At 35.9% G+C, this 275579-nt stretch overlaps 39 protein-coding genes, 2 long non-coding RNA genes, 1 other non-coding gene and 2 pseudogenes across 87 annotated transcripts; 26 read left to right on the plus strand and 18 right to left on the minus strand.

The window, feature by feature from the left end:
* The first annotated feature begins 13428 nt into the window (after positions 1 to 13428).
* Positions 13429 to 14257, plus strand: LOC127256717 (GDP-Man:Man(3)GlcNAc(2)-PP-Dol alpha-1,2-mannosyltransferase-like). The gene has a single exon (XM_051282866.1). It carries the CDS (start codon positions 13444 to 13446, stop codon positions 14200 to 14202), a length of 759 nt encoding a protein of 252 aa, XP_051138823.1. The 5' UTR covers positions 13429 to 13443; the 3' UTR covers positions 14203 to 14257.
* A 7550-nt stretch (positions 14258 to 21807) lies between these two features.
* On the plus strand, positions 21808 to 27069 carry LOC127256573 (eukaryotic translation initiation factor NCBP-like). 3 transcript variants are annotated; one of them, XM_051282656.1, is made up of 7 exons: positions 21808 to 21956; positions 23284 to 23451; positions 25023 to 25118; positions 25249 to 25353; positions 25441 to 25518; positions 26439 to 26558; positions 26685 to 27069. In XM_051282656.1, exons 2-7 carry the CDS (start codon positions 23335 to 23337, stop codon positions 26814 to 26816), a joined length of 648 nt encoding a protein of 215 aa, XP_051138613.1. In that variant the 5' UTR covers positions 21808 to 21956; positions 23284 to 23334; the 3' UTR covers positions 26817 to 27069. The 3 variants fall into 3 exon arrangements, with proteins under 3 accessions (XP_051138613.1, XP_051138611.1, XP_051138612.1); XM_051282654.1 differs by having other exon boundaries at positions 21825 to 21972; XM_051282655.1 differs by having other exon boundaries at positions 21950 to 22087.
* Positions 21809 to 51818, plus strand: LOC127256571 (casein kinase 1-like protein HD16). 7 transcript variants are annotated; one of them, XM_051282649.1, is made up of 17 exons: positions 21809 to 21956; positions 45843 to 46310; positions 46454 to 46579; positions 46669 to 46742; positions 46828 to 46897; positions 46967 to 47022; positions 47171 to 47242; positions 47392 to 47486; positions 47565 to 47631; positions 47710 to 47839; positions 47925 to 48143; positions 48383 to 48513; positions 50035 to 50209; positions 50313 to 50403; positions 50617 to 50774; positions 50897 to 51085; positions 51336 to 51818. In XM_051282649.1, exons 2-17 carry the CDS (start codon positions 45894 to 45896, stop codon positions 51393 to 51395), a joined length of 2130 nt encoding a protein of 709 aa, XP_051138606.1. In that variant the 5' UTR covers positions 21809 to 21956; positions 45843 to 45893; the 3' UTR covers positions 51396 to 51818. The 7 variants fall into 7 exon arrangements, with proteins under 7 accessions (XP_051138606.1, XP_051138602.1, XP_051138604.1 ...); XM_051282645.1 differs by having other exon boundaries at positions 21831 to 21972; XM_051282647.1 differs by having other exon boundaries at positions 21850 to 21972; positions 45808 to 46310.
* LOC127256570 (pre-mRNA-splicing factor prp12-like) lies at positions 27732 to 38020 on the plus strand. Of its 6 annotated transcripts, none has more exons than XM_051282637.1 (15): positions 27736 to 28241; positions 29430 to 29564; positions 29667 to 29746; positions 29867 to 29950; positions 30056 to 30146; positions 30272 to 30426; positions 30556 to 32545; positions 33374 to 33684; positions 33836 to 34112; positions 34205 to 34360; positions 34535 to 34676; positions 35368 to 35444; positions 35789 to 35928; positions 36555 to 36663; positions 37322 to 38020. In XM_051282637.1, exons 1-15 carry the CDS (start codon positions 28044 to 28046, stop codon positions 37511 to 37513), a joined length of 4137 nt encoding a protein of 1378 aa, XP_051138594.1. In that variant the 5' UTR covers positions 27736 to 28043; the 3' UTR covers positions 37514 to 38020. The 6 variants fall into 6 exon arrangements, 5 of the variants coding, with proteins under 5 accessions (XP_051138598.1, XP_051138594.1, XP_051138595.1 ...); XM_051282638.1 differs by having other exon boundaries at positions 30077 to 30146; XR_007839879.1 differs by lacking the exons at positions 35368 to 35444; positions 35789 to 35928; positions 36555 to 36663; positions 37322 to 38020 and having other exon boundaries at positions 27732 to 28241; positions 33836 to 34104.
* Positions 38522 to 40969, minus strand: LOC127256574 (eukaryotic translation initiation factor NCBP-like; annotated as a pseudogene).
* A 17017-nt stretch (positions 51819 to 68835) lies between the features above and the next one.
* On the plus strand, positions 68836 to 74104 carry LOC127256572 (eukaryotic translation initiation factor NCBP-like). 4 transcript variants are annotated; one of them, XM_051282652.1, is made up of 7 exons: positions 68836 to 69230; positions 70431 to 70598; positions 71968 to 72063; positions 72194 to 72298; positions 72386 to 72463; positions 73367 to 73486; positions 73610 to 74104. In XM_051282652.1, exons 2-7 carry the CDS (start codon positions 70482 to 70484, stop codon positions 73742 to 73744), a joined length of 651 nt encoding a protein of 216 aa, XP_051138609.1. In that variant the 5' UTR covers positions 68836 to 69230; positions 70431 to 70481; the 3' UTR covers positions 73745 to 74104. The 4 variants fall into 4 exon arrangements, with proteins under 4 accessions (XP_051138609.1, XP_051138608.1, XP_051138607.1 ...); XM_051282651.1 differs by having other exon boundaries at positions 68837 to 69099; XM_051282650.1 differs by having other exon boundaries at positions 68838 to 69115.
* Positions 74105 to 74489: 385 nt separating this feature from the next.
* Positions 74490 to 87621, plus strand: LOC127256582 (pre-mRNA-splicing factor prp12-like). 8 transcript variants are annotated; one of them, XM_051282668.1, is made up of 15 exons: positions 74495 to 74989; positions 76176 to 76310; positions 76413 to 76492; positions 76613 to 76696; positions 76802 to 76892; positions 77018 to 77172; positions 77302 to 79291; positions 82955 to 83265; positions 83417 to 83693; positions 83786 to 83941; positions 84116 to 84257; positions 84949 to 85025; positions 85370 to 85509; positions 86136 to 86244; positions 86903 to 87621. In XM_051282668.1, the coding sequence occupies exons 1-15, from the start codon at positions 74792 to 74794 to the stop codon at positions 87092 to 87094; spliced, it is 4137 nt and encodes a 1378-aa protein (XP_051138625.1). In that variant the 5' UTR covers positions 74495 to 74791; the 3' UTR covers positions 87095 to 87621. The 8 variants fall into 8 exon arrangements, 7 of the variants coding, with proteins under 7 accessions (XP_051138631.1, XP_051138625.1, XP_051138626.1 ...); XM_051282669.1 differs by having other exon boundaries at positions 76823 to 76892; XM_051282670.1 differs by having other exon boundaries at positions 74851 to 74989; positions 75983 to 76310.
* A 1347-nt stretch (positions 87622 to 88968) lies between these two features.
* Positions 88969 to 90072, plus strand: LOC127256703 (NADPH-dependent aldehyde reductase-like protein, chloroplastic). The gene has a single exon (XM_051282851.1). The coding sequence runs from the start codon at positions 89162 to 89164 to the stop codon at positions 89954 to 89956; it is 795 nt and encodes a 264-aa protein (XP_051138808.1). The 5' UTR covers positions 88969 to 89161; the 3' UTR covers positions 89957 to 90072.
* A 7007-nt stretch (positions 90073 to 97079) lies between these two features.
* On the plus strand, positions 97080 to 100105 carry LOC127256718 (metal tolerance protein 4-like). Its single transcript, XM_051282867.1, has 7 exons — positions 97080 to 97442; positions 98050 to 98225; positions 98403 to 98780; positions 98888 to 99038; positions 99201 to 99334; positions 99512 to 99687; positions 99741 to 100105. Exons 1-7 carry the CDS (start codon positions 97253 to 97255, stop codon positions 99889 to 99891), a joined length of 1356 nt encoding a protein of 451 aa, XP_051138824.1. The 5' UTR covers positions 97080 to 97252; the 3' UTR covers positions 99892 to 100105.
* LOC127256719 (uncharacterized) lies at positions 97744 to 98211 on the minus strand. Its single transcript, XR_007839891.1, has 2 exons — positions 98084 to 98211; positions 97744 to 97999 (listed from the first exon to the last, which is right to left on the minus strand). It is a non-coding gene; the product is annotated as an uncharacterized LOC127256719 (long non-coding RNA).
* A 2858-nt stretch (positions 100106 to 102963) lies between the features above and the next one.
* LOC127256576 (uncharacterized) lies at positions 102964 to 104959 on the plus strand. 2 transcript variants are annotated; one of them, XM_051282658.1, is made up of 3 exons: positions 102964 to 103119; positions 103663 to 104463; positions 104653 to 104959. In XM_051282658.1, exons 2-3 carry the CDS (start codon positions 103839 to 103841, stop codon positions 104850 to 104852), a joined length of 825 nt encoding a protein of 274 aa, XP_051138615.1. In that variant the 5' UTR covers positions 102964 to 103119; positions 103663 to 103838; the 3' UTR covers positions 104853 to 104959. The 2 variants fall into 2 exon arrangements, with proteins under 2 accessions (XP_051138615.1, XP_051138616.1); XM_051282659.1 differs by having other exon boundaries at positions 102964 to 103111.
* A 145-nt stretch (positions 104960 to 105104) lies between these two features.
* Positions 105105 to 111711, minus strand: LOC127256575 (uncharacterized). Its single transcript, XM_051282657.1, has 8 exons — positions 110932 to 111711; positions 109865 to 110218; positions 109525 to 109784; positions 109184 to 109325; positions 108706 to 109077; positions 108493 to 108624; positions 107732 to 107860; positions 105105 to 107574 (listed from the first exon to the last, which is right to left on the minus strand). The coding sequence occupies exons 1-8, from the start codon at positions 111130 to 111132 to the stop codon at positions 105286 to 105288; spliced, it is 3879 nt and encodes a 1292-aa protein (XP_051138614.1). The 5' UTR covers positions 111133 to 111711; the 3' UTR covers positions 105105 to 105285.
* A 9886-nt stretch (positions 111712 to 121597) lies between these two features.
* LOC127256600 (zinc finger protein 8-like) lies at positions 121598 to 122305 on the plus strand. Its single transcript, XM_051282711.1, has one exon. It carries the CDS (start codon positions 121598 to 121600, stop codon positions 122303 to 122305), a length of 708 nt encoding a protein of 235 aa, XP_051138668.1.
* Positions 122306 to 125715: 3410 nt separating this feature from the next.
* On the minus strand, positions 125716 to 132924 carry LOC127256669 (uncharacterized). Of its 2 annotated transcripts, XM_051282792.1 has the most exons (15): positions 132765 to 132924; positions 132560 to 132627; positions 131703 to 131804; positions 131501 to 131564; positions 131148 to 131364; positions 130813 to 131072; positions 130003 to 130156; positions 129399 to 129508; positions 129221 to 129308; positions 128261 to 128581; positions 128110 to 128184; positions 127227 to 127828; positions 126809 to 126917; positions 126508 to 126687; positions 125716 to 126320 (listed from the first exon to the last, which is right to left on the minus strand). In XM_051282792.1, exons 5-15 carry the CDS (start codon positions 131310 to 131312, stop codon positions 126147 to 126149), a joined length of 2238 nt encoding a protein of 745 aa, XP_051138749.1. In that variant the 5' UTR covers positions 131313 to 131364; positions 131501 to 131564; positions 131703 to 131804; positions 132560 to 132627; positions 132765 to 132924; the 3' UTR covers positions 125716 to 126146. The 2 variants fall into 2 exon arrangements, with proteins under 2 accessions (XP_051138749.1, XP_051138750.1); XM_051282793.1 differs by lacking the exon at positions 131703 to 131804.
* Positions 132925 to 138613: 5689 nt separating this feature from the next.
* On the plus strand, positions 138614 to 139681 carry LOC127256802 (zinc finger protein 8-like). The gene has a single exon (XM_051283004.1). It carries the CDS (start codon positions 138659 to 138661, stop codon positions 139448 to 139450), a length of 792 nt encoding a protein of 263 aa, XP_051138961.1. The 5' UTR covers positions 138614 to 138658; the 3' UTR covers positions 139451 to 139681.
* A 1833-nt stretch (positions 139682 to 141514) lies between these two features.
* Positions 141515 to 145430, minus strand: LOC127256805 (uncharacterized). Of its 4 annotated transcripts, none has more exons than XM_051283012.1 (7): positions 145196 to 145430; positions 145019 to 145069; positions 143437 to 143488; positions 143285 to 143343; positions 143132 to 143177; positions 142247 to 142320; positions 141515 to 142011 (listed from the first exon to the last, which is right to left on the minus strand). In XM_051283012.1, exons 1-6 carry the CDS (start codon positions 145319 to 145321, stop codon positions 142265 to 142267), a joined length of 390 nt encoding a protein of 129 aa, XP_051138969.1. In that variant the 5' UTR covers positions 145322 to 145430; the 3' UTR covers positions 141515 to 142011; positions 142247 to 142264. The 4 variants fall into 4 exon arrangements, with proteins under 4 accessions (XP_051138969.1, XP_051138967.1, XP_051138968.1 ...); XM_051283010.1 differs by having other exon boundaries at positions 141594 to 142011; positions 142247 to 142411; positions 145196 to 145428; XM_051283011.1 differs by lacking the exon at positions 141515 to 142011 and having other exon boundaries at positions 142036 to 142320.
* A 137-nt stretch (positions 145431 to 145567) lies between these two features.
* Positions 145568 to 147029, plus strand: LOC127256804 (60S ribosomal protein L21-1). The gene is made up of 2 exons (XM_051283008.1): positions 145568 to 145851; positions 146596 to 147029. The coding sequence occupies exons 1-2, from the start codon at positions 145615 to 145617 to the stop codon at positions 146851 to 146853; spliced, it is 495 nt and encodes a 164-aa protein (XP_051138965.1). The 5' UTR covers positions 145568 to 145614; the 3' UTR covers positions 146854 to 147029.
* A 132-nt stretch (positions 147030 to 147161) lies between these two features.
* LOC127256806 (probable protein kinase At2g41970) lies at positions 147162 to 149568 on the minus strand. The gene is made up of 7 exons (XM_051283013.1): positions 149098 to 149568; positions 148670 to 148920; positions 148422 to 148548; positions 148043 to 148316; positions 147766 to 147898; positions 147595 to 147681; positions 147162 to 147499 (listed from the first exon to the last, which is right to left on the minus strand). The coding sequence occupies exons 1-7, from the start codon at positions 149192 to 149194 to the stop codon at positions 147371 to 147373; spliced, it is 1098 nt and encodes a 365-aa protein (XP_051138970.1). The 5' UTR covers positions 149195 to 149568; the 3' UTR covers positions 147162 to 147370.
* A 4381-nt stretch (positions 149569 to 153949) lies between these two features.
* Positions 153950 to 155157, minus strand: LOC127256803 (putative gamma-glutamylcyclotransferase At3g02910). 3 transcript variants are annotated; one of them, XM_051283006.1, is made up of 3 exons: positions 155009 to 155157; positions 154849 to 154889; positions 153950 to 154740 (listed from the first exon to the last, which is right to left on the minus strand). In XM_051283006.1, the coding sequence occupies exon 3, from the start codon at positions 154711 to 154713 to the stop codon at positions 154120 to 154122; it is 594 nt and encodes a 197-aa protein (XP_051138963.1). In that variant the 5' UTR covers positions 154714 to 154740; positions 154849 to 154889; positions 155009 to 155157; the 3' UTR covers positions 153950 to 154119. The 3 variants fall into 3 exon arrangements, with proteins under 3 accessions (XP_051138963.1, XP_051138962.1, XP_051138964.1); XM_051283005.1 differs by having other exon boundaries at positions 153950 to 154745; XM_051283007.1 differs by lacking the exon at positions 155009 to 155157 and having other exon boundaries at positions 154849 to 155002.
* Positions 155158 to 157900: 2743 nt separating this feature from the next.
* Positions 157901 to 158658, plus strand: LOC127256548 (defensin-like protein 163). The gene is made up of 2 exons (XM_051282605.1): positions 157901 to 158101; positions 158258 to 158658. The coding sequence occupies exons 1-2, from the start codon at positions 158053 to 158055 to the stop codon at positions 158467 to 158469; spliced, it is 261 nt and encodes an 86-aa protein (XP_051138562.1). The 5' UTR covers positions 157901 to 158052; the 3' UTR covers positions 158470 to 158658.
* Positions 158659 to 158813: 155 nt separating this feature from the next.
* Positions 158814 to 161925, minus strand: LOC127256547 (putative E3 ubiquitin-protein ligase SINAT1). Of its 6 annotated transcripts, none has more exons than XM_051282601.1 (5): positions 161732 to 161925; positions 161162 to 161355; positions 160005 to 160247; positions 159475 to 159858; positions 158814 to 159400 (listed from the first exon to the last, which is right to left on the minus strand). In XM_051282601.1, the coding sequence occupies exons 3-5, from the start codon at positions 160209 to 160211 to the stop codon at positions 159047 to 159049; spliced, it is 945 nt and encodes a 314-aa protein (XP_051138558.1). In that variant the 5' UTR covers positions 160212 to 160247; positions 161162 to 161355; positions 161732 to 161925; the 3' UTR covers positions 158814 to 159046. The 6 variants fall into 6 exon arrangements, with proteins under 6 accessions (XP_051138558.1, XP_051138561.1, XP_051138560.1 ...); XM_051282603.1 differs by having other exon boundaries at positions 158815 to 159400; positions 160005 to 160305; positions 161162 to 161352; XM_051282598.1 differs by having other exon boundaries at positions 158815 to 159400; positions 160005 to 160305.
* Positions 161926 to 162622: 697 nt separating this feature from the next.
* LOC127256690 (gamma-tubulin complex component 3) lies at positions 162623 to 165882 on the plus strand. Its single transcript, XM_051282826.1, has 2 exons — positions 162623 to 165179; positions 165260 to 165882. Exons 1-2 carry the CDS (start codon positions 162748 to 162750, stop codon positions 165555 to 165557), a joined length of 2730 nt encoding a protein of 909 aa, XP_051138783.1. The 5' UTR covers positions 162623 to 162747; the 3' UTR covers positions 165558 to 165882.
* Positions 165883 to 167902: 2020 nt separating this feature from the next.
* On the plus strand, positions 167903 to 170110 carry LOC127256731 (protein trichome birefringence-like; annotated as a pseudogene).
* A 733-nt stretch (positions 170111 to 170843) lies between these two features.
* On the minus strand, positions 170844 to 172983 carry LOC127256732 (homeobox-leucine zipper protein HOX11). Of its 3 annotated transcripts, none has more exons than XM_051282881.1 (4): positions 172526 to 172983; positions 172104 to 172423; positions 171917 to 171996; positions 170844 to 171677 (listed from the first exon to the last, which is right to left on the minus strand). In XM_051282881.1, the coding sequence occupies exons 1-4, from the start codon at positions 172836 to 172838 to the stop codon at positions 171398 to 171400; spliced, it is 993 nt and encodes a 330-aa protein (XP_051138838.1). In that variant the 5' UTR covers positions 172839 to 172983; the 3' UTR covers positions 170844 to 171397. The 3 variants fall into 3 exon arrangements, with proteins under 3 accessions (XP_051138838.1, XP_051138836.1, XP_051138837.1); XM_051282879.1 differs by having other exon boundaries at positions 172104 to 172447; XM_051282880.1 differs by having other exon boundaries at positions 172104 to 172426; positions 172526 to 172982.
* Positions 172984 to 184640: 11657 nt separating this feature from the next.
* LOC127256734 (protein NCA1) lies at positions 184641 to 187599 on the plus strand. 2 transcript variants are annotated; one of them, XM_051282884.1, is made up of 8 exons: positions 184641 to 184872; positions 185335 to 185598; positions 185726 to 185957; positions 186118 to 186263; positions 186343 to 186430; positions 186534 to 186680; positions 187043 to 187192; positions 187279 to 187599. In XM_051282884.1, exons 2-8 carry the CDS (start codon positions 185348 to 185350, stop codon positions 187324 to 187326), a joined length of 1062 nt encoding a protein of 353 aa, XP_051138841.1. In that variant the 5' UTR covers positions 184641 to 184872; positions 185335 to 185347; the 3' UTR covers positions 187327 to 187599. The 2 variants fall into 2 exon arrangements, with proteins under 2 accessions (XP_051138841.1, XP_051138840.1); XM_051282883.1 differs by having other exon boundaries at positions 184642 to 184829.
* Positions 187600 to 187642: 43 nt separating this feature from the next.
* LOC127256733 (metal tolerance protein C2) lies at positions 187643 to 191304 on the minus strand. The gene is made up of 10 exons (XM_051282882.1): positions 190764 to 191304; positions 190085 to 190193; positions 189817 to 189856; positions 189547 to 189623; positions 189115 to 189203; positions 188536 to 188605; positions 188400 to 188438; positions 188154 to 188304; positions 187976 to 188065; positions 187643 to 187899 (listed from the first exon to the last, which is right to left on the minus strand). Exons 1-10 carry the CDS (start codon positions 191182 to 191184, stop codon positions 187795 to 187797), a joined length of 1191 nt encoding a protein of 396 aa, XP_051138839.1. The 5' UTR covers positions 191185 to 191304; the 3' UTR covers positions 187643 to 187794.
* On the plus strand, positions 188792 to 189190 carry LOC127256738 (uncharacterized). Its single transcript, XR_007839898.1, has 2 exons — positions 188792 to 188873; positions 188955 to 189190. It is a non-coding gene; the product is annotated as an uncharacterized LOC127256738 (long non-coding RNA).
* Positions 191305 to 191393: 89 nt separating the features above from the next.
* Positions 191394 to 191465, minus strand: TRNAP-AGG (transfer RNA proline (anticodon AGG)). Its single transcript has one exon. It is a non-coding gene; the product is annotated as a tRNA-Pro (tRNA).
* LOC127256736 (putative germin-like protein 2-2) lies at positions 191422 to 192448 on the minus strand. The gene is made up of 2 exons (XM_051282886.1): positions 192239 to 192448; positions 191422 to 192143 (listed from the first exon to the last, which is right to left on the minus strand). The coding sequence occupies exons 1-2, from the start codon at positions 192351 to 192353 to the stop codon at positions 191608 to 191610; spliced, it is 651 nt and encodes a 216-aa protein (XP_051138843.1). The 5' UTR covers positions 192354 to 192448; the 3' UTR covers positions 191422 to 191607.
* Positions 192443 to 194031, plus strand: LOC127256735 (putative germin-like protein 2-1). The gene is made up of 3 exons (XM_051282885.1): positions 192443 to 192598; positions 192799 to 193313; positions 193399 to 194031. The coding sequence occupies exons 2-3, from the start codon at positions 193199 to 193201 to the stop codon at positions 193932 to 193934; spliced, it is 651 nt and encodes a 216-aa protein (XP_051138842.1). The 5' UTR covers positions 192443 to 192598; positions 192799 to 193198; the 3' UTR covers positions 193935 to 194031.
* Positions 194032 to 194162: 131 nt separating this feature from the next.
* LOC127256737 (uncharacterized) lies at positions 194163 to 195091 on the plus strand. The gene is made up of 2 exons (XM_051282887.1): positions 194163 to 194706; positions 194783 to 195091. The coding sequence occupies exons 1-2, from the start codon at positions 194362 to 194364 to the stop codon at positions 194876 to 194878; spliced, it is 441 nt and encodes a 146-aa protein (XP_051138844.1). The 5' UTR covers positions 194163 to 194361; the 3' UTR covers positions 194879 to 195091.
* A 2704-nt stretch (positions 195092 to 197795) lies between these two features.
* On the plus strand, positions 197796 to 201114 carry LOC127256634 (probable protein phosphatase 2C 43). The gene is made up of 5 exons (XM_051282743.1): positions 197796 to 198018; positions 198845 to 199334; positions 199848 to 200212; positions 200282 to 200518; positions 200592 to 201114. The coding sequence occupies exons 2-5, from the start codon at positions 199028 to 199030 to the stop codon at positions 200844 to 200846; spliced, it is 1164 nt and encodes a 387-aa protein (XP_051138700.1). The 5' UTR covers positions 197796 to 198018; positions 198845 to 199027; the 3' UTR covers positions 200847 to 201114.
* A 231-nt stretch (positions 201115 to 201345) lies between these two features.
* LOC127256636 (actin-66) lies at positions 201346 to 204123 on the minus strand. Its single transcript, XM_051282744.1, has 5 exons — positions 203959 to 204123; positions 203056 to 203128; positions 202544 to 202937; positions 201752 to 202365; positions 201346 to 201634 (listed from the first exon to the last, which is right to left on the minus strand). Exons 2-5 carry the CDS (start codon positions 203113 to 203115, stop codon positions 201569 to 201571), a joined length of 1134 nt encoding a protein of 377 aa, XP_051138701.1. The 5' UTR covers positions 203116 to 203128; positions 203959 to 204123; the 3' UTR covers positions 201346 to 201568.
* Positions 204124 to 205314: 1191 nt separating this feature from the next.
* Positions 205315 to 208475, minus strand: LOC127256637 (actin-1-like). The gene is made up of 5 exons (XM_051282745.1): positions 208297 to 208475; positions 207367 to 207437; positions 206809 to 207202; positions 205760 to 206373; positions 205315 to 205669 (listed from the first exon to the last, which is right to left on the minus strand). Exons 2-5 carry the CDS (start codon positions 207424 to 207426, stop codon positions 205604 to 205606), a joined length of 1134 nt encoding a protein of 377 aa, XP_051138702.1. The 5' UTR covers positions 207427 to 207437; positions 208297 to 208475; the 3' UTR covers positions 205315 to 205603.
* Positions 208476 to 211079: 2604 nt separating this feature from the next.
* On the plus strand, positions 211080 to 213747 carry LOC127256656 (uncharacterized). Its single transcript, XM_051282777.1, has 7 exons — positions 211080 to 211445; positions 211853 to 211879; positions 212204 to 212284; positions 212391 to 212520; positions 212618 to 212921; positions 213005 to 213059; positions 213420 to 213747. The coding sequence occupies exons 1-7, from the start codon at positions 211323 to 211325 to the stop codon at positions 213492 to 213494; spliced, it is 795 nt and encodes a 264-aa protein (XP_051138734.1). The 5' UTR covers positions 211080 to 211322; the 3' UTR covers positions 213495 to 213747.
* A 641-nt stretch (positions 213748 to 214388) lies between these two features.
* Positions 214389 to 215163, plus strand: LOC127256657 (late embryogenesis abundant protein 46-like). The gene is made up of 2 exons (XM_051282778.1): positions 214389 to 214533; positions 214610 to 215163. The coding sequence occupies exons 1-2, from the start codon at positions 214447 to 214449 to the stop codon at positions 214979 to 214981; spliced, it is 459 nt and encodes a 152-aa protein (XP_051138735.1). The 5' UTR covers positions 214389 to 214446; the 3' UTR covers positions 214982 to 215163.
* Positions 214601 to 219004, minus strand: LOC127256655 (non-structural maintenance of chromosomes element 4 homolog A-like). The gene is made up of 7 exons (XM_051282776.1): positions 218436 to 219004; positions 217788 to 217868; positions 216547 to 216799; positions 216365 to 216455; positions 215889 to 216105; positions 215712 to 215803; positions 214601 to 215636 (listed from the first exon to the last, which is right to left on the minus strand). Exons 1-7 carry the CDS (start codon positions 218608 to 218610, stop codon positions 215376 to 215378), a joined length of 1170 nt encoding a protein of 389 aa, XP_051138733.1. The 5' UTR covers positions 218611 to 219004; the 3' UTR covers positions 214601 to 215375.
* Positions 219005 to 220058: 1054 nt separating this feature from the next.
* LOC127256654 (protein PHOTOPERIOD-INDEPENDENT EARLY FLOWERING 1) lies at positions 220059 to 235786 on the minus strand. Of its 5 annotated transcripts, XM_051282772.1 has the most exons (22): positions 235751 to 235786; positions 235201 to 235481; positions 232520 to 232612; positions 231817 to 231897; positions 231616 to 231723; positions 231345 to 231425; positions 231173 to 231261; positions 230860 to 231002; positions 230714 to 230775; positions 229826 to 229961; positions 229415 to 229483; positions 229272 to 229342; positions 229052 to 229186; positions 228695 to 228745; positions 228286 to 228354; positions 228109 to 228171; positions 224940 to 228036; positions 224367 to 224431; positions 224182 to 224252; positions 222992 to 223769; positions 221662 to 222155; positions 220059 to 221420 (listed from the first exon to the last, which is right to left on the minus strand). In XM_051282772.1, the coding sequence occupies exons 3-22, from the start codon at positions 232577 to 232579 to the stop codon at positions 220970 to 220972; spliced, it is 6174 nt and encodes a 2057-aa protein (XP_051138729.1). In that variant the 5' UTR covers positions 232580 to 232612; positions 235201 to 235481; positions 235751 to 235786; the 3' UTR covers positions 220059 to 220969. The 5 variants fall into 5 exon arrangements, with proteins under 5 accessions (XP_051138729.1, XP_051138730.1, XP_051138727.1 ...); XM_051282773.1 differs by lacking the exon at positions 235751 to 235786 and having other exon boundaries at positions 232520 to 232607; positions 235201 to 235684; XM_051282770.1 differs by lacking the exon at positions 235751 to 235786 and having other exon boundaries at positions 235201 to 235684.
* Positions 235787 to 246150: 10364 nt separating this feature from the next.
* Positions 246151 to 249578, plus strand: LOC127256583 (protein PHOSPHATE STARVATION RESPONSE 1-like). Its single transcript, XM_051282675.1, has 7 exons — positions 246151 to 246754; positions 247055 to 247238; positions 247318 to 247394; positions 247466 to 247505; positions 247792 to 247846; positions 247920 to 247989; positions 249057 to 249578. Exons 1-7 carry the CDS (start codon positions 246275 to 246277, stop codon positions 249261 to 249263), a joined length of 1113 nt encoding a protein of 370 aa, XP_051138632.1. The 5' UTR covers positions 246151 to 246274; the 3' UTR covers positions 249264 to 249578.
* A 473-nt stretch (positions 249579 to 250051) lies between these two features.
* On the plus strand, positions 250052 to 251661 carry LOC127256584 (myb family transcription factor PHL5-like). The gene is made up of 5 exons (XM_051282676.1): positions 250052 to 250355; positions 250450 to 250526; positions 250611 to 250650; positions 251168 to 251235; positions 251409 to 251661. Exons 1-5 carry the CDS (start codon positions 250217 to 250219, stop codon positions 251544 to 251546), a joined length of 462 nt encoding a protein of 153 aa, XP_051138633.1. The 5' UTR covers positions 250052 to 250216; the 3' UTR covers positions 251547 to 251661.
* A 393-nt stretch (positions 251662 to 252054) lies between these two features.
* LOC127256586 (transcription termination factor MTEF18, mitochondrial-like) lies at positions 252055 to 256170 on the plus strand. Of its 2 annotated transcripts, XM_051282680.1 has the most exons (4): positions 252055 to 254175; positions 254459 to 254512; positions 254603 to 254691; positions 255905 to 256170. In XM_051282680.1, the coding sequence occupies exon 1, from the start codon at positions 252362 to 252364 to the stop codon at positions 254096 to 254098; it is 1737 nt and encodes a 578-aa protein (XP_051138637.1). In that variant the 5' UTR covers positions 252055 to 252361; the 3' UTR covers positions 254099 to 254175; positions 254459 to 254512; positions 254603 to 254691; positions 255905 to 256170. The 2 variants fall into 2 exon arrangements, with proteins under 2 accessions (XP_051138637.1, XP_051138638.1); XM_051282681.1 differs by lacking the exon at positions 254459 to 254512.
* A 1089-nt stretch (positions 256171 to 257259) lies between these two features.
* On the plus strand, positions 257260 to 259173 carry LOC127256587 (squamosa promoter-binding-like protein 17). The gene is made up of 3 exons (XM_051282682.1): positions 257260 to 257647; positions 257752 to 257876; positions 258424 to 259173. The coding sequence occupies exons 1-3, from the start codon at positions 257331 to 257333 to the stop codon at positions 258924 to 258926; spliced, it is 945 nt and encodes a 314-aa protein (XP_051138639.1). The 5' UTR covers positions 257260 to 257330; the 3' UTR covers positions 258927 to 259173.
* LOC127256585 (pentatricopeptide repeat-containing protein At3g53360, mitochondrial) lies at positions 258599 to 264311 on the minus strand. Of its 3 annotated transcripts, XM_051282679.1 has the most exons (4): positions 261382 to 261619; positions 260589 to 261125; positions 259598 to 259663; positions 258599 to 259523 (listed from the first exon to the last, which is right to left on the minus strand). In XM_051282679.1, exons 1-4 carry the CDS (start codon positions 261556 to 261558, stop codon positions 259464 to 259466), a joined length of 840 nt encoding a protein of 279 aa, XP_051138636.1. In that variant the 5' UTR covers positions 261559 to 261619; the 3' UTR covers positions 258599 to 259463. The 3 variants fall into 3 exon arrangements, with proteins under 3 accessions (XP_051138636.1, XP_051138634.1, XP_051138635.1); XM_051282677.1 differs by lacking the exons at positions 258599 to 259523; positions 259598 to 259663 and adding an exon at positions 264212 to 264311 and having other exon boundaries at positions 260977 to 261125; positions 261382 to 264129; XM_051282678.1 differs by lacking the exons at positions 258599 to 259523; positions 259598 to 259663 and adding an exon at positions 264212 to 264305 and having other exon boundaries at positions 260977 to 261125; positions 261382 to 264138.
* Positions 264312 to 265417: 1106 nt separating this feature from the next.
* Positions 265418 to 270341, minus strand: LOC127256674 (uncharacterized). Its single transcript, XM_051282799.1, has 9 exons — positions 269772 to 270341; positions 269148 to 269288; positions 268667 to 269044; positions 268085 to 268189; positions 267664 to 267804; positions 267263 to 267466; positions 266966 to 267058; positions 266765 to 266876; positions 265418 to 265817 (listed from the first exon to the last, which is right to left on the minus strand). Exons 1-9 carry the CDS (start codon positions 270261 to 270263, stop codon positions 265774 to 265776), a joined length of 1710 nt encoding a protein of 569 aa, XP_051138756.1. The 5' UTR covers positions 270264 to 270341; the 3' UTR covers positions 265418 to 265773.
* Between the last annotated feature and the right edge of the window lie 5238 nt (positions 270342 to 275579).

Raw genomic sequence — 275579 nt, forward strand, 5'->3', positions numbered from 1 at the left:
GTCGGCGCCGCAATCGAAATCGGGGTACGCCTTCTACTGGTATCACTAATGATTCTGGCTCCTTGCAGGCTCCTCTTCGGCCCCTCCGCCAGGACCCCCAGCCTTCTACCCGGAGACCTTCTGATGACATACCGGAGTTGAACGGTTCCAGACGCCTTCGTTCAGGTGTGCGGGTGTCCTTTGGGGAGACACAAGTGGCCCCAAATCCATCACAGACGGCCAGGAATTCACAGCAGGTAATACCGGCGCATCTCAGCGGCCCTGCGGAGGCTCATCGCCCCCACGCTCCTCCTCGGGTGACCTTTGCCCACTCACGGGGGGATGCCTCTGCGATCCTGCTTACCTCTGGTGTTCGAGTTACTTTTGGGGACTTCCGGGCGCCTTCGGAAACCTCTCCGGTCCGCCCTCTGGCTGGACAGACTACAGCTGAGCCCCCGATCGACAGTCCTGCTTCCCCGCTGGACGACTGTCGGCTGAGTCCCACTCCAGCGACTCCTGCCACCGCTCCAGCCCTCGGTCTCTTTCTGCAGCCCCCTTTGGACGATCAGGTACCCTCGCCGCCTTTACCACTGCTTCCTGATGATATGCAGGTACCCCCGGAGCCTGTGTCGCTTCCTCCTGCTCAGTCTTTGGCAATCTGGGGACTCCCCTCTGGTCATGGCCTGGATAAGGGGAAGGCAGTGCTGCTCTCGGACCCCCCTGCATCACCTATCTGCGATCGACGTGATCTTTCAGTGGACACATGCCTATCGGCCACGGGTTCTCCTTCCTCGGACACCCAGCGGGATGAGGACTCTGCACTTCATGCCACTTTCGCCGAGGACTCGGATGGTGACTCGCCCCTTATTAAGGATGGCCAACCGCCCCTCATTGATTCACTGTCTCTCTCCCCGAGAGGTACCACTGATCTTCACTCTTGTGATCTCCCTGCTGATGCAACTACAGGGACAGAGCTCCTCCCTGAATCTGGTCCGAACCCACCCCTCCTGCGGACTTCGTCGGAACCGCTCCCTGTTGTCGCTCTGTCGACGGAGTCGCATCCGAGCAGAGGGGTGTGCGTTTTGAACCAGGCTGCTGATCCTCCGTCTCTCAGCGGATCCTTGGAGACAGTGTCGGATGACCGGCCACAGGCTCTGCCGCCAACCTTCTCTAGGCCGATCACCCGCAGCATCTCTCGTCAGCAAGTAAGTTCCTCTCGTCGCCCTTCTGCTAGTACTCGATGACAGACACCTACATTCTGGTCTGGAATGTTCGAGGAATTGGTAACCCCAGGGCTCAACGGGAGGTACATTGGCTTTGTAAGCAACACCGTATCCGCCTTCTCATCATCCTTGAACCCATGGTTCTGGCGGACACTGCTTTCTTCTGCCGGCGGTTTGGTTTCTCTCAGATGCTAACCAACACGGCTAATTCTATCTGGATTCTTGCTGATGATTCTTATACACTGGCGCCTATATCGGAGATCGATCAGTGTCTTCATGTGCAGGTATCATCTCCACAGATTCGCCGGCCTTTTCTTTTATCTGGCATATATGCGAGGTGTTCTATCACCCAGCGCCGCGAGCTTTGGTCTTTCTTACATGACACCGCGATTTCGTCACTGGGATCCCCCTGGCTGATTGGCGGTGATTTTAATGCCATCGCCGATATATCTGAACGGAAGGGCCCGGGTCGGCCTAAATTGCGCTCTATTCAGGATTTCTCGACCGCAATCCTCGATGCGAACCTCATTGATGCTGGTTTCGAGGGCCCCCCGCACACATGGACCAATCGGCGGGTTTGGGAGCGCCTTGATCGCATTCTTTACAGCTCTGCCTGGGAGGATTTTGCGGAGACAACTCGAGTCAGGCACTTACCGCGGATGCATTCGGACCACGCCCCGCTCTTGGTCCGTTTCTCGCATGAACGGCACCGCCTAGCCTCTGCATTCCGGTTTCAGAACATGTGGACTAGACACCACTCTTTTCAGGACCACGTCCGCCAGAGTTGGGCTGTCCCGACGGGCACCACCGGTCTCCTCAACCTGCGATTGAAACTCGGACGCCTCAAGCAGGCTCTGAAGTGGTGGAACAAACAGGTATTTGGTAATGTGTTTCAGGTACTTGCAGCAGCAGAGAAAGATGCTGAGGAGTGCGAAGCGGATTTCGATCGGGATCCCTCTGACGCCAACCTCCTCCGTCGTCAACGGAGCGCAGCAGCCTTGACACATGCGATTTCTCTTGAGGAGGCCTTCTGGAAACAAAAAGCAGCATGTCGTTGGGCAGTTGAGGGAGAGCGAAACTCCAGAATGTTCCACTCCATGGTGAAGGAACGGCGTCGGCGGGCTACGCTTTTCTCGATGAGGGACGGTGCTCGTACCCTCACTGATCACTCAGCCATTAAGCAGTCAGCTATTACCTACTTCTCCGAGATGTTTGGTCAGCCTGACGATGCAGACACCTCGGGGATGGATGCACTGGCGGACCCTCCGCCTCAGGTTCCTTTGGCTGAATGTGCTCGGTTGCTGGAACCACCAACACTTGCGGAGGTTCGTGCTGTGGTTTTCTCGATTGACAAGGACAGTGTGGCTGGCCCTGATGGCTTTTCCGCCGCTTTCTATCAAACGTGTTGGGATATTATTCACGAGGATGTTTTCGATGCTGTTCTGGATTTCTTCTCGGGAGCTCCTCTTCTGAAGTTCTATACGGCAACGACACTTGTGCTTATCCCCAAGACGGACGGGCCAGTCGCTTGGGCTGATTTTCGGCCTATCAGCCTCTGTAATGTGAGTTCTAAGATCTTCACGAAGTTACTCACTGTGCGACTTGGTCCGCTACTGCCGCAGCTTCTGTCGCCACACCAGAGTGGTTTTGTCAAAGGTCGGGCAATTGCAGACAATATTTTGCTGGCATCGGAAATGGTACATGATCTCAATTTGAGGGGGGACTCGCACAATTTGCTGCTGAAACTGGATTTGAATAAGGCATACGATCGGGTATCGTGGCGGTTCTTGCGACATGCCCTTACCAGGTTCGGTTTCCCGCCTCATTTTATCACCTTGATTATGAATTGTGTCGAGCATGCTTGGTACTCGATTCTTGTGAATGGGGACTTGGGCGGTTTCTTCCCCTCCTCGCGAGGCCTCAGGCAGGGAGACCCCCTGTCCCCGACTCTCTTTGTTTTGGCTGCAGATCTCTTATCTCGCGGCTTGGAGCGCCTATACAATCGGTACCCGGACCTGTACTATCGGTGTCGTGGTCGGTTCCGATTGACGCACCTAGCCTATGCGGATGATGTTCTCATCTTTGCCAATACCCGTGGTGATCGAATCAGCCTCTTGACGGATTTTCTGACGACGTATGCGCGAACTACTGGCCAGATGGTGAACTGTCAGAAAAGTCAGCTGGTATTTAGCCGCCGATGCCCGGAGAGGGTCCAGCGACAGCTTCAGTCCGTCACTGGTTTCGGCAGGGTTGGACTTCCCCTTACGTACCTCGGCGCCCCGCTCTATGTGGGCAATCGGCGTAATATCCTCTACGAAGACCTACTTGGGAAACTGCGGCGATATCTGCAGCGTTGGGACCGCTCCGTTCTCTCTCACGGAGGTCGCTTGCAACTGATCAGAAGCACGCTCTTCTCGCTTCCCCTTTACCTCCTACAGGTCCTTAACCCCCCCCAGGCTGTCCTACACTCAGTGGAGCAGCTCTGTGCTCGTTTCTTCTGGGGCTCCTATCATGGCCACCGTCGCCGCCATTGGATTTCCTGGATGGATGCGGCGAGGCCCCAGGACGAGGGCGGGCTTGGTATTCGCCGCCTGTCCGACATGGTTCGCGCCTTCTCGCTTAAATTGTGGTGGCGTCTCAGAGATGGTTCCTCTCTTTGGGCTCGCGCGCTCCAGCATAAATATTTCCGCAGCTCCTTCCCGGGTCTCGCCCCCTGCCGGAACTACGACAGCCCGGTCTGGAAACGTCTTTGCCAGATCCGCGATGAGGCACAGACGCAGATCACTTGGAACTTGGGGCGTGGGGACTGTTTCTTCTGGTATGATACTTGGTGCGGCGATCGCCCTCTCTGCACTGACCGCCGGGACCGCCCTCCGCCGATTCGGGTGAAAGAGATGTGGGTTAACGGGTCGTGGGATTTGACGCGCCTTCAGGCCTACCTTCCGGCATCCCTTGTTCAGCGGGTCTCTGCGATTCCTTTTGACCCCCTGATAGCGGATCAGCCGATATGGAAGGCTTCGGACACAGGTACTTTTACTACTACCTCAGCCTGGGAGATGAGCCGGACAGCCGGGGCTCGGAGTTGGCTTTCCTGCTGCCTCTGGTCGCCACTACTTACGCCTACGATGTCGGTATTCCTATGGCGTTTATTTCGCCGTCGGATACCTGTTGACGAGGCCCTTTGGAGGCTGGGTCTCCCTATTGTTTCTCGCTGCCAGTGCTGCAGTGAATCCGAGACTTTTGCACACTTATTCTTCTCGTCGGCGGTTGCCCAGCGCGTGTGGCGCCATCTTGCCGACCTATTCCGTATCCGAACCCCGCGGACACATGCGCCCCACCTGATGGTCTCTGCTTGGCGTCTGTCCTCCCCACATGCGCGGAGCATCCGTACCTATATCCCACTTCTGGCCTTCTGGTTTCTTTGGACGGCACGGAATGACGCCAAACACCGAGGTATCCAGATTTCCTCTGACAGGATTATTTGGCGTATTCACTCTCATTTGCAGGTGTTGGGCCGTGCTGGCCTCCTTCAGCGACAGCACTGGCCTGGGGAGGTGCACTTAGCCTCCACTCTCGGCCTTCGCCTCCCGCCTCCGGTTCTTCGGCCGCCGGTCATGGTACGCTGGGAAGCCCCGTCTCCAGGCTGGTTCAAACTCAACACTGATGGGGCATCGCTCGGGAATCCAGGCGCCGCTGGAGCCGCGGGCGTCATTCGGGATGCCACCGGCGCCCCAATTGTGGCATTCCAAGTTCCCCTTTTGAATACGACGAACACTTTGGCCGAACTGCAGGCGATTCGATCTGGAGTGGACCTGGCGGTTGCCCGCGGCCTCCTCCCTCTCTGGATCGAGACGGACTCGGCCAGCAGTATCTCTCTCATCTCCTCCTCGACGGGACACTGGACTCTCCAGCCTTGTCTCCACCACCTGCGCCTACAGCTTCGCAGCATCGAGTGGAGGATCTCTCATATTTTCCGCGAGGGCAATAAAGTGGCGGACAACTTGGCGAACACCTCTGTTGCCCTTCCTCATATGCGGATCCTTGAGCCGGCGGACATCCCAGCGAGGACCCGTGGCCTCATCCATGCTGACGCGGCGGGCCTTCCGTGCTTTCGCTTCCGTTAGCTTTTATTTGCTTACACTCTTTATTTACATTTGCAGCACTTGTACCGAACTTTGCAGAACTACGTATGGCTTGATCCCGTTGGGGTACGTAGGCAGCTCTTTGAGCCCAGCCAAAAAAAAAAAAAAAAAAAAAAAAAAAAAAAAAAAAAAAAAAAAACCCTAGACCCTAGACCCTAAACCCTAAACCCTAGACCCTAGACCCTAGACCCTAAACCCTAGACCCTAGACCCTAGACCCTAAACCCTAAACCCTAAACCCTAAACCCTAAACCCTAAACCCTAAACCCTAAACCCTAAACCCTAAACCCTAAATACCGATGGATGAGATCCTTCAGTACTATAGGATTCCGATTGTATCGCGCTGCCATTGTTGTCATGCGGAGATAGAGACTATCTCACATGTCTTTATTGATTCCGGAGTTGCCATGAGAGTTTGGGGGCACTTCGCAGCATTATTTGGGATATCGTTGCCGGAGACACACACTCCGCATTTGTTGGTGTCATCATGGAGACTCTCTTCGACGCGTCCTCAGAGTATTAGGGCGTATGTTCCATTGTTGGTATTCTGGTTCATTTGGACAGCTCGGAATGACGCGAAGCATAGGGGGCTTCGTGTGTCTTCCGAGAGGATCATCTGGCGGATTCATGCACATTTGCAGACCCTATGGCGGGCTAGGGTCCTTCTGCGTCGACATTGGGAGGACGATTTCCATATTGCTGATGGGCTTGGATTTCGATATCCCCCTCCGGTTCCTTGACCTCCGATTATGGTGCGTTGGGAGGCACCGTCCCCGGGATGGTTCAAGCTTAACACCGATGGTGCTTCGCTTCGCAATCCCGGTGCGGCTGGAGCGGCCGGTCTTATACGGGATTCGGCTGGAGCAGTGCTCGTCGCATATCAGGTTCCGATTTCACACGCGACGAACACTCTGGCAGAGCTGACAGCGATTCAGAGGGGAGTTGGGATTGCGATTAATCGGGGATTGGTGCCGTTATGGATCGAGACAGACTCGACGGCATGTATTTCTCTGATCTCCTCCTCGATGAGTCATTGGTCACTTCAGATGTGTCTTCTTACTCTTCGCATGCGGTTACGGGATACGACTTGGAGGATCTCGCACATTTATCGAGAGGGGAACCGTGTTGCGGATATTTTAGCGACGACGGCGGTCTCCCTTCCGACGGAGCGGATACTTCTTCCGATGGATCTCCCTCGGGCGACTAGAGGCCTTCTTCGAGCGGATGCCGACGGACTTCCGGGCTTCCGTTTCCGGTTATAGGCCTCGTCTTGGTAAATAAAAAAATAAAAAAAATAAAAATAAAAAAAAATAAAAATAAAAATAAAAATAAAAAACCCCAAACCCCGAACCCCGAACCCCCGAACCCCCGAACCCCTAAACCTCTAACCCCTAACCCCTAACCCCTAAACCTAAACCCCAAACCCTAAACCCTAAACCCTGAACCCTAAACCCTGAACCCCAAACCCCAAACCCCGACGACTCCTGCCACCGCCCCAGCCCTTGGTCTCCTTCCGCAGCCACCATTGGACGTTCAGGTACCCTCGACGCCCTTGCCAATGATTGCTGATGATTTGCAGGTACCTCCGGAGTCTATGTCGCTTCCCCCTGCTTAGTCCCTGGCAAGTTGGGGACTTCCCTCTGGTCATGGTCTGGATAAAGGGAAGGCAATGTTGCTCTCTGACCCCCCCATGCGTCACTTATTTGCACTCGACGTGCTCTATCAGTGGATACATGCCTATCGGCCACCGATTCTCCCTCCTCGGAAACCCAGCGGGACGAGGACTCTGCACTACAAGCCAAATTTGCCGAGGACTCGGATGGCGACTCGCCCCTTATTAAGGATGGCCAACCGCCCCTCATCGACTCACTGTCTCTTTCCCCGAGGGGAACTACTGATCTTTACTCTGGTGATCTACCTGTTGATGCATCTGCCGGGACTGAACTCCTCCCTGAATTTGGTCCGAACCCACCCCTCATGCGGACTTCATCGGAACCGCTCCTTCTTATTGTCGCTCTGTCGACGGAGTCGCATCCGAGCAAGGGGGTGTGCATTTTGAATCAGGCTGCTGAACCTCCGTCTCTTAGTGGCTCCTTAGCGACAGTGTCGGATGACCGGCCGCAGGTACTGCCGCTGACCTTCTCTAGACCGGTTACCCGCAGCATCTCTCGTCAGCAAGTAAGTTCCTCTCGTCGACGTTCTGCTAGTTCTCGATGACCGATACTTCCCTCTTGGTTTGAAATGTGCGTGGGGTTGGCAACCCCCGAGCTCAACGAGAGGTACGTTGGCTCTGCAAGCAACACCGTACCCGCTAGCGGACGTTGCTTTCTTTTGCCGGTGGTTTGGTTTCTCCCAGATGCTTACCAACGCGGTCAATTCTATCTGGATTCTTGCTGATGCCTCCTATAAACTGGAGCCTATCTTGGAGATCGATCAGTGTCTTCATGTGCAGGTTTCGTCTCCGCAGCACCGCCGGCCTTTTTTTCTATCTGGGATCTATGCGTGATGCTCTGTTACCCAGCGCCGTGCCCTCTGGTCTTTCTTACAAGACACAACGGCCTCGTCATTGGGGTCTCCTTGGCTGATCGGTGGCGACTTTAATGCCATCGCCGACATATCTGAACGGAAGGGCCCAGGTCGCCCTAAATTGCGCTCTATTCAGGATTTCTCAGCGGCTATCCTTGATGCGAATCTTATTGATGTCGGCTTCAAAGGCTCTCCCCATACATGGACAAATCGGCGAGTTTGGGAGCGCCTTGACTGCATTCTCTACAATACTGCCTGGGAGGATTTCGCCGAGATGACTCGGGTTAGACACCTCCCGCGGATGCATTCGGATCACGCCCCGCTCTTGGTCCGGTTCTCGCATGAACGACACCGCCTTGCCTCTGCATTCCGGTTTCAGAATATGTGGACCAGACACCACACCTTCCAGGACCACGTCCGCCAGAGTTGGGTCGTCCCGACGGGTACCACCGGTCTCCTCAACCTGCGGCTGAAACTTGGACGCCTCAAGCAGCCTCTGAAATGGTGGAACAAATAGGTATTTGGTAATGTCTTTCAGGTACTGGCGGCAGCAGAGAATAATGCAGAGGAGTGCAAGGTGGCTTTCGATCGGGATCCCTCTAATGCCAACCTCCTCTGTCGTCAACGTAGCGCTGCGGCTTTGACACATGCGATTGCACTGGAGGAAGCTTTCTGGAAACAAAAAGCAGCATGTCGGTGGGCGGTCGAGGGTGAGCAGAATTCCCGTATGTTCCACTCCATGGTGAAGGAACGATGCCGGCGGGCTACGATTTTCTCGATGGCGGACGGTGATCGTACTCTCACTGATCACTCAGATATTAAGCGCTCTGCCATCACCTATTTCTCTAAGATGCTGGGACAGCCTGATGATGCCGACACCTCGGGAATGGATGCCTTGGCGGATCCACCGCCCTAGGTCCCGCCGGCCGAGTGCACTTGGTTGCTTGCGCCGCCTACGCTTTCGGATGTTCGTGCTGTGGTTTTCTCGATTGATCAGGATAGTGTGGCTGGCCCCGATGGCTTCTCTGCCGCCTTCTACCAAAAGTGTTAGGATATTATCCGGGAGGATGTGTTTGATGTTGTATTGGATTTCTTTTCGGGAGCTCCTCTCCTGAAGTTCTATACGGCGACGACTCTTGTGCTTATCCCCAAGAAGGACGGACCACTCGCTTGGGCTGATTATCGGCCTATTAGCCTCTGTAATGTGAGTAGTAAGATCTTCACAAAGCTTCTTATGCGCCTTGGCCCGCTACTGCCGCAGCTCATATCACCGCATCAGAGTGGCTTTGTCAAAGGCCGAGCGATCGCTGACAATATCCTGCTGGCTTCGGAAATAGTCCATGATCTCAATCTGCGGGGCGAATCGCATAACTTATTGCTGAAATTGGACCTTAACAAGGCCTACGATCGGGTCTCGTGGCGGTTCTTGCGGCATGCCCTTACCAGGTTCGGTTTCCCGGTTCATTTCATCACCTTGATCATGAATTGTGTAGAGCATGCTTGGTACTCAATCCTTGTGAATGGGGACCTGGGTGGCTTCTTCCCCTCCTTGCGAGGCCTTAGGCAGGGAGACCCCCTGTCCCCGACCCTGTTTGTTTTGGCTGCAGATCTTTTATCACGCGGCTTGGAGCGCCTATACAGTCGTGTCCCGGATCTGTACTACCGGTGTTGTGGTCGGTTCCGGTTGACGCACCTAGCCTATGCGGATGATGTCCTCATATTTGCTAATACCTGTGGCGATCGCATCAGCCTTCTGACGGACTTTCAAACGACCTATGCACGGATTACTGGTCAGAAGGTGAACTGCCAGAAAAGCCAATTTATCTTCAGCCGCCAGTGCCCGGAGAGTGTACAGCGGCAGCTTCAATCTGTGACTGGTTTCGGCACGGCTGGACTTCACCTTACGTATCTCGGTGCACCGCTCTATGTGGGTAATCGGCGTAATATTCTTTATAAGGAACTCATTGGGAAGCTCCGTCGTTATCTGCAGCGTTGGGATCGCTCAGTTCTATCACATGGGGGTCGCTTACAGTTGATCAAGAGCACTCTGTTCTCGCTCCCCCTCTATCTGCTGCAGGTACTTTGCCCCCCCAGACTGTCCTTCACTCTGTGGAGCAGTTTTTTGCTCGTTTTTTCTGGAGCTCTTATCACGGGCACCGCCGCCGCCATTGGATCTCCTGGGCGGATATTACACGGCCGCAGCAGGAGGGTGGGCTTGGCATTCGTCGCCTGTCTGATATGGTTCGGGCATTCTCGTTTAAACTGTGGTGGCGGCTCAGAGAGGGATCCTCCCTTTGGGCTCGTGCGCTTCAACAGAAGTATTTTCGCAACTCTTTCCCAGGCCTTGCACCTTGCCGAAGCTACGACAGTCCGGTATGGAAGCTTCTCTACCAAGTTCGAGATGAGGCGCAGACTCAGATCACTTGAAATTTGGGGCGTGGGGAGTGCTTCTTTTGGTATGATACTTGGTGTGGCGATCGCCCTCTCTGCACTGACCGCCAGGACCGTCCCCCGCCGATACGGGTGAAGGAGATGTGGTCAAATGGGACGTGCGATTTGACGCACCTTCGGGCCTACCTTCCGGAAACACTTGTTCAGCAGGTCTCTGCGATTCCTTTTGATCCCCTGACTGCCGATCAGCCAATCTGGAAGGCCTCGACTGCAGGTTTTTTTTCTACGACTTCTGCTTGGGAGATGAGCCGCACGGTTGGGGCTCGGAGCTGGCTTTCTTGCAGCCTATGGTCGCCACTTCTTACTCCTACAATGTCAGTTTTCCTATGGCGTTTATTTCGCTGTCGGATACCCGTCGATGAGGCCTTACGGAAGATGGGCCTTCCTATTGTTTCTCGCTGCCAGTGCTGTCGGGAGTCTGAGACGATCAAGCACTTATTCTTCTCGTCGGCGGTTGCGCAACGTGTGTGGCACCATTTCGCCGACTTATTTCGCATCCAACTCCCAGGGACCCATGCGCCCCACCTCATGGTTTCTGCTTGGCGCCTGTCCTCCCCTCATGTGCGGAGCATCCGTGCCTCTATCCCTCTTCTAGTTTTCTGGTTTCTTTGGATGGCACGGAACGACGCCAAACACCAAGGTATCCAGATTTCGTCTGACCGGATTATTTGGCGCATTCACTCTCATTTGCAGGTCCTTTGGCGTGCTGGCCTACTCCAGCGATAGCATTGGTCAGGGGATTTCCACCTTGCCTCCCGTCTCGGCCTTCGCCTCCCGCCCCCGGTCCCTCGGCCGCCGGTTTTAGTGCGCTGGGAAGCTCCTACTCCGGGATGGTTCAAACTCAACACTGATGGGGCATCACTTGGAAATCCAGGTGCTGCTGGGGCTGCGGGCATTATTCGGGACGCCACGGGTGCTCCCCTTGTGGCCTTCCAGGTCCCACTCCCGCACACGACAAATACTTTGGCTGAGTTGCATGCAATTCGATTTGGCGTGGACTTAGCAGTGGCACGAGGCCTCCTCCCTCTATGGATTGAGACGGACTCCGCCAGCAGTATCTCTTTACTCTCCTCCTCGGCGGGACATTGGACCCTCCAACCTTGTCTCCATCACCTGCGTCTACAACTACGCACCATCGAGTGGAGGATCTCCCATATCAACTGCGAGGGCAATAAAGTGGCGGATAAACTTGCGGCCACATCAGTCTCTCTTCCTCAGATACGGATCCTGGAGCCCACAGACATTCTTGCGAGGACTCGTGGCTTCATCATGCTGACGCAGCAGGCCTTTCGTGCTTTCGCTTTCGTTAGCTTTTATTTGCTTTTATAAGTTTCTTTTTACTGCTTTACCCTTTTTCGACATTGTACGCACAAACTTTTAGAACTACGTATGGCTTGATCCCGGCTCTTTGAGCCCAGCCAAAAAAAAAACCCTAAACCCTAAACCCTAAACTCCTTCAGCGACAGCAATGGTCAGGGGATTTTCACCTTGCTTCCCGTCTCGGCCTTCACCTCCCGCCCCCAGTCCCTCGGCCGCCGGTTTTAGTGCGCTGGGAAGCTCCTACTCCATGATGGTTCAAACTCAACACCGAGGGGGCATCACTTGGAAATCCAGGTGCTGCTGGGGCTGCGGGCATTATTCGGGACGCCACGGGCGCTCCCCTTGTGGCCTTCCAGATCCCACTCCCGCACGCGACAAATACTCTGGCTGAATTACAAGCGATTCGATCTGGCGTGGACTTAGCAGTGGTGCGAGGCCTCCTTCCTCTATGGATTGAGACGGACTCCGCCAGCAGTATCTCATTACTCTCCTCCTCGACGGGACATAGGACCCTCCAACCTTGTCTCCACCACCTGCGTCTTCAACTACGCACCATCGAGTGGAGGATCTCCCATATCTACCGCGAGGGCAATCATGTGGCGGACAACCTAGCGAACACATCAGTCTCCCTTCCTCAGATGCGGATCCTAAAGCCAGCGGACATCCCTGCGAGGGCTCGTGGCTTCATCCATGCTGGCGCAGTGGGCCTTCCGTGCTTTTGCTTTCGTTAGCTCTTACTTGCTTTTATAAGTTTCTTTTTACTTCTTTTATCCTTTTAGACCTTGTACGCACAAACTTTTTTAGAACTACGTATGGCTTGATCCCGTTTGGGTACGTAGGCAGCTCTTTGAGCCTAGCCATAAAAAAAAAAACCCTACACCCTAAATCCTAAATGTGTTTACTGGGTTTTGTCTTGAAATTGGGCTGTGTTTTATTGGGTCTGTCTGTTATTTTTTCAAAGCCCACAAGCATTTGTATTTTGAAGGGCTTGGGCTTTCATTTCCATTTGGCCCATTTGGATTAGCTGTAGGGAAAATATTGTATTTAGCTGTTTTGGTTTGGCTTTTACCTTGGGCCGGATCTGTGTCACTACTGGGCTAGCTAGCATGTACTGGTTGAGGAGGCCCAAACCTTGTTTGGGCCTTTTTGTTTGGACTTGTAAAAATTTCTTGGATGATATGAAAATTTGGTTTTAAAAAAAAAAACCCTAAACCCTAAACCCTAAACCCTAAACCTTAAACCCTAAACCCGAGGCCTCCTCCCTCTATGGATTGAGACGGACTCTGCCAGTAGTATCTCTTTACTCTCCTCCTCGACGGGACATTGGACCCTCCAACCTTGTCTTCACCACCTGCGTCTTCAACTACGCACCATCGAGTGGAGGATCTCTCATATCTACCGCGAGGGCAATCAAGTGGCGGACAACCTTGCGAACACATCAGTCTCCCTTCCTCAGATGCGGATCCTAGAGCCAGCGGACATCCCTGCGAGGGCTCGTAGCTTCATCCATGCTGGCGCAGCGGGCCTTCCGTGCTTTTGCTTTCGTTAGCTCTTACTTGCTTTTATAAGTTTCTTTTTACTGCTTTTTATCCTTTTAGACCTTGTACGCACAAACTTTTTTAGAACTACGTATGGCTTGATCCCGTTTGGGTACGTAGGCAGCTCTTTGAGCTCAGCCATTAAAAGAAAACCCTAAACCCGTCTGTGCAAGTGCGAAGCTCTCTGCATAACAATGATGCTTAGATTGCAAAAAGCGTCTTCTTCTCGCATTGTAAAGTTATCTATTACAAGATTTTCAACTAGATGTACGGAAGTGTAGGCTCTTGTGCGCATCTTGCAATGGTCAATTCTTCATGGACTCAAGCACATATCGAGAAGCTTTGGGGAATCCCTTCTTGTATTAAGAGGGTCTACCCTCCCTATGATACTTCTGGTCTCCAGAAGCTACCCTTGGAAAGATCGGTGGAGCCAATGAGGATAATTTATGTGGCTCAATTTCGTCCCGATAAGGCTCACCTGCTTCAACTTGAGGCATTTGCGGTTGCTATCGAGAATCTTGATTCACATCTCCTCCGGCCTAAACTCCAGTTTGTCGGTAGTTGCAGGAATAAAGCAAACGAGAAGCGATTGCTTGTTTTAAAAAACCGTACGAATGAGCTAAATTTGGGCTGTCATGTTGAGTTTTATAAAAATGTGCCCTACAGTAAGCTGGTGAGTCTCTTGGGTGATGCAACGATGGGAATTCATTCCATGACAGACGAGCATTTTAGTATCAGTGTGGTGGAATTCATGGCTGCCGGTGCTATACCAATCGCTCACAATTCAGCTGATCCCAAAATGGACATAGTTTTACCCGAGGATGGAAAGCCAACGGGGTTTCTCGCCCAAACTGTCCAAGAATACGCCGATGCCATTCTTTTGGTTATCAGAATGTCAGATTCGGACCGGCTTGAAATGGCTGCAGCTGCAAGAAAACGAGCTTTACAGTTTTCAGGACAAAGATTCGATCAAGATTTCATGGCTGCAATAGAACCACTCATGTCGGGTTCTTCTCAATCTTAATGACAAGAAAACTCGGTAATTCTAAACTCTATTTTGTTAACAAATTTACAATATAGTTGAGTTAGAACATGCTTCTCTGACCATAATTTATGATCAATCCCTTCTATACTGACGTAGTTTTGGGCTTTGATAAATCTTGATAAGTCGAAATGCATGGCCTGTTTCTTTATTGCACGTAGGATACAAAAAAAAACCCCAAAAACCTAAACCTAAACCCTAACCCCCCAAAGTAGGCAGCTCTTTGAGCCCAACCATATAAAAAAAAAAAAAAAAACCCTAACCCCCCAAAGCAACATGAAAACAGTAATTATGCATTCACCGCTAAGATGTTGACATAAGGTCTCTTAAGGATTTCTAGATGATATCTAGGAACTTACCATGAAACAATGAAACCAATGTTTTATCTTCTTTAATAAATCATCACAGCGAGCAGAGTTTGAAAAACCACATTTATAGATCACGATTATACATATATGGGGGGATGCACGCAAAAATATAGTTAATTATGAGATAAATTTTTTCTTAACAACATGATAATAAATAAATATAAGAAAAAACAGATGCATCAACAATGCCATGAAGACAATAATGGCATTTCATTAAGGAGTTGAACTAAAGGAACCGTTTTATAGGCCTCTTATGGGTTTCCGAATGATGATGTGAAATGAATGTGAAACAATTAGCTGAAGTTTCGATCAAAACTCGCAAGTGATCAGACGTTCACAGAAGTTAAGTATGTGCTTTGTTGGTTCCCTGAAATAGCTTAAAACACTTGAATCACATGCTGATTGATTATGAACCAAGGGTTAAATTATAAATAGGCTATCAATATAAGAATCTAAAAGGGGAAATAAATAATGATAATAATAATAATAATAATAATAATAATAATAATAATAATAATAATAAAGCAAGAACTTGTATCGCATAAATTTTCACTTTAATTCCGTAGTCCAGACCAAAAATCCGGAAGTTCTCAATGGCGAAAACTAAAAACTTGCCAGACGATAAACCCAGAAGTTTAACATTGAATTTCGGGGTTAAAAAGCATGGTGGCGACAGAGCGATGAAGCAACAAAATAGGGAGCACGGAAAAAATGAGGAACGGGAACGAACCTTGAGAGGGTGGAGACCAACCTTGAGATCGAGGGCGATCCGGTCATTATCTTCGTCCACAGCCGGAGGGGGTAGATTGGTGGCAGTGGTTTTCTTTTTTTTTGCTGCCAATTCCATGGTAAGCCGTGAGCCCTACCCTCCTCTCCAACTCTGTCTATGTGATCTCCCCTTTAAAGTTGAAATGAATAAAATGATTTGGGGTTTAGTTTTAACTAAAGGCGCAATGTTTAGCTATCATATGAGGGTCTATTTCTTTAGCCATCGGATAAAAAATATCTATATTTCCATTTTTAATAAAAATATTATTTTTATTTTTTACTCTAAAATTTTTTTTTTAACAATTTTTTTTAAAATTCATGTCCCTTCAAAATTAAGAACAAAAAAACTTTATAGGACGAATGAATATAATATGAGTTTTTTATTTTAAATTAAAATAAATATTATTTATTATGCATATTCTTTAATTAAAATATAATTCATTCGTCTCATAACAAATGACATATTATATATTTTGTAAAATACACTAAGTGGGTGTTTGGCAAATAGTTTTTTGAAGAATTTTTAACTTATTGAACAGCTTTTAGCTGTTTGACCAGTCAAAAAGCTAATTTAGGTATTTGGTAAATTAGCTTTTTGGAATAGTTTTTTGGACCCAAAAAGCTAATTTCTGAAAAGCTAACTTACCAACGTTTTGAAATAGCTTTTTCTGTAAAAAAAATTTTTATTCTTTATATGCCCTTAAAAATTTATTATGCATTTTACACAAATAAATATATTTTGATTATTTATTAATTATATTAAAATATTTTATTATAATATAATTTTACTTTTATAAATTTAAAATAATTAATTTTTATATAAAAATTATTTTAATTGTAAAATATATAAATTTATTAAAATAACATAAAATAGAAAATAAAAATATTAATAATTTATTTTTATATTAAAATTACATTATATAAATTTTATACTAAAAATAAATTAAATTTATTGAAAATTATAAATATAATGAACTAATCGTGACACGACCCCACTTACACTATACTACTAACGCCAATTCAACCTATTTGTAAACGGTAAACATGCTATAATCCCTCTTAATTACATTCATATATAACAACCTGTTAACATGGTATATATTTTTTTCTCGGCAAAACATAACATAACTCAACGGTAACCTGTTAAAATTCACCAAAAGGATCTCAAACCATATCAAAAACTACATAATCGACATACTATTTATAACAACACCATACAACTTCTAAATCTCCGTAGAACAACGGAAGCAAAACAAGCCACGGTCATGCCCGCAGGTCGTCATCTATGTACACGGTAACTCAAAATGCCTATAAGAGCGCCACGGCTACTCCAGTCTGTCTACCAAGTCATATATAATCAAGATTACCTACAATGCATAAGTTGAGTGAGATTTATAAATCTCCGTAAGTAGAAATTATGTATGATGTGAAGTTTATCTCAAAATTCTCACTATGCAGAATGTGCTCTCATTTGAAATCACCAATTTATTTATGAAATACTTTCCAGGGCCCCTAGACACACTGTTATACACCGGAAGAGCTCAATATCTATATATTCAAATCAAACGATGGCCTACACCGGGTCTCCTCGTAAGGTTTCCCTGGGTCGCTTCTTCCCAGGTCGCCTCTTCCGAATGCATTGTTTATGCATTGTATGTAAAGTCACAATAGACGGTGGCCTACACCAGGTAGCCTACACCAGGTTTCCCCAGGTCGCTTCTTCCGAGGTCGCTTCTCCCGCCCTCGGTGTATAATCAGCGGTCGAACATAGTAAAACCATCTTATTTCATTTCAATGCATGATATGCATGTTTAATGAAAATGCAATGCAACATATTTCACAATATACAGATATTATTGAACTCACTGGTTCAAACCACATCAATTTTGGAGCTCACAGACTCCTTCAACATCAAATATAAAGTTCACAGGCTCAACCATATCACATGCAGCGCTCACAGGCTGAAACCAATTTGTATATGAAGCTCACAGGCTCAAACTACATAATCACATAATATTAATCACATATTACAGTTTTTTTATATTCACATATTATCAAACAAACATAAATAACTCGTAAAATAATATATTTATGCATTATAGTTGCAAATGAATTTCTACTTAACTGAAATTTGCAAAAAACGTCAATAACCCTAACTCTTACAGCCCTTTTCCTAATTCCAGTATCGTATCTAACAACAATTAATTACATATATTACCCCAATTTACTAAATAACTATTTCTACTCAAAACTTCCTCTACTTAGTAAAAATAGCAATAATTAGTGAACACAAAGAAGTACCTGAACTAGGTTTTTAACGAATTTGGCATAAAAGTTTTTTTTTCTTCTTCCTCTTCTTCTTTTTCTTCTTCGCGTTCCTTCTGCCTTATCGTCTGTAATGAATTGATGATTGAGGTGGCGGGGGATTTATTCCCTGCCCCCACCGCCTTAACTTTTATTATTATTATTATTATTATTATTATTATTATTATTATTATTATTATTTTTCATTATTATTATTATTATTAATATTATGATTATTTTTATTATTATTTTATTTATTTTAGTTTTTATTTAAAATTACAATTAATTTTCAAGTGATCCATATATAACTTACACCTTTAATATCTAAATAATTTACCCAACCTATTTGTATCCTACTGGAATCTCAAATAAGTTATGATAATATTTTCTTATTAATAAACATGTAAAACATATACCAAATTATAAACAATTTAACATATAAGTAATTTATCAGCACCTAAAATATGAAATATATATTGGCCAATGAGTAGTGAGAACCTCGGGTATCACAAATTGATAACTAACATAATAAATATATACACAAAAATTTATTATTTTATATTTTACATCATTTTCAATAGAAAAAACTACTTATATATTTTAATAAAAATATATTTTTTTTTAAAATTTAACTGTAATAAAAATAAATATTTTTATAACACTTTTACAATTTTCAATAACTAATAACAAAAAATTTTAAATATTCTAAACTCAAAAGAACATAATTGAATATATTAGAAACAAAAATAAAATAGAAATGTCCTCAATTGTCATTTTACATATAAACAGCTAATATCAAACAGTTGTTTTACCAAACATTTTAATACAAACAACTAATCAAACCAGCTAGTCAAACCAGCTAATTAAATCAGTTAACAACTATCAGCTAATTGAATCAGCTAACAGCTACCAACTATCAACCAATTGTCAAACACGCCCTAATTATTTAACAAATATAAACTAATATAATTCATTTTATAATATATGACATTATACAGATCTGACTCATTCAAAAAAAACTATTTTTATTTATTTCATCAGTAGACAAATATTTTTACCTATGTTTAAAACTTCTCATTTTTATAAAATTGATTTATGAATTCAAAATTGAATTGAATGTGATTAAAAATAAATTTACACTACTAACTTGAAATACAAGTACATAATTAAAAAAATTAAAAGATGAAGTCAAGGAATGAGTCAGCCATTGAAGAGCATTATGAAATCATATATTAGGTTGGGTGCGAAATGGATTGACGTAGGCTTAGAGGTGGGTGGGTAGATAGGGACGGGTGAATCAATTAATAAATTCACTACTTGTATTTCTATCATATTTTTTAAGTCAAATTGAATTTAAAGAGTTCTTTTCACGTGAAGTTCTTAGTTTACCTGACATCGTGATTTCTTTCATAATCATGTAACTATATTAGATGATTTATATTCGTATTTTGGTCAAAGTTATGTAATATGTTTTGCAAAATAGTTATCTAAAGTATGTGTTAGTCGGGAAGGGATCCTCAGCATCATCCCCTCTCTGCCCCACCCTGCCCACACACACCAATATATAGATATATGGGTGTGTATTTATAAAATTGATTTTATAGATACACGCCGATGTATCTATACATTGGGTGTGTGATGATGCTAAGAGTGGGGCAGGGAGGGGTGATGTTGAGGATCCCCTCCCGTATTAGTCATAGATGATAATGCGATGAAAAATTAAGATATTAAATAAACATTGTGTTTCCACAACAAAACTATAAACAAATTTCTTGTTATTTATTAACACTTTTCTTGTTCCTTATAAATATATTTCTTGTTGCTTACAAATTATCATTACGACACTACTTTTAGTTTTTACAACATATAAATATATATATCAAATAAAATATGTCCAAAATAATATTGAAGGCAAAATTTAATTTTTGAAAATTAATAGGAGAAACCAAACAATCAAAGCCTTAAGCAAAACTCCTTGTTCTTGTTTGTAATTGCATAAATAAAACCAAACATATTCTGCAAGGCTGGGAGTACATCCATGATTCAAAATTCGATTTAGTTGATGAAGTCAATCGACTCTAGACAATGACGATTCTAACTGAACGCTCGATGGACAACCATCATCAATAGTAGTGGCTTCTCTCCAATAGCAGAGAGTGATGCAATTCGAAAGCGGAAAAGCATAATTCAGAGACGACTTTTTTGATGATTTGAACGAACAACAACGGTCGAATAGTGATGCATGTAATCTTCTTTCTGATCTTCTCCAGGCAAACACGAATGAACAACTCCGGACAACATTGAATTATTTCTTCCTCATATTCGATTCCTTTGGTGTTTTGGTCTATGGTAAGACATGGTTGATATGGGATATAATATTTTATCATATCGATATTGTACTGAAAATTCGTTATAATAGATATCTATACCTGAGTATGCCGATATATTGAATATCAAAATAAATTACGATATTTTTTGTATATACAAAAATATCAATTTATATATTGTTATCGTACCGAAAAAATTCAATAAATTTCAATAGCTATGGTATTTTTTTTTTTGGATATTGTGTATGTATATATATTATATTTTTGTATATTTCCTCCCTATAAGAAATAATAAATATTTAATACTATCTCCGTTCCATAAGAACGGTACCGTTTGCGTTTGCATCATTGTGTTTAATATTAAAAATATTATTAAATTTATATAATTTATTTCTCAAATGTCATTGTATTTGTATTAAAAGAGACTAATATAAATATTTTTGTATTTTTTTCTTAATTTATACTACGTATTAATATAATAATTAATATTCAAAGATGGACATTAAAAAAAAAAAAAAAAAAAAAAAAAGCCTATCATACTCTTTTCATGAGATGTGTATCTTTGGAAAAATTATTATTTGATAAATAATATAAAAAGTTCTAAAAATATATTTTGTTTGGACATGAAAATTTAGGTAGTATAGATTAATTATTTAAATAGTGAAATTAATTATTTAATGATTTTTTTTTTTGAATATGTGTTTAAATATTTCTATATTATATCTCAGTAAAATATATATGATACAAATATCATTTTTTAAAAAAAAATAATAATTTTTGTTGAGTGTGTTTAACAGAAATAAATTTATAAAATATAAAAAGAAACTATCGATAAACAAAAAAGATAATGGATCATCCGGACAAAGATAGTATTTGTAAACAACACTAAGGGGGCCGATACATGTGGATTATATCACTATGTTCTTTCATTGAATTGCAATTTCCAAAAAAATATTAATTAAAACACATAATTTTTTATAAAAAATCAAAAAGTAAAAAACAAAAAAATATTCAAATACTGATTACAAAAATTTAAAAGGTCAAATATTTAACTTAATATTAAATATTATATATTTATATTTTACTTAATATTAAAAATATTTTTATATTTGTATATATTTTTTTTTACAAATATCTTTTATATTATATATTTTATAATTTTGACACAATTTTTCGTACTACAAGCTAAATATTATTTTATCTAAAAACTGAAACCAAACATATATATATATATATATATCAACATAAATAAACCCTAACCACATTTAAGTTGAGATCACCATTTCCCGTTCAAAGCAAATTGGACCATCGAATTGGGCCGAAAATAGTCTCGAATATGAATCATTCAGAAGCTATAAATCCAATAAATGCACCTGTTTGAAATGAACGCACGATCCAGTCCACCAAACACAGACAATTGCTTTCTGAGTAATTTCTTTGTCGGCAACCGGGGGAGTGACCTTCGAATGCCTGTCATATCATTTTATTGGCTGAAGTAATCCCACGACGAAATAGCCCAATGGTTTCGTTTCGGCTTTTCTTCGTTTTTCTCTCTCTCTCTCTCGGCAAGGGCATCTGCAATTCTCTTTCAGGGGCAGGGCAGAGTGGGTAATAACATGAATGAAATACGACTACTAAATAAAAATAAGAATAAGAGGAAGGATAAAGAAAGAAAAGAAAAAGAAATGACCTACCCAACCCAACCCAGCACACCGCACTCCCACCGCCCAATATATAATGAAGGCAGGGCAGGGCTGGGCAGGCAGGGCGTGCTTTGTGCAGACGGATGAACAAAAAGGATAGCCATATGATCCATCCATACCAACACAACACTTCGATATATTGAAACACGCAGCCCCCTCCGAAAATTCTTACCTCTTTCCTTTTCGTCCAGTTCCGCACCTCGGACTCAAATCGCAGATTCTGTTGTTAACACTTGCCCTTTCTTTCTCCTTTTCCTTGAAAAACGGTAAACCCCGTTCAAGGTAACAATAATATGCCATGAGTATTTTCACTGAAGATCTGTTGTTGATGGGTTGATTGGATTGGATTCTTAACTAGTATTGTCCGTATTTTGTCTTCGATTCTCCTGTTTCTGTGGTACGATCTGTAGTTTTGGCTGTGTGAATTCCTCATTTTTATTTACCATATACTGTTCTTTTTATTAAATGCACGATGGCTGTCTACCATTCAAGCTTCTTCGAATTATCGGAAACTCAGTCGATTTATTTCTTCGATTATGTATGTATGTATGTATATATATATTTGTTTGTCTGATCTTATTTCCATCTCTCTGCTTGTTTTTTAGGAGAATTTCTTATAAGGATTTCGCACCTGGTCTTTTTGTATAGGTTACAATTCATGATTTTAAGTAACCGTAGATATTGCCGATTGTTAATCATTTGATATCATGATTTCCATGGTTACATGAGTGGGAGGGAATTGTAATGGTGATGTTTAACGACGGAGAACATTTATTTTGTTTTTTAGGGTGTATTGCACTCACTTTGTCATTACAAGTCTAGGAACGATTATGAGATTTCTAGGTGTCAATTTGTAGGTGTTTGTGCTGATCATAATGATGCTAACCTAAATAATGATGAGCTAGGGCTCTCGGAGGGGGAATATTTTATGATTGTTCGTCAAGCTAATTTTAGAAAAACTTTTGGTTACTCACCCATAGGGATCTTGACTTTGTGATTTACTTTGGTATTGAGTTTGACTTGTCAGAATTTGGGTTGTTGATTCCTGTCTATCAAATGGTTAGGCAATTTAAGCTGCACTTTGATTGTATCAATGAAACATATCAGTCCTAACTGATTGTTGCCCTTCACCAGAACAAGCAGATGCATATAGGAGAGGCCTTCTATAGGTGTCGCAACAACGTCCCACAAATTAAATCTTTTGAGTGTTCCATAACCTGCACCTCTTGATGCCTTTGTCAATAGAAAAACTAGTCTGGATACAATCTTGGAATGTAACTTGTTAATGATCTGCAAAATTGAGGTGGTATAGCTCTATTTGTATTACGTGCTATAGTGTGTTTGCATTATGCATATCTACATAACTTCAAGAAGCATGTTTCTGTTTCTCTGTGGATTGAACTTATGATATTTAATATAAGCATCAGTAGTAGGGTGGTTGGATGCATCCGAATGTAGAGGTATATGTATATCTTTCGAGAAGCCTGATAAAATCTCAACTGAGAGATGTATGTACCAGCATAGCATATTCATGAAACTACTATTTTAGTTAAAACTAAAGCCCAAATCATTTCATTCATTTCAACTTTAAAGGGGAGATCACATAGACGGAGTCGGAGAGGAGGGTAGGGCTCACGGCTTACCATGGAATTGGCAGCAGAGAAAAAGGAAACCACCGCCACCAATCTACCCCCTCCAGCTGTGGACGAAGATAAAGACCAGATCGCCCTCGATCTCAAGGCTGGTCTCCACCCTCTCAAGGTTCGTTCCCGTTCCTCATTTTTGCCGTGCTCCCTATTTTGTTGCTTCATTGCTCTGTCGCCACCATACCTTTTAACCCCGAAACTCAATGTTAAACTTTTGGTTTTATCGTCTGCCAAGTTTTTAGTTTTCGCCATTGAGAACTTTCGGATTTCTAGTCTGGACTATGCTTATCAACTGAAATTAAAGTGAAAATTTATGCGATACAAGTTCCTGCTTTATTATTATTATTATTATTATTATTATTATTTATTTATTTATTTATTTTCCCTTTTAGATTCTTATATCGATAGCCTATTTATGATTTAACCCTTGGTTCATAATCAATCAGCGTGTGAGTCAAGTGTATCAAGCTATTTTAGGGAACCAACAAAGCACATACTTAACTTCTGTGAACGATCACTTGCGAGTTTTGATCAAAACTTTAGCTAATTGTTTCACATTCATTTCACATCATCATCCGGAAACCCATAAGAGGCCTATAAAACGGTTCCTTTAGTTCAACTCCTTAATGAAATGCCATTATTGTCTTCATGGCATTGTTGATGCATCTGTTTTTTCTTATATTTATTTATTATCATGTTTTTAAGAAAAAATTTATCTCATACTTAACTATATTTTTGCGTGCATCCCCCTTATATGTATAATCGTGATCTATAAATGTGGTTTCTCAAACTCTGCTCGCTGTGATGATTTATTAAAGAAGATAAAACATTGGTTTATTATTTCATGGTCAGTTCCCAGATATCATATGGAAACCCTTAAAATAATTTTATACCTAACTATGTCCGTGCATGTGTTTCCATATTTACTTCTTAACATAGTCTGTTATTATTGTTTACTTAGCCTATACTTGTTGTGATACTTTTCATAAATAATGGGGAATGTCTAGAGGTAAAAGTTAGAGAGTTTAAATTTTTAATATGTAATATTTTGAGCAAAGAAAAAATACACTTTTATATGATTTGGAAAAATGTAAACTGATTAGAAAACATATCTAATGTTTTGTGGGAGGAAAGACGCCTGAATTAGTTTTGGAAGAAGTTTGTTCTTTTTTATTTCTAAACTCTGTTTTAATCTATTTAATGTTCTATTTTTCCTTAAGAAAACCATCATGTTCAACAATTAGTCTTTTACATGCAAAATATCACATTAGACAACAATTTTTACTAGAAGTGTTTAAATGTAAAATACAAATGAAGACGCAAAAGAATACAATCATTTATTCTGCAAGTAACAGGGCACTGATGAGAGAAAAATAAGTAATGCTTTGCACGAGGAAATACTCCTAAATAATTTTGGAATTTTTTTCAAAATCTTGTCTCTTTTTTACTTGTTTTATTTTCTTACATTTCTTTGCTTATTCTGCAAGTTTGTTTTTCCCCTTCATGGTTTTTCTTCTGAATCTTCTGATTGTCAAAACCATTTATAATGATTGTGTTTCAGGTGGGGGAAATTTTATGATTGAGTTTTTTTATTTTTATTTTATTTTATATAATTCTATTCATGGGATTCATCGTTAAATCTTTTCCTTGTCATCTTCTTTTGAAATATGTATATATGATTTTCAGCACAAATTTGTATTCTGGTACACTCGCCGAACGCCTGGAGTTCGAACTCAAACATCATATGAGGATAATGTTAAGAAGATTGTGGAATTCAGTACGGTATGCTTTCTTTTTCCAGTTTGAATGGTTTAAGGAGGTTGTGATGTCTTGATGCATCTTTTCTCTTAAGCTAAATATTCACTGTATTTATTAACGAACATACCATTATTATTTATCTGATGTATTTCAGGTTGAAGCCTTCTGGGTCTGCTATTGCCACTTAGCTCGACCATCCACATTGCCAAGCCCAACTGATTTGCATTTATTCAAGGCTGGTATCCGTCCACTGTGGGAGGTGTGCTTATTTGTTGAGATATTTTATGTGCTTCTACTTTAATTTAAGACTGCTTTTCATTTAAGTTAAACATTTTATTTTTCTCAGGATTCTGCTAACTGCAATGGTGGTAAATGGATTATTAGGTTTAAAAAGATTGTATCAGGCCGGTTCTGGGAGGACCTGGTATGGAGCTAAGTGCTTAACAATATACTATTTAAATATTTTTTTGTTTTTTATAATTATAGTTTAGATGTCAATCATGTGCCCAGGCATAAGCCACATAATTTTGTTCCTTGTGTACATAATTTTGATAAATGATTGATCTGCCTATTTGTAGAAAGTGTTCACGATCAGGGAGGGGTGATCATGAAGCGCTCTTCTCAGAAGTTTTAGAAAACCCTTGAAGTGCTTATTTTGAATGTTTTTATGCATATCTATTTTTTTTTTTTTATCGGATATGCATATTTTTACTTGCTCAGTCCAACCAGAAAGTAAACATTTTTCTATTTGGTTGTCCAATTATAAAATAATCATTTCATTAAATACCCAATTTTTTTTTTCACAAATACCTATAATTTACATCACATCATTACTTTTACACAAAAAAGGGCAAAAATATCATTATACTACTCTTAACTACCCACTACATACTATTTTACCCCCTCAGTCCAGCCGGAAAGTAAATATATTTCTATCTTGGGTTGTCCAACTACAAAGTAACTATTTTATTAAATACCAAATTTTTTTCCACAAATATCCTTAATTTATGTCATCATTAGTTTTACACCAAAAAGTAAGGGCAAAAATGTTATTACATTAGTCTTAACTACCCAATACATATTATTATTTTTTAAACTCTGCGTCAAAAGTAAATGTTTATTTTGTAATAGGGCGGAGGTACTATCTTTTGTTAAATGGCTTGTTGTGGCTTTGATCCTGTTTGATAAGGTGGGTTGATTGAGAATTGATAGGGCATTAATTTAGGTACTTGATGGTGGCATTCAAGTAACTATTACGGGCATTATTATTTGATATTGCTATTTTGTAGCTTGTAGCATCAGAAAAATTTGATTAGTAGTTGTGTATTGGATATTGATATGCAGATTCTGGCATTAATAGGAGACCAGCTTGATTATGGTGATAATATTTGTGGAGCAGTATTGAGTATCCGTTTTAACGAGGACATAGTGAGTGTGTGGAACCGCAATGCTTCTGACCATCAGGTCAGTTGCTCTTTTTTATTTGGCTATACATAATAATACCCCAAGCCTTAGTTTCCTTTGGTGATGTTATATTGCGAGGGAGAATGCATGCTCTTGTGCTTATTTGCTTTGTTGTCCGACCTGCAGGCGGTTATGGCTCTGAGAGATTCCATCAAAAGACATTTAAAGCTTCCCCACAGCTACGTGATGGAGTACAAGCCCCATGACGCCTCCCTGCGAGACAACTCCTCATACCGCAACACATGGTTGAGAGGATGAGGCTGCCACTGGCTCCGCAACAAAGAGATGGATGACCATGCCACTTTACAATTTGTCATATGAAGGTAGATTCATCCATCCATGTTGGCGCAGGCTTGGCCTCTTAATTGAATCTCACCTCACCCTACAGTCACATAGGGCTATGCATCCATCCATCTCCTGTGTATTCGATGGATGGTTGACTTACTCACCTATCACTATGCTGTTGGTTTACTTTTGATACCGGGCTCGCTAGCTTGCACTATTGTCTTTCCATGACCCTCCCTCACCCCTTTTCCATCGTCACAATCCTCCCTCCCTCCCTCCAGTTCATCCGCCTATTAAATATATATGAATGATCATCTTTCATTAGATTTCAAATGAAAACTTTGGGAAATTAGTAGCGGATTGGTTCGACTCAATAAAAGTAAATTTGTCAATTAATAGAAGAAAAGAAAACGTGAAAGGCAAAAGAAGAGGAGGAATAGCTAGGAAGGGAAGGAGGGCGGGATGAGGTGTTTTTTCACTTTTTTTTCTTAAAAAAATTTACATTTAAATATTTTTTTTTAGGGTGTGTTTGTTTGGAAATTAGATTTTAAAAACACTGTTTATTTCCTTTTCTTTAAAAAAATATTAAATTAAATATTTATTTTTTATTTTTTATATTATACTAAAAATTAATTTTACAATAAAAAACATCAAATATCACAGCAACACCTATTTATATCATGATACAACTATTCAAATTCAAAATTTTTACTATTCAAATTTTAATTCAAAATCTAAACTCCCAAACAATTTAGATTCTGATAAAATATCTTTAAAAAAAATATTTTTTTATTAAAAAATTTCAAAAATAAAATAATAATAATAATAATAATAATAACAATAATGTATGCAAAGATGCGATGATGGCCAGCAGAGCGGAGGTCAACACTCTCAATAGGAAAGGAAGGGCACACGGGGCTCTACTCAATCACTGATCAGGGCCAGGAAAGAAGTTCATTGACATTGGGTGCGCGAACAAATCGCAACCGTCCTCCGACCATTGCCCCGCACCCCACCCTACTCTGGCTTCTTCTCCCTCCCCTCCCTGGCGCTACGTAGAGGGAGCCCTCACACTCACACTCACACTCACACTCACTTCCACTACCGTTCAATTCAGGAATTTCGATCAACCCTAGCCTGGCCTAGCATAGCATAGCGGAGCCTCCTCAATCTTCACTTCCACCTTCCGACGAAATCATCATGTCTGCTGCAGTAGAGGAGTCTTCTTCGTCCCGCCCACATACATCCACCACCCCTGCTGCCGCTTCCCGGTCACCCTCCCATAATGCTGCCGGCGCCTTTTATTTGGCCAAGACCGTTCTCAGAGGGAGCGTCGTTCTTCAAGCTGTCTGCGGCCACTTTCGCTCCCCCTCTTCATACGACGTTGTCTTTGGCAAGGTGCGCCTGCTGTTTCCTCATCACCAAAATGTCTTCTTTCTGCTGCGATCTCCTCTATCTGTATTTGTGACTATTCGTCTGCTTCTGCTTGGCTTTTTACTATCCTCTACTACCTGATTTATTTTTAAATATGCTAGTTCTAGCCCCTATAGGCCGTTCCAACTCCACTGTCGTAATGGGTTCTCTTTAGAAGGACATAATAGCGGGTCAAAGCAAAAGCAACACTAGGTATTATGCAAATAAACAAGAAAGGAGTTGAGGCAGAGGAGCTTTTCCTTATCTCACGACCATAGGCTTGCAATTCTATTCTGCTAGCTATCATATTCAATGCAGCTCTTGTAATCATGATAATGTAGAGGAGACCGCAGTAACATAGGCATGACCTTCTTTCTTGTTCTAATTTGTATCATGAAATCAAAGCGGGCTGCGGAAACTAATTAATTATATAACCTGTAGCAGTAGCAGTGACAGTAAACTCACTCCCTGTAAATCAACTATAAGAAACTCCACCAGGTCAGTAGTTAATCTATGGCTCGTAATAGCCTTGTGATCAAGTGAGAAAACATTCATTCTTTAATGAACTAGTTTGGAAAGAATAAATGAAGGTTTCTACAGGTGCAAGAAGGAAAGTTTATTCAGGCCACCGGAGGATCAGTGAAATTCTATCCTTAACTGAAGCAAAACGCCAGCATATCACTTTTGTTATTGCTTGAATCTTGGTGTCCCTCTTAAACAAAAAAATTTATGATATTTCGATACACCTTTATTTTTTGGCATTTTCTGAACTATGACCATGATAGTGCCATCTATTTAGTTAAGAGTATGCAACTAGTTTTAACTAAAATTTGACAAGTGGAGGCTGAATTCTATTACTTACTTCAATCAATCCTATATCATTGTTTCCCTTTGAGAAATTCTTAGGGCCATCTATATAGTGTACAAACAAAAACCCTCACAAGTACATTGATTCCAATCGATTGTGACGTGGCTGATAGGAAACATTTTGTATATCTGACACTGTGGTGTTGAAGCGGAGTTCTGTATTGCTCTTCAACTGTATGTATATGTCACTGAAACACATGCTCAACTTATTGTTCTTGTGCTTGTGATGAGTACCTTTGAGATACCACTGGCATGCTATTCTTGCAAGATGTGGAACCTTGATATAATGATGGAACCTCCTGCCAGGAGACATCAATAGAACTGGTGATAATTGATGAAGATGGGATAATTCAATCAATTTCTGAACAACCTGTGTTTGGCACAATTAAAGATCTTGCGGTCCTTCCCTCGAATAAAGCTGTTTATGATCATAGTCCTAAGGTTTGTTTGCTTTCTTATTTTAGTTTATTTTATTTTTCTGTTAACCAAATTTATGTTTGGAGTTGCTAGTGATTAAGGGTTTCCTGCTTCGTTATTGTGTAGATACTTGGAAAGGATACGTTGATTGTCATTTCAGATTCTGGAAAGCTGTCATTTCTCTTCTTTTGCAATGAAATGCACAGGTTCAATCAGCAATATGTACAATTATTTTAACTTGATGTTTTCCCTATTTGTAACTTGCAAAGAAAAAGATGGATAGATAAATAAATAGGTTTTGCTTGAGTGGTGCTCTATTGTTTTAGGTTTTTCCCATTGGCTAATGTTCAACTTTCTGCACCTGGAAACTCAAGGAATCAAGTTGGAAGGATGTTGGCAATTGATTCTAGGTGAGTTTCTTGCTATGCTGCATGCAACAGTAAACAGTCTCATGCATGATAAGAATTTATTGAATTGCTAGTCATGCTGTTTTTTTTCTGTATTTACTTTCTCAGTGGGTGTTTTGTTGCTGCTAGTGCATTTGAGGACCAATTGGCTATTTTTGCAATCTCAACATCTCCAAATAGTACTGATATCATTGATAAGGTTGAGTTTGACCTAGTTCTTTGCCCCAAAGGTTCTGCATTGAAGCATTCCTCCTTTGATATGCACAATTTGTGGGTTATTTCATAGCACTTAAGTTAAATGCTTGTTTCTTTCATGCATATCAGAGGATTTTCTGCCCTCCTGAAAAAGATGGGCGCTTAAAAACTGCCAGAGGCTCTACCAATATTTCTGGTACTATATGGAGCATGTGCTTTATCTCAAAGGATTACCGCCAGCCTAGTAAAGAGCACAAACCTTTACTGGCCATTCTTCTAAATAGGTGATTTGTGTATTCCTGTAATATTCTTATATTGTTCCATTGGTTTTCATTTAAAGAAGCCTAGTAAAGAAAATGTTGTTGTCTTGTAGAAAAATACTATGTATGAAAATGGTTTTTTTTTCCCTTCAGGTGGGGATCTTTCTATAGAAACGAGCTTCTGTTATTGGAATGGAATATTGATGAACATGCTGTGAATGTGGTGTATCAGTTTGCTGAAGCTGGGCCATTAGCATATCATATAGTTGAAGTCCCCCATTCTAATGGATTTGCCTTCCTGTTCAGGGCAGGTGACATTGTTCTAATGGATTTCAGGAATTCTAATGCCCCCTCTTGTGTCTATAGAACAAGCTTAAATTTTACGCCAGTGGAGGAAAAAAAGATTAAACACATTATAAGAATACCAGATATAATGGATGAAGAAGGCATTCATAGTGTTGCTGCCTCTGCTTTATTGGAGCTTGGTGACCTAAATAAAAGCGATGATCCAATGAGTATTGATGATTATGGTAGTGTGCAGCCTGGTTCCAATTATGTTTGCTCATGGTGTTGGGAACCTGGTGCCATTAATAGTTCACGAATTATATTCAGTGCCGACTCTGGGGAACTTTATGCTATTGAAATGATTTTTGAGCCTGATGGAAGCCTCAGGGTCAATTTATCCGATTGTCTCCATAAAAGTTTACCATGTAATGTTCTGTTATGGCTTGAAGGTGGGTTTGTGGTGGCAATTGCTGACATGGCTGATGGGACGGTGTTCAAGTTTGAAGAGGGAGTTCTGAAATACAGAAGTTCCATTCAAAACATTGCCCCAATCTTGGATATGTGCATAGTTGATTATCCTGATGAGAAACATGATCAAATATTCGCATGTTCTGGGATGGCATCTGAGGGATCCTTGCGAATAATTCGGAGTGGTATCAGTGTGGAGAAATTATTGAAAACTGCTCCAATTTATCAAGGGGTAACTGGGACATGGACACTCAAAATGAATGTCTCTGACTTGTATCATTCTTTTCTTGTGTTATCATTTGTTGAAGAGACCAGGGTTCTCTCTGTTGGTGTCAGCTTTGCAGATGTGACTGAATTAGTTGGTTTTCAGCCTGATGTCTGCACATTGGCTTGTGGTGTTGTGGGTGATGGCATGATTGTCCAGATTCATCAATTTGGAGTAAAACTTTGTTTGCCTGTTAGAGCTTTACATCCTGAAGGAATTGCTTCCTCGTCACCAGTATGCACATCATGGTTTCCTGATAATATGAATATAAGCCTGGGAGCTGTTGGACAGGGCAGGATAGTAGTGGCAACATCCAGTCCATGCTACTTGTTCATTCTTGGCATAATTTCTTCCTCGGCCAGTCAGTATGAAGTATACCAAATCTACTGTGTAAAATTGCAGAATGAGTTGTCCTGTATTTCCATACCAGTGGAGCACCCCCAGCAGAATACAGTTTTGATGCGTTTTGCAGCTGACTACAACTTAACTCCTGATGTTGGAAATTTGTTTGTTGTGGGAACTCATAGGCCTTCTGTGGAAGTTGTATCCTTTACGCATGACAAAGGATTTCAAGTTCTTGCTGTAGGAATTATATCATTAACCAATACCATGGGGACTACCATTAGTGGATGTGTTCCGCAAGATGTGAAACTTGTGTTAGTTGACCGTATGTATGTTCTATCAGGATTGAGGAATGGAATGTTACTTAGGTTTGAGTGGTCTTGTAACACTACCCTGTCCTCAACAGAGCCACCTTGTGCACAAGCTGTTGGTTCCTGGATGATGAACTCCCCTGTATTATCCAATTCAATAGCCCCAAATACTAAGATTCCAGCAATTTTTATGTCCAACACATCTGGAAGGACTAAAGGAGAGTTCCCAGTTAATCTGGAGTTGATTGCTGTGCGCCGCATTGGTATTACACCTGTTTTCTTGGTTTCATTGAGTGATTCCCTGGATGCTGATATGATTGCTCTCAGTGACAGGCCTTGGTTATTGCAGACTGCAAGACAGAGTCTGTCTTATACATCCATATCCTTTCAGCCTTCTACTCATGTGACTCCTGTGTGTTCAATTGAATGCCCCCGAGGAATTTTATTTGTTGCGGAGAACAGTCTTCATTTGGTATATAGCATTCTGACTCTTATGTTATTTAAGTTCATTGATTCTGCTTCTTTATGCTTGTACATTTACTTTATACGCTCCATATATATCATCCAGGAAGGGATGTTAAAATATCTCTACTTTCTGTACAAGGATGTTTACATGTACCCACTTGCTGTGGGCCTCTGCCATATCTATTGAATCTGAAATAAATTTGACAGCATGTCCTTTTGTATTGCAATAACTAGGTGCCCATTTCAGGAATGTGTCAGCGGCTAATTTCACCCAAAAATGTTGTAGTTAAACTCGATTGGAAGCATTTTTTTTTTCAGGCTTCTTTTGAAAGTGTTTCCTGCTATCCAGTTTCAAATATGTACCTCTGTTAGAGGAATGTTTACTTAACAGATTTGTTGAAGAGAGATTGATAGAGCTTCTGTATCTGTACAAGTTTTCTGCTTGTTCACTTTATCACTGCTCTATCAGGATTTCCACCAAAGAGATGGTGTGTGAACACACTATGAAGCTGCGTTGTAATTTTAGTACTTATGTAGAAATTACCTTCAAATTAGGTTAGCTGGGGCTGGGCATCTTTTAGTTAAATTTGTTTCTGCATCTCCAGTTCACCACAGGCTTCATTTTTTTTTTTATGTTTTAGTAGTTGCAGAGAAGTATCCCCAACACTATCCACTATTCAATATTTACATGTTGATGACATTAACACCTTTTATCTTGGCTTAGGATATTTTTGTAGACTACTGCCTTCTTCCATCTTTTTTTTTTATTTTTTTAAAGTTGAGAAATATTATGACACTAGTGTCTGACAACAATATTTTATTTCTTGTGTCATAGGTGGAAATGGTCCCAAGTAAGAGGCTAAATGTGCAAAAATTTCATATTGGTGGTACACCAAGGAAGATATTATATCACAATGAAAGCAGGCTGTTGCTAGTTATGAGGACAGAATTAGACAATGATTCGTGCTCGTCAGATGTTTGTTGTGTGGATCCTTTGAGTGGCTCGGTGTTGTCATCCTTCAAATTTGATCCTGGGGAGACGGGGAAATGTATGCAGTTGGTAAAGGTGGGAAATGAGCATGTGTTGGTGATTGGAGTTAGTCAATCTGCCGGACCAGCTATCATGCCAAGTGGTGAAGCCGAAAGGTTGTAAATTTCGAGTGCCTTCCCACATATTTTTTAAACTTCAGAACTTTTATTTATTGATTTGTTCTGCTTTGATAGTCTTTCTCTCAGTCTCACTAGGAGGGTGAATATATTTCAAATCATTTACAGTATTATGGTGCATAATTTACAGTACAAAAGGTCGACTGGTGATTCTTTGCCTTGATCAAATGCAAAATTCAGATAGTTGTTCGGTCCAAAGAAATTCACCTATTGGTGGGTATGGTGGAGAACAGCTCTCCAGCAGTAGTCTCTGTAGCAGCCCAGATGATAATAGCTGCGATGGGATTAAACTTGAAGAAACTGAAGCATGGCACTTACGCCTAGCCTATTCTACTAATTGGCCTGGAATACCCATTGCTATCTGCCCTTACCTTGATCGTTATTTTTTAGCTTCTGCTGGTAATTCTGTAAGTCATGAAGCTTTTACTTTGGTGACAGAAAATTCTGGCAATGATTATTATTTGGTAGTACTAAAGAGATATTCTCTTGTTCTTTTTAGTTTTATGTTTGTGGTTTTCCAAACGATAACTCCCAAAGGGTTAGAAGATTGGCTGTTGGGAGAACACGCTTTACAATAATGACTTTGAGTGTACATTTCACAAGGATAGCTGTCGGAGATTGCCGTGATGGCATTCTTTTTTATTCATACCATGAGGTTAGCGAATATTCTTGCTTTGGCATTTGGTTAGCCTTATTGTTTAATATTGTTTTAGTATGTGGCTTTGCAAAATACAAATGGAGAAAAAATCATTGTAGAAGTTTACTGGTGGAAATGGAATAAGTATAGCGTTGGATTTCTTACAAACCAATATTAAATATTTGAATCCAGGATTCGCGAAAACTGGAGCAGGTTTATTGTGATCCTGTGCAAAGGCTTGTTGCTGATTGTGTTCTTATGGATGTTGATACTGCCTTTGTTTCTGATCGGAAAGGAAGTGTTGTTGTCTTGTCTTGTGCGGATCATTTAGAAGGTGAATTGATCTTGTGCCTAATGTCTCTACTAAATAAATATTTGTCCTTGTATCCAGAGTTGAAATGCATCTTGTTGTACATTGACATCATATTAAAAGAAAAAATAAATAAATAGGAGAGTAAGGAGTTTATTTATATTATGATGAAACAAAGAGTACAATTTAATATTTGAATAACTTATTTTTAGCATGGACATCCGAAGCTAAGTAATATTGAGAATTGGGATACTTTTGAATTGCTAGTTGGTTGTTCCACTGGGTGAGAATAAAAATTAGGGCATTGTTTCTGTTACCTATATAAATTGGCATAAATATAGAGCTTCAGTTTATTTCCTAGTATAAATAGGCCTCTGATTGTCTGTGTATATATATGTACCCCAATCCTGATTAATGATATATAGAGTTGTATTCCACTGTTTGCACAACTGAAGTTGGCTGAAGTTGCAAATGAATTTTAAAATTTTGTATAATAGGAGTCTTTATGTGTTGTCTGTTAAAAGGGAAAAGCCAATTTAGAAGTGTAATCAGCTTATCCTTTGTTGTTATGTATATAGATCTATGAACATTAGAAAGTCAAGTAACTTTGTTATGGTGTGGACTTCAGTGGCTTTTATGAAACATTTTGAAGTTTAAAATGCTTTCTTGAGAATTATATCTTTACTTAGTTCAAATGCTTTACTTCATGTTCCAGATAATGCAAGCCCAGAACGCAACTTGACTCTAAGCTGTTCATATTTTATGGGTGAGATTGCCATGAGCATGAGGAAGGTAATTTTCAGATATGTTCCCCTTAGTGTTGTCTGATTCGACTTGAGTTAATAAACCAGAGGAAGAAAGTTACAGAACATAGCCTTCAAAAGGAATGAACAAGCCAGTATAAAAGATTCATTACAACCTAGCCAAGGAATCAGGATTGTGTCATTGAGTAAAACTCTATCCTGTAACCAGAAAATATTAGAGCGGTGCAATGTAAACTTTTTATCTGAGGCTGTGATTATACCTACCTGCAGCCATGGGTTATTTATTCTGAAAGAGTTTTTGGTAACAGGAAATATTTTCTATTGCATCAGATTATCTATATGCATGACATGGGTTGTTTTACCTTCTTGTAGGGATCTTTCTCATATAAACTCCCTGCTGATGATATGATGAAGAACTATGGTACTGCTAGTAATAGCAATAATTCCTCAAGGAATTGCATCATGGCATCTACACTGTTGGGGAGTATAGTTATATTTATTCCAATTACAAGGTATATTGAGTTGTCAAATTGTTTCTTTTTTGTCATCTTGAATCTCTGCACCGTGTAGAAGAGATTTGAGACTAGTAACTGAAGTAAGGCCATTAGGGAAGCTTCAAGATCCCAACTTCTGGACTTCTACAGTTTGAGTGATGCCAAGATTTTTGTTTATGCTGAAGTTCTATGCTTCCACGTCCTTGAACCTTAAGGTGGAAAGGCTTTTATGGCTCTAACAAGTTTGTTGCTCGCTAAGAGTATGAGCTGGAACGATGTTGTGGATCAATTAATTTTGATGCATCTTGGTGCTAACTAGTGCCTACTAAGCATCATTGCTTTTACACTCACAATTTCCAACATTTAAGGTCTTCAAGACATTTTAAGTCTGGCTATTGCATTTGAACTCTCCTCGATAGAAGCTTATTTTAAGCATTCTTTGCAGTCACACATAATCTATGTTAGAATATCTAATTTTCTAATGGCTTCTTCAATATAATGTTTGTTATTTTGGGCGCTGCCCTCCCACAGAACATTGAAAAGTTTCGATGATTACATAAAATTGTAGACTTTTCCAATTAAGGAATTCTTTAACAGTGCTAAGTGGGTCATTGGCCACACTTGACTAGTTATCAATTCCACAGGGAAGAGTACGAGTTACTGGAAGATGTTCAAGCTAGGCTGGTGGTTGATCCTCTCACTAGTCCTATTTTGGGAAATGATCACAATGAGTTTCGAAGCCGCGGGAGTCGGGTCAGTCCCTACTAACTTATTTGATTTCACTGTAACAGTGCTTAATGAATGCGCTAATGAGTATTTCTTTGCTACACCCTTCTCCATTTTGTTTATCCTTTCCCTAAAGTTCTGATGGGTGTGGAGTTTCTGTTGTGCGTGTGGATGCTTTCTAATGTGTGTGATCGATGTGCTAATTGGGTGGTTGTGGGATATCCTGGCCCTTGGATGATGTTGAAGACGTTCTTATGAATAGACAGCTTCTGCCCGGGGAGTTTGTTGATTCAATCAATCTGATTTGAGTTCCAAGTTAATCTCATTAATTTTGATATGAATTTTAATAAGGCACTCCTATTTTTCCTTATCAATCATTTGAAGTCAGTCGCACATGTGGTGACCTGTATGTAATTTTTCTGCTATTGCAGCAATAAGTAGAGATTATGAGCTGTGTACGCGAAACATTAAGTAAAATTTTTAAAAGACATTTATAGTATATGGCAAGGCTGGTCTTCTCATTCATTATGCCTTGTTAATACTGGATTATGATTATTTATTTCGACAATAGATGATTCTAATAGTTTTACTCTTTTGTTGTCAGTACCTTCTAGAGTTAAAATTGAATGTGTGGTGAGTGAGAGGGAAGGGAGTACTGAATTTTCACTTTCCAATCAATTGGCAGGCAGGAATACCTAAGGTACTTGATGGAGACATTCTGGCCCAATTTTTGGAGCTTACAACGATGCAACAAGAGGCGGTGTTGACATCACCACAACATTCAAACGAGGCTGTGTCAGGTTTGAAGCCATCCATGCCAGTTATGGTCAACCAGGTTGTTCGATTGCTTGAGCGAGTACATTATGCCCTGAGCTAAGCTAAGGAAGCTTTTCATGTGGTTTTTCTCCCTATAATGAATGCTTCCAATCCCGAAGTGCTCTCTGCCAGGGCTGTATAGAAGAAGTCAAGAGGGTGGTTGAAATAAATGATTGGAGCGTGTAGATTGATGGCTGCCACCCGGGAGCATGAAATTTGAGTGTGTAGAGTAGTTTTTTTTAAAAAAAGAAAAGAAGGAAGAAAGAAAGAAACCATAGCGAGTTCACCGTTGCTGTGAGTTTGCAATAAGCTAAGGCCAAAAGTGCATCCTCCTTGTACACATGGCAGTCTTGTTTTCTTGTATGAATATCCGGAGAGTTGGTGCGTGCAGTTGTGCTAAGATTAGTATTTACTAAGCTGCTACAGGATGAGAAGCTGCAGTGTTTCCACTATTTATCATCTTCGCATCTCATCTCATCTCTGTAGATTGTTGTACAGTGTGTGTGTGGTGATGTACATACTACTCACTGATAGTTAATATACAAAGGAGGAAGAGTTTGAACTCTGATGAATGTTTTTGTGGGTTTATTAATTATCATCTCGTGGTTCTGTATATAGCATGTCCTGTCGTTTTCTTCAAATTTGGGATTATGGAACCAGTAGAGGAAGTGAGTGTGAGTGCGAGTGTGATATTCTTATTATTTCATTTCTTATTATTTGTAATATAATATAAAACAAGAAACGTAAAAAGGCATCGAAATTCTTGAATTGAACGGTAGTGGAAGTGGGTGTGAGTGTGAGGGCTCCCTCTACGTAGCGCCAGGGAGGAGAGGGAGAAGAAGCCAGAGTAGGGTGGGGTGCGGGGGAATGATCGGAGGACGGTTGCGATTTGTTCGCGCACCCAATGTAGTGAGTTAAGCCCCGTTGGTAGTTAAGAGTAGTGTAATGACATTTTTGTTTTTTTTTTTTTTTTAAGTAATGATGTGATGTAAATTGGGGATATTTGTGGAAAAAAAATTACATAATTGGACAATCAAAATAAAAATATGTTTACTTTTTGGCTAGACTGAGCAAGTAAAAATATGCATATCCAATAAAAAAAAAATAGATATGCATAAAAACGTTCAAAATAAGAAGCAAAAACTAGATGACAGGGCGTAACAATGGCTTCAAGGATTTTCTAAAATTTCTTAGAAAAGCCCTTCATTATCACCCCTCCCATGAACACTCTCTGCAAATAGACAGATCAATCATTTATCAAAATTATGTACACAAGGAACAAAATTATGTGAGATTAGCTTATGCCTGGACACATGATTGACATCTAAATTATAATTATATATATATATAATATTTAAATAATATATTGTTAAGCATTTAGCTCCATACCAGGTCCTCCCAAAACCGGCCTGATACAATCTTTTTAAACCTAATAATTCATTTCCCACCATTGCAGTTAGCAGAATCCTGAAAAAATAAAATGTTTAACTTAAATGAAACACAATCTTAAATTAAAGTAGAAGCACGTAAAACAACTCAACAAATAAGTACACCTCCCATAGTGGACGGATACCAGCCTTGAATAAATGCAAATCAGTTGGGCTTGGCAATGTGGATGGTCGAGCTAAGTGGCGATAGCAGACTAGAAGGTTTCAACCTAAAATACGTCAGATAAATAATAATGGTATGTTCGTTAATAAATACAGTGAATATTTAGCTTAAGAGATGCATCTAAGACATCACAACCTCCTTTAACCATTCAAACTGGAAAAAGAAAGCATACCGTACTGAATTCCATAATCTTCTTAACATTATCCTTATATGATGTTTGAGTTTGAACTCTAGGCGTTCGGCGAATATACCAAAATACAAATTTGTGCTGAAAATCATATAACAGATTTCAAAAGAAGATGACAAAGAAAAGATTTAACAATGAATGAATACAATTATATAAAATAAAATAAAAATAAAAATTTAATCATAAAATTTCCCCCACCTGAAACACAATTATTATAAATGGTTTTGACAATCAGAAGATTCTGGAGAAAAACCAGATGGAAATGAAAGGAAAAAACAAACTTGCAGAATAAGCAAGGAAATGTAAAAAAAATAAATAAGTAAAAAAAGAGACAAGATTTTGAAAAAAATTCCAAGATTATTTAGGAGTCTTTCCTCCTGCAAAGCATTACTTATTTTTCTCTTATCAGTGCCTTGTCCTGTTTAAAAACTTCTAGTAAAAATTGTTGTTTAATGTGATATTTTGCATATAAAAGACTAATTGTTGAACATAATGATTTTTTTAAAGAAAAATAGAACATTAAATAGATTAAAACAGGGTTTAGAAATACAAAAGAACAAACTTCTTGCAAAACTAATTCAGGCGTCTTTCCTCCCACAAAGCATTTGATATGTTTTATAATAAATTTACATTTTTCCAAATCATATAAAAGTGTATTTTTTTCTTTGCTCAAAATATTACATATTAAAATTCAAAACTCTCTAACTTTTTCCTCTAAACATTCCCCATTATTTGTGAAAATTATCACAAGTATAGCCTAAGTAAACAATAATAACAAACTATGTTAATAAGTAAATATGGAAACACATGCACAGACATAGTTAGGTATAGAATTATTTTAATAAAGAACTAGAAAATAAAAAAATAATAAAAAGAAGACTTCGAATTTGTCAATACCATAATCTCTTAAGGGTTTCCGGATGATATCTTGGAACTGACCATGAAACAATAAATCAATGTTTTATCTTTTTTAATAAATCATCACAGCGAGCAGAGTCTGAGAAACCACATTTATATATCACGATTATACATATATGGGAGGTGCACGCAAAAATATAGTTAAGTATGAGATAATTTTTTTTCTTAAAAACATAATGCCATGAAGACAATAATGGCATTCCATTAAGGAGTTGAACTAAAGGAGTTTTATAGGCCTCTTATGGGTTTCCAGATGATGATGTGAAATGAATGTGAAACAATTAGCTAAAGTTTCGATCAAAACTCGCAAGTGATCAGACTCACAGAAGTTAAGTATGTGCTTTGTTGGTTCCCTCAAAATAGCTTGAAACACTTGACTCACACGCTGATTGATTATTTACTAAGGGTTAAATCATAAATAGGCTATCGATATAAGAATCTAAAAGGGAAAATAAATAATAATAATAATAATAATAATAATAAAGCAGGAACTTGTATCGCATAAATTTTCACTTTAATTCCAATAGATTGGCGAAAACTAAAAACTTGGCAGACGATAAACCCAGAAGTTTAACATTGAGTTTCGGGGTTAAAAAGTATGGTGGCGATAGAGCGATGAAGCAACAAAATAGGGAGCACAACAAAAAGGAGGAACGGGAACGAACCTTGAGAGGGTGGAGACCAGCCTTGAGATCGAGGGCGATCCGGTCTTTATCTTCGTCCACAGCCGGAGGGGGTAGATTGGTGGCGGTGGCGGTGGTTTCCTTTCTCTCTGCTACTAATTGCATGGTAAGCCATGAGCCCTACCCTTCTCTCCGACTCCGTCCATGTGATTTTCCCTTTAAAGTTTAAATGAATAAAATAATTTGGGCTTTAGTTTTAACTGAAGGCGCCATGTTTAGCTATCATATGAGGGTCTATTTCTTTAGTTATCGGATAAAAAATATCTATATTTCCATTTTTAATAAAAATATTATTTTTATTTTTTACTTTAATTTTTATTTTCAACAAATTTTTTTAAAATTCATGTCCCATCAAAATTAAGAACATAAAAACTTTATTGGACCAATGAATACAATATGAATTTTTTATTTTAAATTAAATAAATATTATTTATTATGCATAATTTTTAATTAAAATATAATTCATTAGTCTCATAACAAATGACATGTTCTATATTTTGTAAAATACACTAATTATTTAACAAATATAAACTAATATAATTTATTTTATAATATATAACGTTATACAGATCTGACTCATTAAAAAAAAAATTATTTTTATTTATCTCATCAGTAGACAAATATATTTATCTATATTTAAAACTTCTTATTTTTATAAAATTGATTTATGAATTCGAAATTGAATTGAATGTGATTAAAAATAAGTTTACACTACTAAATTGAAATCAAGTGATGAAGCGCCGTTGAAGTGCATTGTGAAATCATATATTAGGTTGGGTGCGAAATGGATTGATGTAGGCTTAGAGGTGGGTGGATAGATAGGGACGGGTGAATCAATTAATAAATTCACTACTTGTATTCCTATCATATTTTTTTAAGTCAAATTGAATTTAAAGAATTCTTTTCACGTGAGGTTCTGAGTTTACCTGACAGCGTGATTTCTTTTTATAATCATGTAACTATATTAGATGATTTATATTCGTATTTTGGTCAAAGTTATGTAATATATTTTGCAAAATAGTTATCTAGAGTATGTGTTAGTCATAGATGATAATGCGATGAAAAATTAAGATATTAAATTAACATTGTGTTTACACAACAAAACTATAAACAAATTCTTGTTACTTATGAACACTTTTCTTGTTCCTTATAAATACATTTCTTGTTGCTTACAAATTATCATTACGATACTACTTTTAGTTTTTACAACCTATAAATAGATATATCAAATAAAATATGTCCAAAATAAAATCGAAGGCAAAATTTAATTTTTGAAAATTAATAGGAGAAACCAAACAATCAAAGCCTTAAGCAAAACTCCTTGTTCTTGTTTGTAATTGCACAAATAAAACCAAACATATTCTGCGAGGCTTAAAGCACATCCATGATTCTAAATCCGATTTAGTTGATTAAGTCAATCGACTCTAGACAGTGACGATTCTAACTGAATGCTCGATGGACAACCATCAACAATAGTAGTGGCTTCTCTCCAATAGCAGAGAGTGATGCAATTTTTAAGCGGAAAAGCATAATTCAGAGACGACTTTTTTGATGATTTGAACGAACAACAACGGTCGAATAGTGATGCATGTAATCTTCTTTCTGATCTTCTCCAGGCAAACACGAATGAAAAACTCCAGACAACATTGAATTGTTTCTTCCTCATATTCGATTCCTTTGGTGTTTTGGTCTATGGTAAAACATGGTTGATTTGGGATATAATATTTTATCATATCGATATTATATTGAAAATTTGTTATAATAGATATTTATACCTGAGTATACCAATATATTGAATATCAAAATAAATTACGATATTTTTGGTATATACAAAAATATCAATTTATATATTATTATCATACCAAAAAAATTCAATAAATTTCAATAGTTTTGTTTTTTTTTTTTTTTTTTTTGGATATTGTGTATGTATATATATATTATATTTTGTATTTTTTCTCCCCTATAAGAAATTATAAATATTTAATACTACCTCCGTTCCATAAGACCGGTACCGTTTGCGTTTGCATCATTGTGTTTAATATTAAAAATACTATTATATTTATATAATTTATTTCGCAAATGTCATTGTATTTGTATTAGAAGAGACTAATAGAAATATTTTTGTATTTTTTTTCTTAATTTGTACTCCTTCCGTCCTAGATACCGTGTCTGCTACACTGTAGACACGGTATTTTAGGAGGGGTGTAATTAGTAGATAATTAAGAGTGTATTAATAAAAATAATTATTCTATAATATAAATAATTATAAATTAAAATTAAGATAACTAATTATTTTAATTAAAATTAAAAAAAAAATAAAAAATTTAAAATGAGATTAAAGTGTTTAATCATTTTCCAAAAAGGAAAGTGACATGGTATGTGGGACGGACAGAAACGACAACGTGGACATAGTATTTGGGACAGAGGGAGTACTGCGTATTAATATAATAATTAATATTAAAGATGCACATTAAAAAAAAAAAAAAAAAAAAAGCCAATCATACTCCTGTGTATCTTTGAAAAAACTATTATTTGATAAATAATATAAAAAAGGCAAAATTGTCCATAACTCACTTGTGGTTTCGAAACTCAGCGTAAATTCTCTCTCTACTTAAAAAATTGCATGACGTCCCCTTATACTTTAAAAAATGTTGCATGAAACCACTTTGTGGTTTCGAAACTCAGCATAAATCCCCATTTTACTTTAAAAAATTGCATGACGCTCACTTATACTTTCAAAAATATTGCATAAAACCCCAGATCTTACGCTGAATTTCGAAATCACATGAGAGTTATAAGCAAATTTACCTATAAAAAACTCTAAAAATATATTTTGTTTGGACATGAAAATTTAGGTAGTACAGGTTAATTATTTAGATAGCAAAATTAATTATTTAATGAATTTTAATTTTTTTTTTGAATATGTGTTTAAATATTTCTATGTTATATCTCAGTAAAATATATATGATACAAATATTATTATTATTTTTTTTGATGATATTTGTTAAACACATTATTTTTTTTTTTTGATGATATTTGTTAAGTGTGTTTAATAGTGATAAATTTATAAAAAATAAAAAGAAATTATCGATGAACAAAAAAGATAATAGATCCCGGACAAAGAGAGTATTTGTAAACAACACTAAGGCTGCTGATATATGTGGATTATATCACTATGTTCTTTCCTTGAATTGCAATTTCCAAAAAAAAATTAATTAAAACACATAATATTTTATAAAAAATCAAAAAGTAAAAAAAGAAAAATATTTAAATACTCTTTACAAAAATTTAAAAAGTCAAATATTTAATTTAATATTTAATATTAAAAATATTTTTATATTTATATAATTTTTTTTTTGTATAAATATCTTTTATATTATATATTTTATAATTTTAACACAATTACTCATACTATATGCTAAATATTATTTTTTTCTAAAAACACCGAATGAAACGAAACATATATATATATATATATATATCGACGTAAATAAACCCTAACCACATTTTGAGATCACCATTTCCCGTTCAAAGCAAATTGGACCAAATTACGATCGAATTGGGCCGAAAATAGTCTCGAATATGAATCATTCAGAAGCTATAAATCCAATAAATGCACCTGTTTGAAATGAACGCACGATCCAGTCCACCAAACACAGACAATTGCTTTCTGAGTAATTTCTTCGTCGACAACCGGGGGAGTGACCTTCGAATGCCTGTCATTTCATTTTATTGGCTGAAGTAATCCCACGAAGAAATAACCCAATGGTTTCGTTTCGGCTTTTCTTCGTATTTCTCTCTCTCTCAAGCGGCAAGGGCATCGGCAATTCTCTTTCAGGGGCAGGGGCAGGGGCAGAGTGGGTAATAATATAAATGAAATACGACTACTAATTAATAAAAATAAGAATAAGAGGAAGGAAAAGAAAAGAAAAGAAAAAGAAATGACCTACCCAACCCAACCCAGCACACCCCCACTCCCACCGCCCAATATATAATGAAGGCAGGGCAGGGCTGGGCAGGCAGGGCGTGCTTTGTGCAGACGGATGAACAAAAAGGATAGCCATATGATCCATCCATACCAACACAACACTTCGATATATTGAAACACGCAGCCCCCTCCGAAAATTCTTACCTCTTTCCTTTTCGTCCAGTTCCGCACCTCGGACTCAAATCGCAGATTCTGTTGTTAACACTTGCCCTTTCTTTCTCCTTTTCCTTGAAAAACGGTAAACCCCGTTCAAGGTAACAATAATATGCCATGAGTATTTTCACTGAAGATCTGTTGTTGATGGGTTGATTGGATTGGATTCTTAACTAGTTTTGTCCGTATTTTGTCTTCGATTCTCCTGTTTCTTCTGTTTCTGTGATACGATCTGTATTTTTGGCTGTGTGAATTCCTCATTTTTATTTACCATGTACTGTTATTTTTATTAAATGCACGATGGCTGTCTACCATTCAAGCTTCTTTGAATTATCGGAAACTCAGTCGATTTATTTCTTCGATTATGTATGTATGTATGTATATATATATTTGTTTGTCTGATCTTATTTCCATCTATCTGCTTGTTTTTTAAGAGAATTTCTTATAAGGATTTCGCACCTGGCCTTTTTGTATAGGTTACAATTCATGATTTTAAGTAACTGTAGATATTGGCGATTCTGTTCTTGTTTTCTTCTGTTTTCTCCTTTCCGTAACCGGTTTTTCGATGATATATTCATCTATGCCCTACCTTTTGTTTTTAACATCCTACTTTGAAGCACGCGTTCAAGTTAGATCGACATCACCGTCATTCACTGGACGTTTTTCTAAAAGTCTTACCCTTTATACAGACATTCTTTAAACTCATGTCCTTTTGTCATGCTGGCTTGATTTATTTGTCAAATTATTGTTTGTAATATTTTCTGATATGTTTAATTTTATGCCTTGCCGATTTGATTCCTGTCTTGATAAAGCAGAATCTTATGTTCTTCATGGCTATTCTTACGTGAAGATTCTGAGCGCAAGGGGGGCTGTGAGTGTGAGGTGAGTTGCATGGGTGAGGATGCCAGAATTGCGTAGCGGAGCACGGAGATCAAAACGGCTTGGTGATCTCCAGCCTGCCCCTCAGCCCACCAATCAAGAAGAAAATTTTCTTGCACCTGCTCAGAATAGAACCAGGAGGAGGGGAAGAGGGAGAGGCAATGCAACAGCTGTAGCAAAAGGACCTTCTGCAGCAACACCCACTAGACCAACTGCCGCAGGAAGAGGCAGAGGGGTTAGGTTGATAGATTTAGACCCAGAGCCACCTTGTGAGGTTCTTCCTCAAGCTGTTGGTGTTGGTGCTGGGGCTGGAACTGCGGAACCTGCTTATAATAGAATAGAGGGAGTCGCAGATAAGGAAATTGCCATGGATGGTGGGAGCGCTGATAAAGTAGTCGGAGTTGAAGAAGAAGCCAGTACTACTCCGGTGCCCGAGAGGGTAATCTTTCTTTTTCTTTATATCCTCATTCTTTTTTTATTAAGCTGCTTGGTATTATGAGTGCAGTTGATATGGTTCTTGGTTTTTCCTAGTTTTTGTTATTAAGATATTTCAGTTTATTCAACTTTGTTTGTTGGGGACAGGTGCAAGTGGGCAATTCTCCAATGTATAAAACAGAAAGGAAATTAGGTAAGGGTGGATTTGGCCAAGTTTACGTTGGCAGAAGGGTTAGTGGTGGCACAGAAAGAACGGGACCAGATGCAATTGAGGTGTCATTCGCAGATAACTATTGATAGTTGGAATAATCAGTAATACTATATCTTGCTGTTAAACTTAATTAAAATATTGTCTTGTGTAGGTAGCATTGAAGTTTGAACACCGAAATAGCAAGGGTTGCAATTATGGCCCTCCATATGAGTGGCAGGTGTACAAGTAAGTCTGTATTATGTTTTGAGGGCATTCTAATTCTTCTTATTTTCAAATGCTCATGTTGGTTTTTGTCTTGTTATATTCAAAGCACCCTGAATGGATGTTATGGAATCCCATGGGTGCACTATAAGGGTCGTCAAGGAGATTTTTACATTCTGGTCAGTTTTGATTACTTTCAGGTAGCCTTAAAAAATTTCTTGTTTTATTACTAATGAATAAATCTTCAGGTAATGGACATGCTTGGGCCCAGTCTTTGGGATGTTTGGAACTCTTTGGGACAGTCGTAAGATCCGCTTCCTTATCTTTAATCCTACAATTCCTATTGATCACACTATCTCTGGCACGGAATCTGGCCAAACAAATCTCCATTATATTTATATTATCCTTTAATACGACATGTTTCCTTGTTTGATGTTGAACACTTTAAACAGGATGTCTCCAAATATGGTTGCCTGCATTGCAGCTGAAGCTATTTCGATTCTTGAAAAGCTTCATATGAAGGGGTAAAACATCCTCATTCTTTTTACCATCACATTTAAAATAAGCTTAGTTGAAACAGTACGACCCTTATAATCTTGGTTTATATATTTTGCTTCTGAATTGCCTCTATCTTTTCAGTACATATTGAATCATTAATTTATCATTTATCCAGATTTGTGCATGGAGATGTAAAACCAGAGAATTTTTTACTGGGTCAGCCTGGAACAGCTGATGAGAAGAAGCTATTTCTTATTGATCTTGGTTTGGGTATGATGCTCTACTCTATTCTTTTTTTTTCCCCTTTTAATCATTGATTGCCCATGCTTCTAATCTTTTGATATGCAGCTTCCAGGTGGAAAGATGCATCATCTGGTCAGCATGTTGACTATGATCAAAGACCAGATATATTCAGGTTTGTGAATTTTGCTTTGAAAAAAGTTGTTGGATGTTTCTTTCTCAGTTGTGATTAATAAACCCTGAATGCTCCCAGAGGCACAATAAGGTATGCAAGTGTGCATGCACACTTGGGTCGCACTGGAAGTCGGAGGGATGATCTTGAATCTCTGGCATACACACTGATATTTCTCATAAAGGGAAGGTTACCATGGCAAGGTTATCAGGTGATTGGCTGGATTGCTTCTTATTCATCTGGAATTTATTTCAAATTAGACTTATCATGTTCTTCCTAACGTTTGGTGATGGCAGGGCGACAACAAGAGTTTTTTAGTATGCAAAAAGAAGATGGCGACTTCTCCAGAATTGATGTGTTGCTTTTGCCCTGCTCCATTCAAACAGTTTCTTGAGGCTGTTACTAATATGAAGTTTGATGAGGAGCCAAATTACTCTAAGCTGATCTCCTTTTTTGAAAGTCTCATTGAACCATGCACGACACTGAGACCAATTAGAATTGATGGGGCTCTTAAGGTAGAATAAAAGCTCTTTGTAATTCTGCTATTCGAGTAGGCATAAATCTTTATTGACATCCGATGACTTTGTGAGTGTTACCTGTTTTTATGGATATTGGCACCTTGGGAGTCTTGCAATGCAGGTTACAAGCGCCAACAGAGCCAACCTCACACAAGAAACATACCAGTGCTTAACAAATGGATTTTAATCTCGTTTCATTTGTATGGACTTATATTTAACTTCCATCTCTTGTATAGGTTGGCCAAAAGCGTGGGAGATTACTTATTAACTTGGAAGAGGATGAACAACCAAAGAAGAAAGTACGCCTGGGTAGTCCTGCTACGCAGTGGATTTCTGTGTATAATGCACGTCGGCCCATGAAGCAAAGGTCACTCACTAATCATACATATTATTCTGCTGAAACTTCCCGCTAGTATGCTACAAATTTTTTAGTGTAATTTTCTCTAAGGCGCAAGCAAACCCCACAAATATGTTGAGAAAATGATAATAGAAATGAATTATCTTATTTAATTCTATGAAAATATTTTTAAGGACCGTGTGAATAGAGAACCTACCAATGAACCCTGCTATAGTCTTATTATTTGATAAGGTATTCAGTGAGATTGTCCCCTGCTTTTCTATTAAAATAATCTAGAAATTATGATGATTTTGCATAAGGGCTGTAATCCAGCTTACAAGGTGGGTTTGCTTTGGCTCTTTCTAGAATTTTATCCTGTCTTTTTCTCAAAGCGTTGGTTTAATATGAATATGGATGCAAGCTCCAAGCTATAACTAAACTGGAGCTAGCATAAGATTTTAGTTTTTTATGAAACAGCATTCTAGTTGGAATGAATGTATTTGTTGGCATTTCACAAGAACAATAAAGGCATCCTTACTTAACAAATTTGTTGCTGAATTGTAATAGAGCTAAAAGGATCTCCACAAATATTCAAAGGCCATTTGGCTTATTTTCTAGTGATAACATGGATGTATTTACACTTGTGTGTTCTTCACATTGTTGCTCTTCTTCATTGTGAGCACTTATTTGGTTTCTTTATTAGATTCTACTATTTTTGAAATCCTATGCCACAAGCTCATACATACTACTGAAGCTAACATTTCAATCAAAGAAAAGTAAGCAAAATGAAAAAGAATAAAGCGAATGATATATTTGCTAATAATTTAAGAAGTATTTGTCCTTTTGAATGACTGATGACATGTTTCGAAGGCTTTTCCCTTTTGTATGATAGTTAGGCTGGTCGAACTTGCACAGCTCTAAATGAAGATTTTACTTTTACTTTTGTGGCTGGAGAAAATTTAAACATTCGCAATGTGCAAATTAACATTTCATGGATATGGTTGGGCAATTTATTAACTTGACGAAAATTAGAGAATTTGACATAATTCCAACTAGTATACATTGTGCACACCACTAAGCAATTTAACCATCTCCTTTCACGCACAATAGGATGGAAGTTTGGTTGTGCATGTTAACTTATGGAAGATCTTTGAGGAATTTGAATATCTTTATTAGATTCCAGGGTGTATTGGATGTGTTTCCTTAACCAGTTCTGTATAATTTGCCATATTTTTTCTTCCATAGCAGTCATTACATCAAAGAACTGATTCATTTTTAAATCCTAGCACTTCCAAAACACCAAACCACTCCCAAACACATCCAAAGAAAACCTAATTGATGCTTAGATACTTAATTGTTTAAATATTGCTGAAAATCGGAACTAAGTGTAATTTGGCTCTCATCTCACAAGTGATGCATTGTGCGAAATTGAGTTGACCAGAAATATTCCTATTTTGCATGTATATATTTCTCAATCCTAGTGCTTACTCCCTCTATAATTATTTGTGTGGTATAACTTCATTTTATTTGGTGTTTTGTTTTTTTTGGTAGATACCACTATAATGTTGCAGATTCAAGACTCCATCAGCATGTCGAGAAGGGTAATGAAGATGGCTTGTATATTAGCTGTGTGGCTTCTGCTGCTAATCTTTGGGCCTTGATCATGGATGCGGGAACAGGTTTCTCGTCACAGGTCTATGAGCTTTCAGCTGTTTTTCTTCACAAGGTTAGGCATCTTGCTTATATTTGGTACCATTAATTTGTGATATCACCCTTCAAGTTGGACATACTTGGCCATCTGAATGATAGTATCGTTTGCTTTATGTCAGGATTGGATTATGGAACAATGGGAAAAAAACTATTACATCAGTTCTATAGCTGGTGCAGCTAATGGGAGTTCATTGGTTGTTATGTCTAAAGGTTGGTCGAAGTTACTCTATTCAGCATGTTCTTCGTGTGTGGAATCTCTGTCCCTCATCCTGCCCATAGTTTCACATTTTTTATTATGATATTCTATTCTTCAGTGCATTCCCATCTGAAAAATGCACAATGTGCATAACTGAAGCTGTGAAGGCTGATGTTGCAATAATCATATGTGATAGGCTAATGATATGGTATGATAATTTTGGCTAGGAACTCCATACACCCAACAGTCTTATAAAGTTAGTGAATCATTTCCATTCAAGTGGATTAATAAAAAGTGGAAAGAAGGCTTTCATGTTACTTCCATGACTACAGCTGGCAGTCGCTGGGGTGTAGTAATGTCCAGAAATTCCGGATATTCAGAGCAGGTAAGGGTTTTATGTGTATCGGTTAAGACATTTCTTTTTCTTTTTGATTTTTTATATATATAATATATATGTGCAAATGAAATATTCCTTAAGCGGTCTTCACTGGTTTGTCTGGGTCTTAGGTTGTTGAGCTTGATTTTCTCTATCCTAGTGAGGGAATCCATCGCAGATGGGAAAGTGGGTATAGAATAACTTCAATGGCTGCTACTGCTGATCAAGCAGCTTTCATACTTAGCATTCCCAGACGGAAGATGGTGGATGAGACACAGGAGACTCTTCGCACGTCAGCATTTCCAAGCAACCATGTGAAGGTACACTGGCTAAGCTTCTCTCAACCTTTTCTATAAACATCATGTCAGGAGTTTAATGCCTAGTAGGGTGAGAGCAATTATTTTGGTTGATGTCTTCCATACTGTTCTGTAGTTTACATTAAAAAGCTGTGGATGAGAAACATTCAAATAGGACAATAGGGTCTGTGTTATTGTTTGCAAATTATTTTCTCCAAAGTTGTAAGTAGCAATGTGCAGCTGGCTGATTAGAGCTTCCCATTTTGTATTACAGGAAAAGTGGTCCAAGAATCTCTACATTGCATCAATATGTTATGGTCGTACTGTCTGTTGAAGCTGTTGAGTACCTGTATTTGTTTTGAAGATGGGGTCAAAATTTCAAAAGCTGAGATCCTCAGCTTTAGATCTCATACACTTGGGCAAAATTAAGCGAGTCTGGATGACCGCCTTTTATAGCCTGTAAAAATTACCTCTTGTGTTCTCTTTTAAATGTGACAAGTACCCTGGGAAAAGATTATGTAACTGGCTAGTGGGTGGGACATAAGCTGGGGGTGACAAAATATTATTATGTTGTGAGCCTATGTTTTTGCACGGGGAATTGTAATGGGAGTCGAGTTCTTAAGTCTTTGATCCCTGGCTTGTAATATTATGAAATTCCAATTGTGGGGAGAAGTATGTGGATGCTATTCTATCTGGTGTGGATGTGGTTGGGTTGATGCTGAGAGATTGATTGCATCGATCAAATATTTAGGTTCGACGCAGCATCTATTTGTTTTGTTTTGTAAGGCTTGGTTGCTTTTAAAAAAACAGTTTCTACATGTTTGCATTGATTTTTGTCCAAAAAATAAGCAAAAGATTTATTTTTTAAGCTAATCCAGATGAGTCTAACGAGGGTTTGGATAATAATTTTTTTCAAATTTATTTAACAAATTTTAGTTATTGAATAATTTTTAGTTGTTTATCAATAAAAAGTCAATTGTTTGATAAATTAGTTTTTTTTAAATAATTTATCGGCTTCAAAAAATTAATTTATGATAAATTATATAACCTAATTTTAGAATAATTTTTATATTTTAATTTTCTTTAATTTTATTTTTTAAAAATTATTATTTATTTCACAATTTTAAATAATTAATAACTAAAAATTTTAATATTTTTAAATCTAAAATAACATAAATGAAAATTTTAAAAAATAAAATATAAATATCTCCACTCATCATTTTAATATAAACTATTAATATTATAATTTTACTAAATATTTTAATACAGCCAACCAAGCAAAGTTCATTTTATTTTTTAAAAAATATTAAATTAAATATTTATTTTTTATTTATTATATATTACTCTAAAATTTATTTGTACATTTAAATATCATATCATGTCAATATTTTATATCATATTCAATAATTATTTTAATTCAAAATTTTATTATTAAGAACAAAACCAAATAAGTAAACACACATTATGCTTTTTGTAATTAAGTAAACGAGATTGCACAGTAAAATATAACAATAAATATTGTACAACTTTTAACATAATACTCCATATACTACTTAGTATATAATTTACCCTAATAAAAATAAAGCAATTAGCGCAGAGAGAGATGGTGTTCAACAGCCCCTTCGTCGTGGGGGTGGCGAGGGTATCGGCGGATGCCTGCCAATACATCGCGTGCAACCCAGAACGGTTGGGTAGCGATCAGGTCCTCTACCTCCTCTTCTGCTTCCCCTTTCAGCAGCTCCACCGCCTCGCCCTTTGTCTGTGGACGTTCTTATGTCCCCCTTCCCCCAACAACCCTTATCTCACCTCTTCTTCATCCCTCGATTCTGCTGATATGGAGGAAGAATCCCACTCTGATTGAATGTCTGTGGAACCCTAATACCTTATAAGTTTCTCTATTTTCCTTTTTCCTATTATTTTTTTTCCATCATTATTGTTAGTAGTAACTTAGTGTTGGTCTTTATATCATGTTTTAAGGCGTAGAGAATACATTCAAGGCTTCGTTCCTGAGCACACGAGGAGCTCACATGATCTGATGCCAAGCACAAAACTATGTATATGAAAAATAGTAACATCACAAGGTACTCGCTGCCTTGGCTTAAGCACCTATGTTTCTCTGATGATTTCTACCCTTTGTTAGATCATACAGGTTGTCTGTGTATCTTGATATTTTGAAGATCTATGTAAGCACGGTTTTGTGATAATTTTTATTGTCATTTCTTGATCTTCATCGGGTGAAATAAGGAGATTTTTAGAACACCTTATTATTGCGTGATTGTGAATTAGTTTACATTGTGATTTTATGAATGAATAGAAAATGATAAATATTGACTTAATTTCTACTGCTAACTTGTATGAATTATACATCATACAAGCTGCTGTGTCATTCAAATGGTCTGCACTTGAATTGACTTCTTTGCCACATCAAACTTGCTGACAATACTGGGTTAAATATTGATTTGTACGCAAGTTAAGTCAGATTTTCATTTCCTCGAAAATGGCCTATTCATGTAGACAAATTTAGATCCCCCGATGTCCCATTTCCATTGTTAGGGCACTTGCAGGATGAAAGGAAGCACTGTGGACCTGGGAGGCCATGTCCACTTGAGCTGAGCATCCATTACAACCTTTCCCAACCAACCAACCGTTATGTGGATTTTCATCTAGATCCCCATGTCCTCAGCCACCAGAATTTCTCTGCTTGTGATTGCTGGTTCGCACCCATTTCTTATCATTATGCATGAATTTCTTGTTCCCACTGTATGAAGTCAATAATAAAAGATGCTACATTTGGACTGCTTTTGTAGTTGAATGTACATGGAATTAATTAAGTTATTCCAATTGTCACGGGTCAAGGCAGCACTGACAACCTATTTTCCTTGTGGTACTGATGAGCAGTAGATATAAAGATGGTGCATTGCTGTTCTATTTGGATTCTTTAGTTACTACTTGCCAAACATTTGATATCATGATTTCCATGGTTACATGAGTGGGAGGGAATTGTAATGGTGATGGTTAATGACGGAGAACATTTATTTTGTTTTTTATGGTAAGTGGTGTATTGCACTCACTTTGTCATTACAAGTCTAGGAAAGATTATGAGATTTCTAGGTGTCAATTTGTAGGTGTTTGTGCTGATCATAATGATGCTAACCTAAATAATGATGTGCTAGGGCTCTCGGAGGGGGAATATTTTATGATTGTTCATCAAGCTAATTTTAGAACAACTTTTGGTTACTCGGATCTTGACTTTGTGATTTACTTGACTCATGGTATTGAGTTTGACTTGTCAGAATTTGGGTTGTTGATTCCTGTCTAGGCAATTTAAGCATTGTATCAATGAAACATATCAGTCCTAACTGATTGTTGCCCTTCACCAGAACAAGCAGATGCGTATAGGAGAGGCCTTCTATAGGTGTCGCAACAACGTCCCACAAATTAAATCTTTTGAGTGTTCCATAACCTGCACCTCTTGATGCCTTTGTCAATAGTAAAAGAAGTCTGGATATAATCTTGGAATGTAACTTGTTAATGATCTGCAAAATTGAGGTGGTATAGCCGTATTTGTATTACGTGCTATAGTCACTGTGTTTGCATTATGCATATCTACATAACTTCAAGAAGCATGTTTCTGTTTCTCTGTGGATTGAACTTATGATATTTAATATAAGCATCAGTAGTAGGGTGGTTGGATGCATCCGAATGTAGAGGTATATGTATATCTTTCGAGAAGCCTGATAAAATCTCAACTGAGATTTATGTACCAGCATAGCATATTCATGAAACTACTATCTTGAGTTTGGCTGGTCAAATAATGGTAACGTGCAATGTGAATCCAAAAGAGAATGAAGAATGCTATTGCATTCTGATTCATATTCGTGTTTTGCTGACACCAGTCATAGTTTCTTGAATTTTATTAGAAATAGGATAAGCACTTGCCCTTTTGGTGCCTTCTCTGGAAGCAGAATCGTCTACTAGGGAGACACATTTGTTTGTTTGCCTCTTGAATTTTATGAGAATTATTTTTACTTCTCTGTAAAGAAAAATGGTACTCCTTCCACTGAAGGATTTATATTGTCAATGGTGTTGTGTGTGGGTTTGTTTAAATGGAAATGATACTCCTTCCACCCAAGGTTTAGTATTATTGATAATTATTGTGTGCACTGCTACGTGTCCTTGCTGGTTTTGCTTGCTGTAACCGGCTAGTGTTGCTCTCTTTAAGAAGTTCAAAATCAGCCGTGGAATGTAATTCAACAATAGTACACATAGATAGCATAAGAGCTGCTGCATATGACTGATGGTTTTTAAACAATACGAAGAAGGATTGGACTGAGGGGTGCAAAGTGCAACCAGAACCGTCTATACATTTGTAGGCTCTTTTGTTGCTGAGATAGTATTTGTTCAGTCCAGCCGCCATTCCAGTCCCTGTTACAGGGTTTGATTGGATGTAATTTGCTAGTTTGATGGATTGTAAAAATTTAGTTGAATAATATTTTGTTTTAATGTAAATGTGGGACAACCACAACCGATAGCATATTTATATGTACTAGACAATATATGAAATATAAATATCCAGAACATTAGACATATATTTACAACGTACATATAAAAGAGGCACACATTAAAATGTTTGTTATATATTTATATGTTATTTATAGAACTTTTATATGCTAATTGAGATAATCAGTATGATGTTGATAAATTTCCAATAAGCACTATAATTGAAGTGGCTATACAATAATTTTTTAATGTAATTTTATTAAGTAAAACATAAATATTGATTTGATATTTTTAAGTGAAAAAATAGATTATAAGTTGTATTTTATTTCTTCTAAAATCTGTTAGTAAAGTAAAGCATGAAATACAAGATGGCACTGTATCCTATAAAAAAGGAAGACAATATATACACTCTCTGTGAGACGTCTTGTTGGGAATTGTATGGGAATTAAAAAATAATAATATAATTAAAAGTGGGTATAAAGTAGAATATAAAAGACTAGAAATACTTTTGTTTTTTTTTAAGATTTTAAAAAATAGGTTAGAGTAATAATTAGGAGTACTTTAGAAAAGTAGGAATAATTTTATTATAAAATAAGAGAATAAGACGATTGTTTTGAGACGAATAAAATAAAAAAATTGTTTTGAGACGAATAAAATAAAAAAATAAGACAATTCTTTTGGAATTTTGTAGGCTTCAAGGCTCAAAATTTGATGTTTAATATATGGCTCAATCCAAGCTCGTCAATTCTTTGCCCATTAATTCATTTATAGTAATTAGAGTCCAAAATTCTTTTCAACATATTTGCATTGCCGATATGGAATAGAATTCTTTTGCCTTTATCTCAATTTTTCTCTTCTTTCCGTTTCACTTTGGATTTTCTGTAGATGGCGATTTGAGCGCGAAACCATTGCTGCGGGAACACCGAACAGCCTCTGACACTTAATATGTAGGTTCTCTTCTTTTCTTTCCATTTTCATTTCACTTACCAAACAAAATTCTAACAAAATCTGCTCACCTTTTATCTCTTTGCTTTTACTCCCTTCTCGTTCATCTCTCCCCATTTCAATTCTACAACTTCAGCTCTTTCATCAACCAAAAATCTTTCTCAAACTTACCGATAGCACAGGGAATCTTGCTCGTCGACGGACTACGTATGGTCAGCGCCAAGTTGTTGTTATTGAACGGCATATTTCACCGGGCGGGCGCAGGAACTTGGGTGGAGGCGAAGAAGGAACTTGGGTGGAGGTGAAGAAGAAAGAAAAAGCGAAAAAAACATAAACAAAAACAAAAAAACAAATCAAAGAACATAACGGTGAGGAAGAGGGATATGGAAAAACTGTTTGTTAGGGCAAAGTTTTAAATAAAATAAATATTTTATAATAATAATATAATTAAAAATTATTATATATTTATAAAAAAAATAATATAGTAATATTAGTAAATATTTATTGATAATATATTAGAATAATATTAATATATTAGTAAATTATTTTTTACTAAATTATAAATTTATATCAAATTAATTATTACCCATCACATCATTATCTATCAAAACCTCAAATTCAAACAAAATCTACTAAGGGTGTGTTTGTTTGAAGGATTTTGGTGGATTTCCACTATTCATCCAATTTTTTTTCCCCAAAAACATCAAATCAAACACCTATTTTTCATTTTTTATATTATACTAAAAATCAATTTTACATTCAAAACATCACATCAAACCCTATTTATATCACATCATACAACTATTCAAATTCAAAATTTTTACTATTCAAATCCCAACTCAAAATCCAAACCCCCAAACAAACACACCCTAAATGAAAAGAATGCAATTTTTCAAAACTATACGAAAATTTAAATTAAATCCAAATTCAAATCAAACCTTTCCAAACCAAATCCAAATAAACATAACCATACGATTCAAAGAACTGTAATTTTTCTTTTTACGCACGCCTTTAGAAAATTTACTTTGACCAACCGGGTAGATAAAAAAAAATAGTAGCAGCAGCTGTATTTGACGCAATGACCGCCTAGTGCACCTTCTGTATTACCGAAACTTGCCAATTAAAAGATTTGTCTCATGTTTATTATTGTTGGTCAACATATTCCGTGATAGAATTCATCAGTAAGGATGGCCATAGAGTTAGTTCATGACGGATTTTGAAAACTTTATAATCCGCTATATTAAAAAATTGTAAGTTCTAAAACTTGCTATTGTTATTGGTTGACATTTCGGTTCCAAGTTCTCGGCCATACTCCGTCACATGCGTGCGAGTCTCTATCATATACGGTTGATTGACGACATATGTCTTGGTGCAGGTACATGTTTCGTATGATTCTCTCTCATATTGTATGGTGGCGTGTTAGCACAGGAGACGGCTGGTCTAGGTCTCAGCGCAGGCGTGGCCTAGGCGCCGGGCGTGTTAGCTTCAAGACACGTTACATATGGTATCAGAGCGGACTTTGACGGTGGTGGCGAACGAAGCGACAAAGCGGGGCACTGCTAGGGGGAGGAGCATGCCTGTGGGCATGTCAAAGATGAACACGTTCCAAGGGAACTGGACATTTCAGAGTAGAGAGCTCCCAAAGTAGGGGAGTACGCTCGATGGTACTGGGCACGTCAAGGAAGAGCATGTCCTAAGGCAACTGGATATTCCAAGAGGGGAGTGCTCCCAAGGTGGAAGAGTATACTCGATGTTGCTGGAGGGCCAAGAGGGCCGAACATTGTTCGTGAGGGAAAAATCACGTTAAGAATGATATTTGGGCGAAAATTGCACATTTTGCAACACAAAATGTCCTGGATGGTGTGCGGAGACGACCGGCGGAACGTGGGTCGCATGTGGGGTGTCCCTGGTAAAAGACCTCGTTGGCTGTTGATGAGCACAAAAGAGTGAGGATATGCAGAAAAGGGTCAACTGAGTGACGTCGGAGGCATACTGAGAGTGCAAGAAACAATGTCATTGCACTTGAATAGCATCGCACGAGGGCGTTTTCGACTTGAAGTGGGGGAATATTGTCACGGGTTGAGGGTTTAGGGTTTGGGGTTTGGGTTTTTTTTTTAAAAAAAAACTATATAGCAACGGCTGCACCAAGAGTAGGCTGCCTATGTGCCCGAACGGGATCAAGCCATACGTAGTTCTATAGATACAAGCTATACAGTCTCAGTAAAGCAATCAGAGAAGACAAGCTAGTAGTCTAAGTATCAAAGCCTAAAGCAATATGCCTAAGGCATCGAAATCAAATACTAAGCTATCAAGTCTAAATGTCATCAATCAAGGCTAAGTCAATAATCAAGGAATAGAGAGAAGCCTACTACCTAAAACGGAAGGTCGGGAGACCGTCAGCATCCGCTCGAATGAGGCCTTAAATCGACGAAGGAATACCTGAAGGGAGAAGTGTCCTCTCCATCGGGAGAGAAACCGTCTAAGTCTTTAAGGCATCTGCGACGCGGTTCCCCTCTCTATACACATAAAGCATCGCTGGAGAGTCCAGTGGCTCATCTTGGTGGAGATCAGAGATATTCATGCCGTCGAGTCTGTCTCGATCCATAACGGCATCAATTCTCGATCAATCGCTATCCCTACTCCAGCCGGAATCCCTGTCAGCTCTGCCAAAGTGTTCGTCGCCTGCGGAATCGGAGTCTGAAATGCAATAAGTACTACCCTGGCTAAATCTCGGATAATTCCAGCCGCTCCTGTTGCTCCAGGATTGCCAAGCGAAGCATCATCGGTGTTCAGCTTTAACTATCCCAGAGACGGTGCCTCCCATCGCACCAAAAACAGAGGCCGAGGAATCAAATGGGGGTATCGAAATCCAAGACGATTTGTTATATGAACGTAAGAGAATTCTAGCTAGCCAAAGAGTTTGCAAGTGTGAATGAATATGCCAGATGATCCTCTCGGAAGATACACGAAGCCCCTTGTGCTTCGCATCGTTTCGAGCAATCCAGATGAACCATAATATCAACAACGGAACATACGCCCTGATACTCTGAAAGTGTGCTGAAGAAAGCCTCCACGAAGACACAAGTAGATGTAGTGTATGTGTCTGGCAAAGATAATCTGAAAAGTGCCGCAAAGTGCTCCCACACTCGTCGGGCAACCTCCGAACCAATAAAGAGATGTGAGATAGTCTCCATCTCCATACAACAACAATGACATCGCGAAACAATCGAAACGCCATAATGCTGAAGGATCTCATATGTCAGTATCCGTCAGCGAAATAATCTCCATAAAAAGACTGACATCGTCGGAGTAAAAAGGCGCGACCATAATATCCATGAAAGCCAACTCCGTACCCCCGTATCACGGCAAAGCTCGCAAGCCGAAGAAGTCGTAAATGTGCCAGATGGCGCAGCCATCCAACTCATCCGGTCCTCTGACTGTCTATCGATAAGAACCTCCATAACACGTTGAACTAGTGACTCCAGAAGATAAGCACGTAAACGCTCAACATCTCATGACCCAGCCATCCATATATCCCGGACCAGTATCGGCGGTGGCGGCCGTCTATCCCCCGGAAGGTCGAAAGGGGCTGCTTTCCGAACCATCTATCCTTCCAAAAATATCACTCCCCTCGACCCAGAGTCCAATATATCTGCAATTGGACCTCATCCCTAACACGGAACAAGCGCTTCCACACCGGGCTGTCGTATATCCGACAAGGAGCACTACCCGGGAAGGAATCACGAAAGTATTTGTGCCGCATCGTCTGCGCCCACAAAGAGGAACCCTCACGAAGCTTCCACCAAAGCTTCATAGAGAAAGCATGAACTATATCCGATAAGCGCTTAACTCCCAAACCACCCTCGTCCTGTAGCCGTGCCGCATCCGTCCACGAAATCCAATGACGGTGGCGGTGACCATGATACGAGCCCCAAAGAAATGCGCACAGATCTGCTCAACCTCACGAAGGATCGACTGTGGATGATGCAAAACCTGAAGCAAGCATAGTGGTAGGGACAAAAGTGTGCTCTGGATAAGCTGTAATCAACCGCCATGTGATAAGACAGCCCGATCCCAATGGCTCAAGTATCTCCGAAGCTTCCCTAGAAGCTCCTCATACAAAATGCTCCCCTGATTCCCCACATAGAGGGGCGCACCAAGATAAGTAAGTTGGAGGTCAGCCACTCTGAAGCCCGTGACTGACTGAAGCTGCTCCCGAACCTCCTGATAACTCTTGATTTTGTCATATTTTATAGCTTATATTTATTTATTTATGTCGAATTTTGATATTATTTATGTTAATTTATTCTAATAATTGTATTCATTTCATCTTGTTTGTATAATATTAAATTATTAGTTTTTAAGTGTAATTTATAATTATTTTGGTATATAAATTAAATTAATTGATGTATTTTTTGAATAAGTATTATTTAATTTTAACTAAATTAATTTTATTTAATAAGTATTATTTATTTAAATAAATATTTATTAGATGTTCATTATTTATATAGATGAAATAATGCTTGAAAACTCATATGAGAGTCCAAAACTTGCCTTAAAAAATGAAAAAATGGCTTCAGAAGCGAAAAAAACAGTCACTGTCGTGGAAGTCAACAAAAGTCAACAGTCAACGCCAGAAAGTCAATGCGCAAAAGTCAAAGTCAACCAAGCGCGGAAGACAAGTGACGGCTGGCGCGGAAGACAAGCGACGGCTGACGCGGAAGGCAAGCGAGCGCAGAAAGCGAGCGGCGGCTGTATTTATGAGCGCGGAAGGCAAACGACGGCTGACGCAGAAGGCAAGCGAGCGCGGAAGGCAAGCGAGCGCGGAAAGCGAGCGGCGGCTGTATTTATGAGCGCGGAAGATAAGCGACGGCTGCGCGGACTCCATGAGCGGCGGCTGCATTAATTCTCGCTGCAATCATTGCCTGTATTTACTGCTCTGCACCCCCAGCTCCTGCATTTATTTCAGCCCTGCATTTATTTTTGCACTCTCTTAGCTCCTATATTAAATTCCTGCACTACTTTTTAGCAATTTTTTTGCTATTTTTGTGTAATTTTTATTGTAGAACCTTCTAGAAAATAGGTAGTTATTAGTAGTTATATTAGTAGGTATTTTTAGAGGTAGTTATTTATGGTTATTTTTAGAGATAGTTAGTAGTTATTTTTAGAAGTAGTTATTCATGGGCGGTTGTAACCGCGAAGCTTCTAAAAGTTTTTTCCCCTATAAATATCCCCTCTAATTGTACCATACATATATATACACCATATATTCACAATAATATACATTCCATACACTCCATTTTCTCCATTTCTTTTCTCCCATATTTTTATCTAGTTTAATAATACAATATCTTTGGTTTTGTGTCGCGAGCAAACTGATTTTCTCCCCTTTTTTTCTTTTAATTCCTGCATATTATTTTAGCTAGTAAAATCCTATCATATTTCTCCGCCTCACCTTCACCCAAAAATTCCATGTTCGATTTGAATTGTTCAAGTTGGATTTTGACAAGGTTGTGGAAGGGCGGTAGAAGAATCGACTATTTCAGCCCTATTTCGTGCCAAAAGCAGATTCCGGGTAGTTCAACGTAGCTAAGTACGCGGGAGCCTTGTCGACCTGCTTAGTTGCTGTTTTGAATTCGATTCCGATTAAAGAGAGGTATCAGAGGGGTAGAGCCACTAGCGGAACGGTTGGAAGAATAATTCATGGGGCATAGGCGGTGGTCTATTGGGTCACAGAAATATCTAGTGACAGTAGATTTTCTTGCTTATAATGTTCTTCGCCGGGTGTCGCTGAAGCCTCGTTGTAAATCCCCTAAGGTCAAGTACCAACCGAGTCGAGAATCGGCTTAAACGAGCAAATGCGATCACACTCATTTCTCTGTGCCGCCCCGCAATTATACATATATTTTTCGCTATCACGCCATCGTCATCCCGTTCATTTCATCCATGGAAATCTAGCCATTAAGGAACACAAAAGTTAGACACAAACGCCTCGCTTCATCCTTTTCGAGATACGTATATTTTATCGCTTTTTAGTTAGGTTTAATTTTTGCAATTTATCTTTTCAGCTTCTTCGATTGCATTAACTCATTGCACTTTTTCTAATTAAATATAGGATATTCGCATATTCCCTGAGTTCGACCCGGACACTCACCGGTTAAAGAGATTTTTTTATTTTTGACGAAGAATTTTGGAGTTACTACACGGACACGCACGACACTATTTTCATTTTACACATATATGTTTTTTTGTATCTTAAATGATATTTTAAAAATATCTTCAAAAATCTTCGATCACCTCCCCCGGACATCGTCGACATTGGGAGGGCGATCTCCATGTTGCTGATAGGCTAGGATTTCGATATCCCCCTCCGATTCCTCGACCTCCGATCATGGTGCGTTGGGAGGCATCGTCTCCGGGATGATTCAAACTTAACACAGATGGTGCATCGCTTGGCAATCCCGGAGTAGCTGGAGTGGCAAGCATTATTCGGGATTCGACAGGTGCAATACTTGTGGCATTTTAGGTTCCGATTTCACATGCGATGAACACTCTGGCAGAGCTGACGGCGATTCAGATGAGAGTTGGGATAGCGATTGATTGAGGATTGATGCCATTATGGATCGAGAGGGACTCGAAGGCATGTATATCTTTGATCTTCTCCACGATGAGTCATTGGTCGCTTCAGAGGTGCCTTCTTGTTCTTCGCATACGATTACGGGATACGACTTGGCGGATCTCGCACATATATAGGGAAGGGAACCATGTCGTGGATATTTTAGCGACGATGGCGATCTCCCTTCCGACTGAGCGGATACTACTTCCGGCGGATCTTCCCCGGGCGACTACAGGCCTCCTTCGAGCGGATGCAGATGGACTTCCGAGCTTTCGTTTCAGGTAGCAGGCTTCATCTTGTTATACTTGACTTTACTTTGATTATTGATACTTAGGCTTGATAGACTTAGTGTTGGTTGATATTGATGGCTTAGGCAGTTAGCCTTAGGATTTATACTTTGATTACCTAGGCCGGTCATGCGTGTTTGTTTCATTAGACTATGTAGCTCTACTAAGAACTACGTATGACTTGATCCTGTTCGGGTACGTAGGCAGCCCACTTTGGGTGCAACCATTGCCATATAGAAAAAAAAACCCTAAACCCGTCGTAGCCACCGGAAATTGCCCCCGATCAAATACCCGACGCTTGGAGAATTTATTTTCCGGCCATCTTCTGGCCAAAACTCCATTTTCATTGGTCTTGTCATCATTTACAACCCCCTAAAACTAGCTTCCCGTCGCCTGAATTAGCCTACCGGTGCTGGCCTGAGAATGACGTTATCCGCCGTACCTCGATTCTCCGTTCGTGGTGTTCCCGATGTCGGCTGCTTCATGTTTCTCCGTCATTGAGTTCGCCATCCGTGATAGCCTCCGAGCCCTAACCGTCGTGCCTGAAGGTTGTCTCAATCGTCCGGCGGAATCTCGCCGGAGTTATACGATTCCCAGTGCTCCCAAACCAGACGTCCGATCATCAATTTTTCTTTTCCATTGAGTTTATCTGGCCCTGGAAACCTCATACTGTGATCGTCATTGTCGGAAGATCCCCCTAGACCGTCGTCGAAGCAGTAACCGTCACCGGAGGTTAAGATCTCACAACTCCGACGTCCAATTGCAAATTTGATTCCACCATGGTAGTCGCAGCCCCCAAAAACCCCCTTGCCACCCTTGTTGCCGCCGGTGGTCGCCTTCTGGTCGGAACAGTAACTTCGCCGGAGTTACAGGATAGTAGAGGCTCCGATTCCGGTTGTTCTGGTACTCCAATCGCTGAGATCTCATTGAATATGAATTCTCCACCCTTGAAAACCATAAATACTAGCCAGGCGTCGCCGAAAAACGATGGTAAGGAGGTGGTGGTGCATGGCCATGGCTCTCGTCGGAATATTGGTTTCCAGCCAAGTTCTTCGTCTAACCATCGAATGGAGGTTCCTGATGAATTTGTGGTCCCAAAAAACCCCAGGCCATGGTCCCCACACCTCATAACCGTCCCATGCTGATTTGTGGTCCCCGGCTCCGATCCACAGTGTCTCCTCCGCTTCTAGCAATCTAGCCAGAATCTCGCCGTGCTGATGGCACAGGTGAATTCCTGGACCCCGAAAACCCCAGAGTAGTGCTGCCCAACTCATCGCCACGTCGCCCGATCGTCGCCGGTGAGATTCGATCCCAACAGTTCCCCTGTTGCCGGCTGCTCCCTCGCCGCCGTCCCCCCTCCGGCAGCAGCTGCTGTTGTGGCCCCGATGGGACTTCAGTCCGGGGCCCTACCCCCTCGTACCACAGTTTGGGGTGGGAGGTCATTTGCGGATGTTGTTTCGGGAGTTTCGTCGGAATTTTGATTGGATGTCGATGGTCCATTTTCATTCATGGAAGGGCCTTGACCAGTTAATGTAGGTGCATGGTTTAATTTTGATGATGAGGTTCCATGTCTCCGGTTTACTACGGCGGAGACGTCGAGGTACGTCATAGCGTGATTTAGTCGGGAGGTTCCCGATAAGTTATTCGTCATGGCGTGATTTAGTTGATGCATTTACTAGCTTTAGATTGTTGGGGCGGTATGAGCTTTATCGTTTATACCATAGACATATTATCATTCATCTGTCGGATAGTCGTGATTATACTAGTCTGTTGATCCGTGGCCTTTGGATGGTGCGGGGGCACTAATGCACGTCTTTAAATGGACACCAGAGTTTAAGGCCTCGGAGGATCCTTCTATTTTCCCGGTGTGGGTGACTTTCCCACAGTTTCTGCTGCATATGTATTACCGGGACATGCTTTATGATTGCTTTGAGGCTAACGACGCCTTTGATAGTTGATACTCTGACGACTAGGAGAGACAGGTGCTTTCATGCACGAGTTTGTCGAGGATGTCGCGGAGTCCTCGTGTAGACTTGATTCTAGTCGAGATGAGCGTTCTTCGTCTTTTGATATGGAGTTAGATGATTCACCGCTTATCAAGGATGGTACTTCGCCATCCTGGTTTGATGTATTAGCTCTTTCCCCCATGGAGATGAGAGTTTTAATTAAAACACATAATATTTTATAAAAAAAATCAAAAAGTAAAAAAGGAAAAATATTCAAATACTCATTACAAAAATTTAAAAAGTCAAATATTTAACTTAATATTAAATATTATATATTTACATTTTACTTAAAATTAAAAATATTTTTATATTTGTATAATTTTTTTTTTTACAAATATCTTTCATATTATATATTTTATAATTTTGACACAATTTCTCATACTACATGCTAAATATTATTTTATCTAAAAACACCGAATGAAACGAAACATATACATATATTTATATACTAGTACTCGTGAAAGCGCGCTACACCGCGCCACTCGTTCGTTTGTTTCATTTTTTTATAAGGAAGAAGTTGTTATATTGTGTAATTTAATCAACGAAAGAAAAATGAAAGAAAGAAATATATATTTTTTATATATGTGCAACCAATCAATTTAAAAAATATATATATTTGTTTGGATAATTTTTTTTTCTATTTTATTAAAAAATTATTCTCTAAAAAATGATATATATATAAATTATTTTTATATATATATATTTTTTTATATCTGTGCAACCAACCAATTTTTTTTTAAAAAATTATTTTTCTTTGGATAATTTTTTTTTCTATTTTATTAAAAAATTATTCTCTACAAAATGATATATATACTGAATTGGTTGGATGACAAGAGGAGAACCCTCCAGTAGTAGATAATCGGTTGGGATAGAAAAGGGAGAGAAAAAAATATAATCAATTATAAAAAATAATATCATAAAATATATACAATTTAACCGTAATGTCTAATCAATACTTAGCCATCCACATCCACACTCCACGGACGCCACAACCGCCCTCGCATTCTTCTCTTCCTTCGGATGCCGCAGCCGCACCTGCTCCCGCACACATAGGTTCTCCATCTTCCTCCCATTTCTTTCCTTTCTCCTCATTTACTCCTTTTTTCTTCTTCTTCTGCTGCGCGCCTGCCTGCCCCTGCCATGGTAAGACGGCCAAACAACCATCCGTCCAGACGACGGAGCAACCAAAGAAACAGACGATTAACCGGTCGCCCAATCAAACGACCAACTGACCGCCCTTTTACGCGACTGAACCACCGTTTGACCAAACGGCCGTCTGGTAGCTGGTCGTTTGAGCGGGCGAATGATTAGTCGTTTAGTCTAGCGAACAGTCAGCGTCTTGAACGTTCGGTCGGAGGAGAGCCGTTACTAAGTAGTCAGGTGGAGGAGAGCCGTCCAGTCAGTAAGTAAAATAAATTATAAAACTATATTTTTTTTATATATATGTGCAACCAACCAATTTTTTTTAAAAAAATTATTTTTCTTTGGATAATTTTTTTTCTATTTTATTAAAAAGTTATTTTCTACAAAATAATATATACTGAATTGGTTGGATGAGAAAGTGGAGGAGAACCGTCCAGTAGTAGTCGGTTGGGATAGAAAGAAGAGATAAAGAAATATAATAAATTATATAAATATATATTTTTTATACCTGTGCAACCAACAAATTTTTTTTTTTAAAAAATTATTTTTCTTTGGATATTTTTTTTTTATTTTATTAAAAAATTATTCGCTACAAAATGATATATATATTGAATTGGTCGGATGAGAAGGAGAAGAATCGTCCAGTCGGTTGGCATAAAAAGATGAGAGAAATAAATATAATCAATTATATAAATATATATTTTTTATATATGTGCAACCAACCAATTTAAAAATATATATATTTTTTTTGAATAATTTTTTTCTATTTTATTAAAAAATTATTTTCTACAAAATGATATATATTGAATAATATTTAATTTAGCTAAAATTAAATATTTAAATAAAACATAAATAATGCATAAAATATAATTTAAGAAACACATCAATTAATTTAATTTATACAGCACAATAATTATAAAATATACTTAAAAATTAATTAATATTTTATACACAAAATACAATTAATACAATTATTGAATTAAATTAATATAAATTATACCAAAACTCGATATAAATAATTAATTAATTTAATAAAAATAAGCTATAAAATATGTCAAAATCAAGAGTTATCACTAACCGACCTTCTAGACCGTTGTCTTCAATCCTTTCTATATGAGGCCAACCGACTCCCCAAGTGTTTACTCTCTGAAATATATTTATATAATTAATTCACTTTCTTGCTCTTATCATTCCATTTGTCTCCCACTTCTTTCATTATTTTACATAAAAAAAAAAAAATTTAAAATTGATTGGTTGCATAGTTATAAAATTATTTATATAATTCATTTCTTTATTTCTCCCTTTTTTTTTCTTTTTTTTTTTTTTCCATCTCACCAATTAGGTTAGTCACTTTCTTTATTTATGTAAGATCAGCCGTCCGGTCGGACTAATTTTTTTTTCTTGTTTTGCGTGTCCAATAAATTCAATAACCTCTGCATTAGTTTCAAATGCATTTTTTTTATATATCATAACATTAGAATATTGTAATTAAGTTATTGTATTAGAGAAAACGTTACGATCTACAAAATGATAGTCATATCAATATATTCTGTACAAGTAAATCACTATAAAATAGCAAATGAAATTCAAAAAACACAACTCTCAAGAACATCCAATATCTTCGTTATAACTGACAACGTGAGGGTTTATTAACAAATTTAGTCATACTTGCCCACAATATTACTATTACGTACAACTGATGTAAAGATATTAAGAGTAATTTAGTAAAAACAGATAGTCATCCGTACAATTTCTCATATATATATATATATATGTGTGTGTGTTCAATGATTTATCAACATAAATAAACCCTAACCACATTTTGAAATCACCATTTCCCGTTCAAAGCAAATTGGACCAAATTACGATCGAATTGGGCCGAAAATAGTCTCGAATATGAATCATTCAGAAGCTATAAATCCAATAAATGCACCTGTTTGAAATGAACGCACGATCCAGTCCACCAAACACAGACAATTGCTTTCTGAGTAATTTCTTCGTCGACAACCGGGGGAGTGACCTTCGAATGCCTGTCATTTCATTTTATTGGCTGAAGTAATCCCACGACGAAATAGCCCAATGGTTTCGTTTCGGCTTTTCTTCGTTTTTCTCTCTCTCTCTCTCTCTCTCTCTCGCGGCAAGGGCATCTGCAATTCTCTTTCAGGGGCAGGGCAGAGTGGGTAATGACATGAATGAAATACGACTACTAAATAAAAATAAGAATAAGAGGAAGGAAAAAAAAAGAAAAGAAAAAGAAATGACCTACCCAACCCAACCCAGCACACCCCACTCCCACCGCCCAATATATAATGAAGGCAGGGCAGGGCTGGGCAGGCAGGGCGTGCTTTGTGCAGACGGATGAACAAAAAGGATAGCCATATGATCCATCCATACCAACACAACACTTCGATATATTGAAACACGCAGCCCCCTCCGAAAATTCTTACCTCTTTCCTTTTCGTCCAGTTCCGCACCTCGGACTCAAATCGCAGATTCTGTTGTTAACACTTGCCCTTTCTTTCTCCTTTTCCTTGAAAAACGGTAAACCCCGTTCAAGGTAACAATAATATGCCATGAGTATTTTCACTGAAGATCTGTTGTTGATGGGTTGATTGGATTGGATTCTTAACTAGTTTTGTCCGTATTTTGTCTTCGATTCTCCTGTTTCTGTGGTACGATCTGTAGTTTTGGCTGTGTGAATTCCTCATTTTTATTTACCATATACTGTTCTTTTTATTAAATGCACGATGGCTGTCTACCATTCAAGCTTCTTCGAATTATCGGAAACTCAGTCGATTTATTTCTTCGATTATGTATGTATGTATGCATATATATATTTGTTTGTCTGATCTTATTTCCATCTCTCTGCTTGTTTTTTAGGAGAATTTCTTATAAGGATTTCGCACCTGGTCTTTTTGTATAGGTTACAATTCATGATTTTAAGTAACTGTAGATATTGCCGATTGTTAATCATTTGATATCATGATTTCCATGGTTACATGAGCGGGAGGGAATTGTAATGGTGATGTTTAACGACGGAGAACATTTATTTTGTTTTTTAGGGTGTATTGCACTCACTTTGTCATTACAAGTCTAGGAACGATTATGAGATTTCTAGGTGTCAATTTGTAGGTGTTTGTGCTGATCATAATGATGCTAACCTAAATAATGATGAGCTAGGGCTCTCGGAGGGGGAATATTTTATGATTGTTCGTCAAGCTAATTTTAGAAAAACTTTTGGTTACTCACCCATAGGGATCTTGACTTTGTGATTTACTTTGGTATTGAGTTTGACTTGTCAGAATTTGGGTTGTTGATTCCTGTCTATCAAATGGTTAGGCAATTTAAGCTGCACTTTGATTGTATCAATGAAACATATCAGTCCTAACTGATTGTTGCCCTTCACCAGAACAAGCAGATGCATATAGGAGAGGCCTTCTATAGGTGTCGCAACAACGTCCCACAAATTAAATCTTTTGAGTGTTCCATAACCTGCACCTCTTGATGCCTTTGTCAATAGAAAAACTAGTCTGGATACAATCTTGGAATGTAACTTGTTAATGATCTGCAAAATGGAGGTTGTATAGCTCTATTTGTATTACGTGCTATAGTCACTGTGTTTGCATTATGCATATCTACATAACTTCAAGAAGCATGTTTCTGTTTCTCTGTGGATTGAACTTATGATATTTAATATAAGCATCAGTAGTAGGGTGGTTGGATGCATCCGAATGTAGAGGTATATGTATATCTTTCGAGAAGCCTGATAAAATCTCAACTGAGAGATGTATGTACCAGCATAGCATATTCATGAAACTACTATTTTAGTTAAAACTAAAGCCCAAATCATTTCATTCATTTCAACTTTAAAGGGGAGATCACATAGACGGAGTCGGAGAGGAGGGTAGGGCTCACGGCTTACCATGGAATTGGCAGCAGAGAAAAAGGAAACCACCGCCACCAATCTACCCCCTCCAGCTGTGGACGAAGATAAAGACCAGATCGCCCTCGATCTCAAGGCTGGTCTCCACCCTCTCAAGGTTCGTTCCCGTTCCTCATTTTTGCCGTGCTCCCTATTTTGTTGCTTCATTGCTCTGTCGCCACCATACCTTTTAACCCCGAAACTCAATGTTAAACTTTTGGTTTTATCGTCTGCCAAGTTTTTAGTTTTCGCCATTGAGAACTTTCGGATTTCTAGTCTGGACTATGCTTATCAACTGAAATTAAAGTGAAAATTTATGCGATACAAGTTCCTGCTTTTTTATTATTATTATTATTATTATTATTATTTATTTATTTATTTATTTTCCCTTTTAGATTCTTATATCGATAGCCTATTTATGATTTAACCCTTGGTTCATAATCAATCAGCGTGTGAGTCAAGTGTTTCAAGCTATTTCAGGGAACCAACAAAGCACATACTTAACTTCTGTGAACGATCACTTGCGAGTTTTGATCAAAACTTTAGCTAATTGTTTCACATTCATTTCACATCATCATCTGGAAACCCATAAGAGGCCTATAAAACGGTTCCTTTAGTTCAACTCCTTAATGAAATGCTATTATTGTCTTCATGGCATTGTTTATGCATCTGTTTTTTCTTATATTTATTTATTATCATGTTTTTAAGAAAAAAATTATCTCATACCTAACTATATTTTTGCGTGCATCCCCACATATATGTATAATCGTGATCTATAAATGTGGTTTCTCAGCTCGCTGTGATGATTTATTAAAGAAGATAAAACATTGGTTTATTGTTTCATGGTCAGTTCCCAGATATCATCTGGAGACCCTTAAGAGACCTTGGGTCAACATCTTAACGGTGAATGCATAATTATTGTTTTCATGTTGCTTTGGGGGGTTATGGTATTGACAAATTCGAAGTTTTTTTTTTCTAGGTCTTTATTAAAATAATTCTATACCTAACTATGTTTGTGCATGTGTTTCCATATTTACTTCTTAACATAGTCTGTTATTATTGTTTACTTAGCCTATACTTGTTGTGATACTTTTCATAAATAATGGGGAATGTCTAGAGGTAAAAGTTAAGAGAGTTTAAATTTTTAATATGTAATATTTTGAGCAAAGAAAAAATACACTTTTATATGATTTGGAAAAATGTAAACTGATTAGAAAACATATCTAATGTTTTGTGGGAGGAAAGACGCCTGAATTAGTTTTGCAAGAAGTTTGTTCTTTTATATTTCTAAACCCTGTTTTAATCTATTTAATGTTCTATTTTTCCTTAAAAAAGCCATCATGTTCAATAATTAGTCTTTTACATGCAAAACATCACATTAGACAATAATTTTTACTAGAAGTGTTTAAATGTAAAATACAAACGAAGACGCAAAAGAATACAATCATTTATTCTGCAAGTAAAAAATCTATATATATGATTTTCAGCACAAATTTGTATTCTGGTACACTCGCCGAACGCCTGGAGTTCGAACTCAAACATCATATGAGGATAATGTTAAGAAGATTGTGGAATTCAGTACGGTATGCTTTCTTTTTCCAGTTTGAATGGTTTAAGGAGGTTGTGATGTCTTGATGCATCTTTTCTCTTAAGCTGAATATTCACTGTATTTATTAACGAACATACCATTATTGTTTATGTGATGTATTTCAGGTTGAAGCCTTCTGGGTCTGCTATTGCCACTTAGCTCGACCATCCACATTGCCAAGCCCAACTGATTTGCATTTATTCAAGGCTGGTATCCGTCCACTGTGGGAGGTGTGCTTATTTGTTGAGCTGTTTTATGTGCTTCTACTTTAATTTAAGATTGCGTTTCATTTAAGTTAAACATTTTATTTTTCTCAGGATTCTGCTAACTGCAATGGTGGGAAATGGATTATTAGGTTTAAAAAGATTGTATCAGGCCGGTTCTGGGAGGACCTGGTATGGAGCTAAGTGCTTAACAATATACTATTTAAATACTTTTTTTTTGTTTATAATTATAATTTAGATGTCAATCATGTGCCCAGGCATAAGCTAATCTCACATAATTTTATTCCTTGTGTACATAATTTTGATAAATGATTGATCTTCCTATTTGTTGAGAGTGTTCATGATCAGTGAGGGGGGTGATCATGAAGGGCTCTTCTCAGAACTCTTAGAAAACCCTTGAAGTGCTTATTTTGAATGTTTTTATGCATATCTATTTTTTTTGATCAGATATGCATATTTTGTCCGGCCAGGAAGTAAACATATTTCTATTTTGGTTGTCCAATTATAAAATAATCATTTCATTAAATACCCAATTTTTTTTTTCACAAATACCCCTAATTTACATCATTACTTTTACACAAAAAAGTAAGGGCAAAAATGTCATTATACTAATCTTAGCTATCCACTGCATACTATTTTACCCCCTCAGTCCAGCTGGAAAGTAAACATATTTCTATCTTGGGTTGTCCAACTACAAAGTAACTATTTCATTAAATGCTAATTTTTTTTCGACAAATACCCTTAATTTATATGACATCATTAGTTTTACACCAAAAAGTAAGGGCAAAAATGTCATTACATTATTCTTAACTACCCACTACGTATTATTATTTTTTAAACTCTGCGCCAAAAATAAATGTTTACTTTGTAATAGGACGGAGGTACTATTTTTTGTTAAATGGCTTGTTGTGGCTTTGATCCTGCTTGATAATAAATTGATTGGGCATTAATTTAGGTACTTGATGGTGGCATTCAAGTAACTATTACGGGCATTATTATTTGATATTGCTATTTTGTAGCTTGTAGCATCAGAAAAATTTGATTAGTAGTTGTGTATTGGATATTGATATGCAGATTCTGGCATTAATAGGAGACCAGCTTGATTATGGTGATAATATTTGTGGAGCAGTATTGAGTATCCGTTTTAACGAGGACATAGTGAGTGTGTGGAACCGCAATGCGTCTGACCATCAGGTCAGCTGCTCTTTTTTATTTGGCTATACATAATAATACTCCAAGCCTTATTTTCCTTTGGTGATGTTAGATTGCAAGGGAGAATGCATGCTCTTGTGCTTATTTGCTTTGTTGTCTGACCAGCAGGCGGTTATGGCTCTGAGAGATTCCATCAAAAGACATTTAAAGCTTCCCCACAGCTATGTGATGGAGTACAAGCCCCATGACGCCTCCCTGCGAGACAACTCATCATACCGCAACACATGGTTGAGAGGATGAGGCTGCCACTGGCTTCGCAACAAAGAGATGGATGACCATGCCACTTTACAATTTGTCATATGAAGGTAGATTCATCCATCCAAGTTGGCACAGGCTTGGCCTCTTCATTGAATCTCACCTCATCCCACAGTCACACAGGGCTACGCATCCATCCATCTCCTGTGTATTTGGTGGATGGTTGACTTACTCACCTATCACTATGCTTTTACTTTTGATATCGGGCTCGCTAGCTCGCACTATTGTCTTTCTATGACCCTCCCTCACCCTTTTACCATATCACAATCCTCCCTCCCTCCCTCCTGTTGTTGGTGTTGCATTGCATCTGTCTATTGAATATATATGAATGATCATCTTTCTTTAGATTTCAAATGAAAATTTTGGGGAATTAGTAATGGATTGGTTCGACTCAATAAAAGCAAATTTATCAATTAATTTGTCAGTTTTTTTTTTTAAATTACATTTGAAATATTTTTTTATTTAGGGTGTGTTTGTATTTTTTTTTTTTCCAAAAATATCAAATTAAATACTTATTTTTTATTTTTTATATTATACTAAAAATATCACATCAACGGTACAACTATTCAAATTTTAATTCAAAATTCAAACTCCTAAACAATTTAGATTCTGTTAAAATATCTTTTAAAAAAAAATATTTTTTTATTAAAAAAATTCAAAAAAGAAATAATAATAATAATAATAACAATGTATGCAAAGATGCGATGATGGCCAGCAGAGCGGAGGTCAACTCTCTCAATAGGAAAGGAAGGGCACACGGGGCTCTACTCACTCACTGAGCAGGGCCAGGAAAGAAGTTCATTGACATTGGGTGCGCGAACAAATCGCAACCGTCCTCCGACCATTGCCCCGCACCCCACCCTACTCTGGCTTCTTCTCCCTCCCCTCCCTGGCGCTACGTAGAGGGAGCCCTCACACTCACACTCACTTCCACTACCGTTCAATTCAGGAATTTCGATCAACCCTAGCCTGGCCTAGCATAGCATAGCGGAGCCTCCTCAATCTTCACTTCCACCTTCCGACGAAATCATCATGTCTGCTGCAGTAGAGGAGTCTTCTTCGTCCCGCCCACATACATCCACCACCCCTGCTGCCGCTTCCCGGTCACCCTCCCATAATGCTGCCGGCGCCTTTTATTTGGCCAAGACCGTTCTCAGAGGGAGCGTCGTTCTTCAAGCTGTCTGCGGCCACTTTCGCTCCCCCTCTTCATACGACGTTGTCTTTGGCAAGGTGCGCCTGCTGTTTCCTCATCACCAAAATGTCTTCTTTCTGCTGCGATCTCCTCTATCTGTATTTGTGACTATTCGTCTGCTTCTGCTTGGCTTTTTACTATCCTCTACTACCTGATTTATTTTTAAATATGCTAGTTCTAGCCCCTATAGGCCGTTCCAACTCCACTGTCGTAATGGGTTCTCTTTAGAAGGACATAATAGCGGGTCAAAGCAAAAGCAACACTAGGTATTATGCAAATAAACAAGAAAGGAGTTGAGGCAGAGGAGCTTCCTTATCTCACGACCATAGGCTTGCAATTCTATTCTGCTAGCTATCATATTCAATGCAGCTCTTGTAATCATGATAATGTAGAGGAGACCGCAGTAACATAGGCATGACCTTCTTTCTTGTTCTAATTTGTATCATGAAATCAAAGCGGGCTGCGGAAACTAATTAATTATATAACCTGTAGCAGTAGCAGTGACAGTAAACTCACTCCCTGTAAATCAACTATAAGAAACTCCACCAGGTCAGTAGTTAATCTATGGCTCGTAATAGCCTTGTGATCAAGTGAGAAAACATTCATTCTTTAATGAACTAGTTTGGAAAGAATAAATGAAGGTTTCTACAGGTGCAAGAAGGAAAGTTTATTCAGGCCACCGGAGGATCAGTGAAATTCTATCCTTAACTGAAGCAAAACGCCAGCATATCACTTTTGTTATTGCTTGAATCTTGGTGTCCCTCTTAAACAAAAAAATTTATGATATTTCGATACACCTTTATTTTTTGGCATTTTCTGAACTATGACCATGATAGTGCCATCTATTTAGTTAAGAGTATGCAACTAGTTTTAACTAAAATTTGACAAGTGGAGGCTGAATTCTATTACTTACTTCAATCAATCCTATATCATTGTTTCCCTTTGAGAAATTCTTAGGGCCATCTATATAGTGTACAAACAAAAACCCTCACAAGTACATTGATTCCAATCGATTGTGACGTGGCTGATAGGAAACATTTTGTATATCTGACACTGTGGTGTTGAAGCGGAGTTCTGTATTGCTCTTCAACTGTATGTATATGTCACTGAAACACATGCTCAACTTATTGTTCTTGTGCTTGTGATGAGTACCTTTGAGATACCACTGGCATGCTATTCTTGCAAGATGTGGAACCTTGATATAATGATGGAACCTCCTGCCAGGAGACATCAATAGAACTGGTGATAATTGATGAAGATGGGATAATTCAATCAATTTCTGAACAACCTGTGTTTGGCACAATTAAAGATCTTGCGGTCCTTCCCTCGAATAAAGCTGTTTATGATCATAGTCCTAAGGTTTGTTTGCTTTCTTATTTTAGTTTATTTTATTTTTCTGTTAACCAAATTTATGTTTGGAGTTGCTAGTGATTAAGGGTTTCCTGCTTCGTTATTGTGTAGATACTTGGAAAGGATACGTTGATTGTCATTTCAGATTCTGGAAAGCTGTCATTTCTCTTCTTTTGCAATGAAATGCACAGGTTCAATCAGCAATATGTACAATTATTTTAACTTGATGTTTTCCCTATTTGTAACTTGCAAAGAAAAAGATGGATAGATAAATAAATAGGTTTTGCTTGAGTGGTGCTCTATTGTTTTAGGTTTTTCCCATTGGCTAATGTTCAACTTTCTGCACCTGGAAACTCAAGGAATCAAGTTGGAAGGATGTTGGCAATTGATTCTAGGTGAGTTTCTTGCTATGCTGCATGCAACAGTAAACAGTCTCATGCATGATAAGAATTTATTGAATTGCTAGTCATGCTGTTTTTTTTCTGTATTTACTTTCTCAGTGGGTGTTTTGTTGCTGCTAGTGCATTTGAGGACCAATTGGCTATTTTTGCAATCTCAACATCTCCAAATAGTACTGATATCATTGATAAGGTTGAGTTTGACCTAGTTCTTTGCCCCAAAGGTTCTGCATTGAAGCATTCCTCCTTTGATATGCACAATTTGTGGGTTATTTCATAGCACTTAAGTTAAATGCTTGTTTCTTTCATGCATATCAGAGGATTTTCTGCCCTCCTGAAAAAGATGGGCGCTTAAAAACTGCCAGAGGCTCTACCAATATTTCTGGTACTATATGGAGCATGTGCTTTATCTCAAAGGATTACCGCCAGCCTAGTAAAGAGCACAAACCTTTACTGGCCATTCTTCTAAATAGGTGATTTGTGTATTCCTGTAATATTCTTATATTGTTCCATTGGTTTTCATTTAAAGAAGCCTAGTAAAGAAAATGTTGTTGTCTTGTAGAAAAATACTATGTATGAAAATGGTTTTTTTTTCCCTTCAGGTGGGGATCTTTCTATAGAAACGAGCTTCTGTTATTGGAATGGAATATTGATGAACATGCTGTGAATGTGGTGTATCAGTTTGCTGAAGCTGGGCCATTAGCATATCATATAGTTGAAGTCCCCCATTCTAATGGATTTGCCTTCCTGTTCAGGGCAGGTGACATTGTTCTAATGGATTTCAGGAATTCTAATGCCCCCTCTTGTGTCTATAGAACAAGCTTAAATTTTACGCCAGTGGAGGAAAAAAAGATTAAACACATTATAAGAATACCAGATATAATGGATGAAGAAGGCATTCATAGTGTTGCTGCCTCTGCTTTATTGGAGCTTGGTGACCTAAATAAAAGCGATGATCCAATGAGTATTGATGATTATGGTAGTGTGCAGCCTGGTTCCAATTATGTTTGCTCATGGTGTTGGGAACCTGGTGCCATTAATAGTTCACGAATTATATTCAGTGCCGACTCTGGGGAACTTTATGCTATTGAAATGATTTTTGAGCCTGATGGAAGCCTCAGGGTCAATTTATCCGATTGTCTCCATAAAAGTTTACCATGTAATGTTCTGTTATGGCTTGAAGGTGGGTTTGTGGTGGCAATTGCTGACATGGCTGATGGGACGGTGTTCAAGTTTGAAGAGGGAGTTCTGAAATACAGAAGTTCCATTCAAAACATTGCCCCAATCTTGGATATGTGCATAGTTGATTATCCTGATGAGAAACATGATCAAATATTCGCATGTTCTGGGATGGCATCTGAGGGATCCTTGCGAATAATTCGGAGTGGTATCAGTGTGGAGAAATTATTGAAAACTGCTCCAATTTATCAAGGGGTAACTGGGACATGGACACTCAAAATGAATGTCTCTGACTTGTATCATTCTTTTCTTGTGTTATCATTTGTTGAAGAGACCAGGGTTCTCTCTGTTGGTGTCAGCTTTGCAGATGTGACTGAATTAGTTGGTTTTCAGCCTGATGTCTGCACATTGGCTTGTGGTGTTGTGGGTGATGGCATGATTGTCCAGATTCATCAATTTGGAGTAAAACTTTGTTTGCCTGTTAGAGCTTTACATCCTGAAGGAATTGCTTCCTCGTCACCAGTATGCACATCATGGTTTCCTGATAATATGAATATAAGCCTGGGAGCTGTTGGACAGGGCAGGATAGTAGTGGCAACATCCAGTCCATGCTACTTGTTCATTCTTGGCATAATTTCTTCCTCGGCCAGTCAGTATGAAGTATACCAAATCTACTGTGTAAAATTGCAGAATGAGTTGTCCTGTATTTCCATACCAGTGGAGCACCCCCAGCAGAATACAGTTTTGATGCGTTTTGCAGCTGACTACAACTTAACTCCTGATGTTGGAAATTTGTTTGTTGTGGGAACTCATAGGCCTTCTGTGGAAGTTGTATCCTTTACGCATGACAAAGGATTTCAAGTTCTTGCTGTAGGAATTATATCATTAACCAATACCATGGGGACTACCATTAGTGGATGTGTTCCGCAAGATGTGAAACTTGTGTTAGTTGACCGTATGTATGTTCTATCAGGATTGAGGAATGGAATGTTACTTAGGTTTGAGTGGTCTTGTAACACTACCCTGTCCTCAACAGAGCCACCTTGTGCACAAGCTGTTGGTTCCTGGATGATGAACTCCCCTGTATTATCCAATTCAATAGCCCCAAATACTAAGATTCCAGCAATTTTTATGTCCAACACATCTGGAAGGACTAAAGGAGAGTTCCCAGTTAATCTGGAGTTGATTGCTGTGCGCCGCATTGGTATTACACCTGTTTTCTTGGTTTCATTGAGTGATTCCCTGGATGCTGATATGATTGCTCTCAGTGACAGGCCTTGGTTATTGCAGACTGCAAGACAGAGTCTGTCTTATACATCCATATCCTTTCAGCCTTCTACTCATGTGACTCCTGTGTGTTCAATTGAATGCCCCCGAGGAATTTTATTTGTTGCGGAGAACAGTCTTCATTTGGTATATAGCATTCTGACTCTTATGTTATTTAAGTTCATTGATTCTGCTTCTTTATGCTTGTACATTTACTTTATACGCTCCATATATATCATCCAGGAAGGGATGTTAAAATATCTCTACTTTCTGTACAAGGATGTTTACATGTACCCACTTGCTGTGGGCCTGTGCCATATCTATTGAATCTGAAATAAATTTGACAGCATGTCCTTTTGTATTGCAATAACTAGGTGCCCATTTCAGGAATGTGTCAGCGGCTAATTTCACCCAAAAATGTTGTAGTTAAACTCGATTGGAAGCATTTTTTTTTTCAGGCTTCTTTTGAAAGTGTTTCCTGCTATCCAGTTTCAAATATGTACCTCTGTTAGAGGAATGTTTACTTAACAGATTTGTTGAAGAGAGATTGATAGAGCTTCTGTATCTGTACAAGTTTTCTGCTTGTTCACTTTATCACTGCTCTATCAGGATTTCCACCAAAGAGATGGTGTGTGAACACACTATGAAGCTGCGTTGTAATTTTAGTACTTATGTAGAAATTACCTTCAAATTAGGTTAGCTGGGGCTGGGCATCTTTTAGTTAAATTGGCTAGTGACAAGAATTCAAGCATCAAGAGCTGGGGTATAGTGTCTATATTGGTCATTTATTGTTATAACTAATCAAATTCTGAGAAAGCATTGTAGGTCAGGCTTTGGGTGGGCTGTTACCCAGATGTCTGAAGTTTGAACAAAAAATTCACAATTCGGGTGTGCTCTTTTATCAAATTTTCTCAAATTTCTACTATTCATAAAGAATTTTATCACCAAAAACATAAAATCAAATATCTAATTTTCATTTTCTATATTATACTAAAAATCAATTTTACATTCAAAACATCACGTCAATCCTATCACATCGTATAGTTATTTCAATTCAAAAATTTTACTATTAAAAATCTCAACCAAAAATCAGAAACCCTAAACAAGCACACCTGAGGTGTGATTTATACACACTTGATTGACATGGTACACACAGTTAGAGCAGACAATTGGTCGATTCGTGTCGGGTTGAATACTTTAAACAGGTTAAATAATTCAACTCTAACTCGACCCGTTTATTATCTTGTTGGGTTCGTATTGACTTATGTTAACCCGTATACATAATTAAGTCAAATTTTTTTATTCAAATTCAATTATTTTTTGTCATGTTGTGGTGTTATGTTTGTTTTTGTTGGTTCTAGTGTAATGTGTACAGTGAATTAGATTGAATTATGTAAAATTGAATTTAGTTTAAATTAATATGTGAACTAATTATAAAATTATAATTATTTTATATATATAATAAATATATTAATTACTATTAATACATTATAAACGGGTTGTCCTATCGGATTTGAGTTAAGAGCCTCAACCCTAACCTGACTCGTTTATTATCGTATCGGACTCGTGTCAATCCTTACATAATCAGGTTGAAATCCTTGACCAAAAACTAATTATCTTGTGTCAGGTTCGTATCGGGTTGTCGTATCGTGTCAGTTTTTGCCAGCTTTTACACACAGCATTTAGGATGAGATGTATGAATTTAATACTATATGACACAACCAGATTATATATCCGACTTGTTTTACACTCGTATTGTTCTTCATCTGTTTGTCATGCCTTGCATGTCCAGGTATTGGGCTAGAAGAGAGTGGATTTTAGAGGTTGCAAAAAGTCTTGCACTAATAGTTAACGTGAATTGATGATTAATCGTACGAGATGACTTAGAAGCAATAGTTCATTATCAAATGGATCTTTTTGTTCTATACTCTATCTGAGGATTAGCAGTAATTATCCACTTTGTTCCTATCTAACGGAATTTTAGACACAGTAGAGGAATCGGTTTTCTTATTTTTAGACAGTGAATTGAGTTCTTTCCCCCATTCTATCCTATTTACTGGTCATTTAGAGTATGTAAGAATCTTTAATAGATTTGTCACACATGCAGTGATATATAAGTTCTATAGATCCTTTCAAAGCTGCTTGCCTTTTTCAGAATGTTCAGGAGCAAATTAGACACCTTTATCAGTTAGTGAGAAAATAATAAAATTGTGGCGTTTCATTGGCTTAAATCTCTTATCTTTGAAACTTGACAGTAAACTCTGGCTGACTCCACATAATCTCACTTAAATGCTTAGATTACATATATTATGAGTATTACTCTGGAGGGGAATATTGTGTGCTTGTTACTGTTCATTTGTCATAATTATTTTGCCACTTAGCAAATGTAGCATATTGTTGTTTGAGTTGGAACAGTGTACTGATTTGTGAGTGCATGCAATTTCATTTTAATGTAATGAAACTATTGATCTTTTCTGCCAATATTTTTCACAATATATCCAGACCTTACGGATGTTAGTTGGGGCTAACTGAAGTATTGACAATCTTTTTGGGTGTGTTTGTTTGGGAGTTTGGATTTTGAGTTGGGATTTGAATAGTAAAAATTTTGAATTTGAATAGTTGTATGATGTGATATAAATAAGTGTTGATGTGATATTTTGAATGTAAAATTGATTTTTAGTATAATATAAAAAATGAAAAATAGGTGTTTGATTTGACGTTTTTGGGGGGAGGGGGGAAATGGATGAATAGTGTATTTAAAATCCAATCCACCAAACAAACACACCCTTTGTATATTTTATGACAAAGCCTTTGGTACTTTGCAACACATATGGTTGCGAATTATATTTTCTACTTTGTATTATTTTGAATTTCTCCTACGGTTCACTTTTCAAAATAATTCATCTTCCATTCAATATCTATATCGTATTATATACATTTTAAAAGCTTCAAAATAATGTTCATATTATATTTAAAGCATATCATCAGTATATTCTTATAGTTATGCCTACTATTTTATTAATAAAACATAATTCACTATGAAACATATTACTCTCTTCATCAATAAATACATGTAATTTTAGGTTTTGGTTTATGAAGTATTGAAATAATGAAATTTAAAGATTTATTTATTTGTTTTTATGACCAAAAATGTTTTTCTTTTCAAATCGAAGTATTTAATACAATTAGTTTGCATAACAATTGCAAAAGGTAGCAAATGTTGTCTTGAAAGTATAAAATGACAAATATGGGACAAAAGAAGTTTCCTTAAATGGTAGTATTTTTGAACAGCTGGGATATTGCTTTGTAAACATTTTTTCTTTATTTTGGGGGAAGAATGGAGTTTATTATATCATGATGGGAAATACTGATAGGAATATAGGTCATCTAAAGGCATCTAAAATGGAGTGTTGCGGCTGATTTATGTTATGTTTTTATAATCATGCAAATGCATAGAATATGTCTTTATAGGAGCTTTCATTTATTATTTATTATGGAAAAGATTACCTTGAATCTCTGATTGATGGACATTCTGCTAAAATTTGTTTCTGCATCTCCAGTTCACCACAGGCTTCATTTTTTTTATTTTATTTTATTTTTTTTTTTATGTTTTAGTAGTTGCAGAGAAGTATCCCCAACACTATCCACTATTCAATATTTACATGTTGATGACATTAACACCTTTTATCTTGGCTTAGGATATTTTTGTAGACTACTGCCTTCTTCCATCTTTTTTTTTTTATTTTTTTAAAGTTGAGAAATATTATGACACTAGTGTCTGACAACAATATTTTATTTCTTGTGTCATAGGTGGAAATGGTCCCAAGTAAGAGGCTAAATGTGCAAAAATTTCATATTGGTGGTACACCAAGGAAGATATTATATCACAATGAAAGCAGGCTGTTGCTAGTTATGAGGACAGAATTAGACAATGATTCGTGCTCGTCAGATGTTTGTTGTGTGGATCCTTTGAGTGGCTCGGTGTTGTCATCCTTCAAATTTGATCCTGGGGAGACGGGGAAATGTATGCAGTTGGTAAAGGTGGGAAATGAGCATGTGTTGGTGATTGGAGTTAGTCAATCTGCCGGACCAGCTATCATGCCAAGTGGTGAAGCCGAAAGGTTGTAAATTTCGAGTGCCTTCCCGCATATTTTTTAAACTTCAGAACTTTTATTTATTGATTTGTTCTGCTTTGATAGTCTTTCTCTCAGTCTCACTAGGAGGGTGAATATATTTCAAATCATTTACAGTATTATGGTGCATAATTTACAGTACAAAAGGTCGACTGGTGATTCTTTGCCTTGATCAAATGCAAAATTCAGATAGTTGTTCGGTCCAAAGAAATTCACCTATTGGTGGGTATGGTGGAGAACAGCTCTCCAGCAGTAGTCTCTGTAGCAGCCCAGATGATAATAGCTGCGATGGGATTAAACTTGAAGAAACTGAAGCATGGCACTTACGCCTAGCCTATTCTACTAATTGGCCTGGAATGCCCATTGCTATCTGCCCTTACCTTGATCGTTATTTTTTGGCTTCTGCTGGTAATTCTGTAAGTCATGAAGCTTTTACTTTGGTGACAGAAAATTCTGGCAATGATTATTATTTGGTAGTACTAAAGAGATATTCTCTTGTTCTTTTTAGTTTTATGTTTGTGGTTTTCCAAACGATAACTCCCAAAGGGTTAGAAGATTGGCTGTTGGGAGAACACGCTTTACAATAATGACTTTGAGTGTACATTTCACAAGGATAGCTGTCGGAGATTGCCGTGATGGCATTCTTTTTTATTCATACCATGAGGTTAGCGAATATTCTTGCTTTGGCATTTGGTTAGCCTTATTGTTTAATATTGTTTTAGTATGTGGCTTTGCAAAATACAAATGGAGAAAAAATCATTGTAGAAGTTTACTGGTGGAAATGGAATAAGTATAGCGTTGGATTTCTTACAAACCAATATTAAATATTTGAATCCAGGATTCGCGAAAACTGGAGCAGGTTTATTGTGATCCTGTGCAAAGGCTTGTTGCTGATTGTGTTCTTATGGATGTTGATACTGCCTTTGTTTCTGATCGGAAAGGAAGTGTTGTTGTCTTGTCTTGTGCGGATCATTTAGAAGGTGAATTGATCTTGTGCCTAATGTCTCTACTAAATAAATATTTGTCCTTGTATCCAGAGTTGAAATGCATCTTGTTGTACATTGACATCATATTAAAAGAAAAAAAAAATAAATAGGAGAGTAAGGAGTTTATTTATATTATGATGAAACAAAGAGTACAATTTAATATTTGAATAACTTATTTTTAGCATGGACATCCGAAGCTAAGTAATATTGAGAATTGGGATACTTTTGAATTGCTAGTTGGTTGTTCCACTGGGTGAGAATAAAAATTAGGGCATTGTTTCTGTTACCTATATAAATTGGCATAAATATAGAGCTTCAGTTTATTTCCTAGTATAAATAGGCCTCTGATTGTCTGTGTATATATATGTACCCCAATCCTGATTAATGATATATAGAGTTGTATTCCACTGTTTGCACAACTGAAGTTGGCTGAAGTTGCAAATGAATTTTAAAATTTTGTATAATAGGAGTCTTTATGTGTTGTCTGTTAAAAGGGAAAAGCCAATTTAGAAGTGTAATCAGCTTATCCTTTGTTGTTATGTATATAGATCTATGAACATTAGAAAGTCAAGTAACTTTGTTATGGTGTGGACTTCAGTGGCTTTTATGAAACATTTTGAAGTTTAAAATGCTTTCTTGAGAATTATATCTTTACTTAGTTCAAATGCTTTACTTCATGTTCCAGATAATGCAAGCCCAGAACGCAACTTGACTCTAAGCTGTTCATATTTTATGGGTGAGATTGCCATGAGCATGAGGAAGGTAATTTTCAGATATGTTCCCCTTAGTGTTGTCTGATTCGACTTGAGTTAATAAACCAGAGGAAGAAAGTTACAGAACATAGCCTTCAAAAGGAATGAACAAGCCAGTATAAAAGATTCATTACAACCTAGCCAAGGAATCAGGATTGTGTCATTGAGTAAAACTCTATCCTGTAACCAGAAAATATTAGAGCGGTGCAATGTAAACTTTTTATCTGAGGCTGTGATTATACCTACCTGCAGCCATGGGTTATTTATTCTGAAAGAGTTTTTGGTAACAGGAAATATTTTCTATTGCATCAGATTATCTATATGCATGACATGGGTTGTTTTACCTTCTTGTAGGGATCTTTCTCATATAAACTCCCTGCTGATGATATGATGAAGAACTATGGTACTGCTAGTAATAGCAATAATTCCTCAAGGAATTGCATCATGGCATCTACACTGTTGGGGAGTATAGTTATATTTATTCCAATTACAAGGTATATTGAGTTGTCAAATTGTTTCTTTTTTGTCATCTTGAATCTCTGCACCGTGTAGAAGAGATTTGAGACTAGTAACTGAAGTAAGGCCATTAGGGAAGCTTCAAGATCCCAACTTCTGGACTTCTACAGTTTGAGTGATGCCAAGATTTTTGTTTATGCTGAAGTTCTATGCTTCCACGTCCTTGAACCTTAAGGTGGAAAGGCTTTTATGGCTCTAACAAGTTTGTTGCTCGCTAAGAGTATGAGCTGGAACGATGTTGTGGATCAATTAATTTTGATGCATCTTGGTGCTAACTAGTGCCTACTAAGCATCATTGCTTTTACACTCACAATTTCCAACATTTAAGGTCTTCAAGACATTTTAAGTCTGGCTATTGCATTTGAACTCTCCTCGATAGAAGCTTATTTTAAGCATTCTTTGCAGTCACACATAATCTATGTTAGAATATCTAATTTTCTAATGGCTTCTTCAATATAATGTTTGTTATTTTGGGCGCTGCCCTCCCACAGAACATTGAAAAGTTTCGATGATTACATAAAATTGTAGACTTTTCCAATTAAGGAATTCTTTAACAGTGCTAAGTGGGTCATTGGCCACACTTGACTAGTTATCAATTCCACAGGGAAGAGTACGAGTTACTGGAAGATGTTCAAGCTAGGCTGGTGGTTGATCCTCTCACTAGTCCTATTTTGGGAAATGATCACAATGAGTTTCGAAGCCGCGGGAGTCGGGTCAGTCCCTACTAACTTATTTGATTTCACTGTAACAGTGCTTAATGAATGCGCTAATGAGTATTTCTTTGCTACACCCTTCTCCATTTTGTTTATCCTTTCCCTAAAGTTCTGATGGGTGTGGAGTTTCTGTTGTGCGTGTGGATGCTTTCTCATGTGTGTGATCGATGTGCTAATTGGGTGGTTGTGGGATATCCTGGCCCTTGGATGATGTTGAAGACGTTCTTATGAATAGACAGCTTCTGCCCGGGGAGTTTGTTGATTCAATCAATCTGATTTGAGTTCCAAGTTAATCTCATTAATTTTGATATGAATTTTAATAAGGCACTCCTATTTTTCCTTATCAATCATTTGAAGTCAGTCGCACATGTGGTGACCTGTATGTAATTTTTCTGCTATTGCAGCAATAAGTAGAGATTATGAGCTGTGTACGCGAAACATTAAGTAAAATTTTTAAAAGACATTTATAGTATATGGCAAGGCTGGTCTTCTCATTCATTATGCCTTGTTAATACTGGATTATGATTATTTATTTCGACAATAGATGATTCTAATAGTTTTACTCTTTTGTTGTCAGTACCTTCTAGAGTTAAAATTGAATGTGTGGTGAGTGAGAGGGAAGGGAGTACTGAATTTTCACTTTCCAATCAATTGGCAGGCAGGAATACCTAAGGTACTTGATGGAGACATTCTGGCCCAATTTTTGGAGCTTACAACGATGCAACAAGAGGCGGTGTTGACATCACCACAACATTCAAACGAGGCTGTGTCAGGTTTGAAGCCATCCATGCCAGTTATGGTCAACCAGGTTGTTCGATTGCTTGAGCGAGTACATTATGCCCTGAGCTAAGCTAAGGAAGCTTTTCATGTGGTTTTTCTCCCTATAATGAATGCTTCCAATCCCGAAGTGCTCTCTGCCAGGGCTGTATAGAAGAAGTCAAGAGGGTGGTTGAAATAAATGATTGGAGCGTGTAGATTGATGGCTGCCACCCGGGAGCATGAAATTTGAGTGTGTAGAGTAGTTTTTTTTAAAAAAAGAAAAGAAGGAAGAAAGAAAGAAACCATAGCGAGTTCACCGTTGCTGTGAGTTTGCAATAAGCTAAGGCCAAAAGTGCATCCTCCTTGTACACATGGCAGTCTTGTTTTCTTGTATGAATATCCGGAGAGTTGGTGCGTGCAGTTGTGCTAAGATTAGTATTTACTAAGCTGCTACAGGATGAGAAGCTGCAGTGTTTCCACTATTTATCATCTTCGCATCTCATCTCATCTCTGTAGATTGTTGTACAGTGTGTGTGTGGTGATGTACATACTACTCACTGATAGTTAATATACAAAGGAGGAAGAGTTTGAACTTTGATGAATGTTTTTGTGGGTTTATTAATTATCATCTCGTGGTTCTGTATATAGCATGTCCTGTCGTTTTCTTCAAATTTGGGATTATGGAACCAGTAGAGGAAGTGAGTGTGAGTGCGAGTGTGATATTCTTATTATTTCATTTCTTATTATTTGTAATATAATATAAAACAAGAAACGTAAAAAGGCATCGAAATTCTTGAATTGAACGGTAGTGGAAGTGGGTGTGAGTGTGAGGGCTCCCTCTACGTAGCGCCAGGGAGGAGAGGGAGAAGAAGCCAGAGTAGGGTGGGGTGCGGGGGAATGATCGGAGGACGGTTGCGATTTGTTCGCGCACCCAATGTCAATGAACTTCTTTCCTGGCCCTGCTCAGTGAGTGAGTTGAGCCCCGTGTGCCCTTCCTTTCCTATTGAGAGTGTTGACCTCCGCTCTGCTGGCCATTATCGCATCTTTGAAGAATAATTGATTGATGAATATGAAGAAAACAACAGCCGGAAGATTTTTCCATAAAAACTTTCATTTGCAATTTTACAACAAAAAAGAAGATTTGAAAAAGAAATTATATTTGACCATTGTGCAACTTTGAAATGGAATTGGGAAGTGTCAGATAATTAGCCACGTAGGATTTTTACCAGTTGTAGAGGCTTTTATTTAGTATTTCATTGCATATGCTATTAGGGTATCAGCATCGGATTTTCTCACGTCATCATTTATAATTTAAAAAAAAATAAAAATGATGAAGTGGAAAATAAGGGGTGCAAAAGGTGTGCTGGACAGAGCAACTCAATAAAACTCTTTTTTTTTCTTTTTTTTTTTAAAATATCTTTTATTTATTTATTTATTTTTATATTATATAAAATTTTTTATTTTCTACAAAATTATATATATTGATATAATTTTATTTAAATTTAATAATATTATTAATTATTTTGATATAAATTAAAAAATATAATTTTTTTTTTAGTGAGGTGAACTGAAGAGATTGTAAAAGAAAAAAAATATATATATAAAGTGAAAATTGGGAGAAACTTTCGGAGAGTTTGTCTATGCCGATAACCTAATTAGCATTGACTGAAATCTGATACAAATCCCAACCAAACAAGAAACGTGGTCTCGTTCTCACGAAAAGTTGATTGTAAAAGCATGTACAAATGGTATCTGCGTAAAAATGGCTTGGTCTGCATCGAGTCTTGAGGAGGCTATCATCATTTTTTAACTTCTATTATCTTTATCATTGTACACTTTTTATTATAAAAAAGCCTCCTGACAGAATTCATGGACATCGTGAGTTATCTTATTGCTCTAAATCCTTGAGCTGAGAGAGAGGCCGGTGGAAACGTTGAAACGCTAATTAATGTGGGCTCCAAAGCACATGGTCTCACGCATCATCCATGCGCACTCGCTGACGCCCTGACCACCTCTACGCTACTACCGCCATTACTACGACTACTATATATCCATTCTACAGGACTCTATATATATATATATATATATATCAATCAATCAGCTTATCATTAATCAATATTTGATTACTTAGTTCATCGATTGCGGAGGTTCCACTTCCATGGCGGCGGCCCCAAGCACAGCCACAGCGCCCCTTGCCGGCCGCGTGGCTATAGTCACCGGAGCATCCCGCGGAATCGGCCGAGCAATCGCAGTCCACCTCCATGCCCTCGGCGCCAAGCTCGTCCTCAACTACGCCTCCGGCGCTACCCAAGCCCAGGCCTTGGCCCACGAACTCAACAGTAACTCAAACAACTCCTCCACCACCGCAATCGCCGTGAAGGCCGATGTATCCAACCCCGACGACGTGAAGTCGCTCTTCGACCGGGCGGAGCAGGAATTCGAGGCTCCGGCGCACATCCTCGTCAACTGCGCCGGAGTTCTGGACCCCAAGTACCCGGCCATCGCCAGCACGAGCGTGGAGGACTGGGACGCCTGCTTCAACGTCAATGCCAAGGGCGCCTTCCTGACCTGCCGCGAGGCCACCAATCGCCTGGCGCGCGGGGGGCCGGGGAGGATCGTGCTGATATCGACGTCGGTGGTGGGGGCGGCGCTGCCGGGATACGCAGCCTACGCGGCGTCGAAGGCGGCGGTGGAGACGATGGCCCGGATCGCGGCGAAGGAGCTGAAGGGCACGGGGATAACGGTGAACTGCGTGGCGCCGGGGCCGGTGGGGACGGAGCTCTTCTACGCGGGCAAGAGCGAGGAGACGGTGCGGAGGATTGTGGAGGCCTGCCCGCTGGGGCGCCTGGGTGAGCCCGACGACGTCGCCCACCTCGTTGGCTTTCTCGTCGCTGACGGAGGGGGCTGGGTCAACGGCCAGATCATCCGGGTCAACGGTGGCTTTGTCATTTGACTGTCTTCAATTCGATGTGATGTCACCGCTTACGACATGCGTACCCCCATGCCAGTTGTTATTATGATTATTATCATTATTCCTATAAAATTAAAAATCAAAGGGTTTTGTTTGAAGGTTTGAATCTTCGTGGATTTAAATAGTAAAAATTTTGAACTACGATGATATAATATAAATAGATATTGATGTGATATTTTGAATATAAAATTTATTTTTAATATAATATAAAAAATAAAAAAATAAATATTTGATTTGATTTGATACTATTTAAAAAAAAATGTTAGAATAATGGAAATCTGGAGAATCCTCCAAACAAAAAATAGAATTTGCTTGAATATTTATTTAATCATAATCGCGTCCTCGTACCGATGCAGTAACGTCGACGGAAGGAACCAATGCTGTCTATACGGCATCTTCTGCTCTTCCACCGTGGCCAATATCCATCCAGACAGATTTACTCTGACTCGAGTGGAGAACCAAAAGTTAGTTTGTGTTACTTCTTGGTTATGGGATAGAGGAATAAGAGTTATCGGTTTGGGATTTCTTGGGTTATCTGATCGTTAAATTTTTTTGTTATGTTACATTTTTAAAGTATCAAATATTTTATTCGGTGTCCAAATTCAACATCTAATCTAAATCCCTGTTATTTACTTTAATGTGATTTTTTTTCTTTACTTATAATATTTTGGTTTTGAATAGTAAAATTTTGAATTGAAATAGTAGTTTAACGTGATATAAATATGTATTGATTTGATGTTTTGAATATAAAATTTAATTTTAGTGTAATATAATAAATAAAAAATAGGCATTTAATTTGATACTTTTTTGAAAAAAAAATTAAAATAATAAAAAAAAAAAACAAATTTCACAAGTAAACACACCCTATACTTTTTTTTATCTTCTGCGGTTCTAAGCTCACACTTACTCCTCCCATTAAAGTCCTTTTGTCACTGCCTTCTTCAACGGATCAACATACGCCTTTTGAACGAGTGCCTGAGCCTCTTCCAGATGTCTTTGCTGCCACTATCCGCTGCTCTACTCGTCTTTGTATGCCCCTTCCCTTTTTTTGTAATTATCATTGTTATTTTCTCATATTGTCTCAATATGAACTCAGGTCCCATCGGCCATCTCTCGCAGAAGCTCAACGCCCGTCTCGACGCCCATCTCGAGCATCAGCCATCTCTCGCAGAAGCGTGCATCACTAATCACTTGCAGAGACGCGCATCGCTCATTTTCGGCATCGGCCATATTATATTTACATATGTCATCATTGATCTTATATTTGCAGATGTCATCGGTCGTTTTATTTTTTTAAAAATAACATCAGATGCCATCGGTCATTTTATCTTTTAAAATCTATATATTTTTGAGTAATTGTGCTCCATAACTTAGTCAAACTTTTCTTTTGAGGAGGTTGAAATGTATTTTTAGATTATTCTTTTAATTTTTTATTATAAATAATTTTATTCCCTACAAAATATTATCTATTATAGCTATTTATATTATTTGCGATATTTTGTTGATTTGATTAGATTCAACTCATTGTGTACATATTATTTATTTCTGATTTATAAGAGAATATGAAAGAAAAAAATAATAAAAAGACCCAATAAATTGAAAAATTAATTAAAAGATTCAAAAGTCCAATTATTACAAAGGGCAAAAAATAAAGGAAAGAGAATAAAAGAAAGAAAAAAGGTAGGTGGCCGATTCACCCAAGGAAAAGAAGAAGAAAGATTCCTTCAATAAAATTTTGAGTTCTTTCCTGTCAATCCAATCAATCTTAGGTGATGTTTATTTTTGTTCTTATTCCCATGACTAGCGAGTAAATTACTTTTTTAGTTTATGAGTGAAAAAATACTTGGTATGAATTTGTAAAATTAGACTATGTTTTTATTTATATTATTTCTTGTTTCTAAGTATTTTTTTGATTTTTTATTTTAATGTTCAATAATTTTTTATTTTGTTAGGTACTGTGGCCAGGTATTCGACTTATATAGTCATCCACACAATAATATATATATATATATATATTAGTACAATAAACGATTTTATTAGCGTTTTTAATAACATATATATTAGTGTTTGGATATGCAAAACTCATTCCATTAGCTGTTGTTGAATTACTAATTATTAATATAAGTTATACCAATATATGTATATATCCCTATCCGATGCATCTTGCTTTGTAAAATAAATTGATTTAAATAATCGATAGAATTTAATTCTTTAGAAAAAAATAAAAATTTTCAAATTACTTTTTCGGTGAATAGAAATATATTGTAAAAAGATGTAAATTAATTGAAAATTTCTGAGTCATTCGAAAAATATAATTAAAATCGTTAGCTAAAATATTATTATAGGTATATGAGTGCGAAGGAGTTACATGCACATTGTATGTCCGAACCGAACACGGACATATGCACGGGCTTGGTGTTTGGGTTGTGGATAGTGAGGCTTCGGGAAACTGGATACATGGCCCAAAGTGCAAGTGAAGAATCCGGGTAAGATTATGCGATTGATTTCAATATTAGCGATAGAAACAACTATAAATCACTTATCCAAATAATCATCTCTTTACTTTCAAACATTAGCTGTCCATACATTGATAAGGGATATATGAATCTTCTCTTTTCTTAAAAGCTTCTTCAATCATTAGCTGTTTCAAACGATCATCTCGTCAACTTAATTTCGTCTAGTCTATGAAAGTGTATTGTTAAGTGCTCCATTTTTTTTATACCATTGAAATCGAACCTAAATCTATGCTCAAGAGAGAGTTGTCCATACATTGATAAGAGATGTATGAATTCTCGATAAGAAAGGAGCCGTGGTGTTTTGTTTTCCGGAATTTGGATGATTAAAAAGACACTTTTATTCACTTTCATTAACCAATAAAATATTATTTCCTCCATTCCAAGATAATTGATACATTTTATTCGTGAAGGTAATAGTATTTTTAATTAGTTAATAATAGTGATCTATGATATTCTTTTATTATTTTTTTAGATAATTAATAGGGAAAAAATTAATTTTGGTCTCAGTGTAATAAAACTTATCAATTATGGCCGCAATATAAAAAACTCATCAATTTTAGTTCTATTATAAACAATTTCAATCAATTTTGGTCCCACTATAAACAATTTCAATCAATTTTGGTCCAACCGTTAAAAAAGTAACGAAAATTGCTGATGTGGACATAATGAAGGTGACGTGGCAGTTGATTTGGAAACTACATGGCCATGTACAATTATACACGGCCATGTTACATGAGCATGTATATTTCAGTGTACACGACCATGTACAATTATACACGGTCATGTAATAACATGGTCATATATATTTCAGTGTATAGTTTTACACGGCCGTGTTCATTTCTATTTTAGTCTAAAATTTTATTTTTTTGTTATATTTTTTTTAAAAAAAAATATTTTGAATTTATAATAGTTGATATAGTTAAAAATGGACAAAATAAATAGTAATCATAATATAATTAAAATTTATCAATCTTAATTCAAATATAAAATTTATAAGATATATTCTTTTCAAATATTTTGTCTAAAATTCTATTACTCATAAAAAAAAAAAATTTTTTTACAAACATCCAATTACACAACTATTTTTTTTTTATTTTGTATACTATAGTAGTATTAAAAATTAATTTATTATTTCAATATAATAATTGGATGTTTGTAAGAGAATTTTTTTGGTAAATAGTAGAATTTTAGAGAAAATCTTCCAAAAGAACATACTCAATAAATGTTTATATTTAAACTAAAATTGATACATTTTAATTATATTATGATTATTATTGATTTTTTTTTCCATTTTAACTATATCAACTATTCTAAATTAATATATATATATATATATATAAAGTAAAATTTTAGATCAAAACAGAAAGGTACATGGTCGTATAGAATTATACATGGCCGTATAACAATATGACTATGTATAATTATACACTGAAATATATATGACTATGTTGTTACATGGTCGTGTAACAACATGACCACGTATAATTATACACTGAAATATACATGATCATATAACAATATGACCTTGTATAATTGTACATGGCCGTGTAGTTTCCAAGTCAGCCGACACGTCACTTCCATTATGTCCACGTCAGCAATTTCCTTTAATTTTTTAAAGGTGGGACCAAAATTGATTGAAATTATTTAAAATAGGACCAAAATTGATTAAAACTGTTTATAATTAGACTAAAATTGATGAGCTTTTTATATTTGGACCAAAATTGATAAATCTTGTTATATTGGGACCAAAATTAATTTTTTCCCTAATTAATAATATTGATAATTTTAAAATACATTTAATATATATGATTAAACAATTAAAATATGTATTTAAATATTTTAAAAATTATATCGCAATAAAAAATATGTAATATGAATATCATTTTATAGAAAAAATAATTTTCTATAATTTAAGTGAATAACATCTATTTATTTATAATTAACATAAATTAATTTTATAAAAAAGATAAAGTTTTAAATATAGATAAAAAAATATTTATTTTTTAGGAAATAGATGGAAATAAAAATGTTTTAAGTGTGTCCTACGAATGTTTGATGTTATATGTTGTGTAATTAGTTAAATTGATTATATCAATTTACTATGGGTGTGTTTCTTTAGGAGTTTTGGAGAAATTTAGGTTTAAATTTGGTTTTTATTTGAATTTTGAGAAGAGTTTGAATTTTGATGTTTTTTTTTAGTTTAAGTTTGGTTGGAATTTGGGGAGTTTAATGTGTATTGATATGATGAGTATGAATATAATAATATAAATATACAGTAATTTGTATAATTTAATTATAAATTTATATTATATTTATATATATTTTTAAATTTTTATTTATTTGTATTATAAAATTTTTTATTTTCTACAAAATGATATATATATATAATGTATATATTTTATTAAATTATAATTATAATAATTTTTTTATATTTATAATTTAAAAAAAAAAAGTCTGTCCCCCAAATCCCCTCCAGTCCAAGATCATTGTGCAAACACTAAACTGGGCTGAAAAAACAGACTCTATGTTTTGATTTAGTAAATTTTATTTAAAATAAAAAAATATCAATTATTATAGGATATATAAAAGTGAAAAAAAATGTTAATTATTATGAGATGAATAAAATATTATTTCTCAAAATTAAATGCCCATTTAAAATGAGGGGAGGAGTATGTTATTGTATTTGTTACGCAGCTGAAATTAAAATCTGCGTTCCGTTTTTCTTTGAAAGAGTAGGGTATTTTTGGCGACCCAACTTCCTTCATTAATGTTATAGCATTATTTACATACATTACTACTACTATTATTTAATAAACGAAAAAACCATCCACATCACACATTCAGAATCTTGACATATCAAAAAACATCTTAGAATGGAAGATAAAAACCTTTTTGTCGTGTGTTTTTTCTGTCCCATCGCCCATCAAAGTGCTGCTGGCTATGCCAGAGCCGCCGACAAATACCATCATGCGACTCTCTCTCTCTCTCTCTCTCTCTCTCTCTCTCTCTCTCTCTCTCTCTCTCTCTCTCTCTCTCTCTCTCTCTCTCTCTCTCTCTCTCTCTCTCTCTCTCTCCGTAAAGATAAATATCATATGGAGTTAAATTAACTGCTTCAAATATTAAAACTTTATTTTATTTTTTTAGTTTCAAAATTTTGAACCTTATTGAGTTCTACTTCATCTCCATCTAAAGATATACAACCTTCTAAAGATATATCTATTATCCATACCAGATAAATTGTTTTATTGCTATAAATAATTATATCATTATTATTATTATTTGATACAATTATTTATATTCATAAGAACAAAAAAAAAATATTTAATCATTATTTTATGTTTGCTGTTATTAAATTATTAATATTCTTTAAATTACATACTAGAAAAGTATATATGAATTGATATAAAAGGGAGGTAGTATGTGTATGTGTTTTCCTTTTTTTTCACCGTCATTCAAAAGGATTTCTATATTTTTTATAAAAAAATTTATTATAAAAGATAAAATTATAATATTTTTTTAATGACATAAAAATTCGCAGTTGCTAGCCGTGCGCATTGGGTAAATCCTAGTCGAACTTAATCTTCTTGGAACTATAATTTGGTTACACTTAGATTTGTATCAGAAAGTAGGAATATATGTTAGGAGGAAGTAGTAATATGGATGACAAGTTGCTTAATTATATGGAGAGTAGTCACAATTAATATTGATGGTCGTCGCTTAGTAACAAATAGGGTGGGTGAGCGAGCGAGAGAGAATATATATAGATGGGAAGTGGTCAAAGAAATCATGCAGCTGGACAGATTTGACCTGACCTGACCTATACATACATTCATACCTTCAATAATCAATAATCAATCATCAATGATTAATGAATGAATATAATTTTCGAAGTTGCCTTTCGTTTTCGTGTGTTTTCTCTGTCAGCAAGCCAGTCACTACAGTATAAATAAACTTTTTAAAATTGGGAATAGTAGAAAATTTTATTTAATAGGATATTGATTTTATTTTTAAAAAAAGAAAATGTTTTCTAAATAGAGCTTCTGTCAAACCTACGCTCAAAGAAACGTAGTCTAAGTAAGTAGTATTAGGAACTAAGAAGAGTTCAGATTAGCATTAGCATTAGCATTGAAGAACTGAACACATGTCAGGACCGGATAGCTGTGATTTTAATGAACGAACGAACGAATGAATGGATGGCTGGATTAATAACACTAGTACTACTCTACTCAACTCAACTCAACCACGGATCAATCAAACCGAGCCAGCCATTGATTGGGATGGGATGGGATGGGTTGGGTTGAGATCAGGTGTGTTCACTTCATCTTTCAATTTGAATAATAATTTGATATTTTATATAAATAAATGTTCACTTCATCTTTTAAATATCAAATTATTAAATGTAATGATTTTATAAGAAAAAATTATTAAATAATATAAATTCACCAAAATCTCACGAGGATTAATGGAGTATTACTGCTTCTATATCCATTAAATAAAAATACTAAACTGCTAGCAATAATTGGAGGGCTTCCAGCGAAGGAGAGCGCAGTAAGTGTAACAACTCAACCCTACCCTTAAATACTTCTCACACACCCACCCACCCCCCATCCCATACCCATTCATTGTTTGTTGCTGCGACTGTGAGCGAGCGGTTATCTTCATCGTTCGTGGGATCTATCCTTCCTTCCTTCCCCCCGCTCCCTTCGCATCCTTACCTGGCCGCCCATTAGTAACTTCTTCTTCTCTCTTCTTTTTGTGATTAATGGACTCCCCGACCACCACATCGCCATTGCTAGCAAATGAGCCATCCCATAAAACCTGCAGGAATAATAATCTAATCCACACTCTGAAATGCGATTTCTTAGGTAAGTTGCCGGACAAGGTGAAGACGGCTCTTGATCCGGAGTCCCTTTTTCATCCCGACTTGTCCAGGACAACGGGTTTAGCTTCAGGTACTTCTACACCACCCTTCAACTCAAAACTCTTTTATATGTATTATATATATAGATAGTTTCTTTAAATAAAGAAAAAAAAAAAAAAGAAAGAGAGATTCCAGATTCGTGCAAATGTCTGTAGTCTAGATTCGCTTCCAGACTGAGTGATTGTAGGTGAGATTCTTGTCTGGATTCGGTTTGTCTGCTTTCGTTTGTTCGCTATCAAGTATCTACCCTGCTGATTTCATCCCTGCACTTTTGCAAAAAAAGTTTCTTTTTGCTTTGTTTTGTTTTGCCTTGTCGTGCTTTTCTGTGAAGATTCTCTCTTTTTGTTTTTTTTTTGTGCTTTGCTGTAAAGTTTTATATTCCTAGTTTTTGTGCAAGCCAGCAGCATCTACATTCAGTATGCTTATTTATATCCATCCCATCCTAAACAACATTTCCACACACCTAGGGATAGAGAAGAACGTAGCTAGTTTATAACGGTCGTCGATGGCCTTGTTTTTGTCTTGAGGGGGGCAGCAGACCATACGCAAGCACGGGTTTCCATTCCAATTGTGGCTTGACAATATTATCTGCAAACACAAATTGATATATTGTGGTGTCTTGTTAACCAACTCATTAGGTGAAAAGGAGTACTATGAGAGGCAGTTTGCGACCTTGAGGTCCTTTGAGGAAGTGGACTCCCTTGGATCACCCTGCAGTGCCATCGATGAAGAGCATGATCATCACGAGGACGCGCAGCATGAGAGAGCCATCAACCTTTCCAATTGGGCTAACATCTTCCTCCTTGCCTTTAAGGTACGAAGGAGGGGGGGGGGGGGGGGGGGGGGGGGTGGTTCTGTTTTAAGCATCGAATCGAATGGAATGCACCTCTGGCAGTGAGATGGATGGAGATGTGTGTGAGTGATATTAATAGTAATTATATTGCAAGTATATACCCTTTGACCAGTTAGCCCCCATCTCTTGACATTTCAGATTTATGCCACAATACAAAGTGGGTCCCTGGCCATTGCCGCTTCGACACTGGATTCCTTACTAGACCTTTTGGCCGGTGGAATTCTTTGGTTCACCCACCTGTCTATGAAAAGCATCAACATCTACAAGTACCCCATAGGGAAGCTGAGATTGCAGCCTGTTGGGATTATCATTTTTGCTGCAGTGATGGCTACCCTTGGGTTTCAGGTGCTAGTGCAGGCTGTGGAACAGCTGCTTAGAAACGTACCGTCTGACAAGATGAGTGGAGATCAGTTGCTGTGGCTATACGTCATCATGCTCTCAGCAACCGGAATAAAACTTATTCTGTGGATTTACTGTAAGAGCTCAGGAAACAAGATTGTTCGTGCTTATGCAAAGGTTAGAGGTTCTGTTCATTGGGCAAGTTGAATTCCATGAGCGGATTGTTGTACAATTGCCTTGCATAACCATTCGTTATTCTGTCTGTGAAACGAACATCCATCCAGGACCATTATTTTGATGTGGTGACAAATGTGGTGGGGTTGGTGGCTGCTGTTCTTGGTGACAGGTTTTATTGGTGGATCGATCCTGCTGGCGCTATAGTGTTAGCTATCTATACAATCACCAATTGGTCGGGAACTGTGTTGGAGAATGCCGGTGAGTATCTATGCTCGATCCTCATGGGTAGTGGTGTTCGTACATCCATCCATCTATCTATCTATCTATCTATTTTGGCACAATATATGTACCCTCAAAAACAGAGGAATATGCAGCAGTGAGTTGATGCATGCTGTGGTGTGCTGTGCTTGTGTTTACCAGTGTCATTGGTGGGGCAGTCTGCGCCCCCTGAGGTACTGCAAAAACTTACGTATCTAGTCCTGAGCCACGATCCTAAAATCAAGCGGGTGGATACTGTGCGAGCTTACACATTTGGGGTGCTTTACTTTGTTGAGGTATGTATGCATGCATGCATCATTGGTTGATGAATGAATACAAATAGACATGGGTCTCTTTTGTTGGCTGCTATAAGATTTGGAGGGAGATGTGTTATGTTATGTTATGCTATGCGATGTGTGTGCTTTAGTATTGTTACTGTCATCATCATCATCATCATGTATCATGGAGGACAGGTGGACATAGAGCTGCCAGAGGATTTGCCGTTGATTGAGGCGCACGCGATTGGGGAATCACTGCAGATAAAGATAGAGCAGCTGCCGGAGGTGGAGAGAGCCTTTGTTCACCTGGACTATGAGTGCGATCACAAGCCCGAGCACACTGTCCTGTGTAAGCTCCCCAACACCGAACCCTGAGCAGCAGCAGCAGCAGCAGCACTGCACTACTTCCAAGTGTGTGCTGCTGCTGCTGCTGTCATGAAATGAAGTCAATGACAAGAAGAGTGCCTGCCTGGCTGTTTGGGGATATTTTCTTTTTATGGGTTGGGAGTGGGTGGTGCGTTGCTGTGCTGAGGGAGGGAGAGTCAGGGAAGCCAAGCCAAGCCGTGAATGGTTGAATTCATAGTTGGACTGGACTGGACTGGATTGATTCTCTATTACTATAATAATAAGTAAAAGAGCCTAGTAGGTGGCGTGCTGAGAGAGAGGGAGGGAGAGCTGTTTGGTAGTTTTAGAAATTAGTAGGAACTGGTTTTCTGTTGCAATGCATCATACATTATTACATAGCCCCTGTGTATTTAGTGCACTTAAAAGATTTGTAGTATTTACTCTCGGTCGGTTGCTGCTGCAATGCGCTAGGTGTAGAAGATCCAAGACACATAATCAGTCCTTTTCTTTTTTCAAAAAAAGATTAGATTTAAAAGTCTTGAGCTGTGTTTAGGATGAAACTTTGAGGATAGGATCGAGCCGTGTGGGATTTGTTGGATGTGTATGGATAATGGTTATGATTATATGATAAAAGTGAAAAGAATTGCGCTGAAACAAAAAATTAATATGATAAATTTAGTAAATTAAATGAATAAAAATATATTATGATATAAGTAGTATAACAAAATATTTTAAATTAAATATTAAAATTATATAAATAAAATTATATTAGTGTTACTTTTATATCATTTATAAATTATAATAATGATTATTACATAAATATATAAAATCATTAAATGTAAATATATAAAAAAATGTTTAGCACAAAGTATAGAGTATGAGGTCTGTGTATGAATATTACAATCTAATGTTCTTTTATTACTATGATGTTTTTATTATTTACTTATGATAAAGAAAAGAATATATTTAATTTATTGTTTCGGCAAAAATAGAACATTAATTTCTTGTAGTTTAGTTCCTATTAAGAACATGGTGTGCGGTAAGATAATACATATATTGTTGGAAAAAATACCAAATAATTATCGAAATATAAAATTCGATATCAAAATAATTTATCGAAATTAATTCAATAATCAATAGAAATAAATTTGATAATAACGATAATTTTATTGAAATAAATTCGATTAACAATTTATCAAAATAATTTTGATAATCAAAACAATTTTATCAAAATAAATTCGATAATCAAAATATCGGAATAAGTTCGATAAGCAATTTATCAAAATAATTTTGATAATCACAATAATTTTATCAAAATAAATTCGATAATCAATTTATCAAAATAAATTTGATAATCAGAGCAATTTTATCTAAATAAATTCGATAATCAATTTATCAAAATAATTTTTATAATCACAATAATTTTATCGAAATAAATTCGATAATCAATTTATCAAAATAAATTTTGATAATCACAACAATTTTATCGAAATAAATTTGATAATTAATTTATCAAAATAATTTTTATAATCACAATACTTTTATCGAATTTAATAATTTTATTGAAATAAATTCGATAATCAATTTATCAAAATAAATTTGATAATCACAGTAATTTTATCGAAATAAATTCGATAATCAAAATATCGGAATAAATTCGATAATCAATTTATCAAAATAAATTTTGATAATCACAACAATTTTATCGAAATAATTTTTATAATCATAATAATTTTATCAAATTTAATAATTTTATCGAAATAAATTCGATAATCAATTTATCAAAATAAATTTTATAATCACAATAATTTTATCAAAATAAATTCGATAATCAATTTATCAATAACTTTATCTAAATAAATTCGATAATCACGTCGAGTCGAAGTGGAACCTCTTTCCGTAAAAACGAATACACCCCAGTAGTGCCTCCGGTTTGTGGCGTAACGTTCTCAAAGATAAAACGATGTTCGTCTCTGAATTATGTGACACCCCAATATTTCGGAGCTCCAACGAGCTAAAATAAAGGGACTGAAACTATGTCAGGAAGCTAGACAATTATAGATTCCGGAGCTTGCCAGAAAACTTGCCAGAAATTGAGTGGGGTGGAGAGGATTAGAGAGGAAGAACTCCTCTTGGTGTGACGTAGTAATGGGGTGGTGGAGAGGGCCTTTTATAGGCGGCACCTCCATCAAGCGGGACAATTAACGCCTGAGTCGAAATCGCCGTAACCGACGTTATTAAATTCCGGTAACGTTCGGCTATAAACACCATACTTAATTTCGGTCATAAATATCAATTTAATTCCGGTCATAAATATATTATTTGAATTTCAAATGATTATTTATCATATATGCATGTAATTATCCGATCCGGCATTTATATGCCTAACCACATTATCAATAACCACCATACAATCCACGTGCATTTTAACTCATCGAAAATCGATTCCAAAAATCATGAATTTAATTTTAAATTAAATTTCATCGATTAAATAATTAATCGATTTTCCAACGTATATATTACTAGAGAATATATAATTCGGTATTGAAAAAACACGATATATATTACTAGAGCACTATGACGGGTAATAAAAAATATAGAAATATAATTTTCAATAGTACATAGATTTGGAAACTTCTAAATTACGCCGTATGTTTTTTTTGAGAAATTAAAATTATATATGTAAATTTCATATCGATTTGTCTTTTTTATTTACAATAACTTTTAGTGATTAGATTACAATAAAAAGAAAGAAAAATATATTATTTTAGTTCAAATTTTATTGTTTTAAATTTTATTTGTATAATTTTTTAAGTAAATATTTTTTTTGTAAAAAAAATAAAATTTTTATAATAAAAAAAATAAGATAATAGTTATTGAACGATATAAATGTAATATTAGTTTGTGGATCTTAAGAATTATTATTATTTTAAGTATAATATTCTTAGTAAAAAATGTTGACAATGTTAGGAGGAAATGAGTATTTTTATTGAAAAATAATATTCCTATCGTTCCAATACAATAGTTTATTTATCATTTTTGTCCTTACCAAAATAACTGTGTTGTTTTCATAAATAATCATATCACCGTAAAACTAATCTTACTTTTTCATTTTTATTACACAATTGTCACTACTTTTTATTAATGATAAAAAAAAAAGGTTTTTATTTATATTTTTTACCGATTACCAATTATATCAATATTCTTCCAACTCAATTAAAATTATATTTATTTATGAACGAATGGAGTAATAATAAAAATATTTCTTTTGTAAAAACAAAAACAGGCACAAAAGTCTTATACTCCTATGTAGAATAAAATTACTAGGCGAACCGAACGCGCAGCCCACCGCAGCTGCGAAACTTCTATCTGGTTAGTCAAGTCAGAGAAGAGGGAGGGAGAGACAGAGGGAGACAGGCATCCTTCTATCTTCGCCGGACGGGACGGGAGGTACACAGGTCCAGCTTTATCTTTTCTCCTAACCTATTATTTTATTTATCCCTGCCCTCGCCTTTCCGTTCATGCCTAAGTAATACTACACTGGGGCTGCGCAACCCTTTTTGGCAAAATATGAGCGATTCAACGTTTGGACGGTTTGAGCCTTTAATTTCCCTTACAAATTTCCCCTTCTTCTCGAAGGCGTCTGGGTGGTTTGGTTTGGCCTTTAATTTCCTTCTATTTGCTTTCCAATGTTCATCAAAATAGATTATATTGGTTTGTAAACGCGGTACATAATTTAACTAACAAGTCGTTTGTTAATTTCAATCGTAACTCTTTCTTTACATCTTGTTACTGGGTGGAGTGCATTTTCTTGTACAATTAGTAGCTCTTCTTTGTTCGCATTCTCAAGTGCTATCTGTGCCTATAACCGATGAGATGGGAAAGAGAAATTGATGCACGTGGGCATGAGTCATGAAATCATATTTGATCTTCTCTGCTCTCATTAGCTCTCTCTGCAATTAATCCGGCTTCTTGTTCTGTGTTTGTATTAAATGGCACAGGCAGCTGAAGACGAGAGAGACACACACTATTAATACAAACAGTATAACATTGTTGCTTGATAGAAGCAGAGCATCAGTCATTCTTGTCGGAGCACATCCACTGAAGCCCCTAAGATTGAATCCCTGATCGCTAGCTAGCTAGCTAGATAGCTTGCTTGAGTCTGCTAATAACTATTATGCATTCAGCTTCTTTCACTGCATATAAGCCATCCGCCGTCCTGGCATCATTTGCTACTGTCCGCTGGCCTCCTCCTACCTATGCTCGGCATCCTAAGACCCACCTGAAGACTTCTCATTCAATACGTTTCTCGGCCGCGCTAGCATTTCAATCTCAATCTCGTCTTGGTGCTGCAGTTCGCCGAAAACAGGGGAGAGTATCTGCGGTTGAGTTTGAAGAATTTGTGGAGAAGGATTGGTCAATTCTTGATGATGATGATGATGATGATGATGATGATAAGGATGGTGAGGGAGAACGTCTGCAGAAGATGGATCGCATAGTTGCTGCGGGGAACATGAAAGAGACCTCAAAGGCGGTTCTGGTTGCAGTGGGCTCAGAAGCATTTGTGGATAGAGTGGTTGCTGCATGCCCCCCTTGCGCGCAGGTGCTGGTGGTGCACGAGTCCCTCTTCATCTTGGCGGGCATCAAAGAAAGACATGACAAGGTCAAATGCTGGCAGGGGGAAGTGATAAATGTACCTGAGAAGTGGGCACCTCTGGACGCGGTGTATCTCTACTGCCTCCCTGCGTTGCCCTTTGACCTTGATCGGCTTCTTGCTGCCCTTGGGAAGAAATGTTTGCCAGGTAGTCAGTAGTACCCGCTGCACTGGAAGTCAGTCGTTACTGTTTTGGGGTTTATCTAAAATCTAATCTAATTTAATCTAATCTAATAGGGGGTTCTTGTTACTACTAAATGATAGTGTAATGCTGTTAGTCAACCGCTATCTTTCCTACTTTGTTTCTTACTATTCTTCTTCTTCTTCTTCTTCTCAGGAGCAAGGGTTGTGGTGAGCCACATGCGGGGGCGGCGTGCGGCTGAAGAGCAGCGGCAGCAGCACCCTCAAGTGGTGCTGTCCACTTTGCCTGACAAATCGGCGCTACAAAGCACCGCTGCTCGACATGCTTTTCAAGTGCTGGAATTCACAGACGACCCTGCACGGTTTTATCTTGCCGTTTTGACCAAGGAGGCATAATGAACTACTCATGACTTTCTACGCCCGCGTGTACCACATGAGAGAACATGAATACCATTGTTTTGTTTTGTTTGATTCAATTGTACTACTCATCTTCATCTTCAAAATTGGTGCCTACTTCACTTGACAAGAAGATTCCAATTTGGCCCGGTCCGGTTCCTGACCTGTGCCTAGGTGAGGTAGGTAGTAGGAATCACATACTACTCAAAGAACCCCATAGATAGCAAAAGTGCTAAACATAAGAGACGCCAGTGATCATTCAGCAACCCCTTAAATGTCCAAGTCCAAATCCAAATCCAGCTCTCACTCTTTTTAAGTTTATTTAGAGGAAAATTATCACCGTAAAAATAACAAAAAAGCCAACACCACCAAAACTTAATAAAAGTAAAGCAGCAACAGCGCACTTTCATTGTATCAATCAGCATCTCCTCTCTCAAAAGATGGAAAACTTAATGCCATTAGTAGCCGCAAATAAGCTGTACTCCTCTATGGGGTGGTGGTGATGATGATGATGATCCTCCTTGCTGCAGCTGCAGGGATTAAGATTATCACCATCACCGTGACAATAGCTCTCCGCTGTTGGCTTTGGACAGGTACTACCATCCTCGCCTGAGCTTCCATCCCCCTCTTTGGGATTGGGGTTGGGATCGGGATCAGCAGCAGTAAGAGCTACAGGGCCACCAAAATGGAATAAAGAAAATCCATCATTGCCTCCATATACCTTCTTGTCAGCCCCGTCCACAACTGCTGTTGTTGCTGCTGCATCTTTTGGCACTTGTCCCTCCGCAGAACCCACCTTCTCTATTATTACACTATGACCACCTCCTCCTGCTGCTGCCGCTGCTGCTGCTGGTTCCTTCATGTTGCTAATAATCCCATTCACCTGTTCCAAAACTGGCTGGAAAACAGGCACAGGAACACCATTACCTATTGTGGGCGGGGGCGGCAGATGCTGCAAGCCTCCATATTGCATCAGCCATGCATTCGCATTCAAACCATATCCAAAGTTATTGGCATACAAATAATGGCTGGAGTGGGGAAAGGGCATCAAGCCATTTGTAGGAGCTCCAGGCCAGGAAACAGGATTCTGATGATGGTAGTAACCAACTGTAGGAGGGGCCTGGAAGATGGGGAAGTTATGCATTTGAGGCAGTAGCTGACATTGAGCCTGACCACTTCTACTGACATCTGCTCTCCCATTCCCACAGTTCAGCGCTGTTTCCTTTGGCAAACTATCTGCTACTGGAGGGGTAAGGCTCTGGCTTTCAGCACCCTGTCCACTTGACACCACAACTCTGGGAGATGCAGGAATACCAGCTTCAAGGCTGCGTGCAACTTCTCTATGTCCAGAATTTGGGGTAGGTTCCTCTGAATCTGATGTGGAAGTTGATTCCAGGTTCTGCGAGTTTGAGCACATGTTGCTGTCACCCTCACTCAAGCAAGAGGAGCAATTATCTGAGTTAGAATAGCTGTTTAGTGATGACTCCATATTTCTTAGTAGAGATCTTGTCAGAGAATGTAATCCACCACTCTCAGTTACTGCTTCCTTTGAGTAGCTTTGGGGCTTTTCTGCTGCGGCAAATAATGCATCCTTATTGATTCTATAACCCTCAGCCAGAGAATCTGCTACACCTCTCACATCGTCCTCATTGGTTTGGACTGAAATGTCCATCACTTCATCAGAACTAGTGGAACATGATTCAGGTTGCTGATCAGATTCAGATCCTTCTACTTTGGCTGCGGATCCCAAGGCAACATCAGGTCCCAAGTTGCTTTCGAAGCACTTCTTTCGTACATCCAGTGGCTCCCAAACTTTCTTCGAATTAGAAGGGTAGCTGGAAACTTTCTTGATTTTGGGTTGCTCTTTAATCACATGTGAATACTCTAGTTGGGTATGCTTGTTGCTGCAATAGTATGGCTTTGATATTTCATCAGGTGAAGTCTCCAGCTTATTCACGTATGTAGAATCTCTCACTGATCGCGTCACCCGTGACTCTGGCCTTGATCTATATTCTCGATGATAGCTAGAGCTGCAAGTGTGGGGATTGTATCGATCACTCATTCTAGGATTGACAATTTTTTCAGTCAACTTGCTGCCGATTCTAGTGTTGTTTGCCTTAGCATCATTTGTTCTCGATTGCTTGTCCATGCTCCTAGCAGATTCATAACCATCAGTATGACATCTTGGTTCAGGTTTGCGATGGATCACATCATTCTCTGATGATACCGAAGAAGTTTTCCTCCTGCCAGACCATCTTATCATAAAATCACCAGCTGATTCATTTCGAAATTTTGTTGACTTCCTGCGAGAATACTTGAAACGATCAAATAAGAAAGAGGAGCTCCAATCTTTATTGTTGCTGAAATCCTGATCATGAATATCTTCAGAAAGATTCTCCATGTTTGAATCAATGCACTCTGTTAAACTCTGGCCATCGTGAATATCAGGGGATCCTGAACCACATGGAGCTTCAGCTGTTCCACAGACAGAATCTCGGGAGTGGACAATATTGACACCCTGATTGATGGAATAAGTTGACTCCTTTATATCATCCTCAATTGCAGGACTTGATTTTGATTCAGGATATAGCATTTCTTGTGTTTCTATAACTTTCAATCTTTCCTTTTTTCGAAGTTTTTTCTCCTTTTCTTTTGTCCTCCTTCGCTCCCTGCGTGCTTCTTCTTCACGCTTTTCCTTTTCTTCTTCTTCAATAAGTTTCATCTGTAGAATCAAATATGGGCGGTAAGACCGGAGCTTTCTGTAGTGCTAGCAAGAATGCAAGTGAATGAATCCAATAGGATCTAGTGCACATCCAATCTAGAAAACACCATATGAGTTAATAGTTAATCAAAACCACACATCATCACATATTACGCACCTGTTTTTCTAGAGTAATGATTTCCTTGCAAGCAATATGCAAACGTTCTTCTATCAACTTCAAAGCAAGACACACAAAAATGCTGTGTGCATTTTGCCTCGCAGTTCCTTCTCTGAAAGCTTTCTCAACCTGCAGAAGTGCATGCTTAAATTAGAAAGCTATCAGCTGCGAAGATATGGTCATTGTAGTGGTCATTTTTGCATTGCTGTTAAGTGGTCTGTATGGATTACATCATAGTTTTCCGAGATAAAGAATTCTTCCACAATATCTTTTCATAATAATAATAATAATAATAATCAATCTTCATTGGATAAATTGGGTAAGTTTAGTACCCTAAGGAAACTAGCTAGTGTAATATCTTATTCAGCACTAAAGATCCATATAACTTATCAGGGGTTTAGTAGTTCAAAACATTCTCATATATAATAGTTATACATCCTATTCGAAAGTCTAACCCTCGGATCATGAGCTTTAATAGTGCAGTATAGTTCATTAATTTCCTGGGGGTAGAAATAGCAATAGAACTAAGTTGAACTCTTCATCCTTTGTTTCCATTCCTTCTAACACAGATTAATTCAAAGCCAGGACGACAGAAGGTATTTCAGCAACCATGAAACATAAACAAACAGCCATGCATTAAATATTCTGATACAAGAGCATCAGTGAAAGCACAAGAAAGATAAACTAATAAGAGACTGCTGCATGTAAAGAAATTAAAGAAAAAAAAAAGGAAGAAGAAGGAGGAGGAGGAAAGCACATACCTGTTCCTTGAAAATGACAGTTGCAGCATCTAGGAGAAATTCTCGAGCCAGTTCAGGACTCTTCGCATGCTTCTGGGGACGAGAACATTCACCATCAAGCTCATTTCCATCCTTATCCATGGAATCATCATCCTGCAAATAATGATAGATCCGAAATAATATTTAGAAACAAAATAGGGGAATGTGGCGAGAATTACACAAGTTCACAACAACCTCTTCTTCCTCAGCCTCCTCTGCATGTTCAAAGAACCTTTTGATACTCTCCCCTCTTTTAATTGTTACAAATCCATCACCAACTATAAGTTTGCAATGAACACAGTCCTGGCCTCGCAAAGCATGAGCCTTCACACACAATTCATTGCAACGTCCATCCATTTTCCAAGCCCGTAGGGTAATATAGCATGCATCAAGATCACTTAAATCAAGATTGTTCACTTCAACACTTCCAGTCAATCCAACATTTTCAAACCCCAATATATCATATTTGGCTTCTCCAGTTCCAATTGCCCATTCAAAATGATGATATGCACCAAATGAATCTGAAAATGTCTGATGCCAATCAGCCTTAACACTGTTATCGGAAACCTGATATTAAGACAAAAAAGTGCATCATGATAATAGTAATATTGATATGCAAATGATATAAGAGAAAACAGGTAACTCCAGTAAGAGAAAAGGCCAGATCAGACACCTCATACTGAAAATCAGTGTCTGCAACGCAAAACCAATCTGTGCAGCGAGTTTCCTTTCGCATGCGCTTCAATTCTTTCAGCTCCTTAAATTCACGTATAACATTTCTTCTGCAATCTCTACAAAACCTCTTGCTGTCAAACCTGAAAACAAGTAATCACATGCTCCTCTGATTAGAAATAATAGAAAATAAACTAGTACTCGTGAAAGTTTTTAATCTGAACATGATTTTTAAACATCAAAAAGAATTCCCAGGCAGAGACACATTGACAAACACCAGTATGTTTGTCAATCACACAGAAACAGACTAGAAGCAAAAAAGCATAAACCCATTTGGTATACCTATACATGAGTCTATCGATAAAATCATCTTCTTTCATTCTTAGAAGAGATTGGCGAGTCTCTTCTCCAAGTGCAGACCAGAAGTCCACCAAAGTCTCCACAGACAACTTGGCAGTGTGAAGAGCACATGTTTCTCTTGTTCCATGCCCTCTACCATATCCTACAATTCCTTGGCTTATCCAGCCTCGTCCGCCTCCTCCACATGCATCAGGATAAAGCATTTCTCGGTCTCTTTCCCTTGTACGCGCACTGTCAAACACCTAATTGGAATAAAGCAAGGTAAAGATATGTTCGGCAACAAGAAAGGAGACTGAGGCAATAGTATCAAGAAGGGATTTACATTTTTTAGCCCTTTTAAGGACTTCGAATAAAGATAACAGTTCAAAAGTGTGAGGGTCCCATCCCTGGCTGTGGTTAATCCACCCCAGGGATGGACAGAGGGATTTGGAGCATCGTATTGGTGCCCAGTGGACAGCTCCCCATCATTTTCATTGGTTGCATCATCCAAACTGTTTGGGGTTCCTGCAGCATCTAGCTGTAGAGATTTTCCATACATGACAATCTGTGAAAAACCTTCAAGCAATAGGCCATTGCACCTAGAGCAGTACATGTTCTTTCTAGCATGTTCAAAGAGTGTTTGCTTATCTATCCTAAGAAGATTCCGTCGAGCTTGCACTGTCAGATCACACCAAAACTGCAAGAAAAACCCTTCATAAGTAATCCAATTCAGTACCTCATTTACAGAATGAACAAACTCCTAGTTCATCAACAGAACCAAAAAGTAAACATGTTACAATGATGAACAAAATAGCTCAGATACAAACCAAATCAGTTACTCAAAGGACTGTGATAAGTTAGAAAATGGGAATATTAATTTGAGCTCACTACCAACAAGATAGTGTGCAGCTGTGCAATCTTGCAAGCCTGAAGAATTAGGAAATGGTCTGGCAGGCTATTAAAGAAAAGGAAAAAATGAATGTGATGCATAGAACTGCAGAAACATTTGCTGAAGGTACATCAATCTGCTTGCTAATGCAATACATCCCAGCTACATGTTTTGCTTAGTCCAAGTTCCCAGTCATTAAATAACATATGTAATGAGCTATTCACTCGTACAACACATTGCAATGAAAACAAAAGCACCAATCAGATGCAAACACGAGTTATACATATGCAATTCCACGCGAATTAATGGTCTGAACATGGAAAACACACTGCGTTGATTGTTTACAGGTGAGAAAAATCAGTGCTCCACAATAGAGCGATTCGAGACATAAGAACCGAATGAACTGTCAACCATCTCAAAACAATCACAAGTAGGAACAGAGAAATGAATGAATGGTATTACAAGCACATCCATAGGCACTAAAAAAGGAAAAAGAAAAAGAAAGAAGGCACACATAATACCTTGTGTAGCTGATTGTAGCTCACATCATCACGCTGATTCGACCAGAATCCATGGCTAGGAGCGGAAGAAACATTAAAGTTTCCATTTCCTGCCAATGTTTTCTTGCAACAAGTATCGGTATCATTGTTACTGCCGCTGGTAGTAGTGGGGGCAGTAGGAGGAGGAGGAGGAGTGCTATTTATGTGGGCAATCCCGGGCATTTTGGCGTTAATATCAATCCCCCGAGCATTCAATAATCGTCCTCATCCGAAAAATGGGAGCAAGTCGCAGCAATTGGGGATACGAGAAGGTAATATGAAAGGGAATTGCAGTCAGATCGATAAGAAGAAGATTGAAATAGAGAAGAAATCGGAAAGCGGGGGGAATAGGTAGAGAGATATAGATAGGTAGAGAGATGTAGATAGATTTGGATAAAAGAGAATCGAGAAAAAGGGGGAAATCGGTACGTGGGTAGATCGAGAATTTAGAGAGGGGCAGGCAGAGAGGGGGCGCTAGTATCCATCCGCCGGTGAGATTTGGCAGTCAGTGAGTGCCTCTGAGATGTGGAGCGCGACGAGAGAGAGATGCGCGTGTGTCTGCCTGCCTGCCTGTCCGTGCAGAGAGAGGGAGAGAGAGAGAGCGGCGCCGGTGGTGCCGGTGCCGGTGCCGGTGCCAAGCGGCGATTGGGAACGGAGGTATACAGATTGATAGATAGATAGATAGATAGATCAGATCATTGGTGTGTGCGTGCAGAGACGGACAGATATAAAGATCGGCAGGGCAGGGAAAGGGGAAGAGAAAGAGAAGGGAAGGGAAGGGAAGCTTCACCACCATGTACCGCTGTTAATATCATTCACAACAATTTAGTTTTACTGCTGTAATTATTGTTTGTCCATTGCTACTTTTTACTAGGCAGGTGCGGGAGGAAGAGCGATGACCTGCTGACCGCTGTTGGATTTGTTACTTTATTACTAATATTATTTTTTTATCTAATTACTTTCAGTTATTTTTTTCAGCAACGCAACGCCAGGCAACTAACAACATATACAATTGAATTTGGATAAATTTTGATATTACAGGATTAGTGAATAAAAATATTAATTTTATGTATAGATAAATATAATATAATATAAATATATTATATGTATATATGAAGCTTGTGTGTTATGCGTGATAATATATATATATATTATTTATTACTTCCTCATCTCATATACTATATTTACACGTTTATATATGTTTTATATTACATGTCACTTTTCTTTCTTGAAAAATAATTATACATTTTAATTTTATTTTAAACTTTTTAATTTATTTTTTTTAATATTAATTAAACTAATTAGATATCTTAATATTAATTTATAATTATTTATATTATAAAATTATTATTTTCACTAATACATTCTTAATTATCTACTAATTAGAACCCTCTTCCTATACCGTGTCTACGGTGTAGCAGACACGGTATATGGGACGGTATGTGGGACGGATGGAGTATTATATAGGGGTGTCAAAAGTAAACCCGACCCGAAAAATTGAACCCGTTCGACCTGAAATTTTTCAGATTCGGGTTTGGGTATTTCGGGTTTGAAAAAAATCGGGTCGACCCGAACCTGAAACGAAAAAAATTCGTGTTATGTTTGGGTCGTATTTCAGGTTGACCTGATAACCTGAAATATAAAAATCAGGTTAGGTTTTGAGTTTCGTGTTTCGGGTTGACCTGAAATTTTTATTATTATTATTTTAATTTATAATATTTATATTATTTTAAATATAAAATAATATAAAAAATTAAAATAAAAATGATATTTTTTAGGTCAATTTAATTTTTTTTTTTAAATTTTCGGGTTTGTTCGGATTCCGGGTGACCTGAAACTAATTTAGGTCAACCTGAACCCGACCTGAAAGAATTTGTATCGTGTTCGGGTCTAGGGTTTCAGGTCAGATTTCGGGTTCGGATTGACAGTTTTTTTGTTATCCCTATGGCTCAACCCGACAGGAACACGACCCAAAAACACGAATTGACACCCCTAGTATTATATATTTATGTATATGTATAGAGGAATTTAATATAAATAGACAGGAGAAAAGAAGTGGACAAGCAAGAGGATGAGTGGATGGGTGAAATTAGTACATTGCATACCGTGACTATATATATATAGGAGGAAATTAATACAAATTAACATTACATGTATAATCATTGCGACGTGGTCAAATATTCCTTAGACATTTGTTCGGTAGACAGGGCGTCCACAAGTTGATGATATATCATCTACGTTGATTATAATACTCCCTCTTGGACGCCAGAATATATCTCGTTAAAACTTTACTATGAAAAAATCCTGTGGGACAAAAAATCCTAACGAAAGAAAAAGAGTACAACATTCTTGTATCAATTTGCTCCCCCTGATCTGAGCATTATTTGAGATTCCTTAACCGACACATCCCAATTTTCTTTACCAATTTCTCAAATGTTGCAGTCGGTAACGCCTTGGTTAATATATCCGCCAAATTATTATCTGATCGAATTTGTTGCACATTGATTTCATCATTTTGTTGTAGATCATGAGTGAAAAAGAATTTTGGTGAAATATGTTTCGTTCTATCTCCTTTAATGTAACCCCCTTTTAATTGCGCTATACAAGCTGTATTATCTTCATACAATGTAGTTGAGGGGGTTTTATCGTCAGGTATTAACCCACAATTTTTCAGAATATATTGAGTCATTGACCCCAACTAAACACATTCTCGAATAGCTTCATATATTGCCTATATTTCAGCATGATTTGAAGATGTGGCAGTTAAAGTTTCTTTCATTGATCTTCAAGAGATCACAGTTTCGCTACATGTAAATATATAGTCAGTTTGAGACTTGGCTTTATGAGAATTAGATAAATATCCTGCATCGGCAAAACAATTAATTCCTGTCGAGAATTTTTCGAGTAAAATAACCCGAGATCAATTGTTCCTTGAAGATAGCGAAAAATGTGTTTAATCCCATTCCAATGTCGTCGAGTAGGATGAGCTGAATCTTGTCAATGGATTTACAGCAAATGATATATCAGGTCGGGTTCCGTTAGCAAGATACATCAATGCGCCTATAGCACTCATATATGACACTTTTGGGCCAAATGTTTCTTCATTTTCATCTTTTGGTCTAAATGGATCCTTTATTGGATCGAGTGTTCTGACGATTATTGAGGTACTTAGCGGATGTGACTTACCCATCATAAATTGTTTTAGTATCCTTGTGGTATAATTTGATTGGTGGATGAAGATTCCACTTTCCAAGTACTCAATTTGCAGACCAAGACAAAATTTAGTTTTTCCAAAATCTTTGATATCAAACTCCTTTTCCAGATATTCAACAGCTTTCTAGATTTCATCAGGAGTTCCAACTAAATTGAGATCATCGACATATACAACGATGATCATGAATCCTAACCCATTTTTCTTTATGAAAACACATGGACAAATAGGGTCATATATGTAACCTTATTTGGTTAAGCTTTCGCTGAGACAATTGTACCACATTCGGCCTGATTGCTTGAGCCCATACAAAATTTTTTGCAATTTGATGGAATATGATTCTTTTGGCTTTGATTTGAATGATTCAGGTATGTTTATCCCTTCTGCGATTTTCATATAAACATCATTGTTTAAGGAGCAGTAACGATAGGCAGTAACCACATCCATTAATCGCATATCAAGATTATTGTATACTGCCAGACTCACCATATACCTAAATGTTATTCTATCAATGACCGGTGAATGTTTCTTAAAAATTAATACCCGGTCTATGGGAAAAACCCTGGGCTACAAGCCTAACTTTATATCTTGTGATATCATTATTTTTATTTTTTTCTCACAAATACCCATCTGTAGTCAACAGGTTTCACATTTTCAGGTGTTTGGACTATGAGTCCGAATACTTGTCGTTTATTCAATGAGTCCAATTCAGACTTAATTGCGTCTTTCCACTTTGCTTAATCATCTCTTTGCCGACATTCACCAACTGATTTTGGTTCATAATCCTCACCATCTTTCATTATATCGAGTGCTACAGAATATGCAAATGCATTATCAATATTTATTTTCTTTATGTTCCAATATTTTCCACTGGTAGTATAGTTAACAGAAGTTTCAATAACTTCATCATCACTTTCATCAGAATTTTTAGTATTAACCTCTTTAGGGGTTGTACTGACCTTTTCAGATATCTGATCATCCTTGATCTCTTCACCAGTATTTACAATTTTTTTTCTTTTGTGGATTCTTATCCTTGGAACCCAACGGTCTACCACGTTTTATGCGGGCAGTATGCTCATTAGCGCTCAACATCTTTTCTTCTGGGATATTTATTTTAACTGGTGCATTTGCTGCTGCAATATATGATTTTGTCACTCTTGCAGCATCATTAAAAGCATCAGGCAATTGATTTGCAATTTTATGCAAATGCACAATTCTTTGAACTTTAAGTTCACTATGTTTCGTACGAGAATCAAATTCAAGTGGTATTTTCCACAAAATTTCTTTTTTCAATTGATTATTGTCTCCCCCTAATGTCGGGAAATGAGATTCATCAAAATAACAGTCTACAAACCTCGCAGTAAATAAATCACCCGTTGTTAGTTCAAGATATTTTGCGATCGAGGGTGATTCATACCCGACATATATACCTAACCTTCTTTGATGTCCTATTTTCGTGCGTTGAGGTGGAGCAATAGGAACATAGACAGCATACCCAAAAATTCGCAGGTGAGATATATTTGGTACTTTTCCAAAAACCAATTGAGTAGGGGAATAACAGTGATAACTTGTCGGCCTTATTTTCACGAGGGCTGCTGCATCCAATATAGCATGTCTCCAAGCTGATACGGGAAGTTTAGACCTCATTAACAATGGTCTAGCAATTAATTGCAATCTTTTGACAAGGGATTCAACCAGGCCATTTTGTGTATGTACATGGGGAACAAGATGTTCCACAGTAATCCCAATTGACATGCAGTAATTATCAAATTTATGTGATGAGTACTCTCCCGTATTATCTAAACGTATTTTCTTTATCGGGTGATTTGAAAATTGTGCTCTCAATTTAATTATTTGTGCAAGTAGTCTAGCGAAAGCTAGATTGCGAGTAGATAACAGACATACGTGTGACCATTGTGTTGACGCGTCGATTAGTACCATAAAGTACTCGAAGGGTCCACACGGAGGATCTATTGGTCCACAAATATCACCCTGAATTCTTTCTAGAAAAACTGGGGATTCAAATCCAACCTTTGTCGAAGATGACCTGATTATTAAATTCCCTTGGGAATAGGCAGCACAAGCAAATTCATTCGAACTCAAAATATTTTTTTCTTTTTCAATGAGTGGCCATTTGAATTTTCAACAATTCGCCTTAGCATTACATTGTCAGGATGCCCAAGACGATCGTGCCAAGTTTTAAATTCGCTAGTAGCCATTTGGTTTACTAGGTGATATGTTTCAATGGCACTGATTTTTTAGTAATATAAACCGGAAGAAAATGATGACAATTTTTCTTTCACAATTCTCTTGCCATTCACAATCTGAGTAATCATGAGATAACTATTTTCTGTCTCATTTAATGTTTCAATGTGATACCCATTTTTCCGAATATCACTGAAGCTCAGCAAATTCCTTCGAGCTTTGCTCGAGAACAAGACATTTTCAATTGTCATTTTTGTCCCTTTTGGGAGATATACAATAGCTTTTCCTCAGTCTTCAATCATTTTTTATGCACCACTGATAGTAACAATAGTGGTTTTTTCTCATATTCAGGTGGGAGAATAACATTTGATGCACCACTGATAGTAACAATAGTCGTAGCACTGTCGATAAGGCAGATGTTGTCATCGGCTCCAAAGTATTTGGCATCCATATCTTTTCAAGAAGGTAAAAATAATAAAAGACATGTATTAATAACATAATCAAAATAGACTTATATTATAAAGGGTAATACAAAAAGGGGAGCAGAAAGCATCAAAATAACAAAAGAGATACAACAATATTTTATCATTTAACATCATCAGCTATGTCAAGCAGATCATCGGCATCCAGGTGCGTGATATTTTCATTTATCACATTGTCAAATGTGTCATCGTGGGCAGCGTGGTTTGTTTCGGCAGCAACTCTTCCCTGTCTTTCGTTTGAGGCCCGATACAGTTCAGCCAAGTGACTGACTGTGCGACAAACATGGGCCCAATGGCCTTTGATTCCACATCGGGTGCATTCCTCGTCATTGTTTCTGTTTCTCCCGGTGTTGAACCTCTGTTGAGGTCTGTATGGCCTTCTGTCATTATAATGCCGATTTGGCACATATCGGGACCTATTTTGATAATTATTGTGACTGTATACGTTTGCCCGGCCCCGTCCGTGATTCTAATTTCGATCGCGATCAATTCTTTGATTTCTGACTTGCCCACGACTACACACTGGATTTGCCGGTTGTATTGCATTTGCCTATGGAAATGGATTTGTACTTGTCGGCCGAGATTCGTGATTTTTCAATAGCAATTCATTATTTTGTTCGGCCAGCAAAAGACAGATGATCAGCTCAGAATATTTCTAGAAGCCTCTTTCGTGATTCTGCTACTGCAAAACCATGTTAGAGGCATGAAAATTGGAGGAAGTTTTCTCCATCATATCAGATTCAAATATATTTTCGCCACAGTGGCGCAGCTGTGATGTTATTTTAAACGCAATAGAATTATATTCTTGGACTGTTTTAAAGTCCTTAAGCCGTAGGCTTTGCCATTCGCTTCGTGCCCTTTGCAATAATGTCAGCCTCAAATGATCATATATTTTTTTCAATCTCTCCCACAATTCAAGAGGGGATTCCAGCGTGACATACTGCATTTTCAGTGCATCATCGCTGTGATGGTACAAAAAGAACATGGCCTTTGTACGATCTTGACTCGGGGAGTTTTTATCCCGGACAATGGTATTTTCCAAGCCCATTGATGCCAGATGCATTTTAACATCGCGAGCCCATGTCATATAATTTTGGCTAGAAACGAGGATATGGAGAAATTCCTGTTTGACTATGTTAGACATAATAAACAGATAAAATATAAAATATTACCTTGTGAAAAATAAAATATATAATCGTACTGATAACGTGTTGTGATATAATATAAATATATTATAATATGTATGAACGAGGCTTGTGTTATGTGTGATAATATATATGTATATTATTTATTATTATATATTTATGTATATGTACAGTATATATGTATAGAGAAATTTAACGTAAATAGACAGGAGAAGAAGAGGACATGCGAGAGGATGAGCGGACGGGTGAAATTAGTTCATTGCATAACATGACTATTTATAGGAGAAAATTAATACAAATTAACATTACATGTACAATCATTGCAACGTGGTCTAATATTCCTTAGATATTTGTTCGATAGACAGGCGTCCACAAATTGATGATATATCATCTACGTCGATTATAATAGGATAGCCTTTTAGGAGGCTTTTTCACTGAAGTCGATTAAAAAAAAGTAAAAATAAAATGATACACAATTAAACAATATTTGAATGCTAGAAAAACTTGGATTGCTTCCGAGGAGGTTTTTCATTGAAGTCATACAAACTGACACAATAAATAATATTTGAATGCCAAAAAATAGATTAAAGTACCATTCAAATTATTTTTACTTTATTTTTCGCTCCTTTATATCAAATTGCTTCTTTCAACGCGCGATTCCTTCGACAGAGCTTTTGATTTTTCATGTCTTCAAAGGGCAAAACAAGAGAGACAACGAATACTAAAAATAAAGATTTAAGCTTCAGAAGAATTTAAGGTTGTTTATATTTTACAATTATAAATTTAAGTACTACTTTGGACAATGGAAGACTAGCTATCAGATCTTGTCTTCATATACCAAACATTTCTATATTCCCGTAATTACAATTATGAATAATTCCATCAATCATAGAAAAAATATATGTTGGAGAACCTGCAACAATATGGATTCTAACAATGACATTAATCGACCAATGACCTATTTTTCTGTACTTTATCTAGCTAATTCTACTTGTTTCCCGATGTGTGAAGACTCACAGGAGGAGCGGTCCGCAGTTGGAAAGAGCAAAGATAATGAAGTCGGAGGCATCACAAAGGGGATGGCAATAGAGATGGAGAGATTTGGAAGGCGACAACGGTGATATATGAGTTTGATTCAATATGTACATGTTATATTTCGAGATTTTTTTTAGTTCGATTATTATCTTTGGTCTAAAGCCAACTGATTTTTGTTTTAGTTCGATATGATCATTGTGTTTGGTCTACGGCCAACTTGAGAAGCTGTATCATGCATTATATATTTCATCGTACAATTGTATTGCATGTTCATGTTCATGTTCAGTGAGTCACTCAACTTCTCTACAAACAATTTTTTTCTTTTTTTCTTTTTTGTTCCTTCTAAAGCTCTCGTCTCTTCTCCCTTAATTATTTCAGTCAAGCCCCCACTCCACTCTACAAACCATGTTTGTTATTGCAGTCAAGCCCCCACTCCACTCTGCAAACCATGTTTGGTTTAAATTTGAAGAACCATTTGTTGTTTTTTTCTGAAAAAGAATTTGTAGAATCATTGTTATATATGATAGGTTGGGGATGAGAATAGAACAAAAATGCTCCATTTGGATCGAGGAATTTTAAGATTTGAATTTTTTAAAATAATAACAAGTGAAATATTTAATATAATACAAAAAAAATTGCTATTAATAAATAGTTTTTTTTTTTTTTTTTAAAAAGTAAGTAAATAAAACATTTGATATTGGTCTGCTTTGCTTACCGGATTTAGGTGAGATGGGTTGGGCTGGGCTTGGGATACTTGATGTTATAATTAATAAGATTCAAAGGGATACTTGGATGTTATATCTTCTCAAATATTTCAATATTATTCACGTGAAATATTATTTTTATTATAAGCAATAATTCTTCTTTCTTGTTAATATAATACTATTTCTCTAAAGTAATCAGATGATATATATATTATAGCAATTTCATTTGCATGTAATACCATTTTTTAATAGTACACATGTACAAAATATACTATTAGATAATAAATTGAGATTAGCGGAATCATCTTGGATAATAGAATTTACATACGGAAGAGAACACAATGAAAAGTATATGGATTATTTGAAATTTCTAATTACTAGATACTAAATCATGTGAAACTGTATTTATATACATACATATATATTATGTTGGCAATCCCATGCATGCATGGTCGCCGTGGACCGACATTTTTTTAATTATATTATTTGATCGAAAATATAATGACGCAATAAAATTAAAGCATGTCGGGTAGTAAATGATATTGTTTGCCATGTATAACGTAACTTTAATGATCTATTCCATGGATCGCTAATAGATAAAGTCGAAGCATGTATCGAGGAGCTGATAGCATATGTAACGAGATTCTTCTCTTTCTTACGTAGTATGGAACGCATTGAAAAAATTTATGAACAGTAGATATTCTTTTATATCATCTTTAAATGTATGTAAAATTCACACTCTGATTTTATATGTATCCAATTAATAATAATAAAATAGTTAATCAATTTTTGACTGAAATAAGCATCACTATGTCTATGCATCAATTAAATTACAACGCTTGAATTAATATTTTAGTAGTATAATATTGATGTAAATTGATAATTTATAAATATATATAATTTTTCATTATATGATATTATAACTTGAGAAATTTATTTATCTAGTAGTAGTAGTAGGGAAAATAAAAGGTGAGATTTTGATTGTAGGAATGGGTAGTAAGTTGTACGTATACGAGTAGACGAAGGGTTTGAATTTTTTTAGTTTTTTTTTTTTTTTTTTTATAATTAGAATTTAGATTTGAATAGTATTTTTTTGATATAATATTTTTATAAGAAAATTTAATCTATTTATTGCCTAACGCATAGAATTTTCCTCTTGAAAAATGTATGAAACAGTGCATAAAAAAATAAATAAATAGAGAGTGTTGGGCGTAGCAGGATTGTATTAATGTATTGTATTTGTATTTTAGTATTTATATATAAATACATATAATTTTATTATTTGTGCTTTTCTTTTGTAATTTCTCGACTGGGGGAAGAAAATACAGAAATGAAATAAAATAAAATAAAAATGTAACCAGCCTTATAATCGTAACCGTCGGTCTGCGGCGCCTCTGCCCTAATCCCCTTAACCAAATAAAACAAATATATATATAAATATGATTGGATAAATTAAATTAGATTTGGTGAGTGGAAGAAGCCTTATTTAATTAAATTTGGTGTAAAAAGCCTCTCTCTCTGGCTGGCTGGCTGGCTCGCTCGCTCGCTCGCCCTCTCTGATACCTTACCTGCCTGCCTCTCAACTACCCTTTGTTCGCTTTCAATTCATATCTATGTAATATCATATGTATGTAAGCCAAAGCCAAGCCAAGCCGATCCCCAAATAAGAGAATTAAATGCGGATAATATGTATACACGATTGCGTCAATATACCAGCAACACCAAAGTTCAGAAACCGCTCTCTGCATCCATCAGCATATATGTATATATAATGTATGTATGTATCATGTATGTATACACACACACACACACAAACGGTCGAGATCTGGTTCTGCAGTAAGTAGTAGTAATTGTAGTGCGTGAGAGATGCAGGAGCAGCAGAGGGAGAGGGAGATGGAGATGGGAAAGGGTACTGCAGAATTAATGGATGATAATAATATGAATATCGAGAATGATCCGGCCGACGCGGAGGCGGAGAGGGAGGCGATGATGAAGCTGACGCAGCAGGCTCGGGCGTGGGAGTTCACATGCTCCTTCTGCTTCAAGAGGTTCCCGTCGGCGCAGGCCATGGGAGGCCACCAGAACGCCCACCGGGGGGAGCGCCTGGAGGAGAAGCGCCTCTTCGTCAAGGACCCCATCACCCACCGCAAGCGCAACTTCCTCAGAGCCCAGGCCCAGCAGCTCAGGAACAAGACCAACAGCAACAACAAGATCAAGGCCGGCGCCGGGGCATCCTCCCCCCTCGCCTCCTCCTCCGATCTAGACACAGCTCCGCTTCCTCCTCCTCCGATCATCGATACCATCCCCAATAATAATAATGATAATATTAATGCTGAAACTAATGATCATATAGTCTTCGGGGATGACGCGGGGTTGGTTACGAGGAATTTCATGGGGGTCGTCGTCGTCGACGAGGAAAGCCATGGCACTACTACTGCTGCTGCTGCTGCAGCGGCCGATGATCATTTCAGCCTTGTCCATGCCAGAGGGAGATCAGCAGCAGCAGCACCACCTTGCGGTGGCGGCGATGATGATCGTGATAAAATTAATCTGGACTTGACTCTCAAATTGTAGATCACATATATATATATATATACACACATATGTATTTATCTTGTTATAATGTTAATAATAATAAAAAAGATGAAAATAATTTATATATTAATATCAATATATACCAATCTAAAATTTGAATACTTCAAAGTTATATTTTACTCATTCATGTTTGTTATATATATTTGTGTGTGTTTTTATTATCCTGCATACACAAAATTAAAACAAGAATTTGTTTGGTTTTAATTTGAATTTAAAATTTGATTTATATAGTATTTTATATGATATTTATGAAAGACAAATTAAAAATTATGCTGATAATATTAAAATATGTTTGAAATATAATCAAACACACCTATTATTTGTTTTTTTTACTATTTTTTTTCTTTCATACTTCTTTTTACTTTCTCTCTTTTATTTTTTTATGAATTTTCTTCTTTTAATCTAATTTTTGCAACTTAGAATATGTTTTTTTGATTGATTTGGAAAAAGTTTGAGTTTAATATTAAACTAATGTATAATAACATATTTTGTGAGTGAAAAAAATATATATATTTTTTTCGAAAATGCATAGCCCAAATAGTTAAAACTGAGAGTTTATAGTAAAACCTTAATGTATTTATATCTATTTAGTACTTCTTTATTGATATTTATTTAAAATATATATTATGTTTAATATATTTTGAATAATACTCCATTATTTCAAAATAATTGTCTTATTTTTTTTTATTTAATTATCGTTGTCTCCAATTTACAACAAAATTATTTATATTTTTTTACCAGTATCTCTAATTATTACTCTAATATACTTTTTAAAACCCTTCAAAAATAAATAATAATAATAATAATAATAATTTATTCTTTTACATTCTACTTTATATCTGCTTTCAATTAAATAGACATTTTTTATGGGACAAAGATAGTAATAGTTTGGCTTTCTTGAATTGTAATTTTGAATTATATTTCATTATTCATTTTTAAGGTAATGTTTTCTCCCTCTGCCCTCTTATGTCATTTTGCCCGGACATGAAAGTAAAATAAAGTAGTACTATGAAAAATTTATTTAAAAAAGGATAAAAAATTGTAAAGTAAATTAAAAATAATAATAAATTAATTATTGTGGGCTAAAGTAGATATAATAAAGTTATGAGTAAATAAAATTATTTATTATAAATAAATTATGCATAAATAAAAAGGACCGAACAGAAATATGTATTATCTAAGTTAGTTAAATTTATTGTTACTTTTTATTTTAATTTGCCTGTTAAATTTATTATATTATTCATTTTGACAATGCAATAAATCAATATTTAAGGATTATATTTCGTTTAATATTTATTTATAACAAATATACTACATTTATTATATATATATTTTTTATTTTCTTTAATTTCTAATTAAATTTTAAAAATATCCAAATTATTATTATTTTTTAATAATATTTTATTTTTTCTTAATTCATGTGTGGGACCCAAATGTTCAACTGAGACTGAGAGAGGTGAGAGAGTAATATTTGATGGTATCATTAAGTCGTTATAAAGGGATTCAAATATATATCAAAACACTAGTAATATATGGCTTGTTGTAACGCTTGCCACTTGAAATGATTTTTCTGTTCCTCGGCTGGCTGTGGTACTGATTGTTAATACAACTCTCTTGATTTTAACTTTTACTTACTCTCAAAATGTCATTCCTTGATTGTTCTCTTGGTTGATCTTTGGCTCTACCTTCAAAATATTTACATTTATATCAATATAATATAATTATTAAATAGTATTAAAACCGCAAGCATATCAATATGGACATAAAAATAAAAATTTTTAATAATACAATGATAATAAAAAATAAATATAATTTAAAATAATACTTTTTTTGAAAAAAAAAGAGAGGATTATTCTGCACATCCCACCCATCCATCATTCAATACTAGAGCTAATTCCGATCAAAAAAAAATAATACTGGAGCTCATAGGAAATGACCGATAAGTGGATGCGAATAGGCCGATAGGAAGATTCAAGCCATTCCGCATTGCCCGATTAGGGAGATTGAGAGAAATGGTCGATTGGGGATGATATTTGGCCGACTAGGGAGATTGGAAACCCTTTGGCAGTTAGGGAGATAGCAGAAACTGGCTTCAACGGCATGCAAATTAAAGGTAGGTCGTCTGCTACTCGGAGAACGCGCCTCCCTTTCATGTTTTCCTTTCGCCTCAGGCTATTCACTTTTGATGAGAGTGATTTCATTTTAATTTCTATTGATTGCAGACGTAGCTTCTACTGTGTAAATCAAATGCTCCTCACATTCTGAGAATACATAAACTATGAATTTTGTCTTTTTTTTTTTTTTTTCTATAGCTTAATGTTTCTTTTTAAGAAATTTGTTTCCCTTGGAAGCATAGCTTTGAAATTTAAGTGTTTTTATATATATATTTTTTTGTGTTCAGCTCTCGGATACTGTTTCTCTATCAATTTCAAATACGGTCTCTCGTGATGCCTCTTGTAGTATAAATATATATACATGTACACGACGGACTACCGGAACTCAATGGTGTAGTCGAACATGCTAGCAGTCTTGATTCTGGTGGTAGCAAAGTTCCCGGATATTTGGGATCAATGAGCTTGCTTTGATGGATGGATGTTCTTAGCATTTCTTGAATTCAATTCTTTCTTATCCAGCGGGTAGTCCTGGTGGTGTTCCAGCAGAGCAGACGCCGGGCCGTCACCGCCCCTCAGCGGCGCCGGAATTTCACCACCGGAGCATCTGTTCAAATAGTCCACCGGAACTAAAATAAACTTGTTTTTATCACACCTGTTAGTTGCTATTTTTATTCTGTATTTTATTATTTGTTTTGATCGGATATATTTTTATTATTTTTTGGCATTATGTTTCATTAAATTTATTATCTAATATATCATATTTTGTTGAATTTTGTTTATTATTAGCTTGGATTAGATAAATTCGGTTATTATTTGTTGTATTGTCATTGTATTAAGAACCTTCTCATGTAATTTCATTTTCTTTATAATTTTATTTTTATTGAAAAGAAATTATAATAATAATAATAATTTGATATTATATCCTCCTTATATTCTCAAATATTATTGCATTTGATTGCGTATAGATAGAAAAAGAGAACTCCAATGGAAGCAAAAATGAGTTCACAGTCCTTGAATGCTCTCGAAAACTAGTTTCTCAACCCCACATTCTATGCTTTGCAGCTATTTCTCTCCCTTGAGCTTTGAAATAGATGCCCTTGTTTTTTTGGAATTGTTGGATTCTGGACCACCGGTTGTCAGATTGAAAGTCTTAGGAAATCTAATAATATATATACTAAGGTTGCTTGCTTGCTTGCTTCCTACCTGTCTGCCAATCACCTTGATTGCATCGCTCCTTCACAGTATTAACTCTCCGTTTCTACACACACACACATATATAATGTATATCCTTTAATATCATCACTGAATCATAACTATCACCTTACACAACACTCTCATCTATGGATGCCTGCATGTAAGTAAATTATGTCTGTGGCACCAAACATTGCAGCCAAGGGGAAAGACAACACACCTGATTTCCCCATAAGTTTTAAAAATTCAGAAATCTAGTACACAGACCATGCATGCAACAGGAAGGATTCCTAAACCCATCCAAAAATGCCATCTAGGTCTGGTTCAAATATAATTAATATAGAATCATGAGATTGAGAGAGAGAGAGAGAGAGAGAGAGAGAGAGAGAGAGAGAGAGAGAGAGAGAGAGAGAGAGAGAGAGAGAGAGAGACGGGTAGCTGGCACGCAGCATACATCATTCATCCATTCATTATTAATAAGATGCCTGCCACTTGGTTGTTGTGAAATCTGGAACTCAAGAATTCATATCTGCAGCAATGGCGCCCAAGTACTCGTGGTAATTGCTCGACTGCTTAAACCCAGGTATGAAATCCGAAAAGAACCTCAGGACTGCAGCTACTTGCTGTGTATCCTTGGATGCATGGCTCTTGGCTGCTTCAAGAAACAAAGAGGGCTGCACCGTGTTCACCTGCAATCCATGGATCAGACAGAGGGATAAGAAAGTAAAAAGTTCAACATCCACACCAACGGCAATTCTTTATGCTCAGCAAGCCATGCAATTCCAAGCAAAACAAACCACCAAAACCACACGTGCTTGCTTGCTGATGGAAAGTTCTCCAAAGTAAAATTGAAATGCGCAACTAGCAGAACATCACCTTTGTTTTCCTTGCATACCGTAGAGCTTCAAGATAATATCCATTTTGCACAAGTAACATTACATAGTCATGATGCAAGGAGAGCTGCCTCAGCATGCCCAGACCCAACTTCCTTATATGAAGGTTATGTCTGCCAGACTCCACTAGCTGCAATGCTACTTCTTTTGAAGGCTCAATGATCTGCATTTTATAATTATCTATTTTTAAGTTGGGAACTCATATTCAGCCAAACATGATCTGCTAATTACATGATAGCAGATTTTATTCTCTTCCAATCCACAAATTCAAGTGAGAGGTGTACCTTGCTTGTCACAAATAATTGAATATCAGCATGTCGCTCATCCCTGTCAAGTATTTGTACCATCAAGACATAGGTATCTGGATGCGCCTTTAGCTTTTCAAAATTAGCACTGCAAAGGGTCCATAACAGATGAGCAAAGTGATTAGTGACTACCATCAACCTCACAAATGAAAGGTAACCAATACCTAACTTAGCAATAGTCAGGGAAGCAAGAATAGGAAAAGGATAATAAGGACACAAGGATAATGTTTTCAGTGAGTATCCTTTCCTAAAGAAACAACAGTCCATAACGAAAGAATATATTAATTTATTAATGCTTCAATAATTTCAGGTGAGTTTGATCAATTTCTTGGCTTCATTGTCACAGAAGCTATATAATAATGAAATAACTTTAGGTAATATCCTTTGCCAAAAATACCTTCGAAGAAATTCAACAATGATAGCCATCAAGTAAGATCCATCTCCTGCCATCTCTTCCTCAACCGGAGCAAATACATAGTTATACAAATCAGCAGGTGAAGTAGCACCAGACGACGTCACTTGAGATTGACGCTGCTCCGAAGGATTAGAAGTTAACTGGTCATTGTCAGAGCGTTGACTATGAGACTGTCCACTGGGAGGAACTTCCCAGCCTGCAGTATCAGGCTCCAACAAGTTAGCTCTCTCTCCTTTTCCAACTAAAAAATCGGGATTACGTGAGTTCGATTTCAGACTGCTATCAGAATCCGATGTTTCCAACTGAGATCTGTCATAAGATACATTCTCAGGGACACCTTCAGATTCTTGTTTGATGTAATTTTCAGATGAGTCAATCTGATTTATGGACTCCTCAACAACATGAGAAGGTCTGCTGGAAGAACCGTATGGAGTTTCTTCAGCAGTAATTCTTTTGTAATAACTTCCTGTTTTGATCGCATGAGAATATGTTGAGAGTAGAATATCTATGGCCTTTGCAACAACTGGGATAGGCTTTCGTTCCAAAATAATAGTGCGAACAATTCCCAAGCACAAATGTTTAGCCTGAGACAAGCAAATATGAAAGGTGTTTATCTTGCTAGAGCCACTGATAATCAGCTAAGAATCACTCCGGCTCAACCGTAACCATAGGTAATATCAGATTAATGCTACTCCATAATAAAAACATGAAACATTAAGACAGGCTTGAAACATCTTACATCCTAAAAATTTAGCATTCCATCGGTTATTTGCATATCAGTTTAGTTAGTATTGCAGAGTGATGTCATGCATTTATACCAACCATAACTATTGAGGCATGAATTAGCTACATTGGTTTTGTTTACCTTTTCTGCTTCCAACTTCCTTCTTTGCAAGAATTCAAGGATCAGATGAACTTCTGAGCTACTGGTTGAAATTGCCTGCCAACAAAATTTAATCAGGTAAAACACTAAAAACTGGCACTCTCTCGTAATGCTGTCAGATGTCAAAACTTGCCTCCAAATCAATATTGAGTTTCCATAGAAATCCATTAGAAACATCACACACAAGATCAGGCACAAGGAAATTCCACTGATCTCCATAGACAGTTAATTCGGTATCACTAATATTTTTTGAGTCTGAAGATGCCTTTTGGGAGGATGTGACATTTGCTCGAGGGAACCCTCTTAACAGAAGTGGAAGTGGAGCAGAGAGAGGCACTTGTAAATCTGCAAATAGATCATATATAATGACAACCTTTGCTTCCACTTGATGAACTAACAAAACATTGTCAACCACACTCACAGCTATTCTATTGGAATAAGCTGGCAGAGAACCCTGTAATACAACGAAGAAAATCATAGCAGAAACAGAATAAAATTAGGTGTACCAAATAAAGAGTAATCGAAATATCTTTGAATGCATTCTGCATATTAGCAAAGACAAATGCCTTGTAAATCATCATAGAGTTGGTACAAGGTGAGTTCTATTTTAATAATCTAGTTTACCCTTGAAGATTTTTTATGTTAAGATTTGGAAGGCATTGGTTGACTATGGGAATGAAAATTACAATGTATATATGTCAGTCAGATTGAGGACCAATTTCAGGAGAACTCAGTTAATTCCCATTATAAATTATACAAAAGATTGAAAATTTTCCAAGTAAATTAGGAATCTCTGACTATAACATGAATTTCTATGAGATCAGCAGTAAGAAAGATTCCTCCATGTTGTCTGCTTTTGTGGAAACAATCAAACAAGAAGCATCACATATTGTGGTAAGCTTGATTTTGTTCTCATTTCTCAACAACTCCAGTTAGATTGAATTATTTTAACCTCTGTAGGAGATAGTGTTTTTCTTCCTTATTCTTAAAAAAATTCCAAATGTTATATATTTATGCAAATAAGACTCTTTTGATCTTCAGCTAAAGAAGATATTCAAACATTATTTCATTAATGTTTTGCGGTAAAACTTGCCTGTTGTATGACAGCATCTCGATAAAATCGATACAAATGAAGGACCATGGCAACTCTATCAAATTGTAAGCAATAAATCCTGCCATACCTGTAATCGGACATGGACAGTAAGAAAAAGTCTACGAAATTTTACTCCAACCAAAAGTTCATTTATACTAAGAAATCTAAAAGAACATACACTGTAATAATATGCACATCTTCAGCAGCAAGGATGGGCTTAACATTTGCTGCAGATTTAGCCATCATCATCTCAAACTTAGGTAATCTGACAGTTCCAACAGATGACATCTGTAGATAGCACATAGCATTGGCAAAATAAGTTATTTTTCTTTGAATATTACATGTGCAATTGAGTACTTGATTCAACCATTAAAAATAAAAAAACAAAAAAACTACCATCACTAGTAAGCTTGTGACTCATTTTTTGGATCATCATAAAACATAGAACAAATACAAAACCAAATTGAGGTTATAAGAAATTCTCTCATCACTGAGTTTTTAACAAGTCAACAAGCACCCCCTTCTTCATAGACACCTCGTTAATTTCCTCACCATTTCATAAGGACCACTCCAACAGGTTCTACAAGTATGATGATCTGAGGATCAGCTGGATAATTAAATTATCGATGTGAAAAGACTAGCCATCATTGTTAAATTATCAATGTGAAAGACTATTGATCATTGCTAACATGATTTCATGGTTAGCACTCAATGAATTAGCTGAGCTTGATAACAAAAGTACATGGAGGTTTTGGGCCCAATACAATTAGAACATCTCTTACCTGATAACCAGTAAAGCTCCTGCACTGCATTCCGGATGCAAGCAACACCAATCTGCTTTCATGGGTGTAGATATACCAGCTAATATTCATTTTCTTTGCCTCAACTAAATGAAGAGACCTGGACTCATCATCGTACTTAAATAAATCCAGCCCACTGCAATCACACATGGGTTTAGTAAATCAAAATAACACAGCCATTATACACAGAGTTTTCACAGACATTATTGCAGCTGTGGTCACACAATGGCAAGTATATCAACCAAGTTTTGATCATGGGGCAATAATGTTCAATTTAACAATCAGACCATGCCATCCAAAATTATGTTACTAGTGAAGGCTAGCAGTTTGGCAAAGTTGGAATAGTTATGTGTAGTGGGCTGGTGGCGCAGCTGGTTTCAAAAAGTAGATTTTTAAGTAGTGCTGCATTGAAATTCATTTGGCCTGTGGTACAAGTGGCAGCACATCTTGAGAAACTAAGATCACACTGCCAAAGCAGGCATTGACCAAAAAATGAATATGGTGGCTTTACAAGATTTAAGACAGAAGCACCAGCAGTGCCTCATTCACAGAAAAGCGAACCTCAGACTTGACATCAGCAACTATCATGAACAAAATAGGCACCACATCAGCCAAGTATGAATCATGCCTCAAACTAGATTGCTCTACAATGGAATCATTGGCATCATTCAGCAGGGTTCCTAAACAGACATGGTCCCTCGAAATGCATCACAATTTATTGCCCACTGTCATATATAATGCAAGAGCAAATATGCAAACAGAGATTCATTAGACAGAGCTTCAAGAAGATACCTGGTTTTCACAAACACTATGTCACAGGTTGAAGAATCCGTCCAGAAGAATCCCAGAATAGTTTCTGATTGGGGCCTACATTTTTGACTATATGTCTCTCCAGTCTCTTTGTTCCAGATCTGTATCTCATATATAGATCGCTGGATAGCCAAAAGCTTGAGATCCAATGAATATCGAATAGAAAGAACAGGCCCTTCACTAATTGTGTCAGATGAAGGAGCAACATAAGGGTTATATGGCGTAGTTTTCCATGAAAAAACCTATGGAAGCCACAACAATTATTTAAGGAAGAATATTAAAAATAGCATTCTGCATGTAGCTCAGTAAATGAGTACCTGACTAGATGTCAATGAGAGAATTAATTTATTCCCATCATCATAAAAGAAACTGCTTGCTCCAGGAACATGGCATTTCAGCTGTGGATAATTGATATAAACATGAGACAATGCATTGGATCCACTGAAAGATGATTGATTAGAGGAAGATGCTTCGCCAATCATGTTAATCCCTCTCCTTGATTAAGAACAAGTTTGGCAGATGGGTCTTGTCAACCTTGTAAGTGAGTGACAGATGAGAGACATTTAGAATGAGTAAAATTGAGAAATAACATGAATCTAAACACAGATAAGTTTTAGATACATAGAGTGCAAATGTAAGCAGAAAAAATATCTGGAGCGATAAGCATTACCAAGACAGTTGAAGTCTGTAATGTTCAGTTGATGTATTTTACCAATTTAAAATTTCCCACGCAGCTGAAGAGAACAGAGAACAATCCATTGTGATGTTAGCGCAAACAGAAAGTAGGTGGGTAAAATAGTAGATTTCACATGTAACCCCGGTCACACGGAAACTAATATATATATATATACACATATATATGCATCCAATACCACACTCTGCATGCAACTCTTTAATGCAAGGAATTCTGTTAAACACATGTCTTTTTCAACTTGAGGAACCCTGGAGGAAACACAACTACCATACTGTTTGGCCTGCCCAAAAATACCATTTACACATCAAGGAAATCAGAAATATGCTGGCATCAAAACAATTACTCAAAGAACACGAATAAAAGACAAAATGATCACATTTTTGGACTGAAACAGACGTTGCTACTGAAAAATAAACTAGAAGGAAGCCATACACAATATAAAGATGAATAAAATCATGTTAAGTTACAGAAAGGTAAGATTGTGTAGTCTATTGGCAATGAGCAACAACACGTATAGTATACAAACAACTTAGAACAGAGAACAAAATTTTAAAAACTTCAAATTGCCACCAAGCCAGGAATATTTCCAAGAATATAAAATACAAGTTGCAGAAACACATGCTCAGACCAGTAACTCAACCAAACACAAGGCTACAGTCGAATAATACAGAAACAGATGCCAAACATACGGTTCATGTGTGAGTCCACACCGTATCTATCATAAGGACAGAGGTCATATGGTTTATTAATAATAATAACCACATTAGGGCAGAGCCCAGTTGTTTTGCACTCCACAGATAGCCTAAGGCTGCAATTTGGCAATGAATAAAAGAAGAGCATATTGTCCTCATTCAGGTATAGCATGCCAGGCAGGCAATTCTCAATTCAGCATTACATATGCTCTCGTCAATTACATTTCAAAATGCCCTATCACAAACACTAGGATTAGAGGCCTCAACACGCTACTTATCAATGAGAGAAGCTAATGCAAGAATTAAGTAAACCACTGAACATTGCGAAGTCAACGGAACAAACCTGAGCTGAGCAATTGACCAGGATCTTCTTTAGTAGAGACGTCGTGGCCTGATTTTTCTCCTTCATCACTGAATTTCATGACAATAATAAAATGAATCAACCATATGAAAAAAAAAAAAAAAGGGAATCGCGGGACATTCAACATAGAAACTTCGATCATCCCAGAAGAAAAGTCGGTTCTTGAATGCAGATAACGGTAACTCACAAGCCCAACCCGTTTTGTTTGCGATAACAATCCTGAACTGGGGTTTCCGCAAGATTCACCCACAAGTTTACGACGACAGACGAGAGATGCGATGCGATGCGGTGCGGTACAACGATCTTCTCAGTTCATATCAAATCAACCATCTCAAAACGACGACGGTTAGAAGAAATGAATAGTGTACATATATCTGGCAAGCGCTAGTTGGGCCCAAATAAAACAAAAACCCAAGCCCAACAACTTCTCATTTTGACGTCTGCGGAGTCCGACTCGCGTTTATTTCTTTAACTAATTGAATTCGTGTTTTTTCTTTTTTATTTTTTATTTAAAAAAAAAACTAATGAGAGGAGATTGGTGACACTCAATCCCCCTCCAAAACTGATTGAATTCTTGTAATGATTGATTTTGATTATGATATAATCAAAGAGATATAACTAATGTTATGAGACCATTATTAATTTTAAAAACTCTACATAATACTATCAACAATTAAAAAAAACAAAATAAGTTTTTTTTTAGCAAAATTTCACAAATTCAATTGTGTTTAGTTTCTATTTCAAACACAAACCACCACTTTTCATAAGAAATTATTAATTGAATTATTAAACGGGTATAATATATTAGGATTGTAATCTCAGATCTCGATAACAATATTACTATTATCTTATAGTAGAAAAGGATGGCAAGAGTAACTGAAAGTTTTTTCAAGAAAGAATGCCTCCCGGTTCGAAGATCTAATTCTACTAGGCTAACATAGTCATGTTAGATTTATTATCTTATTTTTATCTCGCCACCATTTTCATTACTTGAGTTTTTCAAGTTGTAATGATACAAGTATCCGCCGAGAATTGTCACGACATCACTCCCTCTCTCGCCGGAGACAATGTTGCGGTCCATCTGAAGGAAGCTTAATCCCTCTCTCTGTCCATTTGTTCGCGGGATTGCAGAGGAGCAAGCTGTGGCTCGAGCTCTGTACGTCGACAGGCTCCGGCATTAGATGGCGCCGGAACTCCGTATATATGCGTTGTCCAGAGGCATGAATACAGACAGCAGGACTAGCAAAATCATTCTTACAAAAGTACGTAGGCAGATACATTGCCGAATAAGTAGCTCTCTGGTGCGCTAGGAATGGGCTCTAGTAAGAAACATCATCCTATACATATCACATCAAAACCGCTACGTTTAGATTGTTTATAAGGACTAAAAATTTAGATTGTTTATAATGAGAAAATTTAGTCTAAAATTGAATATTCTTTTTTTCAATTATCTGTTTTTTATTTTGACCATAAATATCATTAGTGGAAAAAGAATATATATATATATATATATATATACTTTGGATGGATAGATATGCAGAGAAAGACGGAGAATAGAGAGAGAGTGTGTATAAAACAAACACCATGTATTAATTCAATTGAAAAGCTATGAAAAGAAATGAATCATTATACATGTATTAATTTGATTATAGGGGAGAGGAAAAATATATAAACCTTAATCTTCTGATTATCTAGAAACCCAGAAACAATTTAACTACATAAGCTTAATAAAAGAAAAAATACCAAAAAAAAAAAAAAAAGACAATGATGAATATAAGAACTCGATTAACATTTAATTAGGCAAAACTTTATCAAGAAAGCCAAGGTTGATCTATGACATTAATTTGTATAGACTAAGTTAATTATTATATAAAGGATGATGATGATGATGAGCAGCTAGTAATGAGTAATAAAAATCCAAATAGTTTCTTAATTAATTAAATGCAACAACAATAATAATAATAGTAATAGGTTGAAGCAAGAAACGGAAAAAAAATATTTACTTCTTTCATCCCGCAAAAGTGTCTACCTTACTGAAAAGTTAAGAAAAAGATAATTGAATTGATTTAAAATTTGTGTGGTGAAAGATAGATAGACAGATAGTTTGATTGATGAATATGTACATTTTCCTATCACTCGGTCACGGTCAATGAAAGGGATAGCACATGGCTATATATATATATATAAACTAGTGTCCTATATACGAACTACTTCAACTAGTAGCGGTAGTAGTAGTAATAGTCAAGGTTGTCACGGCTATGTATGACCGCCATATTGCCTAGGTGACAATTTTGCTATATGGCGACTTACTTATTATAAATTTATAATATAATACAAAAATATAACTTTAAATTACTAGTTTCAAATAAAATATCAAACAAAGTTCTAATTCAATGCAAAATTATAATGTTAAATTACTAATCATCTCCATCAAAATACCAAATACCAATATATCACTACTAAAATTCTAATAATTTTTTTTTCAGAATTTTTTTTCAATAAACCTACAATAATAATAGACCGGATCAGATCCATGACCGAAACTCGCTGTTTGGCGTCGCCAAAGCGATGTTTAGACACCGGCCTCGCCAAATGGTGAGGCGAACTGCCCTGGCGGTGAAGTGCACCGCCAGCACGCCTAAGACTTCGCCATGGCAACAATGGTAGTAGTAGTAGGTGAGATGATGATATATGCATGCAGGCTGGCTGGCTAATTGCATTAGTGTTCCTTCCATCTGTGAGCCTGTGGCTGTGGTGCATGGATCTGAGTTAAGCTTTAATTTGGGGTACGCTAGCTACTTTATAGTTAACTAATTCAATAAAATTAAGGACCTTCATTGGGGAATTATACAAGGACCTCTCACTCCTCTCACTCTCACTCTCACTCTCACTCGACCCACTGCACGTGAGTGTTAATTAATTTTCAACACAACATACAAATACAATATAAACCCAAAAAAGAAAATACAATAAACACAACATACAAATAAAATATAAAGCTTAAAAAAAATAAAAATACAAAAACAATCTCCCCGCAACACATACTTAATGTATCTATGCAAATCATATGCTGATTTCATATATATATATATATACATACAGTGGCGGACCTATTAAGGGGGCCTCACTCCAACCTCACTTTTATCCTATTTTATTAAATTTTTTTATTTGTCAAAGTGTTGATTTTTTTTAATAAGAAAGTGCATTAGTTTTATTTTTTTCAAAATATAATATATCAATATTTACTAATAAAAAATATTGTTTTTTTTTTATTTGGACGATATTTGATGTAATAATTAATATTTAATATTAATAAGCAAAAAAATAAATATAAAATTATTAAGGGAATGATAGTAGTATTATTTTACAAATAAAAAATTTATTTTGTAAATTTAAAAATTTTGCCCCTTCTCTATTAATATTCTAGTTCCGTTATATATGTTGATTAACCCAATCGGGCATCTTAATCATTCCCATATGTACGCATAAAAGCATAGATATATTTGTAGCAGGAAAAGCAAGGCACAACAAACGACAACATATGGGTGAGAACTAGCTACTTTCAAATCAATGCATTTCTTGTACGTGGCGTCATGATTATTACTGCTATTATTATTATTATTATTATTATTGATACTAGTATATATTAATGATCATCGTGGCGACGTCAACGTTATACTCCATAATATAGGTAAGAATAGTAGTACTAAATTAAATTAAATATATTCAATTCAATTCCAATGCATGACAGGCGGCAGGGCAGGCTAATTAAGTGAGATAATAATAATTTATGCATGCAATACATATATATAAGACCATCTCCAATGGAGATACACATTTTTAAATATTTTCATTATTTTTTACTTTTATATGTAAACTACTTGGTATACATATTTTATACACACTGACACAGGAAGATTATATATCTATAGGAAGATTGTATCTATCCATCCACCCATCCACATACACAACAAGTACGACTACTTACGATACATGTATATGTATACCTTCCCCAAAATGGAATGGGATGGGAGGGGATCAGATCAGATCAAGAGCAGCAGAGTGCCCAGGCACATATATGGATGGATCCAATTCCAATCCATGGCTGTCTGTCTAGTTTCTAATCCTCTTCCTCTTCCTCTTCCGCTTCCACTTATACTAGTATTGTACACATAAAAGGAGTTCCTAAATAAAGAACAATGGAGCTAGCGAGGGAGGGATGAATGTCTGCACTGCACTGCACTGCACTGCACTGCTATCATATACACTATTGACTGTACTCTACTGTGTACTATGCTATAGTTACTAAACTATACAGACAGCACAACACTCTCCTGTGCTCCCTCTTATTTAAATGATTGCATTGCACCAAATAAGGAAACACAACAAATTAAACTGCATAACATCGCGCTGGCACCAGCCTGCCTATCTATGCCTATGAATGCCATTCCAAATAAAGAATCAACAACCTGTGCCAGGTTCAATGCACCCCACATGCATATTGCTGCATACATACATACACACCCCTTCTTTCGTAGCTACAGATACTCACTCTCTACCCAAATTGCACACTTGCATTTTTCTCCACAATAACTACCAGCAATGCACTTGCTGATTCAAATCAATGTAACTGCATGCATGCGGACCCTAATGTATGGATATTTATGCTTGATGCATGTGGAGAAAGTTTCAAGGGGGGGTACTAGCATGTTTGATTAGCTATTAATATATGCCTATCTATCTACGTACATGTGTATATTTCCTTCTTGTAGTAATAAGAATAGATGCATATGTGTCTCGTAAAGAATGGTCTGGCAGCGTGGGGAAGGACTCGTGACCCTGAGATCGTGGATTTAAACCCCAACGCCTCCAGGTCTTTTCTTCCACATATGATTCAGTTAGCATGACTTGCCACTCAGAGCACACCCGAAGAGTAGCGAATGCAAGTTCCCATGTTATCAGAAAAAGACATACCTTTTGAAGGACCACCACCATGTATATATAATAATGGCTCCAAGAAATACTGATCATAACAAGCCAAGTATCAATTAAGAAGCAGCAGCAACAGGTACTTATTATTCCTAGCTGGTCCTCACCACCATTCCCAATTTCCCATCACCCACCCAATCTTCTCTCTCTCTCCCTCTCTCCACATATGATTAACTGCTCAACTTAGGGCAACATCAATGCTGCATTTAATTATCAATAGGGATATGAAAAGTGACAGCACCAAGTTGCAAGCTGCTTCTCATCAATGTCTTATCTTCATTCTTTTCAAGCTCTTCTTAAATTTATTAGTTACCTGCGTACATACATGCTTAAAACTCTGGCTGGCTACACACGTCAAAGAAATCTAAAAACAAGAACATGACATACTTTGAATAATTGAACTTAACTTAACTTAACGTCAGAGTGAGGAAGAGCTAGCCAGCAAATGGTCATGCGACACTCAAAGTATATCAGATTATCAGACAATATGACTATAATGACAGGCTCCATTGACACACAGACACACACATATATATGGATTCACTCCTGATTTTCTTTCATGATCATTGCCATCTCTTCTTGATTAATATTGTCGTCTCCATCAATCAACCACACGTACGGGCACCAATAAACTCCAAAACACGTCATTAACATTAATCAGCGTCAATGCAATTTGAAAGCTAAAGCATATAATGTGTGTATGTATGTATGTATACCTTGATTGAAAGCAAGCTAGCTTAGCTAAGACAAGAAGAGTTCTACTAATAATTAACGACAATATTCCATTCATCTATCATATTAACATCAACTAGGGGGGACCTCATGTCCCTTCACTCATCAAATTAAAAGAGCATATAGCTTAAAACCATGGATGTTTGACCACTTCATGTTAGGTCCCACGCACCCTCTATTCCTTCACCATGACCTCCCCCCAAGAATAAAATCCACCTTTCATTCCTTCAACCCCCTTATCGAAGAACATAATCCACCCATCACATACCAATACATATTTCTCCCTTCAATGATATTTTCTTGAAGAAATCAACAAGGGTGGGGGGGTGGGGGGGGGACTAACCTTTAGTTTTTACTTCCATGGACAAGAGTAGTGAGATCAGAGAAACCCGTGACTTCATGGACGTCGAGTCCTTCTCTCAGCTGCCCTTTATCCGACCTGCACCACAGGGTAAAGACAAGAGCGGCGCCATTAGGCTTTTCGGCAAAGAATTCGGAGGTAAAAATACTACCACGGATGACCACTCAGATCACTCTGCAGAAGGAGAAGCAACCAAAGGAATGGCCCGTAGCGATAATACAGAGATGAGGAGCAGGAAATTCGAATGCCACTACTGCTGCAGGAACTTCCCTACATCTCAAGCACTTGGTGGCCATCAAAATGCCCACAAGAGGGAGCGACAACACGCAAAGCGTGCACATTTACAGTCTGAAATGATGCATGCAAACTTGTCTGATTCGCATGTTTACAGCCTAGTAAATTATGGCCGCCACGGATCATCAGTGCCATCTCTTCCTATGGCTTATCATCATTCTTGGAATCCCAGCAGCACCCCTTACAGTGCTAACGCCGGTGCCAAATTTTATGCAACCCATAACTCGTATAGCATTCATCAGTTTCATCATCATCATCCCCAGCCTATAAATGGGAGCCCCTTGACTTTGCGGAGAATTCCACTTTCTCAAAGTTCATCAGCATTTGCTTCAGAAACAATGCACCAGCAGATTCCAACGTTCACTTCCAAGGATGACTGCATTAAGCCAATTCCAGCAATAAGAAATAGTACAAGTCTTCTAACCCCCCAGAGTCGGTTCAGTTATGAATCAAAGAGTGGCATGCAGAATCACGTGAGTTTGGATTTGCATCTATGAATCAAGTATATGGATGGATGGACTCATAACAATATATCTTTCCAAGCACAGAGAGTTGTCAGTTGAATATTTTCTTGGGACTTCATTGCTGATTAATATGAGGAATTTCAAGGAGTAATGCTTGTTATTGCATGAGTAAAATGATTTGATGAGCCTCACTTCCAATTAGTTCAATTCTCAGTTGTCTTTTGATCGACCTTAGAGTTATATATGCAACCTACTTAATGATTAGCATGTTTGTGTTTTCTGTTACCCTTTTTCCAAGAGTAGAAGCAACTTTTTATCTGCATATTCACAAGGGAGGCTTTGTATTTTCCAAGTTTTCACATTCAGAAAAGCAAGTCTTCCCACTTGTATTCTATAGAATAAATGCTAGTATGACTGCTGCAGAAAAGGGAGGGGGGTGTTGATTCGCTGTTAAAAGTAAAAACAAGGAAAGGCAGAACATTAAATAACAGGCAAGAAATAGGAAAGCATCTGGGCAGTTTCAGGTAATTAATAAAAATATAAATATATATATATAGCTAACAGCACATACATCAATCTTTAGCATCAATAATTATACTGCACATCCTTGCTTGTGATTACAAAAATCATTATGAACACTCTTTTGCCCTTACTGGGTCACAAATTTAAATTTCTACAAGGTCATCATCAGCTTTAATTGGGAGAAGAGATTTTTGTTATTGATTGCATAGATTAGTAGCTGTCCAACTTCAAATGATGTAAAAGGCAAATCTAGTTAGAAGATTTGGAGAGAAACATGACCATCGCCACATGGCATTGAAAGCTAAGGCGGCATTCTTGAGTCCACTTGCAGCTGCTGCTGTACCTCTACCTCTACCTCTACCTCTACTACTTCTACGTTTCATAGTAAATATAGTCCCTATGGACCCGCCCCCATTGCTACCTACCTACCTGTCTACCTACCCACCTATTTCCTCAAAATCAAGCTTAGACTGTAACTAACGTGCATCATTCTATGCATAAGAAAAGGGTAGCTTCGATTCAATCATTTTTAGGCAAGCTGTTGGATCAACTCGTAGCTAGCTAGCTTTAATCAATACATCAACTAATTAACTGTATACAAGTTGACTGACAAGTACAGTGATGACATTACCAAACAGGCACCAGGAAAGGAATATCCAACGATGAGAATCTGCGATTAAAAGTCCAGAAAATACCATGATTCACCCCTAATGATTCTGTAACGTCCACTAGTTAGATTGGAGCCACATTATTTTAGTACTCAGAATGACTGGCTGCACTGCTTCCACAACATAACTGCAACATGTTATGATATCCCATTTGTTGCAGCCAATTACACCCCCCACCCACCCGCACATACACACAGACAATAGCATGTAATTGTAAACAGCGACAATGACAACCACAGCCATATACCAATCATCATCACAGATCTATTTAGGCAGCACAGGAATTGGGTTTCATGTGAAAGAAAAGATCTCTAGGTAAGTCTGTGTGTGGTCAGATGGGGAGGGAGGGGGGGTAACTGCATTTAGTGAGTCATTAAAATCTCCAGTAATATATATATCTCACAACAGAGTACAAGAATTAAATCTCAGACCAGAGGTACTGCCATACCATATTACTGTCATGGCGACATTACAGGCCAACTATCTGGAGGCCCACCAATTAATACATGGGTGGGGACTACTGAGTATACCTACACAAACAAATGTACAGAAAAGTTGACATATGAAAGGGCCGAGGAACAGAACAAAGACACATGAAGCGTACCTTCATTGTGCAACTTAGGACCACACCTCCAAGAACACACAACAATGGAATTCAAGTTACATCGGCCCACATCCCTATAAAGCTTGCAAACGAGGTTGACAGTTTGAACAGCGCTTTCATGCTAACATGCGCAGACAGCCAGGCACCTGTTACTTCCATGAAAGAGAACAAAATTTGAATTAGATCATTCATTAAGATGGAAGGGCAAGACACACTACAATACACCTGCTTTTATTTTTCATTTTTTACTGATGGTCGCAACTCTTAGGTGAGTACATGTACCACATACAGTCAATCAAAATGTACGCGAACGCGACAAGGAGAGATTCTGATACTGCTCACTGCCACCACACAACTGTGCTGGTACCACCTGTATGTATGTATCATCTAGTGTTCAACAATGAATAACTGGACCATCATATCATATCATATCATAGTCAACATCCACATCCTAACTTGGTGAATTTCATTTCAGGGTCAGTTTAGGTGAACTAATTTACTAAACAAATTGATCCCCCGACATATGATTATTCATACATCCCTATCAAATATCAAGGTTAATTGATCTCCAGACATGATTATTCACACATCCCCATCAAATAGCAAGGACATGTATAATGAGTAAAAACTAATAGATCTCCAATCTCTGCGCAAGCCCCAGGTCGTGTACCTTGATGACCCACTTGAATGCTTCCATCCATCCAGCTAAAATAATGCTAGCATTTGATTGATAGAAATCACTTTTTACATGAGTACGGAGTACCAGACCTTGTATATAGTGGGTGGCCACTGGCCATTGCCTGTGAAAAAACAAAATGGCGGACTATTCAAACAAGCACGGAAGCATCATTTTTATTCAAACTGCATTCCAGAACTTGTTCTTGAGTGAATTTTGTTCAATCACAATGTGAAATCATCTGCATGTCCTCCCATATATAACAACTGACACTTGTTACAAGCACACTGAAATTCTTACAAACAAGGAAGAAAACACATTGTCAAGATTATGAATCTAATAATTTTGAGGTTCCTTACATAAGTGAAACAAGTAGTTTAATCATCTAAGCTCCTTTTGTTGAATTCTGGTAGCATGAGTCTCTTCGACATGTCTGGTGAGCAATGAAATTCCATAATGAGATGCACTTGAAGCAGCATAGTAGGATGTCACAGTAAGTTGCATGAACATTGGAAGAGCATAACCTGTAAATTTAATTATTAAAAAAAAAAAAAGCAACTTAGGCACTGAAAGAGAGGCTAATTTTCAAGAAAATGCACATCCAGAAAGGTAAGAATTCGAGTAGTTCTGCCTAAAAACACATAAGTTTTAAGTTTCTTCAAGTCAAAAAAAAGTTAAATAATATTCTGTAAGTAATTTGTTTATCATAGGAACATTAGATGTCCCTCAATAAATGCCTGCAATGTGAAGCATTTATGGAACTAGAGACTAGGGATGAAAGTCTAAAAGATCTGATCTAATCACAAAAATAGCTCACAGAAAGCAATAAAACCAATACATCCTGCATGCTACATCTCAAATGGTAATCCCTCTATTCAACAAAAGGTCGATCTTTCATGCAAAACACAATATTAAATAGATAATTTCTCATTTTCAAGAAGAATCTATGACCATAATAACTCAGGAAAAGCAATAAAACAAATTCATCTTACATGCTACATCTCAAATGGTAATTCCCACCTTCAACAGAAGGATAATTTTTATGAAAAGCAAAATGTTACATAGATTATTTCATGTCATGTTCCCGTGACAACCTTCCATTCTGTACAAAGTAGTCATTAACACAAACACGTAGAACATTATATAAAACATGCAGAACATGATGAATTGCGACTTCTTGAGTTTATGCCACACAAAGATGTCTACTTTCTAGAATAGTTGAGCACAATAAAGGATGGGCAGACCTCCAAAAGCAGCACTAGCTGAAGAAAACATCAGTAGGGCAGGAAGCTGCCAAAGTGAAAAGGGGAAAAATCACAAATATGATAAAGAAAAGTGTTGAATGAAGATTTAAAGACATCAAGAAGAGGGTTGAAACAGATCTAGCCTGGTCATACCCCAATGGCAAAAGGAAGCCACTTTGGCCCTTTCACATGCTTTTGGACATACGGAATTCCTGAATGAATGTTTGCAACATTAAATATAAAAATATTGAACAAAAAACATGAAATATGAAAGAGAATTCAGAGCAAGACAATCATTGTCATACCTGTGTTGAAACCATGAACTGCACTAAGCATTCCACCAATCCCAGTGCCAGCCTATTTGATAATATGAAAGTAATGGGTATCAGGAGTGTATCGTCATGCTGTTCAAGGAACTTGATTTTGAGGTCTTTAAGAAAAGTTGGATTACAGTTTTCTAACAGGAAACAAACAAAACCATCTATTAACTCACTACAACATTACTTGGGCGGGTTATAAGAGAGCTCATACATGAATGCACTTTTTTATTACCCTGAATATAATTTATATCTATATATATATTTATATAGAAAATGACCACAACCTTCATGCTAAACACAGGCAATCAACACTGAAGATGATTGAAATAAGAGCTTAGTTAAAAAGAGCAAACAAAAAAGGCCGATAGGGAACTACCGTGTCCAATACTGTAGCCTTCAGACTCTAGATAAATCATTGATCCATCTCTCACTAACCCAAATGATGTTTTACATAGAAATAGGTCCGACTTGCAAAAAGGAGTAAATGTGAGGTACCCAAAATTAAATAAAATATTACATAGAAAAAAACAACTGTTATTCTAGGGCCTCAACTAGACTAAAGTGAGAGGAGGCTGCTTGTTATTCAAGCGTAGACATGGTGCAGTGGACTGGACGGCTCCTTTAGAGGTGGAGGTGTCTACTCAGGTAGTTCCACCAACTGACCTATAAATTCTCCTTCACTTTGAAGGGTCTTGTCTAAAAGGCAGAAATCTGGAAACTCAGTTAATCTTTGAAGCAACAAATAGAGGCCGATGCTAAAACACTACAACGAGTGAGTTATGGCAATGAGAATTGCTTCACCATCCTCTTGGAACAACGAGTTGATGGCGGAGTTCACTTGTCCTTGCTCGTAGTAAATAATGAAAGTAAATTTCAAGAATCTAGCTGTCCAACAGTGATAAGAAAGTGTAGCCATTCGTTGGGAAATAAGGTGTTTTTTTTTTTTTTTTTGGGAAATAAAGTGCTTAACACTATGGTGACGTGTTCACACAGTAAACCTCCACCAAATCATATACATATGAAGTTAAGGTAAGTCCAAAAGACAAGTTAGAGGCCATGATGAAAGGGGAGCTATTGAGCAACATCGATGAACACTCCATGTAATTCTTTTCAAAGGTTTTGTTTCTGGATAGATCCTCGTAGCCAGTGCTTATAGTATAAGGATTCGGACTAGCAGCTGAACGACACAGTTAAAAAGTGATTACGTCTCCAGGGATCTGAAAACCTTTGTATATGAATTATCTTTTTCTTTCTACAGCATTTAGATATCCCAAGAGCTTTATACCATAATGTGTATCTAAATGCTGCTAAAAGATCCAACCAAAAACATAACCACGAATAGGCTACCACAAAGATAACTAGAGAATTAGCAGAATCCATTAAGATAAACCAAAGCATTCTGCAATGAAGAAGACATAGTTGATGCCGATCAAAAATAAAATAAAAATAAGACATAGTTGATAAACAGGACACCGCTAAGCTAGACGCCTGATAATTGCTGCTAGTAATTGGAGAAGCAAAGGCAATCGCAGAGCTCTAATAAAATTCTAAGAAGCAGACCACCTACCACAGAAGTGGCATCGTGCAGAACTGGGGTTATTTTCCATTCCGAATTAGCCTGTTTCACAAAATTCAACAATATATATATATAGATAGATATACAGAAAAAAAGATGAATAAATAATCAGATGAGATGAGATCAAATAGGTGATGTTCATAATTTGACTGCAGAGGATGCACGAACTTCCGTAGGATTTAAGAGAGAAAGACAACGGGGGCAGCGGGCAGAGCCGAGGCCCGGTCTGATAGTGGGATCGTGATGCAGATTCCCCCTCCGAAGCTTCTCCTGATACACTTCTCGAGTCCCCATATGCTTCCAGTTACAGCTCCAATTCCAAATGTGTGGATTCGCTCATTGCAGGCAGAGGGAGCTTTACGTTCTCGTTCTCGTTCTAGTTCTCGCCCGCCTTGCCCCTGCATTTTGCATCTGCTGAAATGTAGTTGGGCTGGATCCCCTTATTGAGCCCATAAATCTGGGCCCAGTAAGAGTGTGGGCTGGCTTATCCTAAAGCCCATGGTCGCAGCTTCCCCTTCCCTTTTCTATATATCCACTCCGTCGCTGAAACCCTAGCACACTTCGCAGGCTAAAAAAAGAACGACGCAATGCCGGCGGGGCACGGTGTGAGAGCGCGCACGAGGGATCTTTTCGCTCGGCCATTCAGGAAGAAGGGTCCGACTCATCTCTCCACCTACCTTCGAGTCTACAAGGTTGGAGATTATGTGGATATCAAGGTTAACGGCTCTATTCACAAAGGAATGCCTCACAAGTTTTACCATGGCCGCACTGGTAGAGTCTGGAACGTAACTAAGCGTGCTGTCGGCGTCGAGATGAACAAGCAGGTACAAGGCTGCTCTTCTTGCACATCGTGTGTTCTATCGTCATTTATTCAATTAGAGTTGGTGTACAATTGATTAGATTTACTCCTTGTGAATTTCCCTTCTCCGGACTCACTACTTTGCGATTCGTTGTCCTCCTTCCTTAAGTCCCATACCCAGAGAATGCATGGCCTACAGTTGTAGTTTTTGAAAATATATATCTCGTCTCAAGAACCATAGCTAGAGATGGGGTTACTTTTCTCCTTCGCGGTTTTGTTATTGACGATTCGTGGTTAACGCAAATTTGTGATACTGGTGGAGAGGATTGTTTTTAATGATCTGGAATGGATTCTGCAAGTGATTGTATGCATTGTTTATGCACGGTCTTGATTTTGTTTCGTTTAGAACTTTGAAGACATTGGTCCAGCTTTTTAATTACGAACATGTTTGATGTGGAAGCTTAAATGTGAGCATTGGGAGCGTTCATGGCTCCCACATAGCTTCAAACTATTGACTTCTCCCAATCTGGAAGCTGACATGCATTATGATTGTTTGCTTCTAAATTTTACCAACTCTTTTTATTGTTCAGAAACAATCATGTCTGTCTTTGTTTCAATTTCTATGATGCAATAAACTTTCATATAATCAATCAGTACCGTGTTGTGTTACCCTGTATAATGTGATACTGGTTGTTTTTATAAGTCTGAATTTATAGCTGTAAATGGGTTCCCAAATATTGTTTAATTGAAGCTAATATCATGAGTGCAGGTTGGTAATAGGATCATAAAGAAGAGGATTCATGTTCGCATCGAGCATGTTCAGCCATCGAGATGCCACGAGGATTTTCTTGTGAGGGTGAGAAAGAATGACCAATTGAAGGCCGAAGCAAAGTCGCGAGGGGAAATTATAAGCACCAAGAGGCAGCCAGAGGGACCTAAGCCTGGCTTCATGGTTGAAGGGATGTCTCTGGAAACTGTCACTCCCATCCCATACGATGTCGTCAATGACCTCAAGGGTGGTTACTGATTCATGGTGCCAAACAAATCTATTCATTTGGGGCTTTTCTTTTATTGTTTTTAATATTGTTGCACTGGAGACAATTTTTTAATCTTCTTTACCTGGCCTGGTAGAGGGGAGATTTTGCAGCTATTTAATAACCATTTTGTGGTAGAATTTGATATTATTAGAATGTTTCAGAACTATAGCGAGCCTTTCCCGAGTGGAGATCTCTTTTATGTTTAACTCTGTTCTAGACATTGTCAAACTAAGAACAAATGCTATGATGCGAATAAGGCACAATATTGGTAAAGCTGACAATCAGGGAGGTATTCTCTCTTCGCTGTGATACAGCAGCAATTGCACTGTTTTGTGGAAAAGCTTTAAAACTTGGTTGGTTCCTCTGTACAATATCTTGCCTAAGCAATATAAGGTGGATGAAACAAGCATAAGTGGGGATGCATTTATACATGTTATGTGACATTTACTTACATGCTTGCTTTGCTGGTGCTAACAACAGCCCTGCCCCTATCTGTGCCCGCCCAACCTAAGCAGTAGAATCAGTGGCTGCCGCTGGTTTAGCATTTAGAAGTGGCTGCAAAGCTTTAACCACGATGGTCATGTTTGGCCTGAAGTCTGCTTCATATTGCACGCACAAGGCTGCCACCGCAGCCATCTGAAAGAATGGAAACACCGGCAATATGGTATGTGAATAATGTACATGCTTTGTTTACCAATAGACCTATTAGTTTTTATTTTGATTTAGCGCACCTTAGCAATGGCCTTGGGTGGATAATCTTCGTTAAGCTTGGGATCTACACATTGCTTCACTTTATCTTCACTCAACCGTGGTGTAGCCTGGATAAGTAAATTAACTCTGAGACATTTGGACAGGCTGTTGACTTGAACAAATCACCCGGAAACAAATAAACGGGAACTCACCCAAGTGACAAGGCTCTGCTGGCCTTTGGGCATGGTATGGTCCACTGGTTTTCTCCCTGTCAGCAGTTCTAAAAGAACCACTCCAAAGCTGTACACGTCACTCTTCTGAGTTATCTGCCCAGTCATGGCGTACCTAAAGAATGCATGCAAGCATCCATCACCATCACAACAAACATCCACATTCATTCTGGCCATGCTATTGTGGGTGGTGACTGTGTGTTTCTTAATCAGCACAGGAATATCAAGGAAATATCAACCAAGTAACTAACTCACTCACTCTGGAGCATGATAGCCAAATGTTCCAAGGACCCTGGTGGAGTGCAGCCGAGCTGCCGTATCAGAAGCCTGGTTTGTGATGCAAAAATCGGCAACTTTGGCAACAAAATCATCAAAGAGCAGCACATTGCTGGATCTGACATCACGGTGGACAATCGAAGGCTGGCACTTCTCGTGCAGAAATTCAAGGCCCTTTGCAGCTCCGTGGGCGATCTTCACCCTTTGAATCCAGGTAAGAACTGGACCAGGTTCAGCCCCTTGCACCCCCTTCCGCCCTGCAGCATGAATCCCTCACCCTGGTTACTGACTGAATGAAGGATAGTCATATATATAATCTGACACAAGAAATCAGTGTCATTTGCGATTCTAGATAATGTCACCATGTAAGACATCGTGTAAGGTCCCCATTGCGGCGTACTCATACACCAAAATCCTGTTGTTTGCTTCCAAGCAGTACCCGAGCAACTCCACAAAATTTTCATTCTTAAGCCTTGAAACCACGGAGAGCTGTGTACGTATATGTACGAGAACAGATGCCAGATGGATGTGCGGTTACAAAATTATTACGGTTAGTGAACAGGAGAGAAACAAACGATTTAGGATAGGATGCGTTGGTGCTCATTGTAACCTGTGATGTAAAATCAGAGTCTGGCTCAGAGGACGAAGTTGTGTCTAGCTTCTTGACTGCTGCTGGGGTTCCATCTTTCAATTTAGCATAGAAGACTCGACCGTAGGATCCTTCTCCTAGCAGCGACTTTGGTCCAAAGTTATCTGTCAATCTGTTGAGCTCGTCCAACGACAGTGCTGGTTTCTCAATGGGCATAGCCTTCTGCGGAGGTCCGTTTCTCGCACTACTCCTCGGCTCCCCTCTTTCACCGCCTAATAATAATAATGACAATTATTGATCATGTTATGCTATGCATTGGATTGGATTGGATTGGATTGGATTGGGTGATGGTAAGTAGTTAGTGGTAAGTGCTACTAGGTAGATGTAAATAGAGATGAAAGTTAGGTCGAGTTGATGCATACCTCCTCCTCCTCCTCCGCCTCCACCACCTCCTCCGCCTGCGTATGGATTACCGGCCTTTGGGGCAGCGTAGTTGCTGGGCGGAGGAGCGCCTGGATCCTCTTCTCCACCTCCACAACACGACATCGTTTCGCAATTTTACAGAAGAATCAGATCAGATGAAATCGTCTCGGGAAGCCAAGCCTGCCCTAATTCATGCACTCGTATGCTCAATCAATTAATTAATTACTTAATTGTAAAGCTGCCTGACGAAGCAAATCCGATCCATCCTACAGATAAAATCAAATGCGCACTCAAAGATAAGAATTAAATTAACTGCGGAATTCCTCATCGATTGAAAGTATTGAAATTCATACATACATTTACAATTGCTGCAGAAAAGAAAGAGGGTACGCAGTGCGGGCGGTTTGAGATGCATCGATGGGGTAGACAGGCATGAAATTGAAACGTCGGAATGGTGCGCGCGGAATCGGAGAATGAATTAAGGCGGACGCCGGCGAAGAAGATGATCGATCAGAGAAGAAAGATGATTGATCAGAATCAGAGAAGAAAGATGATTCTTTCAGAATTACTACTGTTTGATTTGTTCCGCGGGAAACTCGGCAGCAACGCTTCCCTTCCCTTCCCTTCCCATGCCATCCCTATCAACACAAGCTAATGCAATACAACACAGCGGCGTCCAGATCGTACGTCGTCTGCTTACCGTTCATTGTATTGGACGGTCACGATCCATCCAATTAAATTAAAATAATTAGTCGCCTGCATGCGTGACATACATAGATTATTGCTATTATTATTCTTATCAATTCGTCGAGTCATTCAATTCTACACTCATGAGTGATGCAATGCAAGGGACGATGAGGATCCATCCATCCATCCATCCATCCATGTATTAGCGGAAGTGGAAGTGAAGGCGCAGAAGAAGAAGAAGAAGAAGAAGAAGAAGAAGGCGCAGAAGAGAAGAAGTGCAGTGGTCGAAGCAGTACAGTTTCAAAAATACCTTCGAAATTAATTCTGGGACTATTATAATAATATAAATTAAATAACTTTCAAAGTTCCAAGTCCAATATTTAGCCATTGCTATAGGCTTCGTAATTCCGAGGCTATTATATAGAGTATTTTTAACATATTAGAAATGTAGAAAATCCAAGTTTATTCTATAGCCAATACTATGGCTTCAAAAATTCCAAAATTTTATTTTATATATATATATATATAATATTTTTACTTTAAAAAATGCATAATTACAAGTCCGACATATGGCAACTATTATGAATTTTGAAATTTTTGAGCTTTATTAATATTGTTTTAATTTTTTTTTTAAAAAAAAATCGAATTACTGAACCCATTCCATGGCTGCTACTACTACTACGAGTATCGGAAATTAGGAAAGTACATTACATATAATGTTATTAAAATTTAAAAAACACAAAGATTTTGAGTTCATTCTGTACCACTTACATGATCTTGGAAATTTCTAAACTCTATTATATATAATATACATATTTTTAAATTTATAATTGGTAAACTTTTGGAATCTTTTGTATTGGTGAGTAATGAAATGAGTTTTGAAGTTTTATTATGCCCCTCAATTGAAACTATCACGTTTATTATTTATATCTGTCCAACTCAAAATTAATTAAATTTTAATATTAAAATATCTTTAATTTTTACATAAATTATAAATATATTACATGGATAATTAATATATACATAACGTACAAAAGATAAAAATATTAAAATTATACTTTCTTCCTCTTATTTCTATGTATCCATTTAATTTTTGCATAAAATTTTAAAAATATTAGTATTATGTTAAGATATAGTATAAATAAAAGTAAAAAAAAAAACTAAATTAACTTTATTAGTATTATTTGATGTAAATGTAACATTTGTATAATATATTATAAATTGGAAGAGTATTTGTAATGTTAGGTAAATAGTACAATTACAAATGATATTTTATTATGGGACAAACTAAAATGTAAAAATGAATAAATTGTTAAAAGGAGGGAGAGACTAATAATTATTATTTTTTTTTTCAAATAATTATTGCAAGGGTGCGTTTTGTTTTGTAAACCAGTAAATGAATATTTTTTTTATATGAAATATAGAAAATTGTATAGATAATATAAAAATAAGTAATGTGTATAATATATTAATTTTGTTCGAAAAACATATATTTTTTTTTAATTAAAAAAGTACACACTAGAAAACCCCACAAACAAACACGCAAGAAACTTATTATGTACTAATACTCTCTTTCTCCCATAATAATTGACCTTGTTTCTATTTTTTCTAATAACTGACATCTTTCTATTTTAATTAAAACTCATTAAATCAAAATATACGTAACAAATATAAATTAACTTAATTTAAGTATATAACATATAATTATATAAATATTTTTATATATATTTAAAACTTCACATCTTTTTATAAAATTAGTTTATTGTAATTCTAAATAAATAAAAGTATTTTTTATTTACTTGTATTTTAATAATTTTTTTCTCTATAAAATGTTATCGATATTGCATATTTTTTTATTGCGATATAATTTTTAAAATATTTAAATACATATTCTAATTTTTTTAATTATTTATATATTAATTTTATTTTAAAGTTATTAACATTATTAATTAAATAAAAAAATGATATTATAATTTATTATTATTAACTAATTAAATATTATTATTTTTAAATATTGTGTCGCTATAAAATAGTTCAATTATGTTGAAAAAGAAGAGAGTATATATTATTGTTAGAGTTGATTTATTTTTTAATGTATCTTTTTATATTTGAAATAATTTTAAACATTTCACGTGATTTTTTTTCTTTTTCTTTTTCTTTTTTGTACAATTAATTAAAGGACCTTCCATTTGCATGTTTATTTCTTCAAATGTAATCCCCTGATTGGTAAAATCAAATTATCTTGTGATTGCCATAATTATTCTACCTAGTGAATCCTATATACATAATTTTAATATATATAATTATAATATTATTATTATTGTAATCTTACCCACACAATAGCATTATGAATTATGGGAGGTAGGTAAGTATATAAATAGTGGGTTGCATTTGTTCCTCCCACAACACAATCCATTACATTTCTTGGTTATAATTATATATACGTACGGTACTAGTACCCATATAATATATATATATATATATATGGCAATGGCGAACAAGCAGTTTTTCTTGGTTATCTTCCTCGTTTTTGCAGGCATGCATTCATTCATTCTTACCCTGATGATGCAATAAACTAATTAATTATATAATCATACATTACATATTAGTTGATAAATGAATGCTGATTAATTAATTAGTTGGTATGGAATTAATGAATGGTTAATGGATGGATGCAGCTATTGGCAGCGTAAGCGCGCAAAAGAGGTGTAGTGTGGTGCTGAACAACAAGGGATGCATGTTGCCTCAGTGCCAAGCTCAGTGCCTCAAGCAGTACAACGGCAATGGCGTCTGCACCGCCGGGATCTCCTCCTCTTTCATCTGCACATGCTTCTACAACTGCGGCTCATCATCATCTTCATCCAATATCATTAATTAATACTTCATTCATTTTTTATCTGCACTCTCTGAAATAATATTAATTGTTTGGTGCTTATTATTACTTAAAGAATACTTATTAATAATATATATAATTTTGCCTTCACCTACAAACATCTCTGCACAAATATATAAAAATGATTTGGAAATAATTAACTCGATATTGTGATACTATGTTTTTCAAATACGATACTTTGACTCAAATTCTATCAAGAGTTGAGTTGCACAAAATTTGTATTAATTGAGATATACAGAGTCCAATCTTGATTGTTTGTAATGAAAAGTATAGTGAATGTTGAGAAATAGAGTGTAAGAATACAAAAACTTTTTAGTCCCTCTCACAACATCATCGATCATGTATATATACTATACAGAATTAAACACAAAGAAGCTTCTTATTTAAGCTAAACAAACAAATTGATACGTTGTCTCCTCGATTCATATAATCTGCAATTAGACACATTCCATGTGGGGTTGGATAGGATTGTGATTGACGGCCTCTTGATCTTGCTTGCGCTTGTTCGGCCCGGTAAAGCCAACCATGACAATCCAGAAATTCACTTAATTCTAACTAGCATCCAATATTTATATGTTAATCAATAATAGTGCTTCTTGTATATTGTATAAATTATTATCATATCATATATATTGTCAATTGTTTTGTATTCTATTAGTATAAACAATGCGGTGTTTGTGTTTGTTACACCAAATCCAGAGATTGTGCCTATTTGTTCCATAGATATAATAGATGCGTAAAGCATATGCTGCTTAAAACGTTCCACTAAAACTAACTACAATCCCATCCCATAGATATATTCACAAGTGAGTGCTGCTGCTGCTGCTGCTATGGATGATAACAGAGTCTGAATTCCCGGTGGATACATGAACATTTTCATTTCATTAGTAATGGCTAGATAGATAGATAGTAGATCAGATGTACATATACCTTCCTTCTTTCTTTCTTTCTCCAACTCAAAAAAATATGAGTTAAATCAAGAGTGATGAAAAACAACTTACTTACTTGCCAGGTGAATCACTCCCTCCAAACCTGATTGGGATAATTAATAATTTAATGGCCGCCTTGGCTCCTGACCTGAAATGGAAAATAGCAATAGCAAGTGCGTACTAGCTCAGCTCACAGCTCCCAGCTCCCAGAATGTTGTGTTGTCATTCTACTCTCTCACTCGCTGTCGCTGCTGCTTTATATGTTTATAGTCAGTCAGTCGGTCAATCTGTGTTGTGGAGAACTCAAAAAACAACCAAGTCACTCTTGTCTCAACAAACAAACTCTTTATCGGACAATGCAAAGACAGATGACAATGCAGCAGCAGCAGCAGCAGCAGCAGATTCAATCGAGAGCCAAAGCGGACTAGACTTACTGTCTGTCTGTTGTTGCATATCATGATTACATACATTACATTACATTAAGGAATAACACAATGAAAGATGATGATGGCTCATAGATGCATCAATCAATCAATCAATCAATCAGAATTTGGGACTGTCGACGAATCTGAAGAAGAAGAAACGTAATGGTGGATATGGTCCAAGAAGGTGAGGTGGTGCGGCCTATCTTTGCGCCTCACGTACCCCCCCGCCACTCCCTCCGTGTAGCAATCGTACCCCTCCTCCCCGCTCCTCCTCCACAGCGCCTCCGCGTAGCTCCGGTGCCCGTAGTAGGCTTCCGCCGCCGCCGCCTCCTCCTCCCCCTCCAATGCCACCTCCACCTCCACCGCAAGCCTCTCGTAGTGCCCCTTCACAACGCCTTCCAGCTCGTCGATCTTGGCCAGCGCCGCGGCCGACACGGCGTAGAGCTCGCCGAAGACGCGCTGGCCCCGGCCCGGGAAGTTTAGGAGGAAGGGGACGCGGTAGGGCCCGCAGATGAGAGGGAGCCTCTGCACGGTGCGGCAGGAGCCGAGGAAGCTGGCGTCGCCCGTCGCCATCATATCTTGCAGGAGGGGGTGGTTAGGGAACCCCTGTTTCAAAGTTCCATATACGAATATCTTCACCGATGATGGTGGCTTCGCCTTCGCTTTCGCTTTCGCATTCGGCCCGCCCGCTACCTCCTTCATCACCATGGTTGGCCACGATTGATTCGATTCGATCTGTTCTGTATCATCGGACGAGAACGGCAGCAAATCACGAATCGATCCGATTATTAGAAGTAGTATTTCGCAGCGGCTATTTTCGTCAATGAATTGGAATTGGCGTACCTCACGATTTACAGAGAAAACTTGCAGAAAGTCGACGATATCTTCCGAATCGATTGAAATTACAAAACAGAAAAACACGTCAGATTTGCTCCATAGGCTTCTTCTACATCTCGGAATGGGAATGGGAATGGGAATGGGGGGAGGATGGAACTTAACTTACCATTTTCTCACCGGCCGACGAAGAAGAAGAAGAAGAAGAGGAGGAGGAGGAAAGAAGGTGCGTCTGTCTTTCTTCGTCTTCGTCTTCTCGCGCAACGCAAAGCAAAGAAGACTTGGCATAGGGCTAGGTGTGGAAGGATTTTATTTGTTTTTAAGTAAGTTATTGGGCTTCGGAGCTGGAGCTGAGGATTACACTTGAACCCATTCCAATATTATTAATAATTTATTACTCCATTCAATATAATATATAATTTTTTTTTTATTTTTTATTTTTTAGAAATATAATTATATTTTAAATTTTAAATTTTATAATTTTATAATTTTAATTAAACTATTTATTTATTTTAATTTTAATCTATAATTTTTTTATTGAATAATAATTATTTTTATTAATACATTTTTTAATTACTTATTAATTATAATTTATAAATTCTTGTATATACACTATTTAAATAGGTGTGTTTGAATCGAGTATGGGTACGTTTCTTGTATAAATTTGCATGCCCATATATATATATATATATATAGAAGTCAAATCTCATAGAAAGTGCATGCAGATCCAATTAATAATTAATTAATTAATCAATGTAGCAGCTGTGGGGAGGGTTGGTTGCAACAATGTTGTACAAACTAAACGAGCTAGGCTTCTGATAATAGATTCGATTAGCCAGGATCATCATCATATATATATATATATATATATGCTCAATTAAATTAAATGTTTTCCTAACGTACACAATTGATTTTGTATACCTGATTCCGTTAGTAATTTTATTAGGTATAATCTTTTTAATTAATTATTGTAATATTTCATTTCCTTGATGTGCATATTAATACAATTATCTATTAATATTATTTTTGAAAAATATAATATACATCAATTACATATAATATAATATAAAATATTATTTTTATATTCTCAAAATTTTCTAACAGACAAGTTGTGGGGCCTATGAAATTATGAAACCCGTCCCCTATCAACTCTGTTGCTATTCCTATTAATAAGGTCCGTCTGAGCAAAAAGCATGCAGGTGAAATTAATTTAACTTGAAATGGTGTGCGTATTCATTTGATTTTAATTTGTTCGAAGGACACGTTGGGATTTGATTAAATAAAAAACCTAATTGTTGGAAATAGCATTCAAAACTATGTATAGATGAAGAATGAGAACAAATTAAAATTGAAGACAAAGAGCACAATTTAAAAATTACTGAAAGAAAAAACCCTATTAAAATATATATATGTATGTCAACTGAGAAGAATGTGGCGTGGTCTATCATAACTTAACACCGCTGAACAAATTAAAAGTAATTAAAGAAAAGTTCAACTTGATACATACAATAAAGACAAAAGAGTTTCCAAAGGCAAAATGTAAAATTATAAGGTTGGTCCATGACATTGACATTGACATTGGCATTGATCATAACTAATCTCTACCAAACTCTATCATATATATATATATATATATATATAGTTTCTTAATTTGTCGTTCAAAGCCTCCCTCAAGGCTTTTGAAACTTTATTTTGAAATTCAATTGATTATCTTCATTTTAACTTAGCTTGTTTCCAATGTGTATATTCATTCTGCATGCTACATTTTTTTCAGAAATTTGTATTGTTCTATCAATAAAATCTCAAGTTTGAACTTTGCATAATCAAAGCATCTTCAATAGCAATATAATTTGTCTGCAAAATTTGAGCTAGGATCAATTGCTGTGAATGTGATACCCCAAATTAAGCCAGTTCAATTGTTGTTCTTGCTTCATCATTTATTATTTGGCATAATTACGTACCGAGTTTAGCTAGGAAAAGACATGCAAAAGAAAAAGACACCTAAAATAAAATATTTTGATACCATGATGAAGTTAAAAATAAAAAATGAAATTGAACATAAGAAGTAGAATAAATATATATATATATATATATTGTTTATTTAATGAAAGAAAAAGTCCTATGTAAGGGCACATATAGACACCAAAGCAAAGTAAGCAAAGCTACTTATTAAATAATGTTAAGTAAGAAGACTCTCAGTTTTATCATAACTTATATAAATTAACATAAATTTGGATGTTCTGAGTTTTGATGCACCCAGGAAAAAATAAAAAATAGAGTCTTTATTTAATTGTTTTTTATATTAATGATATAAAAATAATAATTTTTAATTATTCTTAATTGTTTTTGGGTTTTATTTTTTGAATTTGTTTTATTCTATTATAAAATATCTTATCAAAATATATTTAAATAAAATCAAATGAATTTTAATAATATATATTTTCTATTAAAAAAAGGCCCCTTGGGCCGTGAGCATGGGTCCAGGTGGGCCATGGCAGGGCAGGGCCGGCCGTGTATTAATTTTTTATTTGATGCGGATGTACTAGTAATTTATTTGCTCCTTGGAGGCAGTAGGCAGTAGCATTGCAATGCATCCCTTCATTAATTTAATTCTGAGTCAACTCAACTCGCATCAATATGATCCATCCATCCATCCATCATCATCTCTATTTCCTGACTAATGTGATGATGATGCATGGAATTTCATGATTTTATTAGGACAGGACTTATCAATTAATAGTAATTAATTAAACCTCTCAGCATGCATGCAAGAGAGAGATAGATATATATATAGATAAAACGCACCTTACCTTACCTTTTTCTACGATTTTATTCAGAATATATATATATGTATAAACAGGAGGGGGGTTGGGTTGCAGCAATCTTAATTAATTGTACAAAGAATTATTACCATATACTATAATAATAATATCCTTTTAATTATTGTAGTAATATATTTTTCAGATTGAAAGAATCATTTTATTTATTTATTTCGTTACCTTAATCGTATGTTGCCAATTAATTAAGAAGATCAATATATATATATATATATAATATAGGCTTAATTGAAGTATAACTACTTATATGTGCTAACCTGAGATTGAGATTAAGATTGCAATACAACAGCCTCGATCGAGGCCATATTATATATCCTGCAAATTGCGATATTGTATATATACTACTAGCTCCATCATCATCAATTAAGAGGGTGATATGGCGCATAAGCTTTTCTGGGTTGTCGTCCTCCTCGTTTTGACCACAGGCATGCATCCATCCATACTAATTTGTTTTGATTAACTAATTAATTTAATTTAATATACTGCTACTGCTACTAGAGATCGATCGATCGAGTAGAGACTGGTGATAGATATAGATAGAGATAAAGATAAAGATAAAACTATTGAAATTGAATTTGCAGTGATGGGAGCGGGGAGGGGGAGGGGGAGGGCAGCGAAGGTATGCTCGGCGAGAGTGGCGCTGAAGCAGGTGGGATCGTGCTCGCTGTTGCTGCCGGTGTGCCAGTCGGAGTGCTTCAAGCGCTACAACGGCAACGGCGTCTGCTCGTCTACTGCTGCCGCGCCTCCAGGGGCTTCCTCCTCCGCCATCTGCACCTGCACCTACCTTTGCTAGCTAATTGCTTCCCTTTCCCTACCTCCCTCCCCAAATTATATAATGAATGGAACCCTAACCAACCAAAAACAAAAACCAAAGGGCAGGGATAGGGATAGGGATATATAATAGTATGTTCCCAATAATAATAATAATAATAATAATAATAATTCAACAAATTCTGAGTATTATTATATTGATAATTAATATTGCAGTACTATATTAGTCCTCTCTTCTTCTTGCACGTCCCTAATTATATATCTTTCATTCTCATCTTTTTAATTAACCTCCTTCGTTTCATCCATGTTATAAAACTAAATACAGCAGCAGCAGGAGGCAGATCAGATTCAGATGGCAATGGCGAACAAGATGTAAAGGAAGGTCGTCCTGTCCTGTCCTGTCCTAAGCAACATCCATCCATCAATTCAGATTCAGATTAGGATTTAGGCTTGTCGATTGTGTTTCTGTGCTTAAATCCCATTGCCATTGCCATTCCCAATTTCATCCATTCAACATAAAATATTTCGTTTTAAAAAAAAAACAGATCGAAAACTACAACTTCGCAAGCTTAATTAGCTTATTGTGTCTCACTGATGAATTACACCTTCCAAATCCGCCCTGTAACCCTTAACTTAAGTCTTGCTCCTGCTTCTGCTTCTGCAACCGATTCTCCGCCGAGGCCGTGGCCCGACATGTAGAGCGCCATGCTCCGTGGAATTATGAGCCCATCTTGGCTGTCGCGGACTTTTCTGTGGCTGTCGCGGATGCTCCTCGGGATGCCTTGCCACACCATCTTACGCCCCCCTCCCCCCACCTCCAGCGAGTAGCAGAACTTCCTTGCCTCGCCGTCCTCCCCCATGAATCGCAAGAACGCCATGTACACCGGCGCCCGACTCCCCAGCAAGAAAGCCTCAAAGTGCAGACAGAACTGTCTCCCGAAACAATTGAATACCTAACAAACAAACAAACAAACATCACTGAAGATCGAAAGAATGATGCTGCTGCTGCCATCACTCGACAACTTACGGTTAGCATCCACGTGGCATTCTCAACTTCCAGTGGATTGGATTTCACGTATCTATGATTGAAAGTGCACCCGTCGTGCATGTCCACCGAGTGATCCTCCTTAAGATGGGCCACCAGAAAGGGGATGTCGCCTGTCACAGGGCACTCCGAGCTGGCGTAGGGGCAGCTGTAGGGCCGAAATGAGCAGTGCTTCTCGTGCTTGTGCTTCCCGTAGAAAGGGCACAGTTCATGGCACCCGAGATTCTGATACCTGCAGGGAAGCTCCAGTGATTCCGCCACTTTCTCCAAAGCCAAACACCTTATGTTCCCAAGCTCAAACCGGCAACTTGGGCAGCAGCTATGGACTTTCTTGCAGTTTGTACACAAGGTATGGCCATTTGGGCACTGTACAAGAGAGACAAATTCTGTAGTAAAGTGATCGACTAAAAGCACATCGTATTCCCGACTGAGATACAAAAAATCAATCCAAATATCTAACAGGTCAATGAACAACAAAAGGGATTGATGCAAGAAACCATGTACAAACCAACCTGGTGAATTGGAGGATACATCGACTCTGCGCAAGTAGGACACTGAAGAAGCTCGTGCACGCCATTTACCCCTCGCTTTTCTGCCGCCAAAATACTACTTTTAGAAACAGAACTGCTGCTCTCTATCTTCTTCGTCACTATTTCATAATTTGCGTACTTGGGATTCGATTCAAGACCATCTCTGCACACTGCACCCCCTTTAGCCATTATTCGCAGCTTCGAAGCTCAGGGCAAGTGAGAAATCTGACACGAATCAAGTGAATGTTGATCTAACCTCCAGATTACAAGTATGTAATGTATCCTGAAATCAATAATTAAACTAGAAGAACATTAGCAACACCTAATACAGAATAATGCTGCTTTTCTGGCTAATTGGTCAAACAGGAATAAGCAGTGATGTGTGTAGTGGACGGACACCACAGACACTACTATGGTTCTTAAATACTATTATGGTTGAAACACTAATTGAAGTCTGCCATTAATAATTAATCAGCCCTGACCAACTCAAAAGACTTTGTTTTTCCTTTGGCTGCTTTCTCCATTTTTGGTGGGGTTTGGTAGATGGTATAAAATTAACTTGGATCAGATCAGATTCCACCACCAACCTTTCATTACAAAATCAACAAAAAGACAACTCTTTCCTTTTCAGGAACAGGAAAGAATCAGCCTGGTTTCATGACTTGAAATGCCGACGAACATGCCAATGATTAGTATGAGCAATACTTAAAGATCTTTTTCTTAGTTTTCCCTTCAGATAATGGAAAAGGAGATACACGTCGCATAAAAAAAGAAACTTAAAATGTTCGGGATAACACGAAATAAAGAAGCATGGTTGAGAGCTACTATTAAGGTAATGCATATGAACGGACAGCCGAACAACCATTACCAGGTTCTTCCTCCACCCCCCACCCTGCAGCTATTTAATTAAAATTCTGTGGCACCCAATGAATTTAGAAATGAAGGAATTGAATTTTCAAATGGAAATGATTAGCTGTTGCTTACCATCAATAAATAAAAGTGACAAACCAGAAGAAAAACAAGTCCACACAAAAACAAACACCACTACTTAGGAACCTCTTCACTGAATATAACAAACAACAAATAAAAATTAATAAATTCAGGTCTGCTGCCGAAACCAAAGCAGTTATAATGATTACCTAGTATATTGCCTTACATTCACCATGTTCAACAACCAGTAACCTCACACTCAGTATGTTATGTATATGGAAGAAGATGGTCCAACAGAAAGCAGTATGTACTGCAGCAGTTCTCTCCCACAATCCTACTTTTGTTTCGACGGAGATGGAATTCGCATGTGTATCAGTAATTATTCAGACCAGTTAAAACCCTTCTGAGGAGGAAAAGAACAGCAATAAAGACAAGCTCATCTCACATGCCCAAAAAGGTCTGTCCCAGTCAAAGAAAGTTCAAAAATTTTGGAAACAGGTTAAAACCCCACGCCCAAAAACAGTAGGCGAGAAAAAGAAAGCTCATTTTGAGATTTTTGACCCCTCCGTGTCTTCCGCAATCAAACAGTGATCAATTCCGAAGAAAATAGTTTGGATTTTTTTTACTGCGAAACCGAACATTGAGGGGGGGAAACATATATATAGATATATTATCAAACTCATCTGCTCTCTGGAGAGAATAGCAAATACGAGAGGGCTTTCCGCAGAACAGTAAGCAAGAAAACAAGATCTTTGCCAGAATCAAGCAGCGTGGATTACCTGAGTTAGAAGAAATTGAAAGGGCACGGCGCAAGATTAATCTTTTCTTGTCTGCTGTCCTCCATTTTTCTGTTTTTCTGTAAGTTCTTTTTCTTGACTGCGAGGGAGAGTTGGTATGGGGAAGATGGGAATGCTCGTTTAAATTGATTGCTATATAGATCAACTTATCTAGCCCAGGACTTGCACTAGCATTAGCAGTAGTACAACGCAACCTAATAATAAGTTGAATGAATTGAATTTGTCTGTCAGCACTCAGCACCTATATTATAATAATGTCACTCCAACTCAGTCAAAGTTCGGCTTCCACTGCACTGCTTGGGCCAATTTGGTTCGTTGTTGAGAGAAAGTAGTAGTAGTAGTAATCACAATTTAGGGAAGTATGCATTAATTAATTAATAAATTTACATATCAGAATCAAGAATCGAAAGATAGGTTTGATGCGGCTGGCACAAGCGAAGACGCTCACTCTCCCCTCTCCATCTCATCATCAACTTTATGGTTTTAACATTTGATTTATGGCTATGAAAATGAATTATACTCTCCCTCCCTTCAGAATTATAATTTTAGTTAGATTAGACATAAAATAAAATTTAAAAAATATTAATATTATATTGATAATGAAAAAAACTATTGATACGATAGCGAATAAAAAATATGAATATTAGTATTATATTGACAATAGGTAAAAAATATAAATAAAATATTTTTGATAAAAATAATAAAAAAGACTATTATATTCGAAAGAAATGAATATTAACGTAAGCATGCGTGAAAATTAATGAAATGCGACTCGGCGGTCCTTTCGAATTTCGATTCCGGTTCGGTTAGAAAACTGCGAGCCGAACCGCCAGTTCGAAAACAGATTGGGCGAGTGTAAATCCTTCGCTTCACTCTCTTCACTTTCATTTCGTTTCCCCGCCCGCCGAGTACTGAAGATTCAGAATACTCTCCTGACGCGACGCCCCAACCGCCGTCGCCACTCTGGGCAACCCTCTTCCTGCCTCCCGTCCGCTGCCATGGAAGACGACGCCCAAAGAGCCGTGGATCTAGTCAAGGAACTGGTGCATAGGCTACTTAGCACCTCCAACCTTCAAACCCACCAAGGATACGATCAAGCCCTCAAGTACTCCCTCCGGATACTATCCAGCCGAATGACGCCCTCCATTGCCGCCGACGAGTCCGCTATGGTGGAATCTATTAAGCGACGTCTTGCCACCGCCGGTAAGTCCTCCGAAGCCCTAACATTTTCCGATCTTTGCACAAAATTTTCGATGAAAAATGGTCAGGGGAGCGTGAAAAATAAGTGGGCTGTACTCTATTTGTTGAAAACTATATCCGAGGATCGGAAAGTGGGGAAAAATCAGTTTCCCAGTAGAATTTCCGGTGGGCTTTTAGATTCCGCATTGGTCGGGGGATTGCCCACATTGTTTGGGGGCGATGGGCTGAGTGGTGGTTCTGGTGGACTCGGGAAAAATAGCGATAATTTAAGTGTTGGAAGGTTTGCAGATGGATTTGACGATTTAAGGGGTTCTGAAAATGTTAGGAAGTTGAGGAATTCGGGTAATTTGGAAATGTTGGATAAGAATCGAGGTGAGAGGCAGTTGAGTGCTAGCTTGAGTGATGAATTCAGTGGGTTGAGAGCAAGTGAGCATGTGGAGAAGCTGCAAAATGGGGGCATATTGGTGTTGTCCAAGGACCCTGAAAATATTCGTGATATGGCCTACAGGGAGTTGATCGATTTGATTAAGGAAGAAAGTGAGGTTTCAGAAGCTGTGTTGGTTAGAGATGTGCTGTATGTTTGTCAAGGGATTAATGGAAAGTATGTGAAGTTTGATGAGAAGGCAGATGCTTATGTGCTACCAGAGTTGGTTAAGGTGCCTCGGGCTACAAGGATTATGATACGGAAGCTTTGTGAACTCGGCTGGCTGTTTAGGAAAGTGAAGCAGTACATTACTGTAAGTATGGATCAATTTCCTGCCAAGGATGTTGGGACTGTTGGGCAGGCTTTTTGTGCTGCTTTACAAGATGAGTTATCGGAGTATTATAAGTTACTGGCGGTGCTTGAAGCACAGGCTATGAATCCTATTCCATTGGTTCAAGAAAATGCAAGCTCAGGGAATTATCTGTCATTGAGGAGATTATCCGTTTGGTTTTCTGAACCCCTGGTGAAGATGAGGCTTATGGCTGTTTTAGTTGATAGCTGTAAGGTCTTGAAAGGAGGGGCCATGGCTGGGGCAATCCATATGCATGCTCAACACGGTGATCCCCTTGTGAATGATTTTATGAAGAGGTTACTTCGGAGGGTTTGTTCACCGCTTTTTGAAATGGTTAGGAGCTGGGTTTTGGAAGGGGAGCTTGAGGACATTTTTGCAGAGTTTTTTGTCTTAAGCCAGCCTGTAAAGGCAGAGTCTCTTTGGAGGGAAGGGTATCTTCTCCATGATGCAATGCTTCCTGCTTTCATTTCACAATCGCTTGCTCAACGCATCCTGCGAACAGGGAAATCAATTAATTTCCTGAGAGTCTGTTGTGAGGACCGGGGATGGGCTGATGCTGCAGCAGGGACCGGTACTAGGAGAGGTGGTCTTGGATATGGTGAAACCGATGCTCTTGATTCCCTAGTTACTGACGCTGCAAAGAGGATAGATAAGCATTTGTTGGATGTGATGTATAAACAATACAAATTCAAGGAGCATTGCCTTGCAATTAAGCGATATCTACTTCTTGGACAAGGTGATTTTGTTCAGTACCTAATGGATATTGTTGGCCCAGAGCTTTCTGAAGCTGCCAACACCATAAGCTACTTCAAACTTGCTGGATTATTGGAAACAGCAATTAGGTCATCAAATGCACAGTATGATGATCCTGATATTCTTGAAAGGTTAAGGGTAAAATTGATGCCACATAACACTGGAGATAGAGGATGGGATGTTTTTTCATTGGAATATGATGCAAGGGTTCCACTAAATACTATTTTTACCGAGTCTGTTATGTCTAGGTATCTAAGAATCTTCAACTTTTTGTGGAAGCTAAGAAGGGTAGAGCATGCGCTGACTAGTGTTTGGAAAACTATGAAACCGAATTGTGTCACTCCCCGGTTCTTTTCTAAGTTGCCAAATGCTGTTAAATCACAGTTGATTTTGACATCAAGGAAGTGTCAAGTGCTTTGGGGTGAAATGAATCATTTTGTTTCAAATCTGCAGTACTATATTATGTTTGAAGTTTTGGAAGTGTCCTGGTCTATTTTGTCGAAGGAATTGGAAGCAGCTAAAGATCTTGATGGTCTGCTTGAGGCACACGAGAAGTACCTGTATTCAATTTTTGAAAAGTCTCTCCTTGGGGAACGGTCTCAACACCTGAATAAGACTCTCTTTACCTTGTTTGATCACATATTGCGCTTCAAAAGTCATGCTGATCGACTATATGAAGGCATAAGTGAGATGCAATCAAGGTATTGAATATATATGTTTCAGTAAACTAGTATATATTATATATATGTATATAAGTCGTCTAATTTATTTTGTGTTTCAGAGCCATGGACTCCTCTCGGGATAAGGCTCAATTACAGAAACCAAGTAACAAATCTTCAGAACCTAGCTCCTGGCTCGGTGAAGGCAGGAAAGAACTAACCCGCCGTGCTGGAGAGTTTCTTCGAAACATGGGACAGGATATCCATGCAAACGCCAAGGAGTTTTCATCAGCTTTTGAGAGTTTTATTTCTCTATTGCCCATACAACAACACGTGGACTTGAAGTTCCTCATGTTTAGACTGGACTTCACTGAATTTTACAGCCAACTAAGACCCGGCACAGGTGGGACTTTTTTGTAGCATTAACCTCGACAATATGCTGAAGGGCACTGCAGTTTATCAGCAGCATGTTTTTTCATACTGGTGCACATCTTCTGAACCAGTGCTATCTATGTCTTGTGCTAGCTTACAATGGTCTTGCTTGTATAGTGTTTTGGTTTGCAATATCAGTGATTTTCCATGCCATTGATTAGTTAAGCTGATGTGTTGTTTTAGGTTGTCCATTGATTGGTTAAGGTTTTTTTCTCTATGGTTTTACTAGCTATATATCACTCATGGTCCTGTAAGCCTATGGATAGGCTTGGTATTATTGTGTTTAAAGAGAAGTTGTAATTGGTTTTCTTGATTTCTCTGTTTTCAATATGTTAGGGTTGTGCAATACGTGATTGATATGGCTTGCCTACTTGTGAGAGGAATGATTTGGTATTTTATTTGTTTCTCCTTTTAATTTTTGTCATTATTTTGCAACTATTGCTGATACTTGTGAAACTGCTAAAGCAAAACTTCTATAGCCTTCTAGGATCAACTACGACTTTCCTTTCCTTTCCTTCCACAAAAACAATCTGCACCGAACCAGCCAACCAGCCCTCTTCTTCTTTTTTGAACCCCACGCACTGAATTCTGTCCAATTGAAAACTGCGCTCACCCACACCATATCAAGAGACAAGAATGGCAAGGATGGGCGAGGGCGCCAAGCTTTGGATAGCTTAGAATTATAAGCTCTGTGTGTGTGGGGATGTTTGTTGATGCTTATGTATGTGTGTATGCTTTTGATGAGGTTGAACCTGGAATTACTACTGTGAAGCTGACACACAAAGACGTGCCTGAGGAAGACAGGTTAGTCACCCTACTACTACTGTTCTTGTTTGTTTGTTCTCTTTGATTGATTCGGAGTTGTTTCATGATTTGAATGGAGTGTTATTGCTTGTGGTGTGTTCCATGATCTGTTTATCTATCTATCTGATTTCATTGATTATTAACCTGGCCGGTCGGCCTTCCTGCACTATTTCGATTTTATCCATCTGAGTGTTGTTTGTAAGTGTATGTTTTGGTGGTAAGTGATGAAATGCAATGGAACATCATTACAGGACAGGTAGCATTTCTTACTCTAGTAATCAGTTAATGTATCTCTGTATGTGATTGATTTTGATCCATCCATTTGGCTTCGCACCTAAACAAGAAGAGAAGCTGAAAAAGATAGGGGACCTGATGAATGACAGCCACTACGGCTGCAGTGTCTTGTACGAGTGCAGGTGCGAATCCATGACACACTCGATGAATTACAGGGTAGAAAGTTTAAAAAAACTTTTTTTTCTGTATACCTGGTCTTATTAATCTGATCCTTTGTGTGACTTGCCTTTATAATCAGCTGTCCTGAATTGGAAGAGCTTGTAGAGAGGTTTGCCATGACAATGGTGCTCTGGGAGCAAGGCTTACAGGAAATGGATGGGGTGGTTGTGCTGTTGCTCTGGTCAAGGAGAACATTGTTCCACACAATTTAACCTTAATTTGAAGGTTAGCGTCGCCTGCGTCTCAGTTTCAATTGGATATATTTATATATCATCTGAACATCAACATGAACACGGTGGCCATTGAATTGGTGGTTTCGGGAGCAGTTTTCCAGTCACGAATCGACGAGGGGGTTATCCAGAAAGATGATCTTGGCGGCATCAGCCACAGGTCAAGCTGCTGCATTTTGTATACTATCTTCTTTAGTTTCTTTTAGCGAGCAGTTTGATTCTTCAAAGTAGAATCAATGGAGTGAAGTAAATGCCATTGTAAGCCAACTGATGTCCATGCTATGGTTGCTTGCTTGTTAAGAAGGTTTCTTTGCTCATGTATTGGGAGGGAGAAATGGCTGATTGTGGTGGTTGTGGGATATTAAAACTCCATTTATGTAATGTAAAATGTTCTTTACAGACTAGTAGGGTTTAGGGTTTATGGTTGCCTCCTCATATCGAATTTTTTTTATTTTATTAGTGACAATAATTAGTTCGTTTGTCTTTTAAAATTTAATTTTTGAACTAATATCTAAAATAATTCATTTCCCCACCCTCATTATATACTATCTTTTAAAATGTACTTTTATTAAAAAATAATATAATAATAATGGATACACACGCACGCTCAGCATCCATCATGCGCTAAGATCGTAATAAATACACGTGAACATTTTTTTATCCAACGTAACAACACATAATTATTAATTATGGTGTCGACCCGGTCCGGTCCGTATACATCACCGTCACCGCGGCAACTTCTTCCCTGTTAGACCCAAAATAGCATTTACGTTATTCACGTAGATATTTTATTACCTGTGAACTTTATTTTCCTATAGAAACCAAAACAAACACGTAGTAGTTAAGTAGGACTGCGACTGCCCCACTGCCCATGGGATTTGATTCGTATATCTGTTGTGATATTAATTTCAGGATCCATCCATCCATCCATATATCTGATCTGATCATATTCATTGGTTCTATTGATTGAATTTGAAGTAGGAGAGACCAAGCGACTCGATTCTGCACCACTCCAAACTCTCCTTTCTCCATCGCCACTATCGATCAGATAATAAGTGAGTGATGAAGAATTAATTACTTGCTTAATTAAGCAAAGCTGAAAGATGGGCATTCATGGCGGCGGCGCTGCTAACTTCATCACAATCTCAGTCTCATCACCGTCAGGCGTCAACCCACAGATCATTGATTAGCCGGAGAACACTAGTTGCTAATCTCCCCTACTTCCTCATCGTCTTCCTAGCCTTCACCTTCACCTCTACTTTTCTCCTTGCTTCTTCACCCACCGCTCTTATTTCTCCAACACCCCTTCCATGTCTGCGTCTACTTCTCCTCCTCCCAGTAGTCCAAGAGTAGTACTACTGCATCGTCGGGATCACAACAATATTACTCACCATTCTCGTAAATCAGCAGCAGCAGTCTTGCAGCCGTATACTAATAATCATTCGAAACCGGGCTCTTCAGATCCGAACCTGATGAAGGGGTGTGACATGTTCGAGGCCGAGGGGGAATGGGTTAGGGATGAGTCGTCATCGTACCCGCTCTACAAGCCTGCAGGTTCTTACACCCTCATCGATGACCAGTTCAATTGCTTCTGATCATGCTTACTACAAACTCAGATGGAAGCCCATTGCCTCTGCCTGCACCCTCCCCAGGTTCATTCCTTCATTCATATTAGATATCATCATCATCATCCATCTCATTAATTAATCAATTCCAGGATGGATGGCAAGCGAATGCTGGAGCTATTGAGAGGGAAGAGGCTCGTCTTTGTCAGCGATTCCCTGAATCGAAACATGTGGGAATCCCTCGTTTGCATCCTCAAGAACTCCCTCCAAGATCCCAACAAAGCTTTCGAGCAATCCGGCCGCCGAAACTTCCGATCCCAAGCTGCTGCTACTGCAGCTTCTTTCTCATTTGTCTTTCAGGTATGTATGTATGTATGTATGTATATATATATGTCTTGAATTAATGAATTGAATTGAATTTAATTGGTTTAGGAGTATAACAGCACGGTGGAGTTCTTCGTGGCGCCATTCCTGGTTCAGGAATGGGAATATTCCGGGAGAAGAAGGAAACGCTCCGGCTGGACACGATGCGAAGAGACGCAGAGAGATGCAAAGACGCGGTCGGGAACATGTTCAACACAGGCAACTGGTGGACCCACGACAAGACGTCGGCGGGGAAGGATTAGTACCAGGAGGGGAGGGGGGCCACGTGCACCGCCACCTCAATGTTCTGGAGGCCTTCCGGAGGGGTCTGACGACGTGGGGGAGATGGGTGGACGCCAACGTGAACACTTGCTCGACGGCCGTCTTCTTCGGCGGGTACTCGGCGGCGGGGGAGACGGAGCCGGTGAAGAAGAAAGAGGATCTGGCGCGGTACCCGGCGATGATGGGGGTGGCGGAGGGCGTGCTGCGGAGGATGAAGACCCCCGTGGGGTACCTGACGGGGATGACGGAGTAACGCAAGGACGGGCATCCCTCCGGCTACCGGAATCGGAAGTCGATCGGTGAGCCGGAGGACTGCAGCCATTGGTGTCTGCCGGACGCCTGGAATGAGATCCTCTACGCGCAGCTAGCTCCTGCTCAGATCACTCGGACAGGTATATCAGCATCATAGGATTCAATGATGATGATTTGATGATTCTAAACAAAGTTGATAGTTTCAATTTGGCGGTGACATGACAGCACACCAAACACATACAAAAAGCAATACAAGAATACAAGAATACAATACGTATTATCATTGATTTTTAAAACATAAAATTACATTCACAATTAAAGCGTATTAAATTTTAGAGTGCACACCTTTAACATGCTCCACATGAACAATCCCCACATATGTGTGTGTGTGTATATATATATATGTGGGGTTGGGGTTGGGGTGGGGGTGCGGAAGTTACGTTGCAGAGTGCAGCAGTGCTTCATATTCATATTATTATTAATAAAGTTTAACTCTGTAATATCTTAATTTATTGGATATTTAGGATGAATTGAAAATGAAGCCTTCAAGGATATGATAATAGTATATTTTTATAAGTAGATGGTCCTCGATTTTGTAAGATTGAAAGTGATTGGAATTAATAAATTTTGAAATATGAAAGCTTCTGAAAATCAATGGAAGATGATGTATCTTTTTATTATTAGAAAAATTGGTTCCGTCAGTGCACAGATGCTGAAATAAAGATAGAATATTTATATATGTCTCATGTTGCAATTATATTTTATTTTCAGTTTGGAACTATATACATATGCTAATTAATTCAGCCTCCAGCCGCCAAATAGTATCTATTTATTTATATATAAACCAACGATTTATTAGCTGCTCGTGTTATACTTTTCTCATACATTTCCTATCAAATCTTTTTTCAAAATTATCTTATTATCTACCACTCATACTTAATATTATCTACATACATATATATACACACACACACACGCAATGTCACCTTCCCAATAAGATACACTGATAAACATAATTTAATTGGGTATGATAGAAGAAAATTAAACTAGGCACAAATGTGTCATCTACTAATTCAAACTTTGAGTCAAATTTCTCGTACGATCATTCATTCCGGCATGTGTCACACACAGCCTACCAATTCAGGCCCAACACATATGCAAAAATGTGTTATTAATATAATTAATTCAATACTGTATTCGCAATGGTCTCGTCTGTCAATGAAATCATATAATGTCCAGTCAAAATAATACTACAACTTTCACGTTTATACATACATATAGAAAGAATTGAATTTTGAGGGCATTGATCATCTCAACTGCACATGAAATTTTTACTAATTAATTTCCCATTATGATGATTATTTGGCGATTTCTAGAATATCATCATTGTTTGGGCAACAAAACAATGATTAGCTTCAATTTATGATTTCACTAACCAACTAAAAGTCTCCTCCGCCACAATTGCTGTATTAAATTGACTGTCATTTACATTACACAAAAGAAATACTAATCATTGATTTGATTGGGTCGAGAAATTCAATTCTCAAGAACAAGAACAAGAAAAATAAACATGTATACTTTTGTTTAACTGCTCAAACACTACAATATTGTCAAACTAAGTATGATTGTTGGATGAATGCTTTTCCAAGAAGCATCCATCCCTTCTCAACAAGATAATATGAATATGCAATAGCCCACCCCATTACAATTACAATTACAAATCAAGTAACAATTAATTTATCATCAGCTAGATGAGATAGTTCATTAGGATCCAATCCCATCCCATCTGTGCTTGTGTATACATACAATGATCCCAAAAAAAATTGGAGCAAAGACACCTAGGTAGCTAATTAAAATCAATTAATTAATCATCATTCATTCATTCATTCTTATTGTTATTATTTGCAGAGAGCGAAAGGGGTTTAGGATTAGAAGACTTATTGTTAATGTTTCCGGCGGCGGTGGCGGTGGTGGCAACCCTCTCGCAGGAAGGGCACATGGTGAGGGTGGTGGCCGGAAGCTGCATATAAAAGGGCTGAGAAGCCTTGAGGGCCCTCAACTCCTGGAGCTCCTTCTGCAATCTCCGGTTCTCTTCTGTCAACGTCTCGCAGCACCTCTTTAAATACTCACAGTCTACCTCTGTCTGCTTCAATTTCGTCCTGCCATTGCCATTGCCATTGCAATACAAATAATTAATGCTCACCCCAATTGAAATTAATCTTGCACGACAATCAAGGGAGGCTGCTTAATGCTTATTACAGCTAGCGCAGAGCTTTCTTGCTTTTGGTTATTGAATACAGGAATAATAATAATGAATGAAGGAGAATTCAAAATCAATCCGGGAAAGAAAGAAAAAAATTAATGTCGTCCATATGTATGTCTTGAAAACTGTACCTACCTCGCTCTTCTGTTTTGGAACCACACTTCAACTTGGCGAGGACGAAGATTCAACTGCTTAGCAAGAGCAAGCTTCTGCTTCTGCAATTAACATTAAGAAGATGAAAAGTAATGGCGGATCAGCGAGTGTAGTGTAGATTACGAAAATGGATGGATGAAGAAGAAATAAGAAAGGCAGGATTACTAACAGGATTAAGGGTGTTGTGTTCTTTGAAGCTCTCTTCAAGAAAGGCGGACTGGTCTTTGCTTAGCCGGAGTTTCTTTCTGGAGTTTCCATTCTCTTCGTCGTCGCTGCCCCTTGAAGATGTCCCTCTGTCTGCCTCGCTGCCCTCCATCTGCTCCGAATCTCTTTTCCCTGATCTGAACATGGAAAAGTCCACCAGAAATGGGGGAGGGGGAGAAACTGCGCTGTTTGGAGACGATGAATTCATCGCCGTTGCCGCCGCCTGATCATCACCGCCGTCGTTATTATCACTTCTCCGGTTGAGCTCAAACCCTAGCCCTGAATCTGCTGCAAACGAAATCAGGAAACCTACTTTAATCAGCTCATGAAATTGAAATTGAAATTAAAAATGAAAATCCCCAAAAAATAAGGAGATATGATGATTACAGTTGTGATGGAGCCATGGGAAAGGAATCTTGTTGAGAGAAGGGCAAGACGACTGTTGGTTCGTTTTGTGAACCGGAGAGAAAGGGAGAAGCTCAAGCTGGAGCGGCGGAGTTGAGGAAGAAGCTTTTCCTCGGGCGTCGGCGTCCTTACTGCTAGTGGCGGCGATCCCGGCGCCATTGTTATCGTCACCAACATCACCGGCGGCGGCGGCTGCCATGCAAAACCCTAAATCTTTCCCTAAAATCATGGTCGGAGATTTTTCGAGAAAGGGAAAAGGTTTTGGGGTATCACCCAGGCTCAAAGCTAACTCCATAGAATGAAGGAAGGAATTAATTATCCGTTTGCAGAAAATCGCAACCCAAAACCAAAAAACCAGTAGAGAGAGAGAGAGAGAGAGAGAGAGAGAGAGATTGTTGAAGGTGAACCTGAGGAGATGAGAGGAAGAATCGCAATTTAAAAACAAATGAAGGGAAGGGACCAAATTATATATAGCACAGCGTTGCATTGAAAAAATTACTTTTTAAAAAATAAAATAAAAGAATTATAATATGAAATACTTTTAAAAATAAATAAGACCCGAGTGGTGTAGAATTAAATTTAGTTAATAGGGGATGGAATTCAGGGTTGACAAACAACGCACGTGATTCCAATAAATATATATATACATACATACATGCATACACTATATATACATACAGATGGACATGGAGACACAGGTGATTGATTTCGTGCAATCATCTATATTTATTATTATTATTATTATTTATTAGTATCTGTTTTCTTGGGATATTATTACAATAATCCATGCTTTTGTCAATAAAGGAGACCACTAATCATATCTCCACTTCAATAATGCACTGCTGAGCTATGCTCTAGCTCTAGCTCTACTGCTCACCCCCACACACAAATACATACATACATGTATATATAATTATTGATCCAACTTTGATTTATTTTATTTTACATTTCCATATCATTATTAAGTTTCAAATTAAACGAATTATTTGTTAATTTATTAATTAATTAAATTTATGAACTTTTTATTTATAATGTAAGTAGTACAACAACTATATATATTTCTTAAAAAATTTGAAGTTATTCCGTATTATATATATATTTTAGCATTATTTATTAATATTATATTTGAAAATTTTAACATCTCAAAAAGCTATATATATATATATATATATGGACCCATAATTTATAGGTTTGGCGGCAGCTCTAGAATTCAATTAGCTAGGCGGCTCTCGTTGTTATTATTATTGGTAATTCCATTCCATTCCATTTACCAATTAATTTCTCATATAAACCGTGATTATTTAGGTTTGGATGTAATTTTTTATTATTTAGATTCGACATCTCTTGAATATATATATATATACTATTTTTTTACTTTCAATAAAATCATCAGCCTCATTAAAAACGAAAAATAAAAAATCCAAACATCATTTTAAAAGGAAAATTGTAAAACTTGATGGGCTTTCACTTTGTGTTTTTTATTAATGCCTTTTTTATATTTAGTATGAAAATTTGTGTTGATAGTATAAAAAATAATATTCCCTCTATCTATCCGCCTCTAAAAGTCACATTTAAGTTTTGCATTAACTAATGTACTTAACATTAAAAATATATTTATATTTGTAAAAAAATTTTGTACAAATATTTTATATTAGTATTATAAGACCCTAATAGTATATGTATATATATTTATCTTTTTGTGATATTTTATAGAAAATCGTGCTACGGAACAATAGATTGGGTGGACAAACTTTATACATGTTTAATATTTATACTTTAATAATTAATTCACATTTGATGCATGTTAGAAAGAGGAGATATGAGAATATTGAAGAAAAGATAATTGATTCGCCCAAATATGAAAATTAGCCACCACAAGACAAGGCTTAACTGCTTAAATTGTTTCGATATACTATATTTTTAAAAAGAATTTTAAAGTTAAAGAGTAATAAAATTTTGAATAGAAAACCGGTTGATTCTTTTATGTTGTATTATTGTTTGTTGAATTTTATATTTTGAAGATAAAATGAAACTTAGAATATGATATATCTTAAAGAGAAATTACATAAAAATTCTGAAATATATAGGTAACAGAATCTTATTAATTATTGATCATCATCCAATAAATCTATTTCACACCACACTCCTCTTTCTTTTGTCCTGTCTCAACATTTCATTGCATAATTCCAAATCATTTTATTATTATTATTATTATTATTATTATTATTATTATTATTATTATTATTATTATTTGGGGGCATTTCATGTTGACCAAAATGTTAAATGGCAGTAATTGAAATGGATCGCGTGGAAACATTTGTTGGTGGCAGCCGTCCTAACCATTAATTTTTACCTTCAATTTTATTAAAAGCCATCCACAAAAAAAATAGATATAAATCTGTCACAACTATACGTATAAAACAATATTATTTTGTATGTGCTCGTGGCTAAGCCAAGCCACCTGTACGTATTGTATTAATAATAATAAAATAGAATAATCTTCTTTTTTTATTTATTATTACTCAAACGAGGATAATATAATTAAAAAGAAAAAAAAAGCACGGACTTGTGAAGAGAGTGGGAAGTTTGGTCGGGTTAACTCCAAATTTGACCCTAATTCTTCCAACCGTATGTCTTAATTAAGCAGACAACTCAACTCATCACCTCTTCTTTTTTTTTTTTTTTTTTACAATTCCAAGACAGGCGAAAATATAAACAAATAAAATTTATTATTAACCACAATCGATTGATTATTTATTCTTTACCGACAATTCTTTTTACATTTGATCAAATCAGACCACTGTTTATTTTCTAGTGATATTATTATTACGTATATTCTTTTGGCAACAGTATCTATACTAATAAAAAAAACCAATATATTATAGGATTAGTAACAAAACAAATAAATAAAAATGACCACATGTCAGCTTTAAAAACACTTTTTATAAAGAAAGCGAATTTGGAGCAACAGAAACCTTTCTGGTGTGTGTTGTGACCACATGACATGACATGAATGAATATTTGATTTAATTATTACAACAACGCGCACGAGACGAGACGAGACACTACTTGTCGTTTTTGTTTGTATTTTTATTTTTATTTTTTAAAATACAAGAAAACAAAAAGGAAAAAGAATTTTCATCAACTGAAGAAAAGTCAGACATCAGACAGCAACTATGTATATGTATATCATCACCCATTACTAATATATATATATATGTGTGTGTGTGTGTGTGGCTGGATGTTTTTGAACCCTTTTTAAATTTCATTTTTAAAAAATGAGATAAGATAATGTCCAGTAGAAAAAATACTAATAACAAATCAGGTTTACACTACAAACAAAGACTACCTAAATTTAGGGCTGCTAAAGTATTATATATATAAAATAAAGTGTGTATAACAGAAATTGGGTCAAATAAAATTAAAATATAATAATGGTAATAATATGTGGGTGGTGGGTGGTCCCCACAACACAAAGGCGTGGGCTGGTTGGCTTTTCGGAAGAAGGTCCTAAAGGTGATTAAAAAAAAAATAAATGGATTTAATGTAAAAGTAGAGAGGGCAGAGTGGTCAGTAAGTGTCACGCTTTTTGGGATCATTGCAATCATTCCACTCATGCCTATCATCATCATCATCATCATCATCATCTAACAAAATCATATCCTTCATCCCTATATCAATATTATTATTATTATTATTATTATTATTATTATTATTATTAATATTATTATTTCTAATTCCATTGCATACTTAAAAAAAATAAATAATAATAATAATAATAATAATGGTGCAGGGTGATGGCACTATTAATTGTGTCGAGCCATGCACCTACGCTTCATCATCATTACTTTCTAATTTGGTTTATTAAAAGAATGTACAGTGCCGTAATTATATACACTTCCTTCCTTTTACTTTACTTGTCTAATTTTTTTGTAAATATAAAATTTTAGACAAATACACTCCTTCTGTTCCAAACTCTTGCAATATTTCTTTTTTTTGATATATCTCAAATATCTTACAATATTTTCGAAATAAAAAACAAATAATTATACTTAATCTCTACCCCACGTTTTATCTCCTCACATCACCCAAATAAAAAAAATATATATATTTTTCTATCAAAAGTTAATATTGTATCTTATTTGTGGTTGAATATTAGTGAGGCCTGCAGCAGTAGCAGCGTTGATTGAACTCGTGCCAATGCAAAATATTTATGAGAAATGAATCCACCACTATACTAATTACTTTGTCTCACCCACCATTTAAATATTTTCATCCAAATCAACCCTTGTAGGTTGCATATATCCAATATGCATGGCGCTGCGAAACCGGTAGATTCTGTCCATAACAGAATAATTATTAATTATGTATTAATATAGACAAAAGAAATAATATTAAATGATAAACATATAGATATTAATAAACTATATATGTATATAATATAATATTAATAAATTATACAATTAATATACTTCCATATTAATAATTATATCTCGTAATTATAACTAATTATTATTGATAAAATAAATGAATGATTCTCCAATTATTTATGTTAGTATAATTAAAAATTTATAATGAAATGTACAAAGATATAAAAGTCTTTCACTATTACTAATAATTTATTAATTACTCCATCCGTCTAAAAAAAATGTATACAATTACTTTTGGCGCGGTGTTTAAGAAATAATAGTATTTTAATTATAGTGGGTAGTTAAAAGTAGTGTAATGACAATTTTGCCCTTGCTTTTTGATGTAAAAGTAATGATGTGATGTAAATTAGGGGTATTTGTGGAAAAAAGTAAGGTATTTAATGAAATGTTTACTTTGTAATTGGACGTCCCAAAATATAAACATGTATACTTTCTAGCTGGACGGAGGGAGTATTATTTTTAGTGTTTTTGGCTAGACAAAATCTGCCCACCCAGAATTAACGATCCAACATTTAGGTTCCGTTTAAACAAAAATATTTGAATTTTTAGAAATTTGAAAGTAAAAAAAAAAAAGTATTTAATATAATATTTATTTTGTCCCATGACAATTGATACATATTTTAAATTATTTTACAAAACAAATAGACCATTGATTAATTTTATGAATCATGTTTAATTTGAAAGGGACAAGAATATATATCTGCAGTCAATTACTCTCTCTGTCCACGTAATTTATTTTTATTTTCTATTTTCTTCAATTCTACATAATTTGTTCATTATTTTTTTAGAAATATAATTATACAATTTAATCTTATTATAAAATTTAAAATTTAAAATTTTTTTAATTTTAATTAAACTATTTAGTTATCTTAGATCTTAATCTTCAATTATTTTTATTATATAATAATTATTTTTACTAATACAATCATTAATTATTATTAATAAATAATACTCCATACGTCCCAATGTAATAATTTTGTTTACCATTTTTGTTTGTTCCAAAACAATACTCTTATTTCCATAAATACTCTGTATCATCATAAAATTATTCCTACCTTTTTATTATTATTAAACAAATGTCATTCCTTTTTATCCTATCAAAAAATCTTTTACTCGTATTTTTTATCAATATAATATTAATATTTTTTAAATTTGATGTTCAATTCAAATAAGACCGTAGTTTTAGAAATGATGGAGTAGAACTTTATTACAGCGGGACCAACCAAACTGATCCCAGATGATTAATTAAATACAGCAGCAGTAGTGAGTAGTGGTAGTGTAATAACTGAGGGGTAAGAAGGACTTACTGCTGCTGCTAACCTATATTGTGTTTGTATATATACATCACATAGCCATAGCCATAGCCATAGCCGAAGAAGAAATCATTATTGCAAAGTGATTGAGGAAGAAAAGCCATTGTCTGTGCTGTGCTTTTTGTGTGTCTCGTCACTTTCTCTCGCTCTTATCCATCCTTTCTGCCATCGACATTAATTCAATTCAATTCATTGCCCATCAATCACACCGGTTTTTTCTTTTCTTTTATTTAAATATTAAAATTTTAAAAATAGTAAAAAATTTAATATTACATCCATCATTAATTTATTTCTCACATAAGTTTTTTAATATTAATAATATTATATTAACATGTAATAAAAAAAAATTTGAAATTTATAAAGAACGTTTTCTTAGAAAGATCCGATGTGTTGAATAAATGATCATCAGATGATCACTAGTGTGTGTGCCTCCAGTGCCCAACAATAATGCAGAGTCATATCATATCATAATGATACTAAGAATATTTTATTATTTTTAATATTTATTTTAATTATAAATATAATATTTTCTGCCTTCGACTCGTATTTATTTTTTGTATCATTATATTTGTATTAAAAATATCTTTATATTTATAAATTTTTGTACAAATATTATTCTATTAGTATTATAAAACACTAATTAAAGTATTTTTGTAATTTTTTCTTAATTTATATTATGTTTTAATATAATAATTAATATTCAAATATCAATAGTAAATAAGATTTTAGAGTTGGACGAATATAGTATTACAGATATAATTATTTTAGATATAAATTCAAAAAAATAAAAATACTCCTTTTGTCCATCTTTTAACAGTGGCATTTACCTTTTGCGTTATTTTACTTAATATTAAAAATATTTCTATATTTGTATAATATTTTGTACAAATATTCTTCTATTAGAATTCTAAAACACTAGTAAAAATATTTTTGCAATTTTTTCTTAATTTGTACTACATACATTTTGATATGATAATTAATTTTCAAAGATCAACGCACAAAAAATAAATAAAATTCCCGAAAATAATGCTAAAATTTCTTACACATTTTAGTTAATTAATCAAATCGCATTAGTATTTTTTAATTTCGTATCAAACTCCGATGACTCTTTAAAATGGGACGAAAAACGTATAAAATAACATGAATTTGAGATGGATAAATAACACAATTGTTATTGGTATCTGTGTTTGAGACGGGACAGGAGATAATTACGTTCGCCTGTCCCAGCTAGCTAGTTACGTTGTTTTATTTATTTTTATTATAATAAATAAATATATATGGAGATAGATTCTTTGATCTCAATCTCATCTCAATATCTGTCTATCTATCAATCAATCAATCAATTTAACGACTGTTGTTATTAGTTGGCAGATATATCTCATCTCATGGCTTTCTCTGAATAATAAAACAGCAATAATTAATTGGCAGCAGCAGCACTGAAACTGAAAGAAAACTTGAAGGTTTTTAGTCAAAATTTGTAATGATGTTTTTTTTCTCTCTCTGTCACTTTTTGTCAGCAGTATTTTAGTTTAGTTCAAAGATTAGATTAGATTGCGTTTCTGAATCTTCAAAAACAAATGTTTAAAATGTTTTCATTCTTTGTCTGTTGTCTTTCCACCGCAACAAAAAATTATTTTTCTAACAATTTTTTTTTTTTTCTAAATTTTTTTTTTTCGTTACTAATAACATTATAGATGAAATTAGAAATAAAATTACGTTAGCTACATGAACTTTAAGGACGAAATTCTGTTATAAATATTTTATTCTCTCCGTCCCACGTACCGTGTCTGCTACACTGTAGACACGGTATTTTAAGAGGGGTATAATTAGTAGATAATTAAGAATGTATTAGTGAAAATAATTATCCGATAATATAAATAACTATAAATTAAGATTAAGATAACTAATTAGTTTAATTAAATTTTTTAAAAAAAAACAATTAAAAAGTTTAAAATGAGATTAAAATGTGTAATTATTTTCCAAAAAATGAAAGTGACATGGTATATGGGATGGACATAAACGACAACGTGGACATGATATATTTGACGGAGAGAGTATTTTTTTGTAGGGGTCTGTGTATCTTCTTTCTGAATCCTCTTCAACTCTAAAGATAGACCCTACCCTACCTATCTTACTCCCTCCGTCCCATGTAATATGAGTGTATTACCGTAGACATAGGAATTTAGGTAAAGTATAATTAGTAAATAATTAAGAAGTATATTAGTGTAAATAATTATTATTTAGTAAAAATAATTATAGATTAAGATTAAGATAAGTAAATAGTTTAATTAAAATTAAGAAAATTATTAAATTTAAAATTTAGAATGCGATTAAAGTGCATAATTATATTTTCAAAAATACAAAGAACAAATTATTTGAGACGAACGAAAATATAAAATATGGATAAATTATGTGGAACGGAGGGAGTATTAATTTAGCGTGCATTCACATCTTAATTTAATATAATTTTTTTAAATGACAAGAATTTAATTCAAGAAATAAATATTCTTGAGCACCTGCATGGCAGTGGCACTGTCCTCATCACCCTCACACACAATAAATATTTATTGTGTGTACCTGCAAATTCTTGTGAATGATTAATAATAATAATAATAATAATAGCAATAATATATGTGGACAAAATAATCTTTAAGAATCATGATTCGCTAGTAATTTGATAAACCTAGACAGACTAGACTCCAAGGCACGTGATAAAAGTAAATAATCTAATTATTATTAGCTCCGTGTCTCAATCAATTGTTCATTTTTTATATATTTGTTTATAAAAAAAATATAATTAGTATAATTTAATTATATTTTATATTCTTTACTATTTATAATATTTTTAATTTTAATTTATAATTATTTTTACTAATATATTTTAAGTTATTTACTAATCATATTTTACTTAAATTTGCGTCTTTGCAATAATATAAATAATTTAACTGGAACGAAAAATGTACTTCCTCCGTCTTATAAATATAGTTTTAATTGTATTGGACACGAGATTTAAAAAATATTAATATTATATTAATAGTGGGTAAAAAATATAGATAAAAGAATTTTTTGCTCTTGTGTATTAGTATAAAAAGTAATGACAATTATGTAATAAAAATGAAAAAATAGGGATAATTTTATAGTGATATGGTTATTTATGGAAATAAAACTATTATTTTGGGACAAATAAAAATAGTAAACAAGATTATTGTATTGGAACGGATAAAATATTATTTATTATCAAAAAAAAAAAAGAGTTGATAATTATCGAGGCCTGTAACCTAACTACAAAATAAAAGAAATTTTTTTATAGTTTTTTAGTTTCCAAAGAAGAGCTTCATTTATTATTTTTTTTCATATAAAATTCTGAATATTTAAAAATATTTTTATTAGCATTATGTAATATAAAATTAATGATATTTATGTAATATATTATAATTATAAATATATTTATCATGTTAATACTAAATTTAAAAAGTAAAATTTTTATTTTAAAATTGATAAAAATAAAAAATAATATCATTTTTATAAGACTTACAGAGTATATATATATATATATATATAGCCTTAATTAGGGACACTATCATTACGACCATTTTGTCATGCTCTCTATTTCTATATAAAATTTAATTTAATTAAATATTACAAGTATTACTTTTTTACCATGTGTATATATACATATATATTATCGTGTTAATCCGATTTATATTTTTTTGCTTCATTTTTTTAAAAAGAATTACATATTTAGTTATATTAAAAAAATTTAATTTATATATTTTAATTTCAATTAATTAATTATATTAATTTTAATTCATATTAATTTTTATTAATATATTTTAAAATTATTTTTACTGATATATTTTTAGTTATTTACTAATTACATTATTTTTAAAATAATGTATAAGATCTAAAATGTAGAATAGTTTTTTAATTTAATATGTTCAAAACATAATGTATTGATAAATATTGTAAAAGTGAATGTAAATGAGTAATTGAATGAGAATCATATTACATATATACTAAAAAAAACTATTTAAATCAAGCAATTTTATAGCAATAATCATGACGATAATATTGTAGGTTGGTTACCTTGCAACAAAAAATATATATAGATATATATAATTAATCATGGATCACTCCCATATTCAATCATAATGATATATTCTCACATTAATTCACATGAACTAACTAATTAATTAATTAAAAATTCCATCTTTTCACCAAACCCTAATGCAAATCATAACAATCATAATGCCTTGCACCCAATTCAACAGATAGACAATCATAACATTCAGAAATTTTGATCTGACCAAAGCTTCACTGACTGATTAATTAACCCACCCCAACATATTTAATTAAATAGTATATATTATGGCATGGGGATCAATATCTTGGACAAGATGATAGGCTTTGGCAATTATATTTGGCATCACCCGACCCCTTTGTAATTTCTTATTGCAAAATTAAAGCAACCATCATCATAATAACAAAACCAATAATATATAAAGGATGCAATAAATTTTCTTTGCAATGATGACTTCTTTCTTTCTTTTCTTTTCTTTCTTTTTTTTTTGGGACCAAGACCAAGCTCTGTTTATTATCCCTTAGCCAATACGCGTTTGCTCGTGTGGTCTACAGTCAATCATCATCCTCGATCCCTTTAATCTTTATTTTTCCAATCCCCACAAAAAAAAAAAAAAAAGAAGAAGAAGAGAAATTCCTGTTTTATGGTCATGATCTCTTTGTTTTTGATTAAGCTGATAAGACATTTGTGTATATGTATAAGTTTCAAATTCATTAATCATGATCCCAACCCAATTCAACCACTTTGTTAAATTCCATCATCGTTGCAATTATCATCGACACATATAATTAATGGAATGGAAGACCCAAAGGTTAAAAAAAAATAAAAAAAGACAAACCACATAATTAATAGAGAATAATTAACGACACAAGCATGCAATCATCATCCTTTGATTTTTATATATCATTTTTCATTATTGTCAATCAGACGAATTGAAGGAATTTTCTTATGATGATTATCAATAATTAATTTTGCATTTACAATTAATAATAAAAATGATCGATCTATCTATCTATCTATCTTGTTGGGAAATTGAAGGGGAACAATTAATAGGAGTAATTAATGCCATCATTTTATTTATTAAATATATTTTAATAATAATATCAATATCATTCAGCCCACACTTTGTAAGATAATTAATTAATTAATTAGTTAATCATGCAGCCCTAGCTAATTCATTATGTCCCAATGTGTAATCATAAGAACTAACTAACTTACATATTAATTACTACATTTTTTATAGACTCAAATGCCGTTACTGTGCACCAACACCTCACCTATAACTATAAATCTACACTACATAATATATACATTAATATTCCTAATAAACAAATTTAAATTAAATTGGATGACCTCAATTCATTTAGATAATAATGAGCATCAACTCTAAACATATAGGGTGGGTTTGGATGATTTTAATATAATTTAATTTTTACTTATAACATATATTCTTCTCAATTTTATTCCCACCTCACCTCATCATCTTCATTAATTATTTAATTTATAATATTCATAAAGTAGAATGGGTTTGCATGATTTTATTTAATTTTTGCAGCTCCACAATTAATTAATTGACTACTACCTAATTAATTAGTTAAGATGGTTACTCACTCTACTATATACTATCATCACCTCTTTTTCTTTTTTTTATTAGTAAAATGGCCCAAAAGTTAATTTCGTCGCAAGACATTTGCGACTATTTAGAGCCTCAAATCGATATTTTTGTAATTTTGAGATTGTTTCTTTTCCAAAAAGACATTGGATTTATTTTTCTTTTGGCATTTCGAAACCTATAAAGTTTTTTCTCCTTTATTTAGTTCTCTTCGTCTATCTTTCATCCAAAAAAAAAAATAAAAATCAATTTAAAGCTCAATCTAGATGACTAAGAAACGTCGAACTTCACTTTTTGCAATGAGTTTGACATTTGGACTGTTTCGGATCAATCGCATGAATTTCATCCAATTTCAGACACCAATACAATTTCTTTTATAAAAAAAAAGAAGAAAAATTGACAAAATTCCATTAATACCATATTACATTATATCATAGTATATTATCATAGCTGGATTTTAAGTTAAGGGAGAGAGGGATCCGCAAGACTAACATTACTTGGGCCCATCCTTAATGGGCTTTGACAGTTTGCCTCAATCTTCCCCACTTGGCCCAACTTTATTTTTTGGGCTTCTAATGGACAGCACTCACTATTTTGGTCCTAGCTCATTCTTCAAGCCCAAAAGTCTGTTTGATAAAGGGTAGGGTAGGAGATGAGATGATGACAATGGATGGCGATTGCACGTAACTGTGCAAAGCGCTCTTTCTCTGATATTTATCCTCAGCCAGGACTTTTATTCCCATTTTCGCTTGCAATTCGATGCGGACGATACGATACTACAGAAATTCAGTGTGCTAGAGATATATATATAAAATTTGGAAGAAACGGAAGTGGAGATTGAAGAACGCAGGTGGGAGGCGGATTCTTGTTATTATCATTTGTACTCTTTCGATGTATGCTTGGAATTTTCTACGCCTGATTTATGTTCTCTCGCTTGTTGGAATCGAAATCCATCGGATTTTGCATAAATTTTCCGCTGTAGTAATCCGTATTCTCTATGCTTCTGCATTTTCGATTTACTTTTTGTCTTTTTCTCTTGCTTTGTGAAAAGTAATGATTCTCTCAGAGTCGGAGACTTATGACTGCACATCTTCAATCTCTGATTAGAGATCTTTTTCGTCTTCAAGCATGATATATGTCTGGGATAGTTAACCTTATAGTAAGTAGGGGAATCGTAGTTAACTACGCATTCTGAAGATTGAATTTGGGGTTTTAGTGCATCATGAATAGAAGGAAAAAAAGTTAGCACCAGTGTACGACTGCTCATCTGAAAAGTAGGAGTATATGCTTGGTTTCCATTAGTATCCGGATATCGTCATTGCTGTTCAGAGAAGTGGATCATTTTTGCGTTTCAGGTTGTAATTCAAGATGACACCTGTTTGCCCTTTTACAAAAGCTTCTCGCCCTGATGATGCATCTAGCAAAAAACCAGGTGAACACCAAAATAAACAGCAGGCATCCAATGAGAACAAGCCTCAGCAAGACTCCATTGTTGCACCCAAATGCCCTCTTGGATATGATTCTCAGACATTTAAGATAGGCCCTCTCAGTTGCGTTATATGCCAAGCACTTCTTTTTCAATGCAGCAAATGTGTGCCTTGTTCCCATGTATATTGCAAGTGAGCGAAACATAAACAACTACTGTCCTTGTTTATCTCATATATGAAGTTGGTACTTGGTGAATCTCATTACTGCTTCTTTGTTAGAAGTTAAATTAATTCGCACAATTCTTTACCTGCAAACTAGGGCATGCATATCAAGGTTCAAGGATTGTCCTATTTGCGGTGCTGACATAGAGAAAATAGAAGATGACGCTAATCTTCAAGGTGTTGTTGATCGTTTCATTGAGGGTCATGCCAGGATCAAGAGGTCTCAAGTTGACACTGAACAGGATGAAAGAGAAGATGATAAGAAAACAGTGATATATGAGGATGTGTCACTTGAGCGAGGTGCTTTCTTGATGCAGCAGGCCATGAGGGTGAGTTTTACATATTTCATTTTTTGCTCTAGCCAAGTGAGTTTTATCCTCTTTAGAACCAAGTAGCTAACACTCAGCTCGCCAATAAAATTTCATATTAGCTACTGGCTTGCTTGATTTCTTTCTATTTCTGTTCTTACATTACTTGTTTTGCATATAGGCACTTCGAGCCAATAACATAGAAAGTGCAAAATCAAGGCTTAGCATGTGCACGAAGGATGTCAGAGAACAATTGGAAAAGACAGGGAACACACCTGAGTTATGCTCTCAGCTAGGAGCTGTTTTAGGGATGCTTGGTGATTGCTGGTAACGTGTTGGTTACATTTGTATGAATCCCATGTGTGTTGAAAAGATCATTATATGCTGACCTTGGTACTTATTTCAGTCGAGCTACTGGTGATGCTAGTTCTGCCATTTCCTACTTTGAGGAAAGTGTTAATTTCTTAATGAAAATACCCAATGATGATTCTGAGGTAAAGATTTATTTTCTTACCTTGATGATATTGTTGATCCACAGAACTTCTATTTCCATTGAATGTGAGCTTTGTGTAATTTTTACATTTTTAACTTGTGCAGATAACGCATACACTTTCTGTGTCACTGAATAAAATTGGAGATCTAAAATACTATGAAGGGGATTTGCAAGCTGCTAGATCCTATTATTCTCAGGGTTTGGATGTTCGCCGCAATGCAATGAGTCATCATTCCACGGTTCCCACTCTGGTGAGCAAACTAACCTACTTTATTATTATTTTTCTTATGATCAGTGGGTTTTCGGATGTGATTCTAGAATAAGTTGCGGATGTTCCTGGTTGAAAATATTGGCATTTGAAGGTGAAATTTTCAAATCTGGTTATATAGAGAACACAATCTGGCACTCAGCTATTTAAAGCTGATTGTTATAATTGTGTCTTTGGCACCAAATTTTTATTTTAAGCTTCACTATCTTTAGTTTTTGAAAATTCTCAAATCCTGATCCTCGAATGGAATCACTTGTGAACAGAAATGAATCTAATATGGCATGGTAGCCACAGCCCTGTATGTTCTTTTTCCTTTATGTTTTCGTCTCCTGATGGTTAATTTAGGTCATAGATGTGGCTACATCCCTTGCCAAAGTTGCTGATGTAGATAGAAACCTGGGGAATGAAGATGCAGCAATTGCTAATTTTCAAGAAGCTGTTAAATTGTTGGAATCGTTATCAACAAGCGCTTCTGATGTTGGTCTCGAAAACCGGGTGGGTATAACTTAGTTCATTTTCGTATCTATTGTAGAGATTTTCCTTCAACTTCAATTACATTGCCAACTGTCCTCTTCTTGCAGCGCCTTTCTGTCCTGGAGTTTCTCAACGGCCAACTAGGAAAAAAGTAGGATTATGCTCTTCCCGAGCAAGCAGTTCGATCTCTCAAGGAGACTTATAATGCCGAAGCTTTTTACACAATCTGGCTGTTCTGTAATAAAAGTTTACTGAAGATTACCAGATTTTGTTTGGTGTTGAACTTGTGAAAGTTCTTCAGCATAGCTGCAATGCTTCTTGGACTTATTGTGTAATGATACGACGATGAAGAAAAAGAGAGATGCTTTCCACTGTACATGGTTTTGTGTTTTGGTATGAGATGAAAAAGCATGAACTTTCAATTTTCAGTGATCATGATTATCGAACAAAATCCCTGAATTGCAAGCAAAATCTGAAATTGTTTTTTCAATAATTTCACAGCATATGTAGGACAGGGAAAAGGACATAGTCATCTATAGATCACGTGTGGTTTCTTTACTTGGCATCATGTTCGACAAAAAGAATCCGCTGCTGTAGCAGTACAGGATTAAATATGCTCGGGATTAAGCGTCACTGGTTGTATGCACGGTTAAATCCTGCACGCCGACATCATGGTACAGGCCGTGAACATATCGAAGTATTGGGAGATCATCCACTCCCTTCTTCACCTGTAATCCAGCGATTATTTAGAACCGATCAAGAAAGGCGCGGGGATATTGTATACGAGTCATTTGTTGGTCTTACCAGAAGTGATACCGATCCAACAACATAACCTGGTACCAATTCCCAAAACCGAGCCTCGGAAACCTCTGCAACATCTTCATGAGAATTGATCTATGCCAAAAAAGAAACAGGAAAAATAATCGTACTGGCGCTTCCTTGCAGTGTCACATACCACTACGAATATTGGGTATTTCTTTACCTGTCTCCAGCATTTGCTCAAGGCCGAGGAGGGTACGCTAGGTGGTGCCATCTGTAGTAAAATACCACCTGTGGCTTTAAAAAGCGGCATTACAAGCATAAAAATAGTGACAGAAACCAGTCCCAAGCACAAGACCTCGGCATTGTTAACTCTACATGAAGTGGAAAGAACCGGCAACAACTCGGGGTTAGGGGAAATAACAAAATGAACCCATGTCTTCTTTAGAAGTTTAGATCATAAATTTACCCGAGGCTAAGCAACCAAGACGCCAGAATTAATCCTGCACTGAGAAGCAATTGTAGTACCATAGCTTAAAATCTAGTAATACAATACCAAATGAGAGATCTGAATAGCCAAAAGCAATCTGGAGTTTTGCTCATACCTGCGGATCGAATCAGCCAGCACATGTAAGCAAACAGAGTGATAGTTCATATCTTCAGGTTTTCTGTAAACTGCAATGACAAAAGGATGAGAGAACCTAATTATCGGGATACAACAAGCTAATGTGGAGATTATCGACAAAGTGACATGTTCTGAGCCCCATCAGCAAGATAAATCTCATCTCCCATGGCTTATACTACTAAATATGTTAAATCTAGTAATTGAAAATTGTACATATGGGTAACAGGCTTCCACGAGAACAGTGGCATTGGATCAATCAAGTCCAAGAAGAGAACATATGCATCCAATTTATAAGGAATAACTATACAAGCAACATAGGTAGATTTTTTGTTTGTGGAATATCAACAGTGTGTTCATTGTTTAAGATTGTAGAATTGTTAATTAACCCTACTGCTGAAGCTGTAGTAACAAGATTATACAGAAGGGTTAAACAAGATTTATTTGGTGCTCATCAAAAGCCTTCGTTCTGTCAGTGGACAGACAACACAGCAAATCAAGGAAGTGGACTGGAGGGATAAGCTAAAAACAAAAATTAGGCATATCAGCGTAAGATGCGTACCAAGATTAACTCGGGCATAATTTCTGAAGAACCAAACGCCAATGAGATTTACCAGCAAATTTGTGACGGCAGAGACGATCAAGTAATGCCTATCAGCATGAATGCAGCAACACTGTTAATGATGCTAATATATTTTCCCCTAGCCCCTTCTTCTCATTCTTCTTAGACTCATGCATTTCATTAATTTTCCCTTTATGTTTCAAGTTACAGTGTGATTTAAATTATAAAAATAAGTACAATATTTGAAGCATGTAACGATTGTCACCAGGTAGCACAACAGAAATCATATAAACTAAGAAACAGTATATACAAAGAAAATAAAATAAAAAAGATTGTTTCAAGGACTGAATTCCCAAATTCTAACAGGAAAGATTCATTTCGATCTCTTAGCATTGAAGACTAACATAAAATTTAAAAATTTACACAACTTACTTGTGCTCAGATTCATCTTGTATAAATGCATGAAGAGCTTCCACAGCCAACGAGAAAGACAGAAACAAAAGGAATAGCTGTCTACACAAAAACCATGCAAGTGAATGAGTAATACATGCTATGAAAGCAGGAATGTGTAATTCGGCCCGGGGGGCATAAAGACTATGGCATATAATGATATAAAACTTATAGTAAAAGCACAAGTGTGTATCTCTAGAGAAACAGCCCATGGATTCAAGAAATACATAACCAAATGCATAAACTACTTACAGCATTTGTAAAAGCTGATAAAACTTCTAGCCTTTTGTACCTGTTGCAAAGACAATGAGCCTTTAATCGCCAATCATGTTTTCCCCTTTCTCTATTTCAAAATCATAACTTCATACTTCCAGATTAGTCGGGATAAAATTAGAGTTACTAATACTGACCAATTGTTTCAAACCACAATAATTAACTTGCTTTCCAGGCTCAGTGCTTGGGTTCAAACAAAAGACTTGATAGAAGTTCAAAAAAGAAAATTACAAAGTATAGGCTATACCCGTATGTGTACGTGCTATCAGGTTTTTGTCGAGAAGCTGCCATTGCAAATAACGAAAATGACAGGAGCCCACAGCCAAATGTCAAATGAAATGCATCTGATATCAAGCCTGAAACAACATTAAAACTAAAAGGCAATCATCAAAAGGGCATTTGATTAAATAAACCCCATAAAGATCACCTCATTTTATATTTCCCGATATCATCGTCTGATTCAGTAAGATACAACTGTCTGCAAGGCCAAACTAAGAATTCTAGATCTTGCAATTTGTTCAGCACACGTATACGATTATAAGTTATTACTCTATGTGGAATATTGATTTATACAATTAGAGTGGTAAACATAAATTAACTCATCAAGAATCGACTTTGATAGTTTTAGAAACAGAATCATCTATGCCATTGCCATCCACCAATTCTAGAGACAGCCAAAGCTTAAAGCAATCCATGGGAATTCGAACTATCAAGAAAGACAAAAAGTTCAAAATCTAACTGATATTAAGTGATTATTATGTGAAAGATTTTCAACTCTGTTTACAATACATTCCGTTAACACATTCAATTACTCTTAAGGCAAACACTGTCATCCATTTTCAATACTATAGAGACAGATAAATCGTTGAAACCTTCAAGTTACCATACACAATTCAGATATTGAGGAAGAAACCAAAAATTCATACCAACACGACCCGTGAGAAGGCCAATTATCAGCTCAGCCGTCGAATACGCTACATTCAATGAAATCAAGACGAACAAACGCCTCATCGGCTTGTTCCCAGACCTTAATCCCCCCCAAATCAATGAAACGTATGAAAAAGCCGAAGCCTTCTCATCAAATTCATTCGAGTATGCAAGCTTGGGAACCTCCAAGAAACTGCCCGGCGGAATATCTATGCTAGAAACGTTCCGCGAAAGAAAAGGTTTCGGAGTGTGGGGGTCGCCCATCACATTTTTATGCAAAGAAGCTTGACGAGAGAAGACGAACCGCCGATCGATGCTTTCCCCGGAGCCCAAATGCCCGGAGTGGGACGCCGGAGAATCGGTAAGCTTCTGGTAGTCAAACGAATTCTTCTCACGAAAAATACGCGAAGAATTGTCCATCACCTGCCGCGATGGGAATCAAAAGGAAATAAAAAAATCACAATACTTATTTTTCCAACAAATCTGAGATATCTTAGAGCGACTGGCGACCGTCTCCTCTCCCCAGTCAAGAAGCTAAGATTGAAAAGGACAAAGTAGATTTTACTTTTATTACATGCCGGCACTAAATCAAATTGATTGAAAAACCAAAACGATGGAAAACGACGAAAGGGGCATTCCGAGAATTGAACTCGGGACCTCTCGCACCCTAAGCGAGAATCATACCACTAGACCAAATGCCCTTTACGTGATAAACATTGTTCTTGAAATGTTTCTTTAATTCATTTTGAAACCAACGTTACATGAAATCGAACAACGAGAAACACTAAAACACAGAAAAAAAAAAAAAAATGGAAGGATCTTTGGAGGAGATGAAGAAATTTGCTAGAAGTTCTGCTGGAGATGATACACGACGCTCTTATCCACCTGGAATGCCTTGGCGAGGACATCAACTCCAATACTGGGCTTCGATGCAAGAACAGCGTTTGCAATGGTGATCACCCCCGGATTCTGGCTGCTCAGCGCGGCAATGGCGACGGCATTCCCAGTTCCAGCATTTTTCTGAAAGTGAACGAGTCCCACCGGAAACACGAACACGTCGCCCTTCACCAGTGTCTTCGTGATCAGCCTATTGTCAGGGTTCGAGGTCACGAACCCCACCAGGAGACTGCCCTCGACCACCGTCAGGATCTCGGTGGCTCGGGGGTGGGTGTGGGGTGGGTTGATTCCCCACGGCGCGTAGTCGATACGGACCATAGAGATTCCAAGAGTGTTGAGGCCGGGCACCTGGGTGACACTGACTGGAGTGACCTTGGAGCCATTGGGGTTCGATGTGTTTCCAGGGAGGTGCAGCCCAGTGAAGGAGAAGTCATTGGCTACAACTGATGCAGGGCTCTTACAGGCCTGTCCGTTCACTTTCACTGCCAATTATTAATCACCACAATTAAAACCGCATTATTCGTCAATTGCACTAAATCTTTTCTAATTGCAGATGGATTTGTTATTATTTTGTTACCTGAACTGGTGGCATCTGCAACGCAGAAGTCCTGCAATGGACTAGGCTCGAAAGCACGTGCAAGCAAGACGCAAGACAGGGCTACCAGGCTCAATACAACAGCTTGTTTTCCCATTTGATTGAGTTTGAGTTCTCAAGAAAATTTGCTGATGGAGAAGTACATTTTTGTGGCTACCAAGTTCAGTATTTATGGAGGTTCCCATCAATTATTCTGTTGTCTTACATGGGAAAGCCGTCCGTCTACCGGCCCGGGGAAATGGTTTTCAATACTGTCCCAGAAGAGTGCTTAGTTATGGAAAGACTGCAGGATAATCCTGGGCAAGAAATGGTCAAACCTGATTGGCAATGGCAGACATTAAAGTAATTCTCAAGAACCTAATTTTTTGACATATGTATAGCTAAAGAACTCATCAATGATGTGGCCGTTTGGGCCCTAATTATTTGTCTTGCTGTGTGGATTTCATCTCTCATTTTTAGCTTATTCTGTTTGTCACCAGATGTATCTGCAAATTCTATTTTAATTCCCTCAACATTAAGGATGTACCTGTGGCATTTTTCAGGTTTTGGATTTCTCATGGAACTGGTCAGTAGTCATCTCCTTCCGTTATCTTTCAAGAACGTTAGCATATATTTTAATCCTCAGATGTCTAGAGGAGATATTGATCAATCCAAACAGAAGACGGCGTTTGATTTGTCTTATTCTGAACATCATTGACCATTTCATAGTTAGAATAGAATGCAAAATCTACGCCTGCATTGATCTGCAAAATAAGATGCCAAAGATTCTCCTGCACCTGGAGACCATGTCAAAGAAAGAATTCCCCATCTCATCGACATTTAATGGAACCATGATCATCCATCCTTGTATAAATACGTGCCTTACCAGCAGCATTGATCGAAACATCATAACAAGTTCTTCTATATCGTTAGTAATTAACTGTTCTTCGGCTTCAACTTGAAATGGCGAAGCTTGGTCTTTTATCTAGTATAATTGCTCTTACTTTCTGCTGCATTGTCTTTGCATACGAACCGAGCCCTTTGCAAGATTTTTGTGTGGCTGATGCCTCAAGCTCAGGTACAATAAAACATTGATTTTATATATAAAATCTTAGAATTCAATGCATCAATGATCTGAATGCTTTGCTTACATACAATTTCAGCAAAAGTGAATGGACTGCCCTGCAAGAGCCCTGCATCAGTACAGGCCGATGATTTCTCCTTCGCCGGGCTACACTGGCCCGGAAACACAAAGAACCCTGTAGGTTCGGCAGTCACTCCAGTGACCGTTGCGCAGGTTCCAGGGCTGAACACACTCGGCCTGTCGTTGGCCCGTATAGATTATGCCCCTATGGGAGTCATCCCCCCTCACCTGCACCCAAGAGCTACTGAAATCTTGATACTTCTTGAAGGCAGTCTTGAAGTGGGCTTTGTGACATCAAATCCCGACAACCGTCTCATCTCAAAAACGCTGCAGAAGGGCGATGTCTTCGTGTTCCCTGTGGGACTCATCCATTTCCAGCGCAATGTAGGGAATGGATATGCCATTTCATTGTCTGGATTGAGCAGCCAGAACCCTGGAGTGATAACTGTCACAAACGCAGTTTTCGGGTCGAAACCGGACATTAGCAGTGACGTCCTTGCCAAGGCATTCCAGGTGGATAAGGCCATTGTGGATCAGCTCCAGGCCAAGTTCTAGATGATCAAAATTTATCTGTAGCTGTTCACCATTTCAGCCTATCTGTTTCCACTTCTAATTCTGATTTTGAATGCCAAGTGTTGAATGAATTATTTCAGTTGAGAACATCATAGTACATACTAAATACAAGAAAAGCTGTCAGAAAAGAACATGGATTGGATTGGAGCCATGAAGAATAATAATAATAATAATAATAATACTCCATAAAGAAAGCATATAAAATTTCAAGCCCAACGGCTATATCTTAATTGCTTGATGAATAAATTTCAATAAACCCCTGGATCTCATTCCAACGGTCGGTTTTTTCTTACCTGATTTAACTTCTTCTTTGCCATTGCATAAACTTCACAAATCTGCCCGAGGATACCCATCAAACATCGCCATCTTCACCAAGGTTTCTCAGGATTAATTTCCCGGATATATAGTTATGGAAAATTCTAACCCCAACATTGCTAAAGTGCAGCACGTGGCGAAATCGTCCTCAGATCAGCTTCTGAGGAAATTTGCGGAGGTGGGTTCCGATTCAGAAACCAAAATTTCATCTAAAGAGTTGAGATTGGCGAAACGCACGAAAAGAAGCCAAGGGAAGAAGGGCAGTGGTGATTGCAATGCCAAGAGCTCCGGTAATGGTAGTACTGGTTTTGCAGAGCGGAAAGCACTTCTTCCATCTTCAGCTTCTCGCAGACCAATGGCGTTGATTCGGAGGCTGGGTAAGGCCAGGATCAAAGCCAGGGAGTTCACGAACAAGTCTTTCATCACTGCCATTGACGAGGTTTGTTCAGATTTGAATTTAATTGCTTCTGTAGATATAATTCGACTGCTCAGCTAATTGGGGCTTATTGATGCAGACATGGCGTTTGGCTGTGGGAAAGGCTTCTAGGGCTTTGATGGAGAAGCATTACTACAATCGCCATAAACGCCTAATAAACGACTCCAATTGGTAAATCCAAAGTGCACTGCAGCTTTTGATTCTTGAATTTGTGCATTAGGTTGGATTGAGCTAGCCCTAATGTTGTAACAGATACTTTAGTTTTTTGCAATCCTGTTATTTGAATCTTGTCATTTAATTGAGTGCTGTTTGTTGTAAACTAAAATTTGAATGTTTCAGATAGTATGTAAATATACATATATATATATATAAATCTTTTTAAGTTGAATACAGTGGTGTGTTATTAGGTTGGATTGAGCTAGCCCTAATGCTGTGACAGATACTTTTTTGTTTTTTGCAATCCTATTATGTGAATCTTGTCATTTAAATTAGTGCTGTTTGTTGCACACTAAAATTGGAATGTTTCAAATAGTATGTAAATATATATATATATATATATATATTAAGTTGAATACAGTGGTGTGTTATTTGGTTTTGCTGTAACTTGGCATATTCTTGTATTGATCACACCTTGAAATAGGATATGAATGTTTGTTTGGATTATTGGACCATGCTTTTGCTTCCCAGTTCCCAGTAGTATGTTGTCCCTATTTGGGCTTATCAAATTCAAATTTTGGGGTGTCCATTCTTTTCACAAAGTGAAACTTGTGGAATTGTAATAAACCTCCTATGATGATTCTATGCTTACTTGATGATTAAATCTTTAGCTTGTAGAGCTTATGGAGGTGCAAAATAGTTAAGCATTACAGGGAAATAACTCTTCTATTTGATAGCAGTGTTGTTGTTGTCATATCAATACTCATCATAATAATTCTTGTTCATTTATATGTGGTGGTGTGGTGTTATGCATCTCAAAAATACAACCAATAGCTTGTTAGTACTGGCTATGATTTTAGGCTTGTGTTCTAGAAGAAAGGGAGGAGGGTCTCTTCTCTAGGACACGTATGCTGTGCTGCAATCTAACAGATAAAGGATTCCTTAAGAAGCTTAGTTAAAGTTGTCAAGGAGTGTAGACTTCTAACATGAAAGGGGCAGCAGTAGTGCATATAAGGAGACAGCACTGCAAGGTTTTGAACTATAATTCACGTTCTATTGCACCTGCTTTTTGCACTTTTTCTCCTGTTCTTGGTTTGCTGCAGATAAGGCTGTCACAATAAGTTCATCTAATAAAGGTGCATCATAAACACTTCCCACTTGTGATCCATTAACCATCACACTTGACAATTTTCACATATGTTTTCTCCATAGTATTTGTTCTGTTTCCCTTATTAGGCTGACTTTTAAATTTATGAGTTTGGTTGATTGTATAGAGACATATTGTAAAATGGGTTTCAGTGCAAGAGATCTAGTTTTGACCATAGGACTTATTCTTGGTTAGCAGGTGTGTGCAGGTGAAGAGATATCCTAAAGTAAATTTCATCACGAGTAGTATGTGTCAAATAGGATAATAGAAAAAGAACATTGTATTGCCCTCTTCCACACCTTACCCATCTTCATTTATTCCCATTACACAAAGTCATCCAAAATAAGTTGAAAAAAGTGCAAAAGATGGTTTCAAAAAGCGCTAGAAAAAGTACTATAGGACAGTTGAATTTTAATGGCCAAGAAAACCTAGGAGATACATATACACATACACCACACATATATAGTTGGCGAATTTCATTTATTCTTTAAAAAACTGTAACATAACATGAATGTCCAGACATTAAATAAAACAAATTTTCAGGAAATCAGAAGTGCACACACATTATATATAGTCCTTGATCAGCAGAGTTCAATAACTTAGGTAGGTGCCTTTATAAGTAGACTTATGTGTGTGTGTGTGTGTGTGTGTAGCATAGCAAATAGATAGAAATAATAGCTCTTTCTGTATGTATGTATGTATGTAATATGTTACCCCTCTTCTTCCTGCATAAGTAAATATGTTGTCATAAGTGTCTTGCCAACAGTAACCAGAAAAAGAAAACCAGTAATCACATGGATATGAAGGGGAGATGAGATAACGTAGTTTGCATGGCATATGGTGCTGTCGTGGAACTTTATCAGCATTGACTTTTTTTTTTTTTTTTTTTTTATCTCTGTTCCTCTGACAATATAAAATAATGATAACACTTAACCTACGTGGTACCCGACAAATGATTCAATCCCTAATAGTTTAGAGATAGAGAGACAGAGAGTGCTAATTTAAATAAGAATGGAATTACACACAGCAAGTTGAATTACAATTTTCAATGAAAGAATGCAGATTGTTTATTTTATTTTTTAAAATCAAGAACAGATTTGACCAGACTAAAACAAACAATATATTATTGTCAACCTTGTTGTTTTGTAGTTATATACGATGATTGGTTAGAGAGGCATTGACGCCCAAATTTTCAAATGTTATATACCTTGTCATCACCTGTCTTAAATTCAATATGTACACGCAACTGTAAATTTTTGGAAATGCTTACATATGGCAAAACGACCTGCATTAAGAATAATTATCTGTTGCTAAAAAAAACATTACTTCCCAAGATCTTATCAAATCTGTGACCAAGAAAACAATAGCTTCATATGATCTAATTCGTTTTAACACTTATTTAATAAGCAACAAAACAGAAGAAGAAAGTGCAAGCCAACAAACAATTACAGCATAATGCTTGGAACTGTGCTTGTTTGTGACAAAGCCATAAAAATTCTTGTTGCAGTAAAATAAATAAATAAAAGAAAAAGAGAATCTTGTAATAAAACCACAGGTCCACCTCTCCATGAGCTTAAATTATCAATATAAAATAACCACCACCAAGACTGTATGATGAAAGGGATTACTTATACTATACAATATTTCCAGTTGTATCAGTTGCTCCACTTATCAGCCATTACATGTTCATCGCCATATATAGAATTTCCATTCAATATTTTTTTTTTATTATTTTCTTTCTATTTTATAAATATTGAGCTCTGGCTGCTCTTCCTTCGTCAACTTTTCCCCATCTCCCCTCAACAACCCCTCTCTGCAACCCCACAAATTCTCTCTCTCTCTCTCTCTCTCTCTAAACTCTCTCTTTCTACTAAAGCACGCAACGGATACATTAAATTCAAGAACCCGGATCAATTTCTTCACATATCTTGTTCTGTTTTTTTTTATATTTTTCTTCCGGGGAGCAATATCAGCTTTCCTTGCCAAGGAATTTATAGATCACTTATAATTTGGTTAAGTCTCTTCGCTCTTTCTTTGTCTTCTCTGCTCAAAGAAATATTCTTTCCGCATTGCATTCTTGCTTTATTCACTGGAAAATTGCTTGGGAAATAGATGATTGTTTGTGTCACTTTGCATTGATCAATTCTCTGTTGCTGTCTGATGATTCTGTGGCTTTTGTTGCGAGGTCTTATTTGCAGGTTCTAGGTATCGGTTGCTAGTTCTTGTAATAAGTCCTCACCTTTCTTTAATTTCTTGAAATTTGCTTTGGCTTGAATGAAATTTTGGTTTATATCTTCGTATGCAAGTGTTTTGTTGAAACATCTTGCTTTTAGCGGAAAATTTATATATAGATATATATATATATATATATATTCTTGATCGATTATAAATTGTTTAGGTTTCTTGTTTTCCGGGTCTTTGGTGGGTCTGTTTTGCACCCTTGAAATTGATGTTTTAGGGTTTTAATTTTCATATGTCAATTCTCAACTATTTTTCCAGCCACTTTGACCAAATTTACTTGGATCATTTATTTTATGGTATGTCAATTGAAAATGATCTCTTTAGTTCATTCTAATTTTCACACTATCCGTTTGATTTTTCCTGGTCACAATTGTGTCTTGTATTTGATCATATGATTTGCGGCTACTTTGTATTAAATTGACCATTGGTTTTCACAGTTCCCTTTTCGAAACTATTTCCTATTTGTGTTCTGTGATGTCCTTGGATTACTTTTTACTGTGCTGTTTGATCCCTGTGTTTGAAGTGTTTGTAATTCCTATTCCATTCAGGCTTCTCTTTGTCATGAACTTTTGGTAACAAACGTTTCTTTGTTTATAGATTCGACGAAGCCCCACATAATTGATGGTTTAGGACAAGCATTCGTTGCTGTGTGTAGAAAAAAATTGATTCTTTTCCTCATCATTTGATCCAATTTACTGCAAGAAATCCCTGATCTGGTGGGGTTGGATTCTGTGTCAACCTCAAAATCCTAATTCGAACTGCTTCACAAGGAGATGAGGGATGTTTTCTTGGTTGGGAAGAACAGCTTCTTCATGTCTAAGTCCTTTGAGCCAATATGCCCGTATGAACAAGGATGATGAAGAGGAGGTTCTTGGAGGGGAGGATGATGCTCTTCTCTGGTCTAAAGACCTCGAAAAGCATTCCCATGGCGAATTCTCATTTGCTGTTGTCCAGGCAAATGCCGTACTTGAGGATCAAAGCCAGGTTGAGACGGGTAGACATGCCACCTTTGTCGGGGTCTATGATGGCCATGGTGGCCCTGAGGCCTCAAGATACATCTCCGAGCACCTCTTTAGTCATTTACTTAGTGAGGCTTCTCTACTCTTACTGTTATTTATTACAATTGGATGATGTTTAGCTCTTAAATCCTTTATAAATCATAAGCAATAGGAAATATGTCGGTCCTCTGGTGTTGATTTTGTGAAGAAATGGTGACAATTAAAAAAATCTTTGATCCTCTCACTTTGATGAAAAGCGTTTTAACTATGGTGGTAGCGAGTACTGGTGTGTCTTTGCTGCACCTTGTCTTGTTATTGACGCGTTTTTCATCTAACGTGTTTTCTTTGTTGTGCACTTAGATCATTGTGCACTGGTAGCCTTCAAAGGATAGTCAGGTTCAGTTCTCCCAACCTATTTACAACTTCTGCTCTACAGTTCATGAGAAGCATTCATGTTTTAATTATCAATGAATACGGTTAGGAAAGCCATTTTTCTTATAATCCTGTCCTGTGTTGGCTTATTGATGTAATAGTTATGTTTCTTCCATTAGGACAATGGGAAATTAGCAGAGACTGATGTGTGCTGGTGTTTCTACTTTTAGGACTTGCCCGGGAAAACGGAGCAATGTCTGAAGATATCCTCAGGAGTGCATTTTCTGAAACCGAAAATGGTTTTCTTACTCTTGTAAGAAGAGCTTATGCGATTAGGCCAGTGATCGCAGCTATCGGTTCTTGCTGTCTAGTGGGAGTTATCTGGAAAGGGACGGTATATGTCGCTAATCTAGGAGATTCTAGAGCCGTAATAGGATGTTTAGACAGATCCAATAAAATCGTGGCCGAGCAGCTTACCAAAGAGCACAATGCCAGCATGGAAGAGGTTAGAAAAGAGCTAAGGAATTTGCACCCCGAAGATTCACAAATCGTTGTCATGAAGCAAGGGGTATGGCGCATCAAGGGCATAATCCAGGTGTGCCGTCAGTTCATATCTTGTATTACATTCGGTTATTCTGTTAAAATCATCCGAATTTTATCTCAGGTATCTCGATCCATCGGGGATGCTTATCTGAAGCGACCAGAATTTGCTCTCGACCCAACATTTCCACGGTTTCATCTCCCCGAGCCAATCCGCCGGCCGGTTCTTCGAGCTGATCCAACCATAGTCACGAGACGTTTACAGCCGAATGACAGATTTCTCATCTTCGCATCCGACGGTCTATGGGAATACTTGACTAATCAGGAGGCTGTTGAAATTGTTTACAGTAAACCGAGACCGGTGTGTTTCTATAATCTAGTCGAACTATTTCTGCTCCTCCTATTCTTACAATCTTTGTGTGTTGTATTTCCAGGGCATAGCTAGAAGGCTTCTTTTGTCAGCATTGGCAAAGGCAGCTCAGACAAGGCAGATTCCTTACAATGAAATAAAGAAACTCGACCAGGGTGTCCGCAGACACGTCCACGATGATATAACCATCGTCGTCATCTTCATAGACCACACCATGCTGGAGAATAAAGACACTTCGCCCGAACTTTCAGTACGCGGATTTGTGGACACCGTTGGGCCGTCAAATTTCGATTTCCCACAAGGGAAGATCGATATGTGATGCAGCAAGTTTTGGGTGTTTTATACCCTTCAGGCAACAAAAGTTTTGGGTTCTTCTTCCACAGCTTTCCTCGTCAACCGAATGGCTTTATGAACTAACCAATTTCTGTGCAGTGAGGCTTCTTCTCCACCAAACCAAATGATCACTTGTTCAAAGTCCCAATAAGACAAGACTCATTGTAGTTGCTTCTTCTTCTGTCTATTTAGTTTCTGGGCTTGTTTGTATAGACACCCTGTGATGATTTTTATGATCGAAATACTTTCGTGGATGCCCCAATTGTCATTTGACATTGTGTAGAGTAAAATCATTTAAAATGGAGAGAAGAGAAGAGTAAGAAACCAAACAAACTCAGAGAACAAGGGCAAACCAAAGATTCAATCTGACAATACAGTAAGTTCAAAATGGGACTGCAAAATCCAACCAGTATGTAAACTTAAATACATGTAGTTCCTTCTTTCAACCAAAACTCATATAATATAATGAAATACACAAACTCTGCTACATAGTAATATAACTTGGAGAAATGACAGAAAATGATTCCACAGCCATTGTTCAACCTTAGAAGGAAAAGACTCGAGAGGACAAAAGAACACAAATAAAAGAACGCATAAGAGAAGAATGCAAAGAAACCGGAATGGAACACCAGGTGAAGCAGCAGCAGCAGCAGCAACCATTTGATTTCTATAAATCTCTCGGGTGATCCTTTTTGCCACGGTTCGATCTTAGAAGCACTTTCTGTGAACAATCGAAGGTCCGGACTCATCATACTCTCCTTTGGCAATCCACATCTGCAATCCAAACAATTCAGTCAGCCAAAGGGCATTGTAAGGTTTTTATATCATAGTTTTCCTCAAATGTGTTTTCATTCTAAAAACAAGTTTACGATAGATATCAAAGAAGCAAACCTGCTGGAATGTGCTGAGAGAGGCCAAGATGGAACCTCCGATCCAGACACTGTATTTCCTCTCCGGTGGAGCCACCACCTTAATCTTCATGCTGCTTGGAGCCAGAGCAGTGATCTCCTTGCTCATCCTATCGGCAATACCTGGGAACATAGTTGTGCCACCACTGAGGACAATGTTTCCATACAGATCCTTCCTGATATCAACGTCGCACTTCATGATTGAATTGTAGGTGGTTTCATGAATTCCAGCAGCTTCCATCCCTATCATGGATGGCTGGAAAAGGACCTCAGGGCATCGGAACCTCTCAGCGCCAATGGTGATGACCTGTCCGTCGGGCAGTTCATAGTTCTTCTCCACAGCAGAGCTTGTCTTGGATGTTTCTAGCTCTTGCTCATAGTCGAGAGCAATGTACGACAGTTTCTCTTTGATGTCCCTTACAATTTCACGCTCTGCTGTAGTGGTGAAAGAGTAACCACGCTCGGTCAAAATCTTCATGAGGTAGTCAGTGAGGTCACGGCCAGCCAGATCAAGACGCAGGATTGCATGGGGAAGTGCATAACCTTCATAGATGGGAACAGTATGGCTGACACCATCACCAGAGTCGAGAACAATACCTGAAAAAGAACAAGAACAGCGTAAATACAAGAAGCTTCAGTGCATTCTACATTTCTCAATAGAAGACTTCAATCAGCATGCTCTAATAAATGATCAGTATCACCAATGTTAATCCAAAATCAGTTCTCAATACTCATACATATATATATATATATAATCGACATATGTATGACTTACCAGTAGTACGACCACTGGCATAGAGGGAGAGAACAGCCTGAATGGCAACATACATAGCAGGGGCATTAAAGGTCTCAAACATGATTTGAGTCATTTTTTCACGATTGGCCTTCGGATTTAGAGGAGCTTCAGTCAAGAGGATTGGGTGCTCTTCCGGGGCCACACGAAGTTCATTGTAGAATGTATGATGCCAAATCTTCTCCATATCATCCCAGTTGCTGACAATTCCATGCTCAATGGGATACTTCAGCGTCAGAATACCTCTCTTGGATTGAGCCTCATCACCAACATATGCATCTTTTTGGCCCATACCAACCATGACTCCTGTGTGACGAGGGCGTCCCACTATGCTGGGAAAAACAGCCCTTGGAGCATCATCTCCAGCAAATCCAGCCTGACAATTTTAGATCAAAGTGAACAATAAGCTTCTGAAATCATAAACAATATGATTAGGATCCCTTAACTTTTAATTCATCACAGATGTAGATTGCAACTTAAACAAAAAACCTGACCTTGACCATTCCAGTTCCATTATCACAGACAAGGGGCTGAATATCCTCAGTTTCGGCCATGTCTTAATATTTCCTGTAGCAAAAGGAGCAAAAAATTATGAAAATGAAGAAGCAGTGTCATACAAAACAAACAACCAAGCATCCATCTAAATCCATGCCAATGAAAAGTTCGAATTACAATTAATTACTTCCTACAAAATAAAAAACAACAAAGGTTATGCTATTCTAATAAGTATAATTGGAAATTTTTTATTCCTAAATCAGAGGATGAGTTCATATCAGATCAGATGGGTACCCACTACCCAGCCTGACTCTTGACAATACATGGTTCACACAAGCAGGCAGAATTACAAACAGATCCTAGTTATTCCTATACAATGCAAAATTAAGCAGGCAAAACAAAACTCGAGAACAAAACATAATCCATTTCAAAATGTAGCATTGGGTTGGTGAGAACCATCGATTTTTTATTGCTAGTGGCAGCTGATGCAAGAAAAGACAGATATCCAATTATCAACATTACGGATGTCTTAGCCATACAACAAATCCGTTTAAGAATCCGTCTGGCCAGAGTTTTACTGATTTTAACATTTCAAACCCGATCGATAAAGTCCAACAAACACGTCTTCATCGATTATAAAGTTATAATTCAAATCACGCTCGACAGATCCATGAAAACGAATACAAGGGGGGAAAAAGGTAGAAACATAGACTACACGATAAATTGCAGATAAAAAAAAAGGTTAATCTAGGGACAGATCAGGACGATCGGAAATGGTGAAAAGTCGATTCCACGACAGATTCAAAAATTCTCCACAGCGGAGATGCCCATCTGCCAAATCACGACAACAAATCGAATCCTCGTAAAGAAATTAGAGCACAATGGCGAGACAGAGATCGAACCTTCGAGGGGTTGCTGACAATGGGTGCGTCGCGTCGCGTCGCCTCTCCTCTGCGAATTGGGTCTCGTTGTGAGAATGAAATTCTCCCCGAGTGTCCCCTTGATAACGTCGGACTGTGCGTTACTCCTTGATTGTAGGTGCCGGCCCTCGCGTTTAAATGAAACACAGCCACAAATGAAATTCACCTCAAATTCACCTCAAATTCGCTCTCCTTGAATCGCAGCCGTCGGATTGGATGCTTCAGATCTCTCTCTCCTTTGTGGCACCCATTATTGCATCACATTTATGACTGGCTGAAAATAGCTGTATTGCTTTTCCCTTCATTCTACGAAAGGACGGAAATGCCCTTGTCTCTACCTTCTAAGGCCATTGTCCCTGCCCCAGCCTCGGAGCCCATTTCTGTAAGTTAAATACTGTTTTTTCTTACATATTTTTTTAATAATATTTAATAAAATAATATTATCTTTTATTAATAAAAAATTTAATAAAAAAACATAATAATTAAATTTTAAATTTAAACTTAATAATAAAGTACATAAGATTATAATATATTCTTTAATATTTTAGTTAATAAAATCGTAATTATTTTAAACATGAATTATAATTCAATTAATATATATCAAATTAAATATTTTATAAAAATATTCATTAAAAAAATGAATGCGAAAATAAAATATTTAAAAGTATAATTATCAAATAAAATTAAAATATTAAAACTTTTGTATATCAAAATATGACCATAATCTTTTAATAAAATAAATTCTTATAAAATATAATTATATATAAATACTGATATTCGTTAAATAAAAATAAAAAAAAAAAGGTTTGGGCCCACCATACAGGCAAGGAATGCAACAGAGTGTTCCTTCGTGCCAGAAGGATTGTTTTTTAAAAAAAAAAAAAATCTAAACGTGGGGCAGTTCATGGGAAGCACACCCCGGTGTGTGGTGGCCTAACAAATTCTCACAGGGATGCCTCAGTTTTTTTTTTTTTTTTTTTTTTATTTTCTTTTTCTTGATTCCTGCAAAAGAATGAAAATGGATGTGGATCAAATGAATGTACCCCACCAACACAGTATGATCTTGCAGCCAGAGTGTGTGAAATGGGATCTTGATCTTCGATGAAACACAGTCTGTAAAGTGAAGCAAAAGTTCTCTTTCTTCTTTTTTTTCTTTGATCGGAAAAGCAAAAGTTTTCTTTCTTGTGGGGGGCTCACGTTGATGGGATTAATTCTGTACAAACTGTTTTTTAATTTGCAGATGTAAGAAGGAATCCTAATTGGTATGTATGTATTTGGTTTTCAGTGAATTCTTAGTAGCAAATTTGCATCAAGAAGATAGATTGAAGAAGAAGAAGATTTGCACCAAGAGGATGTATTAATATTAATGATAATGTGAGTTTGCATTCAATCTAAAACTCAAACCATAACACCATTGACAATACACAGCTGTGCTGCTGCTACAAATTTATGTAAAAATGTCTGGCAGGGGGGGAATGTAGTATTATTTCCATGTCCAATGCACAAATCTTAACAAGACTCATTGACAGACAACAAACAAAAAATAAAAGTAAGGGTGGGTGGGTAGGTAGTAAGCAGATTATGAGTAGCATCTGATGGATGGGTGTGTGTCCTCTCTTTTACAATCTTAGAAGCATTTTCTGTGAACAATGGACGGTCCAGATTCGTCGTACTCTGCTTTCGCAATCCACATCTGCAACAGAAAATTACACGAATATAAATCAGTCGAGCTTAAGAGAAACAGAAACGAGCAATCAGAGAGTGCAAGTTTGATCGTGTGTACCTGCTGGAACGTGCTGAGAGAGGCCAAGATGGAACCTCCGATCCAGACACTGTATTTCCTCTCCGGTGGCGCCACAACCTTAATCTTCATGCTGCTCGGGGCCAGGGCTGTGATCTCCTTGCTCATTCTATCGGCAATACCCGAGAACATAGTTGTGCCACCGCTGAGGACAATGTTTCCGTACAGATCCTTCCTGATATCAACGTCGCACTTCATGATGGAATTGTACGTGGTTTCATGAATGCCAGCAGCTTCCATCCCGATCATGGATGGCTGGAAAAGGACCTCAGGGCATCGGAACCTCTCAGCGCCAATGGTGATGACCTGCCCGTCGGGCAGCTCGTAGTTCTTCTCCACGGCAGAGCTTGTCTTGGATGTTTCTAGCTCTTGCTCATAGTCGAGAGCAATGTACGACAGTTTCTCTTTGATGTCCCTTACAATTTCACGCTCTGCTGTAGTGGTGAAAGAGTAGCCACGCTCAGTCAGAATCTTCATGAGGTAGTCGGTGAGGTCACGGCCAGCCAGATCAAGACGGAGGATCGCATGTGGGAGCGCATAACCTTCATATATGGGGACCGTGTGGCTGACACCATCCCCAGAGTCAAGAACAATACCTGCCCAAGAAATGGAAAAAGGTAACTAACGAACAGACAGCAACACAATTCAGCTTAATATAAAATGCAATTAGGCCATGTCCAATCCTTAAGTAACTGAGGTTTTAAAGACAGCAGCATATAGCATACAACATTGCAATGGAAATGTTTTAAGTTACAATCTTACAATCCTATAGATTGATGCCTACCCTAATCTCAGATGTATAATTGATTCATGACCTAACAATTTGTAGCTACTTAAAGAATGCCAGAAACATTTTGAGCATAAGGCATGCATTATATCAAGCAAACAACACTAAAAAAGTTTCCACAAAATATTTCCTTCATAGGCTAATGCAGAAACAAAATTAGTATAAGAGCTGACAAAGAACAAACAGAGATGATCATCATTAGGGATATCAATATTCAGGAAATGCATAGGGCAGATTTGCTTGCCTGTAGTACGACCACTCGCATAAAGGGAGAGGACAGCCTGAATAGCGACGTACATAGCAGGAGCATTAAATGTCTCAAACATAATTTGAGTCATTTTTTCACGATTTGCCTTGGGGTTGAGAGGAGCTTCTGTCAAGAGGATTGGATGCTCCTCTGGGGCCACACGAAGTTCGTTGTAGAAAGTGTGATGCCATATCTTCTCCATATCATCCCAGTTGCTAACAATCCCGTGCTCAATTGGATACTTGAGTGTCAGGATACCTCTCTTGGACTGAGCCTCGTCACCAACATAAGCATCTTTTTGGCCCATGCCAACCATGACTCCAGTATGGCGAGGGCGACCCACTATGCTGGGGAAAACAGCCCTTGGAGCATCATCACCGGCAAATCCAGCCTTGGAATTTTTAGATCAACAAAATCAATTAGCTTACAAAGAGTCAGTATGATTTTAAGCTCTCCCATTTTTAAGTCATATTGGGATAAGCAATGAAGAAACATCTTGAGCTGACTAAAAAAACAAAAAGAGGCTCTTTTGGGTGCCCAACGCGAAGCTTTTACCTTAACCATTCCAGTTCCATTGTCGCATACAAGGGGCTGAATATCCTCTGCTTCCGCCATCTCTTAATGCTCTAAGAAGAAAATGGAATCATTTTCAAGATTCTTGAGATTAGTGAAATATAAAAAATAAACAAAACAAAAATTGTCTGCACAAAAGCTTTCATTGAAAAATCTAAATAAATGTGATTCAAAAAACTTCACTGCAACTTCAAAACAAAGCCACCATGACAAGCTTTTGAAAACTATAAATTGAGGATATAAACAAACAGATGCTATATCACACTGAATCAGATAGGTATAAAGAATCATCTTTTGTACAAAAGGGGGATTTTGGAACACAGTGTAATGGCAAGCTAGGATGTGGGGGCAACATGCAATAGCTACGACATTGAAAAGAAAACATATGGAAATCAACATATAGAAAATTTCAATCTCTTGACATTTAAAATAATTCATTCTTTTCTAATGTCTATCAATGATATAGCAAAAATCAGAAAAGATGCATTGAGGAAATAAGCACTAGCATCAAGCAAGGATCGATTCATTTGACTTTGCAAAATTGGATTTGATTTATCATCTGAAAATTTTTCTTAAATTACATCTATGAAATTGGTATCTCTCTCACAAATCTTCAAGCAATCAAGCACAACTATTCTTCCATCACGAGGCGTGAATTGAATCGGGCAAAGGGAAAACAATCCACGCAATCGATGCTTTAATTCTAACAATTTGAAAACGCCTATTTGCAGATCGACAAATCAACAACAGTGACAACCATAAAATACGAAAAGCCCAAGAAAATAAACGCATTGCACGGATCCACAGATCAATCGGAATAGATTATTAACATAAGAAAAGATCCACCCGTCGCTCTTCTCCAATTCGAGATCGAAAGCGCAAAATGACGATTAAAACCGATCAAAATCCTACCTTAGAAGCTAATGGGATCTGTGCGTTCGTTGAGAGCCTTCTTCTCCGACAACGGCCTGGGTCTCCGCCTCGCCTGTGGAAGATAACGCAACGCAGGAGCTGGTTTTTCGTGCGAACCCGCCCTCTTGTTTAAAAGACCACCAGAAGTTGAATCTGAAGACTCGGTCCCAGAGAGAGAGATGAATGAGGAGCCGTTCGATGGTTGCGATCTCAATCAGAATCAACGGCTGGCAGCCACCCATAGCCATCGGCCGCCTTTTTCGTGCACTTTGTATTCATTCATGGTCGGCCTCTGTCTGTCTGTCTGTCTGTCTTTTTTTCTTTTTTTTTTTTTTCTTTTTTTTTTTTTTTGCTTCTTGTTCTTAATATATGGATAAATATTTTTAATGCTGTAACTGTGCGATATATTTTGAATTATTTTCCCTCGAATGTAAATATTGTAATAATACAAAACTATTTGATTAAAAAAGTACATATTATATTCATCAATAATGTAAAGTAACACCTTTGAAAGAATTGATAGGAGTCATCAATTATTGGATATTGTTTTTAAGGTGGTGAAATCTTTGAATATGTATATTTTCATATTAAAGTATTTTGAGAGGCCATAAATTTATTGCAATATAAAGGGTGCATATAAAACTAGTCATTCAACACATAATTTGAATAAATACAAATTGAGTTTGTTCTCTATGTTATTTTAATGACATAATTTTCATAAATACTTTTTTAAAATATACTTTATATATCCACATTAACATATACTATTTTAAAATACAAATTGAATTTGTTCACTTTATTATTTTAGTGATTTTCATAAATATTATTATAAAATATATTATATATACATATTAACATAATATATATATAATCTATATTTTTTCACTTATAAAAAATAAATAATTTAATACAAAATATTATTTTTTTTATATAATTTGTTTATATTATATATTTTTGTTCGTCCTATATAATTTATCTATTTCATTTTTTGAAATAGCTATACATTTTAATAGCATTTTTAATTTCATAAGTTATAAATTTTTAATTTTAATATATAATTTTTTATATTATACAATAATTATTTTTATATTTCTTTATTCTTAATTAATTATATATTTTTATATACTCTTGTATACACAAAAAAACTGGACAACTCAGGTGGGACAGATAAAATATTTTTTATATTATCAATATAATTTTAAATACTCGACATAAAAAATACATACATTCATTCATAAATATAAAATAAATATATCGGATATATATTGTGTTATTTTTACAATGTAATGTTAATTTATATTTAAAATGTATTGTTTGTATAAATTTTGCATTATTATTATTATGCTTATACGTTGTATTAATATTATATTAATATATTAATGTACCGACAATTACATCATCTTGAATTAAATAAAATATATAGATATTTAATATAATACATTCTTTCGCGTCTAAAAAAATTAGACTAAACTTTTTGACACATTTTAATAGTGTGTATTAGTATTATTTTTTGTCGTAAAAAATAAAGTACAATTTTTTCATAAAAAAAATAAAAATATTTATAAATAACACAAAAATGAGTATATTTTTATTTAAGAGATATGGATTAATATATTTTTGAAAAAAAAAAACACTAATTCTAGAAACCCATTCCATCCATCCAAATATATTATTTTAATTATTTTGATTTTATCCACTCAAACTTATATATATAAATAATTTTATATTAATATCACAATAGTTATACTTTTTTACCTAAATTAAAATATATTATTATATATACTAATATATATATAAGTAATTTCATATTAATATCAAATCATTTATACTTTGTTACCTAAATTAAAATATATTATTATATATACTAATATATATATATATAAGTAATTTCATATTAATATCACAGTATTTATACTTTTTTACCCAAATTAAAATATATTATTACATATACTAATATAAAGATAAAATACAATCGGCCAAAATGTTAAAATCTTTTATATATTTATATTAATCAATATAAATATTGTTATTATTACTTTTTAAATAAATTACTATAAAAAGTAAAATAACTATTCAGAGATGGACTAGTGTTATCAATTAATAACAACAAATTTTAAAATAATATTTATTTATGTACGATTTATGTTATCATATTTAATATTAAAAATATTTGTATATTTGTATGTACACAAATTATATTATTATAAAGACACTAATTAAAGTAAATTTATTATTATTATTTTTAATTTGTATTATTTTTTATATAATAATTAATATTTAAAAATAACAAACAAAAACTAAATAGACTCTTAGAGGAAATAGTATGATAAAGTTTTGTTTTGTGAGATTATTGAAATATAATTTTTTTTCATGTGAAGTATAAAAAATCGTGTAATAAATATAAAAATAGTAAATATTTGTAGTGTATTAATTTTTTTTAAAAAAAAAAACATATAGAAAAAAAAATAAAAAGAACAAAGTATGTTTTAATACATACAAAATCATTCATCTTATGTTAAAATAAGCTAGAGAAGTAAAACAAATTAATGAAATATAAATCATCTTTCCTAAGAAATAAGCATAATATGTTATTCAATTTTCTCATTAAAAAAAAAAAAGAAGAAAGAAGAAAAACAAATAATTACTAAAACAATCTTAATTTGATTTTAATCATATTAAATTTTCAAATAAATAAATATTAATTCAATGCATCGATATTAAGCTTGTAATTGTACAGGGCTTCGAACAGTCTCCTGCCCAATCCGAAAGATGGCATGGCATCGAGTCCAAACTCCACACCAGGCCCACCTCAATCTCAATCTGCTTTCATGGAGGAGATGCCTATGGAAATGGGAGTGTGGAATAGGGGGGCGACGAATCCCGAATTCGCAGTCGCCCTTCATCTCCGGCCCCCGATTTTCTCCCCTAACGCTAGAAGACAATCCAATTCGATTCAATTCAACTGGGGAGGGGAGGGAAAAGATCGATAGGTTCTGTTTTGGGATTGGAATTATCTATCTTTTCAAATGAACAAACTCAGCAGAATATCGGCGACAATCGATTCTCATGCTAACCCCTTTCGGGTTAGATCATCTCTTTTCCATTGCAGCCCTGTGTTGGAGCGAAGGAGGCGCACTCATTGGGATTCCGTATGCGCTTTCTTTTCTTCATTTTATGAATTCCACTTTATCATGCTTCGGATGTATCTCAGAGTGCCTTGAACGGATTTCATTGCAATGCGAAATCTCTTTGAAGGATCAATTTAGCTAATTTGAAGTTTTCTAATATGTTTGATTGATTTTCTGTTATTGTGAAGCTATGAAACCAGTTGTTTTGAAATTGTTTCTTTATTTACATGGTAATTATGCGCGGAGGTCGACTGGTTTTTGCTTAAATTGAATGCTTTGCTTGATTGGAGAGTGGTGTGGAAGGCAAAAATATCATTAGCTTTTATGCAAAGGCAATAGAATTGATCAATATCATCAACTGGATAATGCTCAAATTTGGATTTGCTAGATATTTACTTATGTGCTCCTTTTTTGGTTTTGTGTTACAGGCAAGTTCTTTCAGGAGTTCTCCAAGGGTGAGTGAGTTCTCTCTAGATTTATCTGTTTCATCATTCTTTATTTTCAATGCTTAATTTTGGTCGGGAGAGTGAAATTTATTGGTGTTGTGTAGTACTAGTGTATGCTGATTTACTCATAGTCTTGCGGCTCTTGAAGTTTTGGAAGTTTGGTAATTTTGGAAAAGTTTGAGAATAATAAAAAGTTCGGAATTTTATGTAATGTTTTGTGAAAGGAAAAAAAGATATTTTTTTGAAAAAGTTAGAATAAAGTTCCAAGGATGTCTATATAAACAAAGTGGTGTTTTTTGACTTTTTCATGCGACTGGCTATTGTTGCTTGCAGAATTTCAATCAGTACTCTAAGAGGCTCAGGAAACAGGCCTTATTGCGTAATGTCAGCGATTTTGCGGATCATTTATTTCAGGTTGTATATCGAAAGAATTTGGGTTTCTTCTTTTTTTTGTGTGATGACAGGAACTGTGCACTATGATCATTCCAGTTACCTTTTTGTTTGCGATATTGTGAAACAGAACTGGAAGGAAGATAGGGATGAGTACGAAGAACCTTCAGGTCGAGGTAGTTCGTGGTTCAGACCAGGCTTTAGGGAAGGCGGACATAAACGGGGGAAGGCGAGGAACTGGAATTCAAGAACGAGCAGAAGTATGTTTACCTCTTTAATATAATCAAGAACTGCCGTAGTTTCACCTATTTATGTATCTTGTGAATGTGAAGTAGTTATATGGTTGATTCTTTGCAGGGGGCTTTGAGTTCTGTCATGATGATGGGCTTGACGATGCGTTCGAGAACATATACCATTCAGTATTTAGCGGCGGAACCCGTCACTTCTATTGGTTCAAAGATGATGAATCTCCACGACATGGAAACTCATGGAGTTACAGTGGCAACTATAGGATGAATGGCGGCTGGGAATATGAGTTTGAAGACGAATATGATACTTCACAAGAGTTTGAGAAGCCTACAACACCGAAGGTTACATCAGATAGGCTTGCATTGGGGCTGAGCCCATCAGGTCCATTAAACCTGGACGATGTTAAAAATGCGTAAGATATTTCGTCGCCCATTTTATATTTACTTGTGAAATTTGTTGTTATCTTTAAACCAACTAGCCAATCGATCTCCTCAGATATCGGGCATGTGCATTAAAGTGGCATCCGGATCGCCACCAGGGCTCATCCAAGGTAATTGATTCCCTACACAAAAGCTTTAGGGATAGTTAGGTGTTGATTAGAGCAAATTCAATCATAAAAAGTGCCAGACAACACATGATCCCAAAAAGCACATGGCCATTCGAACTTTATAGTATGCTTTATGAATATATATGTGTGCTGAAATCAATGGTAGAGTGCATTAAATGAACTATTGTCATGTGTATTGTCGATTCATGTGTTGCATTTATATTATATTAATATAAACTATGAGTTGTTCAGCACTATGCTGAAAGTGTTGATTTAGCAGTACTGTAACAACAGCACAATATCATTGATGCTGTTGTATGGGATCTTCACTCTGAGTACTATTTGATATGATACTGCGGACAGGTTGTTGCCGAAGAAAAGTTCAAGGCTTGCAGTGCCGCGTATCAATCGTTGTGCGACAAACTCGATCTGCAGTAGGGACTCGCCTTTGTCGGAGTATGTCGATTGCTTACTCTCATTCAACTTATCTACCAATCTATCTATCTATGTAATGTATTGAGTGTAGAGGAATTAGTGACCAGAGTAATTGATTGCTTGAAGCACTTGGTTGCATTGCTGAGTTGATTTATTACATACACAGGCAGGGTTAGTTAGATCATTTATTAGTATAAACCCCTTTTGTAGTGGCTTCTTCAATAGAATTGCAGTTTGTTCTGTTTTTCCCATTCAACATATGACTCTTTCTTCTTGGAATAATTTGACTCAAATTTTCACCATTAGGTTTGCAATGAACCTATATTATTTCATTATTATGATTTGAAATCCCCAGCTTTTATTCGTCTGAGTGAGTTTATTTTAATAACATGCTGCAAAGTAAGTCTGATAAATCAAATCACACTATACAATACAACTTATGTAGCAAACAACACCAAGTGACATATATAATTTATTTTCTCTAAGTGAACAACTTTTTCTCATTTTTGTATACAAAGTGTTGAAGAGAAAAGATGACTTTCATGTAGTAATATTTTGTTTCATCTTATTAAAAAAAATATATTGTATTAGAATAATAGTGAATACATTTGAGTATAAATTTCAAAAAAAAAAAAAAAGAAAAAAGTTGATTAAAATGAGAAATTCATTAATAGAGGAGCGGAGAGAGAAGCGCTAAAGAATCTAAAAATAGGCTGGTCTACTGCTACTACTAACACAACAGCAGATAAAAATACGTACGTACATGCATAGTTGATGCAACCGCCAATCTGACACGTGTCCCAATGCGTCTTACACGTGTCGCAATTTCCAACGCCATTCACCCTCTTTATATTCTTCCCCCAACCGCCTTTGTCTCCACTAATTCTTATTACTATTCAACAAATCACAGTCAATCGATCGATCGATCTCTCTCACAAATTAAAAGACGATCAAGATGCAGTCGATGAAGGAATCCGCTGCCAATGTGGCTGCCTCCGCCAAGTCGGGCATGGAGAAAACCAAAGCCACCATTCAAGAAAAGGTCCCTCCCTTAATTTCTTTTCTTTTATTTTATTCATCCATTATTTGTTATTTTATATATGTTGATGGTGTTACAGATGGAGAGAATGGCGGCCCACAATCCGACGGAGAAGGAGATGGCAACAGAGAAGAAGCAGGACAGAATCCAGCAGGCCGAGCAGCACAAGCAGGAGGCCCGCGAGCACAACGCCGCCGCCAAGCAGGCTGCCTCCCACTCCTCCACCGCCACCGGCCAGACCGGCCACCACACCGGCGCCCACCAGATGTCGGCAATGCCCGGCCACGGCAGCGGCGCGCCGGCAGCCCAGGTGACGGAGGGGGTCGTCAAGTCCCACCCCATCGGCACCAACACCGGCACAGCGGCGCGTCCCACCACCGCCCAGAACACCCACGTCGGAGGCTCCAATACCGCCAGCGGCTACGGCACCGGCGGCGCCTATACTGGATAGGATAGGATAGGATTTTATCTCTACCCTGCTCTCCTCTATATCTAAATCTAATTACAAATAGTAATAGCGAATGTGTGTAATAACATCCTTTCCCTGTTTTATATCTTGAAATTGCATTCAATTTACTTGTACCTAAAAATTAATAAGATTTTCCTTCACATTGAAACATATATATATATATATATATATGGATGGTACTGTATGTATGTACCAAACATACATTAGATTAGCCTCGCAAGTCTTGAAACTAAACTACACAGGAAATTACATCAAATGCGAACAATAATAGTAATAATAATGATATGATATTACCTCTCATGTTAAGCTGCCTGCTGCCATCAACAATAACAGATATATTCAATTGAAGCAATCCAATCCTGGGACTCTGTCTGCTTCACCTCACTCTTCTCTTTCCCTTGCGGATTGCACGACCACCACTGCTAACATTTTCGTTTTCAGGAGAATCTTCAACAACTGATCTCTCCTGCGACACCAACCCCCGGTTCCGGCATAGTTTCCGAATCGGCGTTGTCGGCATAGCTGCTTCACCTTCTGCCCTACTTGCCTGAGCACCACCACCACCCATATTGGTTTCATCCACCTCAGCTCTATTCGGCATCAGTTCTTCCCCCGCCACAGTAGAATCCAACATTAGCTGCAATACCATGGAACCCATCATCATCATCATCATGTATATATATATATCTTGTATTTAAAAGAAAAAGGGTACCTTCCAGTCCTTGAAGTCGAATCTGAATAAAAAATGACAGTATGCAGTCTCCCCAGATAGAATAGCACTGGCAGCAGGAGCATTCTTTGGGGCTAAAGAACCATCAATTTTGTCAGTAACAGAAAGCGCAATCTATAAAGTAAATAAATGGATCTTGATCGTCGAGAGTAAACTCACAAACTAGATGGCAACGGGTATCATCCACAGATATCTCAGCACGTCCATCTTTCACCAAAAAGGATAGAGCAAACAGGTTTTCCACTGTCTGAGCAAATGAATTCCGGTTTAATATGAGATTTTCAAGCTTCACTTTCCGGTTCCTCCTCAGAATATTGAACATCGTAGCCATGTTCTTATCAGTGTCTGTTTTTTCTTTGTTAACTGTCTCATCAAGCTACAATATGACAAAGAAAAACTCAGTTTCAGCACAGAACCATAACTGTTTTAAGGAAACAAAACATTCTAGTCTAAAACTATTTTTCTTTAACTAAGAAGGCAACACACAAAATTGTTGATGAGCACCACATAAAGCTCATGTAACAGTAATTAAGTATTGAACAACTGGTACAGTTAGGAATAAAAGGCCCCAATGAAAACCTTCCTGCTAAAACTAATGTATTTCATTGCAAATTTGAAAGGCAGAAATATATTACCTCTTCGGGATGGGTATCTTCTGCGGGCCTTGAACGCTTTCTCTGAGCCACATTCTTGCGATGCTTCAGTTCTGTATTCATTGGCCCAATCCTGCCAGGCATTATGAAGACAGTATGAATTGTTTATCAGATAATTCATGTAAATAAAGGAAAGAAAGATGAAATAAGGTGTGGATGAATACATTGTACGACAACCAGGAGCATCCCTGAAAGCATCAGACACCACCTGTCCAATGTCTTTCCATCGTACCATACCTCCACCTTCAGTGTGGCTACTGCTTGCACCAGATTGTTGTCCGAAATCCCTGAGCAAACAACTGATGAAATCGGAGGGTGTCACGCCTTCATTTCTACATGCTTTGACAGAGGACACCAAGGAAGTTGTAATGTCGAACAGAGCCTCAGCATCAGCTACTTGCTCCCGGGGTTTTTGCACTGATTTATATATAATAGAGAAACAAGGGGATAGACCAAATACATAGTATTAAAAATTGATTGCAACAAATGAGGAAAATACAGATCACTATAGCAATTATATTAGCAAGAACCAAGCCACACTCAAACTAAAGGAAATATTTAACTTTCATATATATAAAATTGTATTGCCCCTCATAAATAAATAAACCCACAGATTTGAAGGGCGGATAATTAATTTCGCATCAGTGCAACACTCATAACCAGAAATACTTGTATCAAAGGAGGAAACAGATTCCATACAATTTATATACCAAAAAAGCTAGTGACTACTAACTACCAAGGTTGTCACAAGGAGATTCTGGGCACCGGACAGCACCCTCCAAGGCAACAATTTGGCGATACGACGATTGTAAATTTCTAAGATCTATTATACAATACAAAATTCTAACATTAAATCACAAAATCTTACTAAATTTCAAATAAAATATCAAAGTAACAAAATTACCAAACATCACCAGCAAAATATCAAGGTACCAATACTATATTAGTGTATGCCAAAAAGAGAGAGATTAGATGATTTACTGGTGCTGGCTACAAATTGGTTGGCCTATTTTTAAAACATAACAAGCTGGGGAGATGAAAACGGCTGGTTTTGCCTAGCTTCTCCCAAATGATTTTCAATGGGTGGTGTTCAATGGGAGCATCTATGACCAGCTTGAATGAAATGAAGGAACTGATGGGCGGAGTAAACAAAGGGAGGAAAAACACAGCAGCAGGCTAGCTAGGGTTTACGTGTTCAAATCAATTAAATTCAAACACGTCAAAAGTAATGCAAAGCAGGTCAAATAAAAGTTCTTGATCCTCTCGCCATTCCTGCCATTTGGCGCCCAGTGTTGCCAAATCGACAACAGGATACCGGCCTCGCCAAATGGCAAGGCAATAAGGGATTGCATAGGTGTCACCATGACAACAATGGTGACTACATAGAAATAAAGTCTCTGCTTACCTAGCTGATGCAGATTGTCAACTTCTTCAATCATTGATTTGAACTTTTCCGAGTCAACCTTGGATATATCCTCCTTCTCATCTGCATAGGTAAGAATAACTACCTTAACTAAGAGATACACTTCAAACAGTGAAAACACAACAATAAAAATTCTTAAAAGAAATGTACATATAATTCATGAATGACAAACTTGCTTCTTTACTGAAACTTCCATTGATAATTCCGTCTTCAAAAAAAATGCAGATGTAGGCAATTACGGCAATAAAAGCCCCTAGAATCAGCGTGTTCTAGAATGCCATGTACTTTAAGGTAACACATTGAACATACCAAACAACTTAGAAAACACATCGAATCCTCAATCTCAGAAGGGCAACAACTTAAATATGGAGTTTAGGTGTTAGATTCAACAAAATAAAATTCCATCAACAAAGAGTAAGATAAGAGAATAGAAGAAAAAGAAAAGGAAGATTTCAAACTTGAATACAAGAAAGATTCCAGCAGATAAGGACACTCTTAAACAATCTTATACATCAAAATTTTCGAAGTACGGACAACACCAGACACATGTCGTTCTGATACAACTGAAAGCAGATATTCAAGCATTCAAAGAATAGCAAGTAGAAAGAACGTAATATGAATAAAAATTACCGCTAATCCGATTCTTAAAACTGAGATATTTCGAGCGCAGAACCCGGCGTTCACCAGCACCATCTTCAACGGTGCTACTGCTCGTTGTACCATGCGATTCATTAACGTTACCCGCGCTACTCCGAGTAGTACGGCCAATCCCGCTTGCGGTTTCCTTCTTCACCGGTCGCACCATGGCCTCTTCGCGACAATACGCAAACTTTTAGGGCATAAGATTTTGAACCAAGAAAAAGGAATAAGGAAAATTGAAGGTGAATCGGGGAGCTGGGCGGAATAGGGCAATGGCGAAAAATGGGGATTAGAATCAGAGGGAAGAAGATGAAGAAGAGCGAGGGAAGGGTTTTGGCGTTTGGGCGGATTTGAAATTTTGCTGGAAATAATAAAAAAGAATCTTTATTAGAAGAAACGAGAAGAAGAGTATCCAGTGCGAGAGGGCGCAGGTTAACTACGGTGGGACTGATTCCACATTCTACTAGTAGTATGTAATTGTGATTATTATTATACTCCATTTTATAACTCATTATATTTATATTACAATACTAAGATTATTTTAGTTATTTATTACGTATCAATATAATATTAATATACCTTAAACTATGTAGAAAACAAATGAATATTTACTTATAGGATGGAGAGAGTATTATTGTTTTATTTTTTTTCAATATTTTTATTAAACTCCGACATGTTTTCTGATCAATTGTGATTATTATTATTATTGTTATTATTATTATTATTACTGTTTTTTTTTTCAATATCTTTATTAAACTCCGACATATTTTTTGATCAATTGATCTTTTTCATTCGGATTCTATTTCAAAATGAATGGGTGTGTTGTTTCCATTTAAATATTAATTTGAATTTAAAATAAATTAATATATTGATTCAATTTAAACTTTAAATTACATTTAATTCAAAATAATTCATACCACTCACTCATGCTCATGATTAAGTTAATTATTACATTTTGTCTCGTAAACTTAATTACAGAACTTGAAAGTTCAAAACATGTAGATGGCATGACAGATTTAGTCGTGTGCATAACCAAGATCGTATTAACAACATATCCCAAAATTTAAGTTGTCAAAATTATATCGAAACTAGCTTTTTCAAATGCCCACTCCATGCATTTCATCCTGAATAAATAGTATTATTAACCTAATAGTAAGTTATGTTATTATTTCATAATTGTTTTAGTAAATAGTATTATTAGTAGGTTTAAAATAACAAATAATATATATACAATAAAGAAATTAAAAATATATATTTAAATATTTTAAAAATAACATTTCAATCAAATATAAACATAATGAATACCAATGGTAGAAGGTAAAATTTTATATAATACAAATAAATTAAATATATATTTATTTTTTATTATTAATATAAAATAATTTTATAAAAAATGAGATTTGAAAGGCAGAAAAAATATTTATTTATTAGAAAAATAATAAAATAAAATGAGTTTCGAATGATGTCAAATAAAATGAAAGTGATTAAAATAATAAGAAAAATGCTTTAATGTTACATAAGAATATATATTTATTTAAAAAAAGTATAATTCAAATAATGAGGAGGAAAAAAAACCTCGGAAAGAAACACAATTCTAAAAGTGAATAGAGAGAGGGCCTTACATTTTACAGGCAATTGAAAGCTTTCCTTGAGATGAGACTACAAAGCATCCGCAACGCATCTTAGTATAGTTTTATTGTACACCAATGATGCAGTATTTTTACACTAAAACAAATACAAGGATGTGTTTGTTTTGTATTTTGATTTGAAAGTATATTTTTATGTAAAACATAGACAATTGTATAAGTAAATTTTGAACAAAGGAAGAGAATTTGTATGAAAAGAGCAGCAGCAGCAGCAATGAGATTTTGGTAATTTTGAAACCTTTTAACAATTCATTAATCCATCCTTAATCGCAACATCATATCATATCATATGAATCAAGGCGATATGGTATGTGCATGTGAATGTGACCAAAATTGCACTGTCAAATTTCATCGAATATCATCACTGAATATCGCTACTGCTAAGGCTCTACTGCTACTTCTACGTCTACTTTGGCTACTGCTACTCAACAATATTAAGAACAATACGGATCAACAATTTTGCTGCTGCTTCAACAAACCCTCCCCCCCTCTATTACTTCCCTCACTCACTCCCAAATCAAGCAAGTAAATCCATTTTATGTGTTTTGTTTATATATATCCATCCCTCAAGAACCCACTAATGGTTCTTCCCATCTACCCCCCTTTCAATATAACACCCCGACAGGACAGCACAGCACAGCAGCCAACCCCACCCCCCCATCCAGCAGCCTTGAGTAAAGAATACCTACCTACCTTCATTGACCGGGAGGGAGGGAGGAGGGAGGAAGAGGAGGAGGATCACGGCTCGCTTGCTTGCTTCTTTTTGTTTTGCTTCTCCATCATCTTGAGATTCAGCCACTCAAAAATCCATGGCTACTCTCCTCCAACCAACTCAATTTGTCAAGTGGTGGAGTGGACTGGGGATTTGCATTCCCACTTTTATCCAATATCAATCACTTCATCGAACGTTGACAGATCATCCAGTCCAGTTATTGAATCTGGTCTAAATTCAACAGGGACAGCGCTCGAGGGAGTGCAATCAAATCCACCATTTGTGTCCGGTAGCAGCTGTGGCAGGTAATTCATTTCATAGTCGTCAGCTCCAGCTTCCAGAAAGCATGGCTGATTCGACCTCATATTGCTGATGTCACTTGGCATTGTGATGGGCAGAGATTGGAATCCTTCACCAGCATTTGGGAACTGCGAATCTGTGTGGTGATCCTTACTTGTTCTTCTCACTTTCGACTTGGAAGAAGGCTTTGCTGACTCAGAACTAGGGAGCTTGTGCTTCCCCAGATACTGCTGCAATGGAGAATTCCATGGCCTGGTATCACTTGATGCAAAACCTAGTGACTGTGGCTCCCCATCAGCATGTCTCCCCAAAGCTCGTCTACAATCAGGAACAAGATTCTTGCATTAAACATAAATCTATGAAGACAAATTCTGCACCTAATTAAGTAGAAAATTTTTTAAATTGGGAGGGTGTAAGGAGAACCATTCTCAGGGAGACTTTATACTGAAAACTGTTGATTTGATTTATATTCAGGGCAATAATAATTTGATTCGTGGTTGAAGGTTGTAACAAATGTCCAACAGAAACAGCTAAATTAAGAAAGAATATGAGATTATACCTGAATTGGCTATCAAACAATTGCCAGGAAGGTTTCAAATTGGCTTCGTCTTCAGTGATGTTCAAAGATGGGGGTGGATCCGTACCAATAATTGAAACATCAACTGCAGAGGGGAGGAGTGAATCATCATCCCTTTCTGCCTGAAGTTCAAGTACTAGATCTAACCGCTCATTTGCAACTGAAATTTCCTCTCCCTGGGGGACAGTGGATAAGGTAGCATTGCTTGGGTGACTGGAGTCGCGATTAAGGGCAGAAGAAACTAACTTCGCACACTGATGCAAATTAGTGAATTCAAAACCTTCTGCTGAGGAAATCTGATGGTTGTCTGACGAACCCAACAACTTAGCAGAAGAATAAAATCCAGTTTGAGACAATTGGTTGCTGCAGGATTGATCTCTCCAACCAGAAGATATTGCAGCAAAGAAGTGCTTTTGGATGAGTTGTTCATGATCTGGTACTTCAGAAGCAATTCCAAGCAAAACCTGGACATTGTCCTAATGGACCAAGCACCCAATAAGCCACATTATCAAAAATTGCTTTTGACAAGAATATCATGTATATCAACAAACTTCAATGAAAAAATTTTCCAACCAAGAAAGAGGCAGATCAAAATATTACCATATAATTGGCATTCCAGTGATAAGTAGTATTCAGCCAGATAATAGATATAACTATATATGGTTTCACTACTGTTGCAAACAATGAACTTTTAACATAGTTTATATATTGAAATGCAATACTCATATCCAAAGCTAGGAAACCAGTAGGATCTTGTTGTCAGTTATTCCCCTCTCGTTATCATGTCAAAACATTGGGTAAAAAAAATCACCATGCTTCCTCCTACCTACAAAGAGATGCACAGATTTGCACCTTAAATGATTTTAATGGATTTAAGTAGCTGCTCATGATGAATTTGGAACCAAGCCCATCTATATATCCTGACTTACCAGAATAAAGTAAAAGCATCATGCATTACTAGACATGCATCAATTATATTTTTCAGCATACAAACATCATCTTTTTTCAGAATACAGATTGTGAATCTTCACATGAATAGGATGATACACTCTACTAAGTGAATGAAATTCAGTAAGCCTAAGGCCACAGCACAGTTGTACTAAAAAAAACGAAGGAATTCATGATCTAATATTATTATTCCTACTCAAAACTAAATGTCAGCTTGAAAGGCAGCAGTCATGCTAAAAGCTGTAATAAGGGAGATTGCATTTAGTTCAAAGATAAAAATTAGTTCTGAGCAATCCAAAAGTTTTAGAGGGTTATAGATTCAGCAGCTACTAGAGGAATTAGAATGCAAGCGATGGCAAGATACCTCAGTTACTCTAAGCAGTGTCTTCCCAGTGCCAACAGGAGTAGCTTTATCATTATTTGCAGAATCATTGGCCACAAAAACATATCTTTGTATTAGATCTCTAAACCTCTCAGAGCAATGGACAGGATGGTGAAATTTGCCTCGATAAGATCCACCACCATTAGTGCCATGCAATATGTCACTTGCCAAGTCCCAATTTGGGCCATACTCGTGAACAGCTGAGCACAATACTGCATCTTCCATTGGTGACCAAAAATCAGGAGGAGCAGATAGGTCTTTGTACCACACATTCCCCTTCTTTTTCAACTTTTCAGGTTTCATTATGAATACTCGTTTCTGGGGCATAAGAGAAACGGAAAGTTGTCCTCGTGTCTTGCTCTTATTTAACTGTCTGGCTTCCAGATCAATAATACCATTATCGTAAGTATTGAAATCTCTAAATTCATGGTGATGCTTGGTAGAATTTCTAGGAGACAGTATCAACCGTCCCTGACCAGAAGACTTCAACTTTTTGGATTTATTTCTGCTCTTTGGTTCATCATCATCTGAAGCAAGCTTCCTTTTGTTATTTTGAGTAGAGCAGGGGGATAATTCATCCGAAGAAGTGAGCATTTCATCTAAATCATCATCTATTGACATTGGTTCTATAGATGACTCTTCTTTCACAGATATGGATTTAGAACCTAGAGTTCCTTTCTTCAAAGATTTGAACTTGGTTGTCTTCTGCTTCTTCTTCTTCTTCTTTGATTTGGATTTAGAAGCCACAGAATTGTCATACCTGTTTACATAAATGGAGGGGTTAACAAAGTCAAAGTTACAGAAAGAAGATACCTTCATTTTTGTAATAAGATGTACAATTAATTATATACATTCAGGAATCACTACAAAATCACGATTTCATGCTATATTAGATATGAAGCTGTTTCAGCTAGAAACCTTTTCAAAATCCTTGGATTTCAGTCAGATATCTGTGATCTGTCTATGCAACTATACCATACTTATTCATGCAAAAGTTTAATTGTAAGGGCATATTCACTCATTCATTGTACACATTCTAATCAATGTATTAGCACAATGATTAGGAAATTTACATGATTAGAAATTAGTTCATCAAATAATCATTTTTTTTTTAAAATACATCTTAAACAAATGCAAAAGAAACTTTTTTACAGGAAACAAATCATGCTCACCTTGGAGAATCAGAATTTCCATATTCTAAGGCCTCCTTCTCCCGGGCTTCACGTTCCATGTCTTCCATCAACTATTACAATGAAAATTTCATTCAGTACACATATGGCATGTAAATGCATCTGTAAATTGCATCTCCTACAGCAATTATTAATGGACTGAACAATCTATAGATTCATCATCACACCTGATGTTGGGCTAGGGCCTCAACTTGCTGCTTGTAAACTTCAGTCGCAAAATCAGTATCCCAGCCTGAGCAATAACCACACAAACATGATGAAGCCCCAAAGTGATGATGAAATTTACTTCGTTTAAAAAATAGGTAAATATTATTCACATATTTAGCAACAATATCATAGGCCTCCTAAAATGCAACTTCAACTACTAACACCAGAAAAAAAAAAAAAAAAAAAAGAAGCCTCGTCCAGAATAGACACAGGAAAAAAATAACCAAAAAAATAATATAATAACCAAATGGAGTACATGATTTAAAGAGAATCCCATTTAGATAGAGACAATCCAGCTAAAATCGGGAGCCAAATCTCTCTCTCTCAAATATATATATATAGTGTACATAGCATAAGAACATAGATGCACAGACAAATATTCCAGGTCCATAACACTCGTACGTTTATTTTGGGATTTGCAAGCAGAACATCATTTTGTAATATGCTATAATTTGCTAGCATTGATGGAATGATGATACTAGCAATTGAAATTAGAAAATATAAATATATATATATATATAGCAGGTACTTACTTTCATACACAAAAGGTTCTTCATCATCATCAATCTCTGCTTCCTTATCATCCTTTAACTTCTCAATACGCTCCAGCTCCCAATCACTTTCCTCAATCTGAATGTCAGAATCAACTGCAGCTTTGTCTATAATAGGGTCCCATAACTGAAGAAAACGTATTGCATATCTATCAATTGGCCTTAGTTGATTCTCGAAAGACAAGATTTCTTGTCCAGCTGCAGCAGCAGCTGCAGCCATCTGTTTGACGTCGGCCAGCATATCAGCATCATCATCATTATTATTGAATACCAGGGCACTTTCCTCAACTAGATGACTTCCACTCACAACATTACCTTCATCTGATTTCACATTCAAGGAGGTGGGTTCAGTAGGACCTTCATCAGGCTTTATTTCCTCATTTGCAAGCTCATCGTCCTCAACCTTCCCAACAGCCTCCTCGGTGAATTCTTGATTATCCACAGCCTCCTCCTCTTCAACTTTCTTCAATGCCATGTAGTCTGCCTCATCTTCAGCATTCTTTAAAGCAGCCTCTATATCCACACCAGACAAAGCAATGTCAGCACTGTTGTTGGATGTTTTCTCAGTCTGTATATCCTTTTGGGTAGCTGTTCTCTGGCCTGAAAACAATTCCATTGGATCCAAAGTTTTGAAGAATTCAGTGTTATAGCTGCCACTCTGTATAACCAAATCATCAAGGGCACGCTTTTGATTAGCCTTTTTCAAGATATTTTCTTCAATCGTGCTCTCACTAATCAACCGATAGATATGAACTTCCCGTGTCTGGCCAATCCTGTGACACCTATCTTGTGCTTGTTGATCCATGGCCGGGTTCCAGTCACTATCATAGAAGATTACAGTATCTGCACCAACTAGGTTGATTCCTACACCTCCGCTGCGTGTAGACAGAATAAAAAGGAATATTTTGGGATTTGTATTAAATCGCTGCATCAGAGTTTGCCTCTCTTCAGGTGGGGTGGAACCGTCTAGGCGCATGTAAGTGTAACCATATAAATTAATGAATGCCTCCAAAACGTCAAGCATCTTTGTCATTTGGGTGAATATCAGAGCTCTGTGGCCCTCTGACTTCAGTCGCCTGAGTAGAACTGCAAGCTCTTGTAGCTTCCCACAGTCGAATTGGATAAGCCTCCTATCAGGAAAGTAGACTTGCCTTCGAACAATAGCAGGACGAAATGGAGTAAGAAGAGGAAAGAAACATTGGGACCATCTGTCTATGTTTGTTTGTTGAACAAACAACGGTGATCCACCTTTACTGCACCAGCAAACTGGGGGAGGCGCACGTGCAGCTGGTATAGCAAACATGAAACTTTCAACCTGATCAGCCATTTTTCTGAATCTTTCAACAGGCGACAGAACAATGTCAGCAAGATAGGTTGAGTACTCATATGACAGAGAATTATACTTCTCATAATGAATGTTGTAGACAGGATGTCTGACACTGACAAGTTCTCGGAGACCAGAGGCATACATTGGTTTCCTCTTGCACCTCAAAGAATTCCACCATGCAACAGCTCTTGCCCTTTCATTTGCTTCCTTCAATCTCTCATCCCACAGTGCCTTCTGAATCTCTTCAAAGATATTTGTTAAATGGTTCCTTCTCTTATCTTTAAACCTACAAGAATTTTCCTCCATATTAATCTGGTTGACACGCCACTCAATTAGGTTTGATGGGGTAGCAATTGCTTGCAATTCTTCATTCTCCCAGGATGTCATGGAAAAATCCAGATGAGTAAACAAAAACCCCAAGCCACTAAGGTCAATATTTGAAAATGCCCCCGCTATGGGCATTGAACAAATGGAAGAACTTAATTGCATGTCTATACCACTCATATCAAACGAACTAACAATTGGACGACCTTCAAATAAATCAGGATGATTACACACCTTACGAAGTTGCATAATAACACTAATCATCCCAAAATAATTGGCACTGGCAAGAGTAGCTTGAGTTTCAGAGCTAGCAATGAAATCCTCATATAAATTACGCTGCCTCCTTGAGAGCCTGCAGTAGATAACATGTTCATGCTTACTTGGAAGCTGCTTTTCGACATCCCTTTTTAATCGGCGTAGTATGAACGGACGGAGAACATTATGCAGCCGATCAATCACTTCTTTGTTTACTTTTTCTTGTCCCTCTACCATGCCAGATATAGGATTACTGAACCAGTCCTTGAATTCTTGGTGAGACTGAAAAATATGTGGCATCAGGAAATGCATTAACGACCAGAGTTCCATGAGATCATTCTGTAGTGGTGTACCCGTCAGAAGTATACGCCTTTTGGAGTTAAAATTAAGCAGTGTTTGCCACCGCTGTGACTTCCAATTCTTAATCAAATGGGCTTCATCCAGAATCAGGTACTTCCACTTCTTTCGCTTGAAAACTTTAGAATCCTGAATGACAAGCCTATAGGTAGTTATGCAAATATGAAAGGAATTAGTCTTCATCCATCCTTGCCTCTTAATTCTTCGCTCTTTTGCACTTCCAAAGTAGGTCAATATCTTAAAAGCTGGGCACCATTTAAGAAACTCTGTCTCCCAATTGAGCATTACACTAGTTGGAACAACAATGAGATGCGGACCCCAAATTCCTTTTTCACAAGCTAGGTGAGCAAGCAGAGCAATTGTCATGATCGTCTTACCCAGTCCCATCTCGTCTGCAAGGATCCCATTAAGCCTTTTCTCATACATGGTCACAAGCCAATCCAAGCCAATGTGTTGATACTCACGCAAAGGAAACTTGAGGAGAAAAGGAAATTTAGTCCGTACTTTTGTTGTTAAGAATGTATTGCCAGTTGGTTGTGCCAACCTGGCAGCAGCTGCTGCATCAGCAATTATATCTTCACTCTGCATATCTTCCCCAGATTTTCCCCAGCATTCAGCTTCACCTTCGCCTTCTCCTCCACCCTCCCCTTCACCTTCACCTTCTTCCAGATGTGAGCATATACCTGGATGAAATCCATTAGATTCATCATCAGGCTTCTTAAGTTCAGAATTCCCTTTTTCTGATGAACCCAAGAATTCAGAACCAGCAGACCACGATTCCAAGTCATCTTCCACATCTTCGTCGCTGTCATGTTCCTGATTGACAGCAGGACCATCAGAATCTACACTGCACCTGATAACAGCAAAACAAATCACACTTCTACATACCTTTTTATACCTTGCAAGTAGCTCTTCAATGGGAACTTCACTCTCTTTCTGAAGAAGAGCAATCTTACGAAAAGACAACAAAAATTAGCATACTTCTTCGCATCAATGCAAATGCAATAGCTTCGTTGAAAGAAGCATGTGCATTTTTCAAAATTCACAAGTAAAAATATGTCTTACTTCATCCACAGGATTGTGAGGTTCTGCATTAGCTAATTCTTCCTCCTCTAAAAGGGTTGCTTCATCATCCTGCTCGCCAACCACAAGTGTCAACTAAGATCAGCCATAATCTCTTACATAGCATCAATATGATATATCTGAACGCATTTATGTACTAGGGTAGGCTCTTGAGAAGTGAATGGAAGTGCAAATACTTGCATACATAGGGAGGAAGGTAAAAGTACAATTAAATGGCTGTTTTGGGTTTATGATAAGCTGATAAAGCAAAGATATAGTTTAAATTTACCAAAGTTTAGAGCCATACAACACATGGAACAAAAATCTACGCAGAAAGAAACTAAAGGGAAAAAAAAAGAGTAACAATACAGAAGAAAAATGTCTAATCATCAATAGAAAATGATGAGCTTACAATGCCATATTCCCTTTCTTCTCCTGGTGAGAGGACAAATTCATCATCTTCCTATAAAATGAAAATTAGAATGTTAAGTATCTATTTGACTTAATCAACATAAAAGTCTAACACAGCAAAATAGAGTAATTTGAGTAGTAAAAGTGATCCCACAATTCAGAATTCAGGAAAATTGCATAAATGGAAAATCGAATCAATTAAGAAAACAGGAAAGTGGATGGCAACACAGCATCATGAAAACGCATTGAATACTAAGAACCAAAAGTCGAGAATGATTTTTAAAAAAATCCTGACAAGAAGATACTAGCATTCATAAAGTAGGTCTTTCATCTTAGTCATGTTTCAAACAGATCTTACATGTTCCTCATTGAACTCAAGCAAAATTTGTTTCCTCTGAGGATCGAGACGTTTTTCTAAAGATTTTTTCTTTATGCATTTGTCAACCTCAGAGCAGTTGTTTTCCATCACAGATAAAACACCATTACTTTCAACCTGCATAAATCAAACAAGAGATATTAAGTTTAGCTTAGACATTCTTACAACTTGGCAGCTGTATAAATAAACACATACAACTTACACAACGACGACCAGGTTCTGCAGGCAAGTTGTCTTTCTGTGTCTTGGTAGCACATTCAATGTCACCTTTTACTGGAAAAGATTAAACATGAGTAACAAGAATTTATCAAATATCAAATGGATAAATAAGTGCAACTGACTTACCACTAGAATCTTTTGAAATGGTTGTTCCAGGTGTATCATCAGTGTTGATAGGACTTTTTTCGCCACTGGCTGATAATAATATAAATAAATAAATAACATATTAATAAAAATAGCAGGCTGATAAAATTACCATACCAGATAATCCCCAACATTTACTCTACCTAATATTTACGAGACCAAACTACACCTAGACTACTCCTGTCAACTTCAACTGATAGCATAAAGACTTTCTTAAACATAAGCACAATGACTACCACTATATTGACTACCATTTTCACATTAACTGGTTCATAGGACAATATTCAAGTGCTGCTCCAACAGACACATTACACATTGCAGGAGATTTATGATAACTTCAACACAGCATTATGTACAAAAAACAATATGAAATGCATGCAACAATTGAAGTACCTTCCTGCGCAGCATAGCGTTTAAGTATTTCCTCTAAAGGTAATTCAGTTTCATTTTGTAATGCAGCCAGTTCTTCTTCTCTCTCTTCTTTAGTGATAAGAGCCTCATCCTCCTCGATAGTACGCTCATCATCTTCCTAAAATCAACAAAAGAAGATGATGTACAGGTACATACAATGTGATTCCATTTGACTAAAAAAGAATAGAACATGAAGTGAAAAAGGAATTGCATCACAAATCTATCCTCCACAGCACAAGCATACATTGAACACAAGAAAGAATAGCACAAATCACTTGAAGCAAAACACAAAGGGTGTGTTTGTTTTTGGGGTGTTGGTTTTGAATTGAAATAGTTGTTGGATGTGATATAAATATGTATTGATGTGATATTTTTTGTAAAACAAAAACCAAAATCTCATAAGTAAACACTCCCCAACTTGCATCATAGTTTCAAAAATAGTAGTTGCAGTATAGTTTCGGAAATAGCTGCGTGTTTCAAGGTCATAACCATTGCCTGATTCAGCATAAACTCTTCAAGATTCCGGAATAGAAGGAATGCATGATTGTGTGCATAGTGCATATACTATTCTATATCCATCAATGGTTTAAACTGGGTTTACATTCAGCAAAAAAGGAAAAAAAAAAAGGACCAAAGAATTCATCAAATAGGTGCCAGAATCCATCAATGTTCCAAACACACTCAATAAAATGGCTACACATAAAATAAGTAGGAGGAGCTTAATTCTCTAAGAACGAGTGCATAAATGTCACAAGTTTTCATGGACCAGAACTTCCTATACCAGCACAAAAAGTAGGAGTCATAAAAAAAAAATAATAAAAGGAGGCTGGCATACAGGTTCCCCCATAAATAGAAATAAAAAATACTTACTGATTCATCACCAGACAGCAGATCAAAGTCTTCATCTGCAATAGGGCCATTTGTCTGGGTCCCTAGCATAATCAGCATAATTAAGAACAAACCAAATATATGATACAGTAGAACAAACCAAATGCAAGTAAAGATTGACCACTTACCGCTGTCTGAGTGAGATTCTTTTTTATCAGTTTCATCATCAGCTTTTTGATGTCTGTTAGATTGCTGTTCAATAGCAGGCAAAGAAGAAGGTTTGCCTGGGGTAGGTGAATTTACAAGGTTCTCTGCCAACATTGACGAGTACCTAAGAAATCAAGAAAAAAACATCAATATTTCATTCATACATAGAGTACAGTGAGCTAAGTCTTGAAACAATGGAATATGCTGATTACAGCTCTTGCGGTTTACAGAACAAGCTTCTCATTTTATTGGCACCTGAAAGATGGGAAACACAGATATCAAAAGAAAAGTTACCTCTCAGTTTGCCCAAGAAGGAACTCTAGCTGTTTATCTAGGGCTTTCTTCTTCTTCTCATCAAGCTCTAATTGATGTTTGTATAACACCTGCATCAACCATTATAAATGAAACTCAACTCACAACCAGTGGTTAAGAATCACCCTATTATGCAAATGTGTGGAGGACTTGCCAGTTTCTCTATTTTTGTCCAAAATTTCTTCACATCCTTGGATATGTTGAGTGCCACTTTTCTCAACTTCTGTTCCTCTTCCTGATGAAGTATATAGTTTAGATTAATAAACTAGTAGGTAATTGAATAAATGTGGGCCAGATTTACCCCACAAAACCCTGTAATTATATTCTTCTTGATGGGATATAAAGAATATTCATAACATCAGCCCAAAATGAAAAGATGAATCTAAATCCCATGTATATTTATGTAACTCTTCTACTAAACGCACCTTTACACGCTTCTCCCCTCTTGTGGCTTGGTCCAGCATGCCCTTACTAGCTTTGGTTGCTACTTTCTTTGCCTGATTCAGTTTCCATTTCCTCTCTGACTCGAAGTCCTAAAGATATGAGATCATCGATAGGGAAAGATTACAAATTTTAAAGCAGTGATAAATCTCAAGCTTGGGAATGAAAGAATGAACAAATATCACCTTTGCCAACCAGACCATCTCTTCCAATACATGATCCCAGTGCGTTTTAGGACGCTTAGGTTCTTTTGGAGCTTCAAGTGCCTAGAATTCAAGATCCAAATGGCAGGTAACCAGTAAAACAAAGTAAAAGGCTACAACCACATCCCAAATTCAAACAATTATAAAGTATATTTCTTGCTACAAGATCCAATTGTATTCTACAGATGCTGCATGCTGATCCACCAAAAACTACTCCTCATATCCTCACTTAGAACATTGAAAACACATCTGTATGATAAGAACGGCTTGGGTACAAACTTGCATGGTACATTAGAAAACCTTTAACACATAATTAAAGCAGAAAGTTTCAAACCTGTATAGAGGAAAATCATTTTGCAAGGTTTCAAATAATGTTAGATAATTCAACTTCTCAGACAAAAGACGCTAGAATAAGAAAATGTTGACTCCAATACATTAAACTTCTACTTCTCCAATGTCATCAGTGTACATACTTAATAAGTTGCAGAATCTGAAAATAAGTGAAAATCCAATTTCCAGTCAACTTACAGTTGCACAACTTATTCCAACAAGGCTCATCAAGATTGAATTATTAAGATAATGGAATATACAGGGTTCAAGTAGGAAGATGAACATGCTAGCCGATTATTGAGGCAGTAGATAATCCCCATACTTCTAACAGAAAGTAACAAGTTAACATCCTCACCTTTTGCCGCTTGGCACGTGATTCATGGTCAAGTTTAGACCTTGGACCCTTGGAGGCCATGATTTATCCCACAATGTCTATCTCATAGCTAAGCTACAAAAAATGAAAATGATAACTGGTAAGGACTTGAAAATTTATGCTGAGCGAACCCCACCCCAACATCCAAAAACAACCAAACATCAACTGAAACAACTAAAAGACAGAGAATATGTGCACACTGCAGAAATAAATTAATGCAAGAAAAATCCAGAATAGACCATTATAGGTTCGTGATTACAATCCATACAGAAAAAATATATATATATATATTGAAGTCAGCTTTCTAAACAGACATAATAAGAAGTTATCCTTGGTTTAGTCAATTAGCACTGCAAAGTAGAGATGAAGTAAAAGGAGGGGTACCTTTTTCATTGAAAAAAAAAAAAAAAAAAAACAACAACAAATGGGACAGAGCAGCACAGTTCCACAGCAGTCATATAAATTAGAATCAATACAATGTTTAAAAAATGATTGCCTGCTTTGCAGCAGAAGAAATGGGGCATGGATTATTTCAACAGCCCCAAGCAGATGCAAGTTGTAGGGATTTAAGGTACATAGAATGTATGAGCCAGATAAGGTGTAATATGAACTTCAACTACAACAGTGGTGATTACCTTATCTCAACCAAGAACTGAAGGCATTGATCATATTCATTTACCATCTGTTGATATTTGACAATAAACACTCAATGACCAAGAACGTGATTTTCTCCCTAGTATATACAAATTCAAATTTAACTAATTACCAAATTACTACCTCTATCAAGTGTAAAATGTATCACACAGACACAGATGTCACCACGCACACTCATGCTTATTAAAATTAATACATTAAAATTCAAACCATATGTTGAATGGTGAAATATATTCATATTCCATGGTTTTACAAATTCATAAAATGTAAATGCCGAGAAAACTACTTCCATACATCCATATACAAGATAAGAGATTAATTCCAATCACCACAGGCCATAACGTGGAAATGCTTAGAGATCAGTGAATAAGGAAACAGAGTAAAGTAAAATTCTAATTAAAAAAATTCTAAACACAAAGCCTAAATATTTGCAACTATGTGCTGCTATAGATATTTTTATGCAGTTGGTAAAAGAATTATAATTCTCTTAAGATGTTTTCGTTTAATTGTTCTTCATACGAACTTTTCCCTCTATGAACAGAAAACCATTGCTTTTCATTAGATGATTCGCCTGATGACACTACATTATCACACCCAAGAATCTAAGTGGCAGCATATACATCTAGAATTACTTTATATTTCCTAAACCACTTCAACAACTATTTATAACATAGACCCATCAGATATCATTCCACTAATAAAATCTTGGTACTCAATTCATCATCTCAGTCATCTGCAGGACACATGTATAAGATGCAAAAACAGTATTTCTGTATCCCCCATCTCTGTACCCATAAGGTTGCGTGCGTGTTTAAAACTAATATGAAAAAATTTACATATGAAGATCACTTTGTACTGAGAAAAACTTCCACAAATAAGTGGCACTAGCCTCTGCAACATAATGTGGCCATGAAGTATTTCTATGCTTTTAACGTTAAGAATAAGTAGTGTTCCCTCCAAACAAGTATTACAAAGACCTAATAAACCTACACATACTCAATAACAGTTTCCAACTTGGGATGTCCAGTTGTTCACCACAAAGTTGCAAAATTTTGGGAGAAATGCATATCTTTTGAGTCGGCTTTTAACGTCTGTAGCACTTCTAAGTTCTAACACATATTACATTTCTATCTGTCATAATAACTTGCTGGCCCAATGCCTCACCTCCATGTTATTAGATTCAAACACAGTATTGAACAAACCCTAAGCTTTTTCCAATTCAACCCCTTAGTTTTCTCTTAGAAAGACACTCCAGTATAGCACCACCATGGAAATGGAAACACATGGATTCATGAATTTTTGCAAACCAAACACACAAGTATATAATAATCATCCATGAAGCATTTCCTCCTTCAAAGCAGAAGGAATTCAAGTAGAAACGAAAAAAGAACAGCTTTGTGATAACCAAACCCCAATTTATTCAAATTAAGTACTACAGACAGAAAGAGAGAGAACAATAATAATAAGCCATTGTAGATGCAAAAATACTCAAGATTTCAAATCCACCTCAAATTTTGAATCCAAATGAAAAAATGATATACTACGAATCCCATCATTAAACAACAACATAAGAGTCAACACCCACACAGATCTTCCTAGAAAAATGCACTAACCAAAGACTAGGCATTTCAACTTAGTAGCCACAATCGTTAAGGAGGTTTGGGTTCTGACCCTAATTTGATAAAACTGGGAACCCATTTAACCCAAAAGTTCCCATTTAACCCAAAAGACACAGTTTTAACATCCCATGCAAAAACCTGGTCACTCCCTGTGAATGAGGAATACTCTTACACACAAAAATCCAAGAAGATACAGCGAACAAATCAAACACTTAAAGAAAACTAATAAATAAATGCTACCCATCAACAAGTAAACGTAAATCTCTAAAACCTCCAGATATTTATTTAAACAAGAGCAGTCACTCCATCTCAACTAACAAGCAAAACCAAGAACCACAAACACATTCACACGCACACGCAAGTCTACAACAAAACCAAAAGAAAACTCACCAGGAAACAACACCTTCAGACTCAAGCCAACCCAAGAAATCCGAGCTCTCCCAAAAACAAAAAAAAATGGAAACAAACACCTGCGCACACCCACAATCTGGAAACTCCAAAGAAATAAATAGAAAACAGCGACGCCTCTGAAGCGCCTTAGGGTTTAGAGAGTCGAAACACGAAAAGCTTTGGGTTTAAGCCCCGGCGAGCACCGAGGAGCCTCAGATCCGGAAAAAGTACGTGAAACCACCGCCACCGCCGCCGCCGCCACGTATGTACCACCGATCCTTCTGCGTGCAAAAAATATAATCGAAGGAAAATAAATTATACGAAATTAGAAGAAAAATGGATTTTTAGTCGGCTCCCAGAAACTATTTTCAAGAGGACAATTCGAGGGAGGAATCCAAAAAGGGAAAAAAATGAAAATAAAGGGAAACAGAGACAGAGGGGCAAAGAGGTGTGTGCATAGAGACTTTTAACTATTACTGCGGTGATGACTGATGATGCGTATACATATACATATACATATACATACACACAGATAATAATAGATACATACATACGAGAAGCCGAAGCCCAAAGCCGAAGGCGGTATGGGAATGGAATGGGAATGGTAATGGTAATGCTAATGCTAATGGTAGGTTTTAGTACTGTGGGGAGGCGGACCCGATGGACGGTCCAGATTAGCTGATCTGGAGGCGTGATCTGGGTGGGGGTGATGAATGGACGGACGGATTGACGCGTCCACCCTACTCCAAACTTCAATATTTTTATTATTTATTTATTTAATTCTTATTTTTATTTTCTCTAGTTTGGAAGGGGATCGGACCGTCTCTTCAAAGTTCAACTTTTTTTCCTAAATTTTTTTAAAATATTTCGGGTGTGTTTGTTTTATAGTTTAATTTTAAATTTTTTTTTATTTGAACCATAAAGAATGATATAAATAATATAAAAATAATAAATAAATATAATATATTAAATTTTTTTTGTTAAATAAATAAACTCTTCTATCTTTTGTAAAGTATAACAGTTAGATACAAATTTTTTTTACTTTAATTCATTTTATAATAATTGACACATTGTATTTTTAATATACCATAAGACTCACTTAAATAAATAAAAATATTTTAAAATACATAAAATTTTATTTTTTTAATAAAATAGTATTCATATTATACGTATATTTTATTGAAATAATAATATTTAAAATATTTAAATATATATACTACATTTTCTATTTATATATATTAATTTAAATTTTAAAATTAAAGGTACGCCTTTTTTGGCAATAATACTAACCCATTACTCAAAAAAAAATTAATATATTACAGTTTTTGTCAAACATACTACTCAAAAAAATGTAATATACTACACATTTATGTATAGAGTAGATATTTTCGCAGGAGCATAATCGAGGCTAATTAATACATGGCTATCAAGGAGTTTTAAAATTTTGAAAATACTAAAAATTTATTGGATATATTATTTTACGAAATAAAAATATATCTGATTTGATATATGAATAGAAAAAAAAGCAGGCATTTCAAAATTTATTGTGTAAAGAAGTCTATACTTTATATCTTAAATTTCTATTCATTCGGTTAAAATTGTATTCTATTTGTTACCGTTGAAAGTACATTTTTATTATTTTCATTTGTCTGCTCAAAAATATTTGTTTATTATTATAGTAAAACTAATCACGCATTAATATCAAAATATTTTTTAAATTTTTACATATACAATTAATTTATACATAAGGACAAAAATTTCAAAATTATTTTACATATACCATTAATTTTTATTGTTGTTTGAGTATTGTTGGCTGGGGAATTAGCTAGAGATGTAAGTTGCAACCCTTTTTACCCTACCGTTGTTGTGTTTGGTAGTTTTTTTTTTTTTTTTAATTTTCATAATTTTTCATTAAAATCCATAGACTTGGAAGTTTATGAATTGTTGAATATCTCAATATTTTAAAAGAATTAAAAATATGTATTGAATACTCAAGATTTTAAAACACTTTTAAAAATCCAATTGAATACTTCTATATTTTAAAAGACAAATACACCCAAATTTTGAAAGTCCAACAAATTCCTATACAGTCTAAATTGAATACACTCCTTAAATCTACACACAAAAAACATTTAATTTCAAACATATATTAAAATTCAAATAAAAATCAATTTCAAATTCAAATTCAATTTTTTTAAACCACTCTAAAGAAACACACATTGTTTTAATAAATTTATAATTTGCAATTTATTATAAAATAATGGTATATATAGGGCACAAATTAATTTACATATACTATTAATTTATACATAAAATATTAAGGGCAAAAATTTCAAAAATATTTTACATATACTATTAATTTTTATTATTGTTTAGGTACTGTTGACTTGAAAATTAATTAGAGATCTAAATTGCAACCATTTTTACTTGACAGTTGTTGTGTTTGATAGCTTCTTTTTTTTTTTTTTTAAATGTAATTAAATAAAATATATACAACATATATGTCATTTTATAGATAATAAAAGTTTTTATAATAAAAAAAAATAAAAAATATATAGTATATTTATATAATATAATTTTATAATCAAATTATACCATTATTAATTTTAAAATTTATATTAGTAGATATTTATATTATTATATTTATTATCCATCAAATCAATACATATCAAAATTCTCTAAACTCAAACCAAATCTACACACAAAAAAAACACATAATTTCAAACATATATTAAAATTCAAATAAAAATAAAAATCAAACTCAAACTCAATTTTTTAAACCACCGTAGAGAAGAAACACACCTTGTTTTAATAAATTTATAGTTTGCAATTTATTATAAAATAATGGTATATATATGGCAAAAATTAATATACATATAGCATTAATTTATACATAAAATACAAAGGGCAAAATTTTCAAAATTATTTTACAAATATCATTAATTTTTATTATAGTTTGGGTACTATTGACTTGGGAATTAGCTAGAGGTCTGAGTTACAATTCTTTTTATCTGTCAGTTTGACAGTTGTTGTGTTTGACAGCTTTTTTTTTACTCTTCTTCTAATTTGTTTTTTTTTTTAAATTTGAATATTATAGGGTGTGTGAAGACTCTAAAGTAATTGTTTATAATTATTTATATTATAATTAAATAAAATATATACAACATATATATTTTTATAATAAAAATAAATAAAAATTTAAAAATATATAGTATATTTATATAATTTAATTTCATAATCAAATCATACCATTATTAATTTTAAAAATTTATATTTAGTAGATATTTATATTATTCATATTCATTATCCATCGAATTAATACATATCAAAACCCTCCAAACTCAAACCAAATCTACACACAAAAGAAACACATAATTTCAAACATATATTAAAATTTAAATAAAAATCAAATTCAAATTCAAATAATAAATTTAGTTTGCAATTTATTATAAAATAATGGTATATATAGGGCAAAAATTAATTTACATATACAACTAATTTATATATAAAATACAAACGGTAAAAATTATAAAATTATTCTACATATACCATTAATTTTTATAATTGTTTGGGTACTGTTTGCTTGAGAATTAGGGAGATGTCTGAGTTGCAACATTTCTTACCTGTCAGTTGTTGTGTTTGACGGCTTTTCTTTCTTTCTTTCTTTTTTTTTTTTAATTTGAAAATAACAGGTCTATAGAGACTCTTCTAAAGTAATTGTTTATAATTATTTATATTATAATTAAATAAAATATATACAAGATATATGTCATTTTGCAGATAATAAATTTTTTATAATAAAAATAAATAAAATTTTAAAAATATACAGTATATTTATATAATATAATTTCATAATCAAATCATATCATTATTAATTTAAAAAATTTATATTTAGGGTGTGTTTGTTTGAAGGATTTTGGAGGATTTCTACTATTCATCCAATTTTTTCCCCCCAAAAACATCACATCAAACACCTATTTTTCATTTTTTATATTATACTAAAAATCAATTTTACATTCAAAACATCACATCAAACCCTATTTATATCACATCATACAACTATTCAAATTCAAAATTTTTACTATTCAAATCCCAATCCAAAATCCAAACCCCCAAACAAACACACCCTAAGACATTTATATTATTATATTTATTATCCATTAAATCAATACATATCAAAATTCTCTAAATTCAAACCAAATCTACACACAAAACAAACACATAATTTCAAACATATATTAAAATTAAAATAAAAATAAAGCTCAAACTCAATTTTTTAAAACCACTCTAAAAAAAACACACCTTATTTAATAAATTTATAGTTTGCAATTTATTATAAAATAATAGTATATATAGGGCAAAAATTAATTTACATATACAATTAATTTATATATAAAACACAAATGACAAAAATTTCAAAATTAATTTACATATACCATTAATTTTTATTATTGTTTGGGTACTGTTGACTTGGGAATTAGTTAGAGGTCTAAGTTGCAGTTTTTTTACCAGACAGTTGTTGTGTTTTGACAGTTTTTTTTTTCTTTTTAAATTTGAAAAATACAAGGTCTGTTATAGACCTTTTTAAAATATTTGTTTATAATTATTTATATTATAATTAAATAAAATATATATCAAATGGAACTATTAATATAGCTCGTTTGGACGAGTATGCGGTGTTCATAGGAATGAGGTTCATGGACCATGTCAAGCCCATAATGGTCCCGCATGAGCAAAGGTTCACAATCACAGAGTGTGGGACGGCATTGCCCTCAATGCCTCTAAGGCATGAGTACACTCATCAAAGAACCATACACCTTTGGTCTCCCTCCAGCTCGTCTTGGACTTAGATAATCCATACCATCTAGTCGGGAACTTCACCAGCAGGGGTCGACTCAGGTGTCCGGCCGTCCGTGACATCCTCCCCTACTTGAACTAGGCATCGCCCTCAATGTCTAAGTCATGAGTACACTTCTCAAATAACTATACACCTTTGGTCTCCCTCCAGCTCGTCATTTTGTAGATAATAATTTTTTTTATAATAAAAATAAATAAAATTTTAAAAATATATAGTATATTTATATAATATAATTTCATAATCAAATCATACTATTATTAATTTTAAAATTTATATTAGTAGACATTTATATTATTATATTTATTGTCCATCAAATCAATACATCTCAAAATTCTCTAAACTCAAACCAAATATACACACAAAATAAACACATAATTACAAATATATATTATAAGTCAAATAAAAATCAAAATTCAAATTCAAAATTTTCGGACCGCTCTAAAGAAACACACCTTGTTTAATAAATTTATAGTTTACAATTTATTATAAAATAATGATATCTATGATTGGTTTAGATTTAACTTAAAACTAAAATTTTATTGTTCAATTTTTACAGATCCCAAAGAGAGTGAGTGTGTTTATTTGTGAAATTTTAGACTAAATTTTACTATTTTAAAAAGTAAATAAATTTATTTTCGATGGCGTAGAAAGTAGTATATTTAAACTTCTAAATATTAATTTATAAAAATTGTGAAATATCATATCATTTTCATTATTTTAAATTATTGGAATTATTTGAATATATGGCATTTAAAGTTTTGGATGATTGAAAAAAAAAATTGATTAATACTTTATTGGAAGAGTTTTTGATTTCTAACATTTTTATTCAAAATATAGTCGAATAAATCATTGTTTGCTTTAGTCATTTAGGTGGAATTATATATATATATATATATATTTAAATATTTTGATCAGAGATAATAAGTTATACTCCCTCCGTCTCATATTGGATGTTTGGGTCAAGGTAGATACATAAATTTAGAATAACTATAATTATTAGATAATTAAGAATGTATTAGTAAAAATAATTATCCTATAATATAAATAATTATATATTAAAGTTAAGATAACTAATTAGTTTAATTAAAATAAAAAAAATAATTTAACTTAAAAAATTTAAAATAAAATTAAAGTGTATAATTATTTTCCAAAAAAATAAAAGTGACATAGGATGTGGGACAGACAAAAAGAGCAATGTGGACACGATAGGTGAGACGAAGAGAGTAATAAAGAATGTGATTGTAAGGGTGTTATTTGTATATATATACATATAATTGTCTACATTTTCTAAGGGTGTGTTTGTTCAGGGGTTTGAATTTTGAGTTGAGATTTGAATAATAAAAATATTTGAATTGTAATAATTGTATGATGTGATACAAATACTTATTGATGTGATATTTTGAATGCAAAATTAATTTTTAGTACAATATAAAAATAAAAAAATAGACATTTGATTTGATATTTTTGGAAAAAAAAAATTGATGAATAGTAGAATTTGAGGGATTTTCTCCAAACGCACACCCTAAGTTATTTATCAAAATGGGTTGAATAAACATTAACATTTATTGCATGCATTTAATTTATAATCAAATATTACATTTATACATTTGATTAAATCCAACAATTTAAGACTAATCAATATTGTACATATTGATTAGATATAATTGGCATCATAATCTTATCGAGAAAATATATAATCATAAACATAATTTTTCAGCGGTTTTCAAAACCAAAATCTTCCACAATTTTTGGGTTTCAACCCAAACGATTGATAGTTTAGGCCCAAACTAAAGGCCCATTATGGTTGAAGAAAGCAATATAAAATTCGATGCCCCTATTTCTTCTAATTAACACTTGAACATTTGTTTACTTGCAACTCTTTTCCCATTTTTTTTTTTTTTTTTTGTAAATTTCAACTACTTTTTATAAAAATATATTTTTATTATTATTTTGTGTGTATAAAATATAATACTAATATAAATAAAATAATCTTATAATGATAAATTGGACATCTAAAAAGTAAGACGAGAGTATTGTAAAAATTTACTAATAAATTGATAAAAAGGATACAGATAAATAAAAAAAATAGTGACAAAATAATAATTATTTATTAAAATATAAATAATAAAATTATAGGTGATTTTTTTTTAAAAAAAAATTATAAATATACATAAATTTAACAGATAATTGAAAAAAAAAATACTGATATATTTTAACAGACAACAAAATATATAATTATTATTTAAATTAAATAAACCACTAAGCAAACAAACGTCATAAAATAAAAATAAAAATAAAAATAAAATGAAATTAAAATGAGATTCTGTTTTAGTGCTGAATTTAGAATAGGAAAGAGGTGATGGACGTGGTATGCGGTGGTTAAGTTGTGAGTCTAATTAAGGATCGAGTTGCTATTATTATTATTATTATTATTATTATTATTATTCTTTCCTTATCCTAATGCAGAATTAAGAATCAGGACATATTTTAAAGATGTGTTGCCATTACTACCTCATCATTCCGTACCACACTTTTATATACACATACATACGTGTATATATACAGATTATTTTTAATTATCATATTAATGCATGTAAATTTTTTAATATTAATATTATATTAATATATATATTTAAAATTTGAATATTTGAAAGTTATATATTACTCATTCATTGTTATTGTTTGTTATATTTATTTGTGTGTGTTTTTGTTATCCTGGTGGTGTGGGGACTTATGACTGTGAGGTCATAGGTTTAAACATTTGATGCCTCAGGTCACCTGCCATACATGCTTCGCCTAGTGTGACTTGTCTGTCAGATCTAGTTGGCAGAGTATTAGGTTCGGTCGGGTTTACCGAGTGCACACTTTCGGATAGCGGCTGCTGATTTCCGCGTCATAAAAAAAAATTAATAAAAATAATTTTGTTATTTTCTCTTATTTTATAATATTGATGTGATATTAATATTAAAAAATTTACAGATTAAAATATGTTGCACTAATGTAGTAATTAAAAATAATTAGTCTTACTTAAATAGGTAAAATTAATCTATTTAAATAATATTTATAATTTGTATTATCTTATATTTAATTAAACAAAATAAATATAATATTAATTAATCTTATAATTATATAATCTATTGAAATAAAAACGCAACCGTAGAATAATAGTATAATACTCACAAGGTTAAAGATAATACTCACAAGGTTAAACATAATACAAATAAATATATGAGTATACGGAGTAATGGAAAACTCACATCACATAAGATATACTTTATATGTCAGCTGTGCTACATTTATTTTTTATATGTTAATTTTTGAATATTAATTATTATTATATTAAAATATAGTACAAATCAATCGAAAAAAACAAAAATACTCATATTAGCGTTTTATAATATTAATATAATAATATTTGTACAAAAAATATATATAAATAAAAAATATTTTTAATATTAAAAAAAAAAGATACAACTTTTATAGACAAACAAAGAAAATATAAATTACTATACATTTAAAATATAAACATAAAATATATTGTAAGAATATATATACATATATATATGCTACTATTGATTTTCATTACACGAAATATATTCCTACAACATACGTATACACGTATGAATAGCCAACTATATTATTTAAAAATATGTATTGCATGCGTGTCTGATTTAGCCGTTAGCACTATAACCAACCCCATCACGAAGATGTATTCATCTATCGAAGCATCCAATTCTGTCCACATACACGTTTTGTCAATTCATTACTTCCCAACTAATTAACTACAGATCACTAAAGATAATATCAACAAGCTTTTAAATAATTACATAAAAAAAAAAGATTGAATTTTTATTAATTATAAATACTTCTTCATATTCTCCAAGGTTCAGAAATGTCTGCAAATTAAAGACAATGTTCAAAGAAACTCGATCAATCCCATTCATAATTCATCAAATTTTGTCACACACACATATACATACATATATATACATATGTATGTATGAGATTGATAGTCGCATGATATTGGTATATATCTTGGGATTATCAATCTATTACACACATATATATGTATGTACGTACGTATATGAATAATATGACTTGTAATTTTAATTTTAATCTTAATTTACGTGTACATAATTATTATTTTTTTTTTAAAAAAAATAGATAGATAGATAGGTAGCAAGTTAGGACAAAATCCGTTGGATTAAGAATCTAAACTTGAGAAATATGTGAAAATTAACAATTGACCTTTTGAGAATACTAAGGGGCACAAATATGGCCTGACGGATCGATTTGTATGTATTTTTTATTTTCCATCGTTCAATATACATACATATATAGTTATATTGTTAAGAATCTTGTTGAGCCAGTTTAGAAATAAATAATATATGTATGTATTTATATAATTATTGGTGACTAGGTGTATTCTTTTCATTGTTTTTATATCAATAAAGTAGCATATCTAATCGGATGTCCACCTATGTATGTTTGTCCTATATATATGTTGTAATGCCAACTTGTGGCAAGTTTAAACATTCATTACAATCTGCATATTTGTTAGCTAGATTATAGAAAGTTCTTGTTTAATTTGTTTCATGAATTTCAGAACGGCTTGGTTTAAATTAGTATACAGACAACACATAAAATATAAATTAGTCTGTATATGATTTAAATGAACACAATTTCTTAATTCAAATTCAATTGTAGTACGCTGTTATCTGAAGTATTATCACATAGTGTCATGTTCATATGTTGTATTGGTATTACCTTAACATATACCTTATCCAGACTTATTTGTCTTCTATGCATAATATGATTAATTAACAAAGATTAGTTGCTGAAATTTTAGCTGAGTATCGACACCCGAGTTAGCCTTGTCGATATATAATTTCTTTGTCAACATTAGATGCTTTGGATTTAATATGCTTCTCCATTTCTCTTTTCTATTTCAATGTTAAGGATTGAGAGTTGAGAAAATTGAACCTATATTACCAAAACGTTGGACAAGATCGAAGAAATGGCGTTCACTGTTGTTTTAATATTTTGAATTATGATTTTTTTAATATAAATAAAATAATTAAGTCTTATGATTCACACACACATCACTTTGGATCAAGTGGTGTTGATTATATTTTTTTTATACTCGTGTCCTGTCAAATAAACATATTTTTTTATAATGGAAAGAGTAATTATATGTGTTGATTGGATCAAATCATTATAATATTGATTAATGTAATTAATACAAATATATATGATAATACAGTACAACAATATATATTATACAACACATACTTCTATATCACTATCAGTTATTCACCCAGTAATTCATGGACAAATGATTGATAATCAGTACTATAGCCGCCGCGTCGAAACGAGAGTTTAAAAACACAAGTAAGTATGTCCAAGGAAGTACGCATAACTAATTCTATTACATATATGTCCAAGTGATTTGAGGCCAAAGGTTGTTTAAAATCAGCAAAACAACAATTTAATTCCCGTGGAGGTCGACGAATTCGATCGGGTGTCGAGAGACGAAGCAAGCTGTTTTTCCAGCAACTTTTAAAGATGGCTTTGTACGTTCATTACAAGAATATCTGTCTGGAATGTCTAGATCTCTTGTCATTAACGTATGGAATTTTCAGACAATAAAATTATCTATTTTGTATAATTTGTCCTCTAGTTCTATAATTTTTTATTTTTATTCTTGTATAAAAGATAATATAATTTTATTGATTTGTTTTTGGACTGATTTTTTCTCTAGAATCTTAAGGATTTGGAACTTTCCTTGCAACTTCATTTGGAGAGATGAGGAGCTTTTCATCCACTGTATGTAATAAACAATCTGAGAATCATAATTCATAAAGCCATCTAGAGATTGAATGAATATATGCCCCCATTTTAAATAATTGCTTAAAGATACACCAATAAAAAAATAAAAACAATAATACATATGAGATCATTTAATTTAATTTCATTCAACCCTATCCAGTTAAGGAATAAAATAAATTCTTCTTACATGTATGTATCATATGTGTCTCCATTCATTCTTCCATCTCAAGACTTCTTAGAAGCATAAATAACAGAATTCCATGACAAATACTTGTAATAGCAAATTACTCTCTACTGTTCATCTTTCCAATCTCTCTTCTTACATCAAAACTTTCAAATTTTTTTATTTTCTTGATCCCATCAGATCATTTCACTATTTTATTTTAAATGAAGGGAATCCAACAGAACTATGGATTTGACAGTGAGTCCATTACAACACCAGAAGTACTGCCTGAATATTTTCCGCAAATCTATTTTGGCACTATTCATCAACAATCTTCTCCGACGGGATTTTACGACCCACCGGAAAATTCCTTTCGCCGTCACAAGAGCGCCATCATCGGCCAGATAGGATCGCCGACGGCCTTTTATGCAACCGAGCTCTACATGGGCATGTCCCAATCTGATTTGCAAGAAAAGTTCAAGAATTCCTATGAAAGAACAACCTCAGGGAATGACTTCCTTGGAAATTCGACGGCTTGGATTGAACCGGAGATAAGAACTCAATGTGGATCATACAGACATCCTTTCAGCAGCTTGTCCGAGAGCGAAAGGATATTACATCTCAAAAGTAAGCTCCTCGGAAATCTCGAAGATCCAAACTTGAGAAGCAATTCGTCGTCGTTTGATCCACATAAAAGTCTCCAAGTAAGCATACAAAAGACAAGTTCTGTTTGATTTTGATTTGAAATTAAGATTTAATTCGTATTTTTGTTTAAATAGCATTATGAAATATTTTACGAAAAATGAAAAATTGTATTGTATTAATCATCAAAATAAGATCAAATTTAAATCTAAATAATATAATTTATGATAAAGAACAAATTTAAATCTAACTCTAATATTAAATATAGTATTTCGAATATTTTCTTTTTCAAGAATGTCTAGATTGAATAGTTATTTCATTATTATTTGTTGTTTTATTTTTCAACTGAATTCTCTGCACAGATCTTACAAAACACGTGCTCGCCTCAATCCGGACATATGAAGCAGCTCGGAATAAGAACTCCGGGATGCCTTTCGACGGCGCCAGCTGGCGCTATTTCATCATCACTCAAGACACGAATCCGGTGGACTCAAGATCTTCACGACTGGTTTGTAGAATGTGTGGGTAGACTAGGAGGCCCCGACAGTAAGTCATATCCTGTCTGAATCCTACTTCATCGTATAAAGTCCATAGATGTTCGATTCATCCTTCGTTCGAAAAACAGAGGCGACGCCGAAGGCGATACTTAAACTGATGGATACCCGAGGACTCACAATCTTCCATGTCAAAAGCCATTTGCAGGTTCGCCGTAAATTTCATTCATTTCTTACCTTTCATTGTTAATTTTCTTACATCTTCATCTTTTTCTGTAGAAATATCGAAATGCCAAGTACATACCCGAATCGATAGAAGGTACACTCTGCTGTAAAAACTGTTGAAAGATTCGGTTTAAATTTGTTAGATTTAAATTTAGATTTAATTATATTTATTAGATTAAGTTATTTAGATTTGAATTTTGTTTTATTTATTGTGCCTATATATGCTTTTTTAGATTTGAAATCTAAAAAATTGAATTATTGATCGTCAAAACTAAAATATCTAGAGTTTCTCGACAAAAACATTTCCATGGCTAATAAAAATCCAGCTTCTGTAGTAATGTGTCTGATTTAATCTCCTCTCCTCGGCCATTTCGAACTAGGAAAATCTGAGAAGAAGACCACGACAAATAATGCAGCGCAGATCGATCTCAAGACGTATGGTTTCTCATTTTTTATTACAAGATCTCTCGGCTAATGTACAACTTCACTATCGGCTGTCTTCTTGCAGTGGAGCGCAACTAAAGGAGGCGCTACAACTACAATTAGATGTCCAAAGGCGCCTTCACGAGCAAATAGAGGTAATGTGTCATTACGGTGCTGATTGAGACAATTTGGCCCGGCCAACATATATATAAAACAGACATACAATACAAATTGTCTTTAATAATAAATAAAAGCACTTTTTGCCTATTCATAAAAGTTAAATTTTTCATTTTTAGTTGTTCGAATAACCAAGAGTTATATATTTTTTTTTCAAAAACTTTGTATCTCACTACAAGGTGAACAAAATATCCAAAATTCGAATATCAGATCCGAACCAAATCGAAATTTAAAATTTGGTTCGGATTTTTCAGATTTTCGGATCGGTTCGGATTACAAATTTTAAAAATTTTGGATTTTCGAATCGGATTAGATTGGTATACTAAAAATTCGATCCAATCCGAAATTCGAATTATAATTTATTAATATTTTATATTATGTATTTAATATTTTAATAAAAATATAATATTTTATTATAAATATAAAATTAAAATTACTAATTACATATTAATATACTTCATTATTATTTATTATTTTATTATGTATATTTATTAAAATGTTATTTCAAAATATTATGTATAAAAATCTGAATTTTGTTCGGATTTTTTCATCCGGATTTTGAAGTTTAGATTTTTTTTCGAATTTTTCGGATTGGTTCGGATTTTCGGATTTCGGTTAATTGAGTTCTGTTCGGATTACCTTTTTAAAAAAATTCAGATTTTCGGATCAGTCATTTCGTTACAAATAAAGTCAAAGGTCAAATTTATTTTTTAACCTAAAAACCCACCAACTATCATTGTAATACTATATTTATTAATCTCTGTGTCAAAGTAAATATAGCTATTTCGCCCAGACGAGGAAGTATTTTCTTAAATGCTGATATCAATGCTAGCATGTGATGTTTGAGATTATATCATATATTATTAGTTCATGTATTATATTAATATAAAACATGTTCTATTTATAGTTATATCATGTGCTGTCAACACTAGCATGCTGAATTTTATAATTTAGCAAAGTGACAACTGTCTGTTGAATTATTTCATCGAATTTTATGTTAGAAGAGGGAATGTCTTAAAAGTTCCTTGCTCTCTCGGTGGTGTAGATACAAAGGAACTTACAATTAAGGATTGAGGAGCAAGGCAAACAGCTTAAAATGATGTTTGATCAGCAGCAAGAAACCACGAGAGGTCTTATGGAGACAAGAAATTCGAGGTTACCTAACGACATTCCCGGTGCAATTGAAGATCCAGAGGTTCTTGTTTTAGATGGCTCCGACGATGATATGGTCTTTCCATCCAAGATAAGCTAAGATATATATATATATATCGATAGATAAATTAGTGATTTTCGGCGAAGCCCATTAGCCTCATCTGTGTAATGAGTTCGATGTGATCAAATTATGTCTTAGGACAAAATCAATTACAGCAATAATTAAGTATAAAAATTGATCAGGATTTAGCCTTGTTCTGAACATACTTGTGGCTTCATCATCTCTTGTGATGATATAAGTTTTTGTTCTTTTCTCCGACATTGTATGAACCAATTTGCCAAGAGAAATTGAGGATGACATAGTAATATTGTAATTGTAGTAATACTACTTTGCACAAGGAAGAGGAGTGTTTGTTTGGGCTATGGATTTTAGATTGGGATTTGAATAGTAAAAATTTTGAATTGGAATAGTTGTATGATTTGATATAAATAAGTATTGATGTGATGTTTTGAATGTAAAATTTTTAGAATAATATAAAAAAAATAAAAAAAATAGATGTTTGATTTGATATTTTTGAAAAAAAAATTTGTATGAATTGTGCAAATCCCGCCCTAGGGGTGTGTTTGTTCGTCATACTTTCTCTAATTTATACTATTCATAAAAACAATTCCTCCAGAAAAATATGAAATCAAAAAACTATTTTTTATTTTTTATATTATACTAAGAAATTATTTTTTACATTCAAAATATCACATTAACATCTATTTATATCACAATATACCACTATTCAAATTCAAAATTTTTACTGTTCAAATCTCAACTCAAAATCTAAACTTTCAAACAAACACACCCTAATTATCATTTCGATGACACCTAGGAAGAAGCAAATGAGACAAATCTTGAAGCTGTCTAAACAAAAAGGGAAACAAGGTAGAAAAGATCAAGATATATATATATATGCTGATAAAATGATCCAGTCATGAATACATTTAGTACAATCAATTCGTTATTTTCCACGTAAAATCTCTAGCTACTCGTCTTATTCTGGACATATGACGCCGTTCGGAAGACCTCCCGGATGCCTTTCAACGGCACCGGAAGCTGCTTCATCATGCAGGACACGAATCTGGTGGACTAAAGATCTTCATGACTGGTTTGTCAAGTGTGTGGATCGACTAGGTGGTCCTAATAGTAAGTCGAATTCGATCTGTCTGAATTTTATTACTTCCCTCTATAATGTCCAAAGCTGTCGAATTCATCCTTAATTAATTTATTGGTGAAACAGAGGCGACGCCGAAGGAAATACTTAAGCTGATGGACACCCGAGGACTCAACATCTTCCATGTCAAAAGCCATTTGCAGGTTCGTCGTAAATTCATTCATTTGCTAAACTTTACTAGGCATTTCTCGAAATTTCTGAGTCAATCTATTCTATCTTCTTTGTAGAAATATCGAAATGCGAAGAACGTTTCAGAATCCATGGAAGGTAAGCTACACTTTGATGTTCAAGAAATCTCATAAGAAATCGAATTTTATAGGCTGATTTATTTTTCCAATAATATTCAATTTAGAAAAATTCAACAAGTATGAAATTGAAATTCTTTATTTCAATCTTACAAAATCTTACGTATTTATAGCGCAATAGATCGTCTAAACAAATCTAAAACCCTACAAATTTAAGAAATACAACTATTAACATAATATATATACACACACTATATTAGGGTTGTTGGTTACAGATTCAAACACTTTTAGCATGATATTAACGGTACACAAAATATATACAAGCAATATAAAATACTACATGACAACATACGGTTTACATTAAGATAATATAAATTGACAATACATTACAATAATTCGCACAAGACATATGCTTATTTTTAAGTGCTTGTTAGGACCCTTGCTCTAATCAAATTACAATACATCTTTTTTTCTTTATTTTTTTCGCAAAGGCTTAATTTCGACTAATTTACAACTTCACTCGTGTTTGCTAATTCAAGCTTATCAACTAAAGGATGCGCTCCAACTACAACTAGATATACAAAGGCGTCTTCACGAACAAGGAGAGGTATGATAAATTTGGACTTTTGGCTCTATTTTCTTTTTAAAAATTATCGAATCAAATACCCAAAACTCTCTTATTCATATATGGTGGAAGAGAACATATATATATATATATATGTCTTAATTAATTAATAAGTAATTCTTGCTGATCTTTTGGTTTTGTATGTATGTATGTAGATTCAAAGAAAGTTACAGGTGAGGATTGAGGAGCAAGGAAAAATGCTGCTTAAACTGATGAATACTCAGCAAAGATCGATAAGAAGAAGTAGTGTGGTCGTCGCGGATTCAAGAATCGTGGGCCGCAGTAAAATGTGAAACTACTGATCGATGCAATGGATTACCATTTGGAAAATGTAATAAGAGAGATAAGAATATTGATGATACAGACAGTCTTTCTTATACTTGCAGGCATATATACTTACACACAAGTCTGAGGAAGCATTCCTAGGCTTCGATTGTGCCGGTTATAGAGGTGCAATACATAAGAGTTTGTTTAGATAGAAATTTTTAGAGGTTTTTGAAAATTTTAAAGTTTGAAAAAAATAAAATATTAATATTTAATTTGATATTTTGTGAAAAAAAATATATTTAATATAATATTTTTTTAAAAATAAATAATACAGTAAAAAGTAAACAAAGCATAAATTTTTAAAAAGCAAAAAGAACACATCATATTAAATTATCGGTTAGATTTTAAATTAGAAATTAGTTGAAATGTATTTATTTAATCAATATTTAATTTATAATATAATATAATGTAATACTATTTGAAAAAATAAAATACGTATTTAAACATGTATCTCCGCCGCTGGGGCAATGACGGGGTTCGATTTGTTAATTTGTTTTGCTCTCAACCTTTTTCTCTCTTTCAACAACGGACTCATATTTCTCCTGTGGATTTAATGATCGTTGCTGAGGGTTTTGTAAAACCCCAGAGTCGGTTACCATTACAGAATTGATCGACGGCCTTGTTCGGAGCAAACAAAGAAGCTGCCGAGGCTCAGTTTTTCTCCGATGGAGACAATGTTGAAGCAGCTTCATCACCCAAGGTCTTCAACAAATTCAAGTCGAGGTTAGAAATTCACTTCATAGGCATCATATTTTGCGAATAAAAGCTTTCCTCCGAAGCAATGGCCACGAAGAGTTTGGGGAAACTGAAAATATCCCAATTTCTCAAACCTGTTTCTCTATCAAACCCTAATTTTCAATTCAACGGGCCATATAATCTTTTACACCATAGGCTATGTAGAACAGCGAGCACTGTCGATTTTAATAAAATTGCAAATCTCGGTGACCTAGCGAAGAAATCACGTTTAGTAAGATCAGAAGCTCAAGCTGCTTTGTTCGATTATTTCCATACCGCTAGGGGTTTACAGATTATGGATGCTGAGAATATGAGCAAGAACACCCCTGCATTTTTCGATAATTTGGCTCAAAGAGTGGATGTATATAACGACGATGCTTGTCGATCTGTTGCAAGATTCTTGAGGTACAATCCAGTTAATGAGTTTGAGCCATTCTTTGAGAGCATAGGGTTGAAGCCCTTCGAATACGTCTCATTTCTTCCAAAGGATACGATCTATTTAAACGATGATGAATTGTTGTTGGAGAACTATTCTGTATTGTGTGATTTCGGCATTGCTCGAAATTGGATAGGGAGGATTTACAAAGATGCAAGAGAGGTTTTCAAATATGAATCTGGAATTTTAAGGTTAAAGCTTCAATCTATGGAGAATTTGGGGCTGAAACATTCTGTTCTTGCAAAGGTTGTTGCTTCGGCTCCTCGGATTTTAACTAGTGGGGTTGGTTATCCATCATTTGTTGAGACTCTTTCAGAGTTAAAGAAGGTCGGTATCGAACAAGACTGGCTTGAGGAGCATTTATCTTTAGAGGATTCCTACGATTGGGAGTGTATGCTTGAGCTCATCTCATCGTTAAGTCGGTTGGGTTTGAGTGAGGATCGGATAGGCGAATTGTTAACTCGGCATCCTCATCTTTTGCTTGAGCATTCCGGGCGTATTACCTTCGCTTTGATTGGATTCTTGTTGAAATTTGGATCCACTTCGAGTGATGTTCAAAATGTGTTACTTAAATTTTCGCAAATTCCAGTTGTTAAATTCGGCAAAAATTTACAGAACTCTTACAGATTTCTAACAGAGATTGACATGGCTGTGAAAGATGTTGGATGGGTTGTGCGTTCACACGCGACATTATTGGGGTGCCACGAACTCAAAAAAGCTAATAGCTTGTTGGCCTTATTGAACAGTGGAAAGAATACACTTTGTCAAATGATCAAGAACGACCCGCGCGTGCTACAAAAATGGATCTATGGCGTCAGGGTCGAGCCGTTGCACAAGGAAAAGAGGGTTTCGAGGGTAAGGATGATAAAAACAAAGTTCTTATTAAGCATAGGTTTTGTAGAAAACTCGGAGGAAATGGAAAAGGCATTTAGAGGTGTTCGAGGGAAAGTGGAAGAACTTCAAGAGAGGTTCGATTATTTAGTGAATCTTGGTATAAGTCACGAGGAAGTTGTAAAGATGGTCAAAGTAGCTCCCCAAATTCTGAACCAGTCCAAAGATGTTGTCGAAACAAAGATTGGGTTTTTTTTCAAAGATTTGGGTTTGCAGGTCTCCGATTTGGTCGGTCATCCTAAACTTGTCTCGTATACGATCGAGAGGGTGAAACTTAGACTTGCAATGTATGATTGGCTTAGAAAAGAAGAGGTTAGACATACAAATTTATCCTTATGCAGTTTGCTGACGTTATCGGATAAAGAATTCGTGAAGCTGTATGTGAAATGCCATCCTAAAGGGGTCGAACATTGGGAGAATCTGCAGAAAGAAATATATTCTGATCGACATAAATAGCTACTCAATGGCTTTAGAAATAGGCCCAATATTGGAAAATTTGAGCTCAAGCGGCGTAATCTGGAATTCTGGATAAGGTAACACTATTCGGCTTGTCTTCATGTAATTTGTTCATCTATTTTAATAATTATAGTTGCAAGGAATATAATGCGATCTTTCTATGATGTCTTTTTTAGTTGTTCTAAATGCTCCTTTTTGTTCATGTCGGCACTAAATAGTTTGTATCTACGATTTCTATTGCCTGCAGATTGTTATGAGATAAATTGCTGTTTTTTGATTTATACTATTTCTCTATTATACATGTGCTCGTTTCCATGGTTATACCATCAAGTTTTATTTCTTAGTCTTCTGATTCACCAGATTGGCCTTCGAATTTACAGTGATGATGAATTCTTACCTAGGAATGATGTTTGGGTATGATCTGCATTCTTTTTCTAAATTTGTTCATGTCTGATTTATTCGACCATATATCTTTTGATCGATGAGAGCATTATCCTGTTGCAGGGGGTGCATATACATCAAAAAAATCGACACCTTGTATGTATTGTCATCGAGCTGATGCTATTAAGGAATGAAGAAAACTCAAATCACAGGTTATTTACTTAAGTTGCGTCGTCCTCCTCTAGCTATTGATCTATATCGAAATGAAAAACTTATTGCTAATATAAGCCAAACAAGACATCGATTTTGAACTTTATCCTCTATCGAAATCGATTTTGTTTGAGTCGATTCTTGGATTATTTTTAAGTTGAATTTGTCTCAACCCTGAAGATTTTTAACTTTGGAAAAATGTTCATTTCTGGGTATAATTTGATTATGTAGTTAATTTGCATCAATTTCTATCTGAGTCTTGTTATTCCAAAATTCCCTAACAAAACTTTTGCACTTATAATGGGTTGAAAGTTTCTTAGTTCTAGAGCAGCTCAGCTTGTTAATGGTTCACTTAAGAAAAGAGAAAATTATTATTATTATTATTATTATTATTATTATTATTATTATTATTATTATTATTATTATTTTAGAATAATAGTATTTACTTAAGAAAAATGTTTTTATATATTTGTTTCTTTTAGTAGTATTATTGTAAAGATGATGAATTGTAAGAGTGATTATTTATGAAATATTGGCCTACAATGTTATACAAAATAGGTAAATTTATCATGGTTGGATCAAGTATATATATATATATATTATAACTACAATAATACCATAAAAAAATACATTTATTTTTAAAAATACAAAGTGAATAAAGCTATTTTGCATTATTTTCATATATTATGAAGGGATTATTTAATGTTCCCCTTTAAAACTGCACATGTACTTTCTTATGCCCTCTCTTTTGTGATCATATCCTGATTTTGCTATTGGAAGTCACTCTTCAACACCTTTATTTTTTATTTTTTAAATTGATATTATAAAAGAAAAAAATTACATAATTAATTTGATGATTAAAAAATATAAATAAATAAAAATTTAATAGTCCTTCCTCCCACCTAAATAAGGACACTTAATAGTAAAATTCACAAAATAACGTAAGTATGACATTAGGGAGACAAACACAAAAGAGGGGGCCCTATGGCTGCTTCTCTGTGGCACTGTAATTGTAAATGACCTCTGGTACAAATACAACACAACAACCATTCAAATAAATAAATAAATAATCGATAAAAAAATAAAATAATAATTAGTAAATAAATAAATAAAAATTATAAATAAGTAAATTAATAAATAATGAATAAGCACAAATGATAAGGTGAAATTATAATTGAAAATGACTGATCAATAGAGAATCATTTGTTTTTACAGGTAAAAAGCAGAGTGAATCTTGGCCTGCTGAGGGAATGGACACAACACAACTTTATTATCATTATTTATTTATTTATTTTGATTTTTGTATTTATATTTATATTTATATTGAGATAGGGAGTATTAGAGGTAGCAGACAAGTACATATTTTATTTAATTCCTACTGCTATATTTCTCTTCTTCAGCTGACTTTTTATTTATAGAGAATACCAAAAATGTTGTGAACATAAATCTATTTATGCTCCAGACAAACCATCATCTGTTCACTTTTGTCTCAGTATTTCAACAATTTATTTATTATTATTATTATTTTATTTTAAAAAACCTAATCTTTGTAGAGATGCTGCACCGAGAAACAAATGATAATAATTATTTAAATAAAAATTCATCAAATTAATCTTTTCTTTTAAATTATTTTCAAAACAAATCTTTTTATAAATATGGCAGATTTTCGAGGACAGAAATGGATATTGGCAAGAGGCTTTAATACAGACATCAAAACCATGTGAAAAATATTATTTTGATGATTATATATATATATATATTTATTTATTTTGGGAGAGTCGACTCATCTCTCATCCCTTCAAACTTTGCATGATTGCAATTTAGGTTTGTTTAGATAAGGGTTTTGGAGATTTTTAGAAATTTGAAAAAAATTAAAAATTTAGTATTTAATTTGATATTTTGTGAAAAAAATATATATTTAATACTATAATATTTTTTTAAAAATAAATTGTAATAAATGAGTAAAAATTATATTGTGTAAAATATACTGTGTGAACAGGTGGTAACCTTTATATGTTGAAACTGCGATTACTCTTTTCTGTTCTTCTTCGTGAATTTCCTGTCTGTCCTTTTGCTTTACTGTGTCTGTAACTGTACTCATCAGCTTTCCAAGAAATTATTTGCTTGGTGGCTTGTTTTATTAAATTTTACAAAATTCTTATTACAGTATCTATTATATATTATATATTTTTTTAAAATATCAAATCATATATATATATTATATATTTTTTCGTTCAGAAGAAATTATTTATTTGGGTTCGACGGGCAGAGTGATTGGAGGTATTTTGGAAATTAATAATTAAAGAGAATTATAAGAAAAAAATATAATAAAATTAGTGATATTTATTATAAATAAGTGTTGAATTAACAGTAACAATTAAAAAATATATTTTATTATATTAAAAAATCATATCAACACTTATTTATACTATTATTCAAATTCAATTATTTTACATTTTAAATTTCAAACCCAAAATTTAAAATCCCAAACAAACACACCCTTACTCAATCTCCCAGTTTCACTGTACTACTTGGCTTTCCAAAGTGGCCGTACTCTGTTTTCTTCTGTTGGCACCAGAACCCACTTTCAATTATTTTATTTATTTATTATAATTAATTTATAATTGTGGTCTCCGCATAAATGGGTTTAGTAATAGTTTTTTCTATCCCACCAAGAATGGAAAAATGGTCTTCTTCTTCTTCCTCAACCAATACCTTAAAGTTTGGCAAGAAAATCTTCTTCGAGGACATGGCTGGTGGTTCTTCGCCGTCGTCTCCGGCGAAAAAGGGGCGGACTACGGCGGCGGAGCCGCCCAGGTGTCTGGTGGAGGGCTGTAATGTAGATCTGAGTGATGCCAAGGCTTACTATTCAAGACACAAAGTTTGTCCCCTCCATTCTAAGTACCCTAAGGTTACTGTCGCCGGAATTTACCAGAGGTTTTGCCAGCAGTGCAGCAGGTCATCCTTTTTCTTTTCTTTTTTCTTTTTTAATAAATAAAATAAAAAGTTTATTGTTCGTTGTAATAATATGTTGTTAATTAATTAGTTTGGCATTCCTTTAGGTTTCATCAGCTGCCGGAATTTGATCAAGATAAACGGAGCTGTCGCCGGCGCCTCGCCGGCCACAATGAGCGTCGCCGGAAGCCGGCGCCGGCGGGATCATTGCTGCCCCCTCATCGCCATGGAAGTATTTCTCTCCTCCATCCGTTATAGCTTTTGTTTTGATTATTATTACAGTTCTATTTACTTATTTTTAATGAAAATATAGTACCTCCATCCCAATAAAACTTTAATACTGTATTTGTTTTTCTTGGTAAATTTATTAAAAATATTAGAATTATATTTGATTGTTGTTAAAAAAAATAATAATAATATTGTATAATAAAAAGTAATAAAATTCGTATAATATATAAAAATATACTTTTTTCAGCCCTTTTGAAAAGGGCTTTGACGTTTTATAGTAAGTTAAAAAGTAGTAGTATTTTATGATAGTATAATTGCTTAAGAAGATTTGAATTTTTGCCCCTGAGTTTATATAAAAAAAATATATGTAAGTATATCTTGCTATTAACATAGGATTACTCTTAAAAAAAAAAAAAAGAATAATGAATACTTTTTATAGTATTTTTGTTTCAGGATGACAAAAATAGAAAATAAAATCCTTTCTATAAGGGAGTATTATTTTTTTTTTTTTTTATAATATATTATATCAAAGTATTATTTAAAAATGGCAGATAGCCACAGACAAGGTGGAGGCTTTGATTTAAGCGGTCAGTTCATGTGGTCGCCTTTCGCCGGAAGGAATTTCGCATTGTCGTCGGAAAACCAATCTGCCGCCATCGGAAAGCCTCAGCTGACATGGCTGAGCAGCCACCCACAAATTGCTCTGTCCCATCTTTTGCCCGACGGATGCGTCGACGAGATCCCAGACTCCGGCAGTGCTCTCTCTCTTCTGTCAAGTCATCCCTGGAGCTCGAGCTCGAAACCTCGATTATTGCCGGGTCTTGAGGCAAATGTTGTTCTCGGCGGCACCGGTAGCGGCGCAGCCTCTTCAGTTCAGCCGTCGATCGACAATGGTGTTGCCGGGTCTTTGTTCGATTTGCCTCCCGATCTGGGTTTAGGACAAGCATCAAATATGGGTAGTAGTCAGTATGGTGGAGAACTCGGGCTGGCTCAACCGGGAGACGGGCAATTCCACGTCAATCGATCGAGAAGCAACGGCAACTGGTTGCTTTGAAGGGATGGTGTGTTCTTGGGAACAAACTAGGGTTCATAGAACTTTTGATGGCATTTTGTGTCCGAATTCGGACTTTTTGGATCAACAGGCACGTGCATTTTTGCTATAATGAAGTATGAAGATTATGTAAGAACAACAGCCATTGCCTGTGTCTTGCTTATGTAAGCATTTAGGATTGAAGATTTGGTTCATCCTATCCATTGGGTTTGGTTGGATTTATGAACTAAATTAATCAGCATTGCGGCGACATCGACAGCATAAGATCCCGTTTGTCAGCACATAATTTGAATGAATATATTGGGTGTTGTACTAATTTTTAAAATGTGTGGATTATATTTCACTTGTTGTCAGCACTATACTCTCATTAATAGTTCATCGGCGCAAGAACACCCAATACCATCCTCAAGAACACCCAATACCATCCTAAGAACCTAGAAATAATTTTGCAAGAATGTAAGAAACCTGGTATCCGAGATCGGCGTCCAATTCCATAGCTGCTAATTTGTAGGTTGTAATAAGATGTTGTCGATGTATAATCTAGTGGTCGTCTTCATTTATCCCCGGGCAATCGGATTCAAGTGCTTCTGCTGTCTCGTACTGAAAGCACAAGGCGGATCAAATAAGACATAGAATGAAGATGACTATTAGAAAAAATGCATTTTGATTCGTACCTTGCATCCACAGAAAAGGCAGTAATTGAACTCGTCTCGCAGCTTCTGTAATATATTTTGCAAATCCTGCATCATCGTAAATCTGTTAGAATCGGAGGTAATGAACAGAAAGAAGCCGATAGGTTTGCTATTCATGAACAACGAATTCTGTTCCACAATCCTAATAAATAGTCAGATGCTCATTCCACAATTACAATGAATTCGACTTACAGAAGTTTGAGGCATTAATTCATTACAAATTCAAGCCACTTTTTAAAAAACAAACTTGTAAGGCAATTCAAGGATGGCATATCGAGTTCTATTCATGGATGACGAATTCATTTGGCAATCGCTACTATTTTTAATTACCTAAGTTTGAGGCATTAATCCATGACAGATTCAAGCAATTTTTTTAAGCAACTTATAATGGAGTTCAAGAATGGCATATCGAGTTCATTCACAACGATACGTTCTCTATTCAAGGGCGACAAATTCTATTCCACAATGCTAACTCAATCGACAATATTACTGCAAATTCTAATTACCAGAAGTTTGAGGCATTAATCTATTACAAATTCAATCCATTTTTTAAACAAACTTATAATGCAATTCAAGAAGGCATGGACGAAAATTCTATTCCACAATACTAAATCAACAAATTCAAGCCATTTTTGTAACAAACTTATAATGTGCAATTCAAGAATGGCATATCAAGTTTTAGGGACATTATCCTTTCAGCAATATTTCGATACAATCATAACCTAACCACAATAAATCTCCGATCAACTCCCCAAACCAAATGAAAAGAATAAAAAAATAAAAAATCAAGCTACACATCCACATTGAGAATACAAGACTAAAACATCACACATACCATAAACATCCGAATGCCGTAAAATCTTTCACTACACGCCACCATATTTGCATTAAACTCATATAAAACAATGCCAAGCAAGATTTTCAAGAGTTCCCCCAAGACAAAAAGAATATCGAAACAAATGTATGTATGTACCTCTTCTGTAATGACTTCTTCTTCCTCTTCCTCTTCTTTGTCCTTATCTTCCTCTCCTTTCTTCTCCACCTCAACAACTACCCTGTTCTCAAGCTGCGCTAATGAAGCTTCCGCCTTGCGAAAGTTAATCGCAATCCTCCTTTCTTTCCACCTCTCCTTCTGGCGACTCCCAAAATCTTCCATCAATTCTGCCTCTTTTCTCTTCATTCTCTCACCTTTTTCCTTTTCTCTCCTAACCTTTTCTACCTTCGGATCCTCCTTCCCAATCCCGGCACGTCCTCTTCTTATCTCCACTGCTAATGGTTCAGCCCTACCAGAGCCTTCTTTCCCCAATGCCGACCCTGGGGTGTACCCCATTTGTTTCAACAATTTGAATCCAATATTGGATTGCGGTATTGCAGAACCCAAATTTTCCATCGTCTGTATATCCTCCTCTACTTGATCACGCTCTCGTTTGAGTTTCCTCTGCTCCTGCCAGCTTCGAGGTTTGGATTTCTTGCCTGAAGAGTTCGAAACCACATTGTTCTCCCTAGAACCCTAATTGCGCACAAAACTCACTTCAACAAACACAGAAAGCTTCGAAAGCAATTGATTTTCGTTTATCCAGCAATAAGGAATCGTATATTTGTTGGAAACACAGATTCAATTTCAGCAAAGCAATACAAAGGAATCATCTCAATTAAGCAATCGACTATCCAAGTTTCGGAATTTCGTACAAGTAGGGATTTGCGAAGTACACGTTCGGTGAAAACCTTAAACAATCTAACGAAAAAAGCACCTGCTGCAAACATACCTTTTTCGAGGAAGGTTGAGAGGCGTTAGGAGGCAGAAATTGAGAGAGGTCTCCCATGTAATCGTCCTCCGCCATTAATCTCCGTCTTTTGGGCTCTCGACGGCTGTGAAGCTGAGTAACTTTTACATATACATTCTGTATTTCTGTTGACGCAGTCACGTGCAATGCACGTGACATGTAGGCAGTAAATACTGTTAAAACTTCTGCAGAAAATGAAAGAGATTGAATTTCATCGCCACTTCAGTTTTTATCAAAGTCATCCATGGCTTATTCTCAAGAGTGGATCATAATCAGCATCGACAATCTGCAGCCATAGCTCCTCCACCATTGCAAACACCTTCCCCCTTTCTTGATGCAGTCCATCAATGGCGGAAAACACATGAATTCTATCCTTGATTTCAATCCAGCTTCTTCCACCCACTTTCTTCACACCCTTCTCCCTCATCCAACTCCTCACCATTGCCACATTTTCCCAATCCCCAGCAGAAGCATATAAGCTACAAATCAAAGAATGTGCACCTGAATTCGTAGGATCGATCCTCAAGACCTTCTCAGCAACTCTCTTCCCGACGTCGCCGCCGCCGCCGCTGCGGCGACCTCTGCAAGAAGCCAGAAGACTCTTCAACATCACAATGTCGGGCTCGAATCCCATCCGATCAATAAAAGCTTCCGCATCGTGGATATGTCCGGCCCGAGCGAGCAAATCGACGATGCACGAAAAATGCTCTCTCGTCGGGATTACGCCGTGCTCGTGCTCCATCGATTTGAACAGCTGCATGCCTTCTTCGACGAGTCCTACGTGGCTGCACGCCGTCAGGACGCCGACGAATGTCACTTCGTTCGGGTTTACGCCTCGGATCTTCATTCGCCGGAAGAGATTCAGAGCTTCTCCGCCGTACCCGAATTGCGCGTAGCCCACGATCAAACTAGTCCACGAGAATACGTCGGGATTTTCCATGTCGTCGAAGAGCTTTCTCGCTCGTTCGAGGGATCCACACTTCACGTACATGTCGATCAACGCGTTCGCAACCTTGATGTCGAAATCGAGCCCGTACTTTACAGCTAAACAATGAATTTGATCTCCTGTCTCTAAAGACGAAACTTTTCCAGAAGCGACGAGCACGCCGGTTAAAGTGATATGATCGGGCGCTATTTCAAACTGCCGCATACGTCTGAATAACGCGAAAACTTCCGACGACAAATGCTGGTGCAAGCACATCGTAATTATAGCATTCCAAGAGACGAGATCGGCGTTACCTCGAATCTCGTCGAACATTTTGAACGCATCCGTATAATCCGAGCAATTAGCGTACATCGTCAGTACCGTGTTGCACACCGGTAGGTCCAAATCGAGCGCCGTCTTTACGACATAGGCGTGCACTTGTCTCCCTCGAGACAACGAAGATCGAGAGACGAATCCGCAAAGCAAAGATCGAACCGTGACGTTGTCGGGAGCTGAACAAGAATGCCGCATCTGACAGAAAATCGACATAGCTTCATTCGAATGGTTACCGTATGCAAAACCTGAAATCATCGCATTCCAAGCGGCAATATCGGGATTTTCGATCTGATCAAAAGCTGCTTTCGCCGAATACAAGAAACCACATTTCGCATACATATCCGTCAATGCGCAGCCCGCGTAAATATCTTTACAATAGCCGTGCTTTATACTCATCCCGTGTATCTGTTTTCCGTATTCAGGCTGATCAAGAGCGCTGCAAGCGCTCAAAACACTGCCGAAAATAAAATCATTCGGCTTATAGGTACCGTAAAACAACATTTTCTTGAAATAGCACAAAGATTCCAACTCATAACCAGTTTTCGCAAGCCCGGAAATCATCGAACTCCACGAAACCAAATCCTTACTCTTGATCCGATAGAAGATCTTACGAGCCTCATTCATCCGACAAAACTTGGCATACATTGAGATCAAAGCATGTTGGGCTATTTTCTCGGAACCAAACTCTGATTTAATCACATGGACATGTAATTGCACTCCTAGTCGATCTTCCATCAAACTTGCACAAGACTTAATCGCATTTCCTAACGTAAAGTGATCGGGGATGAGACCAGATTGCAGCATTTGGATATACAAATCGACGCTCTCAATATCTAGTCCCCGATTTGAGTATCCTGCAAGTAGAGCAGTCCATGTTACCACATTTCTCTCCCTCATATTTTCGAATACTTTCCTCGCATCCTTTGTCGAACCACATTTTCCGTACATATTGATGATATGATTCTCCAGAATCATATTCGGCAGCAAATTCGACTTCGAGACATGGCTATGAATTCTCTTCCCATATTCAAAAGATTTCAACAATGAGCATGCATTGAACAAATTAGCATATGTCCCTAATTCTAACACACAATCTGCATTCTTTTCGAATTGATCGAATGCCCGGAGAGCTTCTTTGAAAAGATTCTGCTTGCACAAAGATCTTATGGTGAAATTCAATGAATCATCAAACTTTTGACCACACATTACCATACTTTGAATGCCTCTTTTGACATAACCATCGCACCATTTCAGATTACTCTGCAACCTTTTCATGGGGACAGAAAAGAGTTAAAACTTAAAACAGCAAAGCCAATAATCCTTACTTCTCCCCTTCTTCAAAACACTTCAGAACTGAAATGGATCGTTCCACATGCAGGTTTCATCTCTTTATTTTATATAACGTAATCAGCTCCTTGATCGGGCAATTCGTCGAACAGGTATCAAGCACGTTGCATTGTTCAATTTTCCTAAAAACCCTTGAATCAATGAAACGAATAGGAATGAAGATTTGGAGAAATTACGATAGAATAAATTATTAAAGGTTCATACCGGAAAGTCTCGACATGATTACATTTCATTTTCATTGAATCGAAAATCTACCGTCAAGCTCTCACCGGCCATGACCATGCAGTTGATAGCTTGTTTTCATTCGCAACAAAAATAAAATTGCTGTTTAATTCTAATAAAATTGGGCCACATTTAAAGGCCCATATATGTGTTATTCCTATGAAGCCCAATAAAGACCCAAACTATTAATTAACTGATTTTTTGTGCTAAGAATCATTGAGGTCTATTTGCTTGTGAGTTGAAAGTTGCGTTCGATGGGATTCGCTCCCACGTCTCCTATACATGTTGTCATTTCATATCCAATTTTATTCTTTTATTTATTTATTTACTTTTTAAAAAATCACTGTTGTATTTTTTGTGGGTTTTTACTGTAGATTTTTACTATTTAAATTTTTTTTTAAAAAAATTATTATATTAAACAATTATTATTTTTTTTAATATTATATTATAAATTTATTTAATTCAAAACATATTTATATCACATCAAATAACTATTTAAATTAATTTTTTACTATTTAAATTTCAAATTCAAAACCTAAAACCCATAGACAAAACACACCCTACATTTCTTGAAAAACTATTGCACTTTAATTATATATATATTTATAAATTTTAATTTTAATTTAAATTAAATTAATTAATTATTATAATTTTAATTTTACTGTAATTATATTTTTAAATTATTTATTAATTAATTTCAAACATGACATTGTATTTTGTTTATATTGTATTTCTTCGATTCCACTGGTCAATTTTTTTTTTATTTTCTTGTGTCATCTATAATTATTCCAATAAAAAATACACTGTTACCTCTCAATTCCTGACCTCCCTTTTCTTCTTCCAGTATTTCTATTTTTATCTTTCCACCACATTTGTCCATTCTATTTCTTAATATTAATTTTTATTATAGAATAATTATTTTTACTGACACACTTTTAATTTTCTCGTTTCTACAAGTGAACCCGACACAAAATGTGTGAGACAGAAGGAGAATAAATTATCACATCAAAATATAATATAAACAAAAATTCAAATAAAAACCAAACAATCCTGAAATTCACATTAGAAGCTCAACAGAAAAGAATACATTGTTATAATCCTTTAAGCCAAACATATATTCTATTCATTGGAGAAATCCCACCAAATAAATTACAAATAAAGCCATTTTTCCTTCAAACAAAATAAATCAAATAACACCACCAAGCATGGGCAGTTCTTACCACAAAATGAAAGCAATCCAATCTTATGTAACACAAATTTATTTAGAAATCTGGAATTCAAACTCAAGACACAAATCATAATCCTGGAACTACACAGCAGTATAATACTCTAACAAACTGGAATACAACATATCACTTTGTTCAATTTAATGCAAATTACATATTTAAATCTTCTTACCAAATTTATGTAAGATAATCTGGCAACACCGGGTGTCCGCAGCCTCCAGCATCAACTAAACAGCTGAGTGCAAACTGATGGGGAAAATGGATGGAAAAGATAAACAACATTTTCGATTCTTTCAAGCTCCAATGGCAAAGCACATTTTATTCTCCTTGTAGGAAGAACAATTGCCGGATGTTTCCAGATGCTGCCAATGCACACAAACAAGAGAGTGAAAATGTCCCAAACATCCGGAAACAAAATAATGAACATGTACTCCATCAGGCATTACATGATTTTTTCACCAAGTGGAATTGTATACACTTTATTTTCAAGTGTTCTATGTCATTGACCTAATTGAAAACCCTACGGTAAGTAATAAAGTGTATCAGAATTGAAGTAAAATATTACTACAGATGGATGAAGCTAGTCTATTCTGCATACACAATATCATGTACTGACCAAACATGAGTATTTTATAAAATAAATGAATAAGATGATAACATGTAGTGTTCACCCAAGTGTAAAACCAGCTATAGGATTCCCAACAATATTACTAAAAAAGATACAATTACAATACGCCGGTTGTCATCCAAATATGTGCACAAACTTTTGAACATAGGTTTTAATGTGAGAATATATTTTTGTTGTTACTTTTTGCCTTTTATATTAAAAAAATAGTAGTATACTTTTTACTAAGGTAAACCAAAAAAAAAAGAATTGAACATAAATTAGAATGATAGAGAGGTATACGATATATGCACATTCACGCCACATATAATACTCCCTTTGTCACCTAAAAATTTGCTCATTTTCTTTTTTTCTTATATGTTATTATAAGTGTTTCTATTTCCTTTCTTAAGTAACAAAAATACACACCATATTAAAATCTTCACCAAAAAGTTTTGAGCACTCACATTCAGTTATTCAAACAAACAAAACATCATTTCCCTATGATACCTTCACAATTCCATATACCTAACAACAAAAACACCTCAACTATAAACACTAAACAAACACACCCTTTCATTTCAAATGATATATTTTCTCAGGTATAAAGACATGCTATGATGAAAGGGGTTAATCACACCAAAGATTAGCATGAAAGAAATCACAGATATCAATAGAGGAATGACCGCAGAGTGCAAGAATTACCATACAACCAGTCTTTAAAACAGGAATGCAAAGCACTAGATAATTCCCGTTTCCTGTTTTCTTCAAGTTGCGTTTCCCTCAAGATTTGCTTAACTTCACACAAGTTTTTGTCCTGGCATTGGAGCAATAAAACAATCAACCCATATTGGCCAGTTTTTTCAGAGAATAAAAAAAGTGATACCAAAAATTATAAAAGCATACATGTTTCTGTTGTGCAGCAAGGTATGCATCAGGGAGAGGGAAGGGATTAACTTTTGTAGGACCGGCTTGTTCACTCTCCAACCAGTTTGGAATCTGAATATTATTGTGCAAGGAAGATCAACAAGGATCGAATGATAATAATATTGTACATTATGAAATGCATAAAGTGAGATGTTTTGCTAAATTTCAGGGTTTGAGGGCAAATATGCACGAGTCATGATATTGACGAACTACATTTCCACATACGAACATATTCACTTAATACTTAGTTACTTTTATTCAAAATAAAGCACATACCAAAAAATTAGTAAAATGATCAGGATCTAGCTGCGTGGCAGATTCTGCTTGAACATCTGAAACGCCCGCAGGATGTGATAATGAATCATGTGGGTCAACGACACCAAGGGTCACAGGCTCATCCCATCTGTTAATGTTGGGATCGATCCCAACTTTATTCATGTGTTCCTCCAATTGTGAGTAGAATGTATTGAAAGGAGCAACCTGTGAAGCATGAGTTAAAACACTACTGATTCAATTTATTCTGTGAATGTCTGAGACGGCGTGAGGGGATTCCCAGAAAATTTGATATATTTGAAATTGTGACCGCCGAAAACACCAACCACATAGTTACTAAACTCATTAAAACAGGACTCAGTGCCAAATCACATATGAATGTCGGCACTACAATTGGAACTAACCTGCAATTTGTGATTATCACCAATAATGAGGGGTTGTTGGTTAGCGCCCAAGAAGAAGAGACACTCACGGCAGTTTGCAATGCATATGCGTTTAGTTGCAGTGATCAGGTGAACACGTTCACAGTGTTCAACTCTAACAGCCTGTATAACATATTTATGAATGCACAAGTGTCATTTTTGCTATAAAAAATATAAAAAAATTATAACATATTGAAGAGATCAATAAGTGAATTAACAGGATGCTTTTAATAACATGTTCCAAGTACAGAGTAAGAGTCCCACATTAATATCCACATAAAGTATAAAACTTAGTGAGCCAAGAGTTCTCGTAACTCCTCGACAGTAGCATTGCTATCAAGACAAACTGAAACAATCATAAATCATAATGGAATCACATTGCTAACTTGAATCACATGTCTACCTTGCCGACAGCCCCAAGTACGATAGTCGCATCAGAACATCCATAGACAGTGGCATATTTCAATGGTGCCAATATGTATATTACTGATTCATGGCAATTCACAACCTGAAAAACAAACAAAAAGGCGGTGCAAGGGATCAATTCTAGCCAAAATACACTCAATCTTGTATGAAATACTACAAGTCAGTAGCAAGGGAAAGTTGTAATGAAAAGTCAACCTAAAAACCTAAATCTATCACAATAGTTTCATTATATGTTTTCTGCCAGTCTGGAGGAACCATCAACCTCCATTAATCCACTACATAAACTAGTCACTTTCACATCAAGGTAAGTACAAGACATACCAGATAATACAGATACAGGAATAGCCCAAGATTCTTATACATTCTCACAATCACATCATAATTTTTCTGCTATAAAATCATTAGCCTACTTAGAAAAATTATAGTAAGTACTTTGTTAATCCATACTGAGATTTAACATACCATGAAGTCAATAAAAATTGATCTGTAGTGTTTTTCCAGAGAGTTTCTATATAGAAGATGGAGGGCAAGGAGGTCACAAACACAGAATGGTTTTCACCTTGATAGATGTGCCCTTAAGATCAGATTCTTGTTTCACAAAAGATGATTTAGAGATCCCTTCAATGAAACTTGGTCTAGGGCTGCCTGCTGGTCTTGTCGCACTTGTTGCAACATCAGCCATTGCGACATCCTGATCGGAAGAACTACTTGGTCCATTTTCTTTCGAAGAAACTCTATCAGCAATATGTTCCTGGGTAGCTGATATATTTTGCAGAAGCCAATCGAGAACTTGTGATGCAGGAACTGGGACGTCAGGCATGTCAGGATCTGAATTTGCAAAGAATGGTGTATTTTGACTCAAGGGGATTCTCTCAGATCCCTTTTCTCCAAAGTAAATCAAAAGTCCAAGATGTTCAAATTTATCCATGGATAAAACCTGAAGAAAAAATATTTCAACAGCAAAATATGTAAGCACATATCCTATCCAAGAACAAAAGGCACTTGCACAGCAACATAAACCAAGAAAAGAATGCACATACCATTGATTCTTCACCTTCTGCTTCTCCCAAATCTGCCAAGAGGGAAAGAATATTTCCAATGTGTTTCTGCAAATACGATAGCTGATGGGCCTCTTCATCAGCCTGAGATGGCATAAACCGACGACTATTGCTGCGCACCAGCTGCAAATGGCAGAAGCTTAATTATCGGCATTGATAATAAAACACAAACTCTATATGGACCACACTGAAGAACAGAAACATTCACTTCCACAAACTTAATAAAAAAAAATCGACTACATGCTTAAACATAGCATACTAATATTCAAATCAAAAGTTAGCAATAAGACCAAAACTAACTGCAGGTAAATGCAGATATATATATATATATATATTTCATATGTGGAAATGAGTAATATCCTATGAAGATGACAGGAATTGAATTCAAATATTTTCCTATTCAATAAACATCCAAAACAAGACTAATCAGACAGCAAAAATTCAAGTCAATCCATTTCAGTAGCCAAAACTAGATGCAGATTGCAAAATTGATATCCTATAAAGCTATAAATGGATGGACGAATTAAGCATAGTTCACCCAAAAAAAGAAGTCCAACAAATCTAGTTTTTTCGCAAATAAATAAATAAATAAATAAGAATAATCACCTGAATAGGCGAAAGCGCAGATAAAAAGCCATCAAAAGCGGACGTAGAGGGCCAAACATCAGCTACAGCAGCAGAATCCTTATGCCCTTTCGGCAGCAGCCTCTTGTAACTCTGTATGTACAAATACACAAGCAAATCAAAAACACTAACCCCAATTTCATCGATCTCCTTCGGACCCCTAGCCTTCACCAGAGGATCAGAATCGTCGTGCAGAACACATGATAGGGTTTCGATCAGAAGCCGCGAATGTTCGATTGGGATTTGCAGCGCCCCGGCCAGAATATCCGAGTTGACACGCTGATTGGAGGTGGCGGAGAGGAGACTTGATTTGACATTGGCCAAGGTCTGCGTGCCGTCGGTGAAAATGAGTTTAGAAATAGGGAGCAAACCGTGCTCGAAGAGCTCCCGCCGTGGGTGCAGATAACAAGTTGCGGGCTGAGCGGCCGGTGAAGGTGGCTCCGGTAGCTGGTCGGCGGTGGGGGAATCCGACATTCCGGCGGACGGTGGATCTGGTACGGCGACGAGAGAGGAGACTGTACTTTCAGACTAATTTGCAATTATTATGCAAAGAAAAATAAAAATCAGAAAACAGAACACTATAGAAGAAATAAGCTAGTTGGGCCTATTATGGGCCCAAATAAACTTAATATTGGGCCACATTATTGGCCCAATTAAATATCGTTATACCTATTAGGGCCCAATTTAATTTCTAGTTTTAAAATGTGAGTCCAATCTCCTTTGGGGCATTACATAAGTTTTTTTTAGCAAATTTTAGATTTGATTTTTTAATAATAAATATATGTGATAAAAATATTACATATAATAATTTTAAATATAGTTTTTTATTTCTATTTTTTGTGATTTCATATTTAAATCAACATTCAATAAGGCAAAATTTTAAGGAAACAAAACCCTAACTAGTTTGTAGAATTGAAATTAAATAAAACTGATAAAAATATTAAATTATATTTTAAACAAAAGATAAATTTCATATTGGTCTGTTCACTTAACATTTTGAATGGAATGATTTTTCATAAATATTATTAAAAAATACAGTACACATATATTACTACAATATATATTGCTCACAAAAATTAATCATTCAATACAAAATATTATTTTTTATATAACACTAAAAACACAAATTAAATAAACCATTGATGTTACCAATCTAAAAACATTAAAAATATATAAAATAAAAAATATTTTAATCTAAAATATATATATAAAAAAAATCATTTGTATTTAGTATTTAATTTGAATGTAATACTTATAGGATATTTATATACTATAAGATTTGAGTTTTATTTGTTTATTTTTAGAAAGAAAATGCTCATAGTCTAAAGTTTTCTTTGCATCATTTTCGACACTTTCTAATTATAGACATAGAAAAAGAAGACCCTAATTGTGGACCTCACTCAAAACTTTTGGTGCCATCATAATAATATTACATAAATAAATTTGATCATACTCTCCAAAATTTATAAATATATTCTTGTAGATTGGTTTTACTTTTTTTTTCTTTTTATTTATTTATTTATTTTTATCATGGTTCTCTAAAAAAAGAATTAAAATTTTCATATTAAATATTGCATTAACGATATTATTTATATAATAATAGTAAAAAAATATCATAGTAGTAATATTATAAAAATAACATGTTCATATCAACAAATATGGCCATAAATTTTTTTAACATGCTTTCGAAGTAATATTAAAAAAATATATAATATATACACTACTTATATAATATAAATATATATCCTATTCATTTTCAAAATTTTATAATTTAATATAAAATACTATTATTTTTTTAAAATTATTGATACAAATTTTGTGTCTAATATAAAAAATATCTACACTAAACACCACAAAGAGTGTGTTTGTTTTTAAGTTCGAAGTATGTAACTATGTGAGATATTTGTAAATAAATATAATTTTGAATAATATAAATTATATACTATAAATTACACAATTTTTTTACACAAAATAATATAAATTTAATAACAATTATAGGACATAAAGAACACTCACAAAAAGCATCTAATTAAGATACCTAACATAAAATATTTATTATTATTATTATTATTATTTTGCAAAATGTCTACTGAAATGTTTTTAAATTTACTTGAAAATTTCAAAATTGGACTGAAATTTTATGAAATTTTTACTTTCTTAAAAATATTTTTTTTTTTATTTTTTTAATTATCTATGTTTGATCATACCAAAACTCTACCTAGTTTTAAATATTGTATTATAAAAAAAATATATGAATTTTATTATAATGGATTAGCGGAGGTAAATTATTATTAATATTCATATTAAGTTCTAAATGTCTGTAAAAAAAAAAAATTAAATAATAATTTATTTATTTTTATATATTACATGTCAAATAGGAATTGTAACTTTTTTTTTTCTTTTTTTTTTTTTAAGCTTATTGAGCAATATGTCTATTGCTTACCTCCTAAAATATAATATTAAAATCAATTATTTTTTTCTTATAAGGAAATTTCTAAATTTAGCCTAGAAATATAACTCATTCATCAGCAAATACTCTGCTTATCAATAAAAAAAATATAATATAATAATATATAAGTCGATATATTTTAAAAATTAATTTATATTTGTTAAAATTTTAAATAAATAAATGTATATATATATATATGCTTGATGTAATGTATAACGATTTTATTTATTTATATATTTAATAATTTTTTGTAATATTTTATGTAATAATTTTGGATTTATTATTTTATTATTTGAAATTGAAATCAATATTGTTCATTTTGTACAGCTCCTAACAAATATATACTATTTTCTTCTCACAAATTCTTTGGATATCTTTTTTTAATATTTTAGTTTGAAGTATTTTTTTCTATTTGAAATATAAAAAGTTATGTTGGTATATAAAAAATAATATTTTTGGTTGAATGTTAATTTTTTATAAGAAAATAAAAAATATATACTACTATTATATATTGAAAATTGTATTAGTGAAAGAATCGGGTGTGTTTGGTTATATATCAGTTATATTTTTGAGTTAGAAATTAAATTAGAAGTGATTTATTTAATTAATATTTGATATATATTTAATTATTTTAATATATATTTAATAGTTAATAGTTATAGTAATATTTATATAATATAAATAAATAAAAATAAAAATATTTATTTATGATTAATATAAATTAATTTTATAAATAAATAGAAAATTGAATCTATATTTTTTATAGAAAAAAAAGAGATAGACATAGAAAATTTTATATGGATTTTGGGAGCATAATGCTAATTTTAGACAAACCTATGAATGTATTTTTTTGTATTTTTGAGTAAAAGTATTTTTTTAACTCGGTTCAGTTTTAAAATTATATATTTTTATTTTTGTCTATCCAATTTAAATGTATATAATTTTTCAGTAACAATCAATTATATCATAAATTATAATGCCCCTATTGTTATATTCATCTATAATTATAAATTATTTTTTCCTAAGTACATAAATATTTTTACATAACTAAATATTACAAAGTATTATAAAAATACTACATTTTTTTTTAATAAAAATTAATGTACAAAACAAATTTACCATAGAAGTGGATGGGGTAGTATAATTACTCAGATTTAATTTGTATGTTACTTTTACTCCAACTTATAGGGTGTGTATTTTTTGTATTTTGTAATATTTTTTTGTATTTTTAGTTTTAAATTTTTTATAATGACAATAGTAAATTGATAAAATGCTTCACGAAAGAAATATATAAATATTGAACATAACATTTAAAAAATAAAAAAAAAAATGCAAAAGAATATAATTGTAACATTTAAAATTGTGGTTGTTTATATATCTATAGTTAGTATTTTTACTGTGAATTTTAAAGCTATTATAGAAATATATATATATATATATTACTTTTATTGCAATGTATATATTTGTATATTTTTATTTTTTTTTTAACTAATAGTTTTGGATAATTATTTACATTCAAAACAAGTGAACAACTAATTTTTGTAAGATTTGTGGAGTGTTAATTATAATGCCACCATGTGTGTTTTTTGAGATTTATTTTTTAGTTTTGATTTGGGGTCTAAATATAAAATTAATAAGATAATTATTTAAAATTGTATATTTTATATAAAATGTAAAAATTGTATAATAAAAATATTGGAAAAAAAAATGTTAAAGAACAACCATGTTTATTTTTAAAAGACTCTTGTGTTGCTTTATATTTTTTGTTTTTATATTTATTTTGATGCTTTTGAACTGAAAATTGTGTTTTTTGATGAGACTTATATATATATATATACACACATGTGTGTGTAAAAATATAAATATTGAATATGTATTTTTGGAGATAAAATTAATAGCAAAAATTGAGTTTAGCACACATATGGTGTGTTCTTTTTGTAAAATAAAAAAAAAATATTTTTTCGAAAATATTTTTTTAAAAAAATTAATATATTATACGCATATACTATGTTTATATTATTTATATAATTTTCTACGGTTCGTATAAAAAATATATTTTAAACCATTTCACTAAATAAACATACTAAAAAAAATAAATTATAGAGGTTTGTTATTTTGTGATTTTAAATTGAAATCAATACTTTTTATTCCGCACAGTTTTCCTTAAAAATATATTCCCTCCCTCCAATAGTAAACTTCTCATTTGATTTTTGCACACAGATTAAGATAAACTAACAAGTAATATAATATATTTTACCCTTGCAAACTAATGTGAAAAGTAAAAAGTATATGTATTTTGATATTTAGTTGAGAGTTACATTTCGTAAAATGGAAGATGAAAATTTTGATTTGAACATGCTAAAATGATAAATGAAAAATTTACTAGTGTACGGAAGATTATTATTTTCTCTAAAAAAAAAAAAATATCACATCACATACTATTCCCTCAGTCCTAAAACTGCAGGGACATTTGAAATAGGTACGATACTATATTGATAGTGAGTGTAAAAGTGTTTCTAAAAGACCAAAATGCCCATACTTTATAGAATTATTGTGAAAAAGTAGGAATACTCTTGTAAAAAGGTATAAAGGTAGTTAAAAAAAAATGAAAATGGGACTACTGCTTTTGGAACAAACAAAAATAACAAAAATGAAACTATTGTTTTGGAATGGAGGAGTATTTCAACAAAAACTCAAATAACCACCCCATTTTAAATCGATTTTGAAATATAACCAACAATACATGGTGAAAGCGAGCTTTAAAGTGTAACGGAACTCATATTACGCACTCGCATGTCAACATCAATCAATTTCTTTAATATTTAAATCGTCACCGTTCAGACTGAATTAAATTGTTCTTTAATTCTTACCACACGTCGCTCTGACTCAATTCAACGAACTCTTTCATTGTGACCACATATTGCGTAGAGTCGATCCAACAACTTATTTACTCGAACCAGTGTACCTTTACGACTACGACAAACGACCTAGTGATTTGACCAAATTGCCCCTACGCCACGAACTTCAAGAAACGCCTCGGAAATAGTTTTTCTTTTTTCTTTTTTCTTTTCCGTATAAAAGTGATTCTTGTGCAGCGATGATTAATGTGGTTTGTTCGATCCAATACCTAAATTCTTAAATTAGATCATTTACATCAATTCGAAACGGTTCATCGCCTTTCGATTAATATTGAAAATGAATGTTGCATTAACAAGAATCGGTTAATCTATTTAGTACAAATACGTTGCGTGTACCTACTTTTTATGTTGCGCCTTTCTAGTCGATTTTATGAATAGAAATCTTCATATTATTTCCATACCAACTATCAGTTAAATTTCAAC

The sequence above is a fragment of the Andrographis paniculata genome, unplaced genomic scaffold (genome assembly GCF_009805555.1).
Source record: "Andrographis paniculata isolate CXL003 unplaced genomic scaffold, ASM980555v1 Contig56END, whole genome shotgun sequence".
In the NCBI taxonomy this organism is placed as follows: Eukaryota; Viridiplantae; Streptophyta; class Magnoliopsida; order Lamiales; family Acanthaceae; genus Andrographis; species Andrographis paniculata.

Bases quoted from the DNA above. Each gene is read 5' to 3' on its own strand.
- LOC127256717 (XM_051282866.1), top strand. From the start codon at position 13,444: ATGTACGGAAGTGTAGGCTCTTGTGCGCATCTTGCAATGGTCAATTCT.
- LOC127256573 (XM_051282656.1), top strand. From the start codon at position 23,335: ATGGAATTGGCAGCAGAGAAAAAGGAAACCACCGCCACCAATCTACCC. The intron at 25,354-25,440 runs GTGTGCTTATTT...TATTTTTCTCAG, and splicing joins GTATCCGTCCACTGTGGGAG to GATTCTGCTAACTGCAATGG. The intron at 26,559-26,684 runs GTCAGTTGCTCT...TCCGACCTGCAG, and splicing joins GCAATGCTTCTGACCATCAG to GCGGTTATGGCTCTGAGAGA.
- LOC127256570 (XM_051282637.1), top strand. From the start codon at position 28,044: ATGTCTGCTGCAGTAGAGGAGTCTTCTTCGTCCCGCCCACATACATCC. The intron at 29,747-29,866 runs GTTCAATCAGCA...CTATTGTTTTAG, and splicing joins TTTTGCAATGAAATGCACAG to GTTTTTCCCATTGGCTAATG. The intron at 30,147-30,271 runs GTTGAGTTTGAC...CATGCATATCAG, and splicing joins GTACTGATATCATTGATAAG to AGGATTTTCTGCCCTCCTGA.
- LOC127256571 (XM_051282649.1), top strand. From the start codon at position 45,894: ATGCCAGAATTGCGTAGCGGAGCACGGAGATCAAAACGGCTTGGTGAT. The intron at 47,487-47,564 runs GTATGATGCTCT...TTTGATATGCAG, and splicing joins TCTTATTGATCTTGGTTTGG to CTTCCAGGTGGAAAGATGCA. The intron at 47,632-47,709 runs GTTTGTGAATTT...GAATGCTCCCAG, and splicing joins CAAAGACCAGATATATTCAG to AGGCACAATAAGGTATGCAA.
- LOC127256572 (XM_051282652.1), top strand. From the start codon at position 70,482: ATGGAATTGGCAGCAGAGAAAAAGGAAACCACCGCCACCAATCTACCC. The intron at 72,299-72,385 runs GTGTGCTTATTT...TATTTTTCTCAG, and splicing joins GTATCCGTCCACTGTGGGAG to GATTCTGCTAACTGCAATGG. The intron at 72,464-73,366 runs GTATGGAGCTAA...ATTGATATGCAG, and splicing joins GCCGGTTCTGGGAGGACCTG to ATTCTGGCATTAATAGGAGA.
- LOC127256582 (XM_051282668.1), top strand. From the start codon at position 74,792: ATGTCTGCTGCAGTAGAGGAGTCTTCTTCGTCCCGCCCACATACATCC. The intron at 83,694-83,785 runs GTAAGTCATGAA...TGTTCTTTTTAG, and splicing joins TGGCTTCTGCTGGTAATTCT to TTTTATGTTTGTGGTTTTCC. The intron at 85,510-86,135 runs GTATATTGAGTT...TCAATTCCACAG, and splicing joins ATATTTATTCCAATTACAAG to GGAAGAGTACGAGTTACTGG.
- LOC127256703 (XM_051282851.1), top strand. From the start codon at position 89,162: ATGGCGGCGGCCCCAAGCACAGCCACAGCGCCCCTTGCCGGCCGCGTG.
- LOC127256718 (XM_051282867.1), top strand. From the start codon at position 97,253: ATGGACTCCCCGACCACCACATCGCCATTGCTAGCAAATGAGCCATCC. The intron at 98,226-98,402 runs GTACGAAGGAGG...TTGACATTTCAG, and splicing joins TCTTCCTCCTTGCCTTTAAG to ATTTATGCCACAATACAAAG. The intron at 98,781-98,887 runs GTTAGAGGTTCT...ACATCCATCCAG, and splicing joins TTGTTCGTGCTTATGCAAAG to GACCATTATTTTGATGTGGT.
- LOC127256576 (XM_051282658.1), top strand. From the start codon at position 103,839: ATGCATTCAGCTTCTTTCACTGCATATAAGCCATCCGCCGTCCTGGCA. The intron at 104,464-104,652 runs GTAGTCAGTAGT...TCTTCTTCTCAG, and splicing joins TGGGAAGAAATGTTTGCCAG to GAGCAAGGGTTGTGGTGAGC.
- LOC127256575 (XM_051282657.1), bottom strand. From the start codon at position 111,132: ATGCCCGGGATTGCCCACATAAATAGCACTCCTCCTCCTCCTCCTACT. The intron at 110,219-110,931 runs GTATTATGTGTG...TTTTTCTTGCAG, and splicing joins GCTACAATCAGCTACACAAG to TTTTGGTGTGATCTGACAGT. The intron at 109,785-109,864 runs GTAAATCCCTTC...TATTCCAATTAG, and splicing joins CCTTAAAAGGGCTAAAAAAT to GTGTTTGACAGTGCGCGTAC.
- LOC127256600 (XM_051282711.1), top strand. From the start codon at position 121,598: ATGCAGGAGCAGCAGAGGGAGAGGGAGATGGAGATGGGAAAGGGTACT.
- LOC127256669 (XM_051282793.1), bottom strand. From the start codon at position 131,312: ATGATTGGCGAAGCATCTTCCTCTAATCAATCATCTTTCAGTGGATCC. The intron at 131,073-131,147 runs GTACTCATTTAC...TGGCTTCCATAG, and splicing joins TCTCATTGACATCTAGTCAG to GTTTTTTCATGGAAAACTAC. The intron at 126,688-126,808 runs GTACACCTCTCA...TATAAAATGCAG, and splicing joins AATTATTTGTGACAAGCAAG to ATCATTGAGCCTTCAAAAGA.
- LOC127256802 (XM_051283004.1), top strand. From the start codon at position 138,659: ATGGACAAGAGTAGTGAGATCAGAGAAACCCGTGACTTCATGGACGTC.
- LOC127256805 (XM_051283010.1), bottom strand. From the start codon at position 145,321: ATGGGGACTCGAGAAGTGTATCAGGAGAAGCTTCGGAGGGGGAATCTG. The intron at 143,344-143,436 runs GTATGACAATGA...ACATTCATTCAG, and splicing joins AGTTCATGGTTTCAACACAG to GAATTCCGTATGTCCAAAAG. The intron at 142,412-143,131 runs GTCTGCCCATCC...TTAAATTTACAG, and splicing joins AGCTAGTGCTGCTTTTGGAG to GTTATGCTCTTCCAATGTTC.
- LOC127256804 (XM_051283008.1), top strand. From the start codon at position 145,615: ATGCCGGCGGGGCACGGTGTGAGAGCGCGCACGAGGGATCTTTTCGCT. The intron at 145,852-146,595 runs GTACAAGGCTGC...TCATGAGTGCAG, and splicing joins GCGTCGAGATGAACAAGCAG to GTTGGTAATAGGATCATAAA.
- LOC127256806 (XM_051283013.1), bottom strand. From the start codon at position 149,194: ATGTCGTGTTGTGGAGGTGGAGAAGAGGATCCAGGCGCTCCTCCGCCC. The intron at 148,317-148,421 runs GTGACATTATCT...TTCATGCTGCAG, and splicing joins CTTACACGATGTCTTACATG to GGCGGAAGGGGGTGCAAGGG. The intron at 147,500-147,594 runs GTGCGCTAAATC...CCATTCTTTCAG, and splicing joins CACCCAAGGCCATTGCTAAG to ATGGCTGCGGTGGCAGCCTT.
- LOC127256803 (XM_051283006.1), bottom strand. From the start codon at position 154,713: ATGGTGATGAAGGAGGTAGCGGGCGGGCCGAATGCGAAAGCGAAAGCG.
- LOC127256548 (XM_051282605.1), top strand. From the start codon at position 158,053: ATGGCGCATAAGCTTTTCTGGGTTGTCGTCCTCCTCGTTTTGACCACA. The intron at 158,102-158,257 runs GCATGCATCCAT...TTGAATTTGCAG, and splicing joins CCTCCTCGTTTTGACCACAG to TGATGGGAGCGGGGAGGGGG.
- LOC127256547 (XM_051282604.1), bottom strand. From the start codon at position 160,211: ATGGCTAAAGGGGGTGCAGTGTGCAGAGATGGTCTTGAATCGAATCCC. The intron at 159,859-160,004 runs GTTGGTTTGTAC...TCTCTTGTACAG, and splicing joins TGTATCCTCCAATTCACCAG to TGCCCAAATGGCCATACCTT. The intron at 159,401-159,474 runs GTAAGTTGTCGA...TTTGTTTGTTAG, and splicing joins ATGCCACGTGGATGCTAACC to GTATTCAATTGTTTCGGGAG.
- LOC127256690 (XM_051282826.1), top strand. From the start codon at position 162,748: ATGGAAGACGACGCCCAAAGAGCCGTGGATCTAGTCAAGGAACTGGTG. The intron at 165,180-165,259 runs GTATTGAATATA...TTTGTGTTTCAG, and splicing joins ATAAGTGAGATGCAATCAAG to AGCCATGGACTCCTCTCGGG.
- LOC127256732 (XM_051282879.1), bottom strand. From the start codon at position 172,838: ATGGAGTTAGCTTTGAGCCTGGGTGATACCCCAAAACCTTTTCCCTTT. The intron at 172,448-172,525 runs GTAATCATCATA...TGATTAAAGTAG, and splicing joins CCCATGGCTCCATCACAACT to GTTTCCTGATTTCGTTTGCA. The intron at 171,678-171,916 runs GTAGGTACAGTT...TGGCAATGGCAG, and splicing joins TTCCAAAACAGAAGAGCGAG to GACGAAATTGAAGCAGACAG.
- LOC127256734 (XM_051282884.1), top strand. From the start codon at position 185,348: ATGACACCTGTTTGCCCTTTTACAAAAGCTTCTCGCCCTGATGATGCA. The intron at 185,958-186,117 runs GTGAGTTTTACA...TTTTGCATATAG, and splicing joins TGATGCAGCAGGCCATGAGG to GCACTTCGAGCCAATAACAT. The intron at 186,264-186,342 runs GTAACGTGTTGG...TACTTATTTCAG, and splicing joins GGGATGCTTGGTGATTGCTG to TCGAGCTACTGGTGATGCTA.
- LOC127256733 (XM_051282882.1), bottom strand. From the start codon at position 191,184: ATGGACAATTCTTCGCGTATTTTTCGTGAGAAGAATTCGTTTGACTAC. The intron at 190,194-190,763 runs GTATGAATTTTT...ATGTTGTTTCAG, and splicing joins CCTTCTCACGGGTCGTGTTG to GCTTGATATCAGATGCATTT. The intron at 188,439-188,535 runs GTATGAGCAAAA...ATTGCTTCTCAG, and splicing joins CTGGCTGATTCGATCCGCAG to TGCAGGATTAATTCTGGCGT.
- LOC127256736 (XM_051282886.1), bottom strand. From the start codon at position 192,353: ATGGGAAAACAAGCTGTTGTATTGAGCCTGGTAGCCCTGTCTTGCGTC. The intron at 192,144-192,238 runs GTAACAAAATAA...AATAATTGGCAG, and splicing joins TGCAGATGCCACCAGTTCAG to TGAAAGTGAACGGACAGGCC.
- LOC127256735 (XM_051282885.1), top strand. From the start codon at position 193,199: ATGGCGAAGCTTGGTCTTTTATCTAGTATAATTGCTCTTACTTTCTGC. The intron at 193,314-193,398 runs GTACAATAAAAC...ATACAATTTCAG, and splicing joins GGCTGATGCCTCAAGCTCAG to CAAAAGTGAATGGACTGCCC.
- LOC127256737 (XM_051282887.1), top strand. From the start codon at position 194,362: ATGGAAAATTCTAACCCCAACATTGCTAAAGTGCAGCACGTGGCGAAA. The intron at 194,707-194,782 runs GTTTGTTCAGAT...TTATTGATGCAG, and splicing joins TCATCACTGCCATTGACGAG to ACATGGCGTTTGGCTGTGGG.
- LOC127256634 (XM_051282743.1), top strand. From the start codon at position 199,028: ATGTTTTCTTGGTTGGGAAGAACAGCTTCTTCATGTCTAAGTCCTTTG. The intron at 199,335-199,847 runs GTGAGGCTTCTC...TTCTACTTTTAG, and splicing joins CCTCTTTAGTCATTTACTTA to GACTTGCCCGGGAAAACGGA. The intron at 200,519-200,591 runs GTGTGTTTCTAT...TTGTATTTCCAG, and splicing joins TTTACAGTAAACCGAGACCG to GGCATAGCTAGAAGGCTTCT.
- LOC127256636 (XM_051282744.1), bottom strand. From the start codon at position 203,115: ATGGCCGAAACTGAGGATATTCAGCCCCTTGTCTGTGATAATGGAACT. The intron at 202,366-202,543 runs GTAAGTCATACA...GTTCTTTTTCAG, and splicing joins TGCCAGTGGTCGTACTACTG to GTATTGTTCTCGACTCTGGT. The intron at 201,635-201,751 runs GTTTGCTTCTTT...TTTGGATTGCAG, and splicing joins CTCTCAGCACATTCCAGCAG to ATGTGGATTGCCAAAGGAGA.
- LOC127256637 (XM_051282745.1), bottom strand. From the start codon at position 207,426: ATGGCGGAAGCAGAGGATATTCAGCCCCTTGTATGCGACAATGGAACT. The intron at 206,374-206,808 runs GCAAGCAAATCT...TTTCTTGGGCAG, and splicing joins TGCGAGTGGTCGTACTACAG to GTATTGTTCTTGACTCTGGG. The intron at 205,670-205,759 runs GTACACACGATC...TTTCTGTTGCAG, and splicing joins CTCTCAGCACGTTCCAGCAG to ATGTGGATTGCGAAAGCAGA.
- LOC127256656 (XM_051282777.1), top strand. From the start codon at position 211,323: ATGAACAAACTCAGCAGAATATCGGCGACAATCGATTCTCATGCTAAC. The intron at 211,446-211,852 runs GTATGCGCTTTC...TTTGTGTTACAG, and splicing joins GGCGCACTCATTGGGATTCC to GCAAGTTCTTTCAGGAGTTC. The intron at 212,521-212,617 runs GTATGTTTACCT...GATTCTTTGCAG, and splicing joins GAATTCAAGAACGAGCAGAA to GGGGCTTTGAGTTCTGTCAT.
- LOC127256657 (XM_051282778.1), top strand. From the start codon at position 214,447: ATGCAGTCGATGAAGGAATCCGCTGCCAATGTGGCTGCCTCCGCCAAG. The intron at 214,534-214,609 runs GTCCCTCCCTTA...ATGGTGTTACAG, and splicing joins AAGCCACCATTCAAGAAAAG to ATGGAGAGAATGGCGGCCCA.
- LOC127256655 (XM_051282776.1), bottom strand. From the start codon at position 218,610: ATGGTGCGACCGGTGAAGAAGGAAACCGCAAGCGGGATTGGCCGTACT. The intron at 216,800-217,787 runs GTAAGCAGAGAC...TATATAAATCAG, and splicing joins TGACAATCTGCATCAGCTAG to TGCAAAAACCCCGGGAGCAA. The intron at 216,456-216,546 runs GTATTCATCCAC...AATGCCTGGCAG, and splicing joins GCTCCTGGTTGTCGTACAAT to GATTGGGCCAATGAATACAG.
- LOC127256654 (XM_051282772.1), bottom strand. From the start codon at position 232,579: ATGGCCTCCAAGGGTCCAAGGTCTAAACTTGACCATGAATCACGTGCC. The intron at 230,776-230,859 runs GTAAGTGGTCAA...TGATTATGCTAG, and splicing joins AGAATCTCACTCAGACAGCG to GGACCCAGACAAATGGCCCT. The intron at 228,355-228,694 runs GTAAGCTCATCA...GTTGGCGAGCAG, and splicing joins AAGAAAGGGAATATGGCATT to GATGATGAAGCAACCCTTTT.
- LOC127256583 (XM_051282675.1), top strand. From the start codon at position 246,275: ATGAAGGGAATCCAACAGAACTATGGATTTGACAGTGAGTCCATTACA. The intron at 247,847-247,919 runs GTATGGTTTCTC...GTCTTCTTGCAG, and splicing joins GCGCAGATCGATCTCAAGAC to TGGAGCGCAACTAAAGGAGG. The intron at 247,990-249,056 runs GTAATGTGTCAT...TCGGTGGTGTAG, and splicing joins GCCTTCACGAGCAAATAGAG to ATACAAAGGAACTTACAATT.
- LOC127256584 (XM_051282676.1), top strand. From the start codon at position 250,217: ATGACGCCGTTCGGAAGACCTCCCGGATGCCTTTCAACGGCACCGGAA. The intron at 250,356-250,449 runs GTAAGTCGAATT...TTGGTGAAACAG, and splicing joins TCGACTAGGTGGTCCTAATA to AGGCGACGCCGAAGGAAATA. The intron at 250,527-250,610 runs GTTCGTCGTAAA...TCTTCTTTGTAG, and splicing joins ATGTCAAAAGCCATTTGCAG to AAATATCGAAATGCGAAGAA.
- LOC127256586 (XM_051282680.1), top strand. From the start codon at position 252,362: ATGGCCACGAAGAGTTTGGGGAAACTGAAAATATCCCAATTTCTCAAA.
- LOC127256587 (XM_051282682.1), top strand. From the start codon at position 257,331: ATGGGTTTAGTAATAGTTTTTTCTATCCCACCAAGAATGGAAAAATGG. The intron at 257,648-257,751 runs GTCATCCTTTTT...GCATTCCTTTAG, and splicing joins TTTTGCCAGCAGTGCAGCAG to GTTTCATCAGCTGCCGGAAT. The intron at 257,877-258,423 runs GTATTTCTCTCC...TAAAAATGGCAG, and splicing joins GCCCCCTCATCGCCATGGAA to ATAGCCACAGACAAGGTGGA.
- LOC127256585 (XM_051282677.1), bottom strand. From the start codon at position 263,935: ATGAAAAGGTTGCAGAGTAATCTGAAATGGTGCGATGGTTATGTCAAA.
- LOC127256674 (XM_051282799.1), bottom strand. From the start codon at position 270,263: ATGTCGGATTCCCCCACCGCCGACCAGCTACCGGAGCCACCTTCACCG. The intron at 269,045-269,147 runs GTATGTGCATTC...TTTTTTCTTCAG, and splicing joins CAGAAGGTGAAGAATCAATG to GTTTTATCCATGGATAAATT. The intron at 266,877-266,965 runs GTATGCTTTTAT...CTCCAATGCCAG, and splicing joins TTGCTGCACAACAGAAACAT to GACAAAAACTTGTGTGAAGT.